The sequence below is a fragment of the Neoarius graeffei genome, chromosome 6 (assembly GCF_027579695.1).
Source record: "Neoarius graeffei isolate fNeoGra1 chromosome 6, fNeoGra1.pri, whole genome shotgun sequence".
Classification (NCBI taxonomy): domain Eukaryota; kingdom Metazoa; phylum Chordata; class Actinopteri; order Siluriformes; family Ariidae; genus Neoarius; species Neoarius graeffei.
In genome coordinates, this window is record NC_083574.1 from 79,713,303 (window position 1) to 79,978,419 (window position 265,117).

At 41.6% G+C, this 265,117-nt stretch overlaps 3 protein-coding genes across 5 annotated transcripts; 1 reads left to right on the top strand and 2 right to left on the bottom strand.

Moving 5' to 3' along the window:
* Positions 1–2,229: 2,229 nt before the first annotated feature.
* Positions 2,230–147,383, bottom strand: LOC132888096 (protein jagged-1b). Its single transcript, XM_060924084.1, has 14 exons — positions 146,909–147,383; positions 124,840–125,142; positions 52,454–52,511; positions 26,441–26,698; positions 23,388–23,448; positions 23,132–23,262; positions 18,758–18,877; positions 15,765–15,878; positions 12,632–12,745; positions 9,781–9,894; positions 9,373–9,419; positions 3,820–3,987; positions 3,588–3,738; positions 2,230–3,481 (listed from the first exon to the last, which is right to left on the bottom strand). The coding sequence occupies exons 1-14, from the start codon at positions 146,990–146,992 to the stop codon at positions 3,027–3,029; spliced, it is 2,178 nt and encodes a 725-aa protein (XP_060780067.1). The 5' UTR covers positions 146,993–147,383; the 3' UTR covers positions 2,230–3,026.
* Positions 147,384–185,773: 38,390 nt separating this feature from the next.
* On the bottom strand, positions 185,774–205,766 carry snrpa (small nuclear ribonucleoprotein polypeptide A). The gene is made up of 7 exons (XM_060924085.1): positions 205,681–205,766; positions 205,088–205,164; positions 200,172–200,344; positions 190,166–190,330; positions 189,774–189,950; positions 189,584–189,672; positions 185,774–186,357 (listed from the first exon to the last, which is right to left on the bottom strand). Exons 2-7 carry the CDS (start codon positions 205,158–205,160, stop codon positions 186,198–186,200), a joined length of 837 nt encoding a protein of 278 aa, XP_060780068.1. The 5' UTR covers positions 205,161–205,164; positions 205,681–205,766; the 3' UTR covers positions 185,774–186,197.
* A 501-nt stretch (positions 205,767–206,267) lies between these two features.
* actmap (actin maturation protease) lies at positions 206,268–227,879 on the top strand. Of its 3 annotated transcripts, none has more exons than XM_060922996.1 (7): positions 206,268–206,325; positions 206,547–206,791; positions 206,909–206,977; positions 215,027–215,151; positions 219,568–219,697; positions 221,032–221,102; positions 226,907–227,879. In XM_060922996.1, the coding sequence occupies exons 2-7, from the start codon at positions 206,598–206,600 to the stop codon at positions 227,230–227,232; spliced, it is 915 nt and encodes a 304-aa protein (XP_060778979.1). In that variant the 5' UTR covers positions 206,268–206,325; positions 206,547–206,597; the 3' UTR covers positions 227,233–227,879. The 3 variants fall into 3 exon arrangements, with proteins under 3 accessions (XP_060778979.1, XP_060778978.1, XP_060778980.1); XM_060922995.1 differs by having other exon boundaries at positions 206,270–206,325; positions 206,580–206,791; XM_060922997.1 differs by having other exon boundaries at positions 206,270–206,325; positions 206,580–206,791; positions 206,909–206,944.
* Positions 227,880–265,117: the final 37,238 nt, after the last annotated feature.

The window sequence follows — 265,117 nt, forward strand, 5'->3', positions numbered from 1 at the left end:
ACTTAGATCACACATTTTTCAGTTTTACTCAAATTAGGGCGATGCAAAAATGAGTACACCCCACAACAAAAACTACTACATCTAGTACTTTGTATGGCCTCCATGATTTTTAATGACAGCACCAAGTCTTCTAGGCATGGAATGAACAAGTTGGTGTCATTTTGCGACATCAATCTTTTTCCATTCTTCAACAATGACCTCTTTAAGTGACTGGATGCCGGATGGAGAGTGATGCTCAACTTGTCTCTTCAGAATTCCCCATAGGTGTTCGACTGGGTTCAGATCAGGAGACATACTCGGCCACTGAATCACTTTCACCCTGTTCTTCTTCAGAAATCCAACAGTGGCCTTAGATGTGTGTTTAGTCATGTTGGAAAAGTGCACGGAGTGATGGTAGCATCTTCTCTTTCAGTATAGAGCAATATATCTGTGAATTCATGATGCCATCAATGAAATGCAGCTCCCCGACACCAGCAGCACTCATGCAGCCCCACATAAGGACACTACCACCACCATGTTTCACTGTAGGCACCAGGCATTTTTCTTTGTATTCCTCACCTTTGTGATGCCATACAGTTTTGAAGCCATCAGTTCCAAAAACATTTATCTTGGTCCCATCACTCCAGAGTATAGAGTCCCAGTAGTCTTCATCTTTGTCAGCATGGGTCCTGGCAAACTCTAGGCAGGCTTTTTTGTGCCTGAGCTTTAGGAGAGGCTTCTTTCGTGGACGGCATCCATGCATGCCATTCCTCTGCAGTGTACGCCGTATTGTGTCACGGGAAATAGTCACCCCAGTTTGGCTTTCTATTTCTTTAGATAACTGCAGTGAGCTTGCACGCCGATTTTCTTCAACCCTTCTCATCAGAAGACGCTCCTGTCGAGGTGTTAACTTCCGTGGACGACCTGGACGTCTCTGTGAGATGGTTGCAGTTCCATCTTTCTTAAATTTTTGTACCACTTTTGCTACAGTATTCTGACTGATAAGTAAAGCTTTGCTGATCTTCTTGTAGCCTTCACCTTTGTGGTGGAAAGAAATTATTTTCTTTGGGGAATTCTGAAGAGACAAGTTGAGCATCGCTCTCCATCCAGCATCCAGTCACTAAAAGAGGTCATTGGTGAAGAATGGAAAAAGATTGATGTTGCAAAATGTCGCCAACTTGTTCATTCCATGCCTAGAAGACTTGGTGCTGTCATTAAAAATCATGGAGGCCATACAAAGTACTAGATGTAGTCGTTTTTGTTGTGGGGTGTGCTCATTTTTGCACCACCCTAATTTGAGTAAAACTGAAAAAATGTGTAATCTAAGTTATATTATTAACCTTACTTTCCTGTTATAAGTTAAACAGATGTTATATTAAACTTTGTCTTGTCAACATTTTGGAAACTGTTTGTGTTCATTGAGATACTGTTTAAAATGTTACTTTTCAAAGGGGGTGCACTCATTTACACTGAGCACTGTAAGTCAAACATACAAAATTCATATTGACACTTTTGTCTGCTTCCAAGCTCCATTAAAGGAGAACTGAAGTCATGTTTAAACTTGCTTTATTTCTTAATTAACGTGTTATTCAATTACATTTTCGGTTTTAGTAACCTTATATTGTGACTCGTATTGGCAACTAATTGCAATTAAATATTATACTTATCGGCCTATTCAGTTTTTAACCGTGTCGAATTTAGTTCGTTTGGTCCGCGGCAGGCGTCGCTTATCCGCGCGATCTTCACGAGACTTGTGAGAGACTTCGAAACGTGAAGCGTCAGCCAGGTGTCAGCGCCACCATTTTGAAAACTGTTTTCCAAACGAAATATTGCACCAAAACGAGTTTAAATGACGATTACTGCCTACTTTTTTTCAAACTTTCCTGATTGCTATCAAAACAAAAACTAACGGCTTGATTCGAAAGAGTGCATGCACGTCTTTTGACAACGTTGGCAGATGTCGGTCACTTTGATTTCCGCTGTACGTTTTACTTCCGTCCTACGATGTCTCGCACAGGTCTTGACGAATCTTGTTTACGCCCATTGCTTTGACATACGGACTGATATATTACAGAGCACATTTCAAACACTCATAACTTGCTATAGCAGTGACAAAATAGCGATCAAAAATGCATTCCTATATTTAATAAAATGAGAGAAATAGAATTTTGATCATAAAAAATTTGCCTTCAGTTCTTCTTTAATGTACTTTTGGTGACCGTGTTTCAATATACACACTCACACACACACTTGGGTTGGTAGATGTACTTTATTTGCAAACCATCCTGCCTAGCAAAGACCAGCAGAGAGGAAGGAGAGGAGATGAAAGACGACAAAATGGTGACATTTCCAAAAGAAAACCACCGTACAAAAATTCCAGATCAATATATACAGTAAATTTACAAAAAAAATGCTATTTACATCCAAGTATAAAAAAAAAAAAAATCATACATCTCTTACAGCTGCAACAAGACAGGCAATATAAAATACAATAGTGTCTTAATCTCTAGAACTTGTGTGGCACTCTTTTAGACATCCCTCTACAACCTCTTTGCTTTTGCAGTCATTTCGCGGTGTATATCGCCTCTTCCTTGCATTATTCTATCTGCGGGAGGGAAAAGTAAAGGTGTTCCAAAACATACCCATGTGCATGGCCGAGTGGGATTCGGTTCTTAAAAACTCCACATTCACAATCATGCATGCACACGCACACACACACAAACGCAGATGTGTAGAAATACAGATGGCACTTGTGTAAACACACATCAAATACAATTAAATAACCATGATTCAAAAATGAGAGTCCTAGGCCTCAAAAAGATCTCTGTCCCTTTTGACCTCTGCCTGTTTGGCCTTTATATGCATTTACATCCTGGACCTGACAGCAGCGACATCTTCAGCTCCTGCCTGGAGTGCAATTTCTTTCCTAGGACAGACATCTCGCTCCTTCTGACCTTTTTCAGGATACAAGGCCAAAGTTGTGCAGCAGGATGCTGCTTTAGAGTGATCAGGTGTAGTAGTGCATTTTCCCAAAGGTCAGGTCAAGGTCATGCTTCCACTTCCTGGTTATCAGAATAATGGAAGCGATTTAGTTTCTCGCGCTCACGGTTGCAGATGTCAAGTTTGGGCGCAAGGTTGGGTTTGAGAACAAGGGGCTGATCTGGTTTCTGGTTGGAGGGTGGAACCTGTGAGGTTGGTAGGGTCAGCTCGATCTCTTCTGGCTGCAGCATTGGTCGGGCAGAACCACACAAAATGGTTTGGGTCTGAGTTTGTCCAGGAGTGAGTAGTGCTGTAGTGTGTTCTACGTTGCGGATGAGAGTGCAGAACTGGCGCTGGTTGTTGATGGCGGAATCTGGTGGCGTGGATTCTGGCTGTTGTTTGGGACGCTGGCGACGGTGCAGACGAGACAGGAGAAGAGCACAGGCAGAGCATCCGACGGCTACCAACAGGGCCAACGCACCCAGTAACACCATATACACACTGAACATTCCATTCGCTGTGTCTGATAGGTAGGTATAACAATACACAGAAGATAAAGAATTAATGCAATATAAAATCACCATTCATTTTAAAATCACTTTATCTACATCACTGGTTAAGGCTCTAACCTTGACAATGTGGCCCATGACACAATTCTTTCAGATTTATGCACTCGTTTCCAAAATAACCCTCCGGACAAGCACACATGTAGCCACTCTCTGTGCTGTGACATGGCACCCCTTTCTGACAGGGGTTGGGATTACAAGGATCTAGTATTGTCTGAAAAAAAAAACACCCACACTGTAAAACTATCAAAACTATAATAATAGACAAGACAAATTATGCACACCAGGTACGTACCTCACAATAAGTTCCAGTATATTCCGGCGGACAATTACAGACTACGCTCCCTTCATCATTCTGCTCTTCACACCGTCCTCCATGCAGACAGGGGGCGCTGTCACACATCCCCACTACTGTCTGGCAGAGTTTACCAGTGAAACCCGGCAAACATACACAATGTGAGTCCTGTATTTCACAGAATATTGTTTGTGAGGTCCAGAGAAGGAGATCCATGGAGACAAAAAGCTTGGTTGAGTTGATAGTTTAAAATAAACACTCTGTTTTAAGGTTCTACATACAACTCCAATTCCAAAAAAGTTGGGAAGCTGTGTAAACTGGGAATAAAAACAGAATGCGATAATTTGCAAATCACGGAAACCCTATATTTCATTGAAAATAGTACAAAGACAACATATTAAATGTTGAAACTGAGAAATTTTATTGTTTTTTGAAAAACATATGCTTATTTTGAATTTGATGTCAGCAACACATTTCAAAAAAGTTGGGACAGGGGCATGTTTACCACTGTGTTGCATCACCTCTACTTTTAACAACATTCTGTAAACGTTTGGGAACTGACGAGACCAGTTGCTGTAGTTTTGAAAGAGAAATGTTGTCCCATTCTTGCCCGATATACAATTTCAGTTGCTCAACAGTTCAGGGTCTCCTTTGTCGGATTTTGCGCTTCATAATGCACCAAATGTTTTAAATGAGACACAGATCTGGACTGCAGGCAGGCCAGTTTAGCACCTGGACTCTTTTACTATGGAGCCATGCAGTTTTAATATGTGCTAATGCACACTAATGCACCCTCAAACCATCACAGATGCTGGCTTTTGAACTGTGCACTGATAACGAGCCGGATGGTCCCTCTCCTCTTTAGCCTGGAGGACGTGGTGTCCACGATTTCTACAGAGAATTTCTACTTTTGATTTGTCGGACCTCGGGACAATTTCCACTTCGCCTCAGTCGGCGAAGAGCTCGGGCCCAGAGAAGGTGGTGGTGTTTCTGGATATTGTTTATATCTAGTTTTAACTTGCATTTGTGGATGCAGTAATCAACGACGATGGTTTTCTGAAGTGTTCCTGAACCCATACAGTGATTTCCACTACAGGTACGTGTCTGCTTTTAATGCCCTGTTGCCTGAGGGCCTGAAGATCACAGGCATCCAGTGTCAGTTTTCAGCCTTGTCTCTTGCATACAGATATTTCTCCAGATTCTCTGCATCTTTTAATGCTATTATGTACCATAGATGATGTGATGGGGCGGCACGGTGGTGTAGTGGTTAGCGCTGTCGCCTCACAGCAAGAAGGTCTGGGTTCGAGCCCCGTGGCTGGTGAGGGCCTTTCTGTGTGGAGTTTGCATGTTCTCCCCGTGTCCGCCCGGGTTTCTTCCGGGTGCTCTGGTTTCCCCCACAGTCCAAAGACATGCAGGTTAGGTTAACTGGTGACTCTAAATTGACCGTGAATGTGAGTGTGAACGGTGGTCTATGTGTCAGCCCTGTGATGACCTGGCAACTTGTCCAGGGTGTACCCCGCCTTTCGCCCGTAGTCAGCTGGGATAGGCTCCAGCTTGCCTGCGACCCTGTAGAAAAGGATAAAGCGGCTAGAGATAATGAGATGAGATGATGTGATCCCCAATTTCTTTGCACTTTTACATTGAGGAATGTTATTCTTAAATTGTTGCACTGTTTGCCCACACAGTCTTTCACAGAGCGGTGAACCCCTCCCCATCTTTACTTCTGAGAGACTCCGCCTCTCTGGGATGCTCTTTTTATACCCAATCATGTTACTGACCTGCTGCCAATTAACCAAATTAGTATTTTTTTTTAGCACTACACAACTTTTTCAGTATTTTGTTGTTTCTGTCCCAACTTTTCTGATATGTGTTGTTGACATCAAATTCATAATGAGCATATATTTTTCAAAAAACAATAAAATTTCTCAGTTTCAACATTTGACGTTGCCTTTGCACTATTTTCAGTGAAATATAGGGTTTCCATGATTTGCAAATTATCGCATTGTTTTTATTTCCAGTTTATACAGCATCTCAACTTTTTTGGAATTGGGGTTGTAGAAGTTTTAAGGATTCAATCAGAGAGATAAACTGAGGAATCCTTTAGGACACATGATTTGACCCTTTTTCTCAGAGTGTACATTTCTAAGCAACCTTTTGCTCTTTGTGAACTAGTCATTAGACACGTTTAAATCAAATAACTGAGGCAATGTGTGTGTTTCTACTAGAAGAACTGGCTGTGATTTTAGTTTATGGACTGTAGTTCCTTTGGTTTTATAAGTTCCTGTTCCAGAGTAAGTCCTGAGACCTACTCTGAGGAATTCCTGAGGTGGCGCTTGCGATACTAAATTTCACTGATTGGTCAACAGGAGCCTCACAGCACGACCAAAATTGCTCTCACTTGCTTGTATCACTTTAATAACCTGTGTTTAGCTAAGAAGTGATTACTAAAATATTTAACAGTTATTCCACAAAATCGAGTCGTATATGAGCTGATAGTCAATGAGACGCGCAGCACCGAGTTGGCTATAAGCCATGTACGACTCGGTTTCGTGGAATAACTGTTTTATTCTATCCACATTCACTGGATTTTGAGAAACAGAGCATTTTTTTTTTTTGCAAATTCGATAAATAAAACCTTTACACAAAACGTCCAACAAAATCATTTCCGCTTAGAATGTAAACAAACCGGCGAAATGACAGGAGCAATTTATGCAAAACACTATAATAATAATTATTGAAAAATAAAAAAAGATACGTTCTGACCATCAAATACTTTTATTCCATATTTTGTTGCTTTTTCGTATTTTTTTGGGTTTTGTTTTTGAGTAGAGTTTTTATGTCATCCTCGACTGGTTCAGTAAAGCCTCGGTCACAACTGGCCGTACGTGCTCCTACGGCCGGTCTACGTGCAAAAAACGCTAGAAACGCATGGAGGGCGCGTGTGACGTGCTGATTTTCGAGCCGCAGACCGGCCGCAGAGGTTCTTTGTCATGTCAAACAAACTCTACGGGCGCTTACATTTTTTTCAGGTTGCAAAACAAACTTACGGCCAACGTGCGTCTTTCTCCACGAACGAAAAAAACGCAGCGATTTGGGAAACGCCAAAAATCGCATGGCCAAAAAAATCGTACGTCCGGTTGTGACCTAGGCTTAACGTGGTCCGCCATTTTCTTCTTCTTCTTCTTTAGGGTTTTTGGCAGTTTGGTGCCATCGACTGGGCTGGAGTGTGGAACAGGAGATACTGGGGGGGATATACACTACCGTTCAAAAGTTTGGGGTCACTTTGAAATTTATTTATTTTTGAAAGAAAAGCACTGTTCTTTTCAATGAAGATCACTTTAAACCAGCGTTTCCCAAAGTGTGGTGCGGGCACCCCCGGGGGTGCGCGAGCTGCCACTAGGGGGTGCACAAGATCTCATCTCATTATCTCTAGCCGCTTTATCCTTCTACAGGGTCACAGGCAAGCTGGAGCCTATCCCAGCTGACTATGGGCGAAAGGCGGGGTACACCCTGGACAAGTCGCCAGGTCATCACAGCGCTGACACATAGACACAGACAACCATTCACACCTACGGTCAATTTAGAGTCACCAGTTAACCTAACCTGCATGTCTTTGGACTGTAGGGGAAACCGGAGCACCCGGAGGAAACCCACGCGGACACGGGGAGAACATGCAAACTCCGCACAGAAAGGCCCTTGCCGGCCACGGGGCTCGAACCCAGGACCTTCTTGCTGTGAGGCGACAGCGCTAACCACTACACCACCGTGCCGCCCCGGTGCGCAAGATAAAAAATGTAATGGCGATTTTTAACTCTTCTTCTACGCCGTAACGGTTCTGCAGTAGTTTGTGGCTTCTTTCATTCATTCGCGATGCTCAACTGGTTGAAATCGGCAAAACTAAATGCGCCACCACAAATCAGGGATGAAGGAGGAGAAACCCCAACAGATAGGGAGGAATTTCCGTCTGACCCACCCACCCACTGTCTGTCTGTCTGTCTGTCTGTCTCTCTCGCTGCAGACTGAGCCGCCAGCGCTGCACGTCACAATCAGATGGATCCTCTTCTTTATCTGTTCCTGATATGCTCCTTAATTGTTGCATCTCTTTAAAATGCATATGTTCATAATTATCATTGCTATTTTTACTGTTATTATATGTTAACTTTTTTGCAAATTAAATTCATTCTCAATTCATTTTCATAACCTTGTAATGACAGGGTTGTGTTGCTAGTGTTTTAAACACGGATGAAAATCATATATTTTCCCCGTATCTGGCTGGTAGACTACATGCCTCGATGTGATCTTCCTTTGGAATGAATTTGCGCATTTATCGTGTTGCAACGTTTTAAAACTGTTACATTTCAAATCAAATTCTATCTAACTCAAATACGAGAGCGCATAATATGTTAATGTGATTCGATGTTCTCATTCGAGCACGACGTGCTGCCTTTGTAAGAAAGCTTTGGTGTTTGTTTTTTTCACTTTTGTGGTTTCCTGCAGGTGTGGCAAACGATGTTTGTTATCATTTAGCACGATTAAAGATGCTTCCCTTATAAGAAAGCATGTGTTTTTTGAAACTGGGGAACTGGGGGTGCGTCAACCTGGTTGGAGTATAGAAGGGGGTGCACGGCCCAAAAAGTTTGGGAACCGCTGCTTTAAACTAATCAGAAATCCACTCTATACATTGCTAATGTGGTAAATGACTATTCTAGCTGCAAATGTCTGGTTTTTGGTGCAATATCTCCATAGGTGTATAGAGGCCCATTTCCAGCAACTCTCACTCCAGTGTTCTAATGGTACAATGTGTTTGCTCATTGCCTCAGAAGGCTAATGGATGATTAGAAAACCCTTGTACAATCATGTTAGCACAGCTGAAAACAGTTGAGCTCTTTAGAGAAGCTATAAAACTGACCTTCCTTTGAGCAGATTGAGTTTCTGGAGCATCACATTTGTGGGGTCGATTAAATGCTCAAAATGGCCAGAAAAATGTCTTGACTATATTTTCTATTCATTTTTCAACTTATGGTGGTAAATAAAAGTGTGACTTTTCATGGAAAACAGAAAATTGTCTGTGTGACTCCAAACTTTTGAACGGTAGTGTATAGTTTTAGCTATTTCTGTTTCTTTTAAATACTTGATAACAAAGTGACATATCTGACTCGATGCGCTCAGCCAGTTTGTTTTTCTCTACTCACCGTATATGAGCTGATATCCTAGTAGTAGAGTAGCCAATCAGAGCGCGTGATTGCTCATATCCAGTGAATATGGATAGAATAAATTGTTTTATATCACGACAGTGTGGCATGGTCAGCAAACTGGAACTGTTTTGTTATAAACGTACTTCTAACATGAAACTGATTTATATCCATGACTGCTGGTATAAAAAGCTACAGGAATATTAACGTATTTTACACATGATGGTTCCTGCAGGGTGGTGAGAACGCAGAACAGATGATCGCTCAAAAACTGTGGATAATTCTGAGACTCTTAATTCTTTAAAAGGTTGCTCAGAGGAAATGTGTTTTTTGATGGCTAAAAAGTGAACAGTGAGCGTACCTCACAGCGCCCTCCGTTCAGACACAAGCCCTGGCAGCTGCTGTTCCCTGTTGAATTAATGATATTTAGCACAATCAGTCGATAGTATTGTACAGAGATACAGACACACAATGACACAAAGATCTGAGCTGATAGATTTCTTTGTTACTTTATTACAAGAGGATGCAGAATTTTTAAAACGACGTTTTAAACGCCAACATTCGTAAAGCAAGCAAAACGGTTTGACATCGGGTAAATATGTGAAAATAGTAGTTAACACTTGGAAAACCAACAAGTCTAGGAATTCAATATTTGTTCAATGACATGTCTGTTACATCAGTGATTTACTGTTAGATTTAGAATATGTGGATCGTCCACCAAAAAGTGATTGAATATTATGATAGAAGTAATAGAGTGCGTATAACTCACTTGTGTCACAGTTTAGCCCCACCCATCCAGGAAGGCAGTCACAAAGATATCCTCCAATCAGGTTTCGGCAGGAGCGAGCATGGACACAGATGCCTGTCTCGCACTCATTCATATCTGACAGGGAACAGAAAGAGAAAGTAGGTTTTATATTAGTGCTGTCAAGCGATTAAAATATTTAATCGCGATTAATGTCGCGACAGTCATAGTTAACTCGCGATTAATCGCAATTTAATCGCACATTTTTGTCACATAAAAAACCATTGTAATTCTCTTATCAGCATAAAAAAGTGAATGGGCTGGCTTGCTTTGTACCAATGTTTTTTTTTTTTATTGCAAAGCATAACACGTCTTGACACAGCCACTGCAAAGTGAAACCTAAGCCGAGCACCGGAGCGGGGCTAGCAAGAGAACCATGAGTGAAATGATCTACTGTTTGAGTTAGTCTCTAATCAGAGAGATAGGTTACGCAGTGACAGTAGGCTTGACATGCTTGATTATAATATAAAGTACACTATTATATTAAGTTTAAGTTGTGCGTTGAAAAATATTGCATTGAATCTGATTTTTACTGTTTCAGCTCACTTAACACATTTTGTACTTTTACACTTTCTGCCTGTTGATGCGTCACGCTGTCCAATCAGAGGCGGCCAAATTTGCATATTACAGGAAGGATTTCTGGGATAGCATTGAGTTTACAGTTCAGAGGGATCTGGCTTCTTTAGACGCTGTCTTCTTAAAACTGAATGAATATTTAAAAAGAGCCAAATGAGCCAGTCTTTTGAACGGCTCTTTTCAAAGAACGGATCACAAAGATGCGGATCCCATCAAAGAGCCATAAATCCCATCTCGACTAGCGCGCCCTGCCCGCGCTGGTTCTTTGGGGAGGGCAGAGGACTCTGGCTGTGCGGGGCGGGGCATTACAGTCTAGCTGCTATCGGGTTTTTTTTGCAAAGTCTTTGTTCCAAGTTCCTGGCAGTTTCAAAAGCTTATGAAAAACCTACATCATGTCACAGAGCGTTAATCTCGCGATAAAAAAATTATCGCCGTTAAAATTGAGTCAAGTTAACGCGTTAATAACGCGACATTTTTCACAGCACTATTTTATATAGTTATAAAAATGAGCCTGAAGCAGTTTCTGTTAGCAAGCTGTACAAGGACAAGCGATGTCTGTTTGATATCTGTTCTAAACACAAAAAACAAATTACAAGTTTACGCATGAGTTTCAGAAAATACTGCAATGATAACAATTTCAGTGAGATAAATATCACTGTAGCTGATTGAAGGTTGCTTCTTCAGTTGAAAGATAAATTACTCTCAAAGTGTTGACGCTGGTGGGGGTGTTATGAGATGTCACTTTGACACACGACTGCATCTAAGTATGCGATACACCTCAAGGAACGAGAACGAAGATGGGCCACGAGGAGCAACAGAGTGTGAAAGAGATTCTTTCAAGACTGAATGTGCTTCAGTTTAACACGGAGTCTGATCTATCCAAACACTCTGATTCCTGCCTCTTTAATAATTAAACAGCTTGCACACTGAGCCACGAATGAGTCTGATCCAAGTTAATATGGAGAGCTATTAACCCTATACTGAAACCTGTTCATGGAGAGAGCTGCCAAAGAAACGCTGGTGTCGTGGGAAAACCATCCTACAGGAGTCTTTTAGTTAATATATATCTATATTTATTCTATCCACAGTCGCTGGATATGAGCAATCGCGTGCTCTGATCGGCTAATCTACTACTAGGCTATCAGCTGATATACCGTGAGTAGAGAAAAACAAAATGGTGGAGTGTGTTGCTGAACCAACCAAGGATGAAATAAAAACACTACTTGAAAAGAAAACCCCGCCAAATTATAAAGTATTTAAAAGAAACAGAAATAGATAAAAGAATACAATCTCGTCGTACATGGCTTATAGCCGACTCATTGCTACGCGGCTCGTCGGCTATCAGCTCACGTACGACTCGATTTCGTGGAATAACTGTTAATTATATAGCTGATTAATAGAGTGATGTACAATATTAGATAAATAGACAGACAGTCTGTAGATATAGATATTTTTGTGTATAAATTTAATGTGAAATTAATAATCTACATAACTTTCTTTCTCGATTAAGACACGTTCTTCTGTAAATAACTTTATTCCAAAACAAATAAGAGCTGAATCATATCGTGTACTATTTATGCATATTCATGATTGATAATAGTTTAATAACAGTCATAAATTACGTATATTTCTTAAAAAACAACAACACCAACAAAAGACACACCCTTTTGGGCCATATACAGCAGATAGCAAGAGCCCAACTACTGGTCACTATCATTTTAATGTTATAATTTTTTTCTTTTCCTTGTTTCACATTAAATTTTACTTAGCCTAATAGAATTGTGTTTCAATGAGTGAATTAATCATTTCAGCTCTAACCAATGGTAACGTTGCTGTCTGTATGGAGCAGTGTCTCAATATGAGGAGCATACCACACGTCAGATAATATTATTACCAGGAAATAATAAGGATTGTCACACACTACTGTATGTTCAGCGTTTATTTTACAGCTCCATAGATTCAGGTTATTTGGTTTTGGTCCCATGACTGTCTCTGGTGCTTCTTTGTGGTGGATTGCCACTGAGGTATATACGGTGAGGGACATGTGGGCACAGGTAAAAACAGTTAAGGACGGGTATGAACAGGCTTAGACAAGAACAAGCAGGTAGGAGACAGCACGGACTAATAAGAAAGGGGCGGCACAGGCATGCACAGGCACGTACGGCTAATTATAGAGAGTGGATAAGAGGTTGAGGATATATACGGGTATGTTTATGTGTGTGTGTGTGTTGTGTTTTACCTATTTGACAGGTCTTGCCAGTCCAGCCTGGTGGGCAGAGACACTGGAAGCCCTGGGCGGTCTCTAGGCATGTGGCCCCACGTCCGCATGGATGGGAGTCACAGTGTAGTACAGCTGCGTAAAACAAACCAGCCAGTAAAAAAAAAAAATCAAATTATGAAACCAAAACTCAATATCTAATCACCATACGCAAGAAGGTGGTTTATGCATTCGCTTGTAACTGTCTCATTTAACCAAGTCACAATACAGTCAGCCAACCTAACAATCCTTCAATATGAATATGATAATGATATGAATATGTGCTTATGATAATGTTCAGTGCTGCCTGAAGAACCTTATTAGCTTTCTGAATATAAGTGTGATTATGTGTGTGTGTGAGACCCTTACGTGTATAACACCTGAAGGTAGGCTTATTACATGCATGAGTGGTTTGAGGAAACTGTGCCTGTAAACGTATCACTGAGACTCTGTGTGTGTGTGTGTTTTGATGTGGAGAGGGTGGCTGGGCGATTTTTTTTTTTTAAATCTCTTGGTATGGACTAAATATCCCTACAAGTTTTTTTTTTTAGATTATTTTTTGGGGGCTTTTTCCACCTTTATTGGATAGGACAATGTAGAGACAGGAAATGAGACGGGGAGGGATCGGGAAATGACCTCGGGTTGGAATCAAACCCGGGTCCCCAGATTTATGGTATGGCGCCTTATCCACCTGAGCCACGATGCCCCCATATCCCTACAAGTTTTGGATGGTTTTGACCTTGTAGGGACATTTGGCTGGTCCCCATGAGGAAATTATTATTATTATTATTATTATCATTATTATTATTTTATGTGTCTGAATGCTACAGGTGGAGTTATAGCATACAGAATGAATGCTTTGAGACTGGGTGCCACTGGATGTTCCTGAGGCCTCTGTTTTAACAAAGTCTGTAGATTCAGAGCAAATAGTGATAAATCAAACACACAAGGACTGAGTCAAACAGAGAGCGACTGTATGTGTGTGTGTGTGTATGTGTATGGGGGGGGTAGAGAAGGATTTCAATAATATTGACTCAATCCTACGAAAAAAATTGTTGAATGAGAATTGTGGTTTCATAATCTGCACAGCATCTTTTACATTGTAAGAGATGTGAGATTAGAGTGCCCCAGATGTATTTGTGTATTTCTGTAACAGTGTGTGTGTGCGTGCGGTGGTTATTATGCCTTCACCGTAAGCAAACTGGGAAAGGCTTGAAGTAGTTGGCAAGGCAGCACAGTGGTGCAGGGGGTCGTGTTTCCGCCTCACAGCTCCACTTTGATCCTGAGCTCGGGTTACTCTGTGTGCTCATGTGAGATATTCTTGGGTTTCATCCAGACTCTCCAGTTTCCTCCCACCTCCCTAAAACATGCTGGTAGGTGTATTCGCTATGTTAAATTGCCCCTAGATTTGAATGTGTGTGTGAATGTGTGTTTGCATGGTGCCCTGAGATAGACTGGCATCCCATTAAAATGATTTCCAGCCTCAAGCCCAGTATTCCTGGTCAAAGGCACTATGACCCTGACCTTGAGAAAACAGTTTCTGCACTGCAAAAAAATTGAAAACTGTAAATCGTAGTGAAATGATCTTGCTGCATGGACATATTTTTTTACTTGACATCTTAGAATAAGTTGGTTGCAATCTAGAACTAGGTTTAATAATCTCAGAATTGGTGTCTTGTATTCTTCAAATAGGAAATGCTAGATCGTTTCAACTCTCCAAGATATTTTCACTTACTAAGATATCATTTTTTGCAGTATGGAGATGAATGAATGAATGAATTATAGTAATGTAGTATATAAAGGGAGTAAAGTAGTGGAAAACAACAAAAACAATACTCAAGCTTCCTGATCACGAATCAGGTTATTTTGCTCAATATTCAAATCCCAGTTGTAACCCTAAACTGTGCGGGAGTGGGTAGTGCCCTCTCTGATCACTCAGTGTGGACGGAAACCACTGTACTTCCTGTACTACAGCCCGTGCACATGGAGCCAAAGTGTTTGGTTAGTATTACATTTTCCTCTTATAGAAATAAGCTAAATCAAATCAGTTCATTTACATAGACATCAATGTACTGTATACAATTTAATTGTTTGTATATAAGCATTTGATTCAACTTAAAATCTCTGATTACGCAATTCATTTTGGCGGCCTTTTATTTTTTTTGTAATTGTAAAGCGACCTTGGGGGTGAGAAAGGCACCATCTCATCTCATTATCTCTAGCCGCTTTATCCTGTTCTACAGGGTCGCAGGCAAGCTGGAGCCTATCCCAGCTTACTACGGGCGAAAGGCGGGGTACACCCTGGACAAGTCGCCAGGTCATCACAGGGCTGACACATAGACACAGACAACCATTCACACTCACGGTCAATTTAGAGTCACCAGTTAACCTAACCTGCATGTCTTTGGACTGTGGGGGAAACCGGAGCACCCGGAGGAAACCCACGCGGACACGGGGAGAACATGCAAACTCCGCACAGAAAGGCCCTCGCCGGCCACGGGGCTCGAACCCGGACCTTCTTGCTGTGAGGCAACAGCACTAACCACTACACCACTGTGCCGCCCTATTATTATTATTATCATCAAGTGTTATAGAAACAAAATAGTGCCTGTTTTTTTTTTTTAAAGACCAGCACAAATTAGACGCGTCTTTCACAGTGAGATTCACAAGAACGCAGTTAAACATACGAATGTGAAAATCAACTGTGAAACCTGAAGCGTAATTAATTTGATTGCAGTTACCACTATCACACTTGATTGGGTTTTATTAATTGGAGATGCCAGAAAGGAAGGAAGGAAATCTAACTTGTAAGTATGTTTAGATTAACTGAAGCTCATGATGAGTTATTTTAGTATTTGGCCAGTCGCCAACTACTTAACACACACACACACACACACAATTCTTGCTTTGATAAACAGTAATGACATCAAATCAGTGCTTATCCTGCCTGTAAATCTGTGTGTGTGTGTGTGTGGGGGGATTGTCTTCCACTTGAATTTTGGTGTAGTCTTGTTTGGACTCTACAATGGGCATGGAAGCTGCTCCTGATTAGCACTGATGACAGTTCATGCAGGTGAACGCGTGTGTGTACGTATGTGAATGCATGTGTTTGTACCAAGTGCACAGGTGGGTCCGGTCCAGCCATCTGCACAATGGCAATTGAAGCCTGTCTGGTCTTCTTTACACGTTGCTCCATTCAGACATGGAGAAGAAAGACATGCATGCTCCACTGAGAGAGAGAGAGAGAGAGAGACCTTAAACAGAACTGTCACTGTTTTGTCTGTTTCTAAATGCAGTAGCTCAGTAGCAAGATACACTTAACATACCATTTGTTTCATTTGACAAGCTTTATCATCTTATCTCAAACACATTTTATGTCAGGATTCCATTTATTATTCACAGCATGTACAATCTTGTCTTTCTCTTCATTGTCTTAAATAGTGAATCATCCCACTGGGATGCTGCTTGTTTTGGCCATGCTCTGAAAACTCCTCATTTAACCGATTAGATAAGACTTCAACCAGAATACGTAATTAAGGAAGCAAATCCTGATCTCACAGAATGTCCTTTAACACGCAGGGTACAAATAAATAACCTCAGCATTGCCACATCCAGGAAGAACTGAATTCACGCAATCCTAGACAACCCTGGTGGTTTATTCTGTTCGAACTTCGATTCGATTCTTATTCTGTTCGACCTCGAAGTCATCCTTCTTTGTTGTTTCTCTCAGTAGTATTTTCATCTCTGAACTTGCAATGGCTTACATCCTCTGGCAGACTTTACTTTGGAACTATTAATAAACTTTTATTCTCAACTGTTCCTGCTACACAAGGAGTTCAATTTATGGTCACTTCCTCTCCTGTGGGAACTTCGGAGGAGGACGGAGAACACCTACAGTTGAGAAGGTTGAGCCTGGGGCCTATAGTGTGTATGGATTTAAGGCTGATGATACAGTATCTACTCCATACCGTTCCATCTCAAACACTAATGCAGGCTCTTTCCTCAGCAGCAAAGGGACAGTCCACATTCCCAAGGCACATTTCCATTACATAAGGGCCCGGTCCCACAACACTGATAACTATAACTATACCTATAACTACACCTATGTCTGAATTTAGTTCCGGTCTGGAGCAGTCACGCCACAACTATAATCCCGACTATAATCCAGGTTGGTCCTGCCACTCGGGTCAATAACTTAGGAATAGTCATGGAAGTTTTTTCCAAGGAGTAGCACATTATTCCAGGTCATACGGTACTGACTTCAAAACAACCCATGCGCACACTCCAGTGGTTGACAAAACATGGATAGGTCACAGATTACGGAAATATAATAAAAAAGGATATAAAATACGGAGTGGTTACGGATTTTAATACGGGTGCATCATGGATGCTAATAATTTAGGGATTGGACACGGACGTTTCAGTATATTACAGATTGGTTACCGATTTCATATGGATGATGCATCATAGATAAAAAAAAATTAAGAAGTCTAAAACAATTACATGTTTGGACTGCCAAAGTTCATAATTAAAAAATCTTACCTGCATTTATATGTTGCCTTTATTCATTTACTATTCATCTCATCTCATCTCATTATCTCTAGCCGCTTTATCCTGTTCTACAGGGTCACAGGCAAGCTGGAGCCTATCCCAGCTGACTACGGGCGAAAGGCGGGGTACACCCTGGACAAGTCGCCAGGTCATCACAGGGCTGACACATAGACACAGACAACCATTCACACTCACATTCACACCTACGGTCAATTTAGAGTCACCAGTTAACCTAACCTGCATGTCTTTGGACTGTGGGGGAAACCGGAGCACCCGGAGGAAACCCACGCGGACACGGGGAGAACATGCAAACTCCACACAGAAAGGCCCTCGCCGGCTACGGGGCTCGAACCCGGACCTTCTTGCTGTGAGGCGACAGTGCTAACCACTACACCACCGTGCCGCCCTGTATCTTTACTATTCATATGTGATATTTCACGGAAAATATCACACATCCATGAATAAAAGATCCGTGCTTTGTATTATATTTTTTATTTTCTGTGAATCTGTATTCCGTGACTTCATGACGCAACAAGGATGTATAAAGATCCCTGGGAAAAACAACACATGCTCAGACAACGTCACATGTAAACGATTGGTCAGATGTTTTATCGGATCAGGTCCAGGCCTGGAAAAATGGCTCCAGAAGCAATCTCACTGATACGGATAAACCCAAGCCTGGGCTATAGGTATCGTTATCGGTCTGGTGTGAGCACTGACCACATAAACTACAAGGGCCCGATTTATTTATAGTTATCGTTATAATTGTAGTTATAGTTATTGTTGGACCGGGCCTTAAGTTGAGTCCATGTAAAACTGTCCATTACTGTCCATGCCTGCTGCCTGACTGGTATTGCATCTGACCCCCGTCCAGATGGTAAGCCCACAAAATGACTCCACATCACCAGTTTGGGCCCAACCAGGTTTCATGCGTGGCCCAGCCTCCACGCCTTCAGCTGCAGAAACGGCCCCCACGTCTCGCTCCAGTGGTAGGTCTCAGTAACCTTAATCTGGGTAGGGTATCCTGAGTTTGTTTTATAGCTTTAACGAGGATCTTAAGGATCTCTCTTCCCTCAGATCTGTTTACCAAAGGTGGCACTATTGGGAGCGTTCAGCTTACGGTGATGTAGACCTGAGATCTCAATCCATTTTCAACAGAACAGAAAATACAGTTAAAGAAAAAAAAAAAGAAAATGAGACGCGCACTTGACTTGGCACTGGAATAAAAGCTACAGTGACCAAACAAATGACAGTGTAAAAATGTTTATAGCACAGCTACACATATGATACAGTAAACAGAAAGAACAGAAAACAGAAAGGAATCGATGCCAAACAAATCAATACAGCCCAAATAAAAACTCATAACACATCAAATGCTCATGTATGATTGTAATCTGGCTCATAAAATTATTCTTTGATGATTGAGAATCAATATTAAGCATGATTAATCTTGCAAAGTTTGTAGTGTTACTGAATTAATTAGTGCCACATTATGGTGGATCAGACGGAATAAAATCTGCTGGATGAAAGAAGGTCTTTTTTTTTTATTCTACTCACCAATGCTGCAGTTACGGCCACGAAATCCATCCTGACACACACACTGATACTCATTCGGTTCTGTGTTGATACAAGTACCACCATTTTTACAGGGCTGGTGGGTTCCACAGTAATTCAGATCTGAGAGAGAGAGAGAGAGAGAGAGAGAGAGAGAATACACTACTGTTCAAAAGTTTGGGGTCACCCAGACAATTTTGTGTCTTCCATGAAAAGTCACACTTTTATTTACCACCATAAGTTGTAAAATGAATAGAAAATATAGTCAAGACATTTTTCTGGCCATTTTGAGCATTTAATCGACCCCACAAATGTGATGCTCCAGAAACTCAATCTGCTCAAAGGAAGGTCAGTTTTATAGCTTCTCTAAAGAGCTCAACTGTTTTCAGCTGTGCTAACATGATTGTACAAGGGTTTTCTAATCATCCATTAGCCTTCTGAGGCAATGAGCAAACACATTGTACCATTAGAACACTGGAGTGAGAGTTGCTGGAAATGGGCCTCTATACACCTATGTACACTACCGTTCAAAAGTTTGGGGTCACTTTGAAATGTCCTTATTTTTGAAAGAAAAGCACTGTTCTTTTCAATGAAGATCACTTTAAACTAATCAGAAATCCACTCTATACATTGCTAATGTGGTAAATGACTATTCTAGCTGCAAATGTCTGGTTTTTGGTGCAATATCTCCATAGGTGTATAGAGGCCCATTTCCAGCAACTCTCACTCCAGTGTTCTAATGGTACAATGTGTTTGCTCATTGCCTCAGAAGGCTAATGGATGATTAGAAAACCCTTGTACAATCATGTTAGCACAGCTGAAAACAGTTTAGCTCTTTAGAGAAGCTATAAAACTGACCTTCCTTTGAGCAGACTAAGGCCAAGTTTACATTAGACCGTATCTGTCTCGTTTTCTTCGCGGATGCACTGTCCGTTTACATTAAAACGCCTGGAAACGCCGGGAAACGGGAATCCGCCAGGGTCCACGTATTCAATCCAGATCGTGTCAGCTCCGGTGCTGTGTAAACATTGAGAATACGCGGATACGCTGTGCTGAGCTCTAGCTGGCGTCGTCATTGGACAACGTCACTGTGACATCCACCTTCCTGATTCGCTGGCGTTGGTCATGTGACGCGACTGCTGAAAAACGGCGCGGACTTCCGCCTTGTATCACCTTTCATTAAAGAGTATAAAAGTATGAAAATACTGCAAATACTGATGCAAATACTGCCCATTGTGTAGTTATGATTGTCTTTAGGCTTGCCATCCTTCCACTTGCAAGTGGTAAGTGATATGCGCTGGGATCACACACACAGCGGCTCAGTCCCGAATCACAGCTTGTGCACTTCACTCGCGCGCTCTGTGAGCTGCGCAGGGCCGGAGTGCGCACCCTCCAGAGGGCACTCGCTGTTCAGGGCGGAGTGATTTGGAGCGCAGGATGCCTGCGGAGCCGAGCGTATCCGTGTATTGGTGTTGCTGTGTGCACGCAAATCGTGTATTGGTGTTGCTGTGTGCACACTAATCGTTTTAAAAACGTTAATCTGATGATCCGCTGATACGGTCTAATGTAAACATGGGCTGAGTTTCTGGAGCATCACATTTGTGGGGTCGATTAAATGCTCAAAAGGGCCAGAAAAATGTCTTGACTATATTTTCTATTCATTTTACAACTTATGGTGGTAAATAAAAGTGTGACTTTTCATGGAAAGCACAAAATTGTCTGGGTGACCCCAAACTTTTGAACGGTAGTGTAGATATTGCACCAAAAACCAGACATTTGCAGCTAGAATAGTCATTTACCACATTAGCAATGTATAGAGTGGATTTCTGATTAGTTTAAAGTGATCTTCATTGAAAAGAACAGTGCTTTTCTTTCAAAAATAAGGACATTTCAAAGTGACCCCAAACTTTTGAACGGTAGTGTATAAGACAGACAAAAATATGAAATGGTTTATTTACTAAGTAATAATGGCACATAAAATCTCCGAGACGACTGACAAGAAGATTTCTCACTCAAACACACTTGAGCAATTTTCTGTTCTGTTCTTATATAAACATTATATAACGTTTCGAACTGAAAGAAGAGAAAGTAGAGCATGCAAACCCATCACAATGCTGCACATAGATTTGCCAAAGATGCTTTCAAATTAACAAGCTACCAAATTAGGTAGTTATGTAAGCAGGCAACAAAGGCCCACTTCAGTAAAGTATTCAGGCCCAAAAATCAAACCAAAAAAAAAAAAAAAGATGTAAGACGTAAAAACGCAGTAGATTTTTTACATAATCCTATACAGATTTGATTAGACAGTATGTGTATGTGCAGAGTTTTACATGTACCATATTCTCACAAATTGATGTTATGGAGGGCGGCACGGTGGTGTAGTGGTTAGCAAGAAGGTTCTGGGTTCGAGCCCAGCATCCGACGGAGGCCTTTCTGTGTGGAGTTTGCATGTTCTCCCCGTGTCTGCATGGGTTTCTTCCACGTACTCTGGTTTCCCCCACAGTCCAAAGACATGCAGGTTAGGCTAACTGGTGGCTCTAAATTGACCGTAGGTGTGAATGTGAGTGTGAATGGTTGTCTGTGTCTTATGTCAGCCCTGCAATGATCTGGAGACTTGTCCAGGGTGTACCCCGCCTCTCACCCATAGTCAGCTGGGATAGGCTCCAGCTTGCCTGTGACCGTGTACAGGATAAGCGGCTACGGATAATGGATGGGTGGATAATGTTATGTACAGCAATTAATAAAAAAAAATTCTAGTGGCTATATTTGAGCTAAACCCCCACCCCTTCCCCAAATGCCTCACTGTTACGTAAAATCCTGTATTTATGTGCACTCCAGTTTCTACCACAACTAGGTCAGGTTTCTCTTCACTGACGCAAAAATCTTTTACTAAAGATATCCGTGGAGAGGAATGTTAATGGGTTCAACTTATTAGGCTTTGCTCTGGCAGAGCTGTATTGGGCGGTGTAGTGGTTCGCACTGTCGCTTTGTGGCAAGAAGGTTCTGAGTTCAAGCCCAGCGGCTGATGGGGGCCTTTCTGTGTGGAGTTTGCATGTTCTCCCCGTGTCTACACGGGTTTCCTCTGGGTGCTCCGGTTTCCCCCACAGTCCAAAGACATGCATTTACTGGGGAAGCCATGGCCTAATGGTTATAGAAGCAGCTTTGGGACCAAAAGGTTGCCGGTTTGATTCCCAGGAATGGCTCAAGTGTGCTTGAACAAGGTACCTAACCTCCAACTGCGCCAGGTATGTTGTATGTCCAGATAAGAGCGTTTGTTAAATGCCTGTAATGTAATGTAATGGTTAGGTTAACATGGGATGGCCTTGGGTTTGAAGTGCCCTAGGCCATCCCTGGGTTCTGTAGCATAGCTGCCCACTGCTCTGGGTATGTATGTGTGTGCTCGCTGCTTCAGTGGGGTTAAAAGTCAAGAGGAATTTCACGGTGTGCTTAAGTGTACGTGTGATAAACAAAGTTGTCGTTCTTCTTCTTGACAACTGGTATGGCTTCCAAAGTGTTTGTTAGTTTATATCCCCGAGTTCAAAGTGGTCATTCCAGATTCATATATCGATTGGCTCAATTGCTGTTTTTAATGAGGAAAAATGAAGAATCCTTTGGTGTGTTTTTAAATTATAACTCACAGCAGCATACTCTGATGCTAAAACGTGGCATTTCTACACAAAATGCATGAAGGTGTGAGAATTTCACTGCACAGCAATAAAACTGGAAAGCTGAAACATTTTTCTTTTTTCCTAAGATTCATACAAAAGCTGAATTGGCAGGAACAAACAAACTAAGAAACAAACAAAACCCAGTTCTGCACCACACCGAGCCAAAATCAGGTCAGAGAGGATTTCTGTGAACGCGATTTTTCACTCCAACACCTCAGAAGAATCACAGTGGCAATTCTTTTGCTCTTTTATAATCTTTACTTAGTACTGGCTGCTTATGTTGGTGTGTGTGTGTGTGTGTGTGTGTGTGTGTGTGTGTGCATAAAATAGCCATTCACACAGTTATGGAGGAACAGTTTCGTTCTCTATTTCTAAAGCAGCACCCATCTCACATTGTGTTTACCCAAGACTATCAGCTTACAGGCTCTCAAAGCCATGAAGCCCCAAATGTGGGTTTTGCCCCGGCCAGCAGGGATCTAATGACTTAAAAATGCCCTGGCTTTGCTCTGCGCTGCACTGACAGAATGGAGTGGACTTTTCTGAAATGTTGTGAGAAAGCCTGTGCTGTTGTTAAGGGAGCTGTCCACTGGGACGACTTTATCTGATCATGGGAGTAAGCAAACCTTATTCACAATGCATATATTCACTTGCAGGAATATATTCAGCACACACACAAATATATATAGTACACATTTATTCCTCATCTTACCTTTGTCACAGAGCAGGCCGCCCCAGTTGGTGTCACACACACACTGCCAGGGTTCCATGCAGGTACCGTGGTCACAGCCTGGAAACGTCTCACACTCATCACACAGATCACCCTTCCAGCCATAATGACACCTAAGAAGATAAGGGCGGAAGAGCATGAAGGATGTGTGTGAGAGAGATAAAAGGGTAAACCAAAAAATCACGACAGTAAACAATGATTCATCTTTCAATGTAGGTTTGCATTTGCTCCAACTCACTCGCATTCTCCTGGAACAGTGCAGGAAGCACGGGCCATGTTACATCCCTGCTTACACACAGCTGCAACGGCACACACCCACACACAGAGCTAAGGTTAGTAACACCATAAACAGCGTGCCAATGTCAAACAGTAGTCACACAGGAAACTGAACTAAGTCAGTGCCCCATCATCACGTCACCTTCTCCATTATCTTCATCAGCCAACAGGATTTTGACATCGTTCACTGTTTTGATGTCAGTGTTGATTACTGAAACATCAATATTTCCAGTGTACGCCATGGCAACATGCTTCAGGATCCTGTGCAAGATTGTATTAAGGTTGACCCAACATTTTTTAAAATGTCAGTGCGCAGCAGTCTAAGGATGTGGTGCTAAGGTTGGCTCTTCCCATGCCCTCAAAGACAGGAAGAGGATGTTAATGTGAGAAAGGGGCAATTAGAGTGATGCTATTTGCTTATGCAGTTTTTGCAGTTATTCCCTTTTAAGGTCTTGGCTGTGTCTGAAATCGCTCTCTTACTCACTTGTTTAATATTTATTATACAGACTGTTCTCTGTAGAGCTCTATACAGGACATCAGTAAGGGAGACATTGAACAACACTTACTAGTGAGTTCTACTAAAATAATACCAATTCATATTCAATAAACAATACTTAAATAATTCAAACAAAAATACTTAGCAAACCAAAACCACAAAAAACAATTTCTTGTAATAAATATACAAAATTTCCTGTAAATTTTGGGGAAGCCAGGGCCTAATGGTTAGAGAAGCAGCTTTAGGAACAAAAGGTTGCCAGTTCAATTCCCTGGACCAGCAGGAATGGCTGAAGTGCCATTGAGCACGGCACCTAACCCCCAGCTGCTCTGGGTTTGTTGTATGTTGCTCTGGATCATCCATCCATTATCCGTAACCGCTCATCTTGTACAGGGCCGCAGGCAAGCTGGAGCCAATCCCAGCTGACTATGGGCGAGAGGTGGGGTACACCCTGGACAAGTCACCAGGTCATCTCAGGGCTGACACATAGACAAACAACCATTCACACCTACGGTCAATTTAGAGCCACCAATTAGCCTAACCTGCATGTCTTTGGACTGTAGGGGGAAACCAGAGCAAACCCACACAGAAAGGCCCCCATCGGCCACTTGGCTTGAACCCAGTACCTTCTTGCTGTGAGGCGGTAGTGCTAACCACTACACCACCGTGCCGCCCTGCTCTGGATCAGTGTCTGCTAAATGCCATTAATGTAATGTAAATACATTACTGACAAGTGGTGATTGTTAAACTAACATTTTTTAAAATTGATATTTGTTTATGAAATCTACAGCTCCAGTATTCATCCTGACAAGTAAATGGACGGAAACATGATGCATGCTAAGCCATGGCCTAATGGTTCAAGAAGCAGCTTTGGGACCAAAAGGTTGCTGGTTCAAGTCCCTGGACCAGCAGGAATGGCTGAAGTGCCCTTGAGCAAGGCACCTAACCCCCAACTGCTCTTTAGACTGCTCTGGGTTTGTTGTATGTTGCTCTGGATCAGTGTCTGATAAATGCCTGTGATCTATGTAACTGATGCCCTGTATCTAGGGCATCAGTTGTACACTAGATTTTATGGAGAGGAAAAAATTGATGGTTAAAAAAAAAAAGATGTACTTTTGTGAGATCTCACAAGTTATGCGAGATCTTCTGAAGTTTTTCTTTTCCAAGATCTCACAAAGGGGCGGCACGGTGGTGTAGTGGTTAGCGCTGTCGCCTCACAGCAAGAAGGTCCGGTTTCGAGCCCCGGGGCCGGCGAGGGCCTTTCTGTGCGGAGGGTGCATGTTCTCCCCGTGTCCGCGTGGGTTTCCTCCGGGTGCTCCGGTTTCCCCCACAGTCCAAAGACATGCAGGTTAGGTTAACTGGTGACTCTAAATTGACCGTAGGTGTGAATGTGAGTGTGAATGGTTGTCTGTGTCTATGTGTCAGCCCTGTGATGACCTGGCGACTTGTCCAGGGTGTACCCCGCCTTTCGCCCGTAGTCAGCTGGGATAGGCTCCAGCTTGCCTGCGACCCTGTAGAACAGGATAAAGCGGCTAGAGATAATGAGATGAATGAGATGAGATCTCACAAAGATTTTGCAGGATCTCACAAAAGAACTTCTTTTTTTCAACCATGTCCCTGCTGGGCCTCCGTAGGATTTACTGTGCACTATGGGTAAGAATGTCATGAACGATATTTAAACACTACACCCCAAATTCTGAGACCACACTGAAAATCTGATGGTTTTTTTTCTTTTTTCATTTCAAACTAGAAATAAAATGCAAGGTTTTTGAATTTGGAAAAAAACAACAATGAAAGGAAATGGCTATCTTGAATATTCAATATTCAAAGTTTTGCACGATTTCTAGGTCACATTTTTAATTGTAAACAAGTTTGTGATTTTGCCCATGTGAACTCCTTTGTACGAAAGGTCGGATTTTCATTGAGCCCATTGAAGCATGTGTTCAGATGACACTCCCATGGATTTGATCTAACATGTACAGTTAGGTTTTACATAAACCCGGAGAGTCCGTGCCAGCTCATGTGCATGTTAAAGCAAAGACATTTGGAAATTCTTGGAGATATTTCTTCGATTCTATTTTTCTTTCAAGTTATTGCTGAAACTATTAGTTGTAATTAAAAATGTCATGTTAAATTAGTCTAGACACTAGACGCAATTAGACAGACTAGGCACTAGCCTGCTTTGGCTAACTTTTACTGTATGCCTGATGCATATTCAGTAATAAACAGTTTTCACTTGATGTTTCATGGTCATCATTGATGGAGTGGATTTATTTGTGTTGGGGCCTAGACCCACAAACCCTTCACTATAGTCACATTATAAACCTTGATATACCAAAAGCTGTCTGTTCTGACCATTAGCGATTCCCTTTAGATACCCTGAGACTTTTATGAAATCATAAACCCTGAAATTTCTCCCCCTTTCACAAACCTCACTCAATCCCTTAATCAGTGCGAGGGTGTGGTCTGCTTTCACAAAAAATGGTGAAACAGTGTGACGGCAGAACAGATCAGCTCACCCTGTCTACACTCTGGTCCAGTCCAGCCATCTTTGCAGACTTTACTGCCCGCCGTATCGCAGTCGAAATGGCCAAAGAAGTCATCGCGGGCACGGCAGAACTTGTTGCATAGCGGCCCATAATAGTTGGTGTCGCAGCGGAAACGCAGCCGGTACTCGAGAGTAAAGTGGCGGCCATGGGACTTGTACGACTGCCATTGCTCTCCGGGGTTCAGCATAGAGGACAACAACACCCGCTCGATCAGCTCCTCCTGACCAACTGGGGGGAACAGAGAATTTTATTAAAAATGTTAATACTGATACCTGATAATCGGTGTTGACAAGAAGCGTAAGCAGTTTTCTAAATAAAAAGTAAAAAAAAAAAATCCTATATTTCGCTTCTGTTTCAAGTAGATTTTCCCGCATAAGTTCCCCCCAGTTTGGCAAAAATAGATATTGGACTTTTACTCCTCAGACTCCCAATGTTGGTGAGTCTAGCCGTACATTTATCAGTTATTCCACAAAATCGAGTCGTACATGAGCTGATAGCCAACAAGGCGCGTAGCACCGAGTCAGCTATAAGCCATGTACGACGAGATTGAGTGGAATAACTGTTTTATTCTATCCACATTCACTGGACTTTGAGAAACAGAGCATTTTCATTTTTAGCAAATTCGATAAATAAAAACTTTATACAAAACATCTGACAAAATCATTTCCGCTTAGAATGTAAACAAACCGGCGAAATGACAGGAGCAATTTGTGAAAAAATGCTATGATAATAATTCTTGAAAAATAAAAAAAGATACATACTTACCATCAAATACTTTTATGACCTCGCCTGCGACGGAGCAAGCGGGGCGAGGTATTGTAATCAGTGTGGTTTGTTTGTGTGTCTGTCTGTCTGTTAAAGGACCCATGGCATGGTGGTTTGTTGATGCTTTAAACGGGCTCGTGGAGGTTTCCGGATGTTATATCTGCAGCCTTTCTCGAAATGAACCCTCGGCACGTAGATATACCCTCCTGGGAGAAAGCCCCATTTCAGCGCTTTTCCCAGTGCATCGTTTTGCTAATGAGAAGCATGGAGGTGGGGAAGGGTAGAGGGTGGGGGCGGGCCATGGGGGGAGGGGGAGGGGCTTGACCAAGCTGCGGGCATGAGTGAGAGTGTTCGGAGTGGTAGTTTACGAACGTATAATACCCCAGGCTTGAACACGCACTCCATAACCAAAGAGGATAGAAGCAGCAACTACAGCAACATATCGCTTATCCAACAGAAGACATGCATTGCGGAGCAATAGTCAAACATAAGCTCATAAGTTACAGTCAATTTCCAGACTAAACTCAGTTTAACAGAGCATGCTGCATGCTTTTTGGTTTTGTAGCGCAGAGTACCTGGCTAACTGCAGGAAGCGGTTAGCTGCACAGCTAATGTAGCCATTGCAAGGTTAACGCACCGATTTTAAAACACGGCAAAACGACTTAACAGTTATACACTTACTTGTTCGGTGTTTGTGGCTGATGCGGCAGGGATGCTTGGTACGGACCCAGGCTTCAGTGACAGTTGATGTGCAAAACCTGCCCTGTACTGTCCCAAGATGTGGAAACATTCATCAGGAAAATGCTTCTGACAAACATACACCGTCTTAGGTAGACTTGACGGCGTATTACTGGAGTAAATAAAATTAAACCACTGCGTCTTCAGGGGCTCTCCCGTCGGCAGTAAAAACAGACTCCTTTCTGTGTTGTCACATCCATGTACAGCGCAATTTCCATGTTTCGCTCGCTTAGGTGGTGCCATATTGTTGTGTCCTCTATGGTCTCCTCACTACAAAATTGAAGTGACGTATCTATGGTGGCAACTTTTGAGCTGGGCGGGCAATCCATACAGTGGGTGGGAATCCAGAGGGGGGGCGTGGGGATCATCTCCCTTGCTGACGTAGTAAAGGGAAGAGCCTATCAACGCGTCATTTTGACGCGCCATTCTCAAATGTTGACAATAGTTTGGTTTACACATTATGACATTTCTAGCCACTGGGGTGACTTAAGAAGGTCAGAGGAACTCATTTTAACGTTAAAAAACCTCAGAAAGTGAAAATTTCATGCCATGGGACCTTTAACAATCTAGCATCTAGACGGTTGCACCAATTGACTTCAAATTTGCAGGGTAGGTGGGCAATGATCTGTAGATTACCTGATTAAGTTTTGGGAGTGATCAGGTCAAGGTCACTGGAAAGGTCAACCTTTCGGTCAAAATAACATATTTTCCATTATAACTCAAAAACGGTTGCCGATAGACAGATCTTTACAATTATGAGCATATAGGAGTTCCTATATGGCCTTTCATTTGGCACCATGAGCTTTGACCTTGAGTGACCTTGAAAGATCAAACTCAAGGTCACAGATTTTCAGAGGGCTGTAATTTAAAAACGGTTGATGGTAGACAGATATTTACCATTATCAACTTATAGGAAGTGCCATATGGGCTTTCATTTGGCACCATGATCTTTGACCTTGAGTGACCTTGAAAGGTCAAACTCAAGGTCATGGATTTTCAGAGGGCTGTAACTTAAAAACAGTTGATGGAAGACAGATATGTACCCTTATCAATTTATAGGAAATCCCATATGGGCTTTCATTTGGCACCATGATCTTTGACCTGGAGTGACCCTGAAAGGTCAAACTGAAGGTCATGGGTTTTCAAAGAGCTATAACTTTAAAATGGTTCATGATAGACAGATGTTTATCATTATTAACATATAAGAAGTTCAATATGGGCTTTCAGTTGCCGCCATGACCTTTGACCTTGAATTACTTTGAAATGTCAAACTCAAGGTCACGGATTTTCATAGGACTATAACCTGACAGCTGATGATTGAGAAATATTACCATTATCAACTTATACGTATAAAATAAGTGCTGCCGGGCGAGGTTTGTTTTGCCTGCCAACACTTGTTCCATATTTTTTGGGGGGGTTTTGTTTTTGAGTAGAGTTTTTATTTTGTCCTTGATTGGTTCAGCAACACGCTTTACCATTTTGTTTTTCTCTACTCACGGTATATGAGCTGATAGCCTAGTAGTAGAGTAACCAGTCAGAGCGTGCGACTGCTCATATCCAGTGAATGTGGATAGAAAAATTCCACTTTTTGTAACTAGATATGGGGTGTGTCACCACAAAATGAGTCCAGTGTAGCAGAAGTTCATTCTGAGATACAGCGATTTGAACTGAAAGTTTTTTCTAATTTTGCCATAAATACATTCCTTAATCTATAATGCATTTGTCACCAAAATATTACACTGTAAAACAAGCTATAAGTATGACTTTGTATGAAAATTAAATGTGTCCTGTGCATTAATTTCAATTTACATGTCACAAAGTTTACAGCTGATTTTCCATAAACATTTTCGCAAGTTTCTCTGGATTGGCTACACCAAATTTAACAAATTACCCCGAATTTTAAAGATAGTTACCTGCAGGTATAGAATATCCAATAAAACAAAGTTCAATTTTCTGATCAACTGGACTCATTTTGTTGTGACATGCCCCATATTTTTCCTATTAGGTTTGCTGAAGTTACTGAACAAATAACTATAGTTAATGAATAATAGGGGTGGGTGATATGACTGAAAATATCATATCACGATACTTCAAAACCTTTAAACAATAAATGATGTGCATCATGATATATTATACAGTCGGTTTGTTACAAAACTACCAGCAAAAGAGTAGTGTTGCATTTTAGAAAATATTGCATTTAACACTGATTTTCTTTTTCATAAATCTACAAAAATGTCAACATTTTACAAATTTTAAAAAATCCAACCTTTAAAGGAGAACTGAAGGCAAATTTTTTATTATAAAAATTCTATTTATCTCATTTTATTAAATGCATTTTAATAATGCATTTTTGATCGCTATTTTGTCGCTGCTATAGCAAGGTATGAGTGTTTGAAATATGCTATGGAATATATCAGTCCATATGTCAAAGCGATGGCCGTAAACGAGATTCGTTGAGACCTGTGCGAGACATTGTAGGACGGAAGTAAAACGTACAGCGGAAATCAAAATGACCGACATCTGCCAACGTTGCCAAAAGATGCGCGCGCCCTCTTTCGAATGCTGACGTAATCAAGCTGGAAGTTTTGTTTGTTTTGATAGCAATCAGGAAAGTTTGAAAAAAGTAGGCAGTAATCGTCATTTAAACTCGGTTTTGTGCAACATTTCGTTTGGAAAACAGTTTTCAAAATAGCGGCACTGACACCTGGCTGACGCTTCACGTTTCGAAGTCTCGCACAAGTCTCGTGAAGATCGCACAGATACGGTAAGCGACGCCTGCCGTGGACCAAACGAACTAAATTCGACATGGCTAAAAACTGAATAAGCCGATAAGTATAATATTTAATCGCAATTAGTTGCCAATACGAGTCGTGATAAAACCGAAAACGTAATTGAATAACACATTAATTAAGAAATAAAGCAACTTTAATAATGACTTCAGTTCTCCTTTAACATATCAGTTGTCTTCAGTCAGAATTTTTAATTGATAAAATGTTATGAAAAGATTCTACAATATAAAATACCTACGATATCGACATGTAGACCAGAATTATTTTGTCAGCACTAGTGGTGATAGTGATGATTGGGATTGTGAAGAAAAGAACAATGTTAAAGACCAGCTTTAAACACTGAGAAAGATTGAAGTCTGTTTCAAAATGTGAAAGAAAATTGATCGTCCTCACCATTGTCATGGTAAAAAAGAAAAAGAAAAAAGAAAGGTAAGAAAAAGACATGATAGAAAAATCCAGCAGGGAAAATAGACCTACGTGATCGCTCTTTGTCAGTGTGTGTGTGTGTGTGTGTGTGTGTGTGTGTGTTTTGTAGATACCTGCACTGAGAAAAATAATGGTGAGAGAGAACAGACAAAGAAAGATCACTGGGGTTTAAAAAATCAAGAAATGAAAACAGGATCAAGGTGTGCAAACACTGATACGTTATCCGATGGAACCACTGACACATCATATTAACATCAACTACACACACAGATAAGACAAAGTATCACAGTCAGATTACAATGGCTCTAGTCACACTGCACATCATGGCTACACACACACGCACACAGAGCTGATTATTCTCTTTACTACTGCAAATCCATGGAGTGCAGTTGCATTATCCTGCATGAATAATAGTAAGGGTAATTAGTGCTGTGGCCCATTTAAACAGGGTCTCTAAACGTCGATTCTGCCACTCGCTGACTTTTAATGGAGCGGGGGAATATAACTCCCTTGTGATAACTGTGGGCTGACCGCACTTATGCTAATTCTTCACTTAAACATTCAATGTTATGCTGAGTTTCCAGTTTCTTCGGCGTACCTATGAAGTAGATTAAAAATAGCAATTAGATGTACGTACATGTAAAATCATTACCAATCTCAAAGAATGCACTCACATACATACAGGGCACATTAACAATACAGTGTTGCTTGAAAGTTTGTGAACCCTTTAGAATTTTCTATATTTCTGCATAAATATGACCTAAAACAGCATCAGATTTTCACACAAGTCCTAAAAGTAGATCAAGAGAACCCAGTTAAACAAATGAGACAAAAATATTATACTTCGTCATTTATTTATTGAGGAAAATGATCCAATATTACATATCTGTGAGTGGCAAAAGTATGTGAACCTCTAAGATTAGCAGTTCATTTGAAGGTGAAATTAGAGTCAGGTGTTTTCAATCAATGGGATGACAATCAGGTGTGAGTGGGCACCCTGTTTTATTTAAAGAACAGGGATCTATCAAGGCGGCATGGTGGTGTAGTGGTTAGCGCTGTCGCCTCACAGCAAGAAGGTCCTGGGTTCAAGCCCCGGGGCCGGCGAGGGCCTTTCTGTGTGGAGTTTGCATGTTCTCCCCGTGTCCGCGTGGGTTTCCTCCCGGTGCTCCGGTTTCCCCCACAGTCCAAAGACATGCAGGTTAGGTTAACTGGTGACTCTAAATTGACCGTAGGTGTGAATGTGAGTGTGAATGGTTGTCTGTGTCTATGTGTCAGCCCTGTGATGACCTGGCGACTTGTCCAGGGTGTACCCCGCCTTTCGCCCGTAGTCAGCTGGGATAGGCTCCAGCTTGCCTGCGACCCTGTAGAAGGATAAAGCGGCTAGAGATAATGAGATGAATGAGGGATCTATCAAAGTCTGATCTTCACAACACATGTTTGTGGAAGTGTATCATGGCACGAACAAAGGAGTTTTCTGAGGACCTCAGGAAAAGTGTTGTTGATGCTCATCAGGCTGGAAAAGTTTACAAAAGCATCTCTAAAGAGTTTGGACTCCACCAACCCACAGTCAGATTGATTGTGTACAAATGGAGGAAATTCAAGACCATTGTTACCCTCCCCAGGAGTGGTCGACCAACAAAGATCACTCCAAGAGCAAGGCGTGTAATAGTCGGCGAGGTCACAAAGGACCCCAGGGTAACTTCTAAGCAACTGAAGGCCTCTCTCACATTGGCTAATGTTCATGAGTCCACCATCAGGAGAACACTGAACAACAATGGTGTGCATGGCAGGGTTGCAAGGAGAAAGCCACTGCTCTCCAAAAAGAACATTGCTGCTCGTCTGCAGTTTGCTAAAGATCATGTGGACAAGCCAGAAGGCTATTGGAAAAATGTTTTGTGGATGGATGAGACCAAAATAGAACTTTTTGGTTTAAATGAGAAGCGTTATGTTTGGAGAAAGGAAAACACTGCATTCCAGCATAAGAACCTTATCCCATTTGTGAAACTCGGTGGTGGTAGTATCATGGTTTGGGCCTGTTTTGCTGCATCTGGGCCAGGACAGCTTGCCATCATTGATGGAAGAATGAATTCTGAATTATACCAATGAATTCTAAAGGAAATGTCAGGACATCTGTCCATGAACTGAATCTCAAGAGAAGGTGGGTCATGCAGCAAGACAATGACCCTAAGCACACAAGTCGTTCTACCAAAAATGGTTAAAGAAGAATAAAGTTAATGTTTTGGAATGGCCAAGTCAAAGTCCTGACCTTAATCCAATCGAAATGTTGTGGAAGAACCTGAAGCGAGCAGTTCATGTGAGGAAACCCACCAACATCCCAGAGTTGAAGCTGTTCTGTACGGAGGAATGGGCTAAAATTCCTCCAAGCCGGTGTGCAGGACTGATCAACAGTCACCAGAAACGTTTAGTTGCAGTTATTGCTGCACAAGGGGGTCACACCAGATACTGAAAGCAAAGGTTCACATACTTTTGCCACTCACAGATATGTAATATTGGATCATTTTCCTCAATAAATAAATGACGAAGTATAATATTTTTGTCTCATTTGTTTAACTGGGTTCTCTTGATCTACTTTTAGGACTTGTGTGAAAATCTGATGCTGTTTTAGGTCATATTTATGCAGAAATATAGAAAATTCTAAAGGGTTCACAAACTTTCAAGCACCACTGTATAATCATAGTTGTATAAACACTACATACAGCCCACTATGTATTTTATTGAAATACAGTACTGTGCAAAAGTCTTAGGCAGTCTATTTTTGTTCATGCAAAAGTTATAGATTTCTATTTGATTATTATTTCTACATCATCGAGTCAGTACAAAAACATTTTAGAGTCCAAACGTTTGTTCATTTTCCAGCACATAATTAAATGCTACAAAAATAAAAAAGTGTGTATCTGAACGGCATATTACATAAGCGAGCGCTTTTCAGATTAAAAAAGAAAGCATAATGAAGGCTACTGGGTTTTGGTGCAAAATTAAGTGTGACAGTCAAAGTGTCCAGAAGAACTGTGGCTGGTTCTGTAAGATGCTCAGTAAAACCTACAGATCATTTCCTTATAAAACTGCACTCACTGTAAAGCAAAGGGTTGACTCGTCTCACACCAAATATTGACTTTGTTTCAGTTATTGTGACTTATTGCTTACAGTATTTTTAACCTTGAAACATTTCATTTAATTATTTTTAAGCATATGAACAGATGGTGGCAGACTGTCGAGAGCAGGGCTGGAAGACGAGGTGTATGCCCATTGAAGTAGGCTGCAGAGGATTTGTGGGCCACTCAGTCCACAAAGCACTCAGTGTACTGGGCATCACGGGAGGAGCAAGGAGCAGAGCCATCAAGAACATCACCGAAGCAGCTGAGAAAGCCTCGAGATGGCTCTGGATAAAGACAGAAGGTCCATGGGGACAAGTGAATGCCACCTGAACACACACCGTGGCCTGATCAACCGCGGTGGGGTCGCTTGGGTGAGGGTGTCTGATGTTGAAAGACCCGAAACACCCGAGGACCCCAGGTTACATCACTGATGATGTGTTCAGGTGCACCAGTAGGTGTATTTAAGAACTAGCCATTTTTGGTCTCCAGCATTTCTTTACATGTACAACCCCGATTCCAAAAAAGTTGGGACAAAGTACAAATTGTAAATAAAAACGGAATGCAATAATTTACAAATCTCAAAAACTGATATTGTATTCACAATAGAACATAGACAACATATCAAATGTCGAAAGTGAGACATTTTGAAATTTCATGCCAAATATTGGCTCATTTGAAATTTCATGACAGCAACACATCTCAAAAACGTTGGGACAGGGGCAATAAGAGGCTGGAAAAGTTAAAGGTACAAAAAAGGAACAGCTGGAGGACCAAATTGCAACTCATTAGGTCAATTGGTAATAGGTCATTAACATGACTGGGTATAAAAAGAGCATCTTGGAGTGGCAGCGGCTCTCAGAAGTAAAGATGGGAAGAGGATCACCAATCCCCCTAATTCTGCGCCCACAAATAGTGGAGCAATATCAGAAAGGAGTTCGACAGTGTAAAATTGCAGAGTTTGAACATATCATCATCTACAGTGCATAATATCATCAAAAGATTCAGAGAATCTGGAAGAATCTCTGTGCGTAAGGGTCAAGGCCGGAAAACCATACTGGGTGCCTGTGATCTTCGGGCCCTTAGACGGCACTGCATTACATACAGGCATGCTTCTGTATTGGAAATCACAAAATGGGCTCAGGAATATTTCCCGAGAACATTATCTGTGAACACAATTCACCGTGCCATCCGCCATTGCCAGCTAAAGCTCTATAGTTCAAAGAAGAAGCCGTATCTAAACATGATCCAGAAGCGCAGATGTCTTCTCTGGGCCAAGGCTCATTTAAAATGGACTGTGGCAAAGTGGAAAACTGTTCTGTGGTCAGACGAATCAAAATTTGAAGTTCTTTATGGAAATCAGGGACGCCGTGTCATTCAGACTAAAGTGGAGAAGGAAGACCCAAGTTGTTATCAGCGCTCAGTTCAGAAGCCTGCATCTCTGATGGTATGGGGTTGCATTAGTGCGTGTGGCATGCGCAGCTTACACATCTGGAAAGACACCATCAATGCTGAAAGGTATATCCAGGTTCTAGAGCAACATATGCTCCCATCCAGACGACGTCTCTTTCAGGGAAGACCTTGCATTTTCCAACATGACAATGCCAAACCACATACTGCATCAATTACAGCATCATGGCTGCGTAGAAGAAGGGTCCGGGTACTGAACTGGCCAGCCTGCAGTCCAGATCTTTCACCCATAGAAAACATTTGGCGCATCATAAAACGGAAGACACAACAAAAAAGACCTAAGACAGTTGAGCAACTAGAATCCTACATTAGACAAGAATGGGTTAACATTCCTATCCCTAAACTTGAGCAACTTGTCTCCTCAGTCCCCAGACGTTTACAGACTGTTGTAAAGAGAAAAGGGGATGTCTCACAGTGGGAAACATGGCCTTGTCCCAACTTTTTTGAGATGTGTTATTGTCATGAAATTTAAAATCACTTAATTTTTCTCTTTAAATGATACATTTTCTCAGTTTAAACATTTGATATGTCATCTATGTTCTATTCTGAATAAAATATGGAATTTTGAAACTTCCACATCATTGCATTCCATTTTTATTTACAATTTGTACTTTGTCCCAACTTTTTTGGAATTGGGGTTGTACCTAAGACTTTTGTACAATACTGTATATACTGTATCCTAATGCCCTGTGTCTGGCTAGAGTCTCATCCCATCGCTCCTGTGGAGGATGGCCCCATATGAACAGTCGAAAGTCGCACTTGGAGGACACTCTGGACTCCTACAGTAATGCTTTTATGGCTGAGGACTACAGTTGACTTGCTAACTTTAGGACTGCGGCTGTCATGAACAGTTTTGCACTCAAGTTTCCATCAATGAACAGTTTATAACATCAACGAAACAGACTTCATGTTAAAGCTATAATGAATTTTCTGGTTATACAGTTATACTTTGTGACTCTATAGGACACTGCTATAGAAGCGAGTTATTTATAATCACGCTATCTGTTATCACCCAGATGAGGATGGGTTCCCTTTTGAGTCTGGTTCCTCTCGAGGTTTCTTCCTCATGTCATCTGAGGGAGTTTTTCCTTGCCACCGTCGCCACAGGCTTGCTCATTGGGGATAAGTTAGGGATAAAATTAGCTCATGTTTCAAGTCTTTAATTTTCTGTAAAGCTGCTTTGCGACAATGTCCATTGTTAAAAGCGCTATACAAATGACTTGACTTCTACTTTGATTGAATATATACATACTTGATTAAATTATAATATGGACTGAGGTGTTGAATTGCATTCTCCACCACCTTCATCCAAACAGATGATAATATGAAGTTGTTCTGGTGGCTTATTATGGTCCAGCACCTTAACAACAGACTTTCTGTTGATTTTTCCTTTAATTGGTCACCATCTGTATATATGAATGATCAACTACTGTGTGATGCAAGGTAAAAGTGTAACAGTCAGTGCAGCACTGGGACAACAGTATGCATGTTCATTAGAACAAGTATGATGGTAAGCTTTTATTTTTCTATACCTACACATCTATGCAAACACAACTAGACACAGAAGAGCTAAAAAATACAGAATAAAGTCAACACGATATGCACAAAATGAAGACAAGGCAAGATTTTTTGGTGTGAAACTGAATTTTTCCAGTCTGGCAAAAAAATTTCCATTGTGATTGCCAAAGGTGGGACGTAACGAAGCACTTCACTGTACTTCAGCAGAGTTTTCAGGTATCTGTACTTTAATTAGAAGATATAAATTTTTTAAAATAAAAACCATAAAATCAATCAATCAATCAATCAATCAATCAATCAATCAATCAATCAATCAATCAATCAATCTTTTTAAAAGAAACACGATGTAATATTTATATTCCTGTACTATCTGCAAGACCTAATGGTTATCATGTCCACCTCTTGATCATGAGTTCTACTCGCAGTTGATTCATACCAAAGACCATCATAAAAATGGTACCTACTGCCATGTGGCGAAGCACGCCACAATACAGACGTGAGTAGGGAGTCAAACTCTCACGGTTACCAGAGGACTGGCCCCCACTATAACCCTAGCTGTCCTTGACTTGCAAGTGACGTCAAAGCAAAATAGAAACCTGGATGTCAGCCATGTTGGTGGATATATAAATGTCAAGCGAGATTCCATACAAAACATAATAACGTGTGCGCAACTCTCTTTGTTTTTCCACTGCTTTAAGCGTTCTTTTAGCTCTGCCATATCTTTGTGCTGTACAACCCCGATTCCAAAAAAGTTGGGACAAAGTACAAATTGTCAATAAAAATGGAATGCAATGATGTGGAAGTTTCAAAATTCCATATTTTATTCAGAATAGAACATAGATGACATATCAAATGTTTAAACTGAGAAAATGTATCATTTAAAGAGAAAAATTAGGTGATTTTAAATTTCATGACAACAACACATCTCAAAAAAGTTGGGACAAGGCCATGTTTACCACTGTGAGACATCCCCTTTTCTCTTTACAACAGTCTGTAAACGTCTGGGGACTGAGGAGACAAGTTGCTCAAGTTTAGGGATAGAAATGTTAACCCATTCTTGTCTAATGTAGGATTCTAGTTGCTCAACTGTCTTAGGTCTTTTTTGTCATATCTTCCATTTTATGATGCGCCAAATGTTTTCTATGGGTGAAAGATCTGGACTGCAGGCTGGCCAGTTCAGTACCCGGACCCTTCTTCTACGCAGCCATGATGCTGTAATTGATGCAGTATGTGGTTTGGCATTGTCATGTTGGAAAATGCAAGGTCTTCCCTGAAAGAGACGTCGTCTGGATGGGAGCATATGTTGCTCTAGAACCTGGATATACCTTTCAGCATTGATGGTGTCTTTCCAGATGTGTAAGCTGCCCATGCCACACGCACTAATGCAACCCCATACCATCGGAGATGCAGGCTTCTGAACTGAGCGCTGATAACAACTTGGGTCGTCCTTCTCCTCTTTAGTCCGAATGACATGGCGTCCCTGATTTCCATAAAGAACTTCAAATTTTGATTCGTCTGACCACAGAACAGTTTTCCACTTTGCCACAGTCCATTTTAAATGAGCCTTGGCCCAGAGAAGACATTTGCGCTTCTGGATCATGTTTAGATACGGCTTCTTCTTTGAACTATAGAGATTTAGCTGGCAACGGCGGATGGCACGGTGAATTGTGTTCACAGATAATGTTCTCTGGAAATATTCCTGAGCCCATTTTGTGATTTCCAATACAGAAGCATGCCTGTATGTGATGCAGTGCCGTCTAAGGGCCCGAAGATCACGGGCACCCAGTATGGTTTTCCGGCCTTGACCCTTACGCACAGAGATTCTTCCAGATTCTCTGAATCTTTTGATGATATTATGCACTGTAGATGATGATATGTTCAAACTCTGCAATTTTACACTGTCGAACTCCTTTCTGATATTGCTCCACTATTTGTGGGCGCAGAATTAGGGGGATTGGTGATCCTCTTCCCATCTTTACTTCTGAGAGCCGCTGCCACTCCAAGATGCTCTTTTTATACCCAGTCATGTTAATGACCTATTGCCAGTTGACCTAATGAGCTGCAATTTGGTCCTCCAGCTGTTCCTTTTTTGTACCTTTAACTTTTCCAGCCTCTTATTGCCCCTGTCCCAACTTTTTTGACACGTGTTGCTGTCATGAAATTTCAAATGAGCCAATATTTGGCATGAAATTTCAAAATGTCTCACTTTTGACATTTGATATGTTGTCTATGTTCTACTGTGAATACAATATCAGTTTTTGAGATTTGTAAATTATTGCATTCCGTTTTTATTTACAATTTGTACTTTGTCCCAACTTTTTTGGAATCGGGGTTGTATATGGTTGTGGTCACAACAGTACTCGTGACCGTGGCACATTCCGATTTTTTACAATTCTGTCTGTGATTCAGAAAGAGGGTGAGGAAATGCTGAGGCTTAGTATGGAGAGGAGAGGAGAGGAGCACAGCTGAACATCGGCAGGGCTGATCTAACAGAGGCTAAAACCAAAACTGCTCGTGTTTGCAGTAATCATTTTATCTCAGGTGAGATTCCAAAGCTTTCTCGATAATATCATGGAAGAATTTTATTTCGTCTTGCTAGAATTTTGCTATAAAATGAGCATTCTCTTGTTGTAGTTCACTCGGTCGTTGTTATAATTTTAACACGTGTATTACCATTTCGCTTCTAGGAGTGCTAGCAAAATTATACGATAGGAACAATCCAGACTGGGCACCCGCTCAGAAAATGGGTGGGCTGTGTTTCATCCAAGGTCAGACTTGATTCTGCGGCAGCTAAATGACACCAAAGAGCTCAAAGGAGGAGGAAGACAGCTGAATTTGCAGAAGCTGCATGTGGTAGCTCACCCGTGGAGTTCCAAGACACCACGGTTGAAGCTGAGAAATTAATACCAGGTCAGCTAATTTTGACTGAAACAAAGTAATATTATTTTGAAACTTCCATAAATTTAAGATTTCCAGACTGATCTGGGTACTCGATGGTCGGTAGAAGCGTCTTGTCCTCAGAAAAGTCCGACTTTCTAAAAATAATACGGGTCAAAACCAACATGTCTTCTCTTCATATCGAATCTTCGCTCAACCGTTCAAATCGTGGTAATACTGAGAAAATTCAGCATTGTTTACAGACACGCTTTCAGCGGCTGCCATACTAGTGGCTTTGTATATCTACCATCATGGCGGATGCTCATGATATAGCACATTTTGATCATGTGGTTGCAAGTCATCTGTATAATAGGCACGAGGCTGAGGGCTATAGAAATGGAGATCGGCGCCGCACAAATGCGCCTTAAGGGCCTGGTTAGTCCTGGGCTGGGGGACTGCCTGGGAAGACGAGGTCCTGGCACGGGAAGGGACTTTGACTTTTGACTATCTGCAAGGCAAATGAAAACATGTCCGTTGCATGACTTTTTAAAATAAGAAAAGGAGTTGAAGAGCTCTATTCAGTAGTGGAGCTCATTTTAGGGCCGGAATATTTTTTATGTTGAAGCTTGAAATGAGAAACCTAGAAACGACTGGTCTGTCGCAATATCGTGAATCATTGTTTTACTTTGATAAATTAATAATTGTTTTTCTAGGTCTAGAAACAGTTCTGAAATTACCATGAGTACTAATGTGAATGGTTATTAACTCATCCGGCTGATAGGCGATGAGTTTATACCATCATGTGTTGACCGGCGTCCGTCCGGCGGCGTCCACATTTCACGAAAATCGCTTCTTCTCTCTCAATTCTTCACCGATTTTTATTCTTTTTGGCAGGAAGGTAGGTCTGCCTGGGGTGCATATGGCTTCTACCCGAATTTGCATAATTGCAATTAATAATGAAGATATGGAGTAATTAAGCCCTAACGAGTTTCCACACAAATCACTTCTTCTCCATCAATTCTTCACCGATTTTGATTCTTTCTGGCATGAAGGTAGGGGTACTTAGGGTGCATATAACCTCCACCCAGATTTCCTTAATTACAATTATTAATGATGTTATGGACTAATTAAGCCTTAATGAGCAGTTCAACAAAAATCGCTTCTTCTTGGTCAATTTCTCGCCATTTTGGATTCTTTCTGGCAAATAGGTCGGTATTCCTAGGGTGTATATACAGTGGTGTGAAAAAGTGTTTGCTCCCTTCCTGATTTCTTATTTTTTTGCATGTTTGTCACACTTAAACGTTTCAGATCATCAAACAAATTTAAATATTAGACAAAGATCTCATCTCATCATCTGTAGCCACTTTATCCTGTTCTACAGGGTCGCAGGCAAGCTGGAGCCTATCCCAGCTGACTACGGGCGAAAGGCGGGGTACACCCTGGACAAGTTGCCAGGTCATCACAGGGCTGACACATAGACACAGACAACCATTCACACTCACATTCACACCTACGGTCAATTTAGAGTCCCCTGCATGTCTTTGGACTGTGGGGGAAACCGGAGCACCCGGAGGAAACCCACGCGGACACGGGGAGAACATGCAAACTCCACACAGAAAGGCCCTCGCCGGCCACGGGGCTCGAACCCGGACCTTCTTGCTGTGAGGCGACAGCGCTAACCACTACACCACCGTGCCGCCCCCTATTAGACAAAGATAACACAAGTAAACACAAAATGAAGTTTTTAAATGAAGGTTTTTATTATTAAGGGAAAAAAATCCAAACCTACATGACCCTGTGTGAAAAAGTGATTGCCCCCTAAACCTAATAACTGGTTGGGCCACCCTTAGCAGCAATAACTGCAATCAAGCGTTTGCGATAACTGTCAATGAGTCTTTTACAGCGCTGTGGAGGAATTTTGGCCCACTCATCTTTGCAGAATTGTTGTAATTCAGCCACATTAGAGGGTTTTCGAGCATGAGCCGCCTTTTTAAGGTCATGCCACAGCATCTCAATCGGATTCAGGTCAGGACTTTGACTAGGCCACTCCAAAGTCTTCATTTTGTTTTTCTTAAGCCATTCAGAGCTGGACTTGCTGGTGTGTTTTGGATCATTGTCCTGCTGCAGAACCCAAGTGTGCTGAAGTTTGAGGTCACGAACAGATGGCCGGACATTCTCCTTCAGGATTTTTTGGTAGACAGCAGAATTCATGGTTCCATTTACCACAGCAAGTCTTCCAGGTCCTGAAGCAGCAAAACAGCCCCAGACCATCACACTACCACCACCATATTTTACTGTTGGTATGATGTTCCTTTTCTGAAATGCTCTGTTACTTTTACGCCAGATGTAAATGGGACATATACCTTCCAAAAAGTTCAACTTTTGTCTCCTCAGTCCACAGAATATTTTCCCAAAAGTCTTGGGGATCATCAAGATGTTTTCTGGCAAAACTGAGACGAGCCTTTATGCTCTTTTTGCTCAGCAGTGGTTTTCGTCTTGGATCTCTCCCATGCAGGCCATTTTTGCCCAGTCTCTTTCTTATGGTGGAGTCATGAACACTGACCTTAACTGAGGCAAGTGAGGCCTGCAGTTCTTTGGATGTTGTTGTGGGGTCTTTTGTGACCTCTTGGATGAGTCGTCACTGCACTCTTGTGGTAATTTTGGTCGGCCGGCCACTCCTGGGAAGGTTCACCACTGTTCCATGTTGTCGCCATTTGTGGATAATAGCTCTCAATGTGGTTCGCTGGAGTCCCAAAGCTTTAGAAATGGCTTTATAACCTTTTCCAGACTGATAGATCTCAATTACTTTGTTTCTCATTTGTTCCTGAATCTCTTTGTATTGCAGCATGATGTCTAGCTTTTTAGTAATCAGGGCTGGGTGTGGCTAGAGAAATTGAACTCAGCTTTCCAAAGATGTGATAAACCACAGTTAATTTATGTTTTAACGGGGGGGGGGATCACTTTTTCACACAGGGTCATGTATGTTTGGATTTTTTTCCCCCTTAATGATAAAAACCATTTAAAAACTGCATTTTGTGTTTACTTGTGTTATCTTTGTCTAATATTTAAATTTGCTTGATGATCGGAAACATTTAAGTGTGACAAACATGCAAAAAAAATAAGAAATCAGGAAGGGGGCAAACACTTTTTTACACCATTGTAGCTTCTATATATAGCTTGTATATAGTGTATATATCTTGCAACATTTATTGCACAAGGTGGCCCACTTTAGATCGTTCCTTCTGGACGAGACGGGGCCGGAATGAGCTACACCGTCACTGACGGTCTCGTTGTTAACCAGTTATAGTGCTCAGTCCAAGCTGAAAAAACCCCCATCTACAATAAGAAATCTGAAGAAGTTTGAATGAGCTACTTCTTTTCGACTGGACTTGTGCAAAGCAATTGTACAGGTTCATGCAGTTTATCATGCATTTTAAAAGAAATCTGACATGCACAGGCGGACATGTTTTCACTTTATGAGTGTATCAGTTGATGTCGTAAGCATGTTGGATGAATTGTTCTTTATCATTATTAAAATATTTTGCTGATTTGTTTCCCAGATGGGGTTGCACGGTGGTGTAGTGGTTAGCGCTGTTGCCTCACAGCAAGAAGGTCCGGGTTCGAGCCCCGTGGCCGGCGAGGGCCTTTCTGTGCGGAGTTTGCATGTTCTCCGCGTGGGTTTCCTCCGGGTGCTCTGGTTTCCCCCACAGGCCAAAGACATGCAGGTTAGGTTAACTGGTGACTCTAAATTGACTGTGAGTGTGAATGGTTGTTTGTGTCTATGTGTCAGCCCTGTGATGACCTGGCGACTTGTCCAGGGTGTACCCCGCCTTTCGCCTGTAGTCAGCTGGGATAGGCTCCAGCTTGCCTGCGACCCTGTAGAACAGGATAAAGCGGCTAGAGATAATGAGATGAGATGTTTCCCAGATTTTTTGCACACATACACAATATCAGTGACTTCCCGTGGCAGCCATAACGTCATCCATTCTGTGAAGAGAAGTGGCTAACAATCACAACCCTGGTGTTATTTTGTGCTGAACATTACGACTTGGTGTACCTCTTTCGCGTACCTTTAGGACTCTCCTACCCGTCGTCATCCATCATTACAGATTACAAGTGTTGAATCATAACATGCTCTGCGCGAGTCTCTGTGAATCTTCTTCAGTGCTGAGCTGATAATCAGGAGGGTCAAGTGTGTAACAGTGTGTCCCTGTTTTCTGTGCTGTGCTGCACTTGTCCTTGAGAATGTAGAAGAAAATGTGAGAGATTGCTCTGCACATGCTGAGTTCCTGTCTAGGCCAAGACAAAGGTATCAATGGATCAATGAGACAATGTTAAAAATTAGGAAAGCCGTGTTTCTGGGAAAACTCAGCATGAGGACAGTTGCATCGATCCACTTACACACACACATACACACACACACACACACACCATTTAAGGAATACTCCAGTGATTTTTGCTCTAACTGCTTTTAGTGCATCTGTAGCATGTGTACAATTACCAAGGATAAGAAGAGATATGTTTCCCCGTACTGAGAAAAGAACAGAAAACCTGTTTACTCCAAGTTCTCTTATAGTCTAAAATCAGTTAAATTCAGTCGATAAACATTTAAAGCATGCAAATGGGTAATGAAGATGAATGGACGAATGAACGAGACCGTCAATGACGGTGTAGCTCGCTCCAGCCCCGTCTAGTCTAGAAGGAACGATCTAAAGTGGGCCACCTTGCGCAATAAATGTTGCAAGCTATATACACTATATACAAGCTATATAGAGAAGCTATATACACCCTAGGAATCCCTACCTATTTGCCAGAAAGAATCCAAAATGGTGAGGAATTGACCAAGAAGAAGCGATTTTTGTTGAACTGCTCATTAAGGCTTAATTAGTCCATAACTTCAATAATAATTGTAATTAAGGAAATCTGGGTAGAAGTTATATGGGACATTCCACCGAATGGGTGCCATTTGCTTGTTGTACCACTCCCAAATTAAACTTAATTTGTTATATCTTTTCAACACTGATTATAATAACACACATATTTAACTATTCAAAATGTGTATTGGTCAACCTCAGGCTACATTATTTATTTTTTTACAAGGTTTGGAAGTCAAAGATGGCTGCATTTTTTTCAGTCCTGTTACGAAAACTCTGAAAGTAACAGGACTGAGTTTTTAGCCTAGGATTAGCTAATACATGAAATTAAGCCACATGGCATCATCGCTAATAGCATGACCACACTTAGCACATTCTAGTGATTTACCAAAAATCTGTATTTTTAAAATAAACAAATATCATCTAAGAAATAATTTAAGTAACAGGACAGTATGTTGACATTGACCTTATCAGTCAAAGTTAAAAAATCATCAAATATACAGAAAAGTAAATGAGAGAACTAACTTTTGGTCTTCCCGTGGCCTTCAGAATACACAACTGATGTAACTTCCTGTTGAGCATGTGATTTATGGAATGTTCCAAATTTGTCAGATGGGGTAATATGTTTGGGTAACAGGACTGAGTGAAAACCCAGGGACACAACTAAAATGTGTATTTTAACTAAGATATTGTGGATTTCTTATGAAAAAAATATATTTACGTCAACCATTGATAGAATATGGAGTCACACAACAGTGCAAAAGAAATACTGTTTTTGAAGAATTTTAATCATAATATTTCATAGTTAAGTATAAAGTTAGAGTGCGGGGACAGGTAACACATGCTATTTTTGTGTTTTAGGTAGTTTTTATTAATCCTTACAATTATATATCTTAAATTTGAAATCAGATCAATGTGCAGGACATTCTGCGTAATAAGGAAATGTATTTTAAAGTACATTTTTATGTGCATTTATACATATAATTTTCTAGGGACAGAAATGGCACCGATTCAGTGGAATGGCTCATATGCACCCTAGGTACCCCACCTTCATGCCAGAAAGAATCAAAATCGGTGAAGAATTGAGGGAGAAGAAGCGATTTGTGTGGAAACTGCTCGTTAGGGCTTAATTTCTCCATATCTTCATTATTAATCACAATTATGCAAAGTTGGGTAGCAGCTATACTCCAGCTATATGCCAGGCAGACCGACCTTCCTGCCAAAAAGAATAAAAATCTGTGAAGAATCGAGAGAGAAGAAGCGATTTTCGTGAAGTGCAGACGACACCGGACGGACGACGGTCAACACACGATGGCATAAATTCATCACCTGTCGGCCAGATGAACTTATCTCACCTCATCATCTCATTATCTCTAGCTGCTTTATCCTTCTACAGGGTCGCAGGCAAGCTGGAGCCTATCCCAGCTGACTACGGGCGAAAGGCGGGGTACACCCTGGACAAGTCGCCAGGTCATCACAGGGCTGACACATAGACACAGACAACCATTCACACTCACATTCACACCTACGGTCAATTTAGAGTCACCAGTTAACCTAACCTGCATGTCTTTGGACTGTGGGGGAAACCGGAGCACCCGGAGGAAACCCACGCGGACACGGGGAGAACATGCAAACTCCACACAGAAAGGCCCTCACCGGCCACGGGGCTCGAACCCGGACCTTCTTGCTGTGAGGCGACAGCGCTAACCACTACACCACCGTGCCGCCCGGCCGGATGAACTAATAATGCTAATTCCAAGCTTTGCTCTAAAAATAAAGATTCAAGGACAGATGGGAGAGAAACACTGGAGCATTATTAGTGGAATAAAAAGTATTTCCAGTCTCTTATAGGTTTTATAGTGTCCATGAGTGATCAAGTGAACACTGATGCACTTCAATGATTACTTTTGTTTACAATGAGAACACGAAACGTAACAAAAAAAAGAAAGGACGAATCCCAGCTAACAGTTTAACGTTAGCAAAACATCTTCCGAGAACAATGTCAGGTGTGACGGTGCTGAACTGTGTTTAGATTAATGCTAGCATTAATGTTTGAAACGTTTCCATAATGCTAGTTTATATCTAAATGGGAACACCGTGTAAGAAAATGATGATTATTATTATTATTATTACAACAAATATTTCTTTGAATATTATTGCATAGAAATTTTATTTTTTGTAATTTTGCAGCCTTATTGGAATGAATTGAAAATTTTACTGAATATTCAGATAATGTTCTTTGCTTGCTGGGATTACACCAGTAACAAACTGTTACTATTAGAGCTGGGACTTCAGCCAAAACTTAGCCTGACACACCAAAAAAGCAACAGGGTAAAGGATTTTGCAAGGGATTAGCGGCAGGCTGCCAGATCGCTCCGCTGTATGTAGCTGTCGATGTTGATTTTTAAACGTAACTAAGTAAATTACACAGGGAAATGAATACTTAAGTATGAGTGAAAAATACTGTAGCGAGTGTGCAGCGTGGAAGAAGAGTCTGGAGACAGAAATCTCAGTTTCTCGGTCGTTAGCCTGTGCTACTTGCTCTCGATAGCACTGGCTTGACCGCTTTATTAGCATTCGCTAATACTACTGATGAACGCTACACTGGCTGGAAGGTGACTTCACTGCTGCGCTGACGGCACCGAGTCATGGTTAAGCTCGCGTTGGTCTTTGAGAAGGTCTAGGGCAATAAATTTTTGGTCCCTCCCACTATAAATCAAAATCTGATTGGTTAATTCATCTGTCACTTCCTACATAAACATACACTGTCATGGCCTTCTGTCCCAGCAATGAAGTCCTAACCAGTGACTGAGCCAGCTCTAAACTCTTCTCAGCCTCGAGACAACAAACAAAAAGATCTCATCTCATTAGATAACTCAATTTTTATGTTCTCAGGACGGTAACCCTTTCATTACTGAAGCAAATTTGATAGAAAATGAGGCCAAATTAGAATTAGAAGAGAATAATTATCAGGAAAGAATGAACGAAATTAAAGAATGAAAGAGATTAAATATAACATTTGAAATGCTGATATATTCACTGAAGGCCGAGAAGGCCCTGACGGTTCCCCTCTGGATTACACAAATGCAGGGTTGTAATTAAAACAACAACAACAACAACAACAACAACAGTAACTGAAGAACTTTTTGAAAGCGATTATTTACTGATTTGATAGAAGACTTTTGATATAAGTAAGCTTTGAGGAAACACTTTGATAGTTCCGACAAATCACACATGCTAAAGAGGATAGTAGAGAATTAAAGATTAGATTAAAACCAGGGAGTATTTCCTTCGAAACTCACAGACCCTTTTAACCTCCAGCAACAAAGCATTAGCGCTATTCTGTCATGATAATCTGATAATCATAATATTGGCTACACCTCTTTTAATCTGGGAGCTGCTAAAGAATCAAGACGTGATGAAAGATCCGCAGTTATCACGTTTAACTGAGTGTAAAATAGAATGATTTTTCATTATCGGGCCTCCGTGTGTGTTCATGGATGGACAATGGACTTGGCAGTGAATTAAAGAGTGAATCAAAGTCAAGGTGGATAAAGAGCTCTTCCTTCGTACTTTCTCTCAATTACATGCACACGAGCGTGCGCGCGCACACACACGCACACACACAAGTTTTCAAGGACATAATGGGCCAAGGCAGAGCAAGTTGTAGAAGAGTCAGACACGCAGCAGTGTTATAATCCCTATCTGACTGGAGAAATCAGACTTCTGAGATGGAAGAGAAAGGGAATGAGGGATTAGGAAAGAGGAGAAACATGCAGAGAGAGAAAAAATAATAGAACATGTGAATTTATGAATAGAGAGAAAGCTAGAGAAAGAGAGAAAAAATGTGTGTGTGTGTTGGGCTTTAAATGTATGTACACGGAGTGCAGAATTATTAGGCAAGTTGTATTTTTGAGGATTAGTTTTATTATTGAACAACAACTATGTTCTCAGTCAAACAAAAAGACTCATAAATATCAAAGCTGAATATGTATGGAAGTTAGAGTGGGGTGTTTTTAGTTTTGGCCATTTTAGGAGAATATGTATGTGTTCAGGTAACTTTCACTGTGCAGAATTATTAGGCAACTTAATAAAAACCAAATGTGTAGCCATTTCACTTATTTATTTTCACCAGGTACACTGATATGACAACTCCAGATTTGCAAATAAACATATCTGACATTCAAACACAAAACAAATCAGTGACCAATATAGCCACCCTTCTTCATGAGGACACTCAAAAGCCTTCCATCCATAGATTCTGTCAATTTCTTTATCTGTTCACGACCAACATTGTGTGCAGCAGCAACCACGGCCTCCCAGACGCTGTTCAGAGAGGTGTACTGTTTTCCCTCTTTGTAGACCTCACGTTTTATAATGGACCACAGGTTCTCTATGGGGTTTAGGTCAGGTGAACAAGGGGGGCCATGTCATTATTTTTTCACCTTTCAGACCTTTACTGGCTAGCCACGCAGTGGAGTATTTGGACGCATGAGATGGAGCGTTATCCTGCATGAAAATCATGTTCTTCTTGAAAGATGCTGACTTTTTCCTATACCACTGTTTGAAGAAGGTTTCTTCCAGGAACTGGCAGTAGGTCTGGGAGTTGAGTTTGAGTCCATCCTCAACTCGAAAAGGTCCAACAAGCTCGTCTTTGATGATACCAGCCCATAGCAGTACTCCACCTCCACCTTGCTGGCGTCCGAGTCGGAGTGGAGCTCTGTGCCCATTACTGATCCAGCCACAGGCCCATCCATCTGGCCCATCAAGAGTCACTCTCATCTCATCAGACCACAGCACCTTAGAAAAATCAGTCTTAAGATATTTCTTGGCCCAGTCTTGACGTTTTATCTTGTGTGCCTTACTCAGTGGTGGTCGTTTTTCAGCCTTCCTTACCTTGGCCATGTCCCTCAGTATTGCACACCTTGTACTCTTTGACACTCCAGGAATGTCGCAACTCTAGAATATGGCAGAACTGGATGCTAATGGCTGCTTGTTAGCTTCACGCTTGATTTTCCGCAGATCATGTGCAGTTATTTTGCGCCTTTTTTTTCCCCACACGCTTCTTTCGACCCTGTTGACTATTTGCAATGAAACGCTTGATTGTTCGGTGATCACGTTTCAACATCTTCGCAATTTCAAGAGTGCTGCATCCGTCTGCAAGACATCTCACAATTTTATACTTTTCAAAGTCTGTCAGATCTCTCTTCTGACCCATTTTGCCAGAGGAAAAGAGGTTGCCTAATAATTATGCACACCTGATATAGGGTGTTGATGTCATTAGACCACACCCCCTCTCATTACACAGATGCACAGCACCTGATATACTTAATTGGTAGTAGGCTTTCAAGCCTAAACAGCTTGGAGTGGGACAACATGCATTAAAAGGATGTTGTGGTCAAAATACTCACTTGCCTAATAATTCTGCACTCAGTGTATATTACTGTTTAGGGCGGCACGGTGGTGTAGTGGTTAGCGCTGTCGCCTCACAGCAAGAAGGTCCGGGTTCGATCCCCGTGGCCGGCGAGGGCCTTTCTGTGCGGAGTTTGCATGTTCTCCCCGTGTCCGCGTGGGTTTCCTCCGGGTGCTCCGGTTTCCCTCACAGTCCAAAGACATGCAGGTTAGGTTAACTGGTGACTCTAAATTGACCGTAGGTGTGAATGTGAGTGTGAATGGTTGTCTGTGTCTATGTGTCAGCCCTGTGATGACCTGGCGACTTGTCCAGGGTGTACCCCGCCTTTCGCCCGTAGTCAGCTGGGATAGGCTCCAGCTTGCCTGCGACCCTGTAGAACAGGATAAAGCGGCTAGAGATGATGATATATTACTGTTTAAATGTGTGTGTGTGTGTGTGTGTGTGTGTGTGTGTGTGTGTGTGCATGGCTTTAAATGTATATAAGTATGTATATTACTGTTTAAATGTGTGTGTGTGCTTGGCTTTATATGTATGTATATTACTGTGTGGGGGGGCTTTAAACGTATATATGTATATATATTACTGTTTAAATGTGTGTGCTTAGCTTTAAATGTATATATGTATATATATTACTGTGTGGGGGGGCTTTAAACGTATATATGTATATATATTACTGTTTAAATGTGTGTGTGTGTGTGTGTGCTTGGCTTTAAATGTATATATGTATGTATATTACTGTGTGTGGGGGGGCTTTAAACGTATATATGTATATATATTACTGTTTAAATGTGTGTGCTTAGCTTTAAATGTATATATGTATGTATATTACTGTGTGGGGGGGGCTTTAAACGTATATATGTATATATATTACTGTTTAAATGTGTGTGCTTAGCTTTAAATGTATATATGTATGTATATTCCTGTGTGTGGGGGGCTTTAAATGTATAGATGTATGTATATTACAGTTTAAATTTGTGTGATTGTGTGTGTGTGTGTGCGTGCATCTGTGTGTGCGCGCGTGCACGTGTATGCGTGTGTGCATATGTGCGTGTGATTGTGTGTGTGTGTGCGTGCGTATGTGTGCACATGTGTATGTGTGATTGTGTGTGTGTATGCATATGTGTGTGTCTGTGTGCATATGTGTGTGTGCATATGTGTGTGTGTGTGTGTCCCGCAGTTTGGTTCCCATCCTGTCATTTTCTCTCATCAGTAGCCATTACACACAAAGCAAAAGTGGGCACATAACCAGAGAGCCGGTGGCCAATTAAAAAAAAAAAAGGTCGACAAAAATGCATACACTAGTGTGTGTGCCTGAAACGAGTGTGTGAATGCATATTTATGTAATTGATTCATGCTTTATTTATTATGACAAAATGACAAAAACTGGACATTTATGCCTTCTCGTGTGTGTGTGTGTGTGTGTGTGTGTTTGTGTGTGTGTGTGTGTGTGTGTGTGTGTGTGAGAGAGAGGATGCATTATTTATATCTTCATGAAGTATTTTCTCAAAAGTACATAGAAGATTTGTGTGTGTGTGTGTGTGTGTGTGTGTGTGTGTGTGTGTGTGTGTGTGTGAGAGAGAGAGAATGTGTATAAGTGTGAGTAAATCTGTTTGTGTGTATTTGTGTATTTAAAATGCAGAATTTATTTCCTGTCATAGAGCTTTACTTTAATTATACAAGAGGAAAAAAATATAATCAAAGGCAGCACAGGAAATGAAACAGTCTCAAAGAGTAGCCTTGATATACTGAGAGTCTCTCTCTCACACACACACACACACACACACACACACACACACACACACACACACACACAACCTATATGTCTTTATGTTTACTTTCCCTGTCTCTATATATTTATTTGTATGGTATTTATTCAATATGCATACTGATACCTAATATATGCTACACCATGCAAGCACATCATTTCTCTCTCTCTCTCTCTCTCTCTCTCTCACACACACACACACACACACACACACATCTGAAAAATTTTATCTTACCTGGCTCTGATGTTTCATTGTCATGGTCAAGGGCCTCGATCACCAAGGAGAAGGATTTCTGAACAGAAAAGAAAAGAATAAAAGACTTCAAACTGCGCCCACTTTATAAATACATGTCTTACGTTCTCAAACCTTTTGAATTCAAAGCTAAAATAAAATAATAAGAATATAATCACAGACCCTCAGGCTCGACGGAACAGACTGACTGATGTAATACTGAGTCTCAGAATCAGATCTATTATTGTCTCGTGACACTTAATCAGAAAATAAATCACGCTCTTGCATGTATTTTGTGCATGTAATGTTTGACTGACACATGACACATATCTTTAATATGAACACAGGATGAACACAGGACACAATTTGTCCGCCGTCATCTGATCTTTGACGAGACTCAGCAACAGAGGCTTGTGGAGAATCGCGACGTGGCTCTAACTACCAGAATTGAGTGTTTGTCAATACTCAGAGATCTAATAATACGGAAAATGTGGGACTGAAATCCACAACCTTATGAAGTAAAATTCCACAGATAGCACGCTGTCTTAATTGGAGATATTTAACAGGTATTCCATGAAATCGAGTCATACATGAGCTGATAGCCGACGAGGCGCGTAGCACCGAGTCGACTATAAGCCGTGTACGGTGAGATTGAGTGGAATAACTGTTTTATTCTATCCACGTTCACTGGATTTTGAGAAAACAGCATTTTTATTTTGATTTTTTGCAAAGTCGATAAAAAAAACTTGATACAAAACGGCCGACAAAATCATTTCCGCTCAGAATGTAAACAAACCGGCGAAATGACAGGAGCAATTTATGAAAGATGCGATAGTAATATCTCATTATCTCTAGCCGCTTTATCCTGTTCTACAGGGTCGCAGGCAAGCTGGAGCCTATCCCAGCTGACTACGGGCGAAAGGCGGGGTACACCCTGGACAAGTCGCCAGGTCATCACAGGGCTGACACATAGACACAGACAACCATTCACACTCACATTCACACCTACGCTCAATTTAGAGTCACCAGTTAACCTAACCTGCATGTCTTTGGACTGTGGGGGCACCCGGACCGCTACACCACCATGCCGCCCGCGATAGTAATAATTCTTGAAAAAAAAGATACATTCGGCGGCACGGTGGTGTAGTGGTTAGCGCTGTCGCCTCACAGCAAGAAGGTCCTGGGTTCGAGCCCCGGGGCTGGCGAGTGCCTTTCTGTGTGGAGTTTGCATGTTCTCCCCGTGTCCGCGTGGGTTTCCTCCGGGTGCTCCGGTTTCCCCCACAGTCCAAAGACATGCAGGTTAGGTTAACTGGTGACTCTAAATTGACCGTAGGTGTGAATGTGAGTGTGAATGGTTGTCTGTGTCTATGTGTCAGCCCTGTGATGACCTGGCGACTTGTCCAGGGTGAACCCCGCCTTTCGCCCGTAGTCAGCTGGGATAGGCTCCAGCTTGCCTGCAACCCTGTAGAAGGATAAAGCGGCTAGAGATAATGAGATGAGATGAAAAGATACATTCTTACCATCAAATACTTTTATTCCATATTTTGTTGCTTTTTTTGTATTTTTGGGGGGTTTTGTTTCCGAGTAGAGTTTTTACTTCGTCCTCGGTTGGTTCAACAACAATGAGATCATTGTTTTTCTCTACTCACGGTACATGAGCTGATATCCTAGTAGTAAAGTAGCCAATCAGAGCGCATGACTGCTCATATCCAGTGGATGTGGACAGAATAATTCTGTGTATTCTCATTAATATAAGACAACGCTTTCCATAACGACAAGACTATGGAGGTTCAAATACTTTTGCAGCAGATCTGAACAGTACTCAACTGTCCAGTAAGGAACAAAGGAAGAAAAAAATAATATTCAGTAAATGTATGTGGATGGATTCATTCTGTTAAGCTAGTATGTTGGATTTTGCATGAACGCATACATGAAAGTATTTCAAATTCGTTTCCAGACTAAATCTGACTTTGTATTAAAATTTGCTAATGAAAATTTAACCATGCATAATCCTGGATGAAGTGCCAGTGCTCTGATTCAGTCATGTAGAACAAGCAGCACTCAATATTGAGCAAATGGAGGGGGGGAAAAACACAAATAGCTTTGATTTGATGGGAGGGAGCTAGAGAGAGAGAGAGAGAGAATCAGAAATGAATTATTCAAACCCATACTCTCCTTCTCCAGAGAAGAAACGAGAGAAAGCTTGCATCTGCCATGCAAATAAGGCAGCCGTAGTTTTCTAACTGGCAGCGTGGATGTGCAGTCACGCTGCCTCTCATGTACCCAGCGTGAACTGAAGGATGGATGGATAGAAGCAGAAAAGGGCTAAAGAACCAGCCCGAGTGCAAACCCAAAGCAAAGCCAATGATTATTTAGAAAGATTGCTCAAGAAGACGACCGTGGAGCATTCTGTAGTATTTCTATTACTGGTTATCAACGACACTGTCCTTTATTCAAATCGGTATTTTGTAGCTGTGGGTCACTGTTACATTCAAATAGCAACACCATGCAAATGAACTGACTCACGACTTAAAAACACACACACAATAGTCCCGCTCATGAGCCCGAAATATTCACAGCATCCATATCCTAAAATAAACAGCCAGGAACAAAGACTGGTTTCTTTCTCTCGCAGAGACATGCAAACACCATCATCTATGGTTCCACACACAGAGTGTGTACCTTGTCCATCTGTTTGTCTGTGATGTCTCCTAATCTCAACACATTCTGGCTATGAAAATGTTCTGAAAACTCATACAGTGAAGCTTTTTACAATTATAGTGATCACAGTGTAGCATTTGGGTGCACTATTTTTACCTCCGGTTAAGGATTTCCTACACAGCCCACAATGCCGTTTGACTCGTGGTGCCAGTGGGATTTAGCTCTTGCTGTATTTATATCTCAAGAATGACTGAAGTGCTTTAGTCCTTCAGTCTGTCCAGCTCACCCACCTTCTCATTTGCCATAAATGTAGATGTAGATCACTCACTAGCCAAGCCCAATCTCAGCCTGAACAGTGTCCTATTCTAGAAATTACAAATCTGGAAATTTGTTGTGTCCACTACTTCTATGCTCGATTTCTTATCAATATGTCGAAAATGTTGAGTGATTAAAAGAAGCTCTTTATACGTGTATATTTGCATTGAATTCAACAAAATGTCTCTCATTTACTTTCCAACAACCTGCCTGAGACATAGCTTTATTCATGGGCAGCATGGTGGAGCAGCGGTTCGCACTTTCGCCTCACAGCAAAAAGGTTCTGGGTTTAAACCTCCTGGTTGACTGAATCCTTTCTTTTGTGGAGTTTACATGTTCTCCTCGTGCCTGTGTGGGTTTCCTCTGAGTGCTCCGGTTCCTTCTCACAGTCAAAGACATGAGGGTTCGATCAAATGGCCACTCCAAATTGCCCATAGGCGTGAATATGAGTGTGAATGGCTGTCTGTCTCTTAGGCCCTGTCCACACGGCAACGGATTCAGGTGAATCTGATAAAATTGTTTATCGTTTCGGCCTGGCGTCCACACGGCACTGGCATTTTGGGTGCCCCAAAACGAAATCTTTTGAGAACGGGTTCCAGAGTGAAAAAATCTGGCAATGGCGCCGTTGCGAAGTCGTCTGGATGAGTAGAACGGATTTGTTTACAATGACGTCACAACCACATGACTGTCAGTGCTTCACGCCGGGTAGAAGTGTAACGAACTCGATGTGAGCTGTCAACAAATCCTATAACTTGGTTCATGAAACGCGCTTACAAAATATTTTCACTGTGAATATTTATTGTGTAATGGTGCAAAGTGAGAGAGAGAGAGAGAGAGAGAGAGAGAGAGTGAGTGAGAGAATAGCCCTTAGGGCAGAGTCTTTAGTCCAAACACTGCAGAAGCAGTACCAAACCGCACACCGCTCGTGCGCTTTCCAAAAACAAAAACAATCCCGCCAGCAAAAATAGGAAAAAAAGGAGCGATCTCACCTCTTCAGATGTTGGTTTAAGTCTGACAATACATTCCTCAAAAAGGGCGTAGAAGAACAAAGTAATCCATCAACGTGTAGCATTCAATTTATTCCGGACCATTAAAGAATTCTGGAGGATCTCAGAATGTTGGCGTACCGGCTTCCAGCTACCCCCGTTCATTCCTCTTTCCGCGTCTCCATTCAAAAAACGAGCACGTGATTTAAAGGGACTATAGCCATAGGACAGAGAGTGAGAAGGTGTGCACGTGTGACAGTGACAGGGAAGAACCTAGGCTCATGCTCGCCCTGAATTTCTCTTAAAGTGAAGGCAGAAGAACGTTCAGCGCCTGGCCAGGCTTTCTATGTATTAATTTACATAGACGTTTTAAATATAAATAAGTGTCTTAGACAATATATACTATTTTACGCTACTGACTAATAATCAAAACTTTATGTGGCTGATGCTACAGAAGAAGGGGTTTATGCGCATGCGTCTACTTCTTCTATTGTTCTGGTGTCTCCGATGGGACCGTCTTACAGCGCACGTAGAGGTGTGGCATGTGTATTGCATCGTTTTCAGCAAGCGTTGCGTTGCCATATGAACCTGATCTGTTGCCCATGTGGACGCGATATTTAAAAAAAAGAAATCTCGTTGCCGTTGTCGTGTGGATGTAGCCTTAGTGTTAACCCTGTGATAGATTGGTGACCTGTTCAGGGTGAACCCGCCTCTCGCTCAAAGTAATAATAATAATAATAACTTTATTAAAACACTATTGTGAAAAAATACAGTGTCTTTTACATTAAAATAAAAGTCAATAAATTGCTCTAGTTATTCCACAAAATCTCGTCGTACATGAGCTGATAGCCGACGAGGTGCGTAGCACTGAGCTAGCTATAAGCCATGTATGACGAGATTGAGTGGAATAACTGTTTTATTCTATCCACATTCACTGGACTTTGAGAAACAGAGCATTTTGATTTTCATTTTTTGCAAATTCGATAAATAAAAACTTCATACAAAACGTCCGACAAAATCATTTCCGCTTAGAATGTAAACAAACCGGCGAAATGACAGTAGGAATTTGTGAAAAATGCGATAATGATAATTCTTGAAAAATAAAAAAGATATGTTCTTGCCATCAAATACTTTTATTCCATATTTTGTTGCTTTTTTGTAATTTTTTGGGGTTTTGTTTCGAGTAGAGTTTTTATTTCGTCCTCAGTTGGTTCAGCAACACGCGCCGCCATTTTGTTTTTCTCTACTCACGGTATATGAGCTGATAGTCTAGTAGTAGAGTAGCCAATCAGAGCATGCGATTGCTCATATCCAGTGAATGTGGATAGAATAAATATATATATTTATGTGAATGTTAAATAAAATAGAATAGATAGCTCCTACAGCTACAGTCTCAAAGCTCTAGGGATGAATGATTGCTGATGTCTCTTATGGCCCTTTTCCACTACCCTTTTTCAGCTCACTTCAGCTCGCTTCAGCTCACTTCAGCCCGACACGGCTCGCGTTTCGACTACCAAAAACCAGCACGACTCAGCTCGTTTCAGCCCTGCTTAGCCCCTAAAACTCGCACCGTTTTGGAGTGGGGCTGAAGCGAGCCAAGCCGTGCCGAGTGAGGCTGGGGGCGTGAGCAGACACTCCCCTGTGCACTGATTGGTGAGGAGGCGTGTCCTCACATGCCCACACACGCCCCGCGAGCGCGCTGGGATCTGTAAACACCGTAAACCCGGAAGAATAATAATTACGAATTACGAGAATTTCTGAAGCCTTATGCGCCTCGCCTCATCTATACGCTCTTGCCAGTATCTGTTGGCGTTGTCGGTGACAACAAGCCACAGCACCAAGACCAGCAACACTAACGACACCATGTCCTCCATGTTTATTGTTTACTATCCGGGTCGTGAGACTACTGCTTAAAAGCTCACTGAATCAGTGACATACAGAGCATCGTGGACGAGTTCGCGGAGCGCAAGGCTCGTCGTATGCCCTTCAAATAATGCGCGCAGTAGGCTATTGATGTTTTATTATGAGCCATGTACAGTATATCGCCTAATGTTTTTTTGTTTCTGAGTTGCATGTTCGTTTGAAGGACTTAATGTACAAAATAACATAGTTGCACCCCGTAGTGTTGAAATTGGTAAACACAGTGCATTCAGTGAGGTTTGCACCGCCCTCCTTTTATTTCTGACTCTTCCTGTCACCGTTGCAACCTCTGAGCGCTCATTCGTATGCCCTTCAAATAATGTGCGCAGTATAGGCTATTGATGTTTTATTATGAGCCATGTACAGTATCCTAATGTTTTTTGTTTCTGAGTTACATGTTCGTTTGAAGGACTTGATGTACTAAATAACATAGTTGCACCCGGTAGTGTTGAAATTGGTAAACACCGCAGTTGCGGACATTTTGTAGCCTAAAATGATGTTATGATGAGCTTTAATAAAGGGCCCGGTCATTTGCCCCGCCCCCGGCCCGGCTCTGACTTGTTCCGCCACTGTCACTGATGTCACTGTTTGCGCTGCTTAACGACATCACGTGACGTCCACCCACTTTCGCTAACTCCACCCAATGTGTCCACCCACTTCCAGCCAGCACGGTTCAGCGCGGTTGTAGTCGAAATGCAACTCCAATAGCCCCACTCAGCTCGACTCAGCTCGACTCAGCACGGCACGGCTCAGCCGCGTTTGTAGTGGAAAAGCGGCATTAGTTCTGGAAAGTGCTGCTTGGTTACTTTTCCTGTTCCTTCGGCTGTAGTTGTGTACGGGTTCAGATTGTTGAAGTAAGTAGTTCAGGTTGTTACTCTCCATCATACGCTTTAGTTAGTACATTCTTAGTCATAGTGTCTCTTCTTCGGCCCAGTGGTTCCAGGGTGTGCTTTGGAAGTCCAAGGATCCTCAGACAGCGGTCTTGCACCCTTTGTAGCTCCACAGAGAGATACTCAGGCAAACCACCCCACATGGGACTGGCATAGTCTAGCAAGGGCCGGATCTTTGTTATGTACATAGTAAGGCCAACCTCAATAGTCAGCATATCAGACGCTCGCTGGCCATGCTGTGAAAATTGTCCATGCAGATGCTCATCTAAGTTTCCAAATCTGTCATTGCTTAACTCTTGAATATTTTCTATCGTGAATACTATCATTAAAAAGCTTATAATCTCTGCTTTCCAAAGAAATGCATCTGGATAAGATCTGTTCAGTACTTTGGGAGTAACAGCAGGTTGAAGTTGGTATAACAGAGTTCACTCTCTGTTCGCGGGATGTCGGGAAACTGCCGGTGCTTTTTCAGTCATGGGAAAGCAGTCAGGCTCGCTCTCTTCTGATCGGTTTCCACCTGGATTACTCATGAATATCAATCAGATAACTTTTATAGGGATGTTCACTCGCTCTCACTGTTTCTTATGAAGCATTCAGCAAAATTTTCCGTCAGCTAGTTTTAATGTTATGATTCACAGGAGACTTTGAAGTGAGTTTTCATAGCTTTACCTACTTTTTTTTTTCAAATAAAGTAGATTCCTGTAAATAAATATTTTAGAATATATCTGGAGCTGTTTTGATGAAAAATATTGAGATCTTAGTGGTCAGAATGAGATTTAAAAAAAACCCAGAAGTCAGAAACGCAAGTATCAATTTCAGTTAATTTAATGTGAGTTGTTTATTGGATGCGGCTCACACAGTTTTTTCAAGGTTCGCCTTGAAAGCTGTGAATATTAATTGAAGCAAGAATCATTTATATTCTTTTATATAAACACTAGTAGGCCCTACTTTTGAGAAATACAAAGGCCTACAGAGCACAAAGAGGGGATTAGAAATAATCTTTTTTTTTATTGAGTGTACCGATTTAACGGTTTTACCTAATTAGAAACACTTTTTAGAATCAGAAACACTTTTATTGCCAGGTATGTGGACACATACGAGGAATTTGACTCCGGTTCACTTAGCTCTCATAGTACAAAACAGATAAAAAAGCATATACACAAAACAAACAAACAAGCAAACAACAACAACAAAATAGGTGCATAGTGCAAAGTAATTCAGGTAAGTCAAGTATGGAATAGTTAAATAAATATAAAGTATACAGTGTGCACAGAATGACGGTATGAGTGTTCAGATATTTTACAAGTGATATTACTGATATATGAATCTGGATTTTAGCTGTTCATCACAGAAAGGATTTCCCTTTTGGTGCAATATGGTGCATAGTGCAAAGATGAATAGTAAATTTAAATAAGTATAAATATAAGTAACAGTGAGCACAGAATGACAGTATGAGTGTGCAGATATTTTGCAAGTGATATTACTGATATATGAATGTGGATTTTAGCTGTTCATCACAGAGACAGCCTAAGGGAAGAAACTGTTCTTGTGTCTAGTTGTTTTTGCATACAGTGATCTATATCACCTCCCTGAGGGGAGAAGATTAAACAGATTGTGACCAGGGTGTGATGGGTCCGCAGAGATGTTACTTGCTCGTTTCCTGACTCTGGACAAGTATAAGTCTTGGATGGAGGGCAGGTTGACACCAATAATTTTCTCTGCAGACCTTATTGTCCGTTGCAGTCTGTTCTTCTCCTGTTTGGTGACCGATCCAAACCAATATAACCAATTAGCATAATTAATACTAATTAAATACTAACTTGCATACTTTGTTTTTACAAATTTTTCACATTTTGTATTCAGTATACAACCATCTATGTGCCTGCCAATTTCCATGTAAATATCTTGAAAAATAGAAAAGTTATTAAGAAAAAACATTTGATCTCATTGGTTAATGAGGCCCATTTTGGACCATGTGATCCTCATACAGAATATTACGGCAATTTTCTAAAAATTCAGCCATTTTTTTTCCATCTTTGATTTGTAATATCTCAAGAACGGATAAACATGTTTTAATTCTGTGTAAAGTATGTTGTTCAGCATTCAATTCTGAATTCAATGAGAGCCGTTTCAAGCAATTTGGATTGAATTAGAATTTTTCACCTGCTATGCCTATCAACAGGAAGACTAGCTTTCCTACATACTCTCAGGTAATAAATACGTTTGTTAGTTTTACTGACAATACTTGATATGTGAGAGTTCCACTTTAAAGCATCCTGGACTACAACTCCAAGCAACTTGAACTTGGGGACTCTTTCAAGCTCCACGTTGTTGATACGTAAAGGAGGTGGAGAATTGTTAGTTGTTGTTTTTTTTTTTAAAGAAATCCACATCTTCCAAAGTCAGCTGGGATTGGCTCCAGTTCACCCGCAACTCGCAATGGATAAGTGGCATAGAAAATGAATGGACCGTTCTATTCAAAGGACTGAAAGGCAAGTAGTCATAGTCTTGACCTCTGTCTCTCTCTCTCTCTCTCTCACACACACAGACACACACACACACAGCCGCTCTGGGATGGTAAGACTCTACTATGGATATGAAAGTGATAAACAGTACGCAGGATCATATTACATACCGGATTTCTAGAGGACATCAATCAAGATAAAGTCTCATAACAGCTCAACTGGCAAGACCTCACCTTTTGTGTATGGGTTTTATTATAAACAAAGTCCCAGCACACACACACACACACACACACACACACACACACACACACACACACACACACACACACACACACACAATTTAGATCTCCAGATAAGCTGAAACCCATGTAATAAATGCTATTAAAGTAGGAAGTTCCAAAATAGCTCCATATTTAATTGTGAAACTAGTAAGCATTAGTATAATGACAATAGTTTGCACTATTGTACTTACGGTGGCACAAAAAAAAATCATATTAAAATTCCAGTCTTAAAGGAGAACTGAAGGCAAATTTTTTATGATCAAAATTCTATTTCTCATTTTATTAAATATAGGAATGCATTTTTGATCGCTATTTTGTCACTGCTATAGCAAGTTATGAGTGTTTGAAATATGCTATGTAATATATCAGTCCACATGTCAAAGCAATGGCCGTAAACGAGATTCGGTGAGACCTGTGCGAGACATCGTAGGACGGACGTAAAACGTACAGCGGAAATCAAAGTGACCGATATCTGCCAACGTTGTCAAAAGACGCATGTGCCCGCTTTCGAACGCTGATGTAATCAAGCCGGAAGTTTGTTTTGTTTTGATAGCAATCAGGAAAGTTTGAAAAAAGTCGGCAGTAATCGACATTTAAACTCGTTTTTGTGCAATATTTCGTTTGGAAAACAGTTTTCAAAATGGCGGCACTGACACCTGGCTGACGCTTCACGTTTCGAAGTCTCGCACAAGTCTCGTGAAGATCGCGCGGATAAGCGACGCCTGCCGTGGACCAAACGAACTCAATTCAACATGGCTGAAAACCGAACAGGCCGATAAGCATAATATTTAATTGCAATTAGTTGCCAATACGAGTCACGATATAAGGTTACTAAAACTGAAAACGTAATTGAATAACATGTTAATTAAGAAATAAAGCAAGTTTAAACATGACTTCAGTTCTGCTTTAATAGAGTCTGCAGTATTTGCATGCATGTGCATAAAAAATCTGCATAAAACGGAGTGCCACTCTGTGTTCTGTGTCCCATCAGTATAAACGCTATACCACATGATCTCATATACACCTGAAGCACAGTGAGTCTACAGAATGAAGGTCTTTACACATACAGCACGATTTGCTGTTCCGATTTTTTCATCCGACAGTATATTTTTTCGAACGACGATGAACACTTTCACATCAAAGATAAATATTCATGTACAAAAAGGTTATTTATACGTTTTTGGGGTTTTTTTGCAACGGATTGGATTTTTCTAATAATTCATCCACAAAAGGAACACAGTCAACCAATCAGGGTGCAGGATACGGAAACGTCTTCACACTGCTGCAAGCTTGGCGGAGTCTCTCATTCATTGTGTGTCTCAAAACCCAGCACTGTTTGACAAGGGCAACAAAAATGATAAAGATAACAACTTTAAAGCCAGTGTCTGGAAAAACTGTGAGATGAGCTCAGCCATGAAAATAGTGTACGGTTGATGTGATGTGCTGAAGCTTGCTACTGCATGAGTCTCAGCAACTGCTGAACCAAACAGTGAACCTCTCACGTTCTTGCCTACTTCTCAGGATAGGATGGACCCAACATGTTCTTTCCTCCTTTTTTGGTCAAAGAATAAGCAATAGTTCATCATCACTTGCCGACTCCGTCATCATACCATTATTTTTTGTTTAATCATTTACCATTATTATTTATTTATTCGAGCACTCTGATTGGCTGCTCTACTACTAGGATATCAGCTCATATACCATGAATAGAGAAAAACAAAATGGTAGAGCGTGTTGCTGAATCAACCAAGGATGAAATAAAACCTCTACTCAAAAACAAAACCACACCCCAAAAAAACAAAAAAAGCAGCAAAATATGGAATGAAAGTGTTTGATGGTAAGAACGTATCTTTTTCTTCTCATCTCATTATCTCTAGCCGTTTTATCCTGTTCTACAGGGTCGCAGGCAAGCTGGAGCCTATCCCAGCTGACTACGGGCGAAAGGCGGGGTACACCCTGGACAAGTCGCCAGGTCATCACAGGGCTGACACATAGACACAGACAACCATTCACACTCACATTCACACCTACGCTCAATTTAGAGTCACCAGTTAACCTAACCTGCATGTCTTTGGACTGTGGGGGAAACCGGAGCACCCGGAGGAAACCCACGCGGACACGGGGAGAACATGCAAACTCCGCACAGAAAGGCCCTCGCCGGCCACGGGGCTCGAACCCAGGACTTTCTTGCTGTGAGGCGACAGCGCTAACCACTACACCACCGTGCCGCCCTGTATCTTTTTCTTATATTTCAAAAATTATTATTATTATTATTGCATTTTTCATAAATTGCTCCTGTCATTTCGCCGGTTTGCTTACATTCTAAGCGGAAATGATTTTGTCGGCCGTTTTGCATAAAGTTTTTATTTCTCGGACTTGCAAAAAATCAAAATGAAAATGCTCTGTTTCTCAAAATCCAGTGAATGTGGATAGAATAAAACAGTTATTCCACTCAAGCTCGTCGTACATGGCTTATAGCCAACTCAGCGCTACGTGCCTCATCGGCTATCAGCTCACGTACGACTCGATTTCATGGAATAATTGTTTAATATATTGCGTCAACAAATTTTTTTTTGGGACTTTTGCATCATTTATTTGTATCACGCTGTATGTGTAAAGACCTTAAAAAGTGAGAAACAATATTGGAAAACTGTGAGCGAACTTTTAAAAGATCCAAACATTGTAAGAAAGAACACATTTATCCGAAATAAACATTTAAGATTATATAACGATGTATGCTGAATACTGACACTTTTGGCCAACACTGCTGATTTCCTTTTCACACACTGACCTCTTGGCACCTTAATACGAGTTATATCAAATAGGAGGTGTTTTTGCTCAGAATTCACAGGATTTATGTTAATTTCACGGCCTAACAGTTAGAGAAGCAGCTTTGGGACCAAAAGGTTGCTGGTTCGAGTCCCTGGACCAGCAAGAATGGCTGAAGTGCCCTTGAGCAAGGCACCTAACCCCCGCCTGCTCCCCAGGCTGCTCTGGGTACGTTGTACGTGGCATGAGTAAGAGCATCTGCTAAATGCCTGTAATGTAATGTAATTCAAAATGCAAATGAGCTTCAAAATGCAAACATCTGCTTGGAAAAATGGAGCTAACAGGCTCTGCTCTGTAATATAAGCATTTAATAGTCAGATTAATAGCACTGGTGGCATGGTGATGTAGTGGTTAGCACTGTTGCCTCACAGCAAGAAGGTTCTGGGTTCGAGGCCAGTGGCTGATGGGCTTTCTGTGTGGAGTTTGCATGTTTTCCCCGTGTCTGTGTGGGTTCCTCCGGGTGCTCCGGTTTCTCCCACGGTCCAAAGACATGCAGATTGGGTGCTCTAAATTGACCGTAGGTGTGAATGTGAGTGTGAATGGTTATGTGTCAGCCCTGTGATGATTTGGTGACTTGTCCAGGGTGAAGTCAGCTGGGATAGGCTCCAGTTTGCCTGTGACCCTGTACAGGATAAGCAGCTACAGATAATGGATGGATGGATTAATATTGCTGAGGGAAGTGTTAGCTCTGCTGTTATAAGTGCCCATAAGGTTGTGAGTTCAAATCCGAGTATGGCAAGAGACACTGTAACTTGGGCAGCATACTGAATCCTGAACTGTTATCTCATCTCATCTCATTATCTCTAGCCGCTTTATCCTGTTCTACAGGGTCGCAGGCAAGCTGGAGCCTATCCCAGCTGACTACGGGCGAGAGGCGGGGTACACCCTGGACAAGTCGCCAGGTCATCACAGGGCTGACACATAGACACAGACAACCATTCACACTCACATTCACACCTACGGTCAATTTAGAGTCACCAGTTAACCTAACCTGCATGTCTTTGGACTGTGGGGGAAACCGGAGCACCCGGAGGAAACCCACGCTGACACGGGGAGAACATGCAAACTCCACACAGAAAGGCCCTCGCCAGCCACGGGGCTCGAACCCGGACCTTCTTGCTGTGAGGCGACAGCGCTAACCACTACACCACCATGCCGCCCACTGTTATCTCAATGTGAGGATTTTACTCTCACTGGTTTCTAAGTTGCTACTACTACTACGAAGAATAATAATGTTCAAATACAAGCAGCATCTGAACTTTTGCCCCAGTTTTTCTTTCTTATTTTTTCTGCAGTCACACTGATGAGGACATGACTTAACCTGTCCAGCCATTTGCCTACTCACACAGAAAACAGGATTACCCTGAACAAGAGTAGATGACGCTATTGAAATTCACAAAAGACCGAAGTAGGCGAGACCCTCTGAAGCACAATCACGAGTGTATGTATGTGTGTGTGTGTTTAGTAAAGAGGTCAGTGTGTATAGAATAAGCTCAGAAGCTTTTTGGCTTGTGTTTAAGCTTGGGGACATCCTGACGGAAGTGATGAGGAAGCAAGAGTGTCTAAAGTAAAGTCACACACACACACACACACACACACACACACACACACACACACACACACACACACACACAGTTACATCAGTCATGGCTCACTTCCAGATCTTCATCGTCCACCTTTCCGGTCCTCTATTTTCTGTCTGTTTGTAATGCCATGTCAGCATGCATAAGCAAATGATCCAAGACTGAAAAAAGGGTGTATATGGAACACTATTTATCTCTCTCTCTCTCTCTCTCTCTCTCTCTCACCCACTCACTCACATACACACACATGCACGCAATCAGAGGATGTGTATATGAGAGGACACTCCCATGTCATGGGTCAAATTCATAAACCTGCAAAATCCTGTAACTCTTTAGTGACCACATCCTGGTTCTGTATGAAAACTGTTAAACTGTGATGCAAATATAACCCATAAACCCATAAATGGATGACATACGACAGCAAACTGGTGACATAATTCACTTTAAGGAAAAGCATTTAAAGGAATACGACAGTATTTTTTCATTCTCGTCTTTATCATACGTGCATCGATATGCAACTAAAACAGACAAGAATTTCAACACTTTCTCAGGTACAGTGAAAGGAAAAAAAAAACTGACTCGAACCTTGCTGATAACAAAAACGGTGTAAGCTCCGTTGCTGTGCAGTTAATAAACATTCCAAGAAAGATATTTCTGTAGATCACTTTCGGGCAACCTTAAGTCTCAGTTTGTAAATCTGTAATATTTGTATAACTATTTGTCAGTGGGACAGATTTGTGCTTTTGCTCAAAGTAAACAAGGAAATGCCTCGGTTTTTGCCAGATGGTGCATGGATACCAGAATTACTTGTCATTATATTACTCTATTCTTCGATTAAGTTAGATAAAACTACATACACTACCGTTCAAAAGTTTGGGGTCACTTTGAAATGTGCTTATTTTTGAAAGAAAAGCACTGTTCTTTTCAATGAAGATCACTTTAAACTAATCAGAAATCCACTCTATACATTGCTAATGTGGTAAATGACTATTCTAGCTGCAAATGTCTGGTTTTTGGTGCAATATCTCCATAGGTGTATAGAGGCCCATTTCCAGCAACTCTCACTCCAGTGTTCTAATGGTACAATGTGTTTGCTCATTGCCTCAGAAGGCTAATGGATGATTAGAAAACCCTTGTGCAATCATGTGAGCACAGCTGAAAACAGTTGAGCTCTTTAGAGAAGCTATAAAACTGACCTTCCTTTGAGCAGATTGAGTTTCTGGAGCATCACATTTGTGGGGTCGATTAAATGCTCAAAATGGCCAGAAAAATGTCTTGACTATATTTTCTATTCATTTTACAACTTATGGTGGTAAATAAAAGTGTGGCTTTTCATGGAAAACAGAAAATTGTCTGGGTGACCCCAAACTTTTAAACGGTAGTGTAAGAACGGCTTCTGTGAGTTGTAGTTTGCATTATTTTATTGAAATTTGCATTATAATGTAATGATGTCCTATAAGCCCAGTATCATGGGGTTAACATACAGTATATTATTATACAGGCACGAGTGTTTTCCTGGGAAATCCACCACTCATATTTTTCATCCGAGCTCCATCCGGGACATGGAAAACCAAAACCGTGACATAAATCTCTATATGTCACTCGTGAGGAAATCGATGACTTGTTTTGATAAATTTGGGAACTGTTTGTTTGTGAATGTGTCTATATAATAAAAAGAAAATCACATGCTGGTTTGAAGATATAAAGTTTATCTTCTTATGTTGAAAAACTTGCACTTTTCATATGAAATACATCGCGGATCTGAGTGAGATATTTAAATAATATTTGAGTGGTATATCAGATATATTCCATTCAGCTAGCATGATATTGAACGAGTAGCTGAATGGAATATATCTGATATACCATGAAAAAAGCCAGCCAATATTATTATTATTATTATTATTATTATTATTATACATCCAGGGCGGCACGGTGGTGTAGTGGTTAGCGCTGTCGCCTCACAGCAAGAAGGTCCAGGTTCGAGCCCTGTGGCCAGCGAGGGCCTTTCTGTGCGGAGTTTGCATGTTCTCCCCGTGTCCGCATGGGTTTCCTCCGGGTGCTCCGGTTTCTCCCACAGTCCAAAGACATGCAGGTTAGGTTAACTGGTGACTCTAAATTGACCGTAGGTGTGAATGTGAGTGTGAATGGTTGTCTGTGTCTATGTGTCAGCCCTGTGATGACCTGGCGACTTGTCCAGGGTGTACCCCGCCTTTCGCCCGTAGTCAGCTGGGATAGGCTCCAGCTTGCCTGCGACCCTGTAGAACAGGATAAAGCGGCTAGAGATAATGAGATGAGATGAGATTATACATCCACACACTCTTCACATCAGCATTATCGAAGGCCAATGCTAGCTTAGCCGCAAATCGGTGCTGTTAGTGCAGCAGCCCAGTTACCTTCCAGCTGGTGTAGTGTTAGCGAAGGCCAATGCTAGCGCAGTCAAGCCAAATATTATTATTATTATTATTTTCCCTGTGTAATTTACTTCGGTACTTTAAAAATCAACATCAACAGCTACACACAATGGTGCAACCAGCCAAAATTCTCTCAAAATCTTCCATATTTAATGACGTAAACCTGGTGGCCATGTTTAGTTACAAATTGTCACTGTCGCTCACTAACATGAAGTTTTACATCTCTGATGTGACACTGTGTGGTCTTGACAACATGCAATATTGTAACAATATCGCACGCTCATTCTCCATTGGGGAGACTGATGTAATACACGGAAGATAAACGAAATGATAACAATATTGCATGCAATCAATAAGCCCACTAGAAGGGAATAGAATACATGTTTTTATTCCATGGAAAAAGTGGCCCATATGTATAATAATTTCTGATATTTCACTCCGATGACATCACTCCCAGTGTTTTCCCGCTGACTAGACATACGTTGTCAAAATAGCAAACCGGTTCAAAATTAAAATTCTTTTGATTAAAGCTAGACTGCTTTTCAGATTTTTCAAGTGTAGGTCATAAAAAGAATTTTCCCTGACACTCAATTATTTTTGTTGCGTGACCGAAAGCTACTGAATTCGAATCACAGACTTCCAATTTTATTAGTTTTTTTAATAGAACAATTAATGAATTTAGAGCCACGTGGCTCTAAATTCTCCGCTATTTTTTCCTGCTTCACCATGACCCAATACAAGATGCTACGTCATGCATCATGTGGTGGGCTTTCCCCATTTATGCAAGGCATTGTGGGATACAAATTCGAAACAGGGGAGAAAAATGGAGGACGTGAGTGTGTGAATGAAACATGAAAGACTGACTACAGTAACGGAAAGCGTGAAGAAAAGACGTTATGCTATACACGAAGGAAAGGAAATGCAGGACCAAACTAATAAATATCGGCGCTCAGCGAGCACCTCGGTGTGATCAGCTGTTCGTTTAGCGACAGAATGATGGAACTGTCAGTGCACGGTCAAAGGTAAACCTGTAGATGGCAGTAATGCAGCACTGTGGATGCCAGCTGCTGTAAAACCCAAAAGATGAAGAAGACAAAGGTAAACCTGTGCATGCACACACTGACTTCCTCTGTCCACCTGACTGCATGAAGCGAGCGATTTCATGCACATTATTTGCTCGGGAATCCACTCAAATTAAATAACTTCCCGGCTACAGAATGGCCTGTTTTTTTTTTTTTTAGATATTACAGAAATAAACATATATCACAATGACTAACTTTCAGAGGGAACTAAATTTCACCAATTTTATGAAATTGAAAGGCCGTCTACTTTTAACTTGCATTTTTTTTTGTGTGTGTGGATGTGCCCATATAATATAAAGACCATTACACAGTGGCGCAAAAATATGAAGTTTATCTTCTCGTGTTGAAAAATATATCACTCGTTTGCTTCACTCACTTGTGAAATATACATTCACCACTCGAAGATAAACTTCATATCTTTGTGCCACCGTGTCATTTATTTTTTTCACGGTCTGGTTTCCATCAAATCATGCGCTCTGATTGGCTCGCAAGCGGTTCGGAATCCTACGATCCGGACCCCGGTTACGGACCTTTGGCGACTCGCTCGTTCACAGCAACAACAAACACAGTAGCAATTTTTTGTCAACATTTATTTTTGCATTTCTCAGTATAATAGCATTAATTTTACAGCATGGATAGCGATAACGACAGTGTTCACAGCGAAAGCGAGTTTTATTTTTGGAAAATTCCAAGCTGACGTAGCTTGTCAAACAGGTTTTTGATGAGCTTGTCGCAGGTTTGTTCTAAATATGGTTTCCCTTTCGGGTGCTCTCATTTTCTGTTAGAATTTGGTAAAGAAAAAAATAAATATATTATTTACCAGCTTAAGGTCGGTCCGTATTATGAAATACCATGACCTCTGACTTGAAAATACTGACAGTATTTTCAAGACCTCGATCATGGTATTTCACGATACGGACCTCCCAGCTGGTAAATTTTATATATATATATATATATATATATATATATATATATATATATATATATATATATATATATTTTTTTTATAGACAACGATGTACCATATCTGAGCAAGGAAGAACCAAACCAAATAATTCTACTCACAGAATCAAAGTAAAAAAAAAAAGAGCAATTAATATTAAGCAAGTACTGTCAATAACAGCTTTTCTTTAGCCATTTTAAAATTGATTTCATAATAATAATAATAATAATAATAATAATAATATCGCAACCAAGGAGGTTGAGAAAATAACAAAGTATGCAGAACTTAAGGTGGAGATCTCATGGCTTTGGGGATTACCAGAGTCAAAGGTTAAGGTCATCCCTGTCATCACTGGGGCTTTGGGATCAGTCCCAAAGAAACTGAAGACCTATCTTGACATGCTTGATGTTAAATATGATGTTAAAACCTTGCAGAAGTCAGCAGTGCTTATTGCGGCACACATATTGCGGAAAGCACTGTCTGGTTGAGATCCTTGTTGCGACTTGACAGACGGCAGAAAATACCAATACAAACTGATTAATCAAAAAAATTATATACTGTGCGGTGTAGAAATAATAATCTAGATGTAGTCTATGGGATCTTCTGTAGAGTCACATATATGAAACAATTATTCACAGAATTCAAAATTCAGCCACTCAGACTTTCACGATAAATGGGTTTAGAGTAAATAGTAAGAAATTCTGTGCTTTTTTTTTTCCACTACAGGGAAACATAGCCCTCCTTGTCCATGCTAACCACACACAGGCTACGGATGCAGAGGACATTAAAGGAGAACTGAAGGCAAGTTTTTTCATCTCATCTCATCTCATTATCTCTAGCCGCTTTATCCTTCTACAGGGTCGCAGGCAAGCTGGAGCCTATCCCAGCTGACTACGGGCAAAAGGCAGGGTACACCCTGGACAAGTCGCCAGGTCATCACAGGGCTGACACATAGACACAGACAACCATTCACACTCACATTCACACCTACGGTCAATTTAGAGTCACCAGTTAGCCTAACCTGCATGTCTTTGGACTGTGGGGGAAACCGGAGCACCCGGAGGAAACCCACGCAGACACGGGGAGAACATGCAAACTCCACACAGAAAGGCCCTCGCCGGCCACGGGGCTCGAACCCGGACCTTCTTGCTGTGAGGCGACAGCGCTAACCACTACACCACCGTGCCGCCCGGCAAGTTTTTTATTCTCAAAATTCTATTTATCTCATTTTATTAAATATAGGAATGCATTTTTGACAGCGATTTTGTCACTGCTATAGCAAGTTCTGAGTGTTTGAAATATGCTATATAATATATCAGTCCGGCGGCACAGTGGTGTAGTGGTTAGCGCTGTCGCCTCACAGCAAGAAGGTCCGGGTTCGAGCCCCGTGGCCGGCGAGGGCCTTTCTGTGTGGAGTTTGCATGTTCTCCCCGTGTCTGCGTGGGTTTCCTCCGGGTGCTCCGGTTTCCCCCACAGTCCAAAGACATGCAGGTTAGGTTAACTGGTGACTCTAAATTGACTGTAGGTGTGAATGTGAGTGTGAATGGTTGTCTGTGTCTATGTGTCGGCCCTGTGATGACCTGGCGACTTGTCCAGGGTGTACCCCGCCTTTCACCCGTAGTCAGCTGGGACGGGTTCCAGCTTACCTGCAACCCTGTAGAACAGGATAAAGCGGCTACAGACAATGAGATGAGATGAATATATCAGTCCATATGTCAAAGCAATGGCCGTAAATGAGATTCGTTGAGACCTGTGTGAGACATCTTAGGACAGAAGTAAAATGTACAGCCAACTTTGCCAAAAGATGCGTGCACCCTCTTTCGAATGCCGACGTAATCAAGCCGGAAGTTTTGTTTGTTTTGATAGCAATCAAGAAAGTTTGAAAAAAGTCAGCAGTAATCGTCATTTAAACTCGTTTTTGTGCAATATTTCGTTTGGAAAACAGTTTTCAAAATGGCGGCACTGACACCTGGCTTCACGTTTCGAAGTCTCGCACAAGTCTGGTGAAGGTCGCACGGATAAGCGACGCCTGCCGTGGACCAAACGAACTGAATTCAACACGGCTAAAAACCGAACCGGCCGATAAGTATAATATTTAATTGCAATTAGTTGCCAATACAAGTCATGATATAAGGTTACTAAAACCGAAAACGTAATTGAATAAACACGTTAATTAAGAAATAAAGCAAGTTTAAAAATGACTTCAGTTCTGTTTTAACAAATACACAGTATTTGGGTAACTAGCAACCACGCTCATGGCATTAGGAGATGAAAGAGAATTTTAACAAGATAAATAACATTTTCACTCAAAATTATTTTCAGTAAACACAATATCATTGAAAATAAGAAGAAATTCAGTATCCAGTGTGTTCATGTGACAGGGTTGAATGCAACACTAACATGTAAACTGTAAATTGTTTAGCTTATAATGGAAAAGCATGAAATGTTAAATGATTTTTTTTAAATATACAGTACTGTGCAAAAGTCTTTGGCACCCTGTTTTGTTTTGTTTTTTCATACAAACTCTGTTATAGATTTCTATTTTATAACTTCTAAAAAAAATTTTGAGCCCAAACGTTCGTTTTACAGCACAAAATTAAATAATATTTAATTGCAATTAGTTGCCAATACGAGTCACGATATAAGGTTGCTAAAACCGAAAACGTAAGTGAATAACACGTTAATTAAGAAATAAAGCAAGTTTAAAAATGACTTCGGTTCTCCTTTAAGCTGAAAAACACCTCCTTTAAAGTAGGTTCTGGTTACAGTTCGGTTAAGTGTTAGCCCTGGCTAAAAGAGAGTGTCATAATACACAAGATTATATAGTGAAACACACTGTGGGCAAAATCAGGTGGGATGATTAAAGTAATATTAGTGGCAGGTCAGTGCAGAGTAGCTAATGTCCTCGAGGAGCACAATGTGTCCTCACAGCAAATAAAACTAGCAACAAAGAATTTGCTGATCATTCTTGTTGGCACCATTAGGGAAAATGGAGGCATGTGTGAATGAATGTGTACTGTATCTATGTGTGTGTGTGTGTGTGTGTGTGTGTGTGTGTGTCTAACAGGGTTAATCCAGTATACTCTGGCCTGAGCTCTTTCCCACAGGGATCAGGAAGGCTTCTGTGACGTATGCCTGTCTGACTGGATGTCTGTGCCCCAGTGTCCTAATCTTTCTCACACACACACACACACACACATGCACAGACAAACATCCCAAAATACACGGCCAAATTAAGAAGAAAGGCAAACATTCACAGATGCAGGAAGATCCCACTGTAAACAACAGCAATGCTAAAAACACAGTGGCAGAGATAAGATCACACAGAGAAGGCCTTGACTTTTTTAACATTTGGGACAATGATATCAGAAGTGATGACAAAGCACTAGTCTATGCGGTGCCCTAAAGCCAAACAAAACCCAAAAAATAAACGCCGTTCGCCGATCACGGCAAATGCCCTAATGTCGTGAACACCCCCCTACCCACACACACACATGTTTAAATTAAAAATAAAACTTTAGAGCAATTTATATATTTTAAAAGTTACAATATTGCTAAAAATAGGCTGACCCGGGCGCGGCCATTTGCACTGCAACTGGATATCTGTTTGTGACGTAGCGAACACATGAGTGCACCGTTTGCCTTAGAAACACAGAGTCATCAAATAAAGTCTTCTAATTTTAAAATAAAAATCCCTGGGCACTGGAGTGTAACTCCTCACTGCTCTCTCTCTCTCTCTCTCTCTCTCTGTTCACTGCTTCAGATGCATACATGTCAACCTATACGGAATGTCCGTATTTTATACGGATTTGATTCAATAAACGTAGTATACGGGCGTACAAATAAAGTTATACGGATTCTTTAAAAAAACTTCAATATTTATTTAGAGCTATAATCAATTCCCACGATGATAAAAGAGCGCATAACATTTACAAACGTACTGTACACCACAGAAAGCACAGCCAGCCAGTAAAGTCTTATGAAATCGCGTGTTATTTTGTGGTAGCGAGACTTCGTTCCACTTTTGATCATGCGCACACCGCATTGCGAGAATCCCGCCAACCGGGAAGTAACATTTTGTTTGAAACGCGTATTTCCACCTGAGCGACTTTCACTAGCGACTGAAAAGATTCTGAATGGGCACTCCGGCAAGATCAACACAGACACTTGCTGTGACATGCAGCCTAGTGAGGTATTGGTGCAGACTGCTAAAAAAAGCTGTCATGGAGTACAATTCAGAACATTAGAGTGACACTTTGTGTTTTTGCCGAACATTGGAGCTTTGTATTCATTCTGAAGGTTTATTGTTATTAATATTGAATAAAAAGTAACTTGGATATATCATTGTTAATTATCATTCAAATTTTAGGTAAATTATTTTAATTTGCATCTTATATGGATTTTATAAGGGAAATACGGATTTTGGAGGTTGGTTATACAGGTTTGATTGACCAAAGGTTGACATGTACACAGATGGGTTAAATTCAGAAAAGGAACTTCACTGTGCTGTAACGTATATGTGACAAATAAAGGCGTCTAATTCTAAAAATCTACTCAGAAGTTTTCTGTAACCACGTGATTTTTACTGGCAACAAAATGCCCGAATCAACAGACTTCACGTTTATGAAGTACAACTCTCACTTGGTGAGATAATGCATACGCAGTACTGACACAGATACTAGTAAACAGTGCTCTTTGTCATAGCAACACAATTCTTACCATCTAAAAAGATCGCTTTTCTCAGTGAATAAAAATAAGCAAAAGCATGTCACATAAAGACACAAGGAAAATTTCATTTAGAAAAAAAAAAAAAAAACACACTGCATGTAGCCGGCAATGGAGTGTTTATAGGCAGCAAAACAGCCTCCTGGCTGTGTGTGTGTGTGTGTTCACTGGTTCACTGATCAGGCTTAGTTTTACACCCCAGTGCTTGACACTCTGGCCAGTGTTGTAGTCGAGTCACTAAACCTCGAGTCCGAGTCCAGTCTCGAGTTCCCAGTGTTCAAGTCCAAGTCATTAAAGAAAATTTCGAGTCGAGTCCACTATTGATCCGAGTCAAATCCGACACAAATGACACAGCTGTCTGTATAAGCAAAGTGGACAATCCTAGGGGCGTTCTCTCCAGACATTTTAGCGGCATTAACGTTAGTTTGTTCCTGAACATGATGTATGAACAGGTGAATGTGCATTCTCTTGCACAAAATTAGTATAAAAATTAATGTAGATATAAATATCTTATGCCAAATTATTATGGCATGTTACAAAATATAAAGAAAAAATTCAGAGTTTACAAGTCCGAATGCAGTTAATGCACGAGTCCGAGTCCAAGTCCGAGTCATCAGTGCTCAAGTCCGAGTCAAGTCACGAGTCCTTAAAATTAGGGCACGAGTTAGACTCAAGTCAGAGTCCTGGACTCGAGTACTACAAGCCTGACTCGGGCATCTTCGTGGTTGCTTACAACAATGTAGGAGTGATACATCCACTAGATCTCAGCCTCGGTAGGTCATGTGGTGTGTACGGTAAGTGATGTCACAATCTCGGATTCTCTCGCATAATTTGTACTCAGAGCGTGATATTTGAACCTTGGAGAGAGTAAGATGGCAGCGCCTTCTTTTAAAAGCAAAACACTCTGTACACAGTTACAAACATGTCCATCCATCCATCTATTATCTGTAGCTGCTTATCCTGTTCTACAGGGTCGCAGGCAAGCTGGAGCCTATCCCAGCTGACTACAGGCGAAAGGCTGGGTACACCCTGGACAAGTCGCCAGGTCATCACAGGGCTGACACAGAGACAAACAACCATTCACACTCAATTTAGAGCCACCAATTAGCCTAACCTGCATGCCTTTGGACTGTGGGGGAAACCAGAGCACCCGGAGGAAACCCATGCGGGCAACATGCAAACTCCATGCAGAAAGGCCCTCGTTGGCCACTGGGCTCAAACCCAGGACCTTCTTGCTGTGAGGTGACAGCGCTAACCACTACACCACTGTGCCACCCTCAAACATGTCTTGTATGGATATTATCTATCAGTATAAAGGAGTTTATTTTTTAGGCTTTGTTTGGCTTTAATGTCCCTAAGGGTCTGTACACACCAGGGCCTTTTTCATGTTTATATACTTTTTTCAACTATTGTTTGAGTCATGAGTACTTTCACACAGAATATGAATATTACACAGCGAAAAAGTGAACGAGGTTGATTTTTCTGAGCTTTCACACCAAGAATAAACCCACCACGCAATCACGTTGTGCGGAACGGACATCACGTCACAACAACAACAACAACAACAACAACAACGACGACGGTTACAACCTGCTGATTGTTTGGGTGTCTCGCAACCCTGATTTATCTGTCAAAGGACACAATGATTACAAAGACAATGAACTCGAATGTTGTGTTCAATGTGTGGAGAAGCATCGCCCAAAATCCAGGCTATCAGGATAGTGAATAGGTTATATAGGTGAGTTTTGGGTGTAGTACATTTGTTGGTAGCAAGAAAACAGTGTCATAGCAGGTTTGGCTAACGTAAGCTAGCTACTCAAAATCTCTTCTTGTTTTGGCAAGTGAGGAGGAGGAGGAAGACAACATCATCATCACTGGATCATGTTTCATCCATTATTATTATTATTATTTTTCTGAAGAATGAACTGACACAAGGGGTGGCACGGTGGTGTAGTGGTTAGCACTGTCGCCTCACAGCAAGAAGGTCCGGGTTCGAGCCCCGTGGCCGGCGAGGGCCTTTCTGTGTGGAGTTTGCATGTTCTCCCCGCGTCCGCGTGGGTTTCCTCCGGGTGCTCCGGTTTCCCCCACAGTCCAAAGACAGGCAGGTTAGGTTAACTGGTGACTCTAAATTGACCGTAGGTGTGAGTGTGAATGGTTGTCTGTGTCTATGTGTCAGCCCTGTGATGACCTGGCGACTTGTCCAGGGTGTACCCCGCCTTTCGCCCGTAGTCAGCTGGGATAGGCTCCAGCTTGCCTGCGACCCTGTAGAACAGAATAAAGCGGCTAGAGATAATGAGATGAGATGAGATGAACTGACACAAATCTATTCAGACCTTTTATTGAACAAATACTACAACTGTCACAAATTCGCATTTCCACCTGTATGAATAGTTTGATGCAAAATATTCACAGCGAGTATTTTGTGTTTTTGTGTCATTTATTCATCACGGTGCTGGTGTATAAAGGCTATAAGTGTGTGTCCAGAGATGTCCACAAGTGCCGGCAACTGGCGGTTTTCCCCGGCTACACAGACGCTCTGCGCTGGCTACTTGATCCCAGAAAAAAAAAAAAAACTGTCTTTCAATGTTCAAGCAATTTATTTTATCTCCGCTGCCCATAATTTGCTGCAAATCCAATTATTTCACCACAAAATTGTTTTCGATTTGGGTCTAGCATGACCAGAAGCAACGCCATAATTGTTGAACAATTCTTGTGCTCTGATTGGCTGAACCGGACCATGTAACCACACCGTAGCATATGTAGTTATGTTACAGAGCCAGGCAGCATACTACAGAGGCTAACCGAGAAAGCCAAGCACACACACACACATCTGGAGGGAAATTTCAGACATATTTTGCAAGTATTTTACAGGGAAATGGTTAGTGATTTATTAGCTCAGAATGCACCAGAAGGCGTGTAAATTTCAAAATTTTCTACCCCCAGACCCCCCTAGCATTAGCATGCCTTTGGCGCGGCCCAGCAGTTTCGCCACCACAAATTCCAGATGCCTACTATTTTTTTTATCCGGCTACTTCAGATTTTCTGGAGAAACCTGCTTGTCTATCTGCAGAGATGATAAATGTTGTGTTGCTCCTACAGCATCATATTAAAATGCATGCTGGAATCTTGTTTCGCTGCAGAGATGATAAATGCAGTGTTACTTCTGCATGAACAGATGGACTTAAAATGCTTATTTAGCATCCATGATGCTGCTGTTGGGCGGCACGGTGGTGCAGTGGTTAGCACTGTCTCCTTACAGCAAGAAGGTTCTGGGTTTGAACCTCGTGCCTGCGTGGGTTTCCTCCTGGTGCTCGGGTTTCCTCCCACAGTCCAAAGACATGCAGATTAAGTCAGCTAGCTACTCTGAATGTGAGTGTGAATAGTTGTTTGTCTCTGTGTTAGTCTTGTGATAAACTGGCGACCTGCCCAGGGTGTCTCTCGCCTGACCTCAGCTGGGATTGGCTGGCTGAATAGATGGATGCTGCTGTTTACAAAAAGGCAGTGTTATGGGAGTCACGTACATTCATTAGTCTTGAAATGGCTTGAGGATCTGACTGTTTATAGCTGCTATAACATAAGTGGTAACAGAAACTTGTCTCAAAGACCTCATACAATGTTAAATACGGAAATGTTGAAAAACACAATATTTCTTTGATTAATCAACCAAAGATTATCTCATCTCATCTCATTATCTCTAGCCGCTTTATCCTTCTACAGGGTCGCAGGCAAGCTGGAGCCTATCCCAGCTGACTACGGGCGAAAGGCGGGGTACACCCTGGACAAGTCGCCAGGTCATCACAGGGCTGACACATAGACACAGACAACCATTCACACTCACATTCACACCTACGGTCAATTTAGAGTCACCAGTTAACCTAACCTGCATGTCTTTGGACTGTGGGGGAAACCGGAGCACCCGGAGGAAACCCACGCGGACACGGGGAGAACATGCAAACTCCACACAGAAAGGCCCTCACTGGCCCCGGGGCTCGAACCCAGGACCTTCTTGCTGTGAGGCGACAGCGCTAACCACTACACCACCGTGCTGCCCCACCAAAGATTATAATTGTTGGAAAAATTGCTGTGATATAAGAAGAATAAAGCACTACAGGGTGGAATAAATCACTCTGCTTTGTGTCGGTCTGCATCACACCACCCCTTGATGGATTACTAGCTCATCCAGCTGACAGGCGATGAGTTTATGCCATCATGTGTTGTCCGTCGTCCATTCGGTGTTGTCCACATTTCACGAAAATCACTTCTTCTCTCTCAATTCTTCACTGATTTTTACTCTTTTTGGCAGGAAGGTAGGTCTGCCTGGGGTGCATATAGTAGCTTCTACCCAAATTTGCATAATTAAAATTAATTTCTCCAGATCTTCATTATTCATCAATCCCTAATGAGCAGTTTCCACACAAATCGCTTCTTCTCCCTCACTTCTTCACCGATTTTGATTCTTTCTGGCATGAAGATAGGGCTACCAAGGGTGCATATAACTTCTACCCAGATTTGATTAATTGCAATTATTAATGAAGTTATGGACTAATTAAGCCTTAATGAGCAGTCCAACAAAAATCGCTTCTTCTCGGTCAATTCCTCGCCGTTTTGGGTTCTTTCTGGCAAATAGGTCGGTATTCCTAGGGTGTTTATAGCTTGCAACATTTATTGTGCAAGGTGGCCCACTTTAGATCGTTTCTTCTGGATTGGATGGGGCCGGAGTGAGCTACACCGTCACTGATGGTCTCATTTTCCTATAACAGCATGTCCCATCATATTTTATTCCTTACACAGCAGCAGCCTTGGTGCCCATAGTGTAATTTTACAGCATATTCATCCTGTTCAGTAATTAGTAGCTAGAGGACACTCATATATTAACTGCCATGAGTGTATTTTAAAAGCAGCCTGAGGATCAGTGGATGCATGTAACCTCCAATCTTTTGGGAAGCAGGTTGTCTCGGACCAAAAAAAACAAACGAGCATCTGAAAATTGAAGGAATATTAAAACAGCCATGTATCACACAAATGAGTTTCCCATTCCTCCAATCCTCGGCGCCCCACCACACCATGCTTTCATTAGACGAACAAGACTTCTGTTTACATCTGTCTTGCCATGAGTGTGTTTGCTGAGGGAACTAGTCCTTTCTGTTCTCCACTTTCTCTCTTCCTCTCCAGTGTCATAGAAACTTTACAATGTTGGATTGCATCCAGCTCAACTTATATAAGCACTCAAGGTGTTCGTGTAACCTTGCAAATGTTGCTGTGTGCCATTTATTGATATCTACTGTACCGACGGCTAGGTTTACACCACAAGCCTAAGCGCTCAATTCCAATTTACTGCTGGAATTAGATTAGGGTATTAACATGATCTTTTTAATGTGGCCGATTGGTTTTGCTTTTAATGTACATTGTGGGCAGACTGTAAATTCACAGAAAATCAATCTGAGGTTGAGGAGGCGAAAACAAGGCCAGCATTTTAAACGTTTTCGGCAGCAGTGAAGAGAAATGCTGCATTCGAGACTAGATAATGGATAACAATGCATTTTCAAGTTGAATTGAAGCAAAACTCATATCAATTCCAATTTGTATTTAAACTGGTAAAGCAATATATTTTCTTAAATGACCAAAAAAGAATGCTTATATCAAATCTCTGGACATGTCACAATATTTAACCAGTCGAATCAGATTTCATGCTTTTTTTTCTTTTCTTTTTTCTCATTCAGCACATCCTACTTCTTATAAGTAAGCTGTCTGAAAGCCAATAAAAAGAAATGGACTACCTGGAGTCAGAGTGGTTTATAAAAGAATGGAAGGATATCATCATAGAAATGATAAATTAGCGTTTATGTAGTGTAGTACAGGTAGTCGTCGACTTACGACCTATGCGACTTACGACCGATCGACTTTACGACCGTCTGGTTATGACTGGCAAGTGTTTCCCAGCTGAGCTAGCTGAGCGTATGACAGTTTCCGCCCCAACTCCCGGCAGCGCCTCTCGCCGCTTACAACAGTTTCCGCCCCAGCTCCAGGCACATGCGCGGTCTCTCTAGCGCTCCCTCGCGCACTCCGTCATACAGTTTCCGCCCCAGCTCCTGGTTTATGAAACGAGCAAATGCTCCCGCCAGCCCGAGCGCTGCAACAGCTGATGATGACGTAGATGACCCACAGCCAAGCACCAGTGATGCCAGCGGTCACTAAATTTTGTATTTTGCGATGTTTTACATTTGTATTTTGATATGTTTCAAACTAAAATGTTTTCTATTTTTCACACCTGTATTTCGTATTTTTTGTTTTGCACATATTAAACGAAGGGCGGCACGGTGGTGTAGTGGTTAGCGCTGTCGTCTCACAGCAAGAAGGTTCGGGTTCGAGCCCTGTGGCCGGCGAGGGCCTTTCTGTGCGGAGTTTGCATGTTGTCCGCGTGGGTTTCCTCCGGGTGCTCCGGTTTCCCCCACAGTCCAAAGACATGCAGGTTAGGTTAACTGGTGACTCTAAATTGACCGTAGGTGTGAATGTGAGTGTGAATGGTTGTCTGTGTCTATGTGTCACCCTGTGATGACCTGGTGACTTGTCCAGGGTGTACCCCGCCTTTCGCCCGTAGTCAGCTGGGATAGGCTCCAGCTTGCCTGCGACCCTGTAGAAGGATAAAGCGGCTAGAGATAATGAGATGAGATGAGATGAATATATACTACATTCCATATATACACTTCACAAGTATCTATATAAATATATAATTACAAAAAAAAAATATATATATACTATATACCATATATACACTTCATAAATATCTATATAAATATATAATTACAAAAATAAATATTTACTACATACCTATCCCTGTAAATATGAATATATAAACTATCCCCATAAATAAATACATACCATATATACCATATACTAAGTTAGTTCTAATATAACAATCAACTCTATTCTATTTATCCCTCATCATCCTCCATTGACATACTTCCTCTTCTATATACTTGTTTAAAAATATTTTTTGTACCTTTTTTTAAACAGATTTATATTTGCACTTTGTTTTATTTCTGTCTCCAGTCTGTTCCATAAAGTCACCCCACAGCTCGATTAAATGAGGAAGATAAATAATATAACACCATGTAGTTAAACAGTATGATATATTAAGTCATATTATATGGACACAAGTGTTTTACTGGGAAATACACCACTTGTTTGGCGGGGGATATAGAAACAGGTTCCGTCCGTCCATCTGTCTGTTCATCCGGTCACATTTTCGTTTCCGGGCCATATCTTTAAAACTACTGAAGATATCTTCATGACACTTTATATACGTATTAAGCAACATGTGAACTGGTGCCTTTTGCTATTTTGGATTTTTTTAAAAAAAAAAAAAGTTTTTTTCAAATTTTTACCTAAAAAGTAGATTTTGACTTAGTTTCTAAGAGCAATGTTTGTTTCCGGAGCATATATCCAAAACTATTCATGATACAGATTTGAAACTTGGTATACATGTTAACAAGGTGATGTAGATGTGCCTTTTCATACTAATACATTTGAGAAATTTAAATTTTTCATGTTTCCATGGAAACAATTTCAGACTTAGTCTCTCAGGTTAGTCTTAGGGGTAGGTTTTGTTTCCAGAGCAGAACTTGAAAACTATGAGTGGTATGGTCTTGAAAGTTGGTATATGTGTTGATTAAGTAATGTATTTGTGCCTTTTGATACTAAAAAATGTAAGACATTTTAATTTTTAGCTCACCTGGACCAAAGGTTCGGTGGGTTTATGCCATGGGCTGCTGAGGTCAGTGTAAAGAAGGTAGGGTTGGTTTCCTGCAGCAGAACTTGAAAAATGTGACAAATAATATCTTGGAACTTGGTATATAGTTGGTATATAGGGCAGAGCATTTTTTAACATAGTTGGTCTCCCAGTGACCAGACTTGGTCTCCTAGTCAATGCCAAACCAGCTTCACTGGGAGACCAAATTTTCAACCAAGTTATGTCTTATCATTTGGTTCAATCAGTTGCAATTAATTAACCAAGTACCATGTAAGTATACATTTAACAAGGGAAACTTGGCACTGCATTAACTATGTTGATATTATGCTGGCTGAAACGAGGATTCGTAATGCGGCAATTTGCATCACAGAATATGCCGCAGCGGTGCAGCCGCATGGACTCTGGGGCCTGTGATTGTATTGCCTAGACCAGTTAGTCTCCTAGTAGAAAATCCTTAAAAAATGCTCTGATATAGGGCGAGGGATATAGATGACTCTGTCTTCTTGTTGTTTTTCATCCGAGCTCCATCCGGGACATAGAGAACCAAAACCATGACATAAATCTTTATATGCCACTCGTGAGGAAATTGATGAATTGTTTTGCTAAATTTGGGCACTTTTTGCTTATGAATGTGTCTATATGATAAAAAGAAAAAAACACGTTGGCTTGAAGATATGAAGTTTATCTTCTTGTGTTGAAAAACTCATATTTTTCATATGAAATACATCACGGATCTGAGTGACATATTTAAATAATATTGGCTGGCTTTGAGTGGTATATCAGATATAGTCCATTCAGCTAGCATGATATTGAATGAGTTCAAGATGAGTTAGCTGAATGTAATATATCTGATATACTATGAAAAAAGCCAGCCAATATTATTATTATTATATGTACACATTCCTTCTGGGTGTTCAACGCGTCTTTCTCTTTCAAAATTATTTTAAAATCTCACGTATTTCACGAAGCAAACCTGGCGGCCATGTTTGTTTACAAATTGTCTCAGTCACTCGCTAGCGCAATAGTTTTACATCTCTGATGTGTGACGTCATGTTGTCTTGACAACCATGCAATATTGTAAACCATGTCCAACGCTCATTCTCCATTGGGTAGAGTGATGTAATACATGTAGAATAAGCGATATGCTAATAATATTACATGCTATCAAACCAAATGAATGAAACTCGCTAGAAGGGAATAGAACACGTTTTTATCCATTGAAAATGTGTCCTGTATGTATAATAATTCCTGATATTTCACTCCGATGATGTCACTCCCAGTGTTTTCCCGCTGACTAGATGCGTGTTGTCAAAATGGCAAACTGGTTCAAAATTAAAATCCTTTTGATTAACTTGTGTATTTTTTTTGTGGATGTGTCCATATAACTCATGATATATACATTCACCACTCGAAGATAAACTTCATATCTTTGCGCAGCCATGTAATATCCTCTCTATATATTTAACCTGCATTGATGTATCCTAATTTCGACCCTGTAAAAAAAACAAAGACAACTTCAAAACATTTCTTGTTATTTTGTCTGAGAAATGGTACTACATTCATTCGCTCCATAAATCTATTTTTTTACAGCACGGTACACCTTCGGCAGGTCGCCGATCTATCACAGGGCTATCACAAAAACAAACAAACTTTCACACCTATTGGCAATTTAGAGTTGCCAGTTGACCATGTCTTTGGACTGGGAACCAGAGCACCCAGGAGGAGACCTCACAGGCACAAGGAGAGCATGCAAACTCCACACAGAAAGGCCCCCGTCAGCTGCGAGGTTCAAATCCAGAACCTTCCATCTGTTGCCCCTTTTCCACCAAAGCAGTTCCAGGGCTGGTTCGGGGCCAGTGCTTAGTTTGGAACCGGGTTTTCTGTTTCCACTGACAAAGAACTGGCTCTGGGGCCAGAAAACTGGTTCCAGGCTAGCACCAACTCTCTGCTGGGCCAGAGGAAAGAACCGCTTACGTCAGCGGGGGGGGGGTGGAGTTGTTAAGACCAACAACAATAACAAGACCGCGAAAGATTGCCATTTTTAAGCGACGAGAAGCTGCAGCTGTACAAACGCGAAGTCATCCATTATTATTATTGTTGTTGTTGCTGCTTCTTCCGTGTTGTTTGTTTCGATATTCGCTGTCTGTCTGTTGGTCCATATCTCCGTATCTCCATATTTTTGTCCATTCAAAACACCCTTTTTCTTAGGAACCACAAATCATAGCCACTTGGTACCAAACTTCAGCTTGGGGTTCTATACTGTGGATACCATTTCCAGGTCTGTTGCACATTGACTTCCTGTTTACCGACTGAATGAATTTACGAAACATATAGAGTGGATTTACAAAATTTTCATACAGTAACACTTTTCTCAGCAACTACAAATCACAACTGCTTGATATTTGGTACCAAGCTTCAGCTTGGGGTTCTATGCCATGTATACCATTTTCAGGTCCGTCCCACATTGACTTCCTGTTTACCAACTGAATGAATTTACGAAACATATAGAGTGGATTTACAAAATTTTTGTAACACTTTTCTCAGCAACTACAAATCACAACTGCTTGATATTTGGTACCAAGCTTCAGCTTGGGGTTCTATGCCATGTATACCATTTTCAGGTCCGTCCACATTGACTTCCTGTTTACTGACTGAATGTATTTACGAAATATATAGGGTAGATTTTGATGCTATTTCATGAAGCAAAATGCTATTTCAAAATGACAGTTTCCCAGGATGCTATTTGAAATCCCTGGGGAGAACACGGCTCTTTACTTACTTGTTTCATGGTTAATTATTTTTTGAAGTCGACGTTCATAATAAGTGTCCTATTCCTTTGATTGCTTGCATTCTGATACGCGAGGGGATACATAAGTGAGCAGTAGCTCACAGTTGATCTTGTTTTAGTTTGTTTATATTTTGGTTACCCCCCCAAGGTGCAAAGCATTATGGGTATTGTGAAAGTAATCAATATGTCCTTGTAAATAAAGTAACTGATTGATTCGGCTACTGCCGAAGTGGACGAGAGAAAATGGAGCACTCTGAAAGAAACTGCTAATGCTAGTACCACCCCTTGAACCTTGAAGCTGCAGGCTCCGCTCTGAGTAACAATAACCCTGAATCCTGCTGCCTGTTGGCCTAGTGATTAGCGTGTCCGCCTCTCGATCAGGAGATCGTGAGTTCTATTCACGGTCGGGTCATACCAAAGACCATCTTAAAAATGGTACCTACTACCATCTGGCAAGGCACGCTGCAATACAGATGCGAGTGGGGAGTCAAACTCTCGTGGTTACCAGAGGGCTAGCCCCCCACTGTAACCCTAGCTATGTAATAGGTGAGAGGCCGAGGGCTATGGAAACGGAGATCGGCGCCGCCTTATGCGCCACATGGCGTGGGAAGGGACTTTGACTTTGACTGCTGCCTTCATAGGGATGTCATGAGATACGTAGTGCTGTTGGTCTATTTTACTGCAGCATTGCAGGTTTTGAATAAAGCAGTGCTAAGTGCCTTTTTTTTTAAGATTTCTTGCTGAGGTTTTGTTGAATCTGACGGTTTGATTTCTCTCTCTCTCTCTCTCTCCCTCTCTCTCTCTCTCTCTCTCTCTCTCAAGCAAACTGTGGAGTGCGCATTGATATTCAATAGAAAAATCAGGGTTTTTTTTTTAAACCATTTTCCTTTTCGATTCAAACCAGTACAGGCTTATCATCAACCAAGCTTTTTTGATTTTGTTTTAAACCTTTTTTTTTTTCTATTTACATCCCTGGTCTGAATACATCCTCACTCCAAATTTGTTCTCAGACTCCGAGGAATTCAAATTATTCATGGTAAATACTACATTTTCTAACTTAGGCTTGTTCTCTTTGTGAGTGATGTCTCTCTGTGTCTCTGCCTGGCAGGGGTATTGGGAGGAGGATATCCCGGCTAAGCTGAGCTGTACAAACATCTCGTTCCAACAGGAAGAACTCCCTGCCCACAGACAGGAATTTCCCCATCTCTCTCGCTCTAGTTTTTTTTTCTTTTTTTGCTGCCTTTCCCTTACATACGCTCTCTGACACTGCATCTCACTTGTTACCCCTTCTCCTTCTCTCCCATGAGCACAGCCACATGGTCACACACACACACACAAAGCCACATTTGTCACGCTATTCTGCACACACATGTTGTATGCTGCCTTCCTGCATCCCTCTCACCCCGTCTCCGACTGGCCAGCTTTGTCAACAAACCCCATTGACTTTCAGGACATGCTCACCCCTTCATCTTCTCACAAGCACATATCTAGATAGAGCATACACACTCAAAGCACGTCGAGTCCATTAAAGCAACAGATGTGTGATTATCGCCAGCCATGCTCACACCAAAGATCACAGAAAATGCCTTCTATCCACCAAAACATCAATATGGTCATTACTGGCATGTGTGCACATGCACTCGCAATTTAATCAACGCCGTAATAATTACAGTTTCCCATTCTGCCTCACACACACAAACCTGACAGAGTAGACGTTGCCATAGCAGCGGTGGCATTCCACCTAATCATTATGGTTGTACGAAGGGGCATCGGCACAGTAACAAGGTAACAAACATCAAGTGTGTGATGAGAGCGAGGAAAAAAAAACAACAAGAGGAGATTCAATTATTTTACCACTTATATTTAAAAAAAAAAACTCATTGCGTATTCCACTTCCACACCCACATGAAAACACACAAAGGCAAATTCTTTCTAACAACAGTCACACGTTACCGTGTGAAATATGAAACATGCGTGACCTGTGCTCGACCCTGACCTCTAGCATCTCTTCTCCTGCCCTGAGTTATCACCGTATCTCTCCGTTCTTTTATTTTCTAGCGCTTTTGTTTTCTTTCTTTCAGGCCATGATTACAGAAGGTCTTTCCCACCCTCTCTCCTTCTCACTCCCTCTCTGTCTATGCTTTTATCTTGTGCCCCCCTCCCTCCTGCCATCTCTCACTGAAAGTCAAATTCTTCCTGGGTTAATTGGTCTGACAAAAGTATGCGATTTCAGGACTCTGGAAAACAACATTAGGGCTTCGTGCAGGGGGACAGGGCCCCCCGTTTTCCACAGGAAATTACCCTGTCTGGATGGCAAAAAAAAGCACACAGTGTCTGTTTAGGGTTATCTTGATGTATTGCTTTTAGATGGGTGTGTGTAGGTAAACAGGTACCTCAACCAGGAGGATATAATTCGTCATAAAGTTTCCAGTTACGTTTTCATACAACTTTAAACTGCCTCATTCACCAGCAGACCTTTTTATCCAAAGCAAAACACAGGATACGTTGGTGTATAAACACATTTACACAATGATATGGAGTCGATCTGCCAAGACATGTTTAATAATGATTTCTGTTGGGGGCGTCGTGGCTCGGGTGGTTGGGGCGCCGTGCCGTGAATGCGGGCGACCCGGGTTCGATTCCGGCCCGGGGTCGTTTCCCGGTCCCTTCCCGTCTCTCTCCCGCTCATTTCCTGTCTCTACACTGTCCTATCCAATAAAGGTGCAAAAAGCCCAAAAAAATATCTTTAAAAAAAAAAAAATAATAATAATGATTTCTGTTTAAAAAAAAAAAAAATATATATATATATATATATATATTATTACACCAGAGATAACAAAAAAAAAAACGGATTAACCCTTGTGCGGTGTTTGTATTTTTGTTACTCAGCCAGTGTTCGTGGGTCTGGTGGACCCGCTGCATTTTGGTACTTTAAATTCAACACAATCAAACAATTTTACATTAAATACTTAACGGATGTTTACTTCACCCCAATTACAAGCAACATAAACAGCATATATGGTTAATATTTGCCCTTTACCTTTGTTAGATTATGTTTATTTAAAAAAAAAGTGCTACTTGTTTTTTGTTTGTTGTTTAATAAAATGTAATTTTACAAAAAGAAAATCAATTACGGCGGCACGGTGGTGTAGTGGTTAGCGCTGTCGCCTCACAGCAAGAAGGTCTGGGTTCGAGCCCCGTGGCCGGCGAGGGCCTTTCTGTACGGAGTTTACATGTTCTCCCCGTGTCCGCGTGGGTTTCCTCTGGGTGCTCCGGTTTCCCCCACAGTCCAAAGACATGCAGGTTAGTAGGTTAACTGGTGACTCTAAATTGACCGTAGGTGTGAGTGTGAATGGTTGTCTGTGTCTATGTGTCAGCCCTGTGATGACCTGGTGACTTGTCCAGGGTGTACCCCGCCTTTCGCCCGTAGTCAGCTGGGATAGGCTTCAGCTCGCCTGTGACCCTGTAGAAGGATAAAGCGGCTACAGATAATGAGATGAGATCAGTTTACACAACACAAGCTGAACACATACAGTAACCATGTCAGTCTATACAACACATCATCCCCATGCTCGTCTTCGTTTTGGGACTGGCTGATGCGCCGTCTCATCCTCTTCTTCAAAGTCACTGTCAGACTCTGAATTTTCAGAAATGTGATCCTAACGTTCTGAAACGTCTTCCTCTACATCATCATCAAAAGCTTCTCTCTCTTCCAAAATCATTTGCAAGTCCATCTGAGCAGAGAATCTTTTGGCCATCTTGATCAGTTGTGATAAGGAACCACACTGGAAAAGCTATATTTATTGTGTCCCGCCCCCGATTTATGGGAACTTCTGTCTTGGTTCCCGCAAGACAGAGGGTAAAATGTGTAGGAATGTGAGAGCAGACAGGTGTCGGTGCTTGAACAGCAGGGGCAGAAACACAAAACACACACACTAACAGCAGGACCGGACAGGAGGAGGACAGAGTGAAGGTACACACTTTTATTAGCCCTGGGTCCAGTGGACCCGAACATCCTGTATGTAATATAAATGTGTAGGGGGTGTGTGCAGTGTGTGGTCATCGAAAATGTGTTCTGATATATGTTCTTCACATATGAAGAACCAATGAGACTGAGTTTGAAAAAATAATTAATCGTATCATTGTTCCTTTGATAAAAAATGAAAACGGGTCCCACAGACCTGAACACCATACAAGGGATAATTAACAAGAGATGGAAGTCACCCAAAATCTTTTCGGAAAATATAAACACCAAATCTGTACCACCACATGCAACATTATTAATACACTACATGCAATCCTATTTAATTTGCGCTAGCAGCGGAAGCACAAATTGTTACTCTCACTCATGATCTTTCTACTTTTTCTTCTTATTCTTATTATTCTCCTAACCTTTTTTAAGACGCTATTTCTCCCTCAGTTTTAAACCAAACACCAAATTTCCCATGAAGAATACCTCTGGGCTGAATTAAGTCGCTATGACTTTTGGTGTTGATCTGGATCACCGACCTGGAATGATCAATGAACAAGATCAGCTGTGAGCTACTGCTCACTTAAGTACCCCCCACACACTCTCGCTTATATCAGAATGCAAGCGATCAAAGGAATAGGACACTTATTATGAATGCTGACTTCAAAAATAATTAACCCTGAAATAAGTAAGTAAAGAGCAGTGTTCTCTTCAGGGATTTCAAATAGCATCCTGGTAAACTGTCATTTTGAAATAGCATTTTGCTTCTTGAAATAGTGTCAAAATCCACCCTATATGTTTCATAAATACATTCAATCGGTAAACAGGAAGTTGATGTGGGACAGACCTGAAAATGGTATACACGGTATAGAACCCCAAGCTGAAGCTGGGTACCAAATATCAGGCAGTTGTGATTTGTAGCTGTCAAGAAAAGTGTTATGAAAATTTTGTAAATCCACTCTATATGTTTCATAAATACATTCAGTTGGTAAACAGGAAGTCGATGTGTGACAGACCTGAAAATGGTATCCACGGTATAGAACCCCAAGCTGAAGTTTGGTACCAAGTACCAAGTGGCTATGATTTGTGGTTGCTGAGAAAAAGGGTGTTTCAGACTGATGGAAATACAGAGATACGGATGGATAGACGGACAGACAGAGGTAAAAAAAACAGTATACCCCCCTCCTTCGGAGCAGGGGGTGTATAAAAAATGGGCTTTTTTCCTCACTCAGCATCATTCTCTTCTCTATCTTTTACCATTCCGGATCTATAGGGTATGATGACCAGACGCCCCAGTTTGTAAGCGCTAGCGCAAATCACTGTGACTTTACTCACAGTATCTATCTAGTTTTAAATGATATTGTAAAATGGTTTGTACACAATTTTGTTACTTTATTATCATTATCAGCGTAACACTAAAATTCTGCCTTCAAGCATGTTCATTGTTATATTCATTATGATAATGCTAGTTGTTTTCTAACATGTCAGTGAGACATGAGGGAGCTGGATATGACAACAATGTGCTACGTTCCTCCCCCCAACTCTCTCTTTTGAGGACTGGTCCTCAGGCAGTAATCAGGCAGTACACATTCATGTGTTTTAGAGGAGTGGCTTTAGAAGGAGGCCTAAAGGAAGGGGGTGGGATTTCTCGGTTGGATACTTTTAAAATCTAGCTTACTCTTGCCGGTTTCTTCAAAATGACTGACCCTCGCTTGAAGGGTAAAAATATATGCTGTTCCGACTTCACAGAACTGTTTATGCAACTATCAGATTACATATTGGAATGGTGTTTCAAGCAAATTAATATTTTTGGTATATATTTATGGAGGGCGGCACGGTGGTGTAGTGGTTAGCGGTGTCGCCTCACAGCAAGAAGGTCCGGGTTCGAGCCCCGTGGCTGGCGAAGGCCTTTCTGTGCGGAGTTTGCATGTTCTCCCCGTGTCCGTGTGGGTTTCCTCAGGGTGCTCCGGTTTCCCTCACAGTCCAAAGATATGCAGGTTAGGTTAACTGGTGACTCTAAATTGACCGTAGGTGTGAATGGTTGTCTGTGTCTATGTGTCAGCCCTGTGATGACCTGGCGACTTGTCCAGGGTGTACCCTGCCTTTCGCCCGTAGTCAGCTGGGATAGGCTCCAGCTTGCCTGCGACCCTGTAGAACAGGATAAAGCAGCTAGAGATAATGAGATGAGATATATTTATGGAAAATAATCAAATTTACATTATTTTCAATAAAAAACTACATAAAACTATACAGCACCATGGCGCCATCTTAAAAACAAAAATATATCTTTGCTATTGTGTGTTTTAATGAACAAAATAAAACCACAAACTTTTTTTAAAAAATCTTTCTAGAATGTGAATGTGAATATTAGAATATTTAACAGTTATTCCACAAAATCGAGTCAGACATGAGCTGATAGTCAACGAGTTGGCTATAAGCCATGTACGACGAGATTGAGTGGAATAACTGTTTTATTCTATCCACATATACTGGATTTTGAGAAATAGAGCATTTTTATTTTTTGCAAATTTGATAAATAATAACTTTATACAAAACGTGCGACAAAATCATTTCCACTTAGAACATGAACAAACCGGCAAAATGACAGTAGCAATTTGTGAAAAATGCGATAATAATAATTATTGAAAAATTAAAAAAAGATACGTTCTTACCATCAAATACTTTCATTCCATATTTTGTTGGGTTTTTTTTGTATTTTGGGGGGTTTTGTTTTCGAGTAGAGTTTTTATTTCGTCCTCGGTTGGTTCAGCAACACGCTCCGCCATTTTGTTTTTCTCTACTCATGGTATATGAGCTGATATACTAGTAGTAGATTAGCCAGTCAGAGCACACGACTGCTCATATCCGGTGAATGTGGATAGAATAATACGTGAATATTCTTGCTTTAAAGGACACTTTCCAGGCGGAGATCACTTTCTTCCAAGTGTTTCATGCCGCCCCCTGCCACGCCGTTGCATGGCCGGCAGTTCGAAAAGATTCGGCCGGTTGGTATCACATGCCGTGGAACTGATTCTCGCCCTCCCTGGTTGGTTGCTGTCATGTAAGAGGGGAGACCTGTCTGGTGGATGGGAATTGGCCATGACTAAATTAGGGAGGAAATTGGGGAAAAAATCCTCAGGGTGTCTGTTTGAGACCAATTATGTGCTCGAGTGATGTAACTGAGATTGAGGGACTGAAGAGGTCCAGGAGTGGATGAAATGAAGATGAATTAAAAACGAATTCTATTTCTAGCAGTCCTGTTTTTGAAACTTTAAAATGTCTAGTCTAGACCACACCCACCCCAGATATCTGGTTTAAATACAAATACAGATATGAAGACAAAGATATCTGGGGCATTAAACTGATATAGATAATGAATGGTATTATGCTTCACCTCTGATATCTGACAGATATCTGCACGTGTATGTTTTTTTTTTCAATAAAACGTAAACTATTATGAACTATCCACGTCTCTGACGCGACATGAAATGCTCATTATCCACTGCAGAGAGTCCAATTAAAGCAACAGCACCTTAGAGACGTTCAGTAATAACAGCTCTGTGGTGACAGTTAACTAGCAGCTACTAGCCGCTTGGTTCTGTAAAGACCACCAAAACTCATATTTAACACTAGAAGATCAAAAAGAGTGACTGATGTGGAGAAAAACCGAAAATCAGAGACGGGATTACGTGCTGAGGAAAAGAAAGGATATGGGGACGAAATGAAAAGGCAGAAGGAAGCGGCTCAGTCTGGAAGCAGCAGCACAGCCATTAAATATAATCAGCTGAGGGAAGGTGACAGCCAGTTTGGTGATTGTCTGAAACACATGCATGCTGTGAAAATGGTGAGCAAAAAGAAACAATGAAAAGAAGACAGGATGACGGAAGAATACAGCAGACAACAAAATTAGCAAAGCTTTTCGCGCACCATGTGGCCCCGAGTGTTCTTACAGATGCACATACACGCTAGCATCTTTGTCTTTCAGTGTAAAATGTGCAAAGCAGAGCACATGACATGGGCTTTCGTGTTTTCCCCGTCACTACAGAGTGAGTTCTCACCTCCACGTGAACACACACACACACCCATGCTTTCTTAATAACCTGACTTCCTGTCCCTATCACCTTTTCACATAAAGGTGATGAAGGGGGGTTCTCACACCCTTTCTCCTTTTTCTTCCTTATTATAGAAGCTTCTATTCCAATCTAATTTGCACACAGATGAAATCATTAAAGCAGTGAGTCCCCAGAGGTTGCATGTCCCAAGGTTATTAGCTTATCTTCGCTAAACATGAGAATGAATCTTAAAGGAATTAACTTTCTCTGACTATGGCTTAGTATATCAAGCACAGTAAATGTAAATGTGGGTGAGTTTGTGTTTGTGTGCGTGTGCACGCCAGTGAATGTGACACAAATGGCTTTCACAATTATGAAATTTTAGCTGATGATTCATTATCATACACTTGAGTTTAATGAGTTCATCATGCCTTTTACTGACTTTTTAATAATATAAGCGTAACAGTAGTATAATGAGACCGTCAATGACGGTGTAGCTCACTCCGGCCCCGTCTCGTCCAGAAGGAATGATCTAAAGTGGGACAACTTGCGCAATAAAAGTGGTAAGCTATATACACTATATCCAAGCTATATATAGAAGCTATATACAGCGGAGGAATACCGACCTATTTGCCAGAAAGGATCCAAAACGGCGAGGAATTGACCGAGAAGAAGCGATTTTTGTTGAACTGCTCATTAAGGCTTAATTAGTCCATAACTTCATTAATAATTGTAATTAAGGAAATCTGGGTAGAAGTTATATGCACCCTGGGTACCCCTACCTTCATGCCAGAAAGAATCAAAATCAGTGAAGAATTGAGGGAGAAGAAGCGATTTGTGTGGAAACTGCTCATTAGGGCTTAATTACTCCATATCTTCATTATTAATTGCAATTATGCAAATTTGTATAGAAGCTATATGCACCCCAGGTAGATCTACCTTCCTGCCAAAAAGAATAAAAATCGCTGAAGAATTGAGAGAGAAGAAGCGATTTTCGTGAAATGTGGACGACGCCGGACGACAGACGACACGATGGCATAAACTCATCACCTGTCGGCCAGATGAGCTAATAATACACACACAAATAAATAATAAATGTGCTTTTGCCTGAATTTGCCTTTAGACTGTTAAAATAATTGCAAAAGCAATACACTGCACAAGCAATAACTTAAATATACAAACTCTGTCACTGAAGCACACAAATAGGACAATATCATTATACTAAAGCAAAAACTATGAAAAAAAAAACCCCATAACATACCATTCTGTACTAAAATATCAAATTTTGTAATCGACATGTTATGAGTCGTCTCAGTCTCAGATGCTCCACCCTGATAAAGTACACCTTTCCTCTCACGCACATCTGTGCTCTGGTTTCCAGCCATAAAAACCTTTGAACACATGACGCAATGAGCTTCTGAGAGCAAGATGTAGTCAGTGGATTGAAAAGAAAGTTAACGGAGTTTTGCTTTTTAAAGACGTGAACTGAAAACTAACAAATACTTACAAATATACTATATACTGGAGATGTAAAGTAAAGGTAAAAGACACGTCAAACACAGCGAAAGTGTCCTTCGCAGCAAGAAGCTATGTGCACATTTCAAATAAATTACTTCATAAAATTTAGAGCTCACTGTAACACGACCTTTAGAAATAATCAGTACAACATACAGCGCTGTACAAAAGTCCGAGGCACATGTAAAGAAATGCTGTTGATCAAAAGCGTCTTAAAAATAATGAAATGAAGTGTTTTAAGCCATAATAAATGAAACAACGTCGATATTTGGTGTGAGACGAGTCGACCCTTTGCTTTAAATAGTAGTCTCAGGTACAACGAGTGCAGTTTTATAAGGAAGTGAGCTGTACGTTTTACTGAGCATCTTACAGAACCAGCCACAGTTCTTCTGGACACTGTCCCTGTGTCCGAAATCGCTCCCTACTCATGATATAGGGCACTATACAGTGAGCACGCCATTTTGTAGTGCTGTCCGAAACCTTAGTGAGGATTATTTACACCCTATATAGTGCACTCAGAGTATCCCACAATGCATCACGAAAAGTAGTGTACAATCGATGGTCATTAATCAAAGCAATATATCCCATCATGCATTGCGGTCGCGCTGAAAGAAATCAAATTAAAAGTCTCAAATTTGATTTAATAAAAGGCAGCGGCGAAGAAGAAAGTATTCAGCCTTGATTTAAAAGAACTGAAAGATGCAGGTGCTTTGTATTGATTAATGTGGGAAATGCGCTCAGTGTAATATGGATTTATCACAAAAATACATGCATGTATTTATTATTTTGAAAACCCACCAGCCGACTGATCTGGCACGTTTTAATTGTGTGACAGTAATGACGTAAATACCAGCGCGACGGAGTAGTGTCCGAATGCGTTTTTTCATTTTACCAATGAGCTCACTATATAGTCCTCTATATACACTACTGTTCAAAAGTTTGGGGTCACCCAGACAATTTTGTGTTTTCCATGAAAAGTCACACTTTTATTTACTACCAAAAGTTGTAAAATGAATAGAAAATATAGTCAAGACATTTTTCTGGCCATTTTGAGCATTTAATCGACCCCACAAATGTGATGCTCCAGAAACTCAATCTGCTCAAAGGAAGGTCAGTTTTATAGCTTCTCTAAAGAGCTCAACTGTTTTCAGCTGTGCTAACATGATTGTACAAGGGTTTTCTAATCATCCATTAGCCTTCTGAGGCAATGAGCAAACACATTGTACCATTAGAACACTGGAGTGAGAGTTGCTGGAAATGGGCCTCTATACACCTATTGGACCAAAAACCAGACATTTGCAGCTGGAATAGTCATTTACCACATTAGCAATGTATAGAGTGGATTTCTGATTAGTTTAAAGTGATCTTCATTGAAAAGAACAGTGCTTTTCTTTCAAAAATAAGGACATTTCAAAGTGACCCCAAACTTTTGAACGGTAGTATAGTAATTCCCTATATAGGGAGTAGGGAGTAGTGAATGAGTGAGCGATTTCAGACACAGGGTTTGACTGTCACGCTTTGCTTCTTAATTTTGCACCAAAACCCAGTAGCCTTCATTACGTTTTCTTTTTTAATCTGGAAAGTGCTCTCTTATGTACAGTAATATGCTGCTCAGATCTCAGATACAAATTTTTTTTCCTGTAACATTTAATTTTGTGCTGTAAAACGAACGTTTGGGCTCTAAATTTTTTTTTTTTACTGATTCGATAATGTACGTAGAAGTCATAAAATAGAAATTTATAACAAAGTCTGTAAGAAAAACAAAACAACAGCAGGGTGTCAAAGACTTTTGCACAGTACTATATATTTAAAAAAAATCATTTAACATTTCATGCTTTTCCATTATAAGCTAAACAATTTACAGTTTACATGTTAGTGTTGCATTCAACCCTGTCACATGAACACACTGGATACTGAATTTCTTCTTATTTTCAATGATATTGTGTTTACTGAAAATAATTTTGAGTGAAAATGTTATTTATCTTGTTAAAATTCTCTTTCATCTCCTAATGCCATGAGCGTGGTTGCTAGTTACCCAAATACTGTGTATTTGTTAAAACAGAACTGAAGTCATTTTTAAACTTGCTTTATTTCTTAATTAACATGCTATTCAATTACGTTTTCGGTTTTAGTAACCTTATATCGTGACTCGTATTGGCAACTAATCGCAATTAAATATTATACTTATCAGCCGATTCGGTTTTTAGCCATGTTGAATTTAGTTCGTTTGGTCCACGGCAGGCGTCGCTTATCCGCGCGATCTTCACCAGACTTGTGCGAGACTTCGAAACGTGAAGTGTCAGCCAGGTGTCAGTGCCGCCATTTTGAAAACTGTTTTCCAAACGAAATATTGCGCAAAAACGAGTTTAAATGACGATTACTGCCGACTTTTTTCAAACTTTCCTGATTGCTATCAAAACAAACAAAACTTCCGGCTTGATTACGTCAGCATTCGAAAGAGGGCGTGCGCGTCTTTTGACAACGTTGGCAGATGTCGGTCACTGATTTCCGCTGTACGTTTTACTTCCGTCCTACGATGTCTCGCACAGGTCTCAACGAATCTCGTTTACGGCCATCGCTTTGACACACGGACTGATATATTACAGAGCATATTTCAAACACTCATAACTTGCTATAGCAGTGACAAAATAGCGATCAAAAATGCGTTCCTATATTTAATCAAATGAGATAAATAGAATTTTGATAAGAAAAAATTTGCCTTCAGTTCTCCCTTAATTGTATTCTTCAACCTAGTAGAAGAAGCCTTTATTTCTCACATGTACACTCAAGCACACAGTGAAGTGTCTCCTCTGCATTTAACCCATATGAAGCAGTGAAAACACACACACACACACACACACACACACACACACACACACACACACACACACACACACACACACAGAGCAGTGGACAGCTATGCTACAGCACCCGAGGAGCAGTTGGAGGTTTGATGCCTTGCTCAAGGGCACTTCACCCCAACCTCAGGCCATGGCTACCCCATGTTAACTTAACTGCATGTCTTTGGACTGTGGGGGAAACCGGAGCACCCAGAGGAAACCCACGCAGACACGGGGAGAACATGCAAACTCCACACAGAAAGGCCCCCGTCAGCCGCTGGGCTCGGACCCAGAACCATCTTGCTGTGAGGCAACAGTGCTAACCACTACACCACCGTGAAAGACAGTGAATTTTTAAAGCTAGACGGCCTTTCGATTTCATAAAATCGGTGAAATTTAGTTCCCTCTGAAATTTGGTCATTGTGATATATGTTTATTTCTGTAATATCTCACAAAATATCAGGCCATTCTGTGGCTGGGAAGTTATTTAATTTGAGAGGATTCCCGAGCAAATCATCTGCATGAAATCGCTCGCTTCGTGCAGTCAAGCAGACAGAGGAAGTCCATGTGTGTGCGCATCATGGGCGTAGCGGACGTGGGGTACGCGGGGGACATGTCCCCCGCACTTCCCGTATTTGTGCCGTCTGTCCCCCGCACTTTTTACAGCCATTACAACCACTCAATTCATTTTTAACACGTGGAAACGCGTTTTTCTGAGCCGTCTCTAAATGCATCATGAGCAGGCGGAGCTAAGGCGGCAAACAAACACCGCTGTCATGTATGATCAGAGACGCTTTAGAAAATATTGTGCGAGTATCTTTGGTGTGATTCAGATCTGGGCAGCGCTTCTGTATGTTCAGCAAACCAGCCAAGAGGCTAAAGACTCTCATCTCATCTCATCTCATTATCTCTAGCCGCTTTATCCTTCTACAGGGTCGCAGGCAAGCTGGAGCCTATCCCAGCTGACTACGGGCAAAAGGCGGGGTACACCCTGGACAAGTCACCAGGTCATCACAGGGCTGACACATAGACAACCATTCACACCTACGGTCAATTTAGAGTCACCAGTTAACCTAACCTGCATGTCTTTGGACTGTGGGGGAAACCGGAGCACCCGGAGGAAACCCACGCGGACACGGGGAGAACATGCAAACTCCGCACAGGAAGGCCCTCGCCGGCCACGGGGCTCGAACCCGGACCTTCTTGCTGTGAGGCGACAGCGCTAACCACTACACCACCATGCCGCCGAGGCTAAAGACTTTAGACAGTTTTTTCCAAACAAACTGTGTAAGTTGAGTAATGCTGTTGAATGTAGATAATGTTTAGCTAAAAGATGACAAATAAACGTCAATTTAGTTAGTTAAGCTAGCTAGCTAACTTAGAGGCGGTAGGAACTAGTTACATTTACTCCGTTACATTTACTTGAGTAAGTTTTTGGATAAATTGTACTCTTAAGAGTTGTTTTGTTGCAAAATACGTTTTACTTTTACTTGAGTAATATTATTCTAAAGTAACAATACTCTTACTTGAGTAACGTTACTATTTTGGCTACTCTAAGATTACTCACTTCTGGGTAGAAAATCTCATCTCATCTCATTATCTCTAGCCACTTTATCCTGTTCTGCAGGGTCGCAGGCAAGCTGGAGCCTATCCCAGCTGACTACGGGCGAAAGGCGGGGTACATCCTGGACAAGTCGCCAGGTCATCACAGGGCTGACACATAGACACAGACAACCATTCACACTCACATTCACAACTACGGTCAATTTAGAGTCACCAGTTAACCTAACCTGCATGTCTTTGGACTGTGGGGGAAACCGGAGCACCCTGAGGAAACCCACGCGGACATGGGGAGAACATGCAAACTCCACACAGAAAGGCCCTCGCCGGCCCCGGGGCTCAAACCCGGACCTTCTTGCTGTGAGGCGACAGCGCTAACCACTACACCACCGTGCCGCCCCTGGGTAGAAAATAAGAATATAAATGTATTTGTGTTCCTTTGACTGTTATTTTTGTAAAGATTTAATTTATTTTTGTGGTAGTTAAAGTTTAAAGTACACGAATTTGCTGATTATTATTACTGTATTCCTAATTCTATTTCAAAATGTTGCTTTCCACATATTTTTTAATCTTTATTGCCACAATAGAAAGAGCAGGGTGAGAGAGGAGACAGTGGACCAGAGGCCAACAGGGATGATTATGCAGGGTCACAGGTGAGAGGAGACTATAACTAGCTATGTCACTACTACTATTCTTAATTCTATTTATAAATTTTACTTTATAGATTTATAGATTTTGACTTTAGATTGATAGTATATCATTTTAAAGAACTAAAGTCGGTTCCCTGGTGCTGTGCTGTTTGTGGTTATGTGGTTCTTTAGCTGTTAAGGAGAGGTGCAATTGAATGCGAGAGGATGATAAATCACTTAATAGACCTCTGAACAATTTGTCCCCCTCACTTCTAAAATGATGGCTACGCCCCTGGTGCGCATGCGCAGGTTTACCTTTGACCGTGCACTGACAGTTCCATCATTCTGTCGCTAAACGAACAGCTGATCACACCGAGGTGTCCGCTGACCGCCGATATTTATTAGTTTGATATTTCCTGCATTGGAAATATCAAACTAAGGATGTTATGTTCCTTTCCTTCGCAACATAACGTCTTCTCGCTTTCTGTTACTGTAGTCGGTCTTTCATGTTTCATTCGCACCCTCACTCATCCTCCATTTTTTATGCCTCCGCCACCTTAAGGTGCAGGAGGCATTATGTTTTCGGGTTGTCCAGCTGTCCGTGCATCTGTCTGTCCGTCCGTGTATGCGTCTGTCCCGAAACCTTGTGAACGCGATATCTCAAAGGTTAATGAAAGGAATTTCACCATACTTTCACCATTTGTGCGCTTTGGGACAAACATGAACTGATTAGATTTTGAGATCAAAAGGTCTAAGGTCAAGGTCACTGTGAGGTCAAATGTCTGTCCGAAAACCTTGTGAACACAATATCTCCAAGGCTACTACAAGTAATTTCACCAGGTCAAGATTACTGTGAGGTCAAATGTCCATCCCCAAATCATAACTTAATAAAGCGTGTAGTCTACCAGGCGGAGGCATCCCCATCGACGCCGTTGGCGTCGAGTTCTATCTAGTGTTTCAAATTTGTATCCCACAATGCCTTGCGCAAATGGGGAAAGCCCACCACGTGATGCATGATGTAGTATCTTGAATTGGGTCATGGTGAAGCAGGAAAAAATAGCGAAGAATTTAGGGCCACGTGGCTCTAAATTCATTAATTGTTCTGTTTAAAAAAAAACTAATAAAATTGGAAGTCTGTTTCGAATTCAGTAGCTTTCAGTCCACTCAACAAAAATAATTGTGTGTCGGGGAAAATTATTTTTATGACCTACACTTAAAATCTGAAAGGCAGTCTAGCTTTAAGAGTTGCAAGGGCTAAACACGCAAGGAGTTATTGTAGAATCGAAAGATTAATCACGATCAGGTCAAATGATTGTGTGATACTCCTGATGGATATTGATATTCATAACAAAAAGAAAGTCCATGAAAGAAAGAAAGAAAGAAAGAAAGAAAGAAAGAAAGAAAGAAAGAAAGAAAAAGAAAGAAAGAAAGAAAGAAAGAAAGAAAGAAAGAAAGAAAGAAAGAAAGAAAGAAAGAAAGAAAGAAAGACTAAGATCAGAAGGCCTATAAAGACAGAGTGAGTAGTCATGAGCCCACTTTATGCGTGACTGCACAGGTATGCAGTGTGTGTATCAGTGTGTGTATCAGTGTGTGTATGCGTGGGAGACATGGAATGAAGAGGGAGAGATTTTTTTCCTCCTTATGGTAAGTTAGTAGCTTTGGTTCCCAGGCAGCAGGAATGCCCAGGTAACTAAAGGCAGAACTTTGCACAATACGACACAATAGATTAGGCATCAATTTACAGCGTACTGACACACACACACACACATGCGCGCACACACGATCTCCACAGAGCATCGAACACATTCATATACCACATAGAATCCCAAACTTGCATTATGCCAAATACGAAATACACAAAACATACAAGAATGCCTCAGACATTCTGTATCACACTGATTTAATAATACACACCACACAGCAAACCTGCCAACAGTGTGTCCGTGTTCGGATCTGACAAACCTGAACCCATTAGAGAGACGAGAGGAGGCTGGTAGGTCAAAGTTCTTGACCTGTGACCGCTAGAGGTATTGAGCGAAAATTAGTGTCAGTGTCACGAGAGCAGAGAGAGAGATAAAGTGAGCGTGGGCAGATGGGGATGGGGTAAGCAGATTTGAGTAAACTTAATTTCCTCACAGTAATCCGAACACTCAGGAAAGCCATTTCACGAGTGCCTGGTGACAATCTTCAGCTTGTGGTGGCTTATAATAAGAAGGGAAGCATCAGTCTACCTCTTCGGCCTGTGCCAAATGGTGGGATCGTGAGATGGTGTGCTTGGCATGCCTGAATGCTGAGATGAGTAACTTCTGTTAACTCAGATTTATTTTTTTAAAGTCTATTGTAAACCTTTAACATTTGGCTTATCTCATGATACAGACCAGTGCCTAACCCTGTGTTAATGTGCTTATTAAGAGAAGCATTTGTGGGTTTTATATTAAAAAAAAAAGTTTCCAATCAACTCTGAACACACCTGTGCTGAGCTGTACCGTGTCGCACCATGGAGAAAGGCAGGGTTACAGAGGTGGAACATATCAATGGATACGATAAGCGGCACAGCCAAAGGCATGAAAAAGTTGCGAGTGGTGAGAACGCAACGCCCATTAGTCTTCTGGGTCAGAAAGATACAGTGTTAAACATTATACACGGAAAGTCCCACGTGCAGAGCGCATCGCTGCACTGAGCGCCGCTTTAACCGCTTTGTTCCACTCGTTTATTCAGACTCTGAACCCTGTTAATAGATGAACCGTACAATGAAGCATTACCACAGTGAAAATAAGACATTTGAAAATGAACAGACACAAGCAGACACCTCCACCTCCTTATCTCCAAGTGCTGGGAGAGAATAAGGAATTTGAGCTGCTTTGGGCAGGGCCTGACTCACCGCAATAGGTAATGGAGAATAATGTCCTAAAGGTAATTGAGAATAATGATCAGAGAGAAGGGGAGAAGGAAAAAAGTGGGAGAGAGAGAAAGGAGGGAAAAAGAGAGACAGAGAGAAATACAGGAAGAGGTTAAGAGGAAGAGGGGGAGGGAGAGAGAAGAGACAGGCAGAGAAAGTGACAGAGACACAAACAGCGAGAATGAGACAGAGAGAGAGAGAGACAGACAGAGAAAGTGACAGAGAGACAAACAGCAAGAATGAGAAAGAGAGAGACAGACAGAGAAAGTGACAGACAAACAGCAAGAATGTGTGTGTGTGTGTGAGAGAGACAGACAGACAGACGGACAGAGAAAGTGACAGAGAGACAAACAGCAAGAATGAGAGAGAGAGACAGATAGATGGACAGATTGACGGACAAACTGACGGACAGAGAAAGTGACAGAGAGACAAACAGCAAGAATGAGACAGAGAGACAGAGACAGACAGACAGACAGAGAAAGTGATAAACAGCAAGAATGAGAGAGAAAGTGACAGAGAGAGACAAATGGCAAGAATGACAGACAGACAGACAGACAGACAGACAGACACAGAGAAAGTGATAAACAGCAAGAATGAGAGAGAGAGAGAAAGTGACAGAGAGAGAGACAAACAGCAAGAATGACAGACAGACAGACAGACAGACAGACAGACAGACAGACAGACAAAGTACCAGAGAGACAAATGGCAAGAATGAAAGAGAGAGAGACAGACAAACAAAGTGACAGAGAGACAAACAGCAAGAATGAGAGAGAGCGAGACAGACAGACAAAGTGTCAGAGAGACAAACAGCAAGAATGTGAGAGAGACAGAGAAAGTGACAGAGAAAAACAGCAAGAAAGACAGACAGACAGACAGTGACAGAGAGACAAACAGCAAGAATGAGAGAGAGAGAGACAGACAGATAGACAGACAAAGTGACAGAGAGACAAATGGCAAGAATGAAAGAGAGAGAGAGACAGACAAACAAAGTGACAGAGAGACAAACAGCAAGAATGAGAGAGAGAGAGACAGACAGACAGACAGAGAAAGTGACAGAGAGACAAACAGCAAGAATAAGAGAGAGCGAGACAGACAGACAAAGTGTCAGAGAGACAAACAGCAAGAATGTGAGAGAGACAGAGAAAGTGACAGAGAAAAACAGCAAGAAAGACAGACAGACAGACAGACAGACAGTGACAGAGAGACAAACAGCAAGAATGAGAGAGAGAGAGAGAGAGAGAGAGAGACAGACAGACAGACAGATAGACAGACAAAGTGACAGAGAGACAAACAGCAAGAATGAAAGAGTGAGACAGACAGACAGACAGACAGACAGACAGACAAAGTGTCAGAGAGACAAACAGCAAGAATGTGAGAGAGAGAAAGAGAGAGACAGAGAAAGTGACAGAGAGACAAACAGCAAGAATGAGGGAGAGAGAGAAAGACAGACAGACAGACAGACAAACAGCAAGAATGAGAGAGAGAGAGAGAGAGAGAGAGAGAGAAAGTGACCGAGAGACAAATGAAAGAGAGAGAGAGAACAACAGATGAAGAGAGGGGATAGAGGGAGAAAGACAGACAGGGGCTGAAAGAGAGAGACAGTAAGAGAGACAGACAATAAGATGGAGAGAAAGAGACCAGACTGGGTGGGGTATGGTCAGTGCAGTGGTGGTCGGTGCGGATATTAGTGTCCCCTCTGTGCTCAGGTCACTGACCCCTGCACCCTCAGGCTTCTAAAGGCAACCAGACCTTTATTAATGCCTCAAAGCACAGAGACTGAGAGCAGAGTGACCTGAACTCCAAAGGTGCAAAAAGTCCAAGCACATGAAAATCACATGCCCCCCTCCCACTCTCTCACACACACACACACACACACACACACACACACACACACACACACACACACACACACACACTCCCCAGTCTTTCACCAGGGGCATTCATTACTTTTTATCCCTCCTCTTCTGCCCTACTGTCATTGGAACAGTAGAAATAAAGAGGGATGACTTCACTGGGGGCCAGCGGTTTTGTCTAGTCTGTCATCACAGTATGGCCCGCGGCTGCTCTCTCTAGGCCGGCTGTCTATCCTCAGTGTAAACCTTAATGAGCACTGTTACAACACAGTAAAGAGAGAGTATAAATAGTTAGAAAGAAAGAAAGAAAGAAAGAAAGAGAGAGAGAGAGAGAGAGAGAGAGAGAGAGAGATGGACAAGTGAATAGTCGGGCTGGGAAACATGGCCTTGAAGACATCTTTACTTCAATTGCTGACACCCCAACAAAACGGTACTATACTTAACAACGATAACAACAACAACAAAACTATTGCTCCAGAATTAGCTCTTAATGTCCAATAACGTTTTACTATAGAAGTAAGAGTGAAATTTTATAAAGACTACTGACATCATTCCAAAAAGTGTATCATCATATCATAGTATTGCATTACCATAGCATTCTATAGCCCTGATTCTGATTGGTCAGAAGGTCTTCATTCATTTTCTACAGCAGCAGATTTGACAGTAGTGTCAGCTATAATTCAAATCACGGGTTTATATTAATGCTCTTGTCCTAATACATGATTGTTTCTATGGTAACAGCTGATTCACAGGGACCTGTATGCTGGATGTTTCACATAATCTAAGTTTCATCATGAACAGATTAAGAACATGTTGTTATATAAGAAAGAAAAATGTATAGTAATGATTGAGGAGATGTTTATTTAACATTGATGGAAGGAGTCTCCAGCGTCAGTGCTTTGTCGCAGTGAGACATTTTTCTGCCATGGGAAAGTCCTCAGGACAGAGAGCTTTGTGCTTTGCACATGACAAGCTGCATTTTTTAGCTGATTCACTTCGAGAGAGAAAAAAAGAAAGGCTGGTGAGGGAACAAATGTTTCGAACAGATATGTACTAGGCGCGTTCAAAATGGAGGAATGTTTTCATAGTTCTTAGAAGTGTTGGAGGAAGTTCTTCCTTTTTTGTGTGTCCACACTGTCGGAAATGAGAGTGACTGTAGTTCTTAGAACGATTTTGAGGGACTTTTTGAGCTCCTACTCAGGGTCGGTCCTCTCTCAGCACAAGAGGAACTATGAGTGATGTAAGTGTATGGTGATTGATGATTGATCTGGATGTAAACATATGTTGATTAGTCAAACACGAGCTAATGCAACATCAGCAACCACCATTTTTAAAAATCCATGTAAAATGTTACCCGTGTAAACAACAGCTCTTAATATTACATTCATGGCATTTAGCAGACACTCATACCCAGAGCAACATACCCAGAGTAGCAGTTGGGGGTTAGGTACCTTGCTCAAGAGCACTTCAGCCATTCCTGCTGGTCCAGGGAATCAAACCAGCAACCTTTTGGTCCCAAAGCAGCTTCTCTAACCATTAGGCCATGGCCTAATGGCTAGATAGCAAACTGAAAATTGCATATACGTACCATCACTAATACAATATTAGTGATGGTATATGTGATCAATCAATTAATCAATCAATTATAGCTTTATTTATCTTCGATATGGACAATGAGTCAAAGACAAGTAAGAAATACATTCGAACTCAAACTACTATAATAGATCAATATCATATATGGGTCTGTCTCAGAAACTGGGTACTGTGGGGGTGCCCCACTAAATATACTCACAGTCAATAAACTATACGGTTTTGAATGGTGACGTTGGTTTCAATTTGAAATAAAATGATGAAAGAAATAATACAGATAAAACTAAATCTTTGATGTGAATACTCTATTCAGAATTTGGCAAGAATTCTGCAAATTTGTGGAAAAATGGCGGCTTGATCTGGGACTTGATAAATGGTTGACTACATCGCATTCCCTTAAAAAGGTTGTAGTCCACTGAAAAGTCTACAGTTATCACTAATTGTATTTTAAGTTGTAACTTTATACACCTAAGGATCGGTGCGCTCACAGAATAATCATAACCGTAATAAAACATCATGCAAAATATTTGATCACTGTTCTAACTCCATTTTCCGCAAACCCAAAACCAATACGATCGTGTGTTTTGATCTAAATGGAAAGCCTCAGGGTCGAGGTCACTACCTCACCAAAAGTAGTAACTTAAAATCACTACGCCGTATAAAAATTTAGTTATAAATCTGTGATTTTGTTTTTTAAAACGAAAACTGAAAGTTAGGTATAGAATATGTTTCTTACAGAATATGTTACGATGGTAGCTGGTCTTGTATGAATTTCTGAGCTATAAAATGAGTTGTGGTCTATTTTTTACCGTAGCGTGTTATTTGTGTGCGGGGAAGGACACACATTAACAATTTGCATGTGTAGAATGGAATTTTCCACTCCAGCAGTTAGAAGTTGATCGCGCTTCCATTTGCGGTCTTTCTGTTGCGCAAGTGATCTGTTCGGACGTTATCGCTGAAAAGGTGAGTTTTGACGGTTTTATTTTGTTTTAGTCTTGCAGTATAAGGCAATAGAATGTTTCTTTTTCATCTTACTTCATATTTCGTAGTGTTTGCGTATTTTTGGCCAATATTTTGCAACCATGGTCAATTTAGATCTACGGCCAGTCATTTTGCCCCGCCCCCGCCTCGCACTCCGTCCGGTGCGGTAGTGATGTCCCGTTGCTCACGTGCCGCAGCAGAGACATGTGCGACCTTCAGCCGGTACAGTCGCTGTTCTTTTACCACTGCCGTTATTCTCATCTTTTCGGTGTGTTCTTGATTTTTCCACTGTGTCCTATTTGCCATATCAAATACCCAAAATGTATCATCTCATCTCATTATCTCTAGCCGCTTTATCCTGTTCTACAGGGTCGCAGGCAAGCTGGAGCCTATCCCAGCTGACTATGGGCGAAAGGCGGGGTACACCCTGGACAAGTCGCCAGGTCATCACAGGGCTGACACATAGACACAGACAACCATTCACACTCACATTCACACCTACGGTCAATTTAGAGTCACCAGTTAACCTAACCTGCATGTCTTTGGACTGTGGGGGAAACCGGAGCACCCGGAGGAAACCCACGTGGACACGGGGAGAACATGCAAACTCCGCACAGAAAGGCCCTCGCCGGCCACGGGGCTCGAACCCGGACCTTCTTGCTGTGAGGCAACAGCGCTAACCACTACACCACCGTGCCGCCCCAAAATGTATCATATTATTCATATTTAAGTGAATAATCAATTCGGTCATCATAACTTGGTATTTTTAACCCAAGCAATCAAAAAGAGGAAATTTATTCAATATTTTCACTCATCTGTGAAGGAGGGGCTTTAATTCTTCATGATGGAGTTATTTTATATGGAAATCAATTTTACAAAAGCATTTGAAGAGTAATCAAAAAAAATTTCCACAGTGGAGGCCAGATAAAGCAAGATACTATCTTTATTCTTATTAAACATGACAAAAGAAACATTGAGTGTTCGGTAAATGCAAAAAAAAAAAAGTAAAATTAGAAAATTTATTTTTTGACCATAATGTCCCAACTGAGAGACCAGTTTCTGAGACGGACCCATATATATATATATATATAAGACATATTATAGTTAAAAAATAAAAAAACGTTAAAATGTCGTGAAGTTGAAAATTATAACTAAATGCAACTTAACTATTGATCACAGATATAACATTTGCACAATGTGCCACTAGTAAGATTCATTTTCTTTATGGTGTTTTTAAACTTGATTAGAGAATCAAGATGTCTCAGTTCTGTAGGGAGACTGGTCCACATACGAGTCACTGTTCGATGTTGGTTGTGCTAGTTTGAGGTTACCCCCTTCTTAAATTATAACGGCTTTGCTGTATTTGAAAGAGTTCCTTTATGTAGTTCGGATCACAGGTAGAGACTAAGGCTCGATAAACCAAGGAGAAGGAATGGCATGACTGTCGGTGTTCAAGGGTCTGTAGATTGGCCATGTCTAAAGCATCTTCATATGAACAGTCAGAAGGCAGTTTGAAGATAGAGCTAAGACCAAAACAACTGGCTTTCTCAAGTTTATCACGGAGACCATTAGCAGGGTTCTAACTAGAACAAAATATCAGTGTAGTGGCATCAGTCATAATGGTCGGGGGTTTAAAGCTCACGGGTTCGCCATACTCAGAAATGCATTCTAGTGCATTTCCTGGCACTTGCAGGCCTCCCTGAAAGTCACTCTTTTTTGGTAATATTAATGAGATTTTTTTTGCCAAAAGTTGCTGTGATTGTTTTTGATTGAAGACTTATTATAATTAATATTGAACTGAATTAGTAACCTATTTATGGAATAAGAATAAAACAACCAGTTGGTGTAGTGGTTAGCACTGTTGCCTCACAGCAAGAAGGTTCTGGGTTCGAGCCCAGTGACCAGCAGGGGTCTTTCTGTGTGGAGTTTGCATGTTCTCCCTATACCTGCGTGGGTTTCCTCCGGGTGCTCCGGTTTCCCCCACAGTTCAAAGACATGCAGGTTAGGCTAATTGGTGGCTCTAAATTGACCGTGAATGGTTGTTTGTCTCTATGTGTCGGCCCTGTGGTGACTTGTCCAGGGTGTACCCCACCTCTTGCCCGTAGTCAGCTGGGATAGACTCTAGCTTGCCTGCAACCCTGTACAGGATAAGCGGCTATGGATAATGGATGGATGGACAAGCAGTTGATGTTCACCAAGTGTCAGCTTTATTTTCAGCTTCAGCCATTCAATTACAATATATGACTACCCAGATCTAACTCAGGGACCCGTGCATGGCGTGTAAGCACCTTTTAACACGGATGGCACTTTACTGTGAACACAGCATAAGGAAGAAGGTAAACCAGACTAGCATGATTAGTGACAATCTCCACATGGAACTACTTGGGCAGCTATGCACCGGGCGCTTACATGGACAGGGAGTGGAGTATGTCCAAATGTAGAACATTCGCATGGCGGTGCACTGTCGCCGCTGCGTCGGGATAACAAGAGAAAATTAAACAAAGGACCACATTTTCAAGATTGGCAAGTCTTTTTATTAGTGTAGCAGCAACTTTTACAGGCGTGTCAGCAATATTGTGGGCGTATAGCGGTAAGGAAACATTGTGTATCGGCCCAATATGCTGAAAAGGCCGAGTTAGAACCCTGCATTAGTAATACCCAGTAGTAACGGACTATAGTATTCGAAATGCGGTAAGATGAAAGTCTTACATAGTTTCACAACAGATGCAACAGAGGAAATACAGCAAGATTTTGATGTGGCTAAGTGAAATATAAATATTATAGCTAGCATTTCCTGCTAATGTTGCACTAACAAACCAGCTTATGTTAGCTTATGTTATGTCACTTCAGCGTTCCTACTGACGGTGTGAATGCAAACAGAAAAAAAACCACCCTTGGAGGTATGTGGCTCTCAGGGAAGCTCGCTAGTAGGTAGGTAGTTCCTCTCAATAAGTCCCGAGAGCTGTTTGGTCTGAAAGCGTCTTCTGGAAGTGACTTGTTTTATGGACTGAAGTACTTGCTTTTAAAGCACTGAAGTACTTGCTTTTAAAAATACTTAAGTATTAAAAGTACATTTTCTGTCAACGCATCGTTGTATTATTGCCACAACGCTTACAAAACCTAACGCTGTTACCAAAGACAGAAATGTGAATTCACAAAATGAACGCATGCTGGGCCATCATAGTGGTTTAATGTTAAGCTAGCTAGTCAGTGAAACTCCACCTGACATGCTAACAAACGCTTTTCAAACTCGAAATCATATTGGGTAGCTAACGCTACTAGAAAAGAAAAATTTCTACATTCTGTTTATTTGGCAAGATTATGCTAAAACATTTTTCTGAAAGGACTTCAGATAAGTTAACAATATTCATGTTAGCGTAACTCAGTTTTTACATGCTAACTAACAGTGTCCAAGTTAACTAGCTATGTGTAAACGTTAGCCGTGGACAAGGCGATGGCAACTTGGCGGGCAAATCCATAGGAAGTCATTTGACGAACCAGACTGCACAGCTATTGCAACGTTCTCGCTCGCTCTAAAAGCACAGACAACTTCATTACAAGCTTTCTCTTGGAATAAAACGTTTACATACCTCAAGATGCTTCTGCAGGTTGGATGGCGAGTTTTTGTAGGCCGTGATGTGGTTCATTTTAGGCAAACATTTAAAACGAAATGAATCTTTAATCCTTTCAGAAAACTGAAACATGGGTTCATGGACCATGAGTGCGTGCATTTCCCAGAAGAACCGCCTCCTTCCATTCTGCCATCAACTGATCGTGTTCAAATAATGCTGCTGAGAAATCACTGAACTTGATTTTATACAGTCTATGGACGTGACGTGACCCTAGTGATCACTGATCGGCTGTCTCAGTGTCACCTGCGAAAAAACCAATCACATTTTAGAAAAGAAAAGAAAAATCATCCAGTTTCAAAGCCACTTCATCGTAACGAGGACCTTGACAGAAATGTAGTGGAGTGAAAAGTATGATATTTGCCTTTCAAATGTAGTGAAGTTAAAGTCGTAAGTTTCTAAAAAAAAATAATACTCAAGTAAAGTACAGATACTGAAAAAGCGTACTTAAGTATAGTACTCAAGTAAATGTACTTCGTTACTGTCCACCTCTGCTGTGGTGTAAGAGGAATAACATACTTCAGGACATGCCGTTATTGGAAAATAAGCAACTTCAGGGTAGTAACAGTAACTCTGCTTTGCGTCTGGCCACACTGTTGATAAGTTTCCTATAATAGCACGTCCCATTGTGCTTTATTCCTTACATATCATTATGACACATAATAGAGTGGAACCCAAGAAAGCAGTGTCTTGTATCATTCAGACTCAAATGTAACATTCAATTACATTCTTTATCTCTGTCTCTCTCACACACGCATATACCTTTAATCTTTTTTCTTTGTTGAAAACAGTAGATCAGTGTGCGTGTGAAAGATAAAACACAGAATGAGAGAGAGAGAAAGAAAGAGAGAGAGAGGGAGAGAAAGTAGGCTCAGCTTTCCTCCTAATAACTGTGTTCACCTGTTCGTCCCCTCACCTGGGACAGTAGGAGACCCCCTTCCCCACCTCTCTCCTCTCCCCAAACCACCGCTCAGAGATGGGCTGATAATGAAGCTCTTTCATTCCACTGGCTACTCATAGAAATCTCTCTCTCCCCCTCTCTCTCTCTCTCTCTCTCTTCCAACCCCCACCTTCTCCCCTGCTCCAGTCCTTCACTCAGCCCTGCCCTGAAACTGAACCAGATTGGTTTTCTCTGGTTGATTTTTCTCACACTCACAGTTGCCACCACCAGCACCCTTTAAACACAACGATACTATCCAGAAGAAAAGAAATGGTGTGTCAGAGTGTTACAGTGTGACTTTTGTATACGGAGCTTTTTTTTTTTCCCTTAGAGTTCTAAGAGTGTGTGAGTTATAAAAGTGACTGTATTTATCTGTTCCTGGGAACAGCATCCTGTTCACACACTGCCTCATGGGGATGAAGGACATTACATAGAGAAAAACTCTGGGAAGTTAATTGAAACATGGAGCAGAGACTGTAATTAGAGCCACGTGTTAATTTACGGTTTAGTGCATGAGGAACAATTCGGTGCGTGAGACGGGTTAACAATATATCGTTTGTTACTTATTATTGCAATATTGGCCTTTGCGATCTTGATAGCAGAGAACACTGTTAGTATTAAAATAAGCAACATGGTTTTTGTGAGCATTTTCATAATAATAATAATAATAATAATAATAATAACGAGACCGTCAATGACGGTGTAGCTCACTCCGGCCCCGTCTAGTCCAGAAGGAATGATCTAAAGTTGTGCAATAAATGTTGCAAGCTATATACACTATATACTGTACAAGCTACAATTAGGTCCATAAATATTTGGACACAGACAATATTTTTCTAATTTTGGTTCTGTACATTACCACAATGAATTTTGAACAAAACAATTCAGATGCAGTTGAAGTTCAGACTTTCAGGTTTAATTCAGTCGGTTGAACAAAATGATTGCATAAAAATGTGAGGAACTAAAGCATTTTTTAAACACAATCCCTTCATTTCAGGGGCTCAAAAGTAATTGGACAAATTAAATAATTGTAAATAAAATGTTCATTTCTAATACTTGGTCGAAAACCCTTTGCTGGCAATGACTGCCTGAAGTCTTGAACTCATGGACATCACCAGACGCTGTGTTTCCTCCTTTTTAATGCTCTGCCAGGCCTTTACTGCAGCGGTTTTCAGTTGCTGTTTGTTTGTGGGCCTTTCTGTCTGAAGTTTAGTCTTTAACAAGTCAAATGCATGCTCAATTGGGTTGAGATCAGGTGACTGACTTGGCTATTCAAGAATATTCCAGTTCTTTGCTTTTATAAGCTCCTGGGTTGCTTTGGCTTTATGTTTTGGGTCATTGTCCATCCGTATTATGAAACGCCGACCAATCAGCTTGGCTGCATTTGGCTGGATTTGAGCACACAGTATGTCTCTGAATACCTCAGAATTCATCCGGCTGCTTCTGTCCTGTGTCACATCATCAATAAACACTAGTGACCCAGTGCCACTGGCAGCCATGCATGCCCAAGCCATCACACTGCCTTCACCGTGTTTTACAGATGATGTGGTATGCTTTGGATCATGAGCTGTACCACGCCTTCGCCATACTTTTTTCTTTCCATCATTCTGGTAGAGGTTGATCTTGGTTTCATCTGTCCAAAGAATGTTCTTCCAGAACTGTGCTGGCTTTTTTAGATGTTTTTTAGCAAAGTCCAATCTAGCCTTTTTATTCTTGAGGCTTATGAGTGGCTTGCACCGTGCAGTGAACCCTCTGTATTTACTTTCATGCAGTCTTCTCTTTATGGTAGATTTGGATATTGATACGCCTACTTCCTGGAGAGTGTTGTTCACTTGGTTGGCTGTTGTGAAGGGGTTTCTCTTCACCATGGAGATTATTCTGCGATCATCCACCACTGTTGTCTTCTGTGGGCGTCCAGGTCTTTTTGCATTGATGAGTTCACCAGGGCTTTCTTTCTTTCTCAGGATGTACCAAACTGTAGATTTTGCCACTCCTAATATTGTAGCAATTTCTCGGATGGGTTTTTTCTGTTTTCGCAGTTTAAGGATGGCTTGTTTCACCTGCATGGAGAGCTCCTTTGACCGCATGTTTTCTTCACAGCAAAATCTTCCAAATGCAAGCACCACACCTCAAATCAACTCCAGGCCTTTTATCTGCTTAATTGAGAATGACATAACGAAGGAATTGCCCACACCTGCCCATGAAATAGCCTTTGAGTCAATTGTCCAATTACTTTTGGTCCCTTTAAAAACAGGGTGGTACATGTTAAGGAGCTGAAACTCCTAAACCCTTCATCCAATTTTAATGTGGATACCCTCAAATGAAAGCTGAAAGTCTGGACTTTATGTCCATGTGCATTATATAACTATAACTTGAATATGTTTCAGTAAACAGGTAAAAAAACAAAATTTGTGTCAGTGTCCAAATATATATGGGCCTACCTGTATATATAGAAACTATATACACCCTAGGAATACCGACCTATTTGCCAGAAAGAATCCAAAACTGCAAGGAATTGACCGAGAAGAAGCGATTTTTATTGAACTGCTCATTAAGGCTTAATTAGTCCATAACCTTCATTACTTCACCCAGGACGGAGTCCACCAGGGGGCGAGGTATTGTTTTTGGTTGGGTTTCTTTGTTTTTTTTTTTGTTATATTACGGGAAAACAGCTGGATCAATCTTCATGAAACTTTCAGGATTGATGGGCATTGGTCTCAAATAGAACCTCCGACATTTTGAGGGTCATCCGGTCAAGGTCACCAAAAAGGTCAAAATTGTTTTTGTTATGGTTACTGCCTCATATAGAGGCGCTAGCCACTATGTCATAGTGCTGTAAGAATGTAAGAGCGTAACAGTCGCGCACTGCACATGCGCATACACGTGTTCCAATTAAAATGGCCGGTGAGTGTATACAATTCAGTTCACCATTCGAAATAAGTGGACTAGACTAAAGAACTTGCTTTCAGACATGTTTATGCTTATTACAGAGGGAAAGTGCATTCCACTGAGCTCTAGCGCCGGGCCATTTCCGGGAAATAAGAGTTTGGGTCATGGCGACAGCGTGTGTATGTCAGCCTCGGTTCGGACGTTTTGGTTTCGAAAACTGTAAGAGGTAAGAGTAGAATAATATAAAGTACAGATACTTGATATATTTTACTTCTGTGATTTTTAACTTGTTCATTTTTGGATTACGTTTCATTTTTGTGGCTACTGCCTCATAGAGTAAATATATATGCTATATTTACTGTATGGACATGGGATCAGAAAACTATTTTATTTATAAGCAGTAGCCACATGTACCCATAGGGTACCTATTTTTTTCACGATATCTTCCTTCATATTCATCATAAGTGCTGCCGGGTGAGGTTTGTTTTGCCTGGCAACACTTGTTAATAATTGTAATGAAGCAAATCTGTGTAGAAGTTATATGCACCCTAGGTACCCCTACCTTCATGCCAGAAAGAATCAAAATCCGTGAAGAATTGAGGGAGAAGAAACGATTTGTGTGGAAACTGCTCGTTAGGGCTTAATTACTCCATACCTTCATTATTAATTACAATTATGCAAATTTGTGTGGAAGCTATATGCACCCCAGGCAGACCTCCCTTCCTGCCAAAAAGAATAAAAATCAGTGAAGGATTGAGAGAGAAGAAGCAATTTTCGTGAAATGTGTACGCTGCCGGACGGACAACAGTCAACACATGATGGCATAAACTCATCGCCTGCTGGCCAAATGAGCTAATAACCCTGAGCTCAGAATACTATCTAAAGCTACATTGAAGCAACACAAGTCCAACACCTTAACATGACACAGATCTGATTTTGTCAGGGAAATGGGGACCGAAAATTCTAATCTTTTCAAATCAGACCTCAGTCACTTACACATATGGCACTCAATCAGAGGCATATCTAATATGTGGCCATGTGGCATGAATGAGAACGGTCAGATCGCAATCGCAATCTCACCACACTCTTCTTCCACCATTACTAGCCATCTGTTTTTTTTTCACCTTCTAGACCTGATCATGTGCAGCTGACAACCTCCAGAGCAAATGCAATGCACATTTTGGCTACTAACGCATTCAGTTGTTGCATCTACCATGAAGGACTGTCTCAAAAATAAGACATATTTTTTAAGACAAAAGAGTCATTTCATAATAAAGACAAATATGGGTCACTTTCAGTTGTGACCCATCAAGACAAAGATCCAATCTGAACCAAAAAAAAAAAAAGAAGCAAAACTGTGGATCCTGAGTGCTTCTCCGATCTCAAGTTTGTTCGGAGAGCTCAGGTTTGAATCTCATAGCTGGGAATCAGGGTGCTCTCTGGGTTGGAAGAATGGCATACACTCGCCCTGATCTCGCACAGCGAGCCTAGCCAATAAAGAGTATGTGTGTATGAGGGCAGCCATGGCCTGAAGTTTAGAGAAGTAGCCTTGGGCCCAAAGCGTTGCCGGTTCGATTCCTGGGACCAAGAGGAAAAAATGTGAGTGAATGAACAGCACTTTCCCTTCCCTCTGTATCATAGCTGAAGTGCCCTTGAAGCAAGGCACCTAACCCCCAACTGCTCCCCGGGCATCTGGGTATGTGTGTGTTCACTGCTTCAGATGGGTTAAATGCAGAGGAGGAATTTCACTGTGCTCGAGTGTACATAAGAAGAAAACTTTATTCATCGCATGCACACTGAAATTCATCCTCTGCATTTAACCCATCTGAAGCAGTGAACACACACACACTCAGAGCAGTGGGCAGCCACACCAGAGTGCCCGGGGAGCAGTCAGGGGTTTGGTACCTTGCTCAAGGGCACCTCAGCCCAAGGCTGCCCCACGTCAACCTAACTGCATGTCTTTAGATTGTGGGGGAAACCAGAGCACCCAGAGGAAACCCATGCAGACACGGGGAGAACATGCAAACTCCACACAGAAAAGCCCTCGCCGGCCGCTGGGTTTGAACCCAGAACCTTCTTGCTGCGAGGCGACCGTGCTAACCACTACACTACCGTGCCACCCCCTACACATGACCAAATCTAGAGCTTTCCTCTGCTGCCCTATGATGCAGCATGAGCAGATGTTTGGAAGAAGAAAAAAAAAGACGAGGTTATGAGCAAGTTTTAGCTGTCGCATGAGTCATATGATGGGCTGAGTGGGAATCAGCAGGTGATTAAATAGGAGAGAAAAATGGGGGAAAAGAAATCAGAACTCTGCAGTGACGCTTGCATTGTGAACGCAGCCTATATACAGTCTCATGTTTTCACTGTGTCCCGACATGGGTTTCCTCTGGGTTCTCCGGTTTCCTCCCACCTCCAAAACATACTTGTTTGTAAACTGGTTATGCTAAATCACCCCTTGGTGTGAATGAGCGTGTTACCAGTATGGGCTCCACCATAACCCTGACCTAAATAAATAAATATTTAACCAAATGAATGAGTATTTAAACATGATACAGAATGAATTTCAAACTCTAAAAATGTATTTAAAACTCTCATTTAAGGATTAAGCTAGTGTAACATATCATCTCAACTCATTATCTCTAGCCGCTTTATCCTGTTCTACAGGGTCGCAGGCAAGCTGGAGCCTATCCCAGCTGACTACGGGCGAAAGGCGGGGTACACCCTGGACAAGTCGCCAGGTCATCACAGGGCTGACACATAGACACAGACAACCATTCACACTCACATTCACACCTACGGTCAATTTAGAGTCACCAGTTAACCTAACCTGCATGTCTTTGGACTGTGGGGGAAACCGGAGCACCCGGAGGAAACCCACGCGGACACGGGGAGAACATGCAAACTCCACACAGAAAGGCCCTCGCCGGCCACGGGGCTCGAACCCGGACCTTCTTGCTGTGAGGCGACAGCGCTAACCACTACACCACCGTGCCGCCCCTAGTGTAACGTGTTAAATTAAACACATGCAGGTGTGCAGATGTTTCTATTTCCTCATAAACGTAATCTTTTTTTTAATTGTTTGCAAAAAAAAACAAGCCATGAAAGCATCTAATCACAATCATAGAAATGTATAGCAACAAAATTATACTGTATATGTACACTGAGATCTGTATAGTGTGTGTGTGTGCATGTGTGTGAGAGAGAGAAGAGAGAATACACTTTTTGTATTTAAAGTTTACTCCTAAAAAAAGTGTGTGTGTGTGTGTGTGTGTGTGTGTGTGTGTGTGTGTGTGTGTGTGTGTGTGTGTGTGTGTGTGAACTTTAAGACCAGTAAAATAGCAGCATAAGGCATTTCTCTTGGCCACATTAATGCCCTTAAGTACAGATTTGTTCCCACTAATGCAGTAACACAAGTGTGTGCATGTCTGTGTGTGTCTCTGCTTAAATCGTGTCCTTTTGAATGATGCAAGGCAAAGAATATTTGCGTGTGTGCACACAATACAAGCAACAACTGATTAGCAGAAGTGGGAGTTTGTATGAGTGTCTCCGTGTGTGTGTTGTTGTTTTTTTAACAGACACATACCCGTGTTCAGACAGCTGGCCCGCATCAGATCACTTCCTTCTCCTCCACCAAAGCTCCACTCAGCTTTGGAGTTTTTTTTTTTTTTTAATTAAAAACATTATCATGACCCAAAATATCCTCAATTATAAGCATAATATGAGCTTTCTTGCTGGTACTTGATTCTGTCTTTACGAACAGACATGCAACCTCGCTTGCAAAGGTCATAAAACTCCCGCAGACAATAATAATAAAACAATGCAGATGGAAATATAGACATGTTTAGAGTGCTAACACAGAAACAAACAGGACTGGGAAGAGCAGATCACAACGAGCCAGTAGTCTCCCACAGGACGACGAGTCATTTTACAGGATTCCACAGCCTGAGGCGGCCTGATCGTACACACACGCAGACAGACAGACAGTGGGAACAGAATGAGCACAGACTCGGGAGAGGCAAAGGGTTCTGTGATTAGCCTAGTGTTTAGGAAGTCTCTGGGAAACTAAAGAGAACTACGCTGTGTGTGTGTGTGTGTGTGTAGTTGGCATTGCACCCAGCCTGAAATAAAGCTCCATAAAGCCTCGACCACACCACTGAGGAAGCTTCACTTCACATGAATAATTAAAACACACACACACACACAAACAGACCGACTTCAAACCAACTTTGTTATTCTGTTTTATACATTATATAAGTTTTATGGATTGAGCTTGTGGCTTCCTATCCTCTCTCTTTTGCGTCCGTCTGTGTCTCTGTGTATTTAAATCTCTCATTCTTTCTTCCTTTTCTTCTTTTCCTTCTTTCACTATTGTGCTCCATAAAGGAAGAGATAAAGGGCAGATGGAAACCCACGGTACAGAAGTGGAAAAACAGTCAGCCACGCTGTAATTGAGCAGTAATAGCCCGTGAGAGTAATGTTAGAAGGGAATTAGTCTGATCCATTATGGGTGATAAGACAGAAAAGGTCGATCTGTCTGGGAGTAGAGGGGAGGGGAGGGGAGGGGAGGGGGAGAGAAAAGAAGGAACCAAAGAGGCCAAGTTTACAGATTCAAGAGAAAAAGAAGACGAGAAAAGGAGCGGTATTAGACGGTTAGATGAGGCGAGGAGAGTTGTGAAGAAAAGAAGATATGAGATATGATTGTTCTTATTGTGAAGAAAGCCATTTAAGTTAATATGACCAAAAGTTGAATGTTAAAGGAACTAAATAAAGCAGGACATTCTCGAAAGATGGGAGAGACGAGGTCAGGATGGGAGTAGCAGGTAGAGCTGAGGAAGGAAGAACGTAAAACACTGAGTATTAATCAGTGTTAACTGCTTATGCTCCAACCATGAGTGAGTCCAACTCATGAATTTCAAACCTGGAGTTTTATTACCCAGGAGGCACATTAAAAAAACATAAAATTGTTGGATTCAGTCAGCAGTACAGTCTTGTTTTTAATTTTAATCTTAGTGTAGTCAAATATATTTTGACTAATAACATTACAGTATCATCAGTAAACTGTTTACTATGTTATAAATGTCATTCTTTATGTTATTCAACAGATTTCATCATGAATTTGTACCCTTCATGGATTGAGCTATGGATTGATTTTTCAGCATCACATTTCGCAAACACTTCACTCATTATTGATTGTCATGCACCACTCGGGGAAGCCTAAGAGCTTAAAATAATCTGATTTTAGTAAAGAATTAGAGCAGCATTCAACAAATGCGACAAGACTATGTCGAATCATTTCTACTTCAATGGAAACGCGATTACAGAGATTTTTGCCAAGCACATGTCGATATTTGATTGGATAAAGATGGGTTTGATGTCACTGCCTTCACCTGAGGGTTCTTGTCATCTTTGTAATTTAGAAATGACTGTTGTCATTTTTTTTATCAAAGGAAAAACTCTGGTGCTACTTGTCTTCGTCAAGTTATCACTCTGAAAGAAAGAGCCGTTTCATGTCAGTTCAGGACAATAAGGGGTTTTACTGAAGTGAAAACAAAAACATACTATAACTAATGTTGTACAACCCCGATTCCAAAAAAGTTGGGACAAAGTACAAATTGTAAATAAAAACGGAATGCAATAATGTGGAAGTTTCAAAATTCCATATTTTATTCAGAATAGAACATAGATGACATATCAAATGTTTAAACTGAGAAAATGTATCATTTAAAGAGAAAAATTAGGTGATTTTAAATTTCATGACAACAACACATCTCAAAAAAGTTGGGACAAGGCCATGTTTCCCACTGTGAGACATCCCCTTTTCTCTTTACAACAGTCTGTAAACGTCTGGGGACTGAGGAGACAAGTTGCTCAAGTTTAGGGATACGAATGTTAACCCATTCTTGTCTAATGTAGGATTCTAGTTGCTCAACTGTCTTAGGTCTTTTTTGTCATATCTTCCGTTTTATGATGCGCCAAATGTTTTCTATGGGTGCAAGATCTGGACTGCAGGCTGGCCAGTTCAGTACCCGGACCCTTCTTCTACACAGCCATGATGCTGTAATTGATGCAGTATGTGGTTTAGCATTGTCATGTTGGAAAATGCAAGGTCTTCCCTGAAAGAGACGTCGTCTGAATGGGAGCATATGTTGCTCTAGAACCTGGATATACCTTTCAGTATTGATGGTGTCTTTCCAGATGAGTAAGCTGCCCATGCCACATGCACTAATGCAACCCCATACCATCAGAGATGCAGGCTTCTGAACTGAGCGCTGATAACAACTTGGGTCGTCCTTCTCCTCTTTAGTCCGAATGACACGGCGTCCCTGATTTCCATAAAGAACTTCAAATTTTGATTCGTCTGACCACAGAACAGTTTTCCACTTTGCCACAGTCCATTTTAAATGAGCCTTGGCCCAGAGAAGACGTCTGCGCTTCTGGATCATGTTTAGATACGGCTTCTTCTTTGAACTATAGAGTTTTAGCTGGCAACGGCGGATGGCACGGTGAATTGTGTTCACAGATAATGATCTCTGGAAATATTCCTGAGCCCATTTTGTGATTTCCAATACAGAAGCATGCCTGTATGTGATGCAGTGCAGTCTAAGGGCCCGAAGATCACGGGAACCCAGTATGGTTTTCCGGCCTTGACCTTTACGCACAGAGATTCTTCCAGATTCTCTGAATCTTTTGATGATATTATGCACTGTAGATGATGATATGTTCAAACTCTTTGCAATTTTACACTGTCGAACTCCTTTCTGATATTGCTCCACTATTTGTTGGCGCAGAATTAGGGGGATTGGTGATCCTCTTCCCATCTTTACTTCTGAGAGCCGCTGCCACTCCAAGATGCTCTTTTTATACCCAGTCATGTTAATGACCTATTGCCAATTGACCTAATGAGTTGCAATTTGGTCCTCCAGCTGTTCTTTTTTGTACCTTTAACTTTTCCAGCCTCTTATTGCCCCTGTCCCAACTTCTTTGAGATGTGTTGCTGTCATGAAATTTCAAATGAGCCAATATTTGGCATGAAATTTCAAAATGTCTCACTTTCGACATTTGATATGTTGTCTATGTTCTATTGTGAATACAATATCAGTTTTTGAAATTTCTAAATTATTGCATTCCGTTTTTATTTACAATTTGTACTTTGTCCCAACTTTTTTGGAATCGGGGTTGTATAAAGCACTTTTTGAAGTAAAACCAAATCTGATTGACTAATACCAAATATGTTTACAATGCTCCTTTCTGTATCGGTACTGTGTCAGTATCGAGGCGTACCAAAAATGTATTCACACCCTATCTGAAGAAATAGTGTTGCCGCATCTCTAAACGCAGATAATAATTTTGCATAGTCTGGACACTTCTTTGGTGAGTCCACCTCTCTTATATAATTCCTTCCCTCCATCTAGACTAATCAACGAACGTGAGGTGAAAGAATATAAGATTAAAGACTTTCAATGAGCAATGAGCCAAGCACTGACCACACTGCTCATTCTGCTACAACACAGCACAACACAGTGTTATCAACGCCATCCTAATTTCACACCAACTGAAAGCTGGGTCAAGTGACTTATTAGCAATAACACAGTCGACCATAATGGTGACTTAAATACTTTAATAATTAAAGCCACTGACTTTGAGACAGTCGACACAGTGACTGAAATGTCCACAAGATGCATTCTCATGTCTCTAAGACACTTTTCAGCCATTAAGAAATCACTCAACTCCCTTCAAGTTGTGTGATATGGATTGGCTCTGTATACAGTGGTGCTTGAAAGTATGTGAACCCTTTAGAATTTTCTATATTTCTGCATAAATATGACCTAAAACATCATCAGATTTTCACACAAGTCCTAAAAGTAGATAAAGAGAACCCAGTTAAACAAATGAGACAAAAATATACTTGGTCATTTATTTATTGAGGAAAATGATCCAATATTACATATCTGTGAGTGGCAAAAGTATGTGAACCTTTGCGTTCAGTATCTGATGTGACCCCTGTGTGCAGCAATAACTGCAACTAAATGTTTCCGGTAACTGTTGATCAGTCCTGCACACCGGCCTGGAGGAATTTTAGCCCGTTCCTCCATACAGAACAGCTTCAACTCTGGGATGTTGGTGGGTTTCCTCACATGAACTGCGCACTTCATGTCCTTCCACAAGATTTCAATTGGATTAAGGTCAGGACTTTGACTTGGCCATTCCAAAACATGAACTTTATTCTTCTTTAACCATTCTTTGGTAGAACAACTTGTGTGCTTAGGGTCGTTGTCTTGCTGCATGACCCACCTTCTCTTGAGATTCAGGTCATGGACAGATGTCCTGACATTTTCCTTTAGAATTTGCCGGTATAATTCAGAATTCATTGTTCCATCAATGATGGCAAGCCGTCCTGGCCCAGATGCAGCAAAACAGGCCCAAACCACGATACTACCACCACCATGTTTCACAGATGGGATAAGGTTCTTATGCTGGAATGCAGTGTTTTCCTTTCTCCAAACATAACGTTTCTCATTTAAACCAAAACGTTCTATTTTGGTCTCATCCGTCCATAAAACATTTTTCCAGTAGCCTTCTGGCTTGTCTACATGATCTTTAGCAAACTGCAGACGAGCAGCAATGTTCTTTTTGGAGAGCAGTGGCTTTCTCCTTGCAACCCTGCCATGCACACTATTGTTGTTCAGTGTTCTCCTGATGGTGGACTCATGAACATTAACATTAGCCAATGTGAGAGAGGCCTTCAGTTGCTTAGAAGTTACCCTGGGGTCCTTTGTGATCTCGCCGGCTATTACACACCTTGCTCTTGGAGTGATCTTTGTTGGTCGACCACTCCTGGGGAGGGTAATAATGGTCTTGACTTTCCTCCGTTTATACACAATCTGTCTGACTGTGGATTGGTGGAGTCCAAACTCTTTAGAGATGGTTTTGTAACCTTTTCCAGCCTGATGAGCATCAACAACGCTTTTTCTGAGGTCCTCAGAAATCTCCTTTGTTCTTGCCATGATACACTTCCACAAACATGTGTTGTGAAGATCAGACTTTGATAGATCCCTATTCTTTAAATAAAACAGGGTGCCCACTCACACCTGATTGTCATCCCATTGATTGAAAACAGCTGATTCTAATTTCACCTTCAAATTAACTGCTAATCCTAGAGGTTCACATACTTTTGCCACTCACAGATATGTAATATTGGATCATTTTCCTCAATAAATAAATGACCAAGTATAATATTTTTGTCTCATTTGTTTAACCAGGTTCTCTTAATCTACTTTTAGGACTTGTGTGAAAATCTGATGATGTTTTAGGTCATATTTATGCAGAAATATAGAAAATTCTAAAGGGTTCACAAACTTTCAAGCACCACTGTAATTCATAACATAACTAAGTAATGAGGTTGGACTGACCGGCCAGGCGTATTTGAATGGGATGACGATCCGACCTGCTTCAGGCCCGTGACGATGCATGCCATGGGAGTTCCCGCCCAGGACCGGAGTGCTGCCTGTACCAAACGTACATGTGCCCGTGGGTGCCACACGAGCCTGATACTCCTTCAGACAGACCCTGAAGAAGGTGTCGCACTGGTCACTTTGAGGACATCGCTGTTCCCCGCTGGGCTGGAGGTCACAGCATTGACCACTTTGTAGTGTCCCAAGAGAGTTATACCACTGGCGGATTTGCAGCTCAAACATACCCACTGCATGGACAGCCTGGATGAGAGAGAAAAGAGAAAGGAGAGAGTGATCAAAGAGAATAACTTAACAAGACAAAGACATCACTGCTGTCTGGCTGATATCAGACAGGAACTAAGCCCTCTAATCACGGTTCTACTGTGATCATTCACTTGTAAAAAGTTATTGTGATGTACAGTATATAAAATTATTATACATCCAGGACACTTTTTCGATGGAATAAAAATGTGTTCTATTCCCTTCTAGCGGGTTCCTTTCATTTGGTTTGATAGCATACAATATTGTTAGCATATCGCTTATCCTACATGTCTTACATCACTCTACCCAATAGAGAATGAGCGTTGAATATGGTTTACAATATTGCATGGTTGTCAAGACGACATGACATCACACATCGGAGACATAAAACTTCCACACTAGCAAGCGACAGTGACAATTTGTCAACAAACATGGCCGCCAGGTTTGCTTTGTTAAATACGGAAGATTTTGAGAGAATTTTGAAAGACAAAGACACGTTGAACACCTGAAAGGAATGTGTATGTATAATAATAATAATAATAATAATAATAATAATAATATTGGCTGGCTTTTTTTGTGGTATATCAGATATATTCCATTCAGCTAGCATGATATTGAAGGAGTTGAGGATGAGTTGAAATGGAATATATCTGATATACCACGAAAAAAAGCCAGCCAATATTATTTAAATATCCTACCCTAATACTAGAGGAAATTTTCATGGTACATAATATACATTACACTATTGTAAGGAACCATGCTATAGTAAGCTATACACTCAGCAATTTATTTGGTAATTAGCAACACCGGTATACCTGCTTATTCATGTAATTATCCACCCAGTCAATCAGCTGTGTATTAAATCATGTATCTACAGGTCAAGAGCTTGAATTAATGCTCATATCAAACATCAGAATGGAGAAAAATGTGATCTTGGTGGAACTGACTGTGGCATTATTCTTGACGGCAGATGGGCTGATTGAAGTATTTCAGAAACTGCTGATCTCTTGGGAATTTCATTCTCAACAGAGTTTACACAGAATGATGCAGAAAAAAATCATCCACTGAGCAGCAGTTCTGTGGCCTGAAAGGTCTTATTGAACAGAGAGGTCAGAGGAGAATGGCAGACTGCTTTGAGCTGACAGGAACACTATGGTAACTCAAATAACCACTCTTTACAACCATGCTGAGCAGAAAAGCATCTCACAATGAACAATACACCGAACCTTGAAGTAGATGGGCTAGAAAAACAGAAGACCACATGGGGTTCCACTCCTGTCAGCCAAGAACAGGAGTCTGAGGCTACAGTAGGCACAGGATCGTAGGTGCTAAAGAAGGCAACTGGACTTGCTTGAAATTCTTGAAGACCTCTCATCCGAAAGGCTTCTTCAGTTCTGTCTGACTAGTGGGGAGTTTCAGGTATTTATCCTCTAGTGGACCAAAAGCAACCCTAAGAAGAGTCGTTGAAGTCACATGGGTCATTGGCCCTCTCAGTCATCCTGCAGGTGTTAGCTGAGTCTTGGTGTGGATGTGTATTCAGTTTTCTGGAAAGTGTGCCAAGGACTACATTGTAGGTGGCTGATAAGTGGTGTCACACCAATGGCCCTTTTCCACTACCCTTTTTCAGCTCACTTCAGCTCACTTCAGCCCGACACGGCTCGTGTTTCGACTACCTCAGAACAGCACGACTCAGCTCGCTTCAGCCCTGCTCAGCACCCAAAACTCGCACGGTTTTGGAGTAGGGCTGAAGCGAGCCAAACCAAGCCGAGTGGGGCTAGGGGCGTGAGGAGACACTCCCCTGTGCACTGATTGGTGAGGAGGAGTGTCCTCACATGCCCACACACGCCCCGCGAGCACGCTGGGATCTGTAAACACTGTAAACCCGGAAGAAGAAGAATTACGAATTACAAGAATTTCTGAAGCCTTATGTGCCTCGCCTCATCTATATGCTCTTGCCAGTATCTGTTGGCATTGTCGGTGACAACAAGCCACAGCACTAAGACCAGCAACACTAACGACTCCATGTCCTCCATGTTTATTGTTTACTATCCAGGTCGTGAGACTACCGCTTAAAAGGTCACTGATGTCACTGTTTGCGCCACCTAACGACATCACGTGACGTCCACCCACTTTCGCTAACTCCACCCAATGTGTCCACCCACTTCCAGCCAGCACGGTTCAGCGCGGTTGTAGTCGAAATGTAACCCCAACAGCTCCACTCAGCTCGACTCAGCCCAACTCAGCACGGCACGGCTCAGCCCAACTCAGCCGCGTTGGTAGTGGAAAAGCGGCACAAGACTCAGCTGACTTCAATGACTCACATGATGACAGAGAGAGCCAACGACCCACAGATCACCTTAACGACCCTCTCGGCTGCTAACACCGTTCACACCCGGCCTCCAGTGACCCTAACACCTGCAGGATGACTGAGAGGGTCAACGACCCATGTGATTTCAGTGAGTCTCCTTAAGCCTCGGTCACTTTTGGTCCACTAGAGGATAAATACCTGGAACTCCCCACTAGTCAGACAGAACTGAAGAAGCCTTTTCGTCTTCAAGGATTTCAAGCAAGTCCAGTTGCCTTCTTTATCTCCTACGGTTTATGATGACCTGGATGACTGAGAACCTTCACAGACATAGGCACAGGATCACCAAAACTGGAGAGTTAAACATATTGTGTGACCTTCACTTTTTTGTTCATATTTTTTGAAATGTTTATTCTTTGATTCAAATGTACAGTTGTTTTAAATTTAATTTAAGTGCATTGGTGCATCCCTATTACAGGGTTCTCCAGAAAATCTGAAGTAGCCAGCTAAAAAAAAAGTAGTAGACGGATCTGGAATTTGTGGCGGTGAAGCCAAAGGTGCACTAATGCTAGGGGGGTCTGGGGGCATGCTCCACCAGAAAATTTTGAAATTTATACGCCTTCTGGTGCATTCTCAGCTAATAAATTACTAACCATTTCCCTGTAAAATACTTGCAAAATCTGTATAAAATTTCCCTCCAGATGTGTGTGTGTGTGTGTGCTTGGCTTTCTCAGTTAGCCTCTGTAGTATGCTGCCTGGCTCTGTAACATAACTACATACGCTACGGCGTGGTCATGTGGTCCAGCTCAGCCAATCAGAGCGCGAGAATCGATCAACAAATATGGCATCGCTTCCGGTCATGCTAGACCCAAATCGAAGACAATTTCGTGGTGGAATAATTGGATTTGCGACAAATTATGGGCAGTGGAGATGATATAAATCGCTTGAACATTGAAAGGCATTTTTATTTATTTATTTTTTTCTGGGATCGAGTAGCCAACTCAGACCATCTGTATAGGTGGAGAAAACCGTTTGTGGACATCTCTGCTATTATAAAAATAGCCTTACTCCAGAAGCCATCTTGGCTCTCTTTCTTCACATAGATGAATAAATTTATGGTCAACATTATAGACAAGAAGACTTGATTTTAACTACAACGTATTGCCATAAATGTGCATTTGTAGATTTATATTTTATGTTTTATACAATATACAGTATGACCTCATACACTTATACAAAACAAATGGAATGGATCACTTCACTAATCAAAATTAAACAGCTCAAATGTCCTTGATAAACTAACCCATACTCCATCCAGACTGCTCAAGGTCCCGAACACACGTCCTTTGTTTTAAAGGTAGATAAAGAAGTGGACTGAGACCCAGTGGAGATAAAAAAAAAAAATACTCTTGAGTCCTCTCTTACTACACAGTGTTGGAAAAATCGACTCAAATGGACAGGCTCGAGCCTCCTCCTGCCTGTCAGCCCAGTCTCTATCTGTACAATCATCTTACCTTATCCATCTCAATCGTTTCCCCCCTCTGGTTATTCTACCCCCTCAAACAACTGGTCTCTTTTGCCTCTCTTCTTTCTCTGTATCCTCCCTTGTGGCAGCTATTTCCTAGCCTTCTATGCCATGCTCTTTTTCTTTTATTCTTTCTTGGTATCAATACCACTCCTTTCTTTTCTTTCCACTCCTCCCCAGGGATTGCAGACATTGGGAACATGGCTCCTGTCTTTCTTTCACTCTTGTGTTTTTTTTTTTGCTCTCTCTCTCTCTCCATTGCTCCTTTCTTCTCTCTTTTGCTCGAGCTGGGAACTAGATGCAGCTCTATTCTTTGTGCAATAAGTTCTTTTTTCCTTTTCATCTCTCATTTTCTGAGATGGGGAGGTGAAGACACACACACACACACACACACACACACACACACACACACACACACACACACACACACACACACACACACACACACACTTTCAACTAATAAGCTCCACAGAGAGGCAGAGGGTCAGATCAGGTGCCACTTAGATGATATTGCCCTTAAGACTCGATAGTGGAAGAACTGGCACGTACATGGTCCAGGAAAACAGTACGATAATGATACATGCAATATACAATTACAGTGAAATGCATAGCGTCCTATTAAGGCAGAAGTCAGTAACCTCTCAGAGGCAGAAAGTAGACTTGAATGATAATGCAGTTTAAATAAATTAATAAATAAATAAATAATCTGTGAAATTATTATGATTAACAAGAATCACGTTATGGAAAGTAAATTACAGCGTATCATGTCTGAATGTTCTGGGTGCTCACACTACAGCCTGTGTGACGGAGTACCAGCCTAATCAAGCTTCTAATGTTAGTTAATCATTCGTAAGTATACCTTTGTTAATTCACCCGTTCATGGAATCCTGTGTTATGGAAAGACGTCTGTAACATTTTGACTAGCTTATTGTGCACTAATGGCACAGTTTACAGGATTAGAAATACCAACACATTTTAATTAAAACGCTTTAAAGTTGGATACATTTTACATTTCCACAATTATTTGTAAGGAAGACGGGCGTGTTTTGTCTGGCTTGAGCTAATTATGTGGTGGATTAATAACTTGACTAAAGCTAAAATCATGCTTGAAAAGAGCACACACTTATAAATATTCACTTTCAACTTTTAGCTCCCCCCCCCACTTGTATACCACTACTTTGGTGCTTCACACGCATCCGTATATACAGGGTGTTTCAAAAAAAAAATTGATATTATTTAAGAGGTAAATATCCCAGAAACTACATAGCCAAGGCAAATGAAACTGAACAGGCTTAATGTTGAGCAATATAAGATTTATTCCTCAAAATTTGAATGAGAAATTCACAGGTATGTGGATTCCATGAACGATTTCACAAATTTTCAATATTCGTATCGCCTGCGACTCAGCACTCGATGCACAAAATGCCTTTTCTTTTCCAGTGAATGGCATTTCTATATCTAAAAAGATAAAAACAAAAAACCTTAAGCATAAAATTTTGACCTGTTTCCGCACGTGCTGTTAAAATGTGAGGTCAGTTGAACGAGAATTGGCAAAGTTATTAGATTGTGAAATGAAATAAAATTTTTTGAAACACCCTGTAGTTAATGTGTTGGTGATATCCTGTTTATAGAATTAAATTAATTTTCTCAATAGTATTTAATTGTATTTTTATTGTATTGTAATTATTGTGAATCAACCAGAGATGAGAATGATTATACAACGGAGCAGGTTAGACACAACGGATAAAACACTATTAGGTTGGTGTGTACTGATCAATAATTTGGATCAAACCATTGATTTAAAAGGCAATGATTGAAATGAATTGATGCAACATACATAAACTGATTATTACCAAAAAAGGACAAAGAACTAGTGCGTAAAAAACTCTTTAAAAAAATAATTTTTATACTTTTTACCTCCGCCAAGGAGGTTATGTTTTCGGTAGCGTTGGTTTGTTTGTTTGTTTGTTTGTTTGTTTGTTTGTTTGTTTGTCTGTTAGCAACATTACGGAAAAAGTTATGAACGGATTGCTCTGAAATTTTTTCCAGAGGTGTGACTGGGCACAAGTAACAATCCATTAAATTTTGGCGGTGATCCGGATCACCTTCTGGATCCTGGATTTTTTTAAAGGATTCTTGGCGGAGGTCTGCGCTCTCCGAGTGCTTTTCTAGTTTATACATAATTGAATAGGTTAACAAGGTGAGTTTCACATCTACACCATCATCATCATCGAGTCAATCGGTCACTAAATTGAATCCTATTATATTCTAACAGATTCAGTGATATCGTCAATTATTCTATCCACATTCACTGGATATGAGCAATCGCGCGCTCTGTTTGGCTACCCGACTACTAGGATATCAGCTCATATACCGTGAGTAGAGAAAAACAAAATGGCGGAGCGTGTTGCTGAACCAACTGATGATGAAATGAAAACTACTCGAAAACAAAACCCCAAAAAATACAAAAAAAAAGCGCAACAAAATATGGAATAAAAGTATATGATGGTAAGAATGTATCTTTTTCTATTTTCCAAGAATTATTATTGCTTTTCTCACACACTGCTACTGTCATTTCGCCGTCTGTTTACATTCTAAGCGGAAATGATTTTGTCAGTTGTGTTATATAAAGTTTTTATTGATCGAATTTGCAAAAAATAAAAATAAAAATGCTCTGTTTCTCAAAATCCGGTTGGCTATCAGGTCATGTATGACTCGATCTCATGGAAGAACTGTTAAATATAAAATAGTTTTCTTATGAATAGAAATACTAACATATTGCGTGGAAGCCTGATGTTTAGACCCTTACATTTAGGCTGATTTCCCTTTTTTTTCCAGAAATATGAATGACGTCAAGCGTTTTGTTTTTTTTTAACCTCTCAACGAATCAGGTTGCAAGTTGCTAGGAAGCCAGAACAAACAACAAAGTCCTGGTAAAAAACATGATGTTTCTTAGTGAGTAAATGTAATCATATTTATAGCAACACACAGAAGAAAATTAATCCCCAAATCTCTAACATTACAATATAAGTAAAATGTAAACAGCTTGGCTATTTCGGGACATTCATGGGTACACAATGTCATGTCCCAATGTGACATCCCAGAAACAGTCAGGTCACACAAGCAGCTTCTCTTCTCTTGGTTTTCTGCCTTTAAAGCTACAGCGAAGGCAAACAACTCCTCATCCCCAGAGTTCAACTAATCCTTATGTAATAGATAGACTGGGAAGGGCATCGTTACAGTGAGAGTATACATACCATGTGAACACTAAAATCACTCTGGTTAGTGTAAAGTGTGACAGAAACTTTAGATATTGTAAGCTGTGCCCTGACAAAATATAGGCATGTAAAAAAAAGTGTTGTGGCTTTACATGCAAGAAAAAAAAACCCAGCTGCTAATTTGACATATATTAACCCAGGTGGCGGCACGGTGGTGTAGTGGTTAGCGCTGTCGCCTCACAGCAAGAAGGTCCGGGTTCGAGCCCCGTGGCTGGCGAGGGCCTTTCTGTGCGGAGTTTGCATGGTGTCCGCGTGGGTTTCCTCCGGGTGCTCCGGTTTCCCCCACAGTCCAAAGACATGCAGGTTAGGTTAACTGGTGACTCTAAGGTGGTGTTTACATTAGACTGTATCGTTTTCGTTGCAGATGCACTGTCCGTGCACATTAAAATGCCGGAAAACGACTCCACAGGCGGAACAGTTTGAATCCGCCAGGGCCCACGTATTCAACCCAGTACGTATCTGATCTGGTGCTGTGTAAACATTGAGGAACGAGGATACGCAGTGCTGAGCTCTAGCTGACGTCGTCATTGGACAACGTCACTGTGACATCCACCTTCCTGATTCGCTGGCATTAGTCATGCCACGTTGGTCATGTGAATGAGCAATACAGGAAGTGTGTTGAAGAAGTCATTAAGTGAATGAGCAATACAGGAAGTGTGTTGGTTACCGTAGCACTAAATAGTCTTGTTGTAATCGCAAAAAACGGCCGTTCTGCGAGGTGAAGAGTGTACCGAACACTGTTAGATCCTTCTAGCATAAACATGAAGGCCATACACGGTGTAAAAAAGGCGTCATTGTAGTACCAGTACCGCCGATAACAGACTGGCATACTTCATTTTTTACAACGACATCCTTCCACTTGCAAGTGGTGAGTGACTTGCGCATGCCCGATATGCACTGGGATCATGTGACGTACTGTCTAATTAGTCATGTGATTAGCGTATCCGTGTATTGGCGCTGCTGTGTGCACGGGGAACGGTTTTGTTGCGGGCACAGAAATTGTGTGTGTACACGAATCGTTTTAAAAACGTTAATCTGATGATCCGCTGATTCGAAATAATGTAAACAGGGCCTAAATTGACCGTAGGTGTGAATGTGAGTGTGAATGGTTGTCTGTGTCTATGTGTCAGCCCTGTGATGACCTGGCGACTTGTCCAGGGTGTACCCCGCCTTTCACCCGTAGTCAGCTGGGATAGGCTCCAGCTTGCCTGCGACCCTGTAGAACAGGATAAAGCGGCTAGAGATAATGAGATGAGATGAGATTAACCCAGGTTTAAATGATCGCAATATTAACATTTATCATAACAATGTTAGCTAGAAAGGCACTCGCTAGAGTGTACACCTCCGTCAAGCCAGATATTATCAACATCAAAATCAAATCACTTGACACTACGACAATACTAAAGCTGTACATCAAAATTCATCAAAAACTGTTCACTACTTTTTGAGTTATGTTTGGAACAGGCCAAAAAAAAATCAATCCTGGATTTGCATACATAACTGGATTTGTATCAAAATCTAATCTATTGTTTCTTGTCTCATGGCTCACCTTTTGTCAGAATTTCATCAAAATCCGTTCACTATTTTTTGAGTTACGTTGGGAACAGGCAAACAAACAAATGAAAAGTCGTGCAGAGGACAATACCTGCGAAAATCACAAAGAAACGGAAGTTATGGCCGATTAGGTGTTTTTACAAGATTTGACCTTGGTGACCTTGACCCACCAAATACTAATGATGTCTTTTGCCGCTTTTCCACTACAAACGCGGCTGAGCCGTGCGGTGCTGAGTTGGGCTGAGTCGAGCTGAGCGGGGCTGTTGGAGTTGCATTTCGACTACAACCGCGCTGAACCGTGCTGGCTGGAAGTGGGTGGACACATTGGGTGGAGTTAGCGAAAGTGGGTGGACGTCAGGTGATGTCGTTAAGCAGCGCAAACAGTGACATCAGTGACCTTTTAAGCGGTAGTCTCACGACCCGAATAGTAAACAATAAATATGAAGTCGTTAGTGTTGCTGGTCTTGGTTCTGTGGCTTGTTGTCACCGACAACGCCAACAGATACTGGCAAGAGCGTATAGATGAGGCGAGGCGCATAAGGCTTCAGAAATTCTCGTAATTCGTAATTCTTCTCCTTCCGGGTTTGCGGTGTTTACAGATCCCAGCGCGCTCGCGGGGCGTGTGTGGGCATGTGAGGACACTCCTCCTCACCAATCAGTGCACAGGGGAGTGTCTGCTCACGCCCCCAGCCTCACTCGGCTCGCTTTGGCTCGCTTCAGCCCCACTCCAAAACGGTGCGAGTTTTGGGTGCTAAGCAGGGCTGAAGCGAGCTGAGTCATGCTGTTTTTTGGTAGTCGAAACGCGAGCTGTGTCGGGCTGAAGTGAGCTGAAAAAGGGTAGTGGAAAAGGGCCATTTGAGTGACCCTAGTGAGTTGTCCTGTGCATTTTGGTGAAGATTGGTCAAGAAATGACGACGCTAGAGCACAAACAAACGGACAAATGGACAGCTCAACATACTTGCAAATATTTTGCAAGTAACAAAAATCTCCGATTTTTGCAAGTAATAAACAGAGGCGAAAACCTAACCAACTCCAACAAAGTTTGGGGAGGCAATAAGTAAATCATGATTTACTTGATGCCTAGACAAGTCGTACCTACAGTATTTATTTGGACAGAGATGATAGCTAATAGAAAAAATTACCTTAAGCCCAGTGCAAATGTTATGCATACAGGAGACTCAAACAAATTGCATAAAGAAAAGACATGAATGAAACATGAATATGTACTACTATGCTCTTAAAAAGAGCTTCTTTGGATAATTAACAAGCTTCCAACTCCAAGAAAACTGTCATGTTGCTGGCTTCTACATAGAATCACGCCCCCAGAGAGACAAAATGAAGAATGCTTTAGTGTATTATACGAGTATATACTGTTTTTTTTACTAAAAATAAACTATATGGCCAAAGTTTTGTGGACACCTGACCATCACACTGGCCTAGTGGTTAGCGTGTCCACATATCAATCTGGAGATTGTGAGTTCTACTTATGGTCGGGTCATACCAAAGACCATCATAAAAATGGTACCTTCTGTCATCTGGCAAGGCAAACTGCAATAGAGATGTGAGTGGGGAGTCAAACTCTCGCAGTTACCAGAGAACTAGCTCACCACTGTAACCCTCGCTGTATAGGCGAGAAGCTAAGGGCTATGGGAGTGGAGATTGGTGCCACCCAATGCGCCTTAAGGGCCTGGTTAGTACTGGGATGGGACACTCCTGAGAAGACCAGGTCCTGGCACATAAAGGACTTTGACTTTTAACCATCACACTGATATTATGGTCTTCCCCAAAACTGTTGTGACACACAATGTATAGAATGTCTTTGAAGCATTAATGCATTACATCCAGCCATCCATTATCTGTAGCCGCTTATCCTGTTCTACAGTGTCGCAGGCAAGCTGGAGCCTATCCCAGCTGACTACGGGTGAGAGGCGGGATACACCCTGGACAAGTCGCCAGGTTATCACAGGGCTGACACATAGAGACACACAACCATTCACACTCACATTCACACCTACGGTCAATTTAGAGCCACCAATTAGCCTAACCTGCATGTCTTTGGACTGTGGGGGAAACCGGAGCACCTGGAGGAAACCCACGCAGACATGGGGAGAACACTCCAATGCATTACAATGCTGTCGTATTACAATTTCCCTTCACTGGAACTAAGAGGATCAAACCTATTCCAGCATGACAATGACTCTGTGCACAAAGCAAGCTCCATAAAGACAATGATTTGCCAAGTTTGAAGAAATCAAGTGGCCCAAGCCATGACCTCAACCCCAATGAACAACTCTGGGATGAATTGGAACGCAGACTGTGAGCCAGGCCTTCTTATTTGACCTCATTAACACTCTTGTTGCTGAATGAACACAGCCACGAAGTCTATTGGAAAGCCGTCCAAAGATTAGTCCATGTACTTTTGGACAAAAAGTGGATATCAAACATATAAGCAATGCCCTAAAAGACCTGCTGGTGTCCTTAGCAATAACTGACACACACAAGGACAAGTCCACAAGTGAAAATGTAGGTGCATAGACACTCTCTCTCTCTGTCTCTTAAGGAATTTGGGGTATTGTGGGACAGTAAGACATGGTGGTGCCTCGTCTCTCTTTGTGACTCCCATCTCAGTGGAGGTGCTGAATGCTCGTACTGTCTTCCCATTGTTCCAGTGCGGCATATTGTCCCATTCCTACTCCTAAAATCTGAACACATCAAACACTGGGCATAGATAAACCACTGGCCATCACTCTACATCCTCTTTCTTCCTCTTCTGCCATCCTCCGCCAGGTTCATTCCGTACATACCCGTGTTTCAGCACTTTCACTCCCTCTCTGTCTCATGGAACTGCATCACACGGAACCTTAAACATGGCAGACGGAACACTCCTGTCTAGCCTGAGACACCGGCCAAAATGACCAATTACTATGCACTTTCTAATATTTTACTTCAGATTTTAAATCCTGTCCCAAATGAATTAACTTTGTTTCCCAGTTCACTGTTCAATAATTAGCAGGTTATTCCACAAAATTGAGTCGTACAGTGCATGACCTGATAGCCGAGTTGGCTATAAGCCATGTACGACGAGATTGAGTGGAATAACTGTTTTATTCTATCCACAGTCACTGGATTTTGAGAAACAGGTCATATTTATTTATTTTTATTTTTTGCAAATTCGATAAATAAAATCTTTATCCAAAACGTCTGACAAAATCATTTCCGCTTAGAATTTAAACAAACAGGCGAAATGACAGTAGCAAGTTGTAAAAAATGCTATAATAATAATTATTGAAAAATAAAAAAGATACATTCTTACCATCAAATACTTTCATTCCATATTTTGTTGCTTGTTTGTATTTTTTTAGGGTTTTGCTCTCGAGTAGAATTTTTATTTCGTCCTAGGTTAGTTCAGCAACACGCTCTGCCATTTTCTCTACTCATGGTATATGAGATAATATCCTAGTAGTAGTCGACTAGCCAATCAGAGCGTGCAATTGCTCTTAGCCATTGAATGCAGATAGAATAATTAGCATTAACCCAACTGCCCAGCTTTGAATAGAGAAAGTTCTAGAAATATTGATTATCTCTATATTTAATTTGTTTAATTTGCCTAAAAGTAAGAAGCATATCCAAATGTATAAGCCATCGTCCAATTCTTAATGGAGGACCGATTTCCAAAGCTCAACAGAAGAGAAGTGTTGCTCGACAATCCATTAAAATTGGACACAACACAAGAGCAACTGAAAATCTAACATCTGGACTCCATACCCTCAAACAGAGAGTATAAACGCTCAAAGGTATGTTTTACACTATTATTTACCTGGAAAATGGAATGTAGCTTACCTTTAAACCTAATTTTATATAATTAGACCTTAAGGCAAGACACGACAGGTGAGTAAGATAATAATAATAAAAAAACCACCCTATAGATATTAAATCATTATTGTTAGTTGATATGCTGATCTACTAACTAGTATTTCTTTTACTGGAACACTTCCAAGAAATGTTTTATTGAGACTGTTTTTAAATCTCAAACCTGTTGGAAAGTTATTTCTTTATCTTTTCATCAAGAAAATATGAAGGACCGTTATACAATGAAACATTTCATCTCATCTCATCATCTCTAGCCGCTTTATCCTGTTCTACAGGGTCGCAGGCAAGCTGGAGCCTATCCCAGCTGACTACGGGCGAAAGGCGGGGTACACCCTGGACAAGTCGCCAGGTCATCACAGGGCTGACACATAGACACAGACAACCATTCACACTCACATTCACACCTACGGTCAATTTAGAGTCACCAGTTAACCTAACCTGCATGTCTTTGGACTGTGGGGGAAACCGGAGCACCCGGAGGAAACCCACGCGGACACGGGGAGAACATGCAAACTCCACACAGAAAGGCCCTCGCCGGCTACGGGGCTCGAACCCGGACCTTCTTGCTGTGAGGCGACAGCGCTAACCACTACACCACCGTGCCGCCCAATGAAATATTTGATGCAGTTAAAATCTAATGTAAATCCAACAATGATAAATAAATTCCTGGGTAAAACCTTTTTAATCACAGACAGGAATGAACATGTCAGATTTTATGAATGCAGGTCACTGAGAAACAGATTTTGGCCACATGTAGTGTGAGTTAAAGGAGAACTGAAGGCAAATTTTTTATGATCAAAATTCTATTTATCTCATTTTATTAAATATAGGAACGCATTTTTGATCGCTATTTTGTCGCTGCTATAGCAAGTTATAAGTGTTTGAAATATGCTATGTAATATATCAGTCCGTATGTCAAAGCGATGGCCGTAAACGAGATTCGTTGAGACCTGTGCGAGACATCGTAGGACGGAAGTAAAACGTACAGAGGAAATCAAAGTGACCGACATCTGCCAACGTTGTCAAAAGACGCGCGCGCACTCTTTCGAACGCTGATGTAATCAAGCCGGAAGTTTTGTTTGTTTTCATAGCAATCAGGAAAGTTTGAAAAAAGTCGGCAGTAATCGTCATTTAAACTCGTTTTTGTGCAATATTTCGTTTGGAAAACAGTTTTCAAAATGGCGGCACTGACACCTGGCTGACGCTTCACGTTTTGAAGTCTCACACAAGTCTCGTGAAGATCGCGCGGATAAGCGACGCCTGCCGTGGACCAAACGAACTAAATTCAACATGGCTAAAAACCGAATAGGCCGATAAGTATAATATTTAATTGCAATTAGTTGTCAATATGAGTCACGATATAAGGTTACTAAAATCGAAAACGTAATTGAGTAACACGTTAATTAAGAAATAAAGCAAGTTTAAACATGACTTCAGTTCCCCTTTAATGTATTTCCACTCTAGTTAGTATCATGTTTTGTTAGTATCACTCTAGTTAGTATACTGGTTAGCATCACGGAACACTTTTATTCTGTAATTGTAAAACGACCTTGGGTATGAGAAAGGCACTATATAAGTTCAAATTATTATTATTATTATTATTATTATTATTATTATTGTTGTGGGCGGCACGGTGGTGTAGTGGTTAGCGCTGTCGCCTCACAGCAAGAAGGTCTGGGTTCGAGCCCCGTGGCCGGCGAGGGCCTTTCTGTGCGGAGTTTGCATGTTCTCCCCGTGTCCGTGTGAGTTTCCTCCGGGTGCTCCGGTTTCCCCCACAGTCCAAAGACATGCAGGTTAGGTTAATTGGTGACTCTAAATTGACCGTAGGTGTGAATGTGAGTGTGAATGGTTGTCTGTGTCTATGTGTCAGCCCTGTGATGACCTGGCAACTTGTCCAGGGTGTACCCCGCCTTTCGCCCGTAGTCAGCTGGGATAGGCTCCAGCTTGCCTGCGACCCTGTAGAAGGATAAAGCGGCTAGAGATAATGAGATGAGATGAGATTATTGTTGTTGTTGTTGTTGTTTATAACATTTATTATAGTATAAGGTTTGCTATAACATTGTTATAGAGTTTTATTTTACAGCTTCTACATTATCGAGTCAGTACAAAAAACATTTAGATTTCCAAATATTAGTTTTCCAGCACAAAATTAAACGTTACAGAAAAAAATGTTTGTATGTCAGTAAAGAAAGCCGCATATTATATGAGTCCACATTTCAGACAAAACACATAATGAAGGCTACTGGGTTTTGGTGCAAAATTAAGTGTGACAGTCAAAGTGTCCAGAAGAACTGTGGCTGGTTCTGTAAGATGCTCAATAAAGCCGACAGCTCATTTCCTTATCAAACTGCACTCAGTGCACCTGAGACTGCTATTTTGTTTTTTTTAAAGCAAAGGGTCGTCTCACACCAAATATTGACTTTATTTTTTTTTTCATTTATTACTGTTTACTGGACTTTATAGTGTTATTTTAAAACGTAAAAACAGTGAGTCGTGAGTAGCTTCTCATTTCTTAAACAAACATATCAGAAGATGTATCCTGTGGTTGTGGAAAGGATGTTACTGTGTTTCTAAAGGCTCAAATTCTTGGCCTGCGCCAAGCAAAGAAAACAACTAAGGAGATTGATGAAATGACCGGAATTGGGTTAAGAACTGTCCAATGCATTATTAAAACCTGGAAGGATAGTGGTGAACTGTCAACTTTGCGGAGGAAATGTGGTTGGAAAAAACCTAGACTGACCATTATCGGAGATCACTTAAATGCTTTGTGAAGCTGAATCGTTAAAATTCAACAGTAGATCTCACAGCTATTTTCATCGTGAAAGTAAGAGCATTTCCACACAGACAATGTGACGAGAACTCGAAGGATTGGCACTAAACATCTGTGTGGACATAAGGAAACCACTTGTTAGTGAAACTAATCAGGAGAAAAGGCTTTGATTTGCTAGGAAGCATAAAGATTGGACTCTGAAGCAGTGTTGCAGTCGAGTCACGAAACCTCGAGTCCAAGTCCAGTCTCAAGTCCCCAGTGTTCAAGTCTGAGTCAAGTCCAACTCAATAAAGAAAATTTCAAGTCAAGTCCACTATTGATCTGAGTCGAGTCCATTTGACGGTGGCTGTTTCAGCACCATTAACATTAGTTTGTCCCTGAACGTGACGTATGAACAGGTGAATATGCATTCTCTTTATCAGGAAGTGCAAAGTATTCTGTCAGAGATGGTTGGGAGACGGATGTACACTACCGTTCAAAAGTTTGGGGTCACTTTGAAATGTCCTTATTTTTGAAAGAAAAGCACTGTTCTTTTCAGTGAAGATCACTTTAAACTAATCAGAAATACACTCATGTACAATCATGTTAGCACAGCTGAAAACAGTTTCGCTCGTTAGAGAAGCTATAAAACTGACCTTCCTTTGAGCAGATTGAGGCCCTGTCCACAGGGCAACGGATTCAGGTGAATCCGATACAATTGTTTATTGTTTCGGCCTGGCGTCCACACGGCACCGGCGTTTTGGGTGCCCCAAAACGCAATCTTTTGAGAACGGGTTCCAGATTGGAAAGATCTGGCAACAGCGCCGTTGCGAAGTCGTCTGGATGAGTAGAACGGATTTGTTTACGATGACGTCACAACCACATGACTGTGAGTGCTTCACGCCGGGTAGAAGTGTAACGAACTCGATGCGAGTTGTCAACAAATCCTATAACTTGGTTCATGAAACGCGCTTACAAAATATTTTCACTGTGAATATTTATTGTGTAATGGTGCAAAGTGAGAGAGAGAGAGAGAGACTCTGCCCTTACGCAGAGTCAATCCCGCCAGCAAAAATAGGGAAAAAAAGGAGCGATCTCACCTCTTCAGATGTTGGTTTAAGTCCTACAATACATTCCTCAAAAAGGGCGTAGAAGAACAAATTAATCCATCAACGTGTAGCATTCAATTTATTCCGGACCATTAAAGACGCTGCTTTCCGCGTAGAATCATACGTCATCCTCGCCGCCATATTGGATGGGTCAAAGCGGAGAATAAAGATGCCTCATTGATGTGCTGCGTTTAACTGTACCAACAGGTTTGCCGTCCAAACGAGATCACATGGGATTACCTTTCATAGGTGAGACTGGAAAAATACTTTTCATTGTATTTGGTCATTATAATGTAATTTTACGAACAGATTTTTCTGACTTTGTGGCTAATATGAAGTCTCGCGCATAATAGTTTATGCACATGCGTCCTTACTTCTTCTATTGTTCTGGTGTCTCCGAAGGGACGGTCTTACAGCACCCCTAGAGGTGTGGCATGTGTATTGCATCGTTTTCAGCAAGCGTTGCGTTGCCATATGGACCTGATATTTTACTGATCGTTGCCCATGTGGACGCGATATTTTTTTAAATAACATCTCGTTGCCGTTGTCGTGTGGATGTAGCCTGAGTTTCTGGAGCATCACATTTGTGGGGTCGATTAAATGCTCAAAATGGCCAGAAAAATGTCTTGACTATATTTTCTATTCATTTTACAACTTATGGTGGTAAATAAAAGTGTGACTTTTCATGGAAAACACAAAATTGTCTGGGTGACCCCAAACTTTTGAACGGTAGTGTAAATGCAGAAGGTGTGTTTATTAATACAAGTGAAGACAGGTAAACAATCCAGAACGGCAGGCAAGATCGTAAAACAGTGAAAGAGGCAATAAGTCAAGTGAGGCACAAACAGGCTATCGTAGACTCGGCAGAATCAAAGACGAGAAACAGGAAATCAGGGATCAGGAAACCAAGCAAGGAAATAAGGCTTGGTAATGTGTCAGCAACGCAATTCAATATTTCGCAAAGTAAGTGCGTTTTCACAGTTTTTATATCAGCATGCTGATTGCACCTTAATCCTGTGCAGGTCCAAGTCGTTTACGGCGCATGTGAGAGAGTCCGTTTGGCATGCACGCTGTCCGGAGAGTGCCCGAGAGTCTATCTGATGCATGTGCCAAGGTGTGCAGGTCTGACACTCGTGCACGAAATTAGTACAAAAATTAATGTAAATATAAATATCTTATGCCAAATTATTATAGCATGTTCGAAAAAATAAAGAAAAAATCAGAATCCTCGTCTCCAATTTACGAGTCCAAATCCAAGTCCGAGTCATCAGTGCTCAAGTCCAAGTCAAGTCACGAGTCCTTAAGATTATGGCACGAATTGGACTCGAGTCCAAGTCCTGGACTTGAGTACTACAAGCCTGCTCTGGAGCAATAGAAAAAGGTTATATGGTCTGATGAGTCCCGATTGACCCTATTCCTGAGCAATGGGTGTGTCAGGATAAGAAGGGAAGCACTTGAAGCAATGCATCCATCATACATAGTGGCCACTGTACAAGCCTCTGGAGGCAGTGTGATGATCTGGGGTTGATTCAGTTGGTCAGGTCGAGGCTCAGCAACACATTATGGGGCAATAAAATGAAGTCAGCTGATGATCTGAATGTACTGAATGACCAGGTTTTCTCTCCTGATGGTACATGCATAAAATTAGGGCTCAAATTGTGAAAATGTGCTTTAGGAAGCATGAGGAATCATTTTCATACATGAATCGACCATTACAGAGTTCCTTAACCCCATTGAAAGCCTTTGGAATGCTGGAGAAGATGTTAGAGTGGTTTGATGCTCCCATCGTCAATACGGTGGGATCTTGGCAAAGAATTAATGCAACTCAGGATGGAAACAAATGTTGTGAGGTTGTCGAAACACTAGCACAGTGAATGTGCACCATAATCAAAGCTAAAGGCAGTCTGGTGAAATATTAGTGTGTGAGACGAATGGGTGGAGCAGAGCTTAAAGACTTTGTTTAGATAATGCAATAATCGCTGGTGCACAAAAACAGTTTAATAAACATTTTTCTGTTGTGTTTTGCTACAGTTTAAGCAAAGACATGTTACACGTGCAATTTATCCAAAAACTGAAAAATGTTTGACATGACCAAAGTTTCATACACCAGCAGTTCCTTTGGTCCAATTACAGGACAAAATAATCTTCATCCACCACATTTGTTGCATATATGTAAACAATATATAAACCTATATTTTTTACATCTTTCCCAGAACTGGGAACATAGCCGAAAATGTATTCAATCAAAACTCATAACAGAAGGGCAGTTGCTAGAATGGTCACTAAACATATATTCAACACAGATATTTATGTAGAATGCATTTATGGACTCTCCAGTCCAAAGTATTTGCAAATTAAACTCTAATGCTGTGTCTGGAATCACTCACTATATAGGGAATTCTATATAGAGGACTATATAGTGAGCTCATTGGCAAAATGAAAAAAAAAAAAAACACTTTCGGACACTACTCCGCCACGCTGTTATTTACGTCATTACTGTCGCACAGTTAAAACGTGCCAGATCAGTTGGCTGGTGGGTTTTCAAAATAATAAATACATGCGTGTATTTTTGTGATAAATCCATATTATACTGAGCGTATTTCCCACATTAATCAATACAAAGTACTTTGTGTCTGCGACTCTTGATTAATTCCTCGCTCTGCACTGTAACTTTTATTCTTGTATCTTATCTGTCTTATTCTATTTTAGCTTTTTTCTATTCTCTTACTATTTTTAATTGTACTCGAATGTCCGTTTATAATGTGTTTCTTCCTCCGTCCATTCACTCCCAAAACACTTTTTTCTTTCAGCGCAACTGCAATACATGATGGTATATATTGCTTGGTTAGTGACCACTGGTTGTACACTACTTTTCACGGTGCATTGTGGGATACTTTGAGTGCACTATATAGGGTGTAATAATTCTCACTATACATTCGGACAGCACTACAAAATGGCGACCTCACTATATAGTCCACTACATAGGGAGTAGTGAGTGATTTCGGACACAGGGTAAGTCTTTATAATTTGTCATTTCCGTGTCTGTACTACTTTGCCACAATTTCAGCCTGACTGTGCTTGAATACCTCAATACCGAATTAATCCCAGTCTGACAGTTTGCACGTTCGTAACAATTCATACAACTCATTTTGTTTGAAAAGCTACAAAGATCAATAGATCTATTATTAAAATAGCTGCACAAATAGAATTCAATTACATCTAATTAAATTAAGGTTAGGGTTTGAGTTGGAGGCCTGTGAGCTGGCCTAGTGGTTAGCGTGTCCGCCTGTCAACTGGGAGATTGCGAGTTCTGCTCGTGGTCAGGTCAAAGCAAAGACTATCATAAAAATGGTACCTACTGCCATCTGGCGAGGCACACGGCAATACAGATGTGATTAGGGAGTCAAACTCTCACGGTTACCAAAGGACCAGTCCCACACTGTAACCCTAGCTATATAATAGGTGAGAGGCCAAGGGCCGGAGAAATGGAGATTGATGCCACACCCATGTGCCCCAAGAGCTGGTTTGTACTGGGACAGGAGACTGCCTGGGAAGACTAGGTCCTGGTGTGGGAGGGACTTTGACTTGACTTGACTTGACTTGACTTAGGGTTGGGGGAGGGGTTAGCATTCCTCCACCGAACCCTTTTCTCTTTGCAAAATCCATAAACATCTCCCTCACATGAGATGTTTGTATGCATTCTTTGTGAAATCAGGTTTCTACGGTGTTTCAGTGTTCAAGGTTTAGAACGTAACGCTAAAGTTTGGTTTAAATGTTGATTGATAGACTTTAGCAGCTGACTTACTGTATATGATACCAGTTTTCTGTTCTTTTTTTTGTAATACGAAGAACTGTTGAAAAAAGAAGTGTTGAAAATTTGTCTGTGATAATCGTCCTTAGGCTATAAATACAGTGGGAAATGATTAGTGGGATATATATATATTTATTATTATTATTATTTATTTATTTATTTATATTTTAAGATGGCTACACCTTTGAGGGCACATTCACCTGACCAAAATTGTACCTGGACTTTCATGGTATATATTTTTTTAAACCAATAAGCCATTGGAATAACTAGTCACTTCTTTCATCTATTTTCTGTTTCTCTCGAATTACATTGCAGAGCTTGAGAGAGAGAGAGAGAGAGAGAGAGAGAGAGAGAGTATGGCAGCGTATATCTAAAATGAGCCTTACATCATACATTCTTGCAGCTTGCGGCCATCATAAATACTAATAAGATGCATCAGCAGTCATATTTCTCCCCTTCTTTCTGATAAAAATGCTGACCAAGGATTATTTGTCTTTCACACCCCGATAAACTGCATTACATGAGTATTATCATTTTAGAAGCTTGTTCTTTGCAAACCGATCCAACAGCTCCATGCTCTTTCCAGAGCCCCACAGAGCAACAAACGGCAGAACAGTACAAGGGAAGACTGCAGTGTTCTCACGCCCTCAGGACCGGGCCAGGCATGAGCACACACAGCAGTAAGCTCCAGAACATACACACATCCTCTCAGCTCAAAGGTTTGTCCCAGTCAGGATCTGACCTCCTCACTGGAGAACACAGGCTCAAACCTGAAGATCTGAACCCGGGCAGGAATAAAGCCAGGTTTCTCAGAAAGCACATGCTTTCTCCTTAGGGGAGCATGTACAGTCAGGTCATTCTGACAACACAGCAGATCCCTAAGCAGACTCAAGACAACATTTACTCCAGTCACCTACGTAGACAATGCAGCAAGACATATTCGTCAGATTTCCTTGAACGCACTGAAATGTGAAAGCTGGGCATGAAAATGATCAGGATCTCGATCTGTATATTTTTACAGCTGACTCTTGTATATCTGATCCTGCTGCAACAGAATTACATGGAGAGGATCTGCTGAAATGGAAAGTCTATGGATCCACACCCAGTGACAGACAGAAGGCTGGTCGAATATTCTCTATTCACCATCCAGCATAGCAAGGTCAGGATCACTGTTTTATATTAACAGGGTTCAAATCCCAATCTGAATCCGGGCAATGGAGTCCGAAGACCTCCAGGTCACCAAATATAGCAATAAAAATAAAAATAAAAAATGTTGTTAATGTTGTTTTCACTGTGTCTGATTAAATCCCTTGCACAGATCTTTATTTCAGACCAGGCAACACCGCCCATACGAGCAACAAGTGCAACAAAGAAATCAATGAACAACAGGTGGCTCTGAGATCATGCACAATGTTTCCATGCACATGCAAAGAAAAGAAGACGGATAGGGAAAGATCAGAGTGCACCATCAGCACTCGATCCATGAGGAGAGAGTCCAGCTCTGGGTTAAGTTAAGTTAAGAAGCAGCCCAGAATAGCGCGTAAAGCAGCCGGCTTAGAGCTTACCACAGCCTGGAAAGCGAGCGCAAGAAGGAACAAGGCGGTCCTCTGGTGTCCCCGGGACATCAAACCGTCTCTGTCTCTGGTCATCTTCAGGTCCTTGAGAGCCACTTTACACCGTGTCGACTCTAAACAACAGGGCCATGGTGCTCAACTTGGTTTAACAGTCTAATAATGAGAGGAAAATTAGAGGCGCAGTGCGCAGTATAACGGTGCGGAAAGTCAGGGGTCCACCTGGATGCGTCTCGGTCCCTGGTTCCTTGACGCGCGCGCGCACACATTCCCCACCACCTCCTCCTCCTCTACGACCTCCTCCCGCCTTCCCTCCTTCCACCTGCTGCCCTTAAGAAGCTTTAGATCCCGGCTCACTGACTTCAGATCTCATCCTCTTTAGTCTCCTGCTGAATGGTTGCGTTCTGCGCCGAAGCGCAACCGAGCGCGTTATGAAGGGCGAGAGCGCGCAAGCGTGTGTGACACATACACAGAGATAGAGTGGTGTGGAAGCTGGCAAAGAGAAAGCCTGTGCGTTCTCAGGTTGCCAGATTTGGTTCGAGTCTCCAACTCCAGAAAGCCTGGGAATGAAGATGTGCTCAGGGTCTGCACAGGAAATTTATGAAGTTGAAGATTTTTTTTTTTTACTCTGTGCCAGATAACATTTGGTCTCTCTCTCTCTCTCTCTCTCTCTAAAAAAAAAGAGTTAGTCTTTTGATAGAGCCGTTTTCCCACAGTCGATTCTCCTCAGTTCAGTGTTAATATTTTACTCTTTGTGGTGGTATTTGACCCTATTCAATGTGTCCTGAAATTAACTCTTGGAGTAGTTCAGAGCCACCGTCAACTCTGTTACACAATGACTCTGTAATTGTAAATACAGACTTCATGTTCGGTGGTGTAGGGCCTTTCTGTGTGGAGTTTGCATGTTCTAACCCGTGTCTGCGTTGGTTTCCTACGGGTGCTCCGGTTTCCCCGACAGTCCAAAGACATGCAGGTTAGGTTAACTGGTGACTCTAAATTGACCGTAGGTGTGAATGTGAGTGTGAATGGTTGTCTGTGTCTACGTGTCAGCCCTGTGATGACCTGGCGGCTTGTCCAGGGTGTACCCCGCCTTTCGCCCGTAGTCAACTGGGATAGGCTCCAGCTTGCCTGCGACCCTGTAGAACAGGATAAAGCGGCTAGAGATAATGAGGTGAGATGAGATGTTCGGAGGTGTAGTGGTTAGCGCTGTCGCCTCGCAGCAAGAAGGTCCTGGGTTCGAGCCCAGTGGCCGACGAGGGCCTTTCTGTGTGGAGTTTGCATGTTCTAACCCGTGTCTGCGTTGGTTTCCTACGGGTGCTCCGGTTTCCCCGACAGTCCAAAGACATGCAGGTTAGGTTAACTGGTGACTCTAAATTGACCGTGAGTGTGAATGAGAGTGTGAATGGTTGTTTGTGTCTATGTGTCAGCCCTGCTGCGATGACCTGGCGACTTGTCCAGGATGTACCCAGCATTTCGCCCATAGTCAGCTGGGATAGGCTCCAGCTTACCTGCGGAACAGGATGGGCGGCTACTGATAATGGATGGATGTTATAATCACGCTATCTGTTATCACCCAAATGAGGATGGGTTCCCTTTTGAGTCTCTTGAGGTTTCTTCCTCATGTCATCTCAGGGAGTTTTTCCTTGCCACCATCGCCACAGGCTTGCTCATTGGGGATAGATTAGAGATAAAATTAGCTCATGTTTAAAGTCACTGAAATTCTGTAAAGCTGCTTCGCGACAATGTCTATTGTTAAAAGCGCTATAAAAAATAAACTGCACTTAATTTTGCTCCCACTCCAACTCCAAATTGTCTCTCTGAACTCAAAATAGAGCAAAATTACCTTTTTTTCGGAAAATACTTTTAATTCTGGAAAAATTGGTCAGCTTTTTTTCCTGTGTATGGAGAGAAAGACTTCAGGGATTTAGGGTTTTGTTTTCCTTCCCCATATTTGAGAAGGGTGTGTGTGTGTGTGTGTGTGTGTGTGTTTGGAGGGGGGTAACATTTTGGGACAAACTCTGAACATCTCTGAACATGAAAACGTACTTAACTTAGCCACAGAGCTGTTGAAGCAGTTCTCAAAGCTGATTGGTTAGAAAGCATTGATTAATTAAATAATATTGGCTAGCGTCGAGTGGTATATCAGATATATTCCATTCAGCTAGCATGATATTGAACGAGTCAAAGAATGGTATATAATAGGAAAAGTATGTGATAATTACACATATTTCCCTGTACAAACCAAACAGCACTTAAATTCAGTGGGAATTTAATAAATGATAACTTGTGTGAAAACTATTACTAGTAGAACCAAGTATAAGTAAGTAAGTAATTATAGTAGAAACTAAGTTACTACTAAGTACATAAAGTAACTCCTTTGTAATACAACAAAATAGGAGTGTAAAAGAAAGCAGTAATTAAACAACTATTTAAACATAAGACAAGATCAGGCACCAGATTTCTGAGTAACTCCTTTTCGATTACAGTGGAAATGGAAAATACCGTACATTTTGTACATGGTATGTAAAAGGAAACTATTCTCTCGAACATTCTGGGTAGTAATATTGTCAAGAACTATTTAAATAACATTGGCTGGCGTTGAGTGATATATCAGATATATTCCATTTAGCTACCATGATATTGAACAAGTCGAAGACTCATTCGATATCATGCTAGCTGAATGGAATAACTGATATACCACGAAAAAAGTCAGCCAATATTATTATTATTATTATTATTATTATTATTATTATTATTATTATTATATACGCACTCCTTTCGGGTGTTCAACATGTCTTTCTCTTTCAAAATTCTCTCAAAATCTTCCATATTTAACAAAGCAAACCTGGTGGCCATGTCTGTTTACAAATTGTCACAGTCGCTCGCTAGCATGGAAGTTTTACATCTCCAACGAGTGACTTCATGTTGTCTTGACAACCATGCAATATCTCATCTCATCTCATTATCTCTAGCCGCTTTATCCTGTCCTACAGGGTCGCTGGCAAGCTGGAGCCTATCCCAGCTGACTACGGGCGAAAGGCGGGGTACACCCTGGACAAGCCGCCAGGTCATCACAGGGCTGACACATAGACACAGACAACCATTCACACTCAAATTCACAACTACGGTCAATTTAGAGTCACCAGTTAACCTAACCTGCATGTCTTTGGACTGTGGGGGAAACCGGAGCACCCGGAGGAAACCCACACGGACACGGGGAGAACATGCAAACTCCGCACAGAAAGACCCTCGCCAGCCATGGGGCTCGAACCTGGACCTTCTTGCTGTGAGGTGACAACGCTAACCACTACACCACCGTGCCGCCCCCCATGCAATATCGTAAACCATATTCAACGCTCATTCTCCATTGGGTAGAGTGATGTAATACATGAAAGATAAGCGACATGCTAACAATACTGCATGCTATCAAACCAAATGAATGAAACCTGCTAGAAGGGAATAGAACACATGTTTTTATTCAATTGAAAAAGTGACCTGGATGTATAATAGTTTTCCATAACAGTAGCTCGGCGCTTATTTAAGCATGCTCTTCGATCTGACATGTTATCTATAGATATTTCTATGATAACAGCTCAGTCACAGGGATCTAATCTAAGCCTAAGAATATAAAATCCTGCTGTTAGCTATTTAACAAACAAACAAACAAACAAACAAAAAAGAATCTGTAAGGAAATTTATTTCACATTTATGGAAGGAGTCTCCAGTGTCAGCACTTTGTAAGAGTCAGTAAGTAACATTCTGCAGGTGGCACGGTGGTTCTGGTTTTGAACCTGTTCTTTGGCTGGGTTCTTTCTGTGTGGAGTTTGCATGATCTCCTCATACCTGTGTGGGTTTCCTCCAGGGGATCTGGTTTCCTCCAGCAGTCCAAAGATATGTGGATTCGGTCAAGTGGCAACTCTAAATTCACATTTGTATGAGTGTGTATCTCTGCTTGACTCTCTTACCCCTTTATGACCAAGAGGGAACGGGTTCAGTTCTTGTTTGCGCACCAAATTTTGAACCATTTGGAGCATCCATCCATCCATTATCCGTAATCACTTATTCTGTCCTACAGGGTCGCAGGCAAGCTGGAGCCTATCCCAGCTGACTACGGGCGAAAGGCGGGGTACACCCTGGACAAGTTGCCAGGTCATCGCAGGGCTGACACATAGACACAGACAACCATTCACACTCACATTCACACCTACGGTCAATTTAGAGTCACCAGTTAACCTAACCTGCATGTCTTTGGACTGTGGGGGAAACCGGAGCACCCGGAGGAAACCCACATGGACATGGGGAGAACATGCAAACTCCGCATAGAAAGGCCCTCACTGGCCGCTGGGCTCGAACCCAGGACCTTCTTGCTGTGAGGCGACAGTGCTAACCACTACACCACCATGCCACCCTCCGTTTGGAGCATTTTGACCAAAAATAAACTGGCTCAGAATTTGAAAAATGTATTCCCAGCTGGAACCAAAATATAACTGGTTTTTTTTTCTAGTGCAAATCATGATGACATCAGTGGGCATGTCATAAGTTTATAAAGGAAGCGGCAGACAGTAATGGAGAACGCAATGGAAAAGGATACAGAAAAAATTGACTGAAAACAAATGTCTGCAATAACAGACCAAAAGCTTGCAGGTAATCAATGTGCTCCGCCATCTTACCACTACTGTTTACTCCCGTTGCGTATTGTGCAACACCCTCTGTTCATTACACATCCTTGATTACAACTGTTCCACTCAAAACTGGTGAAAACATGGGCCAGCTCTCTAGCTGCTACCAAGCTTCAAAGGATCCTGAACAGAACCGGTTCAAGAACCCATTCCTTGTTGGTCGAAAAGGGAAAGAATGACAAGTTGTGTTTTCTTGTCGACTAAAAGTAAGGCTGGTGACGGAACAGCTGTTTATAGCTGCTATAATGTAAGCGATAAGTGATCATTTGTTTTGATAAACTATAAAAAGCAAAATGTGCCAACCATTAATAAATTAAAAAATTGCAATCATTGGTATATCACAATGCTATAAGAGGAATACCACACATCAGGATCTGCTGTAATAGGAAAATAATCCACTTAAGTGTGATAACGGTATCACACCACCCTGGAGTAGTTCATTTTCCGAGAAAAGCATGGCCCATCATGTATTATTTTTTCAGAACAGCAGCTCTGACAGTACAGTTGACTGTGACTGAAATTATACGTATGTATTAATGCTTTCATTCTAATGCGATATCATCTCATCTCATCTCATTATCTCTAGCCGCTTTATCCTGTTCTACAGGGTCGCAGGCAAGCTGGAGCCTATCCCAGCTGACTATGGGCAAAAGGCGGGGTACACCCTGGACAAGTCACCAGGTCATCACAGGGCTGACACATAGACACAGACAACCATTCACACTCACATTCACACCTACGGTCAATTTAGAGTCACCAGTTAACCTAACCTGCATGTCTTTGGACTGTGGGGGAAACCAGAGCACCCAGAGGAAACCCACGCGGACACGGGGAGAACATGCAAACTCCGCACAGAAAGGCCCTCGCCGGTCACGGGGCTCGAACCCAGACCTTCTTGCTGTGAGGCGACAGCGCTAACCACTACACCACCGTGCCGCCCTATGCGATATCATTTCAGCAGGAAAAACCCGTTACCTGGGACTTGTATAACAGAAGAAGAAGAAGCTTTTATCTGTCACATGTACACTCAAGCACAGTGAAATTCCTCCTCTGCATTTAACCCAGCTGAAGCAGTGAACACACACAAGTGAGCACATACCCAGAGCAGTGGGCTGCTATGCTACAGCGCCCAGGGAGCAGTTGGGGGTTAGGTGCCTGGCTCAAGGGCACTTCAGCCATGATACAGAGGGAGGAGAAAATGCTGTTCATTCACTCAACTTCCCTCACATATTTCCTGCTGATCCCAGGAATCAAACCTGTGACCCTTTGGGCTCAAGGCTGCTTCTCTAACCTCAAGGCCCCGTGGGTATAAGTTGTTTTGTGAATGTCTTTTATCCGTCCATAACCACTTATCCTGTGCAGGGTTGCGGGCAAACTGGAGCCTATCCCAGCTGACTATGGGGGTACACCCTGGACAAGTCACCAAATCATTGCAGGGCTGACACATAGAGACAAACAACCATTCACACTCACATTCACACCTACGGTCAATTTAGAGCCACCAATTAACCTAACCTGCATGTCTTTGGACTCTGGAGGAAACCCACACGGACAGAACATGCAAACTCCACACGGAAAGGCCCTCACCGGCCACTGGACTCGAACCCAGAACCTTCTTGCTGTGAGGGACCAGTGCTAACCACTACACCACCGTGCCGCCTGAATGTCTTTTAGTAGACAAGACAACATTAAATGTTGAAATAATCAGCTTAAAAAACTCCATGCTTTACTTATGTGGTCATTCTTTTGATAATAAATAGTAGTTATGATCAATAAAGTGTGGGAGAAATTTTGTCTTTGTAGGTTATTGTTTTAACAAAGTAAGCCACATTAAGTAGTTTCCTTATGAGTTTATATGGGAAAAAAAGTGTATGTGTGTGTATGTGTGTGTGTGTTTTAATGGGTTTTGTCCTGTTTTGGGCAGTGAACAGTGTTTATGACAAGGGATATGTGACAGATTTGGTGTCACTTGGTTGTTGTTTTGGTACATTAAGACACAGTGTTTTAATGTTGTGTTTTAGAATGTTCTGAGGTGGGTTTTTTCTTTTATATTTTATTATTTCACCTAAATTATATTTTAAACCTGTCCCAAATAAAGAAAACTATCCATGTTTTGCCTATCAGCTCAAGTACATTTCATTCAAAACTGCCCAATCTGGCAACACTATTGTCCCTAGTTTATTTTACATTACTCTTGGTTACTTCTAGGAATGGCTATGTAATGGTTTTTTTTTCCTCAGCAAACTTTCCCTTCAACAATTACAGTGAAGTAATTAATCATATCCTGATGAATGTTTGAGACGGTTTTCCCCCCTATTTAGTCACAGGATTAGTGAATGTATCAACGTGACATGAGCTATATTAAAACCAGGCACAATCAGAGCAAATGTGTTTACTTTTTTTTTTCAAGTACATTTTATACTAAACCACACATTTTATAATTTATTTATCATATTTCTTTGATGAACATACTTTGCTGACAAAGTATCAGGATTATAAAACTGCCACATAATAAAGTGAATGGCACTTTATTTCATGCCAACAAAAATAACACCTTTAACACAGAAAAAGAGGGGAAATGAAACAGCTGACTGTTACTCAGACTAGCAGTGGAGTTGGTCGGTACTATAAAAGCATTCCTAATACACAGAATATCTCCAAAAAACTATTGAGACAATTTATCATAATAACAAAATCATATGGGCGGCACGGTGGTGTAGTGGTTAGCGCTGTTGCCTCACAGCAAGAAGGTCCGGGTTCGAGCCCCGGGGCCGGCGAGGGCCTTTCTGTGCGGAGTTTGCATGTTCTCCCCGTGTCTGCATGGGTTTCCTCCGGGTGCTCCGGTTTCCCCCACAGTCCAAAGACATGCAGGTTAGGTTAACTCTAAATTGACCGTAGGTGTGAATGTGAGTGTGAATGGTTGTCTGTGTCTATGTGTCAGCCCTGTGATGACCTGGCGACTTGTCCAGGGTGTACCCCGCCTTTCACCCGTAGTCAGCTGGGATAGGCTCCAGCTTGCCTGCGACCCTGTAGGACAGGATAAAGCGGCTAGAGATAATGAGATGAGATGAGACAAAATCATATCGGTTTATTGTCCCCCCCCCCCCAAACTCCCAAAGAACTTCAAGGCCACTGATTTTTGTCATTTATTTACCCGAGATTTACTATTTACTAGACACAGGATTGTCCTAAGAAGGTCCTGGGTTCGAGCCCCGGGGCCGGCGAGGGCCTTTCTGTGTGGAGTTTGCATGTTCTCCCCGTGTCCGCGTGGGTTTCCTCCGGGTGCTCCGGTTTCCCCCACAGTCCAAAGACATGCAGGTTAGGTTAACTGGTGACTCTAAATTGACCGTAGGTGTGAATGTGAGTGTGAATGGTTGTCTGTGTCTATGTGTCAGCCCTGTGATGACCTGGCGACTTGTCCAGGGTGTACCCCGCCTTTCGCCCGTAGTCAGCTGGGATAGGCTCCAGCTTGCCTGCGACCCTGTAGAAGGATAAAGCGGCTAGAGATAATGAGATGAGATGAGATGAGGATTGTCCTTTCATCTACTAAATTGGTAGCACGATTCTCAACAAGATTCTTCACACATCTGTAATAATCTCCCTTTTAAACTTGCTTTAATCTTACATGCAGCTATATTGATTCAACTCCCCACATGAAGACCCTCAAATCAGATGCACATTTAAGGAAGAAGCTGGTTCCTGCATTATAAAACACAGAAGATCCCCAGCACAACCAGAACATAGCAAGTTCATTCATGTACCAGAAAGGTTTGGGTAGTCAATAAGCATGACGGTACTGATTCACTTACTCAGCACCAGACAAGCACTGACTAGCAGACATCTGCTTGAAGCATCATGGACCTCATGCTGGTCTGAGCAGTGGTTTTTTTTCTTTTCAGCAGGGTCACAAGACAAAGAAATAAACTGACAGCTTTGTTCTTTAGGCTGTAATTGTAGGGAAGCCCCTCTAAAAGAGGATACGGACGGTTACGCATACAATCCACTAACTGGTAGTTGAGTAATTCTGGAGAAGTGCACGATTTATTGAGAAACAGCAATCGTTTGCCAGCTGAAGTGCTTCCGAAACTCAATCATTTACGCACTCACTCACACCGATGGCCAATGCATCCTGTATTTTGGCTTGTTTTTGAGAGGAAACGGGATAACTGCAAAAAAAACCACAGGAAGAATACACACACACACAGATATATGCAGTTGTGGTCAGAAGTTTACATACAGCGACATGAATGCCATCTTGGATATGAATGTCATGGCAATATTTGGGCTTTCAGTAATTTCTCTGAACTGTTCTTTTTTTTGTGGCAGAATGATTGTACAGCATACATCTTTAATTAAAAAAAAAACACTAGAATTTGGTGCCCAAGTTTTAATTTTCTTTAGGGTTTCTGAAACCAACACAAAATTATACATACAAGGTCAAAAATTTACATACGCTCACTTAGATTATTAATTCTGAGGTGCTGAAACTTCCAAAATGTCTCTTATCTTGCCAAGGCCGAGGTCTCTTAAATTCCTGTTAGTGATCATGATTGACTACAGCTGGTAGCTTCTCTGTGCCTTCATAAAAAGGGTTTGTTTACAGCCCTCATTGGATGGACCAACACGCAGTAAAATGGGAAAGTCCAAGGAGCTCAGTGCAGATCTGAGAAAGAGGATCATAGATGTACACAACTCCAGAATGTCTCTTGGAGCCATTTCTAAACAACTGTAAATTCCAAGATCAGTTCAAACAATTGTATCCAAATTATTGTGAGGTGTAGTCACTTCGCCAAGCCACTTTGCTTCAAGAAAACCCAAACTGTCACCCTCAGCTGAAAGGAAATTGGTTTGGATGGTCAGGAACAACCTGGGAACCACCATGGCACAGCCCTGCCATGAACGAAGCTGATGGATTACTGTCTAAAGTTCAGTGAGTTTTACATCACCATGGACTAAGAGGCTGCTATCCAAGAAATAACCCCCTGCTCCAAAATTGACACCTTCAAGCTTAACTAAAGTTTGCAACTGACCACACGGACAAAGAAAAAGCCTTCTGGAGGAAAGCTGTATGGTCAGATGAGACAAAAATTGAGTAGTTTGGCCACAGTGACCACCATGTACAGAGGGACACTGTACCAGCTGGTGGTGGTGATAGGATCATCATGCTCTGGGGCTGTTTTGCTGCCATTGGAACTGGTTCATTGCACAAAGTGGATGGAATAACGAAGAAGGAGGACTACCTCAGAATTCTTCAGCATAAACCATCAGAAACTTGAACATGACTTGGGACTTACAACAGGACAATGAACCCAAACAAACATCAGAGCTGATTGTGGAGGATAAAGCAGGCTAATATTAAACTTAAAACAAGTCCTGACTTCAACCCTATTGAAAACATATGGACCGTGCTTATAAGTTGAGACTATCCCAAGAAAAAAAAAATTAATTGAACTCTACCAATTCTACCATGAAGAGTCGTGAAACATCCAACCAGAATTCTGCCAGAAGCTTGTTCATGGTAAACAAAGATGTTTGGTCAAGGTGAATCTTGCGAAGAGACATTTTACCCAAATATTAGGTGTGCTGTATGTATATTTTTGACCTGGTATATATAATTTTGACCTTGGGTTGATTTTCAGAAAAACCAAAGAAAATTAAAACTTGTGCAACAATTTCTCATGCTTTTTTTTTTAATTAAAGCTGTATGCTGTACAATCATTCTGCCACAGAAAAAGAACAGTTCAAAGAAATGACTGAAAGCCCAAATATTGCCATGACATTCATATCCAAGATGACATTCATGTCACTGTATGTAAACTTCTGACCAAAATTGTGTGTATGTATATTCAGCCAAGTTCAAGATCAAACCAGGAACCCTGGAGTTATGAGGTAACAAGTCTACCTGCAGGGCAGTACGGTGGTGTAGTGGTTAGCACTGTCACCTCACAGCAAGAAGGTCCGGGTTCGAGCCCCGTGGCCGGCGAGGGCCTTTCTGTGCGGAGTTTGCATGTTCTCCCCGTGTCCGCGTGGGTTTCCTCCGGGTGCTCCGGTTTCCCCCACAGTCCAAAGACATGCAGGTTAGGTTAACCGGTGACTCTAAATTGACCGTAGGTGTGAATGTGAGTGTGAATGGTTGTCTGTGTCTATGTGTCAGCCCTGTGATGACCTGGCGACTTGTCCAGGGTGTACCCCGCCTTTCGCCCGTAGTCAGCTGGGATAAGCTCCAGCTTGCCTGCGACCCTGCACAGGATAAGCGGTTATGGATAATGGATGAATGGATGGAAGTCTACCTGCTGTACCACCTGCTTCTGAAACTGTATTATATCAAATGAATTGATATTTATACTTACGACTCTGGTTCTTTTGTACCTTTTTCACCGTCAGAGCTTATTTGTTTACTGTCATTAGGCACTTTACACCATTAGGGTTTATTTATCTCCCATTTAATACTGCCACTCTTGCACAGCTTTTATCTTCTCATCTCATCTCATTATCTGTAGCCGCTTTATCCTTCTACAGGGTCGCAGGCAAGCTGGAGCCTATCCCAGCTGACTACGGGCGAAAGGCGGGGTACACCCTGGACAAGTCGCCAGGTCATCACAGGGCTGACACATAGACACAGACAACCATTCACACTCACATTCACACCTACGGTCAATTTAGAGTCACCAGTTAACCTAACCTGCATGTCTTTGGACTGTGGGGGAAACCGGAGCACCCGGAGGAAACCCACGCAGACACGGGGAGAACATGCAAACTCCGCACAGAAAGGCCCTCGCCGGCCACGGGGCTCGAACCCGGACCTTCGTGCTGTGAGGCGGCAGCGCTAACCACTACACCACTGTGCCGCCCAAAGCACATATATATAGATATATTTTTATCACTACATTTTTATCTGGATATTGTATAGTCGGTTTGTTTTGGGGATCTTTCCCCCCCTCTAAATTCTATTTTATGGTGTACAGTGTGTCTTTTTCTTCTCACATACCTGATAACTTGCTGCTGTAACAATTTTCCAGCATGGGATCAATAAAGTAAATCAATCAATCAATCAATCAATCAATCTAGTTTAGTGTAAAACTCAATGTCTTTAACGTTTCTTCTTCCTTGAATTTCTTAACCACATCTCTGATTAATTATTAATTCTGAGCCTTCAGTGCATGATTGATGTTATTCTTTGAAGAACATCTCAATCTTGTAATTAAACTGGAAAGACCTCCGTCTGAAACATTCCCCTTTCTCAAGATATTTGTGTCATTTATTAACTTACTGAATGTCTACAAAGCATCCATCCTGTGTGACTGAAATTTCCTGAAGTTGGCGTATAATGAATAGTGCTTAGGCCACTGTTGAGTTCTCGAATCTGATTTAACAAAAAGTGAGGATTCGTTTTCTATAAAAGCAGCTCTGATAGTAGTACTGACTGCAGTTCAAATCACATGTTTATATTAATAGAGTACGCTTGTTCTAATACATTACCATTTCTATAGTAACAGCTCATTCGTAGCGTCTTGGTGGCGGACGATCTACATAATCTGGAGCTAACAGTGAACAGGTTTAAAACAAAAAACGCATTGTTATTTAAGAAAAGACAACCATATAATCTTTGCTATGGTGAAAGTTTCTCGCAGGAGATGTTTAGTTAATGCTTACAGAAGGAGTCTCAGGTGTCAGTGTTTTGTAATCGCCATAGGAAACCTTGAGTTTCTTAGTAACATAAGCTGCTTTGGGTTTTTTTGGTCATATTTAAGTATCAGCAAAAAAGGGTCTGGTGAAGAGCAAACTGTTTTTGTGTTAATATGTAAGGAAATGACCTGTTGTTCCACAACATTAAATGCAACTTTAAAAGGATATGACGTGCCTTACACTAATAAATTAACCATTGTAATTCTTGGCAAATTGCTATAGTATAGGAAGAATAAAACACTTCGGGACATGCTGTTGTTGAAAATAATCAACCTTGGGCTGGTGACAGTAATTCTGCTTCACCTTGGCATGTTTCACCCCGGACTGTTGATTATTTTGCTATAACAACACGTCCTGTCGTGTTTTATTCTTTACCTCAAGCACTATTACAATAAAAAAAAAAAAAACCACACAACACACACACACATTTTAATTCACTGTGGTCAACCAATGCAAAAACATTTCTCTACGAAGCACATCCTGTCTGTGGTTAATAACAGTCAGACACATAATGCCCACTGAACAATGCCACTACTTTCTGATGTAAATAAAACAATTTGACTGAGATCAAATTGCCTCTCATCCTCCTCCCCTTCTTCCTCTCGTTGGGATGAACTCATAGCTGGTGTTTTTAGCCCTGGCAACCAGGCCGTTTCCCAAAGCAGAAACAGAGGACTCTTCAACGCTTTGGCCCTCATTAGCATCTACTGACCCTGACCCCTGGGCCATGGTCTGAATATCAATCACTCCTTCTTCCCACTTACAGCACTGAGGAGGCGGCTCTCTGATTTAATAGCTGAGCCATACATCACGAGAAAGGGACAGAGATTATTTTCAGTTCCCTAGTAGGCATCTAGGATACTGCAAAGCCATTATCTGATATCCTATATAGTGTACTTTTATATAGAGAACAGCAGGACATTGGGATTTTGGCATTTGAAGTTGTGCTTTATGACTGGCGCCATCTGCTGGCCGTAGAGATGTATAGCAGCATATAAAGCAATACAAACTACAGTACTATACAGTAGTGTATTCGTTATTGTATGTTTTTTTGTTTCTAATTTAAACACCATTGCTTTAATACAAGAAGAAGAGCCTTTCTTATAAACAAAAAAAAATAGGAGTGTGTATATTTTTTTTCTGATAAAAACTGACTTCGGATTAGACCTTGATCAGGGTACATTTTGAAAAAGAAAAAGAAAAAAAAAAAGGGCAAGGTCTAAGGGTGATTCTTCTTAGCCTTGCCATGCAACCACTGATTTTTGTTGTATGGAGCTTTTGAGAAATGAACCAGACTGATTTCATGTATGAAAGGGCACACAATGAGTTGTGAGCCAGCGAATCAAAGAGGGCACTGTTGGTGGAGAAGGGTCACCAGGCTCGTTGCCAACATCATGGAACAGACGTGTACGTATTGCGTGGTGGGCCAGACTTTAAGGTCGGAATTTTCTCAAGGCAGAACAGAGGAGTGTGAGGAGGCTGAAGAAGAAGAAAGCTGGTTATGTGTATGCATTTCGATTGACTGTGTCTACAATAATAATATAACTCAGTGTAGGATGATTGCTTGCCATTGCAGGCTCATTTAAAATGTTTTGAGGCTTAAATGAACCATAAACTCTAAATCACCTTTCATACAAAGCTGCCTGAGGACATACTTAGTTTTTTTTTTTTTCCAGTCGACCAAGGCCAAAGAAATTCCTGCTGTGGGGAGGATCCACTTCAAGGCTGGCAGCAGAAGAGTATTTAGCACACGACCCTGCTCTGCTGCAGACGGTCTGGGACACCCTTTTTGCTGGCCAGCACTTCAAAAAAAGCAGACAAGGACAGAAACAAGTAACAAGGACTGGCACTCGCTGTTATAACCTCAAAGACATGGACAGCTCTGAGTTTTCTGTGAAGTGGCCCCATGTTGATGTTTTAGCACAGACTCATGCAATGAGCATGTCAATTCTAAACAAATGGAGGGGAAAAAAATACCAATGCTATACAAATTGCCCTGAAAATACAGTAAGTGAAAAGGTTAGAGAGAGAATGATGTGGTTAGTCTAGACAGCGCAAGGGTAGAGGGGTATTGATCTCATCCTCATGTGGCCTTTTTGACAACACTGATCTACCCCAATCTGATTTGTTTCCTACCAATTTCTCAAAGCTTTAGCAACAAACAGGAAGATACATTACATTTGAAAAGGTGGGGGAATCAAACCAAAAGGATATTATTTCAAAACCAACCCATATGCTTTAAATCACTACCCGAAATTTGTTTTCATGTTCGGTTCATATATTCTAAAAACTGCAACAAATAAGAGCCAGTAAAACAAAGCGCGGATTATACATGCCATGTGTTCAGATGTTTTCGTTTTGCAGCAGCAAACATTTTCCTCCGTGACATTCTGGAGATTTATAAGAAACCGAGGTCCTGTGGGAAGGATTGTGAGAGATCACTGCACTACCGGTACGTCTCAGCACTGAACTACCAAGCTGACAGAGCTAAAGCTACACACATGCAGAAATAGATACACATCCTCATGCTCTGCTTTTACATACATTACCCACACAATGCTTGGAAGACAAGCTCAAGCTCTGGCTTGAAGGTTCCCATTGTTTTTAGGAAATGATTTTCCCTGAAATGTTCAAGGACGGGGCGGCACGGTGGTGTAGCGGTTAGCGCTGTCGCCTCACAGCAAGAAGGTCCGGGTTCGAGCCCCGTGGCCGGCGAGGGCCTTTCTGTGTGGAGTTTGCATGTTCTCCCCGTGTCCGCGTGGGTTTCCTCCGGGTGCTCCGGTTTCCCCCACAGTCCAAAGACATGCAGGTTAGGTTAACTGGTGACTCTAAATTGACCGTGAGTGTGAATGGTTGTCTGTGTCTATGTGTCAGCCCTGTGATGACCTGGCGACTTGTCCAGGGTGTACCCCACCTTTCGCCCGTAGTCAGCTGGGATAGGCTCCAGCTTGCCTGTGACCCTGTAGAAGGATAAAGCGGCTAGAGATAATGAGATGAGAGATGAGATGTTCAAGGACTTATTTTTAGTCAGACCGATGATTATAAGTATCCTTGGTAAAGCTGGGTATTGGGAAAAAAAATAATACTGTATTTATGGTTAATTTCATTCATTTCACACTAAAATTTTGAGAAATTTAATATTAAATCAGTCCATTTATTCTAATTTTTAATTACAGTGGATATAAAAAGTGTACACACCCCCTTAAAATGATAGATTTTTCTGATGTAAAAATAATATGAGACCATGATGAATAATTTCAAAACTTTTCCCACCTGTGCAATTCAATTGAAAAACAAACAAATCTGTTCAGGGGAAAAACATAAAAAATAATAAAACGTACAATAAGCTGGTTGCATAAGTGTGCACACCCTTAAACTAATACTTTGTTGAAGCACCTTTTGATTTAATTACAGCATTCAGTCTTTTTGGGTCGGAGTCTATCAGCCTGCCACATCTAGACTTGGCAATGTTTGCCCACTCTTCCTTGCAAAAGCGCTCCAACTCTGTCAGATTGCGAGGGCGTCTCTTGTGCACAGCCCTCTTCAGGTCACCCCACAGAGTTTCAATAGGATTTAGGTCTGGGCTCTGGCTGGGCCGTTCCAAAACTTTTTTGGGGTCGTTGTCGTGCTGAAAGATGAAATTCCTCTTCATCTTCATCTTTCTAGCAGACACCTGAAGGTTTGGGGCCAAAATTGGCTGGTATTTAGAACTGTTCATAATTCCCTCCACCTTGACTAAAGCCCCTGTTCCAGCTGAAGAAAAACAATCCCAAAACACGATGCTGCCGCCACCATGCTTCACCGTGGGTATGGGGTTCTTTTGGTGATGCGCAGTGTTTCTTTTTGCGCCAAACATACCTTTTGGAATTGTGGCCAAAAAGTTCAACCTTGGTTTCATCAGCTCATAACACATTTTCCCACATGCTTTTGGGAGAGTTGATTTATTTTTTTGCAAAATTTATCTGGGCCTGGATGTTTTTCTTTGATCCTACCTCATAGTCCAGACATATGGAGAATACGGGAGATTGTTGTCACATGTAATACACAACCAGTACTTACCAGAAATTCCTGCAGCTCCTTCAGTGTTGCTGTCGGCCTCTCGGCAGCCTCCCTGACCAGTTTTTGTCTTGTCTTTTCATCAATTTTCGAGGGACGTCCAGTTCTCAGTAATATCACTGTTGTCCCATATTTTCTCCACTTCTTGATGACGGTCTTCACTGTGCTCCATGGTATATCTAATGCCATGGAAATGTTTTTGTACCCTTCTCCTTTCAACAATGAGATCCCTTTGACGCTTTGTAAGCTCTCTGTGAACGCTGGCTTTTGCTGGAGGAGGCAACGGAGTAAATGTCTGAACTTTATTTGGGGTTAATCAGAGGCATTTTAATTGATGGCAGGTGTGAACAGGGCCGGCTCTAGGTCTTTGGTTGCCCTAGGCGAGATTGAGTTTTGGCGCCCCCCCCAAGAAAAAAAACCCTCTAATAACATCTAAATAACACTTTAATCTAATCACTCTATTCTATTAAACAATGTACGGTCTCGTCTTCTTCCGCTTTATCCGGGACCGGGTCGCGGAGGCAGCAGTCTAAGCAGGGAAGCCCAAACTTCCCCTTCCCCAGACACCTCGGCCAGCTCCTCGGGAAGAACACCGAGGCGTTCCCAGGCCAGCCGAGAGACATAGTCCCTCCAGCGTGTCCTGGGTCTTCCCCGGGGCCTCTTCCCGGGGGGACATGCCTGGAACACCTCCCCAGGGAGGCGTCCAGGAGGCATCCGAAAAAGATGCCCGAGCCACCTCAGCTGATTCCTCTCGATGTGGAGCAGCAGCGGCTCTACTCCGAGCTCCTCCCGAGTGACTGTGCTTCTCACCCTATCTCTAAGGGAGCGCCCAGCCACCCTGCGAAGGAAACTCATTTCGGCCGCTTGTATCCGCGATCTTGTCCTTTCGGTCATTACCCAAAGCTCATGACCATAGGTGAGAGTCGGAACGTAGATCGACCGGTAAATTGAGAGCTTCGCCTTTTGGCTCAGCTCCTTCTTCACCACAACGGACCGGTAAAGCGACCGCATCACTGCGGAGGCTGCACCGATCCGCCTGTCGATCTCACGCTCCATCCTTCCCTCACTCGTGAACAAGATCCCGAGATACTTAAACTCCTCCACTTGAGGCAGAACTTCTCCACCAACCTGGAGAGGGCAAGCCACCCTTTTCCGGTCGAGAACCATGGCCTCGGACTTGGAGGTGCTGATTCTCATCCCAGCCGCTTCACACTCGACTGCAAACCGCCCCAGTGCATGCTGAAGGTCCTGGTTTGAAGAAGCCAACAGGACAACATCATCCGCAAAAAGCAGAGATGAAATCCTGTGGTTCCCAAACAGGATTCCTTCTGGCCCCTGGCTGCGCCTAGAAATTCTGTCCATAAAAATTATGAACAGAACCGGTGACAAAGGGCAGCCCTGCCGAAGTCCAACATGCACTGGGAACAGGTCTGACTTACTGCCGGCAATGCGAACCAGACTCCTGCTCCGTTCGTACAGGGACCGGACAGCCCTTAGCAAAGAGCCCCGAACCCCATACTCCCGAAGCACCCCCCACAGAATACTATGGGGGACACGGTCGAATGCCTTCTCCAGATCCACAAAGCACATGTGGACTGGTTGGGCAAACTCCCATGAACCCTCGAGCACCCTATGAAGGGTATAGAGCTGGTCCAGTGTTCCGCGACCAGGACGAAAACCGCATTGTTCCTCCTGGATCCGAGGTTCGACTATTGGTCGAATTCTCCTCTCCAGTACCCTGGAGTAAACCTTCCCTGGGAGGCTGAGAAGTGTGATTCCCCTATAATTGGGGCACACTCTCCGGTCCCCTTTCTTAAAAAGAGGGACCACCACCCCAGTCTGCCACTCCAGAGGCACTGTCCCTGACCGCCACGCGATGTTGCAGAGGCGTGTCAACCAAGACAGCCCCACAACATCCAGAGACTTGAGATACTCAGGGCGGATCTCATCCACCCCCGGTGCCTTGCCACCGAGGAGCTTGCAAACCACCTCAGTGACTTCGGCTTGGGTAATGGACGAGTCCACCTCTGAGTCATCAGCCTCAGTCTCCTCAGTGGAAGACATGACGGTGGGATTGAGGAGATCCTCAAAGTATTCCTTCCACCGCCCGACAATGTCCCCAGTCGAGGTCAACAGCTCCCCACCCGCACTGTAAACAGTGTTGGCAGAGTACTGCTTCCCCCTCCTGAGGCGCCGGACGGTTTGCCAGAATTTCTTCGAGGCCGACCGATAGTCCTTCTCCATGGCCTCCCCGAACTCCTCCCAGTTCCGAGTTTTTGCCTCCGCAACTGCCCGAGCTGCAGCACGCCTGGCCTGCCGATACCCGTCAGCTGCCTCGGGAGTCCTGGAGGTTAACATGGCCCGATAGGACTCCTTCTTCAGCTTGACGGCATCCCTTACTTCTGGTGTCCACCACCGGGTTCGGGGATTGCCGCCACGACAGGCACCGGAGACCTTGCGGCCACAGCTCCGAACAGCTGCGTCCACAATGGAGGTAGAGAACATGGTCCACTCAGACTCAATGTCCCCCGCCTCCCTCAGAAGCTGGGAAAAGCTCTCCCGGAGGTGGGAGTTAAAGACCTCCCCGACAGAGTGCTCGGCCAGACGTTCCCAGCAGACCCTCACCATACGTTTGGGCCTGCCAGGTCTGTCCAGCTTCCTCCTCCGCCAGCGGATCCAACTCACCACCAGGTGGTGATCAGTTGACAGCTCAGCCCCTCTCTTCACCCGAGTGTCCAAGACATAGGGCCGGAGATCAGATGAAACGACTACAAAGTCTATCATTGACCTCCGACCTAAGGTGTCCTGGTGCCACGTGCACTTATGGACACCCCTATGCTCGAACATGGTGTTCGTTATGGACAAACCGTGACTAGCACAGGCTTGGGACATGGAATGTCACAATGTACGGTGTTTGGACAATAAACAAGTCGTCATTTTCATCTTTTTCATTATTGTTATTATTGTTATCATTATTAACAAAGTGTCACAAAGTAAAATGACCACACAAATTCAATACATATCTCCATATAATGGGCAAAAACTCTTCCGCACCCTGTTCAAAGTGTAGTGCATGGACAATAAACAAGAAATTATTTTTAGTTTCTTTTTTGCTATTAAAAGTTAAGTCATGGGGCGGCACGGTGGTGTAGTGGTTAGCGCTGTTGCCTCACAGCAAGAAGGTCCTGGGTTCGAGCCCCGGGGCCGGCGAGGGCCTTTCTGTGTGGAGTTTGCATGTTCTCCCCGTGTCCGCGTGGGTTTCCTCCGGGTGCTCCGGTTTCCCCCACAGTCCAAAGACATGCAGGTTAGGTTAACTGGTGGCTCTAAATTGACCGTAGGTGTGAATGTGAGTGTGAATGGTTGTCTGTGTCTATGTGTCAGCCCTGTGATGACCTGGCGACTTGTCCAGGGTGTACCCCGCCTTTCGCCCGTAGTCAGCTGGGATAGGCTCCAGCTTGCCTGCGACCCTGTAGAAGGATAAAGCGGCTAGAGATAATGAGATGAGATGAGTTAAGTCATCTCTGAAGAATTAACAAATTAAATGAATAAAAAATTCTACAATTCTAAATTGTGCAAACTTAAGCACCCTGTTAGGACATCAATGGGCTGTATTTTCAAACAAAAGTGCTATTATGGGTACTTTGTTATTGAAGTCTATTGCTGTTTGCATCTAGTTAGCTAGGCAGACATTGATTCAGGCGTCTAAAATATTAATTTGCCACTATAATGGTTGATATGAGAGATTAGATCAGACTTACCTCTATACTTGGCTTTATTTGTTTCTTCCTGTAGCCTTCGTTTGCGCCCTTGCGCACCCGAGAGTTTGGATTTCTTCATTTAAGCACTTGTAGTCTGGGCTACTTTTTGCAGATGATAGCCATTCTCATTCCCCGATGAACACCGCTCCCCCCGCCCCCCTTATAACCTATCATTGTGCATTTTTAGTAGGCATAAGGAAATCACCGACCACTACTGCGTAGGCTACACTTGTTTTTCAACCTTTTTGAGCCAGGGCGCACTTTTTTCAATGAAAAAAATCTCAAGGCACATCACCAATAGAAAATGTTGACTGAAACTAAAACGCTGTTGCCAATATTTACAATATACAGTCATTCTATAATTTTCCACGGTACACTTGGTGATCTCTCACGGCACACTATTGTTCCGCGGTACTAGAGTTCGGCAGCACAGTGGTTGAAAACACTGTACACCACTGATGCACTTGGTAACATCTCCATTCAATAACTCCATCCCTCCTTTTTGGTGGGGTTTTGGTCACCCTTGGCGCCCCTGGGCACACTTTGCGCTCTAGGCAATTGCCTAGGTCGCCTATCGCAATCGCGCGCCCGAAGACACACTATAGACAGGGCGAACCACTGTAGAGCACTTATTGTTTCATGATTAACAACCACCACCCCACCCCACCCCATCCCGCTTTTTTTGACAAATCGCACCCTGACTACATGCTTTGCTGTACAATTAAATTAGGCTAAGACATTATAATGCTGACTCGTTTTCAGAATAGTGGAAGTCATAATTTTTCTCCCCCCGTTTCTGAACCCCTGGATGGACGCAGTGCCCTTAGCATTTGCCTATATTGCCTATGCCACGGGCCGGCTCTGGGTGTGAACCCAAAAAGACTGAATGCTGTAATTAAATCAAAAGGTGCTTCAACAAAGTATTAGTTTAAGAGTGTGCACACTTATGCAACCAGCTTATTGCATGTTTTTCCCTCCGAACAGATTTGTTTGTTTTTCAATTGAATTGTACAGGTTATAGGTCACATTAAAAGTAGGAAAAGTTTTGAAATTATTTATCGTGGTCTCGTTTTTTTTTTTACATCAGAAAAACCTCTCATTTTAACAGGGTGTGTACACTTTTTATATCCACTGTAATTAAATTAAACTCCCCTATTAAAGGATAGCTACCAACTGGTTTACACATGTATTTTCTAGAATCGCTGCTTATTTTGTATCACAGGGCAGAATACATAACAGTTATGCATCAGCATTAGTATTGCTAATTGCTACTTTGCTGTGCTCTTTTGCTCTCTGGCCATGGATGGCTGTGGCACTGTTGGGATTCAAACCTCCCAACAACAGGATGAATTATGTTCTCTTTTCTCACAAATTTTTTTTTTAACATAACTGTGTTGGTTATTGAGTGCCACGGTGGTGTAGTGGTTCACACTGTCGCCTCACAGCAAAAAGGTTCCGGGTTCTGACCTTGCTACAGACGGGGGGCTTTCTGTGTGGAGATTAGGTAAAAATACTCAGCCATTGGGGTTGCACAAGCCAGTGTATACTTGGTACCAGTCTTGAGCCCAGACAGATTGGTAAGGGTTGCGTCAGGAAGGGCATCTGGTGGAAAACCTATGCCAAATCAAATATGCGGATCATGATGAGCTGCTATGGCGACCTCTAACGGGAGAAGCTGGAAGATGAAGCACCACGTCGGTTATTGCCATTCATGCACTTAGGATTAAAGTAGTCTGAAGCACCGAGTCTTCTATAATGCTTGATAAGATTGGAGAATACAGATTAAAGAACCTCTCCAGTACAGGTTCTTTGTTGTGGATTCTCCAGCTTCAGGTCATCCCAAAGGTTTTCAATAGGGTTGAGGTTGATGAGCCCATTAAAAGCTTGATTCATTCGATCGTTATCCAGGTTTAAGCTCTAATCACAGCGCAGTCGTAACTTTTTGGTAGAGGTAACTGATTTTCATTTCAGTCTTGTGGTACTTCACAGAGTCCCTTATGCATTATATCGTAATAAAGTTCTCAGGGCTCCTGGAGGTAAAACAGGCACTCACACCACCACTCACCATACTTAACAGTGGGGAGTAGGTTCTTTTCCGGATAACCACCTTTTTGTTTTTCCTTCCAAAATGGCAAACCCACCTTGAATATTTGGCTGTGAACATTTCTCTACAATGTTCTCACACTATTTAACAAACTCCAGGAATTTAAGAAAGAAAGCACAACTTTATTCATCACACACTTGTCAAATTCCTCTCTGCATTTAACCCATCTGAAGCAGTGAACACACACATACCCAGAGCAGTGGGCAGCCATGCTACCAGTGCCCGGGGAGCAGTTGGGAGTTAGGTGCCTCGCTCAAGGGCACCTCAGCCCAAGGCAGTCCCATATTAACCTAACCACGTCTTTGGACTGTGGGGGAAAGCAGAGCACCCAGAGGAAACCCAAGCAGACACGGGGAGAATATGCAAACTCCACACAGAAAGGCCCCGGCCGGCTGCTGGGCTTGAACCCAGAATCTTCTTGGTGTGAGGCAACAGTGCTAACCACTATACCACCATGCTGCCCGGTTAGGTGAAATGGCTACTCTAACTTGCCCATAGGTGTGTTAGTAGAGGACCTGGGACAGATTATCACCAAAAAAGTCCAGAATAAACATACATAAGGTTATAAATTAATTTGCATTTGATCGAGTGAAATAAGTATTTGGTCCCTAAGCAAAACCTGACTTAGTACTTGGTGGAGAAACCCTTGTTGGCAAGCACAGAAGTCAGACGTTTCTTGTAGTTGGTCACCAGGGTTGCACACACCTCAGGAGGGATTTTGGTCCACACCTCTTTACAGATCCTCTCCAAATTCTGAAGGTTTCGAGGTTGTCGCTTGGCAGCTTGAAGTTTCAGCTCCTTCCACAAATTTTCTACAGGATTAAGGTCTGGAGACTGGCTAAGCCTCTCCATGATGTTAACGTGCTTCTTCTTGAACCACTCCTTTGCTGCCTTGGCCGTATGTTTTGGGTCGTTGTCATGCTGGAACACCCATCCATGACCCATCTTCAGTGCTCCGACCGAGGGAAGGAGGTTCTCTTCAAAGATATTACAGTACATGGCCCCGTCCATCTGCCCCTCAATGCGGTGAAATCGTCCTGTACCCTGAGCAGAGAAACAGCCCCAAAGCATAATGTTTCCACCTCCGTGCTTGACGGTGGAGATGGTGTTCTTGGGATTGTATTCAGCATTTCTCTCTCTCCAAACACGACGAGCTGAATTGATGCCGAAAAGTTCAATTTTGGTCTCATCTGGCCACATCATCTTCCAAGCCTTCTCTAAATCATTTAGGTGCTCACTGGCAAACTTCAGACAGGCCTGTATATGTGCCTTCTTGAGCAGGGGGACCTTGCGGAAAGTGCAGGATTTCGATCCATTACAGCGCAGTATGTTACCAATGGTTTTCTTGGTGACTATGGTCCCGGCTGCCTTGTGATCATTAACAAGCTCCTCTCGTGTAGTTCTGGGCTGATCCCTCACCCTTCTCATGATCATCCTTACTCCACGAGGCGAGATCTTGCATGGAGCTCCAGGCCGATGGGCAATTGACTGTTCTTTTGTATTTCTTCCATTTTCTAATAATTGCACCAACAGTTGGCTCCTTCTCACCAAGGTTCTTGCTGATGGTCTTGTAGCCCATTCTAGCCTTGTGCAGGTCTGCAATCTTGTCCCTGATGTCCTTTGGTCTTGCCCATGGTGGTGGAGAGGCTGATTCTGTTGACAGGTGTCTTATAACCATAACGAGTAGAAATTAGGCGTACTTTCTGAAAGTGACAGACTAATCTACATATGTGCCTCATGAGTGCATACAGTAACCGGTCTGTGGGAGCCAGAATTCCTGCTGGTTTGTAGGGGATCAAATACTTATTTTGTTCGATCAGATACAAATTAATTTATAACCTTTATATAATGTGTTTTTTCTGGACTTTTTTTGTTGATATTCTGTCTCTATCTGCTAAAGTAAAAGTACCATAAAAATTATAGCCCGCTCGTTTCTTTGTAACCGGGCAAACTTACGAAATCAGCAGGGAATCAAATCATTATTTTCCCCACTGTATCTGGCAGGCCTTACAAATCAATTGTAGTATAATTACAAATTCAGTAACCCCCAAAACAGGAAATGTCAATTTCCAATTTTCAGAGAAATATTTACCTCTCCAACCGCTTTACTGCACGTGCTTGCACAACACACTCGTGCACCCCCTCAACAGAGGTTCATATAACCACGCCCATTGTTTTAAACTTCCTAATGATTACCATTAGTGCAATATAGATGTTAATTTTATAGCCACTGCCTGAGTTACGAAGGTCAACACACACACACGTTTCATTTCATTTGTTTATTCTGTAATCTCTACTGTAGTTGAAGCAATATAGAAATTTGGATGTGTTTACCTCAGATTTACACCCCAGAGAAACAGGAAGTCAGGGTAGTCACAGGTGACTAAGAGTTCATAAACACTTGGGTGAACCTTCAGTAAAATACAGCTCCTCAATCTAAAACTAGGAATGCTTCAAGTACATTTTGTTCAAATATCTCATCTCATTATCTCTAGCCGCTTTATCCTGTTCTACAGGGTCGCAGGCAAGCTGGAGCCTATCCCAGCTGACTACGGGCGAAAGGCGGGGTACACCCTGGACAAGTCGCCAGGTCATCACAGGGCTGACACATAGACACAGACAACCATTCACACTCACACCTACGGTCAATTTAGAGCCACCAGTTAACCTAACCTGCATGTCTTTGGACTGTGGGGGAAACCGGAGCACCCGGAGGAAACCCACGCAGACACGGGGAGAACATGCAAACTCCACACAGAAAGGCCCTCGCCGGCCACGGGGCTCGAACCCGGACCTTCTTGCTGTGAGGCGACAGCGCTAACCACCACACCACCGTGCCGCCCCTTGTTCAAATATAGTCCTTAAAATTTACTTCAAATAAACATTAGATTTTCAATTAATTTTTCATAACCTTTCACCCTTTTGTACCAAGTGTATCCTGATACAAAGACTCTGGCTCAGACTGTACATGACAGCTTTTTTCCCCACTGAATATTATGCGAGAATGACTCACATCTGCCAAATCCTTAGCATTAAAAAGTCAACAATAAAATGCTCCAAAGAGTACGGTCCTTTATTAAGGAGCTCAGTGTTTCCAGAGACTTTTATTTTCCAGAGAACGCTGTTCCCCTGACTACGACTCTGATTAATCCATACAGGAAGTCATGTCTTTTGTAAAGATAAACATTAAGGGACAAAAAGTTAGAGTGCACTGGGTCACTGCTTTCATTTTTACCATTTTGTGATTTATTTGGAATGCAAATTTAAAAATAAATAAATAAATCCCCCATACACAATGTTTAAAAAATGATTTATTTAAGCAGGAAAGCTCCAGGTACAATGTCTGGGTGACCAGACCCTGGGTGCAATGCTTTTCAAAACTAAAGTCAAGGATTTAAACAAAAACACCCTACTTACAATCTCCAGGTTGATCCTCTTCAGGAGGGATTAAAGAACGAACAAAAAAAAAAAAAAAAACACCCCTGACCATGCCATTGATTTGAAAGCATGTTAAAAACTTATCAGGATATACACTCACAGATAACCAACACATGGCCATCATACGTTACCAGATTTACCTCCTGACCACAGGTCCAGGTACACAGTAGATGGTGACTGGCCTTCCTCTCACAGATAACTGATTAAAAGGGATGTACAGTGCAGAACACTCCTGTATACACTTTCCTGTGGAACCGCACGTCATGTAGGAGGTTGGCTGGTTGGTTATTTCTTTGCGAACGAGATCTTCATTGCGTTAGTCTGCGTGATCTTGAAACCCTGTAATGCTTCCCTGGCTGCACCAGCCTGCACTTCATTATCAAACTCCACGAAGGCAATGTCGTGACGACCCGGAACAAGACGCACCTCTTTGAACCCTGGGAACCTGATGAGGAGAGAGAGAGAGGAGAGAGAGAGAGAGAAGAGGTGGTGTGTGAGTAAACTGACCAAGATGCCCTATTCATAAAGCTGCCTGGTTCAGGTGCACCTTATGAAGGGCAAAAAGAATCACAAAGCTGAGTGCCAACAGTGGTTGGAAAAAAATACGGACATGTCACGGACTACAGATTACTGAAATATAATAAAAAGTGCTCGGAGAGTAGCCTAGTAAACTAGACCCAACCGCCTAGCGGCCAAAAATATTTTTTGCCTAGCGAATGGGTCTAGCCTCGCACCATATAAACAAAAACACCCCGGGCATCAAATCGTGTCCGCCAATCACAACGCAAGGTTTTTGTTTGGATTCTTTGGGCGGGCTTTTGCAGGAGTGACGACAAAGCTGCGCGACGCTGGAGAAAGCGCAACAGGAAAGATGGCTACGGCTAGTGAACAGCGCACGTTTGACTCCGCTTTGGAATCAGTTTTAGAAGAATTAGACTTGGAGTTTTTGTTGAAACATGAGCAGGAAGAGGCTCTCCGCCCATTCCTTTTCAAGAAGGACGTTTTCGCTGTTTTGCCGACCGGCTATGGCAAAAGTCTGATCTACCAGCTGGCTCCGCTCGTAGCCAAAAGGATGGGGCTAGTTTGTGCAGTACGAAGAATTAATAAACAGCTTTGAAACATTACTTTTTGATTGTTTCTTATTTTCCCGTTATTTTAAATTTAAGGGAAATTATTTCACCAAACACCACTAAATAAAAACTCTCAAAAACAGTTTAAGCAAACACTTAGGAAAAAAAATGTGTATGTGGTACAGACTCCAAACTTGTGGTCATTATCTCCAAACTTCTTAATATCTAGAACCTGTTTATTAATTAATATGCATTTTGAAAAATTATTTATTTCAAGGTCTCCCCCACTGCTTTCTGTTGCTCTGACTACATGACAGTTGCGCTGATTGGTCAGAGCGTTGGCCTATACGCACAGAGACAGTTTGAAAGACAGTGGGTTGTTCCTCCCACACCCTTTGGAAATGTCTACGGATCGAGGCCAGACTAAATATTCACATTTAGTCTGGCTTGCCAGGCTACTCGGAGAGCACAATATCCCCCCTGCTGGTAACTTGGCCATAACTCTGGTAAAATGTGACTAAATTGAGCAAAATTGCAATATGTGTATTACCGACATATAACAAAGAATCCTGCCAAGTTTCATGAAATTCCTCCACAAATTGTGAGAGGAGTTGACTGCAGAAGCAGACAGGAAGAGGCTGCAGAGAGTGGTTAAGACAGCGCAGAAAATTGGCCGCTACCCTCTCCCCACCTTGGAAGACATCAACAACTCTCGCTGCCTCACCAGAGCGAGGAATATTGTTAACCTGAGCCATCATTTGTTTGACCTGCTGCCCTCTGGGAGGCGCTACAGGTGCATCAAGTCCATGACTAACACACTTAAGAACAGTTTTATCCCTAGAGCCATAACCCTGCTGAATGCAAACATGCAGTAACCCCACTCCTTGTTGACCGATCCATACTATTTATTATCTATTATTAGTTATCCACCTCAATAGTGCAATAATAAATGCAAAAAGCACCTTTTTTTTTTTTAAATGCATGTTGTGCATGCTGTATGTTTTGGGCACTGTTCTATTTTATGTGGGGGTTTTTTTTGGTGGTCTTGCTCTTTAAGGTTAGTTTTTAATTTTGTTGTATTTGGTACAATGACAAATTCTGATTCAGAAAGAAAACTCATGAAACTGTCAAATTATAAATTTTTGTTAATCAAGGGCTGTAACTCTTGGTAAAACACGACCGAATTGAACAAAATTACAATGTGCGCATTACCGACATATAACAAAGAATCCTGTCAAGTTTTGTGAAATTCCTCCAAAAACTGTGAGAGGAGTTGATTTCAGAAGGTGAGCACCCTTCCCGGGACGGACATCGCTACGACCTAATCCCACTTCGGGCCTTTCGGCCAGTGGGGGATAAAAAGGATACAAAATATGGCGTGGCTACGGATTTTAATACAGACGCATTACGGATGCTAGTAATTTACAGGTTGGTCATGGACGTCTCAGTATATTACGGATTGGATACAGATCAAATCAAATCAAGTTTATTTGTACAGCAAATCAAGTTTATTTGTACAGCGCTTTTAACAATAAACATTGTCGCAAAGCAGCTTTACAGAATTTGAACGACTTAAAACATGAGCTAATTTCATCCCTAATCTATCCCCAATGAGCAAGCCTGTGGCGACGGTGGCAAGGAAAAACTCCCTCAGACGACATGAGGAAGAAACCTCGAGAGGAACCAGACTCAAAAGGGAACCCATCCTCATTTGGGCAACAACAGACAGCCTGACTATAATATTAACAGTTTTAACAGGTATAACCCTCAACTGTCCTCATGGGGCCGTCCTTCACAGGAGTGGGGCGATAAAACTCCGACCAGACACAGGGCACCAGGATGGATCAAGCAGGTCCGAGGGGCAGAAGAGGCCAGCATCTCAATCCCAGGATCAACATGTAACTCAGAGGGACAGATGGGGGGGGAGAGAAAGAAAACACGTTGTTAGGTATGCCCTAAAAATGACAAGTATTAAATCTGTGTGGTAGGCTCGCAGAGACGAGAGTCTTTACATCAGGCATGACGCACAATGGCATGTTAATATGGTAAAAAATATATCATGACCTGCTCTGGCTGGATGCTTGATTGGGTGATGGGAGCACACTCCTCAGCAATGATGAGATGCAGATGGGACCCTTAGGCCTGGCCAAGACAATTCAGTTACATTTCACCGGGTCTGGGACATGCGACAGAACATCTGACGGCCGATTCCCTGCAGGCTACGATAGCCAGTCGAGGTCCCCACCGTCTCCACCAAAAGATTTCCTGTTGACTCCATGTAACTCAGAGGGACAGATTTGGGGTGGGGGAGAGAAAGAAAACACAGGTTGTTAGGTATGCCCAATGTCACCTGAATAAGTAGGAACAGTATACATATTGCACCGAGTACAAGCAGGGACTCCGGCAACTAACTATGACAGCATAACTAAAAGGAGAGAGCCAGAAGGTAACACAGGCATGAGGGAGCCCCGGGACATAAAGCAGCCAGCCACTGCACCGTCAACAAACTCGAGTGAGCAAGCGAGTGGGGACTGACAGCATCCATACATCCCAGTTTACCAAAACACTCTATGTCTGAGGACCCTCCAGATCTACTCCTTTACCTCATAAACACCATTAACAAAAGGCTTGACTAAACAGATATGTTTTCAGCCTAGACTTAAATGCTGAGACTGTGTCTGATTCCCGAACATTACTTGGAAGGCTGTTCCATAACAGTGGGGCTTTGTAAGAAAAGGCTCTGCCCCCTGATGTAGCCTTCACTATACGAGGTACCAGCAGATAGCCTGCACCTTTTGATCTAAGTAGGCGTGGCGGGTCATAGAGGAGCAGAAGTTCACTCAGGTACTGTGGTGCGAGACCATTTAGTGCTTTAAAGGTCAATAGTAGTATTTTATAATCAATACGAAATTTGATTGGGAGCCAATGCAGTGTGGATAAGACAGGCGTGATGTGGTCATATTTTCTAGTTCTAGTAAGGACTCTTGCTGCGGCATTTTGAACTAACTGGAGCTTGTTTATGCACTTATTGGAACATCCAGACAGTAAGGCATTACAATAATCCAACCTGGAGGTAACGAAAGCATGGACTAGTTTTTCTGCATCATGCAATGACATTAAATTTCTTATCTTTGCAATATTTCTGAGATGAAAGAAAGCTATCCGGGTGATGTTATCAATGTGAGTTTCGAATGAAAGACTGGGGTCAATAATCACTCCGAGGTCTTTTACTGCTGCACGTGAAGAAACAGAAAGGCCATCCAGAGTTACTGTGTAATCAGAAAACTTACTTCTAGCTTTATGTGGTCCTAGCACAAGTACTTCAGTCTTGTCAGAGTTAAGCAGAAGGAAATTTATAAGCATCCAGTGTCTAATGTCCTTAACACATTCCTCAATTTTATTAAGCTGGTGTCTCTCATCAGGTTTTGCAGAGACATACAACTGTGTGTCATCAGCATAACAGTGGAAACTAATACAATGTTTATGAATAATATCGCCCAAAGGTAACATATATAGAGAAAAAAGCAGTGGACCCAAGACAGAACCTTGTGGAACACCAAACTTTACCTCGGTACGTCTAGAAATATCACCATTTATATCGACATACTGATAACGATCAGTTAGATAAGACCTGAGCCAGGAGAGGGCCATTCCCTTAACTCCCACAACATTTTCTAGTCTATCCAGAAGAATGGAATGATCAATGGTATCAAATGCTGCACTAAGGTCAAGCAACACAAGTAGCGAGACACAGCCCTGATCAGACGCCAACAGTAGGTCGTTTACTACTTTAACCAGAGCTGTCTCTGTGCTATGATGAGGTCTAAATCCTGACTGATACATTTCATGGATGTTATTCCTATGTAAATATGAGCATAACTGCTGTGCCACAGCTTTTTCAAGGATCTTGGAGATAAAGGGGAGGTTTGATATTGGCCGATAATTGGACAGCTGACAGGGATCAAGGTCAGGTTTTTTAATCAGGGGTTTGATAACTGCTAGTTTAAAGGATTTGGGTACATAGCCAATCATAAGAGAAGAATTTATTATTTTTAGAAGCGGTTCAATTACTTCAGGTATTATCTGTTTGAATAGATGTGTCGGTAAGGGATCTAGTACGCAAGTTGAGGCTTTTGATGTAGAGATTAATGAGAGTAATTCAGTTTCTTTTAGGGGAGTAAAACATTCTAACTGATGATCTGATACAGTTATATTGTTAACTACAAGGTCGCTTTCATTGTCTAACCTTAAATTAGTAGTTTGAATTTTTTGTCGGATATTCTCAATTTTGTCATTAAAAAAATTCATGAAGTCGTTGCTACTACATACTGCAGGTGTGCATGTGTTGATAGTGGACTTATTCCTGGTTAATTTTGCTACAGTATTAAATAGGAATCTAGGATTATTTTTGTTATCTTCTATTAGGGAGGAGAGATATGTTGATCTCGCAGCACTAAGAGCTTTTTTATACTTCAGGAAGCTCTCCTTCCACGCCAATTTGAACACTACCAATTTTGTTTGACGCCATTTACGTTCCAATTTTCGAGTGGTCTGTTTTAATGTGCGAGTGTCATCATTATACCAGGGTGCTAATTTTTTGTCTCTGACCATTTTCCTTTTTAGAGGAGCTACATTATCTAAAGTATGGCGGAATGTTGACTCTAAGCATTCAGTTGCCTGATCGAGTTCTGCAGGGGCTGACAATGACCCAATCAAAGTTGATAACTCTGGGAGATCATTTATAAAGCTCTGTGCAGTAGTTGACGTGAAAGTACGTTTAATACAGTAGCGTGGTGAGGTGCATATATTATTACTCAGACATATTTTGAATGAGATGAGACAATGATCTGAGATAACTTCAGACTGTGGAAGTATGACTATATTGTCTACGTTTAATCTGAATGTTAGTATTAGATCAAGGGTGTGACCACCATTATGGGTCGGTCCTATGACATTCTGCTTAATCCCGACTGAATCTAAGATGGACACAAACGCTGTTTTTAAAGGGTCTTCTGGGTTATCGAAGTGAATATTAAAATCTCCGACAACTAAAGCTTTGTCTAAGGAAATAACCAAATCTGAGATAAAATCTGCAAATTCAGAAAGAAACTCAGAATATGGCCCCGGGGGCCTGTAAATAATAAGCAATGGAATTAACTGGGTAGACTTATTTTTTGAGGCTACATACATTATATGAGTATGAAGAACTTCAAATGTATTAAATTTATAACCAGGTTTGTGTGTTACACCTAGATAATCGTTATAAATAACCGCGACGCCTCCTCCTCTGCCAGTTAGACGAGGCTGGTGTATATAACTGTATCCAGGAGGACTCGCTTCATTTAATGCTATATATTCATTTGGCTTAATCCATGTTTCTGTTAAACACAGTACATTAAACTCCTGATCAGTAATGAGTTCATTAACCATTAGCGCTTTAGATGTAAGAGATCTAATATTTAATAGCCCCACCTTTAGATCAAAGGTGCTGGCAGCAGCTGTACAGTCAGTCTGATCTAATTTTATATTGATTAGGTTACTGGAACAAACTCTCTGAAAATTTCTACCTTTTTGTTGAGCTCGGGGAACAGACACAGTCTCGATGTAGTGGGCCCTGAGTGACGACTCTGTGCAGCTAGCAGACAGTCGGTTTAGCCTGTTCGTCTGCTCCCTGGCCTTGGCTCTGGATTGTCAGAAATTAACTAGGCCTGTTCTGAGACTATGACCTATGCTGCAGGAAATGAGAGCAGCACCTTCCCGAGTGGGATGGATACCGTCCCGCCCTAACAGGCCAGCAGTGCCCTCAAAATTAGCCCAATTATCTATAAAGCCCACACTGTTTTCAGAGCACCACCTGGACAGCCAGCAGTTCAGCGACCATAACCTGCTGTAAGCTACATCGCCACGCCGCATTGGGATGGGGCCAGAGCATACTACAGCATCGGACATCGCCTTCGCTAATTTAAACACCTCTACAAAGTTACTCTTAGTAACCTCAGACTGACGAAGGCGTATATCATTAGCTCCTGCATGGATAACTATCTTTGAGAACCTATGCTTGCCTAGGACCCTAAGATTACCTGCTATGTCCGGCGCCCTGGCTCCCGGTATACACCTGACTAAAGCTGCTGGTGCCCCTAAAGGCTGAGCTAATTTCACATGCCGTATGATAGAGTCCCCTATAACCAGAGCTCTTTCAGGTTTCTCAGTGGGTGCATCACTAAGGAGAGCAAACCTGTTCGACACGTGACGCGGAGAGGAGTGGTGCTCCCGTGGGCGAGCCTCAGCGGTAGCTTTGGCTCTACGCTTATGCTGCCGAGCCGTCACCCATTCGCCCCGCTGTAAGGGCTCTAATGCCGGAGTTGGAGGATTGCTAACTCCACCTAGGGCGTCCAGACTTTCCCTAACAGAAACTACACTGTTCTCACGCTCACTAACCTGCTCTAAAGCCTGGACACGCGCTTCTAGCACTGAAATCTTCTCCGTCAGAGAGCTAACTAATCTGCACTTATCACAAGTAAAGCTAATAGAGCTATCGCTAGTGACGGAGGAAGAATGACTAAACATCCTGCACTCAGCACACTGAGTGCAGGATGTTTAGATGATGCATCACAGATGGTTAATTTTACAGACGTTGCTACAAGTTGACAGAACAAAGACATCATGAAGATTGCCTCCACGGTGACATCATCTGTCGATGGTAGCTACATGGAGGTAGAAGTACCAGATAAAGTCGAGCCAATATGAACTAACTGGCAGACGAGTCTTTCAATAAGAGATCTTATAATATACAGACAACTCGGAAATGCCATTTTTTGCCAAAAGGGGGTGAAGTTTATGTACTGCATTTCACCCGAAGACTGATGTAGAAAAGTAGTTTACATCCTGTTGTTGCCAAACTTTAACAACGGCACAGTGTTACATCATTACATCAGTGATGAATCTATATCTAAACCATAGACACTTGTGAAGGACTTGTTGGTGTAGAAACTAACATTAGAAAATACACTACCGTTCAAAAGTTTGGGGTCACTTTGAAGTTTCCTTATTTTTGAAAGAAAAGCACTGTTCTTTTCAATGAAGATCACTTTAAACTAATCAGAAATCCACTCTATACAGTGGTGCTTGAAAGTTTGTGAACCCTTTAGAATTTTCTATATTTCTGCATAAATATGACCTAAAACATCATCAGATTTTCACACAAGTCTGAAAAGTAGATAAAGAGAACCCAGTTAAACAAATGAGACAAAAATATTATACTTGGTCATTTATTTATTGAGGAAAATGATCCAATATTACATATCTGTGAGTGGCAAAAGTATGTGAACCTTTGCTTTCAGTATCTGGTGTGACCCCCTTGTGCAGCAATAACTGCAACTAAACATTTTCGGTAACTGCTGATCAGTCCTGCACACCAGCCTGGAGGAATTTTAGCCCATTCCTCTGAACAAAACAGCTTAAACTCTGGGATGTTGGTGGGTTTCCTCACATGAGCTGCTCACTTCAGGTCCTTCCACAACATTTGGATTGGATTAAGGCCAGGACTTTGATTTGGCCATTCCAAAACATTAACTTTATTCTTCTTTAACCATTCTTTGGTAGAACGACTTGTGTGCTTAGGGTCGTTGTCTTGCTGCATGACCCACCTTCTCTTGAGATTCAGTTCATGGACAGATGTCCTGACATTTTCCTTTAGAATTCACTAGTATAATTCAGAATTCATTCTTCCATCAATGATGGCAAGCCGTCCTGGCCCAGATGCAGCAAAACAGGCCCAAACCATGATACTACCACCACCATGTTTCACAGCTGGGATAAGGTTCTTATGCTGTAATGCAGTGGTTTCCTTTCTGCAAACATAATGCTTCTCATTTAAACCAAAATTCTATTTTTGTCTCATCCATCCACAGAACATTTTTCCAATAGCCTTCTGGCTTGTCCACATGATCTTTAGCAAACTGCAGACAAGCAGCAATGTTCTTTTTGGAGAGCAGTGGCTTTCTCCTTGCAACTCTGCCATGCAGACCACTGTTGTTCAGTGTTCTCCTGATGGTGGACTCATGAACATTAACCAATGTGAGAGAGGCCTTCAGTTGCTTAGAAGTTACCCTGGGGTCCTTTGTGACCTCGCAGACTATTACACGCCTTACTCTTGGAGTGATCGTTGTTGGTCGACCACTCCTGGGGAGGGTAACAATGGTCTTGAATTTCCTCCATTTGTACACAATCTGTCTGACTGTGGATGGGTGGAGTCCAAACTCTTTAGAGATGGTTTTGTAACCTTTTCCAGCCTGATGAGCATCAACAACGCTTTTTCTGAGGTCCTCAGAAACCTCCTTTGTTCTTGCCTTGATACATTTCCACAAACATGTGTTGTGAAGATCAGACTTTGATCAATCCCTGTTCTTTAAATAAAACAGGGTGCCCACTCACACCTGATTGCCATCCCAATTGATTGAAAACACCTGACTCTAATTTCACCTTCAAATTAACTGCTAATCCGAGAGGTTCACATACTTTTGCCACGCAAAGATATGTAATATTGGATTATTTTCCTCAGTAGATAAATGACCAAGTATAATATTTTTGTCTCACTTGTTTAACTGGGTTCTCTTTATCTACTTTTAGGACTTGTGTGAAAATCTGATGATGTTTTAAGTCATATTTATTCAGAAATATAGAAAATGCTAAAGGGTTCACAAACTTTCAAGCACCACTGTACATTGCTAATGTGGTAAATGACTATTCTAGCTTCAAACCCACCTTGAATATTTAGCTGTGAACATTTCTCTACAATGTTCTCACACTATTTAACAAACTCCAGGAATTTAAGAAAGAAAGCACAACTTTATTTATTCATCACACACTTGTCAAATTCCTCTCGGCATTTAACCCATCTGAAGCAGTTACACACATGCGAGCAATGAGCGCACACACATACCCAGAGCAGTGGGCAGCCGCGCCCGGGGAGCAGTTGGGAGTTAGGTGCCTCGCTCAAGGGCACCTCAGCCCATAGCCGTCCCATATTAAACTAACCACGTCTTTGGACTGTGGGGGAAACCAGAGCACCCAGAGGAAACCCATGCAGACACGGGGAGAATATGCAAACTCCACACAGAAAGGCCCCGGCCGGCTGCTGGGCTTGAACCCAGAATCTTCTTGGTGTGAGGCAACAGTGCTAACCACTATACCACCATGCTGCCCGGTTAGGTGAAATGGCTACTCTAACTTGCCCATAGGTGTGTTAGTAGAGGACCTGGGACAGATCATCACCAAAAAAGTCCAGAATAAACATACATAAAAAGGTTATAAATTAATTTGCATTTGATTGAGTGAAATAAGTATTTGGTCCCTAAGCAAAACCTGACTTAGTACTTGGTAGAGAAACCCTTGTTGGCAAGCACAGAAGTCAGATGTTTCTTGTAGTTGGTCACCAGGGTTGCACACACCTCAGGAGGGATTTTGGTCCACACCTCTTTACAGATCCTCTCCAAATTCTGAAGGTTTCGAGGTTGTCGCTTGGCAGCTTGAAGTTTCAGCTCCTTCCACAAATTTTCTACAGGATTAAGGTCTGGAGACTGGCTAAGCCTCTCCATGACGTTAACGTGCTTCTTCTTGAGCCACTCCTTTGTTGCCTTGGCCATATGTTTTGGGTCGTTGTCATGCTGGAACACCCATCCATGACCCATCTTCAGTGCTCTGATGGAGGGAAGGAGGTTCTCTTCAAAGATCTTACAGTACATGGCCCTGTCCATCTGCCCCTCAATGCGGTGAAATCGTCCTGTACCCTGAGCAGAGAAACAGCCCCAAAGCATAATGTTTCCACCTACGTGCTTGACGGTGGAGATGGTGTTCATGGGATTGTATTCAGCATTTCTCTCTCTCCAAACACGACGAGCTGAATTGATGCCGAAAAGTTCAATTTTGTTCTCATCTGGCCACATCATCTTCCAAGCCTTCTCTAAATCATTTAGGTGCTCACTGGCAAACTTCAGACAGGCCTGTATATGTGCCTTCTTGAGCAGGGGGACCTTGCAGAAACTGCAGGATTTCGATCCATTACAGCGCACTATGTTACCAATGGTTTTCTTGGTGACTATGGTCCCGGCTGCCTTGTGATCATTAACAAGCTCCTCTCATGTAGTTCTGGGCTGATCCCTCACCCTTCTCATGATCATCCTTACACCACGAGGCGAGATCTTGCATGGAGCTCCAGGCCGATGGGCAATTGACTGTTCTTTTGTATTTCTTCCATTTACTAATAATTGCACCAACAGTTGGCTCCTTCTCACCAAGGTTCTTGCTGATGGTCTTGTAGCCCATTCTAGCCTTGTGCAGGTCTACAATCTTGTCCCTGATGTCCTTTGGTCTTGCCCATGGTAGTGGAGAGGTTGGAAGAGGTTGATTCTGTTGACAGGTGTCTTTTATAACCATAACGAGTAGAAATTAGGAGTACTTTCTGAAAGTGACAGACTAATCTACATATGTGCCTCATGAGTGCATACAGTAACCGGTCTGTGGGAGCCAGAATTCCTGCTGGTTTGTAGGGGATCAAACACTTATTTTGTTCGATCAGATACAAATTAATTTATAACCTTTATATAATGTGTTTTTTCTGGACTTTTTTTTTTTGATATTCTGTCTCTATCTGCTAAAGTAAAAGTACCATAAAAATTATAGCCCGCTCCTTTCTTTGTAACCGGGCAAACTTACGAAATCAGCAGGGAATCAAATCATTATTTTCCCCACTGTATCTGGCAGGCCTTACAAATCAATTGTAGTATAATTACAAATTCAGTAACCCCCAAAACAGGAAATGTCAATTTCCAATTTTCAGAGAAATATTTACCTCTCCAACCGCTTTACTGCACGTGCTTGCACAACACACTTGTGCACCCCCTCAACAGAGGTTCATATAACCACGCCCATTGTTTTAAACTTCCTAATGATTACCATTAGTGCAATATAGATGCTAATTTTATAGCCACTGCCTCAGTTATGAAGGTGAACACACACACACACACACACACTTGTTTCATTTCATTTGTTTATTCTGTAATCTCTACTGTTGTTGAAGCAATATAGAAATTTGGATGCGTTTACCTCAGATTTATACCCCAGCGAAACAGGAAGTCAGGGTAGTCACAGGTGACGAAGAGTTCATAAACACTTGGGTGAACCTTCAGTAAAATACAGCTCCTCAATCTAAAACTAGGAATGCTTCAAGTACATTTTGTTCAAATATCTCATCTCATTATCTCTAGCCGCTTTATCCTGTTCTACAGGGTCGCAGGCAAGCTGGAGCCTATCCCAGCTGACTACGGGCGAAAGGCGGGGTACACCCTGGACAAGTCGCCAGGTCATCACAGGGCTGACACACAGACAACCATTCACACTCACATTCACACCTACGGTCAATTTAGAGTCACCAGTTAACCTAACCTGCATGTCTTTGGACTGTGGGGGAAACCGGAGCACCCGGAGGAAACCCACGCGGACACGGGGAGAACATGCAAACTCCGCACAGAAAGGCCCTCGCCGGCCACGGGGCTCGAACCCGGACCTTCTTGCTGTGAGGAGACAGCGCTAACCACTACACCACTGTGCCGCCCCTTGTTCAAATATAGTCCTTAAAATTTACTTCAAATAAACATTAGATTTTCAATTAATTTTTCATAACCTTTCACCCTTTTGTACCAAGTGTATCCTGATACAAAGACTCTGGCTCAGACTGTACATGACAGCTTTTTTCCCCACTGAATATTATGCGAGAATGACTCACATCTGCCAAATCCTTAGCATTAAAAAGTCAACAATAAAATGCTCCAAAGAGTACGGTCCTTTATTAAGGAGCTCAGTGTTTCCAGAGACTTTTATTTTCCAGAGAACGCTGTTCCCCTGACTACGACTCTGATTAATCCATACAGGAAGTCATGTCTTTTGTAAAGATAAACATTAAGGGACAAAAAGTTAGAGTGCACTGGGTCACTGCTTTCATTTTTACCATTTTGTGATTTATTTGGAATGCAAATTAAAAAAATAAATAAATAAATCCCCCATACACAATGTTTAAAAAATGATTTATTTAAGCAGGAAAGCTCCAGGTACAATGTCTGGGTGACCAGACCCTGGGTGCAATGCTTTTCAAAACTAAAGTCAAGGATTTAAACAAAAACACCCTACTTACAATCTCCAGGTTGATCCTCTTCAGGAGGGATTAAAGAACAAAAAAAAAAAAAAAAAAAATACCCCTGACCATGCCATTGATTTGAAAGCATGTTAAAAACTTATCAGGATATGCACTCACAGATAACCAACACATGGCCATCATACGTTACCAGATTTACCTCCTGACCACAGGTCCAGGTACACAGTAGATGGTGACTGGCCTTCCTCTCACAGATAACTGATTAAAAGGGATGTACAGTGCAGAACACTCCTGTATACACTTTCCTGTGGAACCGCACGTCATGTAGGAGGTTGGCTGGTTGGTTATTTCTTTGCGAACGAGATCTTCATTGCGTTAGTCTGCGTGATCTTGAAACCCTGTAATGCTTCCCTGGCTGCACCAGCCTGCACTTCATTATCAAACTCCACGAAGGCAATGTCGTGACGACCCGGAACAAGACGCACCTCTTTGAACCCTGGGAACCTGATGAGGAGAGAGAGAGAGAGAGAGAGAGAGAGAGAGGGAAGAGGTGGTGTGTGAGTAAACTGACCAAGATGCCCTATTCATAAAGCTGCCTGGTTCAGGTGCACCTTATGAAGGGCAAAAAGAATCACAAAGCTGAGTGCCAACAGTGGTTGAAAAAAAAAATACGGACATGTCACGGACTACAGATTACTGAAATATAATCAAGAGTGCTCGGAGAGTAGCCTAGTAAACTAGACCCAACTGCCTAGCGGCCAAAAATATTTTTTGCCTAGCGAATGGGTCTAGCCTCGCACCATATAAACAAAAACACCCCGGGCATCAAATCGTGCCCGCCAATCACAACGCAAGGTTTTTGTTTGGATTCTTTGGGCGGGCTTTTGCAGGAGTGACGACAAAGCTGCACGACGCTGGAGAAAGCGCAACAGGAAAGATGGCTACAGGCTAGTGAACAGCGCGCGTTTGACTCCGCTTTGGAATCAGTTTTAGAAGAATTAGGCTTGGAGTTTTCGTTGAAACATGAGCAGGAAGAGGCTCTCCGCTCATTCCTTTTCAAGAAGGACATTTTCGCCGTTTTGCCGACCGGCTATGGCAAAAGTCTGATCTACCAGCTGGCTCCGCTCGTAGCCAAAAGGATGGGGCTAGTTTGTGCAGTACGAAGAATTAATAAACAGCTTTGAAACATTACTTTTTAATTGTTTCTTATTTTCCCGTTATTTTAAATTTAAGGGAAATTATTTCACCAAACACCACTAAATAAAAACTCTCAAAAACAGTTTAAGCAAACACTTAGAAAAAAAAAATGTGTATGTGGTACAGACTCCAAACTTGTGGTCATTATCTCCAAACTTCTTAATATCTAGAACCTGTTTATTAATTAATACACATTTTGAAAAATTATTTATTTCAAGGCCTCCCCCACTGCTTTCTGTTGCTCTGACGTCACAGTTGCGCTGATTGGTCAGAGCGTTGGCCTATACGCACAGAGACAGTTTGAAAGACAGCGGTTTGTTCCTCCCACACCCTTTGGAAATGTCTACGGATCGAGGCCAGACTAAATATTCACATTTAGTCTGGCTTGCCAGGCTACTCGGAGAGCACAATATCCCCCCTGCTGGTAACTTGGCCATAACTCTGGTAAAATGTGACTAAATTGAGCAAAATTGCAATATGTGTATTACCGACATATAACAAAGAATCCTGCCAAGTTTCATGAAATTCCTCCACAAATTGTGAGAGGAGTTGACTGCAGAAGCAGACAGGAAGAGGCTGCAGAGAGTGGTTAAGACAGCGCAGAAAATTGGCCGCTACCCTCTCCCCACCTTGGAAGACATCAACAACTCTCGCTGCCTCACCAGAGCGAGGAATATTGTTAACCTGAGCCATCATTTGTTTGACCTGCTGCCCTCTGGGAGGCGCTACAGGTGCATCAAGTCCATGACTAACACACTCAAGAACAGTTTTATCCCTAGAGCCATAACCCTGCTGAATGCAAACATGCAGTAACCCCACTCCTTGTTGACTGATCCATACTATTTATTATCTATTATTAGTTATCCACCTCAATAGTGCAATAATAAATGCAAAAAGCACCTTTTTTTTTTTTTAAATGCATGTTGTGCATGCTGTATGTTTTGGGCACTGTTCTATTTTATGTGGGGTTTTTTTTTGGTGGTCTTGCTCTTTAAGGTTAGTTTTTAATTTTGTTGTATTTGGTACAATGACAAATTCTGATTCAGAAAGAAAACTCATGAAACTGTCAAATTATAAATTTTGTTAATCAAGGGCTGTAACTCTTGGTAAAACACGACCGAATTGAACAAAATTACAATATGCGCATTACCGACATATAACAAAGAATCCTGTCAAGTTTTGTGAAATTCCTCCAAAAACTGTGAGAGGAGTTGATTTCAGAAGGTGAGCACCCTTCCCGGGACGGACATCGCTACGACCTAATCCCACTTCGGGCCTTTCGGCCAGTGGGGGATTAAAAGGATACAAAATATGGCGTGGCTACGGATTTTAATACAGACGCATTACGGATGCTAGTAATTTACAGGTTGGTCATGGACGTCTCAGTATATTACGGATTGGATACAGATGATGCATCACAGATGGTTAATTTTACAGACGTTGCTACAAGTCGACAGAACAAAGACATCATGAAGATTGCCTCCACGGTGACATCATCTGTCAATGGTAGCTACATGGAGGTAGAAGTACCAGATAAAGTCGAGCCAATATGAACTAACTGGCAGACGAGTCTTTCAATAAGAGATCTTATAATATACAGACAACTCGGAAATGCCATTTTTTGCCAAAAGGGGGTGAAGTTTATGTACTGCATTTCACCCGAAGACTGATGTAGAAAAGTAGTTTACATCCTGTTGTTGCCAAACTTTAACAACGGCACAGTGTTACATCATTACATCAGTGATGAATCTATATCTAAACCATAGACACTTGTGAAGGACTTGTTGGTGTAGAAACTAACATTAGAAAATACACTACCGTTCAAAAGTTTGGGGTCACTTTGAAGTTTCCTTATTTTTGAAAGAAAAGCACTGTTCTTTTCAATGAAGATCACTTTAAACTAATCAGAAATCCACTCTATACATTGCTAATGTGGTAAATGACTATTCTAGCTGCAAATGTCTGGTTTTTGGTGCAATATCTCCATAGGTGTATAGAGGCCCATTTCCAGCAACTCTCACTCCAGTGTTCTAATGGTACAATGTGTTGCTCATTGCCTCAGAAGGCTAATGGATGATTAGAAAACCCTTGTACAATCATGTTAGCACAGCTGAAAACAGTTGAGCTCTTTAGAGAAGCTATAAAACTGACCTTCCTTTGAGCAGATTGAGTTTCTGGAGCATCACATTTATGGGGTCGATTAAATGCTCAAAATGGCCAGAAAAAAAAAAAAAAAAAAGTGTCTTGACTATATTTTCTATTCATTTTACAACTTATGGTGGGAAATAAAAGTGTGACTTTTCATGGAAAACACAAAATTGTCTGGGTGACCCCAAACTTTTGAACGGTAGTGTATGCATTAATCTAAACCTAGGAGACGAATTACAGCAGGCACCATTATAGAAAACTCAGCAACACCTTCTGACCGATCAGATTTGATAAGAACAGCCCTGTTGTATAACCAACATTCATACCTATGAAGCCTCACAGCAACAAGGAGATGAAAATACATCAAGTAGAGCAAAGGACTTACTGATTAAATAGCATGGAGAGCATGAGCTCATTGGTCTCCTCTGGCAGGTTGGTGAGGAACAGGATGTGATTAGGCGGGTTCTCGGAGACCTACGGATTAAAAAAAAAAAAAAAAGAAATACACATCTAGTTCAAACATGGTGGATTTTTAGACATTATATATCATTCCAATTTCTTAGGAGGAGTCATACCTGCTGAGGCATCTGTCCTGGCATTTGCCCAGGCATCATCTGACCTGGAGGCATGGCACCTGGTGGCATCTGTCCAGGGCCCATACCTGGGGGTGGCATCATACCAGGAGGTGGCATGTAAGGAGGCTGACCTGGCATTGGCATCATACGAGGAGCTTGACTCATAGGAGGCATTCCCTTTAGGAAAAAAAAAAAAAAAGATATGAAAATAGAAATACGATAACCAACAGTTTTAACCTAAAGCAAAGACAATTTGCAACTGCGATCTGTTTACTGAGTACAAGCCCTGCCTGCACCAAGGCACTTTTCAGAATAGCAAACTTGACAAGAAATACAAGTGTCCACTGGATTATATGAATAAACCCTAAAGACTCCATTGCTGTTCAACTCACAGGCATAGCAGCAGGAACTCCAGCCATGCCAGCAGCAGCACCCTTCTTTGACCCTCCTGACTCCGCAGCTTTAGGCTTCTTCTTCTCCTTCTTGCGATCCCGCTCCACATACGTACCCTTCATCTTGGCGATAATGTCTGAGTCTTGCTTGGCATACTGAATACGCTACATGGACAGAACAACCAGAGTGTTACACAGCAGACCTTGGAAATCTAATGTCACACCAGAGCAACTTTTGGGAAATTGTTTGCATACAGACGGTTAAGAGACATGAATGCTTGCTGGATCATGATACCTGGCTCACCAGTCGGCTAATTTTTCCCCAGAACGCGTGCCAAGTAACAGTAAGTAAACACAGGAGGCAAGTCCCCTGTGGCAGCAGCAATTTTTTTTTTTAGAAACAGTACAGAGAGACCACAGTCTCACCTTGTTTCTATTGGCTTACAAAACTAAGGCTCATGAATTCACTGGTCTCACTTAAAGTGTATGTCAGTGTTTCCCAACCTTTCTTGAGCCACGGCACATATTTTACATTTGAAAAATCCTACGGCACACCACCAAACAAAAATATGTCACAAAAAGTATATATATAATGAAATATAATGATCATCTCATCTCAATTTACTTACTCAGTGTGAAACCTGGGCCTGTTTAGTTGAACACAAAGCTGATATACTCGCAGGAATTGAAGAAAGACACACACGAAGATCTTCCTCAACACCTCTGAGTCTCTCCTTTTTTAGTTTTTATAGTAGTCATGCTTGAAAAGCCCAGCTCGCATAGATAGGTTGTGGAAAATCACCTTTTTCGCTTTCTTCTGACCTCTACTCATACTAGGGCCTTCATCTGGGTCAGAATTTTCTCCAGGACCCAGTTTGGATTGTGTACTTTTTCTTTTCAAATATTTATCCATCGCCATCACCACTGTCACGCCCAAAGCATTACTATTACATTACATATTGTTTGAATGGCAACAGGTAGATACACCGGTTAATTAGCTACCTGCTGCCATTTACAGGGATGTGATTGGCCAAGGACAAAAAAGCAGGAAAATATATAGACCCATAATGCGACACGGCAGCAGTGTGGTGTGGTGTGGTATGGCGCGGCAACGACGCGGTGCGGCAACAGTGCAGCCACTACACACAGTAACCTCATTTGACACTTTTAATGAAAAGTGCAATACGCAAACATTTAGTGCCAATTTTCATCATTGGAAAACAATTATTTTGAGGGCAAACAACCTCAAACATCAAACAATAGGTGCAGATATTAGAACAGGTGATGAGCACACACTCACAGTGTCATCATTTTTTTCAAAATATGCACAATGTCAGTAAGTGTAGTATTAAGTCAAGAAGTGTAACAAAGTACAAAGTCAGGAAGTGTAACTTGGACATACAAGTGAAAAAACACTAAACAATATAATAACAGTGTAAAGCTCAGTTTAATTACCACTAAACACTTTACTTAAGTTAAACATCATACGCGTTAAAGTGACATGGTTCTGAATGCAACACACAACTGGAACATTCAATTGGTTTATTTTTCATCATTTCTGCACTATATTGTTTCAGCGTCTCTTGGTATTAACTGTGTGTCGATGATCGGTTCCGTGAAACATCGCGATATTCAACACGATATTTCCATTAATATCTGTTTTTATTCCTTTTGATTTAAAAATCCACATTCACAAAAGGTATAGATAATTTTATTAGGTATAGATATTAGTTCATATGTTTTAACGTCTATTTTTCTGTAAAGCTGCTTTGTGAATATGTCTGTTGTTAAAGCGCTATACAATAAATTGACTTGACAATCAAATCAATTTATTAATACCAGTGTATTGTTGTAGATACACATATAACCTCATAGATGCATTAAATGCAAGCTTGTATGTAAAAGTGTCGCATGACTTAGGATCAAAGCAGATTATTTTTGGAGAGGAAACAGGGACACATGCAATCAAACTCCAGGTATTGCTCTATAATAGCCACTAGTTAGCATCAAATGCAGGCACTGTGACCTGGTAAAGTGTGGTTTCATGTCATTAACCATGTATAGTGATGTTACAAAGAAAAATAAAACTTGGAAGGAAGGATCAAAGATGGTTGCTGTGTCTAGTGAGTGTGTATATATAGAGAATGATGTGGTACAAAGCCTATGATGTAAATTAATTGCTTAATAGATTAGTTTGTGTTTAACTCAAGCAGCGGCTACAATTATCGACACTAATGATCTTTTGGCCATTGCAAAAGTAGAAAAGACTTTCAATGGAGCACTTGCATGTGACGTCAAAGCCGATCCAGATTGTGACAGACGCCATCTTGTAGGTCAAACGCCATATTCCGCCTTCTACTTCTGCTTTTACTTCTACCTTTTCTTCTGGAAAACCCTACTATATACAATTCTACTACAACGGCTGCGGCTACAAGCTCTCCCTACCTGTGCACGGTTTTTATGTCTTTTGTGTGTATTTCTGCGTGCTGTTCGTCTGTACCGGACTTCAATATCCACTACAACCGTATGGACTTACTGGACACTGGTTTCCAGCAGAAAATGACGGTTTGTAGTGATTTCCATCGCATGCACAACATTCCGGACGAGATAGCGAGACCAGCGGGGTCTCCGTGGATTGTTATCGGAAGCAAAGCGAAGGAGGCGGCGCCGGGAGCGGAAGCAAAAGCGAGGCTGCAGAGCCGGCCTGTTGACTAAGCTCAGAAAACAGCCACTCAAATCTCCACTGCTAAGCCTCTACCTCTCCAACGCCACATCCATGTAAACAAGACGGACGATTTGGAATTACAGCTGGAATTACCTTATTCTATTCTATAATCGGCTGGTCAGTGCTATACTCAATACTTAAGTGACTTACCCATCCAATGAGGATTCTTGTTTACAAGATGCCACATCTGAGTCGCTGACAAATCCTGAATTTCTGTAAAAATAACTGTCCAGAGATTTATAAGCATGCAGTGCTTCACCACTGAACAGCGAGGGAAAGTTAATGAGGTAATTATACACGTCTGGGTATTCCACCTCTGGCAGTTCAAAATCCGGTCGTGAAAACTCCGTCCGGTAAGCCATAAGGGTCACTAATCTGTAGGTCGTTTATTTTAGATATATATCTAGTTATCTGTTCATTAGAAAAATGAGCCGTGTAGTCCGTCGGTTGAAATTGATCCATTCTGTACACGAGTGCAGCAGTATTCAGCGGTGTTTTTGACCGACAAGATGGCGGTTGTGTACTTTCCGGTCACGTGACTGCAAGATCTCTATACATAAATTGTGCATGAATAGTGACTCGAACTTACAGTGGGGGGGGGAGTTGATTCCCGATTACTTAGCATATCAGATCACGTGACACCATTCCACAAGTATTTGACACCTTTGTCCACAGTTATCAACACCATTCCACAATTATTGACATCCAGACAGGGCTTGACATTAACTTTTAAACCCACTTGCCTTGCCCTTTTATTAAAAAAAAAAACTAGAGGTGGATGATATAACAGAAAAAACAAACAAAAAATGATATATAAATATTTTGCACAGGACTGTGTTCCTCTGATAACAGAAACAAAGCTCCAGCTCTCTCTGCTCTTAATCTGTTCTGTTCTTTCAGGATATATTGCGCATGTCGCTCTTTTGTTGAGGTTTTTTTTTTTAAATGCCCGAGTTGTTTGAAACCAATCTGGGTTTTGTGTGTCGAAAAAGGAAGCTGCTTCACCTGTAAGAAAAATCAAGCACTTTCATGAAGGAGCTAACTCGAATGTGAGCAGAAAAAAAAAAATAAAACGAGATTCTTAAGCAAACTCTTTCATAGGGCTGCTCGATATTGGAAAAAATCAATATCACGATTTTTTCAGTAAATATCGATATCGCGATTTTTAAAACGATATTTATACACCTTTTTTTAAAGCCCTGATCATCAACACCTGAGGCACCGGGCCACATTTTTATAGTACAGGCCTCATAGGCTACCTGTCAACCCTTCCCGTTGTACCCTGAAACGCCTTTTACTTAAACTATTTACTGTGCAAGCGCGTACTTTGCATAGGTCCTATCGCCTGCACAAGGCTCACGTTCTCCTCACTCAACATTTCCGATCACAGAGGATGGAGCCAGCGCTGGTATTACCAGTGATTACTGCGTAACGTCCACACTGGCTCGTAGCCAGCCAAGGATAAAATCTCTCTCTCTCTCACACACACACACACACTACAACGTAAGCTTGTGTGTTGTTAAGACACCAACATTAAAACACGCACACACACGGACTGGCCATTGGGAGTAGCGGGAGTTTGTGGGCCGGCGGAGAAAAAAAAAAAAAAGTTGCGCGCTGGCCTTTAATATGATAAGCAATGTTAACAGTTTCTTTAAGAAACTGTTAACATTGCTTATCATATTAAAGGCCAGCGCGCAACTGTAATAAACAATGTTAACAGTTTCTTAAAGAAACTGTTAACATTGCTTATCATATTAAAGGCCAGCGCGCAACTGTTTTGTTTTTTTCTCCGCCGGCCCACACTGAACCACCGGGAAAACTCCCGCTACTCCCGATGGCCAGTCCGTGTGTGAACACGCACAATATAGAGACAAGTCCTTAAGAATTAACATACATGAAAATAGCTCAGCGGCATGTAAACATTCCCTGAAAGTGTAGGTGGCACTGCGGCTAGATGCTACGTGAAATGGCACAAGGCAAACACCATGCTTCGCTCAGTCAACAGACAAAATCCACGAACCCAGTAGTCCTCCTACTACTGTGGGTTAGTGTTCTGTGGCCAAAAACACCCTATGCACAGTCATTCCAAAACATCCCCACTAGTTGCAGGTTATGTCTCAAATACAGATATGCGTTGTGGATTAAGCGATCTATTTTCAAGCATCAGGCTTCTCTTCCTTCATCTTCCAAATGTGGACTCCGCTATCTTTTTGGCATGTCAGCATTGAAATACCATTTGCAGAGATATTTCACTCGAAAAGTAAAAGCAACACATGATTAGGGCTACATGATTAGCAGGGGGACACCGTTTTAAGCGCACGGAATTTTAAAAACAATGTAATTACATCCGAGTCCGTCTACATCGCGCAATAAACCCGTCCTTAGCAGAACCTACTTCAAAGCATGATGCGAGCTGCAGATGCACAAGTCAAAATCAAATGAACCCAAGTAAACATGCCGCGGCGGGCAACATTAATAACCAAATTGCCTTACCTTAAAACGCTGCCTTGACCACAGGACGACTCGCAATTATTCCACTTAAATCCACACGGTTTAACACATCTAACACAGCTAGCAAGCTGGATATGTGCTAATATTGTTGTGCTTGTTTTCTTCCGTAGATGCCATTTTTACATTACCCAGTCCCACATCCAAAAATATGACGTAAATATGTTAATTGTATTATTATAACTATTAGCAAGCAAATCAAACAACATATTAACAAATCAATATATCAAATCACCCGACACGTATGAAAACAGAAGAATTGATTTTTTACTGTTGCGGAGATATCGCGGGAGTAGAATGGATGACGTATGCAAGGCTACGGTGTGCCTTAGGGGACAGAAGGGTTCGTTTTACCTTACTGTCACGTCAATGTTATTGTTGTTTTATTGCCATTGTAGAAATATTGTGCACGTCCCTTTCGACAAATGACAAAAAATCGTTTCATATCGATATTATGAATTTTGATATCGTTTGACACCAATATCGATATCGCGATAAAAATACGATATATTGCACAGCTCTACTCTTTCATACTTACTTCCGACTTTGTTTTTGTAAAATACATTTTAAATCCAATTGTAAATTTCTCTGAAGTTTTCAGGCTGAGCTCCTCTTGTTGTATTCTTTAACCACTCATTTCCTCGTTGTTCTTGAAGCATTTGTTTCTGTTTGTTAACATTTTTCTTGACAGCGGGGTTTAGATTAAGCCTTGCTTGCATGAAAGATGGTGTCTGTCTATAACCCCAGCTGTAATTATCACATGATGCACGTCGTCATGCACAGGGGTCTATAAATAGTATGCGTACCATACTACAACAGCGGGGGTATATAAAATAACTTGCAAAGCAGTAAATGAAACTGAGACTAAGAAAACAGCCAAGACATAACGGCGGATACGTAGTGAGGGACGCTTTTACACTACGTTCACACTGCAGGCTGAAGTGACTCAAATCCGATTTTTTCGCCCATATGTGACCTGTATCCGATCTTTTATTGACAATATGAACGACACAGATCTGATTTTTTCAAATCCGACCCAGGCCGTTTGGATATGTGGTCCTAATTCCGATTCCTATCCGATCTTTTCATATGCGACTTCAGTCTGAACCGCCAGGTCGCATTCATCCGACTTACACGACATCAACAAGCCACAAACGTCACTATTCTGCGCTGAAGTAGGTGGCGGGTCTCTCAAAAAAAGTTACAACATGGCTTTGATGTTCCTTTGAACGGAGGTTGCAGTCACTACCCCGCAGAACGCCTGAGCCAAAACCCTTGCCCTCTTCCTTCTCAACCTCCTCCTTAACATCAGGCTATTGTGCATGTTCTGGCTCCATCGCAACAACAACTGCATCATTGCCAGGTACTCCATGCTGGCTACTGTCATACACAGGAAACTTTAGGTTACTTCCGTAAACACTGGCCATGCTCACTGCATGTGACGTCGTCGTATCCTGCAATGCGCATGCGGAACACTTTTAGGTCGCTTTTCGTTCATACTGAGGATCACATACAAGTTGCATATATTTGTTAATGAACGACCTCACAAAAAAATCGGATTTCACAAAAAAATCGGAATTGAGCATTAAGCCTTGCAGTGTGAACGTAGTGTTAGAAGAAGAAACCTTTGTCACATGCACACTTCAAGCAGTGAAATTCATCCTCTGCATTTAACCCAGGCCTACCTGAATCATCCAAATGTTGATCCTATTGACAACTGAAGACATCGAAGACACTGGTATGCTACGTCACACACGAGAGTAGGGTGACAGCTGCATCCATTCCAACAACAAACTGACTACTAACGCGCGTGCGTCTTACATTACTTGACTCGGGTCACATAAAGGTTACTCTCGCGTTATGCATAATGGGCTTTTTAGTGATGCAGTGCTTGCAAAGCACAGCATCACTATTGTTCTTCTGCGTGTTTCTTCTTAAACTTATTCACCTTCCGTACAAATTTCGATTTTGAATAACTCAATAACCGTACGTCGCACACAGACAAGCAATATATCAAAATGTCCGGCTCGATCGGACTCGCTATGCTATTACTTTGTTCGTTATTGTATGATTTTTTCGCGACGCAGTCGCGAAAATATTATCCAAAATTTCCCATTCATTTCTATGGAATTAATTGGAAAACATAGCACTTTTTCAAACCTCCGCTGCTCTGGCAGGCTTTCACCTAGAGACATGATTCAAACTTTAAAACTTAGAGAAATTTCTCCTGTGTGGATCTGCCATTCAACTTTTTTGCTAGGTTCTATACTTTTGGATCAGTCCCGGCTCAAACACCATGTGGGTACCTGGAGAAAATCAGGCTTTATAATGGGTGTCTATTGCGTTACACACCAGTGGAGCTCGTTAAGTTAGAGGGTAGAGAGCTTGAAAAAAAAATAGCTCAAACTTTCTCATTTAAACTGTGTTTTCAGCCACAATTTTCACTCCACACACAATTTTCTCAAAAGTAGTAGCCACTCTTGTCCTGATTCACACAATGTTTCTACCTGAACGATAGGATTTACAGTTTTTGAAAGTAAGGAGAGGACAGGCACGCTGCCCCAGAGACTCCCATTATAAACATGGCAGCGCTTGTACTGCAAAATCAGAAAAATCACTCATTTTTAACTCGCTCTAGCATCCTCATTTTTTACACTACAGACAAAAAAAATTACATCAATGCGTTCAGGAGAGCCTTGTGGCACTCAATGTGAAAGAATTTTGTGAATATCTCCTTCCGTTTTTGTGTTAATCCCCGTTGTTTGGAGGGTGCACTCTGAGCAAATACTGCCCTTTCTGTATGCCTTTCTGTCTCTAAGCGCAGCCCGTGGGTGGGGGAGGGGCCGCTCCCTCTCAGACAGAGACATGCCTGAAGCCTCATTCACACAGTACAGCTCAGCTCCTGCAGCTGTGACTGCTCCGCGCACTGCATCACTCTCACAATTTCCCCCGGGGGAATTGTCTCTAGTTTTTATTATTGGTACCACTTAACCTAGGGTAGGTTATTATGCGCACGTGGCTCATTGGAGTTGCCTATGGATAATGTGGTCCTACCCCCCCCCCAAAAAAAACGAATTTGCATGATTCACGAGGGTCGCATTTTTATGCATGAAAATCCGGAATTCCGGAAGAATCACATCCTCGCATTTAGTAAAAGAGTATTTAATTGTTCTGCCTGTCACTATACGTCGCTGGCATAGACGAACAAAGACAATTTTTTTGCAGTAAATAATAAATTTTTTGGAACAATTAAGTGAAATCGGATAATTTCCCACGGTACACCTGATGATCTCTCACGGCACACTAATGTGCCGCGGCACAGTGGTTGGGAACCACTGGTGTATGTAATACTTTAAAATGAATATATGAGTAATGACCAAAATGAATTAATAAAACGGGGGGGAAATATTTTTTTTTATTTTATCATCAAGCACAAAACTAATCGATAAATCGCGGCTTCTGGATCCAAGAAAAAGGCAACCTTGTCCCAGGGCTAATCTCGCACGACATCACGCGTGGAACCCCGGCTATTTGGGTCATTTCGGTTCATATGACTCCGTGCTTGTTTACTCGCTGAAATTGGATACTGTTGTTGGAATCTTACAAAAATAACGATGGGAAAGCACCGAGTTGTGTTTGGATGTTCAAATCTATATACAACAGGACACTCAGTTCACAAATTTCTGAGAAATAACACTAATCTACAGCGACAGTGGGTGCAGTTTGTGCAAACGAAACGGGCACATTGTGTCACCTACTACCAATAAATCTGATTCATCACAAAGTGTTCATTACCACCAGAACAACCACAAGGGAATTACTGGAGCAAAAAAGAAACCCACTGATTTAATAAACGACATTTGGACAGTTCGTCGATTCCCCCGTTATCGCCCACTTCATATTTTCTTTCAATAATTACAACGAATAAGCGTACGTTTTAAAGGTTACATTTCTGCATTTATTGAGGTACAATGATAGCTTCCCTACATTTTGCAGCAGCCAGCTTAGAATAATAAAATAAATAATAAAATTCACAAACCACTCTGTTTCCAATTCTCTCTGGCTGGTGGTGCATTATCGACAGTGAGTGGGACTGTCATGAACTGGCAGTTTCTCGTCTTGGGGGCTTGAAAAGATAACCATTTACTCTGGAATATCCTTGATAATCGTTTGCCCCTTCATCCGACGTACACGAATCGGAATCACGATCAGAATTCTCTCCAAAACGTGATTCCATATCGAGACTGGTCTAACAACTGCTGCGCACAGGAACGAAATTGATACCTGAATTGTTACACGTATGACGTCACGCACCCTTTTGGGATCTTCCGGTTCAGTCTCAGCAGATTCCGTGAAAATCGGCTGATTTTACATTAATTTATGGCCTTTTGGATCAGCTATGGTTCGAAAAGACATGATCAATCAACATAATGTTGCTTTTTGGGGGGGGGGGGGGGGGGGGGAGCGTGGTTTAGGGACATTAAATTCACTTTAAAGTTTGTGTAAAGTGAAAGTAACCATTACAAGAATACAAGATGTCGGACATCTTGTGCCTTTTCCTTTTGGGTGAACAGACTTTTCCACCAGGCACCATCTAGATGTTGGCACTTCTGTGGATTACGCCCCGTACCGTGTGAAAGTTCTGTATTCTTAATTAGACCCATTATCAAAATAAAACAGAGACAATCCAGGGACATCCCAAGTCCTACTGGTGCAAATCATTAACAGACAAACAGAGAAAGCAAGATAATGATTAAAAGAGTGGCATACCATGGGTTTATCATAAAAAGGAAAGCCCTGCATAGATCTCAGAGCGTTGGAGGCACTGTTGACCTCTTTGAAGATTACAAAGGCCTGCCCTCGCATTTTGACCGTCCGGGAAACGAGGATATCCAGGATTTGGCCAAACTGTGAGAAAATGGCGTAAAGAGACTTTTTCAGCTCTGAGGAGAAGCGAAAGATAGACACAAGTTAGAATATGAACAACTTAACCTGATTTTGCAATGTGTGATTTCACCAGTTAGAACTTTTCACACTGTATTAGTTAAAAAATAAAATTTTATATATTAGTGCTGTCAAAGTTAACGCGATAACGCGTTAATGCGATCTCAATTTATCGCGATAAAAAAAAAAAATAGTGCCGTTAACGCAAATTCTAATTTGGCCCTGCGAGTCACCCGTAGTTCCTGTTGAGGCTTGTCGTGCGCTGCTTCAATAAGAGTACGTGTGAGTGATGGAGAAAGGCATAGACATATAAACATCCTCGCCGCCATATTGGATGGGGCAAAGTGGAGATTCTTCACCCGTCTCTGGTATAGCGTCTAGACAGTAGCCGAGAATAAAGATGCCTCATTCATGTGCTGCGTTTAACTGTACCAACAGGTTTACCGTCCAAACGAGATCACATGGGATTACCTTTCACAGGCGAGACTGGAAAAATACTTTTCAATACTGTTCCTTCAGTCTTCAGTTTCCCAGCACAGCTCCACCGGGTAGGTGTATAGTTAAGCAGTGAGAATTAGATAATACAGTGCCACACTGTGATGAACGTTTTTGAACGTATGATGAATGTTTTTATTTTTGTTATCTGTTTTTTCTTCTTTTATGGTAAATACTTCTCTTCAAAAGAAACTAATGAAGAGTAAAATAAAACATTTTTTTATTTTCACAGTGATATGCACTATTTTTCATCCCTTGGTTTTCTCATCTAATATGGAAGTTATGGATGTCAGTGGCTGTGACAAGACGTGTTATGCTCTGCAATTAAAAAAACAAACAAACAAACATTGGTACAAAGCAAGCCCATTCACTTTATGCTGATAAGAGAATTACAATGGTTTTTTGTGAGACAAAAATGTGCAATTAAATATTTTAATCGCTTGACAGCACTAATATATATGAGTGATTCCACGCTTATGGGTACTGAAATGGGGACATGAACTTATTCACCTAAAACCATTTCTTTTTTTACCATCAGGTCACAAAACATGTAATCTTTAATGAATGATATGTTAAAAGATAACTTTAATTTTCTGAGATGTAATAAAAACATATTTATATGCCAAAGTCAAGCCTATGAGTTCCAAAATGATGTCTGTTACATTACTTCTGTTACGATTGTCCATCTCGCGTCTGTTACAAATTAATTACGAGAAATTATTGAAAGAATGTGTATGTTTATTCTACTACACATGTTTATTAATTATATTTGCTAAAACATCACCTTCCTATGTTTCAAAAAGTAATTCTACATTGTTAAAATTGAGAATATATATGTCCACAACACTTCTGTTACATTCTGACTTTGGCATATGTTTTTTATTACATCTCAGAAAATTAAAGTTATCTTTTAACATATCATTCATTAAAGATTACATGTTTTGTGACCTGATGGTAAAAAAAGAAATGGTTTTAGGTGAATTTTTAAAAATAAAGTTCATGTCCCCATTTCAGTACCCACTCATTATATATATATATATATATATATATATATATATATATATATATATATATATATATATATATATATATATATATCACAGGTGGCTTCTCCAGTGAGGAGAGGGAGGAAGATCCTCCTTAAAAATTCTAAGAATAAAAAGTTGAAATTGTCTTGACCAATTTAATGAATTGCTGTCCTTGAATATTACTATTTTACTGCCAAATACGACATGTACATTATATTCGTTTCTCTGGGTGAAATTACATTAGCACCCCCTATCGCTCGCTATTAGAAATTACTGCACGGAGGATCTTCCTCCCTTCGGCTCCCATTCACTCCGATTCAAACAGTCTCCGGCACTGGCGGCTCGTGGTTAACATAGACTTCAATGAGAGAGAGGAGGAAAATCCTCCTCTAAGAGGGTGGGACTAGCTAAGAGATCTGACAAGTGCTACAAAATATCAACCAATAGGCTGCAGCCCTAGTTGCGCAATGAACCAATAAGTAGAGGCCTTAGCTGCCTGGGGGGAGGGGTTATCTTATCAAACTTAACTTCTAGATCCGGTGACTCGGGCACTTCGGCAGTCAGAGTGAGAACGGCGAGGTGGAAGTGGATTGACTATGTTATAGATATTCTACGAATAAAGTAATGGAAACAGAGGACGTGGTGAATGTTTTGCTTGCAAAACCCTTCCATGGGCTGAGCTACAGTGAAAAATTAGCCATCAAAGCAGCAGGTAGACCAACCCCTAAAATCGAAATCACAAAACCCAATGGCAAAGGCAGTACAGTGAATGCTACATGGTTTGCTAGGTACACATGGCTCACTGGTAGCGTTACCACCCATCGATTATATTGCTGGCCCTGTTTGCTAATGAACAATGCCAAATCACAAGCGTGGAGTGTTCATGGTTTCAATGATTTAAAAAATCTAGATAGGGCAACCAAACGCCATGAGAAGTGTCAAGACCACGTTGGTGCTGCTATCCGACTGTCCTTACTAGGCACCATGCCAATAGATAGGGTGGTAGACGAGGGTGTGCGGCTGCAAATCCAGCAGCACAATGCTAAAGTGAGTCGCAATAGAGAGGTATTAAAACGTCTGATAGATGCAACAGCCTACCTAGGCATGCAAGAGTTGTCACTGAGGGGACATGAAGAAGGGGGGAATTCGGACAATAAGGGCAATTACAGGGAGCTAGCGGAGGTTATTGCTCGCTATGATCGTGTTCTGGCAGAGCATCTGGAAAGTTCGACTGTCTTCACAGGCATGTCAAAAACAATCCAGAATGATCTAATATCCGCTATAGCTGGTTCAATTAATTCAGAAATCCAAAAGCAACTTAACACGGCACCCTTCTTCTCGTGGCAAATCGACGAGACCACAGACATAAGCTGTCATTCACAACTGTCTGTCATCTTGCGCTATGTCGATAATCAAGGTACAATTCAGGAACGCTTTCTAGGATTTTTTGATGTGTCCAGTGGTCGCAGTGCACAATCCTTGTTCGATTTCGTGCAGACTGAGTTGTCAGGTTTCAATTTCAAGGATAAACTTGTCGCTCAGACTTACGATGGTGCCGCGGTCATGGCCTCGGACTTGAATGGCCTTCAGGCTAAAGTGAGAGAATTGGCTCCCTGTGCAACGTTTGTCCACTGCTATGCACATCGCTTAAACCTAGTTTTAAGTCAGGGTGTTAAGACCATTCCCCAAGCAAAATACTTCTTTGCTCACTTGGGTGGCTTCACGTCTTTTTTCTCCAAGTCCAGCAAGAGGGTTTCTTTACTCGAGGAGTTCAGTTGCGCCCGCATTCCCCGGAGCGCTCCCACTCGCTGGAACTTTTCCTCTAGGGTCGTGAACACGGTTGCTTCAAATTATGACGAACTACTTCAGATTTTCGAGAACATTACTGAGCGCCCAATGATGGATGATGAGACAATACGTTTAGCTGATGGTTTGAGGTCGAAAATGCAAGAGTTTGAATTTGCGTTTTTACTCTTCACTTTTGAGCAGTTGTTTTCGCACACTGACGTGGTGTTTGACATCTTGCAGCACAAATCCATGGATGTCGCCTTTTGCAAACGGCGAATAGAGAATCTCCTGCAAATATTGGATGAGCTAAAAGTACAGAGCGCCTTTGACAAAATCTACGCCAGGGCTGCCTCTCTAACAGAAGACCCTGACTTGTCTCACAGGGTCAAAAGAAGGCTGCTTAATCCCCGTCAGTCCTACAGAGCACTTTATGATTCCATCCACGACAACTTGCGCACTCAAATAACTCAGCGCTTTCAACACCTCGACCGCTTGCGCTTCATGGAGCTTTTGGATGCGGCGAAATTCGACTCGTTCAAAATATCATTTCCTACGCAGCTACTGTCAAATTTGATGGAGACATATGGCCACCTTTTTGATCAAGAAAAGCTGAGAATCGAACTGCAGCATTTTTATCACAATGCAGAAATAAATTCATCAAGAAAACTTTGCGATGCCCTTGGCTTCATGAAGTCCAGCGGTCTTGATGGGGCGATGCCACAGTTGTACAGGCTCATGTCCCTGATTGGAACAATTGGCGCAACCTCTGCAGGGGTTGAAAGGAGTTTTTCGTGCCTCAAGAGAATTAAAACGTACACACGCAACGCAATGGGGCAGGAGAGATTAAAACATCTGGCCATTATTTCAATTGAAAAAAAGATTCTCAAGACACTCCAAAAAGATCCAGCGTGGTACGATCAGGTCACAGATAGATTTGCAAATCAGACAGCACGGAGAATTGACTTGATATATAAATAGGGAGCCTCAATCAGTTGGCCTGAATCATTCCTTAACATCAATGTTTGTCTTAAACACGGCTATATCCCATGTAAATAGTTGTGAAATAATGTTATTGTTGTTCTTTTACTTGTTGACTGTTGCCAGTTGTTTGACACCGTGGAAAGGATGTTAATGAATTATTCAGGAAAAACTATTATCAACTCAACCTGTGCGTGTAACTATAGCCGGTCCAGCAGGTGCGGTCGCATTGGGGCCCGTGACCTTCAACCAAGCATTCCTTCCTCCCTCACTTTTACAAAAGCCAGCCGCCACTGATATATATATATATATATATATATATATATATATATATATATATATATATATAAACAGACTACTATAAGATCCTTTCTCTCAATGAAAGGAAAATCACTACATTCTGCTTACAGCAAGAGTTTGAGCAAAAAGCAGTGATGTGTACATTAACCTTACCATCTTTTTTTATTTTTTCATTCAGGTTGTTGATGTAAATTGTGTGGTTTAGGCGCAACTCCTGGCCAGACATAGCTCTGGGAAAAGAAACAACAGATTAGAGTTCTGTTGTACTTGATAAATAATAGACAGTGCTAACTAGCTTGCTAAACCATAAACAATAACCATAGCTAGCTATGTAATTACATGGTATTACACATTAAAATGTTTAAAAAGTGGCTAAAATTCTGGACAAAGGAAATGTAACCCGTCCTCACTAGCTTACTAGCTAACTAGCCTAGCTCACCAGCCATGTGTACCGCCATTATCTAAGGCCGAATCCCAAACGGTCCCTTTTTTGAACACCGAGTGCACTAGGTAGGGCATAAAAGACATCATTTCATACACTACGTAGTGCTAGTTTATAGCGAAAAAGAAGCCATTTTGGATTCAGCCGGATTATACAGACTTAGCTTAAATAGCAAGTAGCCCTAGCAAAGCAATAACTTTAAACTAAATTTATACATACTGTACATAATATAGTCTTACGTAATATTTAGGCACGTTTAAGTAGTATAAAACAAATAAATAAATAAACAAACAGCGATACTTACAGCAGCTAACAAAAACAGCACCAACGTTTGTGAGTCGCTAAAACAGGAACACACTCCAACAGTTCTCGGAAGTTCCGCCTTTTCTTTTTTTTTTTACGCAAGCCATTCGATTGGCTCATTCTCCCTATATGATTCGCTGATTGGTTCTATCGTGTGCCCGGGTTCAGGCGGTTATTTTCATTGGACACATCGCAGCACGCGCTCGATTCTTTCTGATCTGATTGGCTAACATGTCGCTACGTTGTACCATTTTATTATGTCCGGGTAGCAGCAGCAGCAGTAATAATAATAATAATAATAATATTACGAAATATTCTAAAACATTATCATTAAAAAAGTGATTATACAGAGAAAAATACACCATATTACACTGTTATGTGAATTAATTTCGTGCATTAACGACTTATTTCCTTATTAGGAATCCGTGTCTATGTGTTGCACAGCTCGTGTTCTGACTCAGGCTGAATCCTAAATAGTTTCCTTTTTGTAATGTAGTGCACTACGTAGGGTGTGACGCCATTCTATTATCTTCTACGTAGTGCACTTATACAGGATGTACAGCTCGAATTAAGATTCAGCCTCAGACCCGGTCATTACAAGGATCCTTGCAGCTGTTTGTTCTGGAACTGAAGTGTATTAATGGAGGTTAGTGCAGATTTTATTATAGATGTGAGTGTTTATAATATCAGAACGTATTATCACTGTAATAGTTAAAGTGAAAATTGTATAAAGGCGTTCCATTGTGGTTTTCTGACAGTTTATGGCTAAAAAAAAGTGCTATAAGTTCTTATTGGTTGTGTCAGATGGACTGTTTTGTATTCCATCTACCACCAGTGTATTTAATTTGGTTTCTCTTGATGCTTAAGGTGCACCTACTTAATTCCTACATTCTGCTGTAGTGTAAGAAGAAGGAGATCATGTCTGTTGTGCCATCTCCCCTTCCACCTGCACCTCCACTACCTCCACCTGCACCTCCACCTCCTCCTGCCCCGGCTTTGGCTCCTTCACTGCCCAGCAAGAAGAAGCTTTATCAGGCCATAGCAGAGGGAAGGACGGCTGTGAAAGGAGACTTTGAAGAAGCGTGTCTGCTCCTCACACAAAGAGAGAGTAGGTAAATGACCGACCAAGTAAGCGGTAATCAAGAATTTATGGTTTCACTGTACACACAGCGCATAAATGTTCTGTTTTTGTTTTTGCACTTGCTTCATGAACAGTATTCATTATCCAGTTTCAGAAAGGAGCTGCAGTGGGTGCTGTTTAACAAGTATGTGCCTTCATTGATCCAAGATGGTCCCAAGTGAGTCTTATGTCTCAAATATCACATTATGCACGATAGGTTAGACACTTTATGTACTTAAAGCATATACGCAGAGCCATGGCCTCACTTTCGTTTATAAATGGGTCCGTCTCAGAAACTGGTCTCTCATTTGGGACATGATGGTCAAAAAATAAATTTTCTAATTTTACTTTTTTTTTTTTGGATTTACCGAACACTCAATGTTTCTTTTGTCATGTTTAATAAGAATAAAGGTAGCATCTTGCTTTATCTGGCCTCCACTATGGAATTTTTTTTTGATTACAATTCAAATGGAGGCGGCACGGTGGTGTAGTGGTTAGCGCTGTCGCCTCACAGCAAGAAGGTCCGGGTTCGAGCCCCGTGGCCGGCGAGGGCCTTTCTGTGTGGAGTTTGCATGTTCTCCCCGTGTCCGCGTGGGTTTCCTCCAGGTGTTCCGGTTTCCCCCACAGTCCAAAAACATGCAGGTTAGGTTAACTGGTGACTCTAAGGTGGTGTTTACATTAGACCGTATCAGCAGATCATCAGATTAACGTTTTTAAAACGATTCGCGTGCACACAGCAACGCCAATACACGGATACGCTCGGCTCCGCAGGCATCCTGCGCTCCGAATCACTCCACCCTGAACAGTGAGTGCCCTCTGGAGGGTGCGCACTCCGGCCCTGCGCAGCTCACAGAGCGCGCGAGTGAAGCGCACGAGCAGTGATTCGGGACAAATAGCAGGAAGTGAAAGTCCGCGCTGTTTTTCAGCAGTCGCGTCACATGACCAACGTGGCATGACCAACGCCAGCGAATCAGGAAGGTGGATGTCACAGTGATATTGTCCAGTGACGACGTCAGCTAGAGCTCAGCACAGCGTATCCTCGTTCCTCAATGTTTACACAGCACCGGATCAGATACGTAATGGATTGAATACGTGGGCCCTGGCGGATTCAAGTTGTTCCGCCTGTGGAGTCGTTTCCCGGCGTTTTAATGTGAACGGACAGTGCATCCGCGGCGAAAACGAGACGGATACGGTCTAATGTAAACACCACCTAAATTGAGCGTAGGTGTGAATGTGAGTGTGAATGGTTGTCTGTGTCTATGTATCAGCCCTGTGATGACCTGGCGACTTGTCCAGGGTGTACCCCACCTTTCGCCCGTAGTCAGCTGGGATAGGCTCCAGCTTGCCTGCGACCCTGTAGAACAGGATAAAGCGGCTAGAGATAATGAGATGAGATGAGACAATTCAAATGCTTTTGTAAAATTGATTTACATCTAAAATAACTACATCATAAAGAATTAAAGCCCCTCCTTCACAGATTAGTGACAATATTGAATAAATTTCCTCTTTTTGATTGCTTGGGTTAAAAATGCCAGGTTATGATGACTGAATTGATTATTCACTTAAATATGAATAATATGATACAGTTTGGGTATTTGATATGGCGAAATAGGACACAATGGAAAAATCAAGAACACACCGGAAAGATGAGAATAACGGCGGTGGTAAAAGAACAGCGACTGTACCGGCTGAAGGTCGCGCGGGTCTCAGCTGCGGCGCGCGAGCAACGGGACATCACTACCGCACCGGACGGGGCGGGGGCGGGGCAAAATGACTGGCCGTAGATTCTATCAAAAGTTGGATCTAAATTGACCGTGGTTGCAAAATATTGGCCAAAAATTCGCCAACACTACGAAATATGAAAGTAAGATGTAAAAGAAACATTCTATTGCCTTATACTGCAAGACTAAAACAAAATAAAACTGTCAAAACTCACCTTTTCAGTGATAACGTCCAAACAGATCACTCGCGTAACAGAGACCGCAAATGGAAGCACGATCAACTTCTAACTGCTGGAGTGGAAAATTCCATTCTACACATGCAGATTGTTAATGTGTGTCCTTCCCCGCACACAAATAACACGCTACGGTAAAAAATAGACCACAACTCATTTTATAGCTCAGAAATTCATACAAGACCAGCTACCATCGTAACATATTCTGTAAGAAACATATTCTATACCGAACTTTCAGCTTTCGTTTTAAAAACCAAAATCACAGATTTATAACTAAATTTTTATATGGCGTAGTGATTTTAAGTTCCTACTTTTGGTGAGGTCGTGACCTCGACCCTGAGGCTTTCCATTTAGATCAAAACACACGATCGTATTGGTTTTGGGTTTGCGGAAAATGGAGTTACAACGGTGATCAAATATTTTGCATGGTGTTTTATTACGGTTATGATTATTCTGTGAGCGCACCAATCCTTAGGTGTATAAAGTTACAACTTAAAATACAATTAGTGATAAGTGTAGACTTTTCAGTGGACGACAACCTTTTTAAGGGAATGCGATGTAGTCAACCATTTATGTCCCAGATCAAGCCGCCATTTTTCCACAAATTTGCAGAATTTTTGCAAAATTCTGAAGAGTATTCACATAAAATATTTAGTTTTATCTGTATTATTTCTTTCATCATTTTATTTCAAATTAAAACCAACATTACCATTCAAAACCATATAGTTTATTGACTGTGAGTATATTTAGTGGGGCACCCCCACAGTACCCAGGTTCTGAGACATACCCAAATGCCTTGAGACCTCAAGAATGGCACAGGAATAGTTTTAAGCGTTAACAGTAAATCTAATAGTAATTTTTACGATTAAAGTGATTCGTATAGGCAGTGGTCTGAGTGAATGACCTTGACGTCCGTAACGTCACAACAGGAAGTCTATCGGTCTCATCGCCATTTCCGCTATACTAAAACACAGAGCTGACTGCAACTCCAATTCTCCATTTTGAGCTAATTTATCACCATGCTACGTAGATGTGTTGCTGGCGGGTGCAGCAACACGACAGAAGGTGGATTTATGTTGCATTCATGGCCCAAGAATGTTCAAACTGCAAAGATTTGGACACGTTTTGCAAGAAGTTCATGAGCACATTGGGCGCCTATGAAGTGGTCTCTCCTCTGCTCTGCACATTTTACTGAAGACTCGTACGAGACCTCTGATCTGCTGAGGAGCGTTGGCTATAAGCCCGTATTGAAAGAGGGTGCAGTACCAACAATTAAAGAACAATAAAACAAGAAAAGGAAAGTATTTATTTTATTTTTTTAAAGTGAGTTCAGTTGCACCAGTCCTCCTGGAGCGTGAGCCGACTGTTGTTGGTAAAACCCGGGAAGGAACTGGACGGGACCTATCGCTCAGGCAGTGACCTCCGTGCGGTTGTTGCTAAAACCGGTGACATCCCGTTCCGTCCCGGGTTTTAGTAATTGCCTGAGCTGAGCAGTAATGGTGGAGTACACAGTATGGAGAGAATGAATGGACCAGCTGTCTTATTTCTAAACTGGATATTGCTGCCATCTCGCCCTTACGTGGAAGAAGTGAATGAACAGAGAACTGAACGAACAAGTGAAAGTCAGATTGTTTCAAAACAATTGGCCACAAGATCGGCCTTCAAGAAGCGAGAACACAGATGGGTAAGCTCCGACTCTCATTTGGATACAACACATTGTTTCCCTGCGTTTAGATTAATACATGTAACCTGTATTGTGTGTTTAAGTTAGCGGTATAAGATTATTTAATTTGCTTCAGAATGTGATTCTCTCAGTTCATCTGATTATTTAATTAGCCTTTTACGTTTTATCAGTGAAAATGCATGCATGTACATGTATGCTGCGTAAGTTATAACACCCATCCTGTTTTAATGAGAGTCAACCCGCAATCAATGAAGTCAAATCAGTCTTAGTTGAGCAAGTCGGTAACGGGATTTCTTACTTTCACCGGAAATGTTTGTTTATATGACTTTGGTCTATAGCTGTAAAAGGCCTCGGCCTTAAAACTGGTTCCCGCTGTGACGTCATGCACTCGGGGCTGGCTGGCTCAGCGGGGCAGCTCGAATGCGGTCGATTTTAACTCTCAAAAATATATTTTTTAAATTCCATTTATGCAGCATACAAGAGTCAAGGATGGAGATACTATCCACTCAGAAATGTATTTAAAAATAAAGGTTCTGCGTATGTGCTTTAACTTATCTTTTTAACTTTTGGCCTCATTTCTATAGAATAGAAAGACATGGAGCTATGCTGTCCATGTTTTTTTTTTTTCTCAGTCCAGGGATTGGGATGTCCTGTTTCTCATGAACCGTTGTTTACTACACTAACTACTTATCACCTGGGTTTTTGTAGGATAGTAATGTTTCTAATCGAGCACTGTCATTTCGCACTAAATGTAAATAATAAATTGCAGTGCTGTCATTGAATTGAAATGTGTCAGAGCAGTGTCTCTCTCTCTCTCTCTCTGTGTGCTTTACCTGTTTGCTGGTTTTTCAAATCGCACCCACTATTGTTGCATTTTCACGTTTGGCTTCATAGATCATAGACATTTCGTGCAAAAAGAGTTTGATGTTCTACACTGTTTTCTGGTGGCTTTAATAAATCCTCTGGGTGTTAATAGTACACTGGTTCCCAGTGTGAACACGCTACATCTACTAAATTGAATAGTGCACTCCAGACTTGGTTTTGATCACAGTTCAGTCAGGCTGCAATATACACAACTAGCCAGTTAATAATCTACTTGAGGTGGGTTTGTTATTTTAATGACAGAAAAGAGTCTTTGGGTTTTCTTTAAGATCTTTGGTGTAACCCGAGATGCAGGGGTATCATTTGATTCTCGTGGAATTCACAAGTCCAAAATGCTTCTTCTCATTTGAGAAACATGGGTAAAATAAGAAATATGTAAACGCTACACCATGCTGAGAAAGTAGTGCATGATTCCAGAACCTCTAGCTTGGACTATTGTCACGTGTTGCTCCTCAGCTGGTCTGCTGCATCTTTTTTTTTTTTAAAGATTTTTTTGGGGCTTTTTTCACCTTTATTATTGGATAGGACAGTGTAGAGACAGGAAATGAGTGGGAGAGAGAGATGGGGAGTGATCGGGAAATGACCTTGGGCCGGAATCGAACCCAGGTCCCTGGATTTATGGTATGGCGCCTTATCCACCTGAGCCATGAACCTGCTGCAGCTTTAAATACGCTTCAGTTCGTTCAGAATGCAGCAGCACCATGTTTCTCTATTTGAAGGGGGGGAAGCACATTAACCTAGTCTTAAGCATTAAGCAAATCACCCAATTCATGATTCGATTCATGATATTGGGTTCAAATGTGATATTGGACATTTGGGGGGGGAGGGAAGAATAAAATTGTATTATCCAAAAAAAGCACCATTTTATTTTCCTATTCTTGTTTTTTCCAGTTCTTTTTATTCCTTTTTGTTAAATTTTAAATAAACCCCTTTCTTTAATTTTCTTCCCAACCAACAAAAATTATTTCCCCACGTTTGTAAAGGTTGGAGTAAAATATAATAACCAATTAACTAAAATATTCCTTTGAGTAAAAATGAAATGTTAAGAACAAATAAGCCTCTTCTTAATAAACTTTTTTTTACATTTGTCATACCTCCATTTTCTTCTCTTTATCTTTCAGCAGTCTGTAAAAAGGTCGCTCGGATTTCTTGTTAAATCTATTTGTACAGTCAGTCACACAATAGCTCTTTCTCATTTTAGATCCGTTTGTGTGTTTCAGCAGCATTAGAACTGTGTTACTTCCGCCTACAGTGAAGTTATGTGCATTCCCTCTATTTAACAGTTATTCACCAAAGGTGAAGTGAATATCAGTGAATAATAACTGCGACAAAGTCAAGGTTATTATTCACTGAGCCTGAAGCGGATAATTGTTTTAGTATAAATACGCCAGTGATTATTAAAAATAAATAAATCGTATTTTAAAAAGTAATGTATTTCAATCTTCGAAAGTGGCATGCCAATGTAATGCACACAGATTTGTCACTTATCTACACCAAGTCACATACAATACTTTGTTTTGAAATCAATAAAATAAATCCCAATTCCACCTTACCTTTGAATAGTTTTAGACCAAACTTCGTAGCATCTTTAGTGCTTTTAGGAACAGCATTTTCTTTCATCATTTGTAATCCTTCCTCATTTACAGTGACAAAGTGATTGGCTGCCATTTTTCCGAGTCACTTGAGGTGATTATCAAGAAATAATCCAAATCTCTCAACCAATCAGAGAGCGTGATTTCTGATAATCACCTGCTTAATTATATTGATGTAGGTTATTAAACAATGTAATTACAACTATGAAAAACTAAGATTATGCAGCCTGATAATAAATGTGATTTCGATTTTCATTTAATCAGTTCAAATCGTCATACATTTGTATCATCCTTGGTGAAAATCTTTCAAGGATCTTCAAGGATCTTTAAAATTCTTGACAAGCTCTTCAAGGATTTACAAAGCTCTTTTAACTTCTTGCCAAGCTCCTCAAGGATCTTCAAAGTTCTTTTCAAGATCTTCAAGGATCTGCAAAGTTTTTTTTGTTCCCCCCCCCCAAGATCTTCAAGGATCTTTAGAATTTTTGTCAAGATCTACAAGAGTCTTAAAAAACAAAAGCCCCATTCAGTTCCAAACAAAAAATTCTTTATTGATTCTATTATAACATGTACACTGATATTTCCAATAGAAGAAGTCAATTGATTGACCAAGAGATCCTTTCAAGATCTTTGAAACCTTGAAAATCATGAAAGATTCTCTCAAAGATCCTTTTAAGATGTTGGCTATTCAGGACTCCTTGGTATATCCTTATCCAATTCTTATGAATCATAATTATGTAAGTTTCAATCTATTTCCATCCTTGCCAATTCCGTTGAATTAGGATCATTAAAAAAAAATTGAAAGCTCCTCATTAGATCCTCAAGGATCCTCACAAAGATCTCGTAAAGACCTTGACAAGGATCCTTACAAGATCCTGATTAAATCCTTGAGGATTCCAGTTAAAATCTTTATTAAATCCTGGGGGCGTCATGGCTCAGGTGGATAAGGCGCCATACCATAAATCCGGGGACCCGGGTTCGATTCCAACCCGAGGTTATTTCCCGATCCCTCCCCATCTCTCTCCCACTCACTTCCTGTCTCTACACTGTCCTATCCAATAAAGGTGAAAAAAGCCCCAAAAAAATCTTTAAAAAAAATCCTGAAAAGGATCCTTGTTAAATCTTTGAGGCTCTTGGAGGAACTTTGTGAAGATCTTGACAAAGATCCTGAAAAGATCCTGATCAAATCCTCAAGGATCCTAGCAAATGTCTTAACAAGATCCTTAGAAGGCTCCTTCTAATATCTTTGAAAGATCCTTGTTGAATCTTTGAGGATCTTAAAGGATCCTCACAAAGATCTTTGCAGGGATCATTATGTGGATCTTTGTAGGATCCTTAAAATATCTTTGTCAAATCCTTGAGGATCTTTATAAATGATTTTGCATATGAAGATCTTTCTAAGATCCTTTAAGGATCCTATAAAGATCTTTATCTTTAAGGATCTTTGGCAGGTCTTTGACAATCCTCATGGATCCTTAAAGATCCTGTGAGGTTTTTCACCAGGGATTACTTATTGTCACACGTTGTATCATTACATGCCTGCTATCTACCTTGGTAGCTTAGTACGTAATTTTTAATTTTTTTAGCTGCATTGTATCTTGTTGATCTCCTGAAGCAGTGAAGCATTTATTATGAACTAATCTGAGCACAATGCTGGGGGCAGCCTCTACTACTTCAGGAGTGATCTGATTTGATATGAAGGTTGCTTGAGAAGTAAAATTCAGTCCTATATCATTACGAAAACATCACTGCGCTGATTTTAGAGGTGATGACAGGAGATTCATTGGACATCACTGAAAAAAAACCCCATTGCTAACGTATTCATTCGAACGTATTTACTTTTCACAGTTGCACCGTTCAGCGTCAACTTAACAATAGCGCTATTAGGTCATTCATGACCGTCCTAAGAATATATTCGCCACGTTCTCACACACACACACACACACACACACACACACACACACACACACACACACACACACACACACACGTCATTGTGATACCACAGTCTTGTGGCTTATTAGTGCACTTCCGTTGCAAGCACAAAAATGTTCCTCTGTATGATTAAACCAGAGTTGTTTTGTTGAACGACGTTCCTTTTCACTGCTCTGATTTTAGATGTGGACTCGTGGCCTTATGGATGGCAGCTCATCTGGTGACGCCTGCCACGACCATATCCATGGAAAACATCATGCAAATGGCAGTGAATAAAGGCTACAGTGCTCAGGGAGAGATGTTTTCAGGTACTCAGTCGGTCATGACAGTGAGAAAGGAACCGCTGTGTCTGCACAAAACCCAACACAAAAGTGTTTTTCTGGGCTTGAATGCAAAATCGCATTCCTATGATACTTATGAAGTCTGTGCCAGGGACACAGACACTGTTCTTCCTGCTATCAGTTTCCTTCTTCTCATGGGTGTCGCTTTGTTACCTCGCCTGGGACAGAGTCCACCAGGGGGTGAGGTATTGTTTCCAGTGGGTTTCTTTGTTTTTTGTTTTTTTTTGTTAGCAACATTACGGGAAAATGCCTGGACCAATCTTCATGAAACTTTCAGGATACATGGGCATTGGTTTCAAATAGAACCTCCAACATTTTGAGGGTCATCCGGTCAAGGTCTAGCCTGGGAAATCCCATGCTGCTTTGCACGATCGTTCCGATCTGAAAAGACAGCATGGAAACTATGGTCTAAAGGCTCGCCTGAGTTAGGGAACCAATCAGAGAGTGGGGAGGGGTGGAAAGACGGTGACGCGTACTACTCGACAAACGGAAGCTTGTAGTTTATTTGGGACTGTTTACGGATCACATTTAACATGGCGGCGAGCGATACGAACCAAACTTTCGATCAAGCTTTAGACACTGTTCTGAATAGTTTAGAGCGAAAGTTTGTTTTAAAAAAAGAACAGCATTTGGCATTTCTCTTTCTCTTTCCTTCTCTTCTTCGCCTCTTCGTCTTCTTCGTCGCTCTAACTACGTCACCGGGTACAACTGCCATGATTGGCCATGGGCTACGTATACGCCAAATGATAGACATTTGCAACGTCCAATAAACGGCCGTTGACAATCGTAAACCACACCTCCCCTACGAGAAATTCAATAGGCGGATTCCAGACCATATTTCACTTGTGATATGGTCTGGTGTTAACCAGACTAGTCAAGGTCACCAAAAAGGTCAAAATAGGTTTGGGTTTTTTTTTCCGCGATATCTTTCTTCACATTCATAATATTTACTTCAAACCAATTCCAAAAAGTCCATCTTTCAATTCTGCTTCCATTGATATGCTACATGACAGGGTATCTCTCATAGTTTTCTTAGCGGTTGGGGTCAAGTGGGTCAAGGTCATTGCTAAAATTTGCATATTTTCCATTATAACTCGAAAACGGTTAGAGATAAACATCTCTCTATCATTATCAACATATAGGAAGCCATATATGGGCTTTCGTTTGGCACCATGACCTTTTGACCTTTGTTTTGTTTGTTTGTGTATCTGTCTATTAACAATCTAGCGTCTAGCCGGTTGCACCAATTGACTTCAAATTTTCAGGGTAGGTGGGCAATGGTCTGTAAATTACCTGATTAAACTTTGGGGGTAATTGGGTCAAGGTCAACGGAAAGGTCAACCTTTCGGTCAAAATAACTTTCCATTATAACTCAAACGGTTGCAGATAGACAGATGTTTACTATTATGAGCATATAGGAACTCCTATATGGCCTTTTGTTTGGCACCATGATCTTTGACCTTGAATGGTCAAACTCAAGGTCACGGATTTTCAGAGGGCTGTAACTTGAAAACGGTTGATAGTAGACAGATATTTACCAATATCAACTTATAGGAAGTGCCATATGGGCTTTCATTTAGCACCATGACGTTTGACCTTGAATGAGTTTGAAATGTCAAACTCAAGGCCATGGATTTTCATAGGATTATAGCCTGACCGCTGATGATTGAGAAATATTACCATTATCAACCTATAGGTATAAAATAAGTGCTGCCGGGAGAGGTTTGTTTTGCCTGGAACCACTTGTTGTCAAAAGTGCTGCAAAAAACACAACAGTCCAAAAAGAAAGAAATGGAAAAGAAGTGCTCTTGTTTGAAACACAGGTTCTGCACAAGTATTCACTTGCATGATCCATCCTAAAACAGACGAAAGCATTGCTGAAGCATCTGTTTATATTAGATACACTTCCTTTTTAACCTTTAAAGCCACACCAGCTTTTTAAACAATAGTCTCTTAGGAAGTCTTTTTAATTAGGGGTCCGTGTTTGGATATTTTTTCTTCTTCTTCTTCTGCTTTGAAATGAATCGTACAAACACGAACAGACATGAAACTTGGTCGGTAGGTAGTACTCCCTCTTGCTACTCAGGCAAGCAACATTTTTACGTCTTTTCACGTTTTACTTTTGGTCCATATCTCAGGAATTGTGAGCCCTGTAAACAACTTTCCACTGATTCCTTGCGTTCTCCTAAACAAAAATGCCTCAAGAACCATTTAACTCTGCCTACTTAGAATTTTGCTAATTTGCATCGAAAGTCCTTCCCACGCCACATGGTGCATAGGGTGGCGCCAGTCTCCGTTTCTGTAGCCCTCGGCCTCTCGCCTATTACATGGTTAGGGTTACAGTGGGGGGCTTATCCTCTGTTAACCGCGAGAATTTGACTCCCTACTCGCATCTGTATTGCAGCGTGCCTTGCTTGATGGCGGTACAGTAGATAAAGTTTTTACACCCCATTAAAATGAGAGGTTTTTCTGATGTAAAAAAAAAAGAGACCACAATAAATAATTTCAAAACTTTTCCCACCTTTAATGTGACCTATAACCTGTACAATTCAACTGAAAAACAAACAAATCTGTTAGGGGGAAAAACATAAAAAATAAAAAAAATTTACAATAATCTGGTTGCATAAGTGTGCACACCCTTAAACTAATACTTTGTTGAAGCACCTTTTGATTGAATTATAGCATCGTCTTTTTGGGTTCACACCCGCCATCAATTAAACTGACTCTGATTAACCCCAAATAAAGTTCAGACATTTACTCCGTTGCATCCTCCAGCAAAAGCCAGCGTTCACAGAGAGCTTACAAAGCATCAGAGGGATCTTAGTGCTGAAAGGTATCAGTCAGGAGAATCCATAATCTACCAGCTATGGAGTCATTGTTGCATCATGGATTCACGGAAAATAAAATAAAAAAAAAACAATACAGGGCACAGATCTCTTATTCACAGATATGTGATTGTCTGTGAAATATCAATAGTAAATTAATAAAGTCAACATATAAATGCAGGTAAGATATTTTAATTATGAACTTCAGCAGTCCAAACATTTAATTGTTTTAGACTTTGTAATTTTTTTTTTTTTTATCCGTGATGCATCATCTGTATGAAATCGGTAACCAATCTTTAATATACTGAAACGCCCGTGACCAATCTGTAAATTATTTGCATCCGTATTAAAATCTGTAACCACTCTGTATTTTGTATTTATTATTATGGCGGCACGGTGGTGTAGTGGTTAGCGCTGTCGCCTCACAGCAAGAAGGTCTGGGTTCGAGCCCCGTGGCCGGCGAGGGCCTTTCTGTGTGGAGTTTGCATGTTCTCCCCGTGTCCGCGTGGGTTTCCTCCGGGTGCTCCGGTTTCCCCCACAGTCCAAAGACATGCAGGTTAGGTTAACTGGTGACTCTAAATTGACCGTAGGTGTGAATGTGAGTGTGAATGGTTGTCTGTGTCTATGTGTCAGCCCTGTGATGCCCTGGCGACTTGTCCAGGGTGTACCCCACCTTTCGCCCGTAGTCAGCTGGGATAGGCTCCAGCTTGCCTGCGACCCTGAAGAACAGGATAAAGCGGCTAGAGATAATGAGATATCATTATTATTATTATTATTATTATTATATTTCTGTAATCCGTGACCTATCCGTGTTCTGTCAACCACCAGTGTGTGTGCATGGGTTGTTTTGAAGTCGGTACAGTATGACCTGGAATACTGTGCTACTCATTTATTTCCCTGAGAGTCAGGACCAACTGGGATTATAGTTGTGGTGTTTCTGCTCCAGACTGGAACTAAATTCAGGCAGAGGTATAGTCATAGTTGGAGTTATAGTTATTGGTGTTGTAGGACCAGGCCCTTAGTCCAAATTTCTCAAGCAATCAGCGCACGTGATTTATACTAATATACAATATTCTAATAGATTTTTTTTTTTTTTTTTTTTTTTTTTTTTTTTTTTTTAGGCGGCACGGTGGTGTAGTGGTTAGCGCTGTCGCCTCACAGCAAGAAGGTCCTGGGTTCGAGCCCCGGGGCCGGCGAGGGCCCTTCTGTGTGGAGTTTGCATGTTCTCCCCGTGTCTGCGTGGGTTTCCTCCGGGTGCTCCGGTTTCCCCCACAGTCCAAAGACATGCAGGTTAGGTTAACCGGTGACTCTAAATTGACCGTAGGTGTGAATGTGAGTGTGAATGGTTGTCTGTGTCTATGTGTCAGCCCTGTGATGACCTGGCGACTTGTCCAGGGTGTACCCCGCTTCTCGCCCATAGTCAGCTGGGATAGGCTCCAGCTTGCCTGCGACCCTGTAGAAGGATAAAGCGGCTAGAGATAATGAGATGAGATGAGATTTTTTTTTTAAGTTGACTTTTTTTTTTTTCTTAAGTGTAACTGACCTTTCTTGTTTGTAGCCAGTGATATGGCCCTGCTTGCAGAGGAGGTGTGTGGTGTCAGAGTTCAGAAGCTGTCTGGAGGCATGATTGGAGACAATGCTACACTAATCCTGAAACATCTCACTGATGGACAGCCAATCTTAATACCGTATCCTAACCTATGCCTCCTGGCTGGTGGAAAAAAAAAATTAACGCATTTTTCCCCACTTACTTGATCAGCTAAGGCATGTTTTAGCTACTGTTCACTTCTTTAGTTATGTGTGTTGCGATATGAGCCGAACTTAAAGTGCACATCACGGGTAAATTCAGGAGCAAGATCAATGTAATTCTCCTATTTTATATTAAACTTTGGTCAAATATCTGTCACATTTTGCATTTTGTGCAATTTTTTTACCTTGCGCAATACCAGAAAAATTCAGTTGAAATCAAGCCATTTGAGGCGAATTGGTCCGCCTCTGAAAAAACTTGCCATTTGGATTTCTTGGCAAACACTGATTTTCGTGACGTCATCTGCGGGACGCCTCCCTCTGAATCCTACGTCAGCGCTGGTTTGTTTATGAGGAAACGACCTGGTGGTTTTCTGCAAATTTCTTCAACGTTATCACGTAATTATTAAAATGGTTAACAGATGTATCGTAGGAGGGTGTAGCAACACCAATCTTGATGGGATTAGTACTCATCGTTTTCCAAAAGACCGGACAATGAGAGAGAAACGGGAGCGCTTCGTGCGAGGCACCCGGAAGCCGAGGACCAAAGCAGAGCCGAGAAAAAGACCAAGAAAATCGGCGATTCACAAGTTGACTCTTGCCAGGGTAAGAAATAATAGAGACTATACTCTAAATTAGGTGTTCCTGTGTTTGTGTGGTACACGGATAATGTTATTTATTGACATACGCAAAAGTAAACAACATGAAAGTGCTGGGCGATAATACACTTACTTCACATGTATCAAGGGATATGCGTGTCGGGGCTTGAGATCTTGGGACCTGTCAAACACATTAAATGTATCTCCAACCCTGCTTAGCCGATTCCATGTGTGTAGCTTATGAAATCTTTCTCCTACAGTAGCCAGTACTCTTCTAAATGAAGAAATATATAAATACATAATAGTAATTTGAAAAAATATGATTTATGTAACAATAGATAGATGAGCATTGATAGATGAATCCATGGGTTTAGAAGCTCAGGCGACAATTCCATATTTCAATGCAAAATCGCTAGCTGCTAAACTTGGTCTACACAGACTGTGCACTGAATCCATGCAAGCTCGCGCAGCCTGCTGGCGGATCCGCACGTGACATCACGAATCTGGCTCCAGACTCCCTTGGGATTTTTCCAGACGCGTTTTGTTATTTTTTTTCTGCTGTAGACAGATGGCCTTGTGCAAAATTACCCTTCTGGATGAGTGTGTAAAGGGACATGCTTTCATATAAAAAAACATGAAATTGGTCCAGGATATGCACTTTAACTACTTTGCCACAGATATGACGAGGACTTTAACCATGAGCCGTGTTCACGCAGCGGTCACAAAGCTCACTGGGCAGTGGCTTCAGGTGAGACACTGACTCGCACACAACCTATATGAATGAATTTGGATTTTTTTTTTCAGTACCACATTTACAGCTTGCAAATGTTTGTCTAGAAATGTTCAAGACCGTGAGCTAGCTGTGTATATCCATCACCCTCTTTCCACTCAAAGGGTGACAGATAACTGGTTTGATTTGTATGTGTAAAAGCACCTGCAGAAACTTGCAAGCTGAATGAAGATGCCACACAGTATTGAGTCTTTTACAGGTGGTTTTTGTTTTTTTTGCATGTTTGCTTGAACGGAGTATGCGGTTTGGCGTGTTGTACCTCAAGATGCAAAAGACAAAGCAGTGTCTATGGAAATGGATCAAAATTTTTTTTTCTTCTCCGAAAACCAGTTTCCGTTGCTTGAAGATGAAATTACATCAGTTGAATAATGAAAGTTGTTTTGTTTTTTTTAATTATAGCTTGGTTTCTGATTTGTTTCGAGACACCTTCTCCAAATGATGAATTACTATTCTCACAAGCAAATAGCATTTATACAAAAATGTTTTTATTCACATTTACCTCATGAACCACATGAATGTCTCATTCCTTTTATTCACCATTGTACTTGAGTTTCAGTTTCAAGTCTCTTTAATATGCAAAGTCGCTGCAGCTACTGTATATAAAACAAACAGCCCTCATTTACATATAGTTTTCTACCCCGACTTTGCATATGATGTCATTCATACATTTGTGTGTGTGTGTCATCCACCACACACCTGCTAACTGTACACACAGTTTGTTTGATTGACACACAAACTAGTTCTTGTTATTTGAAATGTTAATAAGTAAGAACCTTAGTCATTTCATGGATTAGGAGGATCAGGATTATATCCAGATAGATAGTAATAAGCCACATAATGCCGGTGCAAATACTGTATGCCTGACGCATATATACACCGATCGGCCATAAAATGAAAAACACTGCCAGGTGAAGTGAATAACATTGATTGATTGTCTCATTACAATGGCACCTATCAAGGGGTGGGATATATTAGGCAGCAAGAGAACAGTCAGTTCTCAAAGTTGATGTGTTGGAAGCAGGAAAAATGGGCAAGCGTGAAGATCTGAGTGACTTTGACAAGAGCCAAGTTGTGATGGCGAGATGACTGGGTCTGAGCATCGAACAAAATGGTGCACCTTGTAGGGTGTTCCCAGTATGCAGTGGTTCGTACCTACCAAAACTAGTCCAAGGAAGGACAACCAATGAACCACGGACAGGGTCATGGGTGTCAAAGACTCACTGATTTGCATGGGGGACAAAGCCTAGCCCATATGGTCCAATCCTACAGAAGAGCTACTGTAGCAAAAACTGCTGAAAAGGTTAATGCTGGCTAAAACAGAAAGGTGTCAACATTAACTTTTTCAGCAGTTTATGCGACAGTAGCTCTTCTGTAGGATTGGACCACATGGGCTCACTTTTTCATCCAATGAGCCTTCGACACCCATGACCCTGTCATGTCAGCAATGCATTTCAGAGCAATATGCTGCCATCCAGACAAAATCTTTTTCAGGGAAGGTCTTCCTTCTTTCAGCAAGACAATGCGCCAAACCGCTTTCTGCACATATTAAAACTGCATGGCTTTGTAGTAAAAGAGTCTGGGTGCTAAACTGGCCTGCCTGCAGTCCAGACCTGTCTCCCATTTAAAACATTTGGTGCATTATGAAGCACAAAATATGACAAAGGAGACCCCGAGCTGTTGAGCAACTGAAATTGTATATCAGGCAAGAATGGGACGACGTTTCTCTTTCATAATTACAGCAATTGGTCTCCTCAGTTCCCAAATGTTTACAGTGTGTTGTTAAAAGTAGAGGTGATGCAGCACAGTGGTAAACATGCCCCGTCCCAACTTTTTTGAAACATGTTGCTGACATCAAATTCAAAATGAGCATGTATTTAAAAAAAAATTTTTTTTCAAAAACCAATCAAATTTCTCATTTCAACATTTGATCTGTTGTCTTTGTACCATTTTCAATGAAATAGGGTTTCCATGATTTGCAAATTATTACATTGTTTTATTTACAGTTCACCGGTTGTCCTTCCTTGGACCACTTTTGGTAGGTACTAACCACTACAGGAATACCCTACAAGATGTGTCATTTTGGAGATGCTCAGACCCAGTCATCTAGCCATCACAATTTGGCCCTTGTCAAAGTCTCTCAGATCCACTTTACGCTTGCCCATTTTTCCTGATTCCAACACATCAACTTCAAGTACTGACTGGTCTCTTGCTGCCTAAAGGCCCGGTCCCACAATACCAATAACTATAACTACAATATAATGATAATACAGTCCCCTGCACTTTATGTGGTTGGTGGTCACACCAGACCGATAACGATACCTATAGCCCAGGCCTGGGTTTAACTTTATCAGCACCGGTGAGATTCCTTCTGGACTGATTTTTCCAGGCCTGGACCTGATCCGATAAAACATCTGACCAATCAGGTAATTATTTACATGTGATGTTGTCTAACCACGTGCTATTTCTCCTGGACATCTTTGTACATCATTGTGTGAGAATTCTCCCAGCTTCTCTCTGTGCTGCAGGAGTTCATGCACCCAGATTCTGCTTTTCTTCTTCTTTTGGCTTTGCCTTCTGTACAAAACGAGCATCAAAAGCAGCTCTTCCTCGCGGTCACTGTGAGCCATTGTGTGCTGCTGAGTGCACTGGCTGTGCACACAAACAGCATACAATCGCTACATTTTCTAGCAAAAACCAACAACCATGTGTACAACCCCGATTCCAAAAAAGTTGGGACAAAGTACAAATTGTAAATAAAAACGAAATGCAATGATGTGGAAGTTTCAAAATTCCATATTTTATTCAGAATAGAACATAGATGACATATCAAATGTTTAAACTGAGAAAATGCATCATTTAAAGAGAAAAATTAGGTGTTTTTTTTTTTTTTTTTTTTTTAATTTCATGACCACAACACATCTCAAAAAAGTTGGGACAAGGCCATGTTTACCACTGTGAGACATCCCCTTTTCTCTTTACAACAGTCTGTAAACGTCTGGGGACTGAGGAGACAAGTTGCTCAAGTTTAGGGATAGGAATGTTAACCCATTCTTGTCTAATGTAGGATTCTAGTTGTTCAACTGTCTTAGGTCTTTTTTGTCATATCTTCCGTTTTATGATGCGCCAAATGTTTTCTATGGGTGAAAGATCTGGACTGCAGGCTGGCCAGTTCAGTACCCGGACCCTTCTTCTACGCAGCCATGATGCTGTAATTGATGCAGTATGTGGTTTGGCATTGTCATGTTGGAAAATGCAAGGTCTTCCCTGAAAGAGACGTCATCTGGATGGGAGCATATGTTGCTCTAGAACCTGGATATACCTTTCAGCATTGATGGTGTCTTTCCAGATGTGTAAGCTGCCCATGCCACATGCACTAATGCAACCCCATACCATCAGAGATGCAGGCTTCTGAACTGAGCGCTGATAACAGCTTGGGTCGTCCTTCTCCTCTTTAGTCCGAATGACACGGCGTCCCTGATTTCCATAAAGAACTTCAAATTTTGATTCGTCTGACCACAGAACAGTTTTCCACTTTGCCATAGTCTATTTTAAATGAACCTTGGCCCAGAGAAGACGTCTGCACTTCTGGATCATGTTTAGATGCGGCTTCTTCTTTGAACTATAGAGTTTTAGTTGGCAACGGCAGATGGCACGGTGAATTGTGTTCACAGATAATGTTCTCTGGAAATATTTCTGAGCCCATTTTGTGATTTCCAATACAGAAGCATGCCTGTATATGATGCAGTGCCGTCTAAGGGCCCGAAGATCACGGGCACCCAGTATGGTTTTCCGGCCTTGACCCTTACGCACAGATTCTTCCAGATTCCCTGAATCTTTTGATGATATTATGCACTGTAGATGATATGTTCAAACTCTTTGCAATTTTACACTGCCAAACTCCTTTCTGATATTGCTCCACTATTTGTCGGCGCAGAATTAGGGGGATTGGTGATCCTCTTCCCATCTTTACTTCTGAGAGCCACTGCCACTCCAAGATGCTCTTTTTATACCCAGTCATGTTAATGACCTATTGCCAATTGACCTAATGAGTTGCAATTTGGTCCTCCAGCTGTTCCTTTTTTGTACCTTTAACTTTTCCAGCCTCTTATTGCCCCGTCCCAACTTTTTTGAGATGTGTTGCTGTCATGAAATTTCAAAATGTCTCACTTTCGACATTTGATATGTTGTCTATGTTCTATTGTGAATACTATATCAGTTTTTGAGATTTGTAAATTATTGCATTCCGTTTTTATTTACAATTTGTACTTTGTCCCAACTTTTTTGGAATCGGGGTTGTATTTATCAGGCTTGTAGTACTCGAGTTCGACTCATGCCCTAATTATAAGGACTCGTGACTTGACTTAGACTTGAGCACTGATGACTCGGACTCATGCATTAACTGCATTCGGACTCGTAAACTGGACACGAGGACTCAGATTTTTTTTTCTTTATTTTATGTAACATGCCATAATAATTTGGCATAAGTTATTTATATCTACATTAATTTTTATACTAATTTTTTGCAAGAGAACGCACATTCACCTGTTCATACGTCATGTTCAGGAACAAACTAACGTTAATGGCGCTAAAATGCCTGGAGAGAAGCCCCTAGGATTGTCCACTTTGCTTATACAGACTTCTCGTGCAGTGGGAAAAAATGCACTGCTATGTGTTCCATATGTAGAGCTATCAAGGAGACGATGGGGACAACCTCGGACTTCAATCGTCATTTGGCAAGACTCCACCCAGAGAAGGAAGTGACGTACTGTGTTCATTTCTCTGTTGATAGCAGGGCTTGCTGAGCAATGAACTAGCTAGTGTTAACCCTCTGTCATGTTATTTGCCCTGTTGATAGTGGGCGGGGCTTGCTGAGCGATGAACAAGCTTTTTATCTGTAGCCTATTAACTAAAATAGGGCAGTCAGTGGGGCAGTAACGTTAGTCCGACACAGTAGCAGAGACGCTTTCACATAAAGGCAGCAACAGCCACCGTCAAATGGTGCAGTTGGAGTCTTGTTCTTGGACTCGACTTGAAATTTTTTTTCGTGACTCGGACTTGAACACCGGGGACTCGAGACTGGACTCGGACTTGAGGTTTAGTGACTGGACTACAACACTGATATTTCTTTACCTGAGTGGCAGGACTACCTGATATTATAGTCAGGATTATAGTTGTGGTGTGACTGCTCAAGACTGGAACTAAATTCAGGCAGAGGTTTAGTCATAGTTATTGGTATTGTGGGACCGGGCCTTAATATATCCCACCCCTTGACAGGTGTCATTGTAATGAGATTATCAATGTAATTCGCTGATCAGTGTGTAATGCTGATTGTTAAAATAATGCTGATTTGTTAAAATTATTAATATTTTCCCATGTCAATTTGTCTACATTTAGGGCATTTTAGCGTTATTTTTCAGATTTATTTTGCTTGTATTCTTCTTTTTTTCCATGATGATTGTTCAAATGTAGTGCATGTGCATTTTCACTTTTACATGAGATATGTCCGAGTAGAATGAGCTGACAGGAAAGCTACAGTAACTCAAATAACCACTCTTGGTGAGCAGAAAAGCATTTCAGAATGCACATGTTTAACCTTGAGGCAGTAATTGTTGTTTTTATATGTGATTTTATTTTTTTTTTTTTTTCATGTCGCAGTCATTACAGAGAACAACTGAAAACAAACATCAATTCAACATCGGTGTGTTTTGCAAATACATGTTCTTATCAATGAAATAACTCGATGTAAAATGTCGCATTTTCAGGTGTGTTGCTTGGCCTAGCACAGGGGAGTGTCGCCAGCGAACAGCTCCCCATGGACACCACTCTGCCATGGCTGCATCTTTCCCGAGTTAGCGCACTAGCTAACTGGCTCTTGGATCCAGTTGAGGTCTACATCTTAGCCAAACAGGGGAAGAGTCTGCGCTACCAGCTATGGAAGTTGGAAACGGTGGCACAGAGTAATGCGCAGCTTAGAGAAATGGATCCGCAGAGGGCCGGTGATGGATCTTACTATGTGCTGCCCCCTGGTGGGGTGGAGGAGGGACTTGCAGGACAGGTGGTGTTGCTATACCCCTCAGAGAAAAACTGATCTCAAGAACACATGATGGGAATACAGTGTGTGTGTATGTGCGCTTAGTGTGCAGTCAGGATGTATACCTAGAACCGGTAATTTGCTGTTTTTTTTTTACCAGGCTGTATTGAGCCTTTTATCCACTAGGTGGCCTTATTTCTTTGATATTTCTCATTATGTTGCTGCTTTCAGCCCCCAGGAAATCTATGATGAAATTCCCCCCTTTTTTTTTTTTTTTGGTAATGATTCATGTTATAAAAATCTCATGGTGCTAAATGAAGCAGAGCTGTTTATTTTGCTGCTCTGATTAAAAATAGGAGGCATCTGTTGGCTAAGTTTAACCTTTGAAAATGGGCAAAAGTTCAGCGGATATTTGGCTGTTAGGAAAGAAGAAAATGTGTTTAATCATCGTAGAGTATTATATACCCATAGAGAAATAAAGAACAGAGATATTAAACGCACAGCAGCAATGTTACTGAATCTCAGCCCAATATTTCAGTCCGTAGACCTACTGAAGAAAAAAAACCACGTGTGAACATTGTGAAAATCCAATCAGATGATAAGTGTTCACAGTGGCAGTGCAAGCTTTTATTAAGCTTTGAGTGCAGATACAACCCCAATTCCAAAAAAGTTGGGACACTGTGTAAAACATAAAGAAAAACAAAATGTGAAGATTTGCAAATCATGGAAACCCTATATTTCATTGAAAATGGCACAAAGACAACATATCAAATGTTGAAACTGAGAATTTTTTTTTTTTTTGAAAAGTATATGTTGATTTTTTGAATTTGATGTCAGCAACACGTTTCAGAGCAATATGCTGCCATCTAGACACTTTTTTTTTTTCAGGGAAGGCCTTCTTTCAGCAAGAAAACACATCAAACTGCTTCCTGCACATATTAAAACTACATGGCTCTTTAGTAAGAGTCCGGGTGCTAAACTGGCCTGCCTGCAGTCCAGACCTGTCTCCCATTTAAAACATTTGGCGCATTATTAAGCGAAAAATCCAACAAAGGAGACCCCGAACTGTTGAGCAACTGAAATTGTATATCAGGCAAGAATGGGACAACATTTCACTTTCAAAACTGCAGCAACTGGTCTCCTCAGTTCCCAAACGTTTACAAAGTGTTGTTAAAAGTTGAAGTGATGCAACACACTGGAAAACATGCCCCCTGTCCCAACTTTTTTGAAACGTGTTGCTGACATCAAATTCAAAATGACCAATCAGATTTCTCAGTTTCAACATTTGATATGTTGTCTTTGTACCATTTTCAATGAAATATCGGGTTTCCATGATTTGCAAACGATCACATTCTGTTTTATTTACAGTACACAGCGTCCCAACTATTTTGGGGTTGGATTTGTACATTACACAGTGGCTTGCATAAGTATTCACCCCCTCAAGCTTTTCTACATTTGGTAGTGTTAAAACCTGTAAGTGAAATGAACTTAATTCAGATTTTGTCACAAATTGACACAAAATAGCCCATAATATTGAAGTGGGTGGAAAAAAAAAAAGAATACATTTTACAAAACTATTTACAAATGAAAATTGTAAAAGTTGTATTTGTAGAAGTATTCACCCCCATTGGTGCTAAAGTACTAAATTGGGCCTTAAGCATACATTTTCTGATAATCGAAAGTTTTTAATTATCTCTAATAATGATATACAACTGTTAACTGATATTTACAGGAAGTTTTTTTCCCCCAAAATATTTTTTTTAAGTTTTAACCTACATACATAGACTACATACGTACAACCCCGATTCCAAAAAAGTTGGGACAAAGTACAAATTGTAAATAAAAACAGAATGCAATGATGTGGAAGTTTCAAAATTCCATATATTATTCAGAATAGAAGATCGATGACATATCAAATGTTTAAACTGAGAAAATGTATCATTTAAAGAGAAAAATTAGGTGATTTTAAATTTCATGACAACAACATATCTCAAAAAAGTTGGGACAAGGCCATGTTTACCACTGTGAGACATCCCCTTTTCTCTTTACAACAGTCTGTAAACGTCTGGTGACTGAGGAGACAAGTTGCTCAAGTTTAGGGATAGGAATGTTAGCCCATTCTTGTCTAATGTAGGATTCTAGTTGCTCAACTGTCTTAGGTCTTTTTTGTTGTATCTTCCGTTTTATGATGCGCCAAATGTTTTCTATGGGTGAAAGATCTGGACTGCAGACTGGCCAGTTAAGTACCCAGACCCTTCTTCTACGCAGCCATGATGCTGTATTTGATGCAGTATGTGGTTTGGCATTGTCATGTTGGAAAATGCAAGGTCTTCCCTGAAAGAGACGTCGTCTGGATGGGAGCATATGTTGCTCTAGAACCTGGATATACCTTTCAGCATTGATGGTGTCTTTCCAGATGTGTAAGCTGTCCATGCCACACGCACTAATGCAACCCCATACCATCAGAGATGCAGGCTTCTGAACTGAGCGCTGATAACAACTTGGGTCGTCCTTCTCCTCTTTAGTCCAAATGACATGGCGTCCCTGATTTCCATAAAGAACTTCAAATTTTGATTCGTCTGACCACAGAACAGTTTTCCACTTTGCCACAGTCCATTTTAAATGAGCCTTGGCCCAGAGAAGACGTCTGCACTTCTGGATCATGTTTAGATACGGCTTCTTCTTTGAACTATAGAGTTTTAGCTGGCAACAGCGGATGGCACGGTGAATTGTGTTCACAGATAATGTTCTCTGGAAATATTCCTGAGCCCATTTTGTGATTTCCAATACAGAAGCATGCCTGTATGTGATGCAGTGCCGTCTAAGGGCCCGAAGATCACGGGCACCCAGTATGGTTTTCCAGCCTTGACCCTTACGCACAGAGATTCTTCCAGATTCTCTGAATCTTTTGATGATATTATGCACTGTAGATGATATGTTCAAACTCTTTGCAATTTTACACTGTCGAACTCCTTTCTGATATTGCTCCACTATTTGTCGGCGCAGAATTAGGGGGATTGGTGATCCTCTTCCCATCTTTACTTCTGAGAGCCGCTGCCACTCCAAGATGCTCTTTTTATACTCAGTCATGTTAATGACCTATTGCCAATTGACCTAATGAGTTGCAATTTGGTCCTCCAGCTGTTCCTTTTTTGTACCTTTAACTTTTCCAGCCTCTTATTGCCCCTGTCTCAACTTTTTTGAGATGTGTTGCTGTCATGAAATTTCAAATGAGCCAATATTTGGCATGAAATTTCAAAATGTCTCATTTTCGACATTTGATATGTTGTCTATGTTCTATTGTGAATACAATATCAGTTTTTGAGATTTGTAAATTATTGCATTCCGTTTTTATTCACAATTTGTACTTTGTCCCAACTTTTTTGGAATCGGGGTTGTACATCTGAACATTTTGACAATAAATGTATGTGTTACAAGAAAATAACATGAAAAGAAGACACTAACAGTAAAACCCAAACAAACAAAACAAACAAATGTCAGCAACTTCAAAGAAAAACAAAACTAAAACAAACAAAAACAGCTTCTCATTAAATGGCTTTAGCTTTCACTCATCACATCTGACATACCATTAACTCCACCATCTTCAAGAAAGGATAAGAATGGGCTCCAGACTTCTTCAAATCTCCTACATTTACCTTTCACTATATAGGTTATATAGGAGATATATATAGGAGAGAAACAAGATGGCGCCTGCCCTGTCGGCGACTCGCTACCTGGTGTTTGTATGTTTGTCTCTCGTTTTTTCCTTCGTGCTTTGTTTCTGTGGCAGGAGTCTTTCGTGTGCGACAACGGCATGTAAAAAGCCTGGAATTAAGCTGCATGCGCTGGTACTGTTGTGGCTTTTTATATGGAGTGGAGTAGTGCGATCGCACTGTTCTCCTATAAATATCACATTAGATGAGGTCCACTCACAGCTGAGGAGGCTCAAAGTGAACAAGGCCCCTGGCCCTGATGGAGTTATCCCACGTGTCCTTAAGACATGTGCTGATCAGCTATGTACTGTGTTTCATTATTTATTTAATTTATCCCTGTCATGTTCTAGAATTCCATCCATATGGAAAACATCCTGTATTATTCCAGTGCCCAAAAAGCCAAATGTCAAGGCAGTTAAGGATTTCAGACCCATTGCCCTTACTTCTCATGTTATGAAATGTTTTGAGAGATCCCTCCTTGTATATCTAAGGAAACAGGTGCAACTGCATCAGGACCCACTCCAGTTTGCTTACAGGGAGGGGGTGGGTACTGATGACGCCCTCTTATACTTGCTTCACCGAGCATACTGTCACCTGGAGAGTACTGGTGCATCTCTCAGGGTAATGTTTTTCGACTTTTCTAGTGCTTTCAACACACTACAACCACGCCTCCTTGCAAAAAAACTTATGAACATGAACTTAAACCCAGCCACCATAGCATGGATATATATGACTATCTCACATCTAGACCTCAGTTTGTCAAGGTCCATGGCAACACGTCTATTGTTATTAACACCAACATGGGGGCACCGCAGGGGACAGTTCTCTCTCCTTTTTTATTCACACTGTACACTTCTGACTGCAGACACATTAATGCTTCTTGTCACCTACAAAAGTTTTCAGATGATTCTGCCCTGGTGGGCTATATAACTAATAATGACCACAGAGAGTACAAAGATGAGATTAAGAGATCTGTGGAATGGTGTGATGAAGCACAGCTCATCTTAAATGTTGAAAAAACAAAAGAGCTTACCATTGATTTTAGACGTAAGAAAACTGAGGTTAGCCCAATTTTAATTAAAGACCAGCCTGTCGAGATAGTTTCTTCTTATAGGTATTTGGGTGTACATGTGGACAGCAAACTGGACTGGAAGGTACACAGTAGCAACACGTTCAAAAAATCTCAATCTAGAATGTTCTTCCTAAGGAAACTCAGGTCTTTTAGTATTAGTAGGCCCATCTTAAACACTTTTTATAATGGGATTCTGGGCAGTGTCCTCTTTTATGCGGTGGTGTGCTGGGGTAGCTGTTTGTCAGGGGAGGACAGGAACAGGCTCAACAAGCTGATCAGAAAAGCAGGCTCAATTATTGGTCTCAGCCCCAGTTCTCTAGAAGAAGTAATTGAACAGAGAACCATGAGAAAAATGAAAAGGATTGTGGCAGAAGAGGATCATCCTCTTCATAGTTTCTTTGTAAGAAGTGGTAGGAGTCAGCGACTCCTCTTCCCCAGCTGCTCAACTGAGAGATTCAGGAGATCTTTTGTACCTTCTGCAGTTAGGTTTTTTAATAAGCACCTTTGATATAGTGTTGTTTTTATTGACTCACTATTATTTCTTTCTTTCTTTACTTAGGCATATGTGTGTATGTGCATGTATGTGTATGCATGGTTCTTTTTATACTGTTCTGTGTTGCACATGTTGGTGGTCCATTGCCATTAACTGTTGATGCTTGTTTTCTTCCTTGCTTATACTGCTGTATGTTGCACATGTTGGTGGTCCATTGCCATGGTCTGCTTCTCTATGTTGCTCTTTGCTATATCTTTTGTCCTGTACCTGTTTTAATGTCTTGCTTCATGTTGTGTTGTGTCTTGTATGTTGATGGTGGCACTGAGTTTCCCCTTTGTGGAGTATTAAAGTTAATCCAATCCAATCCAATCGGTTGTTTTTTCCATGGCCACATTCATTGCCATTTCTTTCAACCAGTCTGTTACAATTGGCGCTTTTGTTTTCTTCCAAAATAAAGCAATTCAACGTTTCGCTTGTAACAAGCACATATCAATGAAAATATATTCCCTTCTTCTCAATGGAGATTCAAGAGGATATAAATGTAGAATATATGTTTTAGCTGGGGGCGGCACGGTGGTGTAGTGGTTAGCGCTGTCGCCTCACAGCAAGAAGGTCCGGGTTCGAGCCCTGTGGCCGGCGAGGGCCTTTCTGTGTGGAGTTTGCATGTTCTCCCCGTGTCCGCGTGGGTTTCCTCCGGGTGCTCCGGTTTCCCCCACAATCCAAAGACATGCAGGTTAGGTTAACTGGTGACTCTAAATTGACCGTAGGTGTGAATGTGAGTGTGAATGGTTGTCTGTGTCTATGTGTCAGCCCTGTGATGACCTGGTGACTTGTCCAGGGTGTACCCCGCCTTTCGCCCGTAGTCAGCTGGGATAGGCTCCAGCTTGCCTGCGACCCTGTAGAAGGATAAAGCGGCTAGAGATGATGAGATGAGATGTTTTAGCTGATAACGCTAGGTTGATATTTATAATTTTATTAATCATGTCTACCCCCCTCCAGAATGTATTTGTGTTCACACTCCCATATGCAATGATAAAGATCACCTTTGAGTTTGTTGCATTTTATGCAGGTATCAGGAATGTTTTCATTGTATTTATGTAGAATAGCCAGAGTCACATAAGTCCGCATCAACTGTTTATATTGTAACAATTTCAATCTAACACTTACAGTGGTACTTGAAAGTTTGTGAACCCTTTAGAATTTTCTATATTTCTGCATAAATATGACCTAAAACATCATCAGATTTTCACACAAGTCCTAAAAGTAGATAAAGAGAACCCAGTTAAACAAATGAGACAAAAATATTGTACTTGGTCATTTATTTATTGAGGAAAATGATCCAATATTACATATGTGAGTGGTAAAAGTATGTGAACCTTTGCTTTCAGTATCTGTTGTGACCCCCTTGTGCAGCAATAACTGCAACTAAACGTTTGCGGTAACTGTTGATCAGTCCTGCACACCAGCTTGGAGGAATTTTAGCCCATTCCTCTGTACAGAACAGCTTCAACTCTGGGATGTTGGTGGGTTTCCTCACATGAACTGCTCGCTTCAGGTCCTTCCACAACATTTCGATTGGATTAAGGTCAGGGCTTTGACTTGGCTATTCCAAAACATTAACTTTATTCTTCTTTAACCATTCTTTGGTAGAATGACTTGTGTGCTTAAGGTCATTGTCTTGCTGCATGACCCACCTTCGCTTGAGATTCAGTTCATGGACAGATGTCCTGACATTTTCCTTTAGAATTCACTGGTATAATTCAGAATTCATTGTTCCATCAATGATGGCAAGCCATCCTGGCCCAGTTGCAGCAAAACGGGCCCAAACCATGATACTACCACCACCATGTTTCACAGATGGGATAAGGTTCTTATGCTGGAATGCAGTGTTTTCCTTTCTCCAAACATAACGCTTCTCATTTAAACCAGAAAGTTCTATTTTGGTCTCATCCGTCCACAAAACATTTTTCCAATAGCCTTCTGCAGTGGTGTAGTCTACTTTTTTGCAGTGGGTATACTCAGTGCTTGCCATGCAACGCCCCCCCAGGAAAAAAATTTATACTCTCACACACACACACACACGTGTGTTGTGGCTATACTGTTGTACTCATCCATCTTGTAACTGTCCAATAACCTGAAAGCAACACCTGATGAGCACCATCACTGCCTAATGCATAGTAATATGCATCTTGAAACTGGTTTTGTGTACAGATCTACTGTATGCAAAACAAATGTGGTTTAAATGTACAAAATTTATAAAATTTTGATTCACCGTTCAACTTAAGATAAGTGGGCTTTTCCATCATTGTTTTTTTTTTATTTTTCATGTATCAAGAAAATTTGACATATTGACATGTAAATTAAACATCACACAATAATACATTTTTAACATAAGAAATAAGAAATGCATTTAATATATATTCAGCACATCAGCTTAAATGAACAAGAAAACATCCTAGATGTGCTAAAACAAATGTTTGCTTCAAAGAAGAAAAAATTAATTTAATTAACAAATATGCAATGCCCTTCAGTGTGTTAGTCCACAAGCCCTGCAAAAAAGGTCTACAGGACTTTCCAGGTGTTTTTATATTCTGGCATTTGAGGTCTGCATTGCCTCCTTGGTTGTGTTGCAGAGTGATGGCTGAGGACACTTCTGAAAACACTGAAATAGTGTCGTTTGTTTTCGTTTCATGATTTCGCAAGCTTGATTGAATGCTAGATAATGCCGTGTGGTCTGTCATGACTGAATAAGCACTGTTGCTTAGCAACAAGTCAAAGGCAGACACCTTCGCATGTTTGTAAACAAACCGACCGTTGCCAGGGCCCTGTACTACGAACGGAGGTCAACCTACCCAGAAGTAACCCAGGGTTCCCCCGCTAAACCGGGGTTGACAAAACCTGGTTATCTTGTTTGGGGTTAAACGGTACTACGACGCCAGTTATGAAGTTGATTTGTTGAACCTGTGTTAACCTAATCAGGGTTAATGCGCGTTCACGTTAAAGGGGAGGTTATCAGCGCAAATCCCCACTGTTCACAATGGCACGGTCGCCGCACTTCACGGAGGAAGAATGCGCTGTCATAATGCAAAGCTACGAGGAGTTCAAGACAACATTAAGAGCAAAATCTAACACAGCGGCTGCCAATAAGGAGCGGCAAGCATGTTGGCAACGAATTGCCGATCGGGTAAATGCGCAAGTACATTCTCCCTTCTACATGTTCCAGAACAGAAGTATAGGATGAGAGAAGCTTCATGATCAATCACAAGTCACAGAAAATGGTCCTTCGACGTGGCCCCAGTCATATATAGCTTGTTTAATGTCCGAAAAATCCTGAATAAAATTTGGTATGGTAAATTCATGGAGTAGCCTACTTAAACTGATATGTGCACAGAGTCACATGAATTAGGATGGCTGACTGTTCAGTCCCTTTGACTAAGTCGGTGTATGTACTGTGAACATTTCAGAGGCAACAGCAGTGCCAAACGCACCTGGCAACAGGTGAAAATGAAATATAAAAACAGCATTCATAATGGTGTGTGTGCGCGTGCAAGCAAGCATTCATTTGCCTTTTATTTATTCAAGTTTTATCTGTTTGCCTAATAGTTCAAATTGTTTTGTATATAGTTTATAATGTTGTTGTGTGATATTAATGATAATATTGTGGGAAAACTACTTTGCACGGACGTTCATTTAATTTATTCTATCGTCATTTTGTTTGTTCTATTTTTGTGTATTTCATTTATTTATCTGTTTGTCTAGTTGTATCTATTTTTGTAATAATATATTTTTTGCATTAAGAGTTTGTTTTTTCCTATTAAAATAATCGTGTTCTTGTTATAACTTTATCTATTTATCTGACTGTTTAGTTGTATCTATTTTTGTTACAATTTCAATATTTTTAATATAGAAAGTTTGTTTTTTTCTATTAAAATGTTCTTGTGTGATAACTAGTTCTTGTGTTATATTTATTGTAGTTTTATCTATTTTGTATCTCAGACTTAAATATTTTTGTAAAACAAGTGTTTTTCTATAAAATATTCTTGCGTTCTTGATAACTATGTTCGAGTGGGTTCTTTTTTTTTTTTTTTACAGAAAAGCCGTTCTGCATGGACATTCATTGAAGCCCTCATTGTTTTTTAATGGTTATTTATGAGCGTTTAGGGGTTACAATAATGTAAGTCTAGGTTGCTTTATATAAAAGGTATGTCCAGAAATATTGATGTCACTGTCTAAACAGAGGGATCTGGCTTCTTTAGACGCTGTCTTCTTAAAACTGAATAAATATTTAAAAAGAGCCAAATGAGCCAGTCTTTTGAACGGCTCTTTTCAAAGAACGGATCACAAAGATGCGGATCCCATCTGTTACGCCCCCTCTTCCTCCACTTCCTTATATTGACACCCCAGCCCAGCAGCCAGCTCCCCCCCGGGGGGGGGGGGGGGGGGGGGATATGAGGTGTGAAAATGCATTGTGTAGTGTCTGGTGCATCTCCTGCACTTTCCCTACACTTCGCCTACCGTAACACCATCAAAGAGCCATAAATCCCATCTCTAATCTGCGCTCCGATATCGCACGGGTCATCCAGGTACGCTGGCATTGTCTCTAGAGCAGGGCTTTTCAAAGTGTGGGGCGCGCCCCCCCTGGGAGGCGCCAGAGTTCTTCAGGGGGGGCGCAACGTGAGGAGCCTTTACCAGAGACAAAAGGGGTGTTCACACGGCAACTTTTACTCCGGTGTAGCACCGGGGCTGCCCCGGTAGAGCGTTCACACGGTACAAAGTTATACCGGTGTAGCCCCTGAAAGCTGCTTAAACCGGTGCAAATCTAACCCTGCTCGGGAGGTGGTTTAAGAAATTTACTCCGGAGTAAATGCTAGTTTGCGGGGCAGCACCGATATAAAATGGGCCGTCTGAACGCTACGGGGTAGACTCGCTACGCGTGAGGAGAGTCGATTACATACGGGCATTGCATAATTTGCATCCTGGTATTTTGCGCTTCCAAAATGGCGAATATCAACAGCAACAGAACTGCGTGTCTTCCAGTGTTGCCAGATTTGGCAGTTTTAAGTGCATTTTGACGGATTTGAACATATTTTGGGATGGAAAACGTCAGCAATATCTGGCAACACTGGTGTCTTCATCCACGTTGTTTTCCCGGCGCTTGGTGATGCCATGACAACCGGGAAAAAGAAGTACATTTTCACGCATGCGCATATTTCATTTCCGCATTATTACTATCGGAAATGATAGTAATAATGATAGGAAATGATAGTAATAAAAGGAAATATCAAAACTTTATTACTATCAAAGGAAATGATAGTAATAAAGTTTTTGCTACTATAACACGGTCGCAGAAACTGCCGTGTGACCGCAAGTGGGGCTGCACCGGTGCTAACACGCTTCTCTCTAGTAAGCAGGGTTGTGACGTGTGAACGCTGCGCAAAATTTACACCGGTGTAAGATATATCGCAACAAAATACATCGGTGCAGCATCGATGCAGAACACCCTAAAAATGGATCGATTTTTTAGTACCTAAAGCTACAGTGAGTGAGGAGACAGAGTTTGGGCCAAGCAAAAAAAAACCCAGAGCCTCCAGGATGTTGCGATTTGCAACTCAGCGCAAATTCAACCAATCCCCGCGAATTCAGGGCGGTGTTACAATTATATCCAATCACCGCAACTTTCCCGCAAATTTGACCAATCGTTGGCGTCGTCTTGAGGTGACGTCGACAAACTACCTTCCGCCTTACTTCCGTGTTTACGTTCAAGAGAAGCAGCATGCGCGCAGAGTTGCCAGATTGGTTTTAAGTGCATTTTTGCGGGTTTTGAACATATTTTGGACTGGAAAACGTCAGCAGTATCTGGCAACATTGCATGATGTGCGAGTCAGTGTTTATATAGGCTTAAATTCTGTTACTGAAAGTGTGTGATGTTTACAGTGAAGCACTGTGTGCAGTTTATTTTTATTTTTTTTACTTAATACAAGAAAGTAATGGATGCCAACATTTTTGCCAAAATGGTATTTTATTTTCCATTGTTTAGGCAGCTTCAGCATCATACTCTGAGATTCTGTTCAAATTGTTTTTTTCTTCTATGAAGCCTGAGCCATTTATTTTATTAGTTTATAATTATTGTTTAAATTAGTCTTCAGGAGAGACTGCCTGCACACAGCACTAGCATTAATAGTTTTTTTTTTCTTACATGAAAGCTGAGGCATTTATATTATATTTTAAGGTAACTTCATGTTGTGCTGTGAGGTTCTCTGCACTTTAACTTTTGAACCAACAGGTGCATTTGGATAAGTAAAGCCTATTTTTCTGCATTTTTGTAGTCCTGGTAATCTTTTATATTGGTAAAGTTGTTTATAGGACCATTTCTCAGTGTCTTTGTTTTTTAATCAATAGTTTTTCAGTAATAACTTAATATTTAACATATCACTCAATTTTAATCACAAAAAGAGAAAATTGTAACAATTTCTCGCAACTTTCACTTCCTCCCGCAATGTAATCGCAACAAAAACCTAAAAAACACCACGACTTTCATCGCAATTTTTTTGGAAAAACCCCCGCAACATCAGACATTTTAGCCCGCAACAATCACAAAAAAGGCCCGCAGAATCCTGGGGGACTGGAAAAAGAAGGAAGTATGACCACGATTATTTAAAGTTTGGATTTTCATGGACTGGATCTGAAGATGCTCCACTGCTACAGTGTGTTGTCTGCTAAGAGGTGCTAGCTAACGATGCTATGAGATGTTTAAAAAAAAGATGTTTTAAAAAGCACAGATGTTTAAAATGTGAAAAAGAAAAAAATAAAAATGTGTACAACCACCATTTTTTAAAAATACGAATGGAACATTAAGTATAGCAACAACAAAAATTGTAAGGGGGGCGCTGTTGTTTATTTGCTCTCCGAGGGGGGCTCACTCTCCCACACTTTGAAAACCCCTGCTCTAGAGGAAATGTCGGTGGAGAGGTGGTGTTTAAAAAGGGTGTGGTTAATCAGAAACCTCGGGTTAACCAAGAACATAACCTGAGACGAGCAGGTTTGAGATGCAGCGTAAGTTGCCATGGCAGCATACCTCGGTTTGAACATAGCCAACTTTCGTAGTATGGGTTAATCGGGAAGTTACGCTGCACGTGATCAAGTTACTCTCGAAGTTACCCTGGTAAGCCAGAAAACCCGCTTCGTAGTACAGGGCCCTGGATGCACGAGCAGCCTGGACCCAGAAACAATGGCGCTGCCCATAGACTGGCATTATGAGCTGTCAGATTATGCAAAACAATTGTCATTACAAGATCGAGAATGCTACATAAATAAGTTAACTCTAACAAGTGGACATCGCCTACCGGATCCGCATTTAATTAAAGAGTGGACGGACGATGTTAGTAAGTTCCCTGGTATACAGGGGCGTAGCTTGGGTATTGTGACAGGGGGGCGGTAGATGTTTCAGAGGCCCCCCTACCCATATCTTAGGCTATAGCCTAATAAAATACCGGCGATAAAGGCATTTTTACAATTTCGAAAATGCGACCATAATCTTCAGCAACAGACTCACGCATGACAATAAGTGCAAACTAACAGGCTTTAATTTTATTTCACATCAATTATAAATCATACAGCTCGCTCTGGGTGATTATATCATTCGAACTCTGCAGCACTGCATAGCGCACTGGAACTGCGCATTGCAAACAAGTACAAACCAGTAGCAAAATATCATTTTCCACAGTGCTAGTACCAGCACATCCGCCTGTCTCGTTCACCTCAGGTGTAGCGTCAACCGTAGCCTGGCGAAAATATCTCGTCAGTGGAGCACAGCTAGAAGTCACAGCATCTCTCCTCTGTTGCTCCTCTAATCTTTCTCTCCTTTTACGTGCGCCGGATTTAAACCGCCTCATACTTGTTTTAACACTGCTAAGAAAACCGTACCATCACCACACCACAACTCAGCTAGCAGATTAATTCTTTGTTTGAGTAACCATAGCATTAGAATCCTGAGCAGCATGGACCACTGCGCAGGGGCAACTTCAGAATCTGGAGGGTACGCATAAACAAGCCATAAGCCTATGTCAGTGCCAGTAGGCCTAGTGTGTCTTACCTTGATATAAGCTGTCTCGTCACAGAAAATAGAATAATTATATAACCATACTCCATGTTATGTGTAGACGCCACCGGCGCAGGCACATAGTGTAAATAAAGTTTGACCAGCACGTCCGGTGATTGGCAGGGGCCCCCCCTAGTGGTGAGGCCCTGGGTTTTTGGCGCCGATGCCCCCCCCCAAACTACGCTACAGCTGGTATACAATGGCCAGATATACTCGTACCTATTGACAAGACTTCAGTGTACACCCACGAAAAACTTCGTGCCTACATCATCCAACATATCCACAATGATAGTGTAAAGAGTGCAGCTAAGAGAAATCAGAGCTGCGTAAAAAGCGAGAGGCGGAGAGCAGAAATGAAACTGAACGGGGCGGGAGCTAGGTTAGAGCAGTCAGCGTAAGTTGGCATTTAGAGTGAGGGCACACAATTTTACCTTTCCATCCTTGCTTTAAAATTGTGATTTTCGGCATGCACAAATAATGATGGCACAAAATCTGGACTGCTTGAGTCAAGCGAGACCTCTCCTACAAACAAAACTGCATGCAAAGCTAAGTTAACATGCTAACAATATTCATTACATTGTGTAACTGTGACCCAGCTAATCAGACAAACGCTACCAAAGTATTTTGCTACATCAATAAACGAAGACTAGAAAGAATAAAAAAGAAAGATTTAATAAATAGCCTGATCATCTTACCTGTGATGAAGTGGGTGCTGCAAACCCGCGCATTTTTGATGGTGCTTTCATCCCAGTCTACATGTTTGATGGCTTGTAGTCATAGACGTCGGCGATTTTTTTGGAATGGGTGAGATCCTGCTGGAATTCTGTACATGTTAACCCCATCACTGCTACGATTCTGACACCCGACAACACAACAACTAGGCATTTCTTCCAAATATTTCTTCTCGTGTCTACCGTCGCGGAGTCTTTTTTGGGTCCAGGCTGCGCGCGCAATTTCCTCTTACGTATGAATGACGGCTGGCTTGACTGACATAGCAACAGTTACTATGGGCGGCGGAGCTCCCGGAAGGGTCAATTCTGTGCTCTTGGATCAACTCGCAACTCCTTGAGTGCTGAGTCAGGCTCTGTCAGCGTCTAATAAATGAAGCCCATAGGATTTGAATTGAATAGGCGCTTGTAGCGCTAAAGCGCGTTTGGTGGACACAGGCATCTAGGAATGGAACTACGGAACATTCATCCGACAATGCTGACGTTGGTTTGGCCAGTTCAAATAACGAATATATCAAATCAAGTTTATTTGTACAGCGCTTTTAACAATAAACATTGTCGCAAAGCAGCTTTACAGAATTTGAACGACTTAAAACATGAGCTAATTTTATCCCTAATCTATCCCCAATGAGCAAGCCTGTGGCGACGGTGGCAAGGAAAAACTCCCTCAGACGACATGAGGAAGAAACCTCGAGAGGAACCAGACTCAAAAGGGAACCCATCCTCATTTGGGCAACAACAGACAGCCTGACTATAATCTTAACAGTTTTAACAGGTATAACCCTCAACTGTCCTCATGGGGCCGTCCTTCACAGGAGTGGGGCGATAAAACTCCGACCAGACACAGGGCACCAGGATGGATCAAGCAGGTCCGAGGGGCAGAAGAGGCCAACATCTCAATCCCAGGATCAACATGTAACTCAGAGGGACAGATGGGGGGGGAAGAGAGAGAGAGAAAGAAAACACGTTGTTAGGTATGCCCTAAAAATGACAATTATTAAATCTGTGTGGTAGGCTCGCAGAGACGAGAGTCTTTACATCAGGCATAACACACAATGGCATGTTAATATGGTAAAAAATATATCATGACCTGCTCTGGCTGGATGCTTGATTGGGTGATGGGAGCACACTCCTCAGCAATGATGAGATGCAGATGGGACCCTTAGGCCTGGCCAAGACAATTCAGTTACATTTCACCGGGTCTGGGACATGCGACAGAATGTCTGACGGCCGATTCCCTGCAGGCTACGATAGCCAGTCGAGGTCCCCACCGTCTCCACCAAAAGATTTCCTGTTGACTCCATGTAACTCAGAGGGACAGATTTGGGGTGGGGGGGAGAGAAAGAAAACACAGGTGGTTAGGTATGCCCAATGTCACCTGAATAAGTAGGAACAGTATACATATTGCACCGAGTACAAGCAGGGACTCCGGCAACTAACTATGACAGCATAACTAAAAGGAGAGAGCCAGAAGGTAACACAGGCATGAGGGAGCCCCGGGACATAAAGCAGCAGCCACTACACCGTCAACAAACTCGAGTGAGCAAGCGAGTGGGGACTGACAGCATCCATACATCCCAGTTTACCAAAAACACTCTATGTCTGAGGACCCTCCAGATCTACTCCTTTACCTCATAAACACCATTAACAAAAGGCTTGACTAAACAGATATGTTTTCAGCCTAGACTTAAATGCTGAGACTGTGTCTGATTCCCGAACACTACTTGGAAGGCTGTTCCATAACAGTGGGGCTTTGTAAGAAAAGGCTCTGCCCCCTGATGTAGCCTTCACTATACGAGGTACCAGCAGATAGCCTGCACCTTTTGATCTAAGTAGGCGTGGCGGGTCATAGAGGAGCAGAAGTTCACTCAGGTACTGTGGTGCGAGACCATTTAGTGCTTTAAAGGTCAATAGTAGTATTTTATAATCAATACGAAATTTGATTGGGAGCCAATGCAGTGTGGATAAGACAGGCGTGATGTGGTCATATTTTCTAGTTCTAGTAAGGACTCTTGCTGCGGCATTTTGAACTAACTGGAGCTTGTTTATGCACTTATTGGAACATCCAGACAGTAAGGCATTACAATAATCCAACCTGGAGGTAACGAAAGCATGGACTAGTTTTTCTGCATCATGCAATGACATTAAATTTCTTATCTTTGCAATATTTCTGAGATGAAAGAAAGCTATCCGGGTGATGTTATCAATGTGAGTTTCGAATGAAAGACTGGGGTCAATAATCACTCCGAGGTCTTTTACTGCTGCACGTGAAGAAACAGAAAGGCCATCCAGAGTCACTGTGTAATCAGAAAACTTACTTCTAGCTGTATGTGGTCCTAGTACAAGTACTTCAGTCTTGTCAGAGTTAAGCAGAAGGAAATTTATAAGCATCCAGTGTCTAATGTCCTTAACACATTCCTCAATTTTATTAAGCTGGTGTCTCTCATCAGGTTTTGCAGAGACATACAACTGTGTGTCATCAGCATAACAGTGGAAACTAATACAATGTTTACGAATAATATCGCCCAGAGGTAACATATATAGAGAAAAAAGCAGTGGACCCAAGACAGAACCTTGTGGAACACCAAACTTTACCTCGGTACGTCTAGAAATATCACCATTTATATCAACATACTGATAACGATCAGTTAGATAAGACCTGAGCCAGGAGAGGGCCATTCCCTTAACTCCCACAACATTTTCTAGTCTATCCAGAAGAATGGAATGATCAATGGTATCAAATGCTGCACTAAGGTCAAGCAACACAAGTAGCGAGACACAGCCCTGATCAGACGCCAACAGTAGGTCGTTTACTACTTTAACCAGTGCTGTCTCTGTGCTATGATGAGGTCTAAATCCTGACTGATACATTTCATGGATGTTATTCCTATGTAAATATGAGCATAACTGCTGTGCCACAGCTTTTTCAAGGATCTTGGAGATAAAGGGGAGGTTTGATATTGGCCGATAATTGGACAGCTGACAGGGATCAAGGTCAGGTTTTTTAATCAGGGGTTTGATAACTGCTAGTTTAAAGGATTTGGGTACATAGCCAATCATAAGAGAAGAATTTATTATTTTTAGAAGCGGTTCAATTACTCCAGGCATTATCTGTTTGAATAGATGTGTCGGTAAGGGATCTAGTACGCAAGTTGAGGCTTTTGATGTAGAGATTAATGAAAGTAATTCAGTTTCTTTTAGGGGAGTAAAACATTCTAACTGATGATCTGATACAGTTATATTGTTAACTACAAGGTCACTTTCATTGTCTAACCTTAAATTAGTAGTTTGAATTTTTTTGTCGGATATTCTCAATTTTGTCATTAAAAAAATTCATGAAGTCGTTGCTACTACATACTGCAGGTGTGCATGTGTTGATAGTGGACTTATTCCTGGTTAATTTTGCTACAGTATTAAATAGGAATCTAGGATTATTTTTGTTATCTTCTATTAGGGAGGAGAAATATGTTGATCTCGCAGCACTAAGAGCTTTTCTATACTTCAGGAAGCTCTCCTTCCAAGCTAATTTGAACACTACCAATTTTGTTTGACGCCATTTACGTTCCAATTTTCGAGTGGTCTGTTTTAATGTGCGAGTGTCATCATTATACCAGGGTGCTAATTTTTTGTCTCTGACCATTTTCCTTTTTAGAGGAGCTACATTATCTAAAGTATGGCGGAATGTTGACTCTAAGCATTCAGTTGCCTGATCAAGTTCTGCAGGGGCTGACAGTGACCCAATCAAAGTTGACAGCTCTGGGAGATCATTTATAAAGCTCTGTGCAGTAGTTGACGTGAAAGTACGTTTAATACAGTAGCGTGGTGAGGTGCATATATTATTACTCAGACATATTTTGAATGAGATGAGACAATGATCTGAGATAACTTCAGACTGTGGAAGTATGACTATATTGTCTACGTTTAATCTGAATGTTAGAATTAGATCAAGGGTGTGACCACCATTATGGGTCGGTCCTATGACATTCTGCTTAATCCCGACTGAATCTAAGATGGACACAAACGCTGTTTTTAAAGGGTCTTCTGGGTTATCGAAGTGAATATTAAAATCTCCAACAACTAAAGCTTTGTCTAAGGAAATAACCAGATCTGAGATAAAATCTGCAAATTCAGAAAGAAACTCAGAATATGGCCCCGGGGGCCTGTAAATAATAAGCAATGGAATTAACTGGGTAGACTTATTTTTCGAGGCTACATACATTATATGAGTATGAAGAACTTCAAATGTATTAAATTTATAACCAGGTTTGTGTGTTACACCTAGATAATCGTTATAAATAACCGCGACGCCTCCTCCTCTGCCAGTTAGACGAGGCTGGTGTATATAACTGTATCCAGGAGGACTCGCTTCATTTAATGCTATATATTCATTTGGCTTAATCCATGTTTCTGTTAAACACAGTACATTAAACTCCTGATCAGTAATGAGTTCATTAACCATTAGCGCTTGAGATGTAAGAGATCTAATATTTAATAGCCCCACCTTTAGATCAAAGGTGCTGGCAGCAGCTGTACAGTCAGTCTGATCTAATTTTATATTGATTAGGTTACTGGAACAAACTCTCTGAAAATTTCTACCTTTTTGTTGAGCTCGGGGAACAGACACAGTCTCGATGTAGTGGGCCCTGAGTGACGACTCTGTGCAGCTAGCAGACAGTCGGTTTAGCCTGTTCGTCTGCTCCCTGGCCTTGGCTCTGGATTGTCAGAAATTAACTAGGCCTGTTCTGAGACTATGACCTATGCTGCAGGAAATGAGAGCAGCACCTTCCCGAGTGGGATGGATACCGTCCCGCCCTAACAGGCCAGCAGTGCCCTCAAAATTAGCCCAATTATCTATAAAGCCCACACTGTTTTCAGAGCACCACCTGGACAGCCAGCAGTTCAGCGACCATAACCTGCTGTAAGCTACATCGCCACGCCGCATTGGGATGGGGCCAGAGCATACTACAGCATCGGACATCGCCTTCGCTAATTTAAACACCTCTACAAAGTTACTCTTAGTAACCTCAGACTGACGAAGGCGTATATCATTAGCTCCTGCATGGATAACTATCTTTGAGAACCTGTGCTTGCCTAGGACCCTAAGATTACCTGCTATGTCCGGCACCCTGGCTCCCGGTATACACCTGACTAAAGCTGCTGGTGCCCCTAAAGGCTGAGCTAATTTCACGTGCCGTATGATAGAGTCCCCTATAACCAGAGCTCTTTCAGGTTTCTCAGTGGGTGCATCACTAAGGAGAGCAAACCTGTTCGACACGTGACGCAATATATATATTTTTCGGTAGGCGTATGCGCATACGCAAATCACTGAGCTCTTCAGTGAATATACGGAAATCGCTGAGCTTTTAGACTACACCACTGGCCTTCTGGCTTGTGCACGTGATCTTTAGCAGACTGTAGACAAGCAGCAATGTTCTTTTTGGAGAGCGGTGGCTTTCTTCTTGCAGCCTTGCCATGCACACCATTGTTGTTCAGTGTTCTCTTGATGGTGGACTCATGAACATTAACATTAGCCAATGTGAGAGAGGCCTTCAGTTGCTTAGAAGTTACCCTGGGGTCCTTTGTGACCTCGCTGACTATTACACGCCTTACTCTTGGAGTGATCTTTGTTGGTCGACCACTCCTGGGGAGGGTAACAATGGTCTTGAATTTCCTCCATTTGTACACAATCTGTCTGACTGTGGATTGGTGGAGTCCAAACTCTTTAGAGATGGTTTTGTAACCTTTTCCAGCCTGATGAGCATCAACAACACTTTTTTTCTGAGGTCCTCAGAAATTTCCTTTGTTCGTACCATGGTAGACTTCCACAAACATGTGTTGTGAAGATCAGACTTTGATAGATCCCTGTTCTTTAAATAAAACAGGGTGCCCACTCACACCTGATTGTCGTCCCATTGATTGAAAACACCTGACTCTAATTTCACCTTCAAATTAACTGTTAATCCTAGAGGTTCACATACTTTTGCCACTCACAGATATGTAATATTGGATCATTTTCCTCAATAAATAAATGACCAAGTATAATATTTTTGTCTCATTTGTTTAACTGGGTTCTCTTTATCTACTTTTAGGACTTGTGTGAAAATCCGATGATGTTTTAGGGCATATTTATGCAGAAATATAGAAAATTCTAAAGGGTTCACAAACTTTCAAGCACCACTGTACTGTTTGGGTTTGAGCTTCCTTACATGCCTCCATCCAATCATTCATAGACAAGTCTTCTTTTAAGTCTTCCCTCCAAGCTTCTAATTTTATGAAGTGATGATTCTTGTGATCCTGACATTATAATGCCATAAAACTGAGAAATTAAACCTCTGTTATAGCAATCTTTTACCATTTCCTTCTCTAATATGTTTAGAATTGGTATATCTAAAGAATTCCTTTGAGATACAAAAATAAAATTTCTTATTTGTAAATATTTAAAGAAGTGGTTTTTAGATACATTAAATGTATTAACAATTTCCTCAAAGGACAAAAGCTTGTTGGAAGAATAAATGTCTGCTATGGACTTTATCCCTTTCTCTGCCCAAATCGTAAAGCCTGCATCCAACTGCCCTGCTATAAAATTTGTATTACCCCAAATGGGGCTATAACCAGACAGGTCATTCGGTATGCCAAAATATCTTTTAACTACAGTGCCTTGCAAAAGTATTCATACCCCTTGAACTTTTTCACATTTTTCCACCTTACAACCACAAACTTAAAAGTTTTTTTATTGAGATTTTATGTGATAGACCAACACAGAGTAGCACATAATTGTGAAGTGAAACGAAAATGATAAATGGTCTTCAAAATTTTAAACAAATAAAAATCTGAAAAATGTGATGTGCATTAGTATTCAGCCCCCCTGCATCAATACTTTGTAGAGCCACCTTTTGCTGCAATTACAGCTGCAAGTCTTTTGTGATATGTCTCTACCAGCTTTGCACATCTAGACACTCAGTGCGTTTACATGCACATAGAGAAAATCGAATTTCTGCCGTAGCTCGACTGAAATTGAAGTTCTAAATGCCATGGAAACACCTTAGCTCGGCTGAAATCGAACCGAACTGGATTTCTCGTAATCGAGCTACGCGACCTAGATTATGCGATTGTAGCCGAGTTACTTGGTGCATGTAAACCCTATCGAGCTACATAGTCGAACTACTTACTTCAGCACTGCCCCTTCCGGAAGTGATGAGTGACGAGACCACAAGCGGGAAACACAACAGCCTCGGTCGGCATGACAACAGTAGTACAACCCCTGGCAAAAAGTATGGCGTCACCAGTCTTGGATGAGCACTCATTCAGACGTTTTATTCTGTAGAACAAACTGAGATCACAAACATGATACAATAATAAAGTCATTCTAAAGTGCAACTTCTTGGCCTTCAGAAACACTAAAATAAACGAAGAAAATACATTGTGATAGTCAGCAAATGTTACTTTTATAGACCAAGCACAGGGAAAAAAATATGGAATCACTCAATTCTGAGGAAAAAAATATGGAATCGCTCAATTTTCAGGTAGAAAATAAGGACTCGCCCAGTCAATTTCCTTTCCCTAAATTGACACCTGCCTCAGATTAGATCTGCTCGTTAGTCTGCAGTTAGAAACAGCACAGTTAGCACACCTTGGCGGGCTGCTGGACCAAGTGGACTGGCAAGAATCATGGCTCCAACAAGAGAGATGTCTCTTGAAACAAAAGAGTGGATTGTCAAACTTCTTAAAGAAGGTAACTCTTCACGCATGGTTGCCAAAGATGTGGGCTGTTCACAGTCAGCTGCATCTAAGATAAGGACCAAGTACAAACAGCATGGGAAGGTTTTTAAAAGCCAAGCATACTGGTAGACCAAGGAAGACATCAAAGCGTCAAGACAAAAAACTTAAGGCCATATGTCTTGAAAACTGAAAAAGTACAACAAAACAAATGAAGCATAAATGGGAGGAATCTGGAGTCAATGTACAAGTATGTGACCGAACCGTGAGAAATCGCCTAAAGCAGGGGTTTTCAAAGTGTGGGAGAGTCAGCCCCCCCCTCGGAGAGCAAATAAACAACCGCGCCCCCCCCTTACAATTTTTGTTGTTGCTATACTTAAATGTTCCATTCGTATTTTTAAAAAATGGTTGTTGTACACATTATTTTTTTCTTTTTCACATTTTAAACATCTGTGCTTTTTAAAACCTCTTGTTTTACACATTTTAAACATCTCATAGCATAGTTAGCTAGCACCTCTTGGCAGACAACACACTGTGGCAGTGGAGCATCTTCAGATCCAGTCCATGAAAATCCAAACTTTAAATAATCGTGGTCATACTTCCTTCTTTTTCCAGTCCCCCAGGATTCCGCGGGCCTTTTTTGTGATTGTTGTGGGCTAAAATGTCTGATGTTGCGGGGGGTTTTCCAAAAAAAATTGCGATGAAAGTTGCGGTGTTTTTTAGGTTTTTGTTGCGATTACATTGCGGGAGGAAGTGAAAGTTGCGAGAAATTGTTGTGATTTTCTCTTTTTGTGATTAAAATTGAGTGATATGTTAAATATTAAGTTATTACTGAAAAACTATTGATTAAAAAAACAAAGACACTGAGAAATGGTCCTATAAACAACTTTACCAATATAAAAGATTACCAGGACTACAAAAATGCAGAAAAATAGGCTTTACTTATCCAAATGCTCCTGTTGGTTCAAAAGTTAAAGTGCAGAGAACCTCACAGCACAACATGAAGTTACCTTAAAATATAATATAAATGCCTCAGCTTTCATATAAGAAAAAAACTATTAATACTAGTACTGTGTACAGTCAGTCTCTCCTGAAGACTAAATTAAACAATAATTATAAACTAATTAAATAAATGGCTCAGGCTTCATAGAAGAAAAAAGCAATTTGAACAGAATCTCACAGTATGATGCTGAAGCTGCCTAAACAATGGAAAATAAAATACCATTTTGGCAAAAATGTTGGCATCCATTAATTTCTTGTATTAAGTAAAAAAAAAAAATAAAGTGCACACAGTCCTTCACTGTAAACATAACACACTTTCAGTGTTGCTAGATACTGCTGACGTTTTCCAGTTCAAAATATGTTCAAAACCCGCCAAACTGCACTTGAAACTTCCCAATCTGGCAACACTGCGCGCATGCTGCTTCTCTTGAACACACGGAAGTAAGGCGGAAGGTAGTTTGTCGATGTCACCTCAAGACGACGCCAATGATTGGTCAAATTTGCGGGAACGTTGCGGTGATTGGATATAATTGCAACACCGCCCTGAATTCGCGGGGATTGGTTGAATTTGCGCTGAAGTTGCAAATCGCAACATCCTGGAGGCTCCGTTTTTTTGCTTGGCCCAGACTTTGTCTCCTCACTCACTGTAGCTTTAGGTACTAAAAATCGATCCATTTTGTCTCTCACGTTGCGCCCCCCCTGAAGAACTCTGGCGCCCCCCGGGGGGGGGGGCGCGCCCCACACTTTGAAAAGCCCTGGCCTAAAGGAAATGGGATTTTCATATCTCATCTAATCTCATTATCTCTAGCCGCTTTATCCTTCTACAGGGTCGCAGGCAAGCTGGAGCCTATCCCAGCTGACTACGGGCGAGAGGCGGGGTACACCCTGGACAAGTCACCAGGTCATCACAGGGCTGACACATAGACACAGACAACCATTCACACTCACATTCACACCTACGGTCAATTTAGAGTCACCAGTTAACCTAACCTGCATGTCTTTGGACTGTGGGGGAAACCGGAGCACCCAGAGGAAACCCACGTGGACAACATGCAAACTCCACACAGAAAGGCCCTCGCCGGCCCCAGGGCTCGAACCCAGGACCTTCTTGCTGTGAGGCGACAGCGCTAACCACTACACCACCGTGCCGCCCGGATTTTCATATAGGAAAGTTAAAAGAAAACCATCATTGACACTTAAACAGAAAAGAACAAGACTACAATGGGCTAAGGAGAAGCAATCATGGACTGTGGATGACTGGATGAAAGTTATCTTCAGTGATGAATCACGAATCTGCATTGGACAAGGTGATGATGCTGGAACTTTTGTTTGGTGCCGTTCCAGTGAGATTTATGAAGAGGACTGCCTGAAGAAAACATCCAAATTTCCACAATCCTTGATGATATGGGGCTGCATGTCAGGCAAAGGCACTGGGGAGATGGCTGTGGTTACTTCTTCAATAAATGCACAGGTTTACATTGACATTTTGGACAGTTTTCTTATCCCTTCAATTGAAAAGATGTTTGGGGATGATGAAATAATTTTCCAAGATGACAATGCATCATGCCATAAAGCAAAAACTGTGAAAGCATTCCTTGGTGAAAGACACATCCAGTCAATGTCATGGCCTGCAAATCGTCCAGATCTCAACCCAATAGAAAACTTGTGGTGGAAATTGAAAAAAATTGCCCATGACAAGGCTCCGGCCTGCAAAGCTGATCTGGCAACTGCAATCAAAGAGAGTTGACACCAGATTGATGAAGAATACTGCTTGTCACTCATCAAGTCCATGCCTAAGAGACTCCAAGCTGTTATAAAAGCCAGAGGTGGTGCAACTAAGTACTAGTGATGTGTTTTGAATGTTCTTTTGTTTGTCTGTTTTTCATGATTCCATATTTTTTTCCTCAGAATTGAGTGATTCCATATTTTTTTTTCCCTGTGCTTGGTCTATAAAAGTAATATTTACTGACTTCCACAATGCTTTTTCTTCATTTCTTTTAGTGTTTCTGAAGGCCAAGAAGGTGCACTTTGGAATGACTTTTTATTATTGTATCATGTTTGTGATCTGAGTTTGTTCTACAGAATAAAACGTGTGAATGAGTGCTCATCCAAGACTGGTGATTCCATACTTTTTGCCAGGGGTTGTAGTAGCGAGCAGCAGAAGAGGTCAGGAGGAACATTTCCCGATGTTGCTGTCCTCGTTGTCGTCGTTCTTCTTGTGAACACGGAACTGATAACTTTGTTTATACTCTTGAATAGCTCTTCTTCATGATGACAACCGGAAGTGTACCAACACGATGGGGCGTGTAGCGCCACCTGTGGCTCGGGTGCACAATGTACCTCACACAATAGCTCGATTTCCTTGTGTGCATGTAGGACTGGATTTCTCTGGCACCCCTGCTGGGACCCTTAGCTCGATTACCAACAGTAGCTCAATTTGGATGTGCATGTAAACGCACTGACTGAAATTTTTGCCCATTCTTCTTTGCAAAATAGCTCAAGCTCAGCCAGATTGGATGGAGAGCGTCTGTGAACAGCAATTTTCAAGTCTTGCCACAGATGCTCAATGGGATTTAGGTCTGGACTTTGACTGGGCCATTCTAACACATGAATATTCTTTGATCTAAACCATTCCATTGTAGCTCTGGCTGTATGTTTAGGGTCATTGTCTTGCTGGAAGGTGAATCTCCTTCCCAGTCTCAAGTCTTTTGCAGCCTCCAACAGGTTTTCTTCCAGGATTGCCCTGTATTTAGCTCCATCCATCTTCCCATCAACTCTGACCAGCTTCCCTGTCCCTGCTGAAGAAAAGCATCCCTATAGCATGATGCTGCCACCACCATGTTTCACAGTGGGGATGGTGTGTGCAGGGTGATGAGCAGTGTTAGTTTTCCGCCACACATAGCGCTTTGCATTTAGGCCAAAAAGTTCAACTTTGGTCTCATCTGACCAAAGCACCTTCTTCCACATGTTTGCTGTGTCCCCTACATGGCTTCTAATGCCTGTCTTTCAACAATGGCTTTCTTCTTGCCACTTTTCCAAAAAGGCCAGATTTGTGGAGTGTACGACTTATAGTTGTCCTGTGCACAGATTCTCCCACCTGAGCTGTGGATTTCTGCAGCTCCTCCAGAGTGATCATGGGCCTCTTGGCTGCTTCTCTGACCAGTGCTCTCCTTGCTCGCTCTGTCAGTTTAGGTGGACGGCCATGTCTTGGTAGGTTTGCAGTTGTGTCATACTTTTTCCATTTTTGAATGATGGCTTGAACAGATGTTCAGAGCTTGGGATATTTTTTTTATAACCTAACCCTGCTTTAAACTTCTCCAGAACTTTATTGACCTGTCTGGTGAGTTCTTTGGTCTTCATGATGCTGTTTGTTCTTCAGTGCTCTCTAACAAACCACTGAGGCCTTCACAGAACAAGTGTATTTATGCTGAGAGTAAATTACACACAGTAGGACTCTATTAACTAATTAGATGACTTCTGAAGGCAATTGATTGCACTGGATTGTATTTAGAGGTATCAGAGTACAGGGGTCTGAATACTAATGCACACCACATTTTTCAGATTTTTATTTGTTTAAAATTTTGAAGACCATTTATCATTTTCGTTTCACTTCACAATTATGTGCTACTCTGTGTTGGTCTATCATATAAAATCTCAATAAAAAAAACTTTTAAGTTTGTGGTTGGAAGGTGGGAAAATGTGAAAAAGTTCAAGGGGTATGAATACTTTTGCAAGGCACTGTACATACCAAACATTAATCATACTAAGAACTATTGGGTTAAGACAATTTTTCCTAAGATCTTTGAGATCAGACGAATATAAGTATAGCTTTAGGGGCAGGCCAGGCGTGATTGCATTTGATTCCATGTTGACCCAAGATGGGATACCTTGTGAAGAGAAGTAGAACATAATGGTTTTGAGCTGAGTAGCCCAATAATACCATTGCAAGTTGGGACACTAAAGCCCTCCTCTATCATATGGCAAGTACAGAAGTGAAAGGTGGAGTCCGGGACGTCTGGTGTTCCAGATAAAGTTAGTAAATAGGTTAAGTCTTTTGAAAAGGTGCTTTGGAGGTGGTAAGGGGATATTCTGGAATAGATACAACAGTTTAGGTAAGATATTCATTTTCAGGACATGTATGCAACCAATTAAGGATATGGGTAGAGTTGTCCATCTTTCAATAGAGTTAGAAATATTTTCGAAAAGGGGATCATAATTTGCAGAGACAATGTTCTCAAGTTTTGGTGCAATTTTTATTCCCAAATATGTAAAGTTATCAGTTAAATGAAAAGTGTCTAGAACATTCTGCAGCTGTTATCTATCATGATTGTCTAATAGCATTAACATGCTTTTTGAGTTATTAATCTTATACCCAGATCTCATCTCATCTCATTATCTGTAGCCGCTTTATCCTGTTCTACAGGGTTGCAGGCAGGCTGGAGCCTATCCCAGCTGACTACGGGTGAGAGGCGGGGTACACCCTGGACAAGTCGCCAGGTCATCACAGGGCTGACACATAGACACAGACAACCATTCATACTCACATTCACACCTATGGTCAATTTAGAGTCGCCAGTTAACCTAACCTGCATGTCTTTGGACTGTGGGGGAAACTGGAGCACCCGGAGGAAACCCACGGGGACATGGGGAGAACATGCAAACTCCGCACAGAAAGGCCCTCGCCGGCCACAGGGCTCGAACCTGGACCTTCTTGCTGTGAGGCGACAGCGCTAACCACTACACCACCGTGCTGCCCCTTATACCCAGATATCTTCCCAAATCTATGAATAAGCTCTAACAGAGCAGGTATAGAAGACCTAAGATGTTTTAAAAAAAGAACATCATCAGCAAATAAAGCAATTTTGTGTTCCACCTGCCCAACAGTAATACCAGCTACGTCTGTATGCTTTCTAACCGCAATTGTAAAGGGTTCTATAGAAATTGCAAAGAGGAGAGGGGAGAGAGGTGATCCTTGCTGACAGCCCCTGGATATGTTGAAAGGTTTGGACACCATATTGTTCGTAAACACCTCAGCTACTAAGTTATTACAGAGAATCCTAACCCATTTGCAAAATCTCTCCCCAAAACCAAACTTAACCAAAAGTTCAAACAAATAGGGCCACTCCACCCTATCGAAGGCCTTCTCTGCATCAAGCGACAAGACAGCAGTGTCATGCCCGTTTTTCTGGTAATGGAGGATATTGAGTAGTCTTCCTACATTATGAAATCCTTGTCTACATTGAATAAAGCCATTCTGGTCCTCTCCTATTAATCTATGCAGCACTACTTCCAATCTCCTTGCTAAAACTTTACATAATATTTTGGTGTCTGAATTAAGGAGGCTTATTGGACGCATATTTTCGCATTTTGTGTTGCTTTTTCCTGGTTTGGTAGTAATGTGATTAAGGCTTCCCTCATTGATGCAGGAAGAAGGCCTTGTTGAAATGCCTCAAGCATCATATCCAAAAGAGGACCTATCAACTTTTCTTTAAATTTTCTATAAATGTCTATAGGGAGCCCATCTGGGCCTGGCGTTTTCCCTGCTGTCATAGCATCAATAGCTGCTGATATTTCTTCTTTAGTTATCCCCTCTTCAAGATTCATCTGATCCTCTCCTGAAATCTGAGGCAAATCAAGATCATCTAAAAATTGTGACTGTAACTCATTATTAGGGGAGCATTCTGCGCTATATAACTTCTCATAATAATCTCTGAATGCTTCATTTATCTTTACTGGGTCTATAATATTCCCTGATGGATTTTCAATTGTGATAATGGCTCGCTCCGCTTGTCTTTTTTTAATCTGCCAAGCAAGCAGTTTTCCTGCTTTATCTCCATATTCGTAAAAGTTCTGCTTTAATTTCAGTATTTTTGCAGCCACTCTGCCTGCTGACATTTTGTTATAGCGGGCCCTTAGAAGAACTAATTTATCACGTTCAGCTACTGTGTTATTCTGGTATACATTCTTTTCTAACTCACTTGTCTCTCCAATTGTTTCAGTTCTTGTCTAGAATGTTTGGATTTTGAGCTACAAAATCCAATAATTTGACCCCTAATGAAAGCTTCCAATCGTATGCAAGCTGAGGTTTCAGATGTCTCATCTCATTATCTCTAGCCGCTTTATCCTGTTCTACAGGGTCGCAGGCAAGCTGGAGCCTATCCCAGCTGACTATGGGCGAAAGGCGGGGTACACCCTGGACAAGTCGCCAGGTCATCACAGGGCTGACACATAGACACAGACAACCATTCACACTCACATTCACACCTACGGTCAATTTAGAGTCACCAGTTAACCTAACCTGCATGTCTTTGGACTGTGGGGGAAACCGGAGCACCCGGAGGAAACCCACGCAGACACGGGGAAAACATGCAAACTCCACACAGAAAGGACCTCGCCGGCCACGGGGCTCGAACCCGGACCTTCTTGCTGTGAGGCGACAGCGCTAACCACTACACCACCGTGCCACCCGGTTTCAGATGTGTTAGTCTCAAAATAAAGATCTATTTGTTTACCTAAAAACTCTAGGAATAATGGATCTTGTAATCATCCTGCCTGCATACGCCATTTAGGAGGGGTGTTGGCTATTTTATTATCAATATATGTTAATGACACTGCTGCATAATCAGAAATAACTACAGTGTGATATTTACAATCTACAATTTTGGAGAGCAGTGGTGCCAACACTAAAAAATAATCAATACATGAATATGTTTGATGCATCCCAGAGTAACATGAGTAAGCCAAAGAGCTAGGATTTAGATGCCTCCAAATATCCAACAAATTTAGATCTCTCATGAATTGTTTTATCAATTTCCTAGACTTGACATGTGTATTGTCAGAGCCTGTTGAGTGGTCTCTCACTGGGTCTAATGTGCAGTTCATGTCACCTTCCATAATGAGTTGCCCCAATAAAGTAGAAATTGAGAGGAACAAATCACTGAAAAAAGCAGGATTATCGTCATTAGGGCCATATACATTAATTAAATTAACTTTTTCTCCAAATAAAACCCCTTGGACTATAATAAATCTGCCTGCTGGATCTTTTATTTTTTTCCACTTGTAAGGGGATGGTTTTATGAACAAGTATCATTTCTCATCATTTCAGCAACATGAGAACACCTGACCCTGCCATCTCCTCTGTATCCTAACTGTATCACCTGCTGTCATGTGCGTTTCCTGTAAAAATATTATTTTTGCTTGTAGCAGCTTGATTCTATCCATTATTTGCTTAATTTTTTTAAGGCTACCTATTCCCCTACAATTCCAAGTTAGGAAGTTCACCTTTCCAGTTTCAGACATCACACTTTATGAGTGGTACCTTCATTCCAAGCACCCCTCCTATATCATGAGTTACCATTGAGAAGCATAAACAAAAACCAACAATCACACAAAAAAACTTAAAACACATATTTAAAGTAAGTTTAAATCCCATATGAACCTGTCCTGTGATGACCTGGCGACTTGTTCAGGGTGTACCCCGCCTTTCACCCATAGTCAGCTGGGATGGGCTCCAGCTTGCCTGTGACCCTGTAGAACAGGATAAAGCGGCTAGAGATAATGAGATGAGATATCTCATCTCATCATCTCTAGCCGCTTTATCCTTCTACAGGGTCGCAGGCAAGCTGGAGCCTATCCCAGCTGACTACGGGCGAAAGGCGGGGTACACCCTGAACAAGTCGCCAGGTCATCACAGGGCTGACACATAGACACAGACAACCATTCATACTCACACCTACGGTCAATTTAGAGTCACCAGTTAACCTAACCTGCATGTCTTTGGACTGTGGGGGAAACCGGAGCACCCGGAGGAAACCCACGCGGACACGGGGAGAACATGCAAACTCCGCACAGAAAGGCCCTCGCCAGTCCCGGGGCTCGAACCCAGACCTTCTTGCTGTGAGGCGACAGCGCTAACCACTACACCACCGTGCCGCCCCGAGATGAGATATAAACCCACATAATCCTATCCAATGTGGGTCTTCCCTCCCCCCTCAGTGTTCGCTCTCTGTATGGGTTCGTCAGATCCACACACCTGTGAGGAGCTAACTACTGGTTGGCCTGCTCTCTTTCTATTATCTTGGCACAACCCTTAAACTTGCTGCTCTACTTCTACTCCAATTTCCAATAAAATTAAACATCTCTCATTTTCATAAAACATTAAGGCAAAATTAGATTATCTCAACCTATCTCAACTTTGCAAAAAGAGGAAGCTGTCACTTTGAACTATTTGTTCTAAATTCTTTGGATTAACAAAATACAAAGAGTGGACAGGCTGACCACAAGAAAGGAGAAAAATAATAACAACAACAAAAATTCTTTGATTAATGTTCAGGTTTCTGGAAATTAACTTTAACTGCCCCAATTGAGTAAAGATAGTCCATCTGAACTAAAGGTAGTCCAACTTACAACCCCGATTCCAAAAAAGTTGGGACAAAGTACAAATTGTAAATAAAAACGGAATGCAATGATGTGGAAGTTTCAAAATTCCATATTTTATTCAGAATAGAACATAGATGACATATCAAATGTTTAAACTGAGAAAATGTATCATTTAAAGAGAAAAATTAGGTGATTTTAAATTTCATGACAACACATCTCAAAAAAGTTGGGACAAGGCCATGTTTACCACTGTGAGACATCCCCTTTTCTCTTTACAACAGTCTCTGGGGACTGAGGAGACAAGTTGCTCAAGTTTAGGGATAGGAATGTTAACCCATTGTTGTCTAATGTAGGATTCTAGTTGCTCAACTGTCTTACGGTGGTGCTTGAAAGTTTGTGAACCCTTTAGAATTTTCTATATTTCTGCATAAATATGACCTAAAACATCATCAGATTTTCACACAAATCCTAAAAGTAGATAAAGAGAACCCAGTTAAACAAATGAGACAAAAATATTATACTTGGTCATTTATTTATTTAGGAAAATGATCCAATATTACAGATCTGTGAGGGGCAAAAGTATGTGAACCTTTGCTTTCAGTATCTGGTGTGACCCCCTTGTGCAGCAATAACTGCAACTAAACATTTGCGGATCAGTCCTGCACGTCGGCTTGGAGGAATTTTAGCCCGTTCCTCCGTACAGAACAGCTTCAACTCTGGGATGTTGGTGGGTTTCCTCACATGAACTGCTCACTTCAGGTCCTTCCACAACATTTTGATTGGATTAAGGTCAGGACTTTGACTTGGCCATTCCAAAACATGAACTTTATTCTTCTTTAACCATTCTTTGGTAGAATGACTTGTGTGCTTAGGGTCATTGTCTTGCTGCATGACCCACCTTCTCTTGAGATTCAGTTCATGGACAGATGTCCTGACATTTTCCTTTAGAATTCGTTGGTATAATTCAGAATTCATTGTTCCATCAATGATGGCAAGCTGTCCTGGCCCAGATGCAGCAAAACAGGCCTAAACCATGATACTACCGCCACCATGTTTCACAGATGGGATAAGGTTCTTATGCTGGAATGTAGTGTTTTTCTTTCTCCAAACATAACGTTTCTCATTTAAACCAAAGAGTTCTATTTTGGTCTCATCCGTCCACAAAACATTTTTCCAATAGCCTTCTGGCTTGTCCACATGATCTTTAGCAAACTGCAGATGAGTAGCAATGTTCTTTTGGAGAACAGTGGCTTTCTCCTTGCAACCCTGCCATACACACTATTGTTGTTTAGTGTTCTCCTGATGGTGGACTCATGAACATTAACACTAGCCAATGTGAGAGAGGCCTTCAGTTGCTTAGAAGTTACCCTGGGGTCCTTTATGACCTTGCTGACTATTATACACCTTGCTCTTGGAGTGATCTTTGTTGGTCGACCACTCCTGGGGAGGGTAACACTGGTCTTGAATTTCTTCCATTTGTACACAATCTGTCTGACTGTGGATTGGTGGAGTCCAAACTCTTTAGAGATGGTTTTGTAACCTTTTCCAGCCTGATGAGCATCAACAACGCTTTTTCTGAGGTCCTCAGAAATCTCCTTTGTTCGTGCCATAATACACTTCCACAAACATGTGTTGTAAAGATCAGACTTTGATAGATCCCTGTTCTTTAAATAAAACAGGGTGCCCACTCACACCTGATTGTCATCCCATTAATTGAAAACACCTGACTCTAATTTCACCTTCAAATTAACTGCTAATCCTAGAGGTTCACATACTTTTGCCACTCACAGATGTGTAATATTGGATCATTTTCCTCAATACATAAATGACCAAGTATAATATTTTTGTCTCATTTGTTTAACTGGGTTCTCTTGATCTACTTTTAGGACTTGTGTGAAAATCTGATGATGTTTTAGGTCATATTTATGCAGAAATATAGAAAATTCTAAAGGGTTCACAAACTTTCAAGCACCACTGTAGGTCTTTTTTTTTTTGTCGTATCTTCCGTTTTATGATGCGCCAAATGTTTTCTATGGGTGAAAGATCTGGACTGCAGGCTGGCCAGTTCAGTACCCGGACCCTTCTTCTACGCAGCCATGATGCTGTAATTGATGCAGTATGTGGTTTGGCATTGTCATGTTGGAAAATGCAAGGTCTTCCCTGAAAGAGACGTCATCTGGATGGGAGCATATGTTGATCTAGAACCTGGATATACCTTTCAGCATTGATGGTGTCTTTCCAGATGTGTAAGCTGCCCATGCCAAAGCATTCAGATGTATGCTAAACAAAAATAAGGATAGGATTTTGCAGGCAGAATCAAACTTGTTTCATGGCAACTGCCTGAGCTAATTCAAGAAAAGAAAAATGTCCATTGCCATGCTTAGCTATCCCTAAGTCTGAATATTGTTTTCAGTCTATATTAATATTATTATGAAGGAAAAAAAATTCAAACGGGGCGGCACGGTGGTGTAGTGGCTAGCGCTGTCGCCTCACAGCAAGAAGGTCCGGGTTCAAGCCCTGTGGCCGGCGAGGGCCTTTCTGTGCGGAGTTTGCATGTCCTCCCCGTGTCCGCGTGGGTTTCCTCCGGGTGCTCCGGTTTCCCCCAAAGTCCAAAGACATGCAGGTTAGGTTAACTGGTGACTCTAAATTGACCGTAGGTGTGAATGTGGGTATGAATGGTTGTCTGTGTCTATGTGTCAGCCCTGTGATGACCTGGCGACTTGTCCAGGGTGTACCCCGCCTTTCGCCCATAGTCAGCTGGGATAGGCTCCAGCTTGCCTGCGACCCTGTAGAACAGGATAAAGCGGCTAGAGATAATGAGATGAGAAAAAATTCGAACATCTTGCCTTCCTTAAGCAGGGTTCTAAACAAACGTCTCTACCTTCACTCGTTACCCAAATTTTTGATGACGTCTCCACCTCAGCAGGGGTGTTGAACAGCCTGGATTTTTCTCTGTAGGTGAGGAGCAGCCGCGAAGGAAAAATGATACGATGCTTGTTGATTCCCCTTTCACATAACTTCTGTCTTACTTCGTCATAAGCCCTCTGCTTCTTGTGGGTTTCTGCAGAGACGTCAGGGAAGAACCGGACGATGTGATCCTTATATTTAAGCGTCCCTTTGGCCTTAGCCACCCTCATTACCTGTTCCTTCTGCCTGTAGTTTAGAAACTTCATAATGAGAGTTCTTGGAGGAGGCGGCGTAACATCATCCACCTTTTGTGGTTGTGGGCCAATTCTGTGTGCACGTTTCAATGCTAGCGCAGTGTCATTCATTCCTAGTATTGACGGGATCCAATTCTCTAGAAATTTGCATGCATCTCGCCCTCCTTCATTCTTCAGTAAGCCCACTGTCCTCAGATTATTTCTCCAACATCGGTTTTCCATGTCGTCTGCCTTCTCGATCAGCAACTTCACTTGGGCCTCTAAAGTGTTGGTGCAAGTCCTAAGTCGCACTACTTCATCTTCTGTTCCAGAAATGCGTTCCTCCACTACTTTCATTCTTTCTGTGACTTCTTTAATCATTTCAAACACGCCGTCTATTTTGTTTGTTACGCGTTTCTCCATTCCCTTTATTGCATTCATAACATCTGCGTTGCTAGGGCTAAAGTCAACGGCTTCGACAGATTCACAATCGCCATCTTCTTCCATCTCCCCCTCTTCACCATGGTCAGGATTATCCTCTTGTTCTTCGATAACTTTCTCTTGATTTTGCTTTTTTTGGGCAGCAGCCTGCTTTTGACGTTGTGACGTGATATGAATCAGAATTAATTATCGCTTGTGAGTAGAATTTTAGTTTTTAAGTATTTATCTGATACCACTGCAGGAGGGTTGAAATCTAGCAGCCCCTCAGCACCCTGTCATTACTGGAAGTCTATTTACAGGAAGTTAATAATGTATGTTGCAATATGTAGACGCTGGATACTTCCCATAACTGTGTACAAAGGAAACACTGCATGATTTCATCTTCAATTCTTGAGACTGTTCATATTTTTGAGTACACATGAATGTAGTTCCTGAGAAACAGTAAGTGGAGCTGAACATGTTCTTGGAAAGGCTTACTTATGCCTCTGAATCATTGCTCAGGATGCAGGCACAAGTCTGAGATTATTAATACAGAAATAACTGGAAGAAACAGGAAAAAATTCTTCTTGTGAATTTTTTTTCCCCATTCTTGTGAAGGTCTGTGCTTGTGGAACCTAAATTACAGCACCATAGGTTCATCTCTCTAATGGTGTGGTTTAAAAAAAAAAAAAGGTGTGTGTGTGTGTATACAGTGGTGATTGAAAGTTTGTGAACCCCTTAGAATTTTCTATATTTCTGCATAAATATGACCTAAAACATCATCAGATTTTCACACAAGTCCTAAAAGTAAGTAAAGAGAACCCAGTTAAACAAATGAGACAAAAATATTACACTTGGTCATTTATTTATTGAGGAAAATGATCCAACATTACATATCTGTGAGTGGCAAAAGTATGTGAACCTCTAGGATTAGCAGTTAATTTGAAGGTGAAATTAGAGTCAGGTGTTTTCAATCAATGGGATGACAAATCACATGTGAGTGGGAACCCTGTTTTATTTAAAGAACAGGAATCTATCAAAGTCTGATCTTCACAACACGTTTGTGGAAGTGTATCATGGAACAAACGAAGGAGATTTCTGAAGACCTCAGAAAAAGCGTTGTTGATGCTCATCAGGCTGGAAAAGGTTACAAAACCATCTCTAAATAGTTTGGACTCCACCAATCCACAATCAGACAGATTGTGTATAAATGGAGGAAATTCAGGACCATTGTTACCCTCCCCAGGAGTGGTCAACCAACAAAGATCACTCCAAGAGCAAGGCGTGTAATAGTCAGCGAGGTCACAAAGGACCCCAGGGTAACTTTTAAGCAACTGAAGGCCTCTCTCACATTGGCTAATGTTAATGTTCATGAGTCCACCATCAGGAGAACACTGAACAACAATGGTGTGCATGGCAGGGTTGTAAGGAGAAAGCCACTGCTCTCCAAAAAGAACATTGCTGCTCATCTGCAGTTTGCTAAAGAGCACGTGGACAAGCCAGAAGGCTATTGGAAAAATGTTTTGTGGACAGATGAGACCAAAATAGAACTTTTTGGTTTAAATGAGAAGCGTTATGTTTGGAGAAAGAAAAACACTGCATTCCAGCATATGAACCTGATCACATCTGTGAAACATGGTGGTGGTAGTATCATGGTTTGGGCCTGTTTTGCTGCATCTGGGCCAGGACGGCTTGCCATCATTGATGGAACAATGAATTCTAATTATAACAGCAAATTCTAAAGGAAAATGTCAGGATATCTGTCCACGAACTGAATCTCAAGAGAAGGTGGGTCATGCAGCAAGACAACAACCCTAAGCACACAAGTCGTTCTACCAAAGAATGGTTAAAGAAGAATAAAGTTAATGTTTTGGAATAGCCAAGTCAAAGTCCTGAGCTTAATCCAATCGAAATGTTGTGGAAGGACCTGAAGCAAGAAGTTCATGTGAGGAAATCCACCATCATCCCAGAGTTGAAGCCGTTCTGTACGGACGAAAGAGCTAAAATTCCTCCAAGCCAGTGTGCAGGACTTATCAACAGTTACCAGAAATGTTTAGTTGCAGTTATTGCTGCACAAGAGGGTCACACCGGATACTGAAAGCAAAGGTTCACCTACTTTTTCCACTCACAGATATGTAATATTGGATCATTTTCCTCAGTAAATAATTGACCAAGTGTAATATTTTCCTCTCATTTGTTTAACTGGGTTCTCTTTATCTACTTTTAGGACTTGTGTGAAAATCTGATGATGTTTTAGGTCATATTTATGCAGAAATGTAGAAAATTCTAAAGGGTTCACAAACTTTCAAGCACCACTGTAGGTGGCGTAAGTGGTTAGCACTGTTGCCTCACAGCAAGAAAGTTCCGGGTTCGAGCCCAGCGACCGATGGGGGCCTTTGTGTGTGGAGTTTGCATGTTCTCCCCGTGTCTGCGTGGGTTTTCTGTGGGTGCTCCAGTTTCCCCCACAGTCCAAAGGCATGCAGGTTAGGCTAATTGGTGGCTCCAAGTTGTCCGTGAGTGTGAATGGTCGAGAGGAGAAAACTTCTATAATAACCCAGTAGAAGGCAACGGGAAACCACTACTGTACACTGCTACACACTTTGATGGCTGGAGCTGTCAGAGCGGCCATGCCACTGTAGTGATATGCCAAAATGGATGGATGTGTGCAGATATAAAGAATCATCGAAAAGGACATTCAAGTCTCAGGTGTCACTGTATAATGATAAATCTGGACTGTAAAATAATTTCCAAATATGTACTTGTAAAAAAAAAAAAATTGCAGTTTATATCAAGTAGTAGTTACGGATAAGAAAAGGACAATGTCATTGTGGAAATATACTCATCTTTCCCACTTTGAGTGATTTTAAAGGCACGTCAATGACCAAGCGCTACTAAATGCGTATTTGGTTTCTTCATGTTTAATATCTTACAGTAAAATATTAAAGGAATTTCATTTGTAAACCATTTCCTGTAATGGTGTGGGGTAAAAATATGACATGATGTAAAATATGATGGTGTGGGGTAAAAATATATATATTTTTATTTTAAAAATATATATGAATAAAAATATGATGGTGTGGGGTAAAAATATGACACGATACCCATGTAAATTAATTTCACAGACCGTTTTTGGTAGAATTTTGAGTTAAATGAAACAACAGTCTTCCTGTGGTCACTGTTG

What these genes read in the sequence shown, in the direction of transcription:
- actmap (XM_060922995.1), top strand. An exon ending in TTGATCCAAGATGGTCCCAA is followed by an intron (nt 206,978 to 215,026) that starts GTGAGTCTTATG and finishes CTCTGATTTTAG; the next exon opens with ATGTGGACTCGTGGCCTTAT. An exon ending in TCACTGGGCAGTGGCTTCAG is followed by an intron (nt 221,103 to 226,906) that starts GTGAGACACTGA and finishes TCGCATTTTCAG; the next exon opens with GTGTGTTGCTTGGCCTAGCA.
- LOC132888096 (XM_060924084.1), bottom strand. Translation starts at nt 146,992, where the DNA reads ATGACCAGAGACAGAGACGGTTTGATGTCCCGGGGACACCAGAGGACC. An exon ending in TGGACCAGAGTGTAGACAGG is followed by an intron (nt 23,449 to 26,440) that starts GTGAGCTGATCT and finishes GTGCCGTTGCAG; the next exon opens with CTGTGTGTAAGCAGGGATGT. An exon ending in ACTGTTCCAGGAGAATGCGA is followed by an intron (nt 23,263 to 23,387) that starts GTGAGTTGGAGC and finishes TTATCTTCTTAG; the next exon opens with GTGTCATTATGGCTGGAAGG.
- snrpa (XM_060924085.1), bottom strand. Translation starts at nt 205,160, where the DNA reads ATGTCTGGCCAGGAGTTGCGCCTAAACCACACAATTTACATCAACAAC. An exon ending in CTTTTTATGATAAACCCATG is followed by an intron (nt 190,331 to 200,171) that starts GTATGCCACTCT and finishes CTGTCCATGTAG; the next exon opens with CGTATTCAGTATGCCAAGCA. An exon ending in CTCTCCATGCTATTTAATCA is followed by an intron (nt 186,358 to 189,583) that starts GTAAGTCCTTTG and finishes TCTCCTCATCAG; the next exon opens with GTTCCCAGGGTTCAAAGAGG.